Source organism: Bactrocera dorsalis, chromosome 2 (genome assembly GCF_023373825.1).
Source record: "Bactrocera dorsalis isolate Fly_Bdor chromosome 2, ASM2337382v1, whole genome shotgun sequence".
Taxonomy (NCBI): domain Eukaryota; kingdom Metazoa; phylum Arthropoda; class Insecta; order Diptera; family Tephritidae; genus Bactrocera; species Bactrocera dorsalis.
Genome location: NC_064304.1, coordinates 73,134,961 through 73,378,753, shown reverse-complemented (window position 1 = coordinate 73,378,753; position 243,793 = coordinate 73,134,961). Strand labels below are relative to the sequence as shown.

General features: G+C 37.2%; 5 protein-coding genes and 1 long non-coding RNA gene across 10 annotated transcripts in view; 3 read left to right on the top strand and 3 right to left on the bottom strand.

Annotated features, from left to right (window-relative positions):
- The first annotated feature begins 3,385 nt into the window (after window positions 1-3,385).
- On the top strand, window positions 3,386-153,856 carry LOC115065857 (uncharacterized). Of its 2 annotated transcripts, XM_049450168.1 has the most exons (9): window positions 3,386-3,526; window positions 3,580-3,768; window positions 3,825-3,945; window positions 4,008-4,083; window positions 40,358-40,551; window positions 40,615-40,737; window positions 73,577-73,728; window positions 130,357-130,463; window positions 153,697-153,856. In XM_049450168.1, the coding sequence occupies exons 1-9, from the start codon at window positions 3,453-3,455 to the stop codon at window positions 153,750-153,752; spliced, it is 1,092 nt and encodes a 363-aa protein (XP_049306125.1). In that variant the 5' UTR covers window positions 3,386-3,452; the 3' UTR covers window positions 153,753-153,856. The 2 variants fall into 2 exon arrangements, with proteins under 2 accessions (XP_049306125.1, XP_049306126.1); XM_049450169.1 differs by lacking the exons at window positions 4,008-4,083; window positions 40,358-40,551.
- On the bottom strand, window positions 25,552-29,722 carry LOC125776814 (uncharacterized). Its single transcript, XR_007421989.1, has 3 exons — window positions 29,570-29,722; window positions 29,397-29,518; window positions 25,552-25,738 (listed from the first exon to the last, which is right to left on the bottom strand). It is a non-coding gene; the product is annotated as an uncharacterized LOC125776814 (long non-coding RNA).
- On the bottom strand, window positions 108,521-110,633 carry LOC125776743 (uncharacterized). The gene is made up of 3 exons (XM_049450298.1): window positions 110,440-110,633; window positions 110,200-110,382; window positions 108,521-110,130 (listed from the first exon to the last, which is right to left on the bottom strand). The coding sequence occupies exons 1-3, from the start codon at window positions 110,518-110,520 to the stop codon at window positions 109,852-109,854; spliced, it is 543 nt and encodes a 180-aa protein (XP_049306255.1). The 5' UTR covers window positions 110,521-110,633; the 3' UTR covers window positions 108,521-109,851.
- Window positions 153,857-172,556: 18,700 nt separating the features above from the next.
- Window positions 172,557-174,749, top strand: LOC125776711 (uncharacterized). Its single transcript, XM_049450251.1, has 2 exons — window positions 172,557-172,692; window positions 173,945-174,749. Exon 2 carries the CDS (start codon window positions 173,948-173,950, stop codon window positions 174,692-174,694), a length of 747 nt encoding a protein of 248 aa, XP_049306208.1. The 5' UTR covers window positions 172,557-172,692; window positions 173,945-173,947; the 3' UTR covers window positions 174,695-174,749.
- An 11,660-nt stretch (window positions 174,750-186,409) lies between these two features.
- LOC115066129 (synaptosomal-associated protein 25) overlaps window positions 186,410-243,793 on the bottom strand; it is a 176,712-nt gene continuing 119,328 nt past the window's right edge. For all 3 annotated transcript variants that reach the window (XM_049450267.1, XM_049450268.1, XM_049450269.1), the window contains 2 exons: window positions 208,273-208,417; window positions 186,410-186,786 (listed from right to left, as the gene is read on the bottom strand). In XM_049450267.1, coding sequence (XP_049306224.1) covers window positions 186,724-186,786; window positions 208,273-208,417 — 208 coding nt within the window. In that variant the 3' untranslated portion in view covers window positions 186,410-186,723. The remainder of the gene's footprint in view (window positions 186,787-208,272; window positions 208,418-243,793) is intronic.
- Window positions 215,949-243,793, top strand: part of LOC125776690 (uncharacterized) — a 436,599-nt gene continuing 408,754 nt past the window's right edge. The window contains exon 1 of one of the 2 annotated variants that reach the window (XM_049450219.1): window positions 215,949-217,730. The gene's annotated coding sequence lies outside the window, so the exon portion shown is untranslated. Of the gene's footprint in view, window positions 217,948-243,793 lie in introns of both variants that reach the window. The other variant, XM_049450220.1, reaches the window with a different exon arrangement.

Here is a 243,793-nt window from a genome sequence, read left to right as displayed (position 1 = left end):
ATTTTATACTAGATTTAATAATTATAGCTGACCCTGCGTGAGCTTTTTCGTCTGGATGATTGGCACAAATAATGTCATAACCTTTTAATTTACAGAATGATTTGGACGTTAAGTGAGTTTCTGAGACCAGTGCAATATCAATACATGAGTTTTTGAGAAATTGTTCTAATTCTAATAAGTGATTGGAAATACCATTGGCATTCCAGGCAACAATTCTAGTACCTATTTGCATAATTTGTTAATTAACATTGACATCATATTCATTAAAGTGTTTGTAAGTTCAACCTGTTTATTCATAAGAACTTCTAACTTTTTGAAAACATCTTGAGATTGATGATCTGAATTTTCTCTTACTGCTTGTGCATAAGACATGTTTCCATTAGTTGTGTTTGGGTTGTAACTATTGGGAAAAGGGTTATTTTCTGATATACATTGGCTATTATTTCTTTTTCTTTGCATGATATTATTATTTTTTTTATTAACTAGTTCTTTATAAATCTGGCAGCCCTTATAATTCGCGGTGTGATTTTGTAGGCAGTGGATACACCGAGGCGGCATTTCTAATGTTTTTTTACAGTCTTTGCTTGAATGATCCATGCCGCATTTAACACATCGGAATCCTTTTTTGCAATAGTTTTGGGTATGCCCATATTGTTGACAGCGGTGACATTGCACTATATCATTAAATTTTCTGGGTGGCTCGATATTAATCACAGCATTGTTGAGGTATTTCATATCATAAATGGATTTATTATTTTGGTCAGGCTCTAAATCCACAAAAAATATCGGCAATTGCTCCTTTGTTATTCTACTTCTCACGTTTATAATATTTCGAACTTTGTGTCCATGTTGAGTTAGTTCACTTTCAATGTCACTAGTTGGCGTAGATTGATGCAAATTTTTAATTACCACCCTGTAGGCTCTTTGTTGTTTTATCTGATATGAGTGATACATTGTGTTGGTTTTATTCAAAAACTCAATTATTTTTCTATATGATTCTATTGTAGTTGTAATCACTTTAATTTGTCCATCTCTAAGAGATTTATAAGTAAATTCAGATACTGCAATGAGTTCTTTGAAACATTCAATCATTTTGGTTATATTTGTAACGTTAGGGATAAAAATTGGTGGTGGTTTAGGAGTTTTATCTTTTTTAGGGGTTTCAGGATTTTTATCATCTTCCACAGATTCATCCTGTAGTATATCAAATTGATTTTCGCTTGTAGTTTCATTTGAAAGCCGTGCGGTTTTTGGGTTATCACCATTAGGTGAGAACATTCGTTTTCTCTTGGCTGAGGTTGTGCCGACAACCTGCCAGCTGACAGTACTCATAATTAGTTCACCAATATACACTTGTTTTTGTAATTAACACTCGCAGTAAGTTAATATTTAGTAAGTAAGTAAGTTTAATATTTACTAAGTTCTTAGCTATTAAAAATAGCAAGACTTTACGACCGCAGGTAGTCAGACCTGTCTTGTTCAATAATATGTGTATTTTAATTGCACAAATTGTTGTTGCCGATAACGGCGACCTTTTTTTGCTTTCGCTTTGCTTTCGTTTTTGACTGTCTACCGCGCCAACAACCGAGCACATCAACGTTTCGTAGTGAACTATGAAAATTAAATTGTCGTGTTTAATATTTTCTTCAAAATTTTTGTATATTATCTCGCCACCTTCCAGGACTTCAACGAATATTTTAAGACTCAAATTTGTTGAATCGGTGTAGCCGTTTTCGAGTTGTAGCGAGACACCAAATTATTTATATAATACTTATATACATATGTGCAGATATACTATGTAGACAAGTATTAATGAGGGGGAACCTTTCCTAATGATATAAGTAGCCTTGCAATTTCCAATTTCTCAAAACAAACAGCACTTATTTAATCGAAATTCTCTCGATAATAAATACAGAGAGTCATATGTCATCAACGATTTGGATAATACTATGTTCGGACCGACATTGAAAACATTTTTTAAACACATTTGTATGTTGTGGAATGTAAGTCGTTCGGACCGACAATGTGTGTTTTCGATGAGTTTTCACTGACAACTATCAATACGGGGATTCTCTTGTTGTTGAAAGATGACACAAAATGCAAAAATCCTTTACCGAAATATGCAAGGATAAGAGAGCACCCATTGCAGAAGTGATATATGACGGCACGAAAATAAACATGAGTTTTGGTCTGACATATTTTACAGCCATTGCATATAAATTTTTGCGTGTGTTTGTTGTGCCGTTGCACCAAGAAGAAAATTCTGCAATTATTGCACCGTGCAAGGGTTTTGCAGGAACAAGAGAATCCCCTTAACAGTGGGCAACTGTATTTGTATATGGAATGTAAACAAATATGAAGTGACAATTCAGGGCCTGCAAAATATGTCTTCCAAAAAAATCGATTAAACTAGAGCAGGCACCGATTATAATGAGTGGAATGTAAGTTTTCAAGTAGTTTTCAGCGAAAACTGTGTTTTCATTTGACAGATTTTACGTGGACGAAAACACAAGTTTTCGTGCGAAAACCAATTTTTCCCACGAAAACATGTTTTCAATGTCGGTCCGAACATAGTATAAAATCAATATATTAGGTTGTCAAAAAAGTCTTGCGGTATTTTTATTTATTTTAACGAAAACGTTGAAACCATCGTTGTGCGGTGGAAATGGAAACTGTATCGGGTCCATAAACTGCACAAATTTTATTGGCGGCTTGAGATGCATTTTTGCCTTTATCGTAGTAGTACCTACTGTAAAATATGCCGTATTTTCTCTTTATTTTGCTCCATGTTTGCGACGCTATAACTCACCAACGACTTAAAAGAAACGACAATCAATCAAACACGTGTTAGCGCGTGAAATGAGCTTTCCAAAAAGGTATAGCATGACCCGATGCGAGGAATAAAACTAGAACTACGCGCTTTCAGCACCAACTAGCGAAAATACCGCAAGACTTTTTTGACAACCTAATATGTAAAATACAATAATTTCTTGAAGCTTTGAAGAATATGCTACATATTTCAAGTTAATCGCTTAAATGTAATACATACATACATATGTATTGTTCTAATAGCAGCAAAAACAATAATTTTTGCCGGCAATAGTATAATACTAACGTACAAATAACTTTCACATGAAATTAGCTCGTGTTTTCTGATGCGAGTAACAAGTTTAACAGACCGTGATATAAATTCAAGTAACTTATTACTTCTTTGATAAATGGTAAATTTAAGCAGTAATCATTTCGTTTTTGAATACTTTGAACATAGAACTTTTCACTTGCTCAGAAAAATGGGTTTTTTATTGTTAAGTTATTTTTTAATACATGGATTTTGTAGTATTAACATATCTGGTAACTGCTACATAGTAAAAAATTTATTAAATTAAGTAACTTTTTAAATATTTTCAGAAGGAAGTTGTTTTCTACTGCATAAAGAAAAATGTTCCAGGACAATGCAAGCCAGAAACGCTGGGGAAATAATTCCGAGCACATATTCACAAGCAACCGCATTAATGGATTTTCACAGGTTAAATTCATCAAATTATTTTTTTATTTATTTAACTGAAATATTTTATTTAGGCGAATGCATCACAATTTTATGGTACTGAATTATCTTGCCAAAAATATGATTTATTTTTACAAAGAAACAATTTCTAATGAAGTCAACCGAGACAACTTGTGGCGTGATGGATATGATGGAATGAAAAATCCGGTTGAAGTCACTTTAAATAATGTAGCTATGTTAAAATATAAATTATGGCTATTAAGGTATGTTGATCAGCATAAGCAATCATCTTAATTAAGACAAATTCCTTTTTATAAAGCGATTATAATAACCGCACTGGAAGATTTCCGCGATTTTCTAATGGTTTTCATAAGAGGCATCAGGAATTAGATATAATCAACATTACAGGCTACGCTTTATATCAACACCCACACAAATTTGTAAGTTATCTACTAATAAATGTGATTTATTTTTTGATTTTTTCTTTATAAATGCATATCAGAACAGGAGTGTATATTTAGTTCCAACGCATACAGCGAGACATATTTTCTTAGATCCTGACGCAAAAACAAGAACCAGTAAGTTTTCTTTTTAGATATTAATTATGAACTACTAAAAAATTAAGAAATATTCAACACATACATACAAGTACGTATGTATCAAATTCTATTAGAGGAATATTTATACCTGAGCGCAACATGTTACACAAGATAGTTTTTATTGTTTTCAACAACATAAATAATAGAGAGAAATATATTAAGAACATTTTAAGTAAGGAAATACTCAAAGCGGATGTCTGAAAAACTTTATTCGTTATTGAACAAAATAACCCATATTATTGTCCAATCGCCGCAGCCCATTGTCCTCCAGGTATACGAATGTTTCACACGTATTTGAAATTGTTATCTTTCAAACACCTTTCCTAAGTTGTACTGACTGAGATCGATGTTTTTTGAGCAGTTTAAATCAAAAACAGGCGCGATGAAATTCAGGAGATTTTTTTTTTCTAATTTGTCATGAATAACTTTTAGAAGACTTCCTGTTATTGAAGCCTTAAATTTTTTAAAAATCTGTTTCCAAAAATAAATTATTGCAAACACAATTTCTTCTCTGGTTTAAGACAATATTATTCGCAAAAATATTATTGTGCGTTTAAATCTTCACGTTGAACGATAACTTGAGTAAAAATTGAAAAACTTTGGCGAAACATGATACACATATTCCTTGGCACCTACCGCTGCTATTACAGATGGGTGGAATTGGATCATTTCCATGCAAACGAAACGCCATTACATGAAAACAAACATAGTGCCTTAACTAAGCGACATGGTGAGAAACGAGGGAGTTAGTTAGTTCAGCGAATTGAATTAGAGCGCGATATCTGTGGTTGATCTATAGATCGAACTTCGTATCTTTTGTTATCCATAGACTCTTAAAAGTGGATCGAGAGTTCCTCACAAATCGGCAGTCTTTTGAGCTAACCACAAATTTACTAAGGATGTTAAGCTCAATCTTAGTCATTTCGCTATCTTCGACAAAAGCGTGTCTATCGAGATATTTTAATCTCGCTCTGTCAATAGCTGAAAGAGATGAGGTGATTCCACTTCGCATCTCTCCATACAGCTTTGTCAAAAAGCCTCCAATAGAATATTTAGAAGCACCGCGTGTAAACCTATTGTATATTGTTCAGACAGAACACCAACAAATGCGGAGAAATTGGCTTTGCTAAAAGCCAATAGTTCGGCCAATGCGTTTTGAACTGACTGGAGGTTAAAAGGTTCTGTGTCAGAACGCAATATGAAAACCAACTCGCTTCCAATGAGATGAAATCAGGGAAAGTGTGCCCTTCCTAGCAAGCTCATCGGTTTTACAGGCTCCGGCGACTCCACTTTGACCGGACCCCCACACAAGTAAAATATGAAAGAAGGTTGATACAATTTTTAGTGAGATCATGCACAATATAACTAATTTTGAGCGCATAGTGAAAAAGCTTACTGCATTACTTCTTCAGCGACTACACCCCGTCTAAAACTCCCTCGCCAGGTTCTGCGATGAAGTGACCTAGATTGTTGGGAATACAATAGAAGTATTGAGGGACTTCAGCGTGTACCAGTACGGGGAACTCCATGTCCTTAACGTCCCTAAATCGAAAAGAAGTCTTTACCGCCATGGACGACCTCTTCTTTTTCTTAACAGGCATAGACACCGATTACGAGGTTATAGCCGAGTTAACAAAAGCGTCAGTCGATTCTCCATCTTGGTTTTCCTACGGAGTGGACGCCTTCCTCTTCCTCTGCTTCCCTCGGTGGGTACTGCGTCTAATACTTTCTGAGCGTTTTCGTCCAATCGGATGACATTACCTACTTTCCGTCGTCTTTTAATTTGCATAACTATTGAATGGCCGTCGCATATCTCATTTTAATTTGCATAACTATGACATGGTCGTCGCATATCTCATCGAATGCGACATTCGCCGTGGCCAATCCGCACAGGTCCATAAATCTTCAACCAAACCTTTCTCTCCAAAGTAGCACCTGCTGGCAAGAATTATTCTGCGTTGGATTTCGAGGCTGGCATTGTTGTTGCTATTAACGCTGGTTCCCAGATAGACGAAATTATCTACGACTTCGAAATAATGACTCTGAATGCCAGCATCTGTAAACTGTTATAGAATATTGTATTTTCCCTATTTAGCTTCGCAGCTTCCCTTCATATAATTTGGTATCGAAAAGTTTGTAAAGGTTCTTCCCGATCCTGATGGAGCTTTTAGTATTGCTCAGTCAGTATTAGTTCTGCGGGGATACCAAATTCAGGCATCACGATATAAAAAGCTTTCCTTTTCGTGCTGTCAAAAGCAGCTTTAAAATCGGCGAAGAGGTCGTGTATGTCGATTCTCTTTCACGAATGAATATCTGGTCAGTTGTTGATTTTCCAGGTCTAAAGCCGCACTGATAAGGTCAGCACACTTAAATTCTAATCGTCGCGCATGCTTTCGTCCGACCATATTCTACAAAGAATCTTGCTATTTATCAGTTCTACGCTGTCGTTTTTGATTTGCGCGGCCGACACTCCATCGGCACACGCCACTTTTTTGTTCTTCAGACGGGTAATTGCTGTTCGATCTTCATCGATTGGGGAATCGGGTTTGACATCTTCTGGTGTTATGCTTTCATTTCCATTGGCTGGAGAAGTGTTCCCTTCATAATATTAGTATGCTCTGGTCATCAGTTACTAGATCACCTCTGGGGGTTCTACAAGAGTATGTTCCGGTCTTGAGACCTTTAGTCACATCTCACATGTGGTGTGGTCGATCGTAATATTGCGAGGTAGACAGTATGTTTTGTCTCCGCTGCGACAAGGCACTCCTCACCGTACCAGCTGTTGTTTTGCGTTTTCTGAAAACCAATGGTTCCAGTGGCAGCTGTGCGCAAGGAGCATGAAATGCCCTCAGAGATCAGGAGTGCAAGTCGAGTTGAAAATCGTTCGGCTGTCTGTTGTCGTTGCAGCTTCTTGTTGTCGAACCTTCCTTATGTTTGTTGACGTGCGTTTTTTGCTGCACAGAGGCGGGTGCTAGTCTTGGATGCTACAAGATAGTGGTCTGATTCGATTTTAGGACCTCGAAGCCTACGCACGTCTAAAACACTGCAGACGTGTCGTTGGCGGCTTTTCGATCCGTGGAGAGCCAGGTAGCTTGGTAAACTTTCCTATGATGAAATCTTGTACCACAAATAGCCATATTTCGATCATCCTTAACCCATTTCAATGTTTCTCCGAGTAGGCTGAATTTACCGACTGTTGTGCCGAAGACACCTTCTTTGTCGCCAAGCACGAGTTTTACATCGTGGCGGGGCAGCTCTCATAAGTGCGCTCCAAGCGTTCATATAAAGCATGGGCGCAAATCAGTGATATGTTGAAGAACTCGCTTTGATGCGGATTGCAGCTAGACGGTCATCTATCGGGGTGAATGTCAAGATTCGCCGACGGAGCCTTTCTCCCACACTGAATTTGCGCTCCTCTATATGGCCACTGTAGCAAATGTCACAAGGACAAACTCGTCTCAGTCCTTATCCTGTCCTTGGCATTTCTTAGACGGTGATGATGTCAGCCTTTATTTTCACGAGGACATCAACCAGCTGGGCAGCGGCACCTTCCCAATTAAGATACTGAACATTGCAGGTGCATGCGCTTGCGTTTGCAATGGTCATCATCAAAAGTGGGGTTTCTCTTCCAAGGCTGATGTTTTCATTTCATGGCGGGCGTATTTTACTTGGCGGATCCCGAACCCAGCGCGCAACCATGCGGAGGGATGGTTCGCCTTTTCATCTTAGCTCGCCTAAAAACGGATGTTCTTTGGCTACCCAGAAGATACTTGGTCTAAGATCGAAAGTCGTGAGTTGCTTAAGCTATATGTAAAATAATCTTTTCTGGCCACTCCCAAGTAAATGACAATCAGATAAATTTCTTCGTTTGAGTGAACTTCTACATATGACTCCATCCTCCAAGGACGACCTACCAGCTGTAAGTAGAAGTGCAACGTGTATAAGGGCACTGAGAGGCATTGTTGGGTAGTCCCTAGTGCGTCTCATTTGTAGATGAAGATCGCTGTTTGAACATGCTCCAGCTGTGAATCTTTTGTCGGTTTTCAACCACCCTCCACAATGATGCCATAAAACATTTTTGTCTTACAACGGTCTCAGAGTCAGTATACCACTTTTATTGAGAGGCCCTATCTTTTCCCAATAGTTCCTAAGAATACTAAGGCCTTCCTCACTTTGTCCACGATGTTAAGCTTCCATGAGCTCTTTCTGTTAAAAATAAGCGCGAAGTACTTCGAGTTGTCCACAGGTTGAAAAAAGAGTCTTTGCAATGGAGATGCGGAGCACTTAATAGCTAGTTCAGTGGAATTCGACTTTTGGGTTCATGAGTCTCTCTAATCTAAATTCCTAAGTAAAGCAGTGACATAAGGGCTTTTACCAGCTTTGGAACGAATACCAAATTTAAATTTTTTTATACTTTTTTAACTATGAAGTTTTGCTTCTGAAGCCTTGAAATTTCCTAAATATTTGAGTATTATATATGTATTTCTGAGTCAAGAAACATTCAAGATTAAAGCAAGTGAGTATATTGAAATTATCTGTTTGGGTACATTCAAAGGTCTTTAAAGATTGCTTAGGTAGTTTCGAACTACAAAGATATATCAATTATTATTGGAAGGAAAAGAAATAATTGATTCAAGCGAAATTTCTAAGCTTTATAGTCATATATTTGAACATCTTTCACAAATTTTTTGAATACGAAATCTTTGATATTCTGCCTTTAGGAAGCAATTACCCGATGCATTTCGCATATGCATTTATCAGGAACAAAAAATTCAAAGAGATTAATGTTTTTTAATAACTTATCTTCTAGTTAAACTAAGAACTTTCCAAAAAACTTTATTTTGTTTAAAAATATGTTCAAACTTGACTTTTCTTAGTTTTTTTTAGTTTAAATAGAAGGTAATTTTATGCCAAAGATAATAAACTTTGCCCCAATTCCAACTTTGCCCGCCAATTAAGAATAATCGTAAAAATAAAAAACCAAGAAATCGCGCTTTTCGCTTTTTGCCCAAGCGCTCACATACTTGTATGTATCTGTCTGACGCTTGGACACTATTTCCCTTCTAGCTTCGACAATATTTCGAGTTTCAATCTACAACTTTGTTTGTTGTTAGATAATTTTTAAAGAGATTTAAGCGATTGTTTGAAGCTTCTAAAGCAGGCTCCCCCCCTTAATAAAGATTCCGTATCTGAATTTTTTGATCTTATAAAAAATTAATTGGCAATTTGGCAAACGAAAAGTGATAAATATAAAAATAAAATTGAGAAAAATAAAAGTTGGAATAACTTATTAACGAAATACAAAGAAATAGATAAAAGTGCTACACCTACATATATAAATAAAAATGAATCGCCAAAATGTATGAACGCTCATTACTTTCATACGACTGAACCAAATTTGATAATTCTTTTTTTAAATGTTCGTTCAGGTTCAGGGATGGTTTCCGCGGAGAAAAAAATTCGAATAATTGCCGGAAAACCCCGAAAAACAGCCCGTTTCTTTTTCCCATACAAACGAATGAATGTTTGTTTATTAGTAACGCTAAGAGAACGGCTTAACCAATATTGACGAAATTTTTAGAGGTTGTTCGTTGTGGATCAAGGAAGGTTTAGAAATAAAAAACCTGTATGCCTTTCGTGAGGAAAAGTCGGAAAATTGTACAATCCCAAAAAACTAATTTTTTCCATACAAATTTTTGTATTCAATTTTTTTGTTTTGTTTTTCAGTTATGTATTTGAATCGTTCAAATTTGTCGTTTGCTTCACAAATTTTTGCAAATTATTCAGTGAAAATGTTGTGTGTGTTGCACACAAAGTGATCAATTACAGATTGAAATTTGTTACGATACCACGAAGAGGTCGCGCTAATATCGGTCGGAGTTCTCTTTGGCATCAACATACATTAGCAGCCCAAGGCACATGAACGAGTACTCCCAGGATACGATGTCATATGTACGTGTGGAATTATGGATCGCGGTCAATCAGCAAGCGATCGTCACGATGTCACATCAAGACATTTCAAGCAACAGCTTCGATGGACTTTATCTAGAATAAACGTATATATGGTGCTATTAGATGCTAGATGTACTCTGTTGAGTGGCAAAAGAGAGGTTTGCCCCACGCACACATTCCTTTTTGGATGGTGGTTACACCAGATCGAATTGATGAAATCATTTCTGCTGAAATTCCTGATGCAGAGAAAGATTCAATATTATACGAAGTGATGAAAACCATTATGGTACATGGGCCTTGCGGATACTACAATCCCACTTCGGTTTGTATGTCTGACAATAAATGCACCAAACACTATCCACGTGCTTTTCTTTCGGAATTACAAACTAGAAATGATGGATATCCACTTTATCTGCGTTGCTCACCAGACGACAATGGCAGAACATTCAGCTTTCAATTTAGAAGAGTGAATATCGAAGTTGACAACACATGGATCGTACTATATTCACCATTACTTATTGTCTAATTCATATTCAAAGCACATATCAATGCTGAGTATTGCAGTTTGATGTAATCAATAAAATACGTTTGTAAGTACGTCACCAAAGGAAGCAACATGGCTGTTATTGGTCTTGAACGATACGGTTGATACGTGAACGCAGTTAATTTGGAGAATGGCCAAAGAGTATATTTAAACCCGGGGAATAAAGTACAGCCAATGGAAACACCGCCGGCAACAAAATTAACATTTACGAGTTTTTGCTCAACCTTGCTCAGTGATCCGTTTGCGAGGAGATTCGGAAATACCTTGATATTATATATCGTCGCATTAAGCAGAAAGCAAGGAAAACTAGTAGATGGACATCCAGATGTGTTATCAACTAATATATTAGGAGGAATTGAGTCAATCCACCTGAAAAGCGACGATTGTTTCTACCTTCGGTTGCTATTGATAATTGTACGCGGTTCAACTTCATTTGTGCCATTGCGTACTGTGAATTATACGGTGTGTGCAACTCTTTCAGAAGCAAGCCAGTAATTACAATTGCTGGAAAATGATAATCATTGGAATGCAAATTAAGTTCACACACTTTTCGTAATAATCATTTCGACATGTCAGCCTTCAAATACGCGTCTATTATGAGATACGAACAAATATGACATTGTCGAAGACATTTTACATCGTCTTCGCTAAAAATTGGAAATGGATCAATTCCGGTTGATACTTCCGGTGGTTTGATATCAATTCTATCTGCCGTTTATCGATTCATGAAAGATAAACTCATCAAGAATGTTTGTCCGAACATTGGCCAAATTATCTTAATTAGATATGATAGCTGCCCAAAATACCGATGTTAATGACTTAAACTGGAAGATTCAAAGTCAAATTCCGGGAGATTTGCGCTCATACAAATCGATCGATCGTCTTGACAATGAAGACGACGCCGTGAATTATCCAGTGGAGTTTCTAAATTCTTTGGAGAGGTTTGGTATACCACCGCATCATTTGCGTCTCAAAGTTGGATCTGTCGTTATTTTGTTTCGCATTCTACAAGCGCTGAAACTGTGTAATGGAACCCGACTGATTCTGACGCAGCTATCGAATACAAGGGGGCAGAATGCTTGATTCTACGTATTTATTTGAGTTCTCATGATTTGCCATTTCAGTTTAAACGGATTCCGTTTCCAGTATAAATTGCATTTGAGATGACAATCATCAGGACACAAGGATAGTCGCTAGAAGTGTATGGCATAAATTTTGAGCTGCTATGTTTTTTACACGGCCAAAAATACGTGGCGTGCTCATGAGTTGGAAAACTATCTTCTCTGTACATTTACGCACCGGAACAGAAACCAAAAAATGTTTTTTATCAAGCTGTGTTACATAAATTTAACTTTCTTTTCATTTCAAAACACATATGTAATTTCACGCAGGAAAACGGCTACGGGGCCAGCTAGTTAGAAATAAATTCGAAGAAATGTTCCGCTTGCCTGTCGCACATGTTAACTGTGTGAAGAACGAACGCAAAATGGATTTGTGTGTCGTGTATGGCCTATATTAATGTACAGCGTAGAAAAATGTAGTACTCACTCACGAAGAGTACAACCATATACTGTTCTCACTCTAAGTGAGAACAATATAAATACTGTGCTACCTACTTCTGCACTAATAGTATACTGTACAGCAAACAATGAGTGCAGTATTTTTAAGAACACTAAACTACTGGACAGGTCTGTTAAGCTAGATATGGGTACATTCATGCAGAAGTCTAGTTGAAACCGTCGTTGTGCGGTGGAAATGGAAACTGTATCGGGTCCATAAACTGCACACATTTTATTGGCGGCTTGAGATGCATTTTTGCCTTTATCGTAGTAGTACTGTAAAATATGCCGTATTTTCTCTTTAGTTTGGTCCATGTTTGCGACGCTATAACTCACGAAACGACAATCAATCAAACACATGTTAGCGCGTGAAATGAGCTTTCCAAAAAGGTATAGCATGACTTGATGCGACGAATAAAACTAGAACTACGCTCTTTCAGCGCCAACTAGCGAAAATACCGCAAGACTTTTTTGACAACCTAATATATACATATAAGCATATATAAGTGTAACTATTATTTAATCTTAATGCCATTTATTTCTTCAGTTTTTTATAAAGTAAATAAAATGCAAATAAAATGCGTTTTGTTCCACCTAAATATTGTCATTCATTTTAAATAATGGTGCTGCACGTACTGAAATAATTCTTCTTTCCTATTAGGTCTTTTGTAGGTCTTGTCGAGTAGAACGAGAGCCCTATTTTAGTATTTTCTAAAAACCCCCTAAATAATGATTTCTTTGTGACAGTTTGAGAAAACAAATAAAAGAGAATTCGTTTGTTCAAAATTTTAAATAATTTGAAATTAAACAGTTTTTATTAAAAAAACAGTAGTTTTTATCGCCGCATATGTGTTGATCAAACGTGAACGATATTATCAAAGTTGGATTGAAAGACGGCATTTGAGATACCTTTCTAATCCCATATCTGCCCCGGATTCCACGCGAGTTTTTCTAAAACATTTCTACTAGTAGAATTGCGAGGGCTAAGCATGCATTTTTAGAAAATTTCGAAATTAGAACTTTATTTAGAGAAATGTCCATACCTATTTAATAAAATTGGCCGGAAGCCTTAGGTTTTTGGCTGAAGGTTCATATCGACGTTCAGTTACAGATGTCGCTCTCGGTAGAAGCGCAGTATCAAAAATTTTGTCCGAAATTATAATTTTTTTAGAAAATATTTTGTGTCCGAAGTGGACTAAGCTTCAAATTTCTGAGGTGGGTTCCAAAAAAGCAAAACTTCATTTTGTGTAAAAATTATAACTGCAACTAACCTAGTTAGTATAGGCCGTCCACTAGCCACCAGCTGTGACCCCGGAGGTAGCCTGGGTGCCGCCTTACCTATTTGTCGCAGAAATTTTTAAAGTGTGAATAGTGAACTTTCTGAATGTGTTATGGTTATTTATTGAGAAACGAAAATTAGTTGGTGAAATTTTAGTTTGAATTAAAAAACGAAAATTCTTATGTTAAATGTATGCGAAAAAATAGCGACCCCATGGAGTTAAGCTACAGCGCCTGGCTTGAGGGAGGATTTTTTGTTTGTCAATAACTAACATTTGCTTACCGCCTCAAAATTCAAAAATTTTTTTGAAGCACCCTATTATATATCGTATACATATGTAGATATAAAATTTTTAGATCCGATCCTCTAGTTTTTTTTAAATCGATAGGTATTTCCCTAGCTTTGATTTCTGGAAAATGCAAGGATATTAAATTTTCGGTTTCACCCGAACTTAGCCTTTTGTTTTACTTATTTTTAGAGAGAAGAAGTTTTACACGATCCATCAATAAAAAGTCATTTATGTGAATTATAGTTATGATTTGTTGCCGAAAATAATTTGGGTACAGTCTTCGACAGGTGCTCGCTCTGAGAAGTCGTGTTTCGCTCTTTACGTATTGTTGACATTCTGCACATCGTGCACTTTCGGATACGTACACGTGTTTACATTTTCAATCTTCGTGAATTCTTTCAATCCATAAGTGTATCGCAGATAAGTGCATTAAGTGTGAAGATTTGTTTAATATTGCCCTCGGGCCGCCCAACCTTGGGGACAACAGGTTTGTATTGCTTGCCCCTGGATCCCAGCCAAAAAGAAAGAAACCCACCTACTCCCCCCTCAACTTTCCTGACCTGTCGCAGGCCAAGAAAGAAAACCCGAAATATATCCTCATTAGTGCAAATGACCCAAACAAGCCAATTTCGAAGTATTCTTGCTTCGCTGTCCACAAAGCCTTAGAAGCTATTAGCAAAGAAATCATCTCAATTTCTGAGTTGCGTGCTGGTAATCTTCTGCTGCTCATAAAAAATAACCAAATTGCCCAAAAGTTCATTTCAACCAAAAAACTTCCTGGTGTGTGTGAAATTGAAGCAAAATACCATGACAACCTCAATAGCGTGAAAGGTACAATCTTTGCTCCCTGTCTAAACAATGTCAGCGAGAAAGAGATAATAGAAAACAGGAGAAGACAAGGTGTAGTCGATGTTTACAAATTTACTACGCGGACGGAGGGAGTACCACTACCCCAACCCACGGGAGTAGTTTTACTTACCTTTGATCTTTTTGAGTTACCTGAAAAGGTAGAAGTATCTTGGAGAAGTGCAAAAATAAAACCCTGTTACCCCAACCCATTGCGATTCAAATCTTGCCAACTGCTTGGGCATACCGCGAAACGATGCAATAATCCTCCCATGTGTGCTTCTTGCAGTCTTCCTATTCATTCTTCACCATGCACACGCACACTATGCGCAAACTGCTCAGGAGATCACCCATCCTCTGCCAACACTTGCCCAAAATATGTGCAAATGAAGGAGATACTAAAAATAAAATGTCAAAACAAATGCTCCATGAGAGAAGCAATTAAACTTTACAAAGCACAATCACCATCAATATTGAACACTTCTTTCGCCGTAGTGCCAGAGAAGCACAGCTGTCAAATAGCAACGTTATGACAACCTCCAATTCTTTTGATATACCTACACACTCTTTAGTCAACAAATCACCCATTACGACTTCACACGATCTTTCTTCCAACAACTCACCACCGGAAAACTCACCTCAAAACATCAGCAATCAACAAGTCAGCAATAGCTCAGCCTCCTTTCTCACTCCTGCTTCACAGTCTTTCACACACACACAACTAAACCTCGAATCAACTCTCGCCAACGCCTTCACCTGCATTCTCAACAGAGACAACTGATACCTCCGTTATCAATCTCTGTCTCACGCAAATCAATTTAGATAACAAAGCCAACAACGATGTTCTGATCATGTCAGTAGACGACGATCACTAGTATCCACCACTCTCAACATAGCATATAAACACCTCCTTAGCAACCTTTTCTAGCAACAATGTTTAATATCTTACAGTGGAATATGCACGGATACTACAACAACTTTCACGAATTGGATATACTAATTAAAGAATACGCTCCAAGTTTTATTTCCCTTTAGGAAGCTAGCCTTGCTGCGGGCAAGTCTGCGGCGGCGCCTAATCAATACCAAAGTTACTTTTACAACTTGCCTCAAAATCTATCTAGCAAGCAAGGCATCGCCATTTTAATTAAGAAGTCCATACCACACAAGCAAATCCCTGTATCTTCAAATATAGCCACAATAGCAATAGAAATCTCATTATCTTTCCAATTTTCAATTATTTCACTTTATATACCACCTTCACAAAATTTTTCTTTTCTAATAAATATTTTTCGGACGATATCCACCCCATTTATAATCGTAGGCGATTTCAATGCGTGGAGTCCTCTTTGGGGCTCTGCCACCACAAATATCCGGGGTTCTATTATTGAATACTTAGTCTTCTCTGAAAACCTTATTATACTGAATGATAACAAACCAACACACTTTTCCACACACAAAACATTCACCACTGTAGACCTTACAATCTGTTCCTCTAACATTGCACCTAAACTAACGACAAACACCCTTTCCCATCTGCATGGCAGTGATCATTACCCTTTCCTTACATCCCTTTCCACTCCTTTCACTTCTAAAAGCCCACACAAGCCAAGGTATTATAGAAAAAGCTAACCGGGACATGTTTGGAACGACGACTTCCAGACTTTGCGCGGACCGTCCTTGCACTCCCAATATCAACAGGGAAGTTGCCACAATTACAAAAATCATTCGCATATCAGCCCATCTGTCTATTCCACAAACCAATCCCAAAGTTCATAAAAAGATCGCGCCCCACTGAACTATCCCAATTACGAAACGAAAAAAGATTTCTTTGGACGGAATATAAGCGAACAAGGTCAAATTCAAATTTAATGCTATACAAAAAGGCAAATGCGATCTTTAAGAAAAAACTCAAACAATCTAAAAGAGAGTGCTTAAACAATTTCTCCGAGTCCATTAACCATCAAACAAATCCAAAAAGAGCATGGTCCGATATCAAACGACTTTCTGGCACTAATCCTCAATCGCATATTACTTCAATTAATAGCGCTCATGGCCCTTTCGTTGACCACAAGCAAATAGCAAATCACTTCGCAAAGTACTGGTCCAATTATTCACATGATTCAAATTTCCATCCTACTTTCCTTTCAGAGAAGAACCAATACCTCAACAGTAGTTTCAAGAGTCCCCCTGCTACTTCTAGCATCACCGGCTGCAAGATCAATTGAACATTGAATTCGAATTAACTCTATCTTCTTTAAGTGGGAGAACCCCCGGGGCGGACAGAATATCATATCCTATGTTGCAACATTTACCCCCATGTATGAAGACAAGGTTGTTAATGCTATATAACGACACCTTAAGCCAAGTTACGTTTCCTCAGGATTGGAAGCACGCAGTCGTTGTCCCCATTCCGAAATCTGGCAACCCCACTACAGAAACTTCAGGCTTTAGGCCTATTTCTTTACTGAATTGCCTGGGAAAACTACTCGAAAAAATTATAGCCAGACGTATTTTGTGGCATGCCTTAACCAAAAATTCAATGAGCCCTCAGCAAATGGCTTACAGGGACGGGCAAAGCACCATTGATGCTTTGCTGCTCTTTGAAAATCATGCATCTTCAGCCTTAGCAAACAGGAACCACCTCTCTGCACTTAGCATTGACTTCGAAAAGGCCTTCGATCGGGTTGGAGTCCACGTTATACCACGGCAACTCGAAAAATGGGGCATTGGGTGCCATATTCTAAGACTCATTCAGTCATTCCTCACAAACCGAAGATTCGTCTGTAAAGTCAACAACACATTGTCAGACCCGTTTACTCTCCACAACGGAATACCGCAGGGGTCTCCCCTCTGTGTATCCTTTTTTATCGCTGTTTTTAATGAAGTGAGCCATATAATTAATAAATATATAAATATTGATCATATTTGCTATGCTGATAATGTGTTGTTTTCAGTAAACTGAATGATTTAAATGTTGTTAGACGAGACTTCACAAATATTCTTAGGGATCTAAATATATGGTCCGAATCTTCGGGCGCCAATGTGGCTGTAAATAAATGCAAAAATTTCCACATTTGTCGCAAGCACAAATGTGATTACTTTTCAATTATTTACAATAACAGCCCTATCTCAAACACTAATAGTCTTAAGTTCTTAGGTGTAATTTTTGATAAGAAACTTACCTTTAAGGAACATTGTTTGTACTTAAGAAAGCAACTGGCTGCCCGACTGAATATTATCTAATATCTTTCATCTAAACATTGTTTAATCAACTCTGCAACATGACAGTAAGCAGAAGCATTCGCGCGTTTCCAAAATCGCCCACCAAATTCGTCCTATTGGAAGCCAGCTTACCCATAATCGAAGAGAGATTCGAACTGAACCTAATGAAACTTATACCTAAGCGTTTTACATGTTACAACAGTACTCTTTACGAAACAGTAAGATCGGACCTCCAAAGGGAAATTAAGCCTGGACGCAAATCGACAATTTCACTGTGTATAGAACTCGCCAGAAAGCTTGGAATCACCGTGCCATTGCTGCGGCAGGGAGAAGTATTTCCCGCCTGGCAGTTAAAACATACATCGTTCATTTTAAGCTTGTGGAAATTCAACAAAAGTCACACCAACCCCGCCATTTATCAACAACTCTTTGCAGAGTCTACAACTTCTCTTCTCCCTGAATGGACTCTAATCTTCACGGACGGATCCAAATCCGAGACAAGTACATCATTCGCAGTCGTCGATGACAAAGGAGCAACAATGAAAGTTGGAATCCCGCCAAGCTACGCCTCCGTTTACACAGCAGAAGCCGCAGCGATCCTCAACGCTATCATTTTCGCTTCAAATTCCAAATTGAAAGCAATTATTTGCACAGATAGCAAATCAACTATATCAGCGGCCTTAAATGTTATGAATAAATCTAACATCATTTCTTGCATCCGGAGCAAATTAACTGAAAATAGCCCCAATATAAAACTAATGTGGATTCCAGGCCATGCCGGCATACGCGGGAATGAACTGGCGGATAAACGCGCTAAACTAGCGGCTAGTGAACCGCTCGTTACGTTTGACTTTCTTGAGAATAAAGACATATATAAGATGGCACACCAACAACAAGTCGCTAATCGAGAGTTGGAGACACATCCAGCACCAATACACTGTAAATAACCCAGATAGGAGCAAACCAACCTATCCACCAAACTGTCGATGTAACGATGTTAAATCATTTGTCCGCCTACGTTTAGGGCACACAATAGCCACACATTCGTACTTCGGTCCAGTCCGCCTTACTGCCAACATTGCCCGTGGGCTTCACTAACAGTCCACCACCTGCTCGACGAATGCCACCATTTCACAGTAATCAGGAGGACTATCTTCGATAACCAAACACCTACAACACTTTTGAAAACTACGTCTCTCGAGAACATTACAAAAATATCAAAATATCTGGATAAATGCGGTCTAAAACATTTCATATGACATCCTACCTAGCTTAGATAAGAACTTTGTTTTTGTTTTACTTAAGCATGTATATAGATATTATGAAAATTTTAAATATATAAAGCGTGGACAATAGAACTTAATTTTAGTCATCTAGCCTTAGATCCACCAGCGAGCCGAAGGTCCTGACAGCCAGTGCTCCTTTTTTCGTGTAAAATAATAACTGTATTATTTTTTTCACATTTATAAATAAATAAAATAAATAATTTGGGTACAGTTGGGATCATGTGTCATTGCCATATGTTTTAAATATTTCTCATGATTGTTGTTGTTGTTGTTTTAACTGTTATCTAATCCCCATTAGAATGGTGAGGATTATCTAAGTTGTCGTGGACGTTATCTAAAGGGAGGCTTAAGAAACGTGCTGTTTCGACGGGGTCGGACCAATTGAAAAGGGTGTCAGATGAGTGGGGTCGGAGAAATCAAAATTTAAAATCAAGTGCCTTTCCGTTGATTTTGATTTAAAGGGACGGAATTCTTTCTCTATTAATTATGTCTCACTAGCATCAGTGGAGTCACTTTTTGTAGGCACTTCGGCATTTAAGTATTTTGGTTTTGTAACCGTAACAAACATTCGAATACTTTGAATTTTTTCGCGATTTAAAATTTGGACCTGAAACGTTAGTAATCATCTTATTAAAAGTTAAAAGCTTACTAAGTTATTTCTGGTACTAGTCCGCATTTATTTTAAAATAATACTGCACAACATTAAAAAATTGAAAGTTTAACAATCAATTACCTCGTGATTCGATTTTTCGAAAGAAACATTCGTTAATCTCGGTATTAAACGTATTCTTTGTATTATATTAGAACTTAGAACTTTTAAAGTTTTCTTACAGAATAGTAAATTTTAAGTTTGTTGTGCGATATCAAATAAATCTCCTAATTGGTTGATAATTAGCTGAGATATGCGATAAAAGTGCGCAAAAGCACGAAAAATCGGTTTTATAATATTAAGTCGAGATTTGGTCAATAAACCAAAAGCGTTTTTTACAACTATTCGAGATGACGAATGCAACTTGTTAAAATTTCGTTGCGATGCGGTTAAGTAATCATAATATTTAAAAGGTGGCACTGACCAATTTGTGACAGGGTAAGCTGAATCACCCAAAATAAAAGCTTCATTCGTAAATAAACTTTCCGAATATGTGATCCTTTTATCCGCATTTACTATTGCTTGAAGCACAAGGCTATAGGCTTGTTTTCTATCGAAAAAATTGTCATTATTTTTCTTAGAACCTTTATGCAGATGTCAATGCTGCTGTTTTCTTTTTTTTTGCAACTTCAGCACCTTGTGGGCATTTGATAGACTCAAGACCAATAGTTATATATAAGCCAAATTGCACCATCGATATTGTCCAAGAAGTTGAAAAAGAAACGCCAAACAAATTAGAAAGTTGCCCGAAACGTGACGGAGCTACTAATGTACCACATGTATATAAATATTTATAGAATTTTGTTCTTGATGGTACAATTTCTCTTCCAGCAGAACTTGTTTTGTGCACAACGCTAATTGTATATTTCTCTGAAAGCAATGTATGAAAATAACAACAAAGTCAACAAATTTGAAATATGTATGAATATACAAGGTCTGTCGCAAAGAAACAGGACTGTTAAAAAAAACAACAAAATAATAATATTTTTCAAAAGTTGTATTTTTTTATTCAAAGTAGTTTCCTTGTGCTTCGATACAGCGTTTAGCCCGGTCAATTAGCATTTCAAATGAGTGTTTAAGGTCAAATTTCGGAATGCTCTTGAGAATATCGGTCGTCGCCTTTGGAAAGCTGAAATGTCCTGAAACCAGTGTCCTTTCATGAGCAAATGAAGTTTTCCAATTAGTTAAAAATCACAGGGTGCCAGGTGAGTAGGGTGAGTGATTAATGGTTAATATGGAGTTTTTTTGTCAAAAAATCAGTGACCAAAAATCAGTGCCTCACGGTATTGTGGTCGAGCACGACGAATGCGTGACAAAAGACGCTTCATAACACCAAGGTAAAACACAGCATTATTCGTTTGGCCATGTGGGATGAACTCTCGGTGTACAATACCCTCGGAATCGTAGAAACAAATCAGCATTGTCTTTATTTTTGACTTCTGAAAATGAATTTTTTTCGGTGATGGCTATCGTCCTCACGACCTTCCTGGAATTGCTTAATTCACTCATGCACATTACTACGAGATAGGCACTGATCACCATAAACTTTTTTTTATCATTTGAAATGTTTCAGTAAACGTTTTCCCAAGTTTAAAACAAAATTTAATATTAGCTCTTTGTTCAAAATGCATTTTACGACCGATGACCAAAAGCTTCTTCTTCTTTACTGGGGTAGACGCCGCTTACGCGATTATAGCCGAGTTAACAACAGCAAGGCTGTCGTTTAGTTTTCATTGGTCTGTTTATATGTGGTGGGTCCCAAACCCAGCGCACAACCCTGCGGAGGGAAGGTCTCGTCTTCTTACTTTTGCTCGCATTCAAACGGATGTTCTTAGGCTACCCAGAGGATACTTGGTCAAAGATCGGAAGTCGTGAGCTGCTTGAGTCATATGTAAAAGAATCGTTTCTGGCCTCACTTGCGTGAACTTCTACACATGGCTCCATCGTCCAAAAGCTGCTGTCACTTTTTGATCGATAACATCGATTGTAGTTATCTAATTGTCTTAAAAGTTTTAGGAAATGTCAACAAGAGATCAAACTTTTTATTTCATATACCCACTAACAGGTGGCACCACCAGAAACAGTTATATTTAAAAAGTTTTGTTTCTTTTGCGACAGACCTTGTATGTCCATTTTCCATTCAACCGTTAATTTAAGTTCGCTTTAGTTATAACACTTACTCACTTCGGAAAGGCTGTATTTGCTCCTTTCTTTTCGCTTTAATTCTTTCCAACTTGATGATGATTCCGAGCTGGAGCCCCTCCTGAGCACTTCCGCATTTTGAAAATATTGATAAATCTCTATAGAAATGTTTTTTTTTTTATTCCGAATTGTCAAACATCTCGGTGCGTCCAAACATATTGTATATGTACATACTTATCTTTTCCAGAGCTGTCAGTTTGTTTGAGCAGTTGGTATAAAGTGTTCGATTGGCTACTTCACATCGATTGGCGAATCGAAGACAGCAATATTATTCTTTTAAGAAATATAATCAGGCATAGGAACGACCACAAACTACTCTCATAAAATAAAATAGGGTATTCAGACCGAACCTGTTAATTTGGTAATTCGTTAGTTGATACTTCGTTAAAAGCCTTAACTGTGAACATACTTTTTTCTCTAACTCTGTAGTATTGTAAATTTTATTCCGAAACAGCTGATTCAATTTTATTAAAGAGTAAAAATGCCTCAACAAAGTGCAAAATCAAAAATTGTCAGTCATTTAATTGAAAATTATGTGCAGCAGATCAAATTTATTACTGGTAAGTATTTAAAATTGATGTACAGAGGAGCATGGAACTAACTTTCAAATTATTTCAAATCATATTCAGTGAAGATGAAGACACCATTGACGAGGTGTATGATGATTTGCTCATTACACTAAACTGTCGCAGAGTTGTAGAAAATATTGTTTCAAAGTCAGTTAAGTGGTGCGATGATATTTTAACTACAATGGATGAGAATCGGTTCCGTCAAATGCTGCATGTAGACCGAACTCAATTTGCTCACTTATTGACCCTCATATCAGTGACGAAGTTTTTAAAAAATGTAGTGGAAAGCAATTCCCGATTCTGCAGAAAGAGCATCGATACGAAAAATTGCGTCAACTTTTGGGATTGGTGACGGAGGAGCGTTAACAAATATTACTTGCAGACTATTCAAGGCATTTTTAAAACAACTCCATTTATATATATATTGGCCAGATAATACTTAGCGCTCTTTCATAGTACGAGAAACGTTCAACGAACTACCATTTTGTGTAGGTTACGTGGATGAAATAAAATTCGCCGAATCCCCAATAAAAAATTTTTAAGCGTTATTTTCCAGAAATCATATATATGCAATTAAAGCTGAAATGGTTTGTGACTACAAGCTCAAAATTCACGATGTTGTTGATGGCTACAATGGCTCTACTCACGATGCAAAAATATTTAAAAAATGTTCACTAAACAAATATCTGCCAAGACTATTTTCAGGACAGGAGTGGGTTGCTGGAGACTCTGCTTACCCCCTCAGTGACATTATTATAACGCCTTACAGAAGCAACTCTCAACAATTTGAAAAGAAAAAAGTGAACAAACAGCATAACAAATACCGTGTAAGAATTGAACACTGTTTCGCCCTATTAAAAGAGCAATTTTGCAGTCTAAAAGAGCTCAGGATTCGAATTCGAAATAAAAGTAGTAAAAAATACTGTAACGAATGGATACTAGTATGTTGTTTTTTCACAATATAAATTGGTCTGGTGGAATCATGAACACATTTTACTTCGAAAATGAAGAAGGAACCGCCGTAACCATCAATGGTGGGCGATATAGCGCAATGTTAACCGAATTTTTCTTCAAGCAAATTGAAGAGGAAGACTTGGACGGCGCTACGTGCCATACAGCAAACACTACACTCAATTTTTTACGCCCTATCTTTAAATTAAAATTTTATATGGCCCACCCTATATATACTATTTGATAACAGTGAAAATAAGAATTTCAACGAGAGTACACATAAAGACATTTATGAAGAAGAAATGGAAGAAACGACCTTTGAATTAAAAAGACAATCGTTATATCATCTTATGTTTCCAAATACTGTTTAATTAAACTAAAAATTATAATTAAATCAAAAATTAATTTTTCATTTTTACATACATACAAAAAGTATGTATCACTTCAAGATATCACATTTAAATACATTTGTACATTCTTAAAAATTATTATACATAACAATAGCATATAAAACTGTTATATAATATATTATATTTGTACTATAGTTCAATCATTGCCAGTCTTTCCTTTTGCTCTAACTTCATTTATTTATTTCAAACTCTTTATTTAACTTTTCTCTGTCCAATTCTAGTTTTAACTTTTCCAAATTTATCTTTTCATTTTGAATTTCTATTCGTTGCTCAAAAAACTGTTCTCTTTTCTTCTGCAAATCTTTAAGTTCACTAAGAATATTCTTTGGAGCACGTTTTTTCACTTTTTCGAAGAACGACGGAGGGGTAGGAGGAACTGTTGCTACCTCTGCTCCTACTGTTGTCTGTTCTGCTTTGTCGTTAAGTGAACCCGATGGTTCCGCAGATGATTGTGATGATTCGGCTGCAATTTCCACTACCTCTACAAGGTCTACAAAATCGCTGCAGTATTGTGACACTTCAGGGTTGTACGTCTCTACAACACAATTGGCTTCGGATTTACTCCTAAATAGAACCGAAAACCGTTCATAATTCGATCACATTTGTGAAAATTTTGCTGAAAGAACGGAGAATTCTTAAAAAACCAAACAAGTTTCACTTAATATTAAAGCCGCATTTACCTTTTATTGAGGAAACATCATCGCCAACGTCTATTCCAGCACCTGACGATTTGCGCCACTTCTCAGTTGTATTATTCATCTGCTTCCAGTACCGGACCTTGCAGCGCAACATGTCCGTAGTCGCGTCGATATTTTTTGTTTCAATTAATTTTTGGTAGTACATCTGGGCGTTTGGTTTCTATAAAAAGTCATATTAAAGTGTTTAGTTAAAGCTAATTGTATAAAGAACTACCTCAATTTCCACATTTTCTAGCAAATATTCTAGAGGCAAATGGGTTTCCTCCTCACTCCATTTTTTTTAAGTCTTTGCTCTCCTGCGCATTTTCTTTTGAGGTTTCACTGATAATAAGTATTTAATGAAATAAAAAGCAACTATTTGTTGAAAACGATGGAGTCATGTGTAGTTCACGCAAGTGAGGAAAGTTCCCTGATCGCCATTCACTTAGGAGTGGCCAGAAACGATTATTTTACATATTGCTGAAGCAGCTCACGACTTCCGGTCTTGGACCAAGTATCCTCTGGGTAGCCTAAGAACATTCGTTTGAAGGCGAAACATACAAAACAATATCGCTCGCCCTCACAAGAAGACATAACAATAATAATTGTAAAGAAAACAGAACGCTTAAAGATTTGATTTGTATCTGGCAATCCATTAGAACTACACGTGCTCTCATTTCATCCGCGCATTTTTTTTTTAAATTCCCTCGTCGCGGGAATTTATTGGCGCCCAACGTGGAGCACGAAGTAAAAAGTGCCTACTACAGTGAAGAATAAAGTAATAATAAAAAAAAATATTTTATAAAAAAATAGTTTAATAAAAAGTACCTGTGCCTACTAAAGTGAAAAATAATTAAAAAAGTCTTCTATAAAAAAATAGTTTAATAAAAAGAAGCAGTATATACTAAAGTGAAAAAAAGGTAATTGCAAAGAAATAGTGTAGTAAAAACTATTAGTGATTACTAAAGTGAAAAATAAAAAAACATAATTACACAAATTTTAAAGGGGTAAGATAGATAGATGGAAATCAAATTTTGGGCAGTTTTTTGAATATAATTAATTTTTTTTATTGATATCTTAAGAATACAGAAAAAAAATGTTCAAAAAAGTATTAAAAATTAAAATAATTAGAGGGGGGAGAGACGTGTGTAAAAACAGTGGTGCATCCTGGTGACATTGATCCTGACTCTCCTGATGTTCTGAAAAAAAAAAATCTTAATCAGTAAGATGTTCTGAAAAAAAAAAAATCTTAATCAGTAAGGATGCTGTTATAGTCCCTACCTCAGGGAACACGAAAAAAAAAATTTTGAAAAATGGCGGCTGCCTGAAAATAAAAATCATTTTTTACGCTTTTTTTTTGAAATTCCGGAATTTTTTTAAAATATTAAAAACAAATATTTTGACACGATGCTGGTAGGAACGATAAAGGATTATATAAAGAAGGTTCACACAAAATTTCAAGTAAATCGGTTGTATAGAACTTGAGATAATGCCGGTGGAAAAAAGTAGTTTCGAGAAAAACGCGTTTAAAAAAGTGAGTCTACCTACCTACCAGGCTAGGTACTGCGTCACTAAAGTAACTGTAGCTCTTAAAATAATTTTGATTTTTAAAAATCCTTTGGAGGATATGTTCTTAAGAGTCTAAACTTTAAATATATGAAAAAAAAAATCGAATCTTTCAAAATTGTAGAGTAGAATACCCCCTTAAAAAGAAATAGCCAAGGAAAACTATTTGTGCCTACCAAAGATTTAGAAGGAAAGTAACTGTCTAAAAAAATTATAAGTAAAAAACCTTTTTTTTAACTGGTTTAAAGAAAAGTAGCAGTGACTAAAAAAGTGTAAGGAAAACTTTCACTAAAAATATAACAAAAAAAACTACAAGTGTGTTGATAATCAAACAAAAACTGAAATAAAGTGAGTGAGAACAAGGAACGAAGTGACAATCGCAGGATAATAAAAACAAGAAATTTAAATTTTTTTAAATAATCGATTAAAAATTAATAATTAAATAAAACATAATTAATCAACAAATTACAAAGTTATGGAAAGAGAAAGAGTGACTTAAATCACAAATATACAAATATTTTATAAAATAATATCAACTGCGGTAACAAAAGCAGCTGCGGCAATTATAAAGAACAACAACATCAAAAGAGAAAGCAACAGAATATATTTAAATAGTCATATTGCGACTAGGTGGCAACAGCGGCAGCGGCAATTATAAAGAACAACATCATCAACAGAGACAACAACAGAATATATTTGTAAGTTGAATTTAAAATTAATTATTATTATACTAAAAATGGGAAATAGCCGAACTATTAAATACTTGTATAAGAAATTGTCACATTGCGACTTCTGTAAGGGCGCTCATGATACAAGGAAATTTCCCAAAATTAAAAAACAAAAAACTAAAGAATATAACTAATGGTTTGTACAACCAATAAATTACATACTCAAAAGCTGCGATTCACCACCCTCGGGGGGACCCTCCAGAGAATCATAAAAAATTAAGACCTATCCGGCCAATTCAAATCAATAAATAAATAATTAAAGGCTCAATCAGCCATATAACAAAAAAAAATCCTCCGGTTTATAATTAAAGCTTAATTCTGCGATTATGAACTCCGGAATAGGAAAGCCTCCTTTCTTAAGAAAGGGATCACAAAAAAACTAATAAATACAAAAAATTATATCAAATTGTTACGTTGTTATAATAGGACTAAATACCCCACTAAGGGACATAATATAAGGAACAACCCTTCAAATAACAATACACATTATAATTTTCTCTAATCGACTCCTATGGATATAGATCCATCTGTGTCCAGACTTTAAATAGAGATTTTAATGTGAGGGAAAAACAAGGCAATAGAAATTTTAATCAAAATATGTATACAAACAATACAAATGAATTAGGCTGTTCACGGTAAGGTGGTTATCGGATTATGTGATTAATGGATTAAAAATAACCTCTATGCTCCGTGAGCACCCTATGTTGTATGGTTATTTGCTTATTTTTACACAAACAGCTGTTCATTGTTTACAATTTTAGTTCAACGAAATTCCAACTTATAAAATGCCTAAACAAAGTTTAAAAAGCAAAATAATCGAATTTAAAATAAGTTCTGCTATTCAGGAAATGGACTTTATTGAAGGAATGTGCTTATTAAATAATCCGAATTTTAAGGGTTCAAAATATGCTTTGTATAAAATTTGCAGACATCTTGCATAATTGATTGTAAACAAAAAACAGCTGTTAATAGCAGATTTTCCAATAAGAAAATCTAAATGGAAATGTGTAACTAATATCAGGATTTTCTTACATCCGGCTGACTTTACTCTTTATGACTGGTTTTATACTCTAAAGCAGTGGTCGGCATGAGAGGATCTGTCACTGTGTTGGTGAACACGAAAAAATAGTAGCCCAGTGAGAAATTGGAATTAAAATTAAGCAATTTTTATTATTAATTAATAGTATAATGAAAATTAACAAATTGTCTTTTGAGGATATATTCCCTATTATCTTTAAAAGACTTGGAACATAAAAGGCATTGCATGGCATCAAAGGCATTTAGAATCATAAAATATTTTTCGCAGGGCATATTTGGTTTTGCGCTATAGTCTTGCGTGATGTTAATTCGTTGACGGCTCGGCAATGACTGAACGATAGAGCGTAAGCGTACGTGTGAAGTTAGTTTGCAAAATTTTGCTATGAAATGCCGACCACTGCTCTAAAGTATGGTATTATTAAGGCTAGACAAAGGTGTTTGCCGATTTCATTCTGAAATAAGCTTAACTACACAGTTCTAAAGACTATAATATTGTACCTATGTCACACATATGGAAAGATATATGGCAATAATAATATCAGGAAAAGATACTCAATTAAGAGGGGGATACCTTTAGTATAGTCAAAAAAGGTATTTTTTCCAATTTTATTACTGAACGATCGCGTTGATTGACATTTTTTGTTTGCGGCCGTCAACTTTCTGACTAGGCTTCTTATCTGAATCGAAAAAAGTATTTTTTTTTTTAAATAATTTGCTCGCAGTGATGAAAAAAGTTAGTTTCGATGAAACGAGCTTCAAAGTTCTCCGGTTGTATAGACCGAAGCATGAAGTGCAATGGTTCTTGGGCCATTTTCTTCAAAAATATTTGGAGTAAACCTATGAAACTCCAAGACTATATTTATGAATAGTTTTAAAATTGATTAGAGCGAAAAAAGAAATTTTAATTTTTTGAAAATTCTAAAGATATCTCCCCCTTAATTACATTATAAAAAGATACATTAAAGAGTAACTGATCTATCTGTGGTTTACTGGCACGTATAACTACTTCACATATGTATAATATTTGACCTATTCTGAGGGATTGTATAGTGTAATAACATTGTATATTTCATGACTAATGACATTGTATGTATGAGCGGGATATGAAATCATTTTCGTTAGTAGCAATAAAATATTTTCGAATATCGACATTTTATGGGCGTGGTAATTATTTCATTTTGCCCAGCTGCATACCATCACCCACAGTCATGTCTCAATTTTTTCTTAAGGGAAACTAATTAACACATTTGATTAAAATGAAATGCACAGCACTATATCGGTATATGTAATTCTTTCACTTTACAGTATATACTATATTATATAAATTGAGAGACAGTCACGTTGTCGAAATAAAACTGTAAATTAAAAGTGTATTTAAGCTGTTCTATTTTACATCTGAAAATAGTCGAAATCGAATTGATTCTTCACAGGTGTATTTCTTTTAGTAACTATGTGTTCAGTTTGTATGTAAGCTAATGCTATAGTAACCCGATTTGAACAATTTTTTCGGAGATTATGTTATTACCTTAAGCAGTAATCCATGTCAAATTTCATGAAGATACCATGTCAAATGCGAAAGTTTTCCATACAACCCCTTGATTCCGATCGTTCGGTTTGTATGGCAGCTATATGCTATTGTGAGCCGATCTGAAGAATTTCTTTCGATATTACATTATTTATATAAACAATAACTCATACCAAATTTCGTGAAGACATATCGTTAAATGAGGAAGTTTCCATGCAAGTATTTGATTCCAATTATTCAGTTTGCATTACAGCTATATCCTATAGTCAACCGATCTAAAAAATTCGGAATCGGAGATTACATTATTTCTATTAGCAATAACTCATACCAAAATTTCGTGAAGATATATGAAGATAGCTGCCAGTAGGGATGGTAAACTCGATTCCGATTCTACTCGAAAATCGAGTTTTCTCGTAAAATAATCGATTTTTCGGAATCGATCTCCAGTAGTGGAAGTCGATTAAGAATCGGTTCTTGACATTCGAAAAATCGATTATTTTACGAGAAAACTCGATTCTCGAGTAGAATCGGGATCGAGTTTACCATCCCTACTGGCAGCCATCGGGGCACATGTAAAACCTCCGCACAATAACCACCACAAAAAAAAATATTTTTTTTCTATGTAATTTATATGGAAAACAGAAAATTTGAAATAGGCACGTCTTAATACTAATATTAAGAGCTCATCTTTTGAGTGACTTTTTTTACACATTTTCGAAAGTTTTGAGCCTGTTTTTCAGTTGAAAAAAAGGTTGCCTCAGAATGGCACACCCTAATGTACATATAGTACATATCTCCGAAATCATTAAATCTTTAGCAACCAAACTCGCTCAGAGCAAATCACATGGCAACCCCTACCAACGGTCAAAAAATTGGTTAAATCGGATTATAATTATCTCGGTTTAGTGGGACTGCCAACATGTAGTTAAAAATGCATATCTCGGGACCTACTCTGTCGGTTGCATCCATATTAAGAACGTAATGTTATTCTGACATTCTTACATTATGGCGTGAAAATGAGCAAAATCAGACAATACCACGCCTACTTCCCATATAACAAAGTTTTAAATTCCACAGGATCCTTACACTTTCCAGCACACAACTCAAGCCCCAAATCAAGGGGGGTATTCTACTCTATAATTTTGAAAAATTAGATTTTTTTCATATATTTAAAGCTTAGACCCTTGTAAACATATCCTCCAAAGAATTTTTAAAAATTAAAATTATTTTAAGCGCTACAGTTTCTTTAGTGACGCAGTACCTAGCCCGGTAGGTAGGTAGATTCACTTTTTTAAACGCGTTTTTCTCGAAACTACTACTACTTGAAATTTTGTGTGAACCTTCTTTATGTAATTCTTTATCCTTTATCTTTATATAATCCTTAATCCTTTGTTTTTATTATTAAAAAAAAAAATTCTGGAATTTCAAAAAAAGCGTAAAAAATAATTTTTATTTTTAGGCAGTCGCCATTTTTCAAAAAAAAAATGTTTCGTGTTCCCTGAGGGGACTATAACACCATCCTTACTGATTAAGAATTTCTTTTGAATTTTTTTTTCAGACCACCAGGAGGGTCAGGATCAATGTCACCAGGATGCGCCATTCTTTTTTACACCTGTCTCTCCCCCCACCTCTAATTATTTTAATTTTTAATATTTTGAAGTAAAACTTCTTTAGGCGCGCTTGGCTTGAGTAGTAAGCTGACGAACGCGTAACGAAAAGTGTGATCAGGCGAACGTGTAACGAAAAGTGTGATCAGGCGAGGCGAACGCAGAGAACGTATAATATAGAGAAGGCTCACCGCGTTGCCAAATTTACGACATTTCATTTAACATATGTACATATTAAAAGACCAAGCGGTCGCGCATATTCACGTATTTGCAAGAACCAGAGAACTTAAAAGTATAGACAGAGAACATAAAATTTGTTAACATTGTATGTAAGGTCGGAATTCGCCTCGCAATTTTAACATTGTTTACATTTCTCTCACATATTCTAACCGAGAATATGAAGAGACAGAAATATATGTATTTACGGCATATGATGACAAGGCATCGAAGAAGAGAATATGAAGAGACTCCCAACGAAGAATTTCGTTTTGCTTGTTTATATTTTGTTTCATTTTGACACCGAAAATGTGTACAAAATACATTATGTTCTCTGTCTCACATACGCAAGAATATGAAGAGACATAAATACATGTATGTATGCACGTTGGAAGGCGAAGCTGTTACAGCGGCAAGGGAAGCGGTAACAATCGGCGATCGTTTGTTAGTTTCTTTCGCGTCTCGTCGCGTCAATGCTTCGACAGATTGATGTGCTGAAATCATAGAACGCGACAGACTTCAAGCGCCATCTGAATCTGATATTGAAATACACACATTCTTAAGGACACAGTTATTTAGCCAGCTGCACAACTACATAACTGTGTCCATAAGAACGTGTGTATTTTAATATTTGACAGATGTCGCTTGCAGCCTGCCCCGCTCTATGTGTTCCGGGCGTGACTCTTTGAGTTTCGGCCATTGATTGTCCGTGACAACGGAGATGCGAAAGATGCGTGCGACACTTGTTATTATGAATGTATGTACATATGTACATATGTATGTGGCTCGCATTTGTTTTCGTAACATACAGACAAATGTGCGAAAGAAATAACATACATATGTATGTATGTATATGCCATAGAAATTCTATTGGTACAAATATGGAAATGATAACGAAATAATGCGAATATGCACATTTCATGAAGGTCATCAATTTTCTTTGAAGAAATGAAGTTCATTTTGCACATCTTCACTTTGTAATAGTGGAAATAAATATAATTTATTTGAAATATTACTTTATTTAAATAAAAATAAAGAGAAATAAAATTAAAATAATTTTTCCTAATTTTTCCCGTGTTTGGACGATCATAATGGTAGTTGTTTACATGTCGCCCAATAACACAGTTAATAATATCATAAAGTTTATATACAGAAGATTTATGATTTATGGTCGAGTAGGTTCTGAAGAACTAGGAGAAAACTATCATACGTTGCCACTAATCTTGGCAAGAGATTTCAGTATTAATTTCGCATCCGAAGATGGACAACTCTTGAGAAACTTTCTACGAGATAAATTAGAATCACAAATGAATAATGACCGTAATGAGCCAACTACAAGACATGGAACAACAATCGATGCAGTTTTTTCTAGATTTCTGTCTAATTTTAATTCTAAAATATATGTATCGTATTTCTCGTATCATAAGCCTATTGTCTCAGTTTTACAATCAACCACAGTAATTACTGATGTACCCAATAATGAAAATAACGAATAAAACAATGCAAAAAAATAAAAGATCTATGCAAAAATATTAATTTACTAATGAAAACATAAAATAAATTTAAATATTTGTAGGAAATAAATATATGTATATGTGCATTCATGTATATATTGCACACACACATTCATATATATACATATAGACAGAGAGAAAGAAGTTTTACTTCAGTCGTGCGGTCATAAGCACACTCTCTTATTTTTTGTAAATTTTTTTTCTGTATTCTTCAGATATCATAAAAACACCATAAGAAAATGTATACTAAAAATATTTTTTTTTTAAATAAAATTCAAAAAACTGCCCAAAATTTGATTTCCAGAGTAGAATACCCCCTCAAGCAAATATATATTTGAAAAAAACGTTGAACAAATAATCCATTTGAGGTATGCTATCTTGGTAATTTAGTACAAACTAGAATAGATCAAATCGGGTGAAAACTTGCTTTAGCCCCGTACAACTAACATACACGATTTGGAATCGTGCGGATGAGTTTGCGGCCTATATATAGTATATATATTAGGGTGTTTTTTTTTATTGAACTATTCATTTTTTCAGTCCCCTCACGAAATTTCCTTGAAAATATCCTAAACAAAATTCCTTGAAAATTTTAGCTCTTAATATTAACATTAGGAACTGGACCAAGACCTATACAACTTTTCCATAGAAAATACACTACAATCGTGAGTTTTTATCTTTAAATTCCTTCAGATAGGCGGTATTTTATGGCATCGCTTTGACTTTAGACGCATATGCATCAGAATTGTTCACTCTACAAAAGAGGCCAGTGCAACAAAGTCATAACTCACACGATTTTTCCAAGAATTTCGTATTTTTTTGTATATGTCACATAAATGAAAAGAGGTATAGAAAAAATGTCCAGGATAAATTTTATTTGCTTTAAAAAAGGTTCGAGGTCAAAATAGCTATTATTTATACTTCTCGAGATATTCGGGTTTTTAAGTAAGGCTTAATAGAATTTTTATAGATGGTATGTATTAAAAGATCTATGAAAATTGCATACAGTCTTACTTAAAAAGCTGAATAATTCGAGAAGTATTAATGATAGCGACATTGAGTTTGGATCTTTTTTATAGCAAATAAAATTTCCTACAAATTTGTCATAAAATTTTTTTCTATAGCTCCTGTCATTTACGAGATATATACAAAAAAAATGTGAAATTCTTGGAAAAAATCGGGTTTAGAGCCCCGTACTACCTCGCCGGTGTGAGTTACGACTTTGTTGCACTGGGCACTTTTGTAGAGTGAACAACTATGAGAAATATGCGTCTAAAGTCAAAGCGATGCCATAAAATACATCTGATCTGTAGGAATTTAAAGATAAAAACTCACCATTGTAGTGTATTTTCTATGGAAAATTTTTACAAGCCTTGGTCCAATTCTTAATGTTAATATTAAGAGCTAAAACTTTAAGAGAAATTTTTTTAGACTAAGGGAATTTCGTGACGGGACTGAAAAAAATGAATAGTTAAATAAAAAACACCCTAATATATAGGTTTAATAAATGTTGGAAAAAAGTTCTCAAGTTTACCTGAACAATACAAAAAATTTATTCAAACAGCCCTTCCAATTCTATACCTCCAATTATTTCAGTCTAATTCTTGCTGATGGGAAGTAAAATACAGTCATAAAATTCAGAGAGTGTATGAATTTCAAAATAAGTTAATATGCAACCAAAATGTTTGATAAGCCATTGACCATTTCTTCGAATAATGACGGTAAACCTTTTCGCTACATTTTTTTTAAATTTTCAAAATATAGAGGTATTTAACCGGCTTTGATCCTGCAAGATGCAAGAGTATCAAATTTTCGGCAATACCCGTCTTTCCGTACTTGTTACAAATGCGGTCCAACTATTCATAAGTAGTAGTAACTATAGATCTAAATTATTCGAATAATATCCTATTATTTACCGTGCCTAAACATATGGTATCCTTTGGGTAGCAAAAAAACATACGTTGGAAAGAGGTCTAAAATGAGAAGGCAAAACTTCCCTCCCAAGGGCTGTGTGCTTGGTTTGGGTCCTGCCACGTAAAAACCCTATGTGAAAGCAGCATCGAATGAGTGACCCCCTTTTTGATGATGAACACTGCAAACGCATTAAGGATTACGATTTAAGGACATGCACCTGGAATATCCGGTCCTTAATAGGGAAAATGCCGCTGCCTAGCTGGTTGATGTGCTCGCTAGAGTAAAAGCTGATACCACCGCAATCCAAGAAATGCGATGGGTGGCACAAGGACTGAGGTCGGAATTTGTGGTGGGGGAAAAACTCCGTCGCTGAGTATTGGAATTTACCCCGGTGGCTGAACCTTTAGCCATCATCCGCATCAACGCGAAGTTCTTCAACATATTGCTGATTTGCGACCACGCTCTTACGAAAGAGAAAGGCGATGTGACTAAAAATGTCTTCTATAAGCGCTTGGAGCGATAATGAAACATCCCCAAATGGTACATATCTGTAGTACTAGATTCTAGCAAAAAAAAATTTTGATCATACTGTGATAAACGGAAGACAGTTTCTAGTGTTTTAAACGGGTTGCCGCGGAGAGAAAACAGACTCGGAAAGTTACAATCGACAAAAAGAGTTTCGGAATGGGATATATACCAAGAGAGAAGAAGAGAGAAGCGAGACGCATTTGCAGACAATGAAATGGGTGAGTACGAAGATTTGACCAGCTGGCCGACAGGGGCATTGATCGAAAATTCGACCAAAAGGTATGGCGACTAACAGAAAGTTTCAAGACCGTAGCGTACTTATATGGACCGTCCAATGGGTATTTAGTGACTGATGCCCAGATCATACTAAAGTTGGGGAAGGCACACTTCCCCTACCTGCCGAATGGCAGTGACAGCATACCACCAGGAGATGGTTAACAAGATTCCCCCATCGATGAGTACGGAGCGACCATGAAGAAGTTCGTAGCAATTACCCGTCTAAAGAACAAAAAAGCAGTGGGCCGATGGATTGTCTGCCGAGCTATTCAAATACATAACTTATAAGGAGCATGCATCAGCTTCTTTGTAGAATATGGTTGGAGGAAAGCATGCCAGCTACCGTGAGGTAAGCCTCTTCAATATCACATAAAAGATTATATCAAGCGTATTAAGGCTCACTGTAAAAAACAGATCGAACGTTATCAGTGTGCCTTTAGGCCTGGAAAATCAATAACTGATTAGCTACTCACCATGTGCCAAGTCTTGAAAAAGACCCGTGAAAAGAGACACTCCACCTATTTGTCGATTTTAAAGCATCTCTTAACAGCACACAAAAGAACCGCCATTATGCCGCTATGCCTAAATTTAGTAAAAATAAAATCAATACGGCACTACGGTCGAAAAATCCATCCTCCACGAGGAAACATCCCCATATGGGTTGAGGCTGATCGACTTCGCCGGGGCCCGAAATATAGTTATCTGTAGCACTAGATTCCAGCACAAGAAAATACATAAGCTACCTAGGTGTCTCCGGATCGAAAAGCCACCAATCAGATCGATCATGTTGTGATAGACAAAAGACACGTATCCGAGGTCCTAATATCGGCTCGGACAAATATCTTGTTGCAGCCAAGATTTGCACCCGCCTCTGTGAAGCAAAAAACGCACGTCAACAAACACAAGGAAGGTTCGACGTCGAGAAGCTGCAATCATAACATATTGCCGAACGATTTTCTATTAGACTTGCACACCTGCGTTCTGAGAGCACTCGTCAACAACTCGGTATAAGGGAACTGTGGGACGGTATTTCAAACTCTTTACGCACACCTGCAATCGAAACCATTGGTTTTCAGAAAATGCAAAAAACAGCTGAGAAAACATACTCCCTACCTCGCAACGTTACGATCGACCACAACACGTGCGGGATGGGATAGATACCGAGAGTAGAAGAAGGAAGCGAGACGCATTTGCAGACAGAAAAAGAAATAGGCCGAAATGCGTGAGTACGAAGAGCTTGATAAGCTGGCCAATAGGGGTAATGCTCGAAAATTCTACGAAAAGATGCGGCGGCTTACAGAAGGTTTTAAGACCGGAGCATAAAATAAATTGTGGAGGGAACACTTCTCCAGCCTGATCAATGGCAGTGAACGCACAACGCCAGGAGAAGTCGAACCCGATTCCCCAAACCATGACGATGGAGCAGACGTTCCATTATCCGACCATAAAGAAGTTCGAATAACAATTACCCGTCTCAAGAACAACAAAACGGCGGTTGCCGATAGATTGCCGGCCGAGCTATTCAAACATTGCGACGAAGAACTGATAAGGAGCTTGCATCAGTTTCTTTGCAAAGTATGGTCGGATGAAAGCATGCCCAATGATTGGAATTTAAGTGTGCTATGCCCAATCCGTAAAAAAGGAGACCCCACAATCTGCGCCAACTACCGTGGGATAAGCCTCCTCAACATCGCGTACAAGGTTCTATCGAGCGTATTGTGTGAAAGATTAAAGCCTACCGTCAACAAACTTATTAGACCTTATCAGTGTGGCTTGAGAACTGGCAAATCAACAACCGACCAGATATTCACTATGCGCCAAATCTTGGAAAAGACCCGTGATAGGAGAATCGACACATACCACCTCTTCGTCGATTTCAAAACTGCTTTCGCCAACACGAAAAGGAACTGCATTTATGCCGCGATGTCTGAGTTTGCTATCCCCGCAAAACTAAAACGGTTGTGTAAACTGACGCTGACCAACACGAAAAGCTCCGTCAGGATCGGGAAGGACCTCTCCGAGCCGTTCGATACCAAACGAGGTTTCAGACAAGGCGACTCCCTATCGTGCGACTTTTCCAATCTGCTGCGGGAGAAAATTATTAGAGCTGCAGAACTGAATCGGGCAGGTACAATCTTTCATAAGAGTGTACAGCTGCTGGCGTATGCCAATGATATTGATATCATCGGTCTCAACACGCGTGCCGTTAGTTCTGCTTTCTCCAGACTGGACAAGGAAGCAAAACAAATGGGTCTGACAGTGAACGAGGGCAAGATGAAATATCTCCTGTCATCAAGCAAACAGTCGTCGCATTCTCGACTTGGCTCTCACATCACTATTGACAGTCATAACTTTGAAGTTGTAGATAATTTCGTCTATCTTGGAACCAGCGTAAACACCACCAGCAACGTCAGCCTGGAAATTCAACGCAAGATAACTCTCACCAACAGGTGCTACTTCGGACTGAGTAGGCAATTGAGAAGTAAAGTCCTCTCTCGACGAACAAAAACTAAATTTTAAAAGTCACTCATAATTTCCGTCCTGCTATATGGTGCAGAGGCTTGGACGATGACAACAACTGATGAGTCGACGTTGCGAGTTTTCGAGAGAAAAGTTCTGCGAAAGATGTATGGTCCTTTGCGCGTTGACCACGGCGAATATCGCATTCGATGGAATGATGAGCTGTATGAGATATACTCGTATGATGACGTTGACATAATTCAGCGAATTAAAAGAACAGTTTTAACATCAACCATAATATCAGCCGTGGAATCCAACGCAAAATTCCTATTGCCAACAACTCTGGATTCTTGCTATACAATACCTCTTTCTATACGTTGCGGAGACATCAACGATGATGAGTCGGAGTTTTGTAAAGAAAGGTTGTGCGGAAGATTACTTATGTTTGCGGCAAATGTCGCAGCCGACGAAACGACGAGCTGTACGAGATATACAGCGACATTGCTGTAGTTCAGTAAATCAAGATAAGATTCAGTGCCAACCCGTTGAAGCAGAGTAAGAGGAAGGCCTCCAATCCTTTGGACCTGGTAAACTGCGTCTCTTAACTCGTCTATAGCGTAGGCGGTGTTTATGACAGTAAAGAGTAAGAAAATATACTTACATACATACATATCGTCACCTGAAATGCAAAATAACATAACAACATTTTCAGAAATTTAAAGTGGCATGAATGAAACACGCAATAAAACAGAATAGGAGTGAAAACAAAATTTAATATTGGTTAAAATTTGAGTGCAGAACCTGAAAATGTTGAACATATGTAATATTATCTTTTTAATTTGAAGTGGTGAAGCGTAATCAATAAGACACTCAATTTCGAATTTTTTGATGATACGTTATTTCAGTTGACGATATGTAAATCTATGTAGATGATATGACGTGGCTAAATGGAAAAGAGGAGGGTTTTAATTTTTATATATATTTTTTGGAAGCTTATAGTCGTTTACAATTTGTTTACGAATTAATAGATTATATATATAATAGTAATAACGGGTGATTTTTTTGAGGTTAGGATTTTCATGCATTAGTATTTGACAGATCACGTGGGATTTCAGACATGGTGTCAAAGAGAAAGATGCTCAGTATGCTTTGACATTTCATCATGAATAGACTTACTAACGAGCAACGCTTGCAAATCATTGAATTTTATTACCAAAATCAGTGTTCGGTTCGAAAATTTTTTATCGACAAATTTTGTTCAGCGATGAGGCTCATTTCTGGTTGAATGGCTACGTAAATAAGCAAAATTGCCGCATTTGGGGTGAAGAGCAACCAGAAGCCGTTCAAGAACTGCCCATGCATCCCGAAAAATGCACTGTTTGGTGTGGTTTGTACGCTGGTGGAATCATTGGACCGTATTTTTTCAAAGATGCTGTTGGACGCAACGTTACGGTGAATGGCGATCGCTATCGTTCGATGCTAACAAACTTTTTGTTGCCAAAAATGGAAGAACTGAACTTGGTTGACATGTGGTTTCAACAAGATGGCGCTACATGCCACACAGCTCGCGATTCTATGGCCATTTTGAGGGAAAACTTCGGACAACAATTCATCTCAAGAAATGGACCCGTAAGTTGGCCACCAAGATCATGCGATTTAACGCCTTTAGACTATTTTTTGTGGGGCTACGTCAAGTCTAAAGTCTACAGAAATAAGCCAGCAACTATTCCAGCTTTGGAAGACAACATTTCCGAAGAAATTCGGGCTATTCCGGCCGAAATGCTCGAAAAAGTTGCCCAAAATTGGACTTTCCGAATGGACCACCTAAGACGCAGCCGCGGTCAACATTTAAATGAAATTATCTTCAAAAAGTAAATGTCATGAACCAATCTAACGTTTCAAATAAAGAACCGATGAGATTTTGCAAATTTTATGCGTTTTTTTTTTTAAAAAAAGTTATCAAGCTCTTAAAAAATCACCCTTTATATTCACTAAAATGAGGTAGGGTGGGAGGAGTGTTGCTGTTTTAGTACGGCTTTCTTCTTTAAAATCTGAGAACCAGTTAATTCTCAATATATTAAAGAAAACATTTGGATTGGCATTATGTGCTTCCCGGTTTTCAAATATATTTTTTCTTTGTTTTCTCAACTTTGATTCTATCAAACTCCTTAGTATAGACTGTTCGATTCTCTTACGTATTTATATACTTATACGGCAAAAGAATTTGCGAAGACTTGAAGATATTTCCACACTTTTGATTCTAGCAAATTGCGCGATTATAAAACATTAAGCGGTTCGTGAATATTACAAAGTCTAGTACTCGTATCAGAAAAATTTTAGAGAAACACAATAGTAAAACACTTCGTAACATGTTGTAAGGGTGTTAAACCATTAAACTTATACCGTCTGTATTTGTGCATACTGATTACAAAATTTGTTCTTGCAGATTATGAAGAGCAATATAAAAAAGAATGGTTGGTTTCACAAGCATCAGACATGAAACTTAAGCCGATCCAATTTTCACATGAGGTTTCGAGTAAAGATATTGGTATCAAAGACATCACAGATATTGCTTTAACAACATTATCATTTCTATCGTTTGGAATGTTTGTTCTACAAATTTTAACGTGCTTAACTGCTGTAAAAACAATTTATTTGAGACCTGAAATTTCGAAATATTTAAAAATATAATTATAATTTTAGGAAAAACTTGATGCCAACAGTATTATTTTAATGCAATCAGCTTCCACAAACGCAGTAATGGACGAAGAGCGCATTGAAGAAATAAGAAGAAGGAAGAGATCACCTATAAACGTACTACTAAAGGTAAAAAGCCAAGTAAGGAAAACAAAAAACAAAGTCGTATATTTTAAGTAGAAGTGATTGCTTTTATGTACACTGTCATAATTCTACGCCCTCCTGCAAATTAAATGTTTACTTTTTAAATCATAAGAACTATTATTAAATAACTAAAATTTTTTATATATGCTGCTATCCTCAATAAGATAAGATGTTAACGGTACTAATCTTGCCACACAGACAGGCGATGTGCCAAAAGTGTACGGTCATCTCGTTTCAGTTCTAGTAATTGTAGCGTATACCCCTTGTTTTCATCCTTAACCGAAGACTTATAACTCTTTCTTACATCTATATATATAAAATTAAGTGGCAAAACTTCCTGTTCGCATACTCCTCCTAGACCGCTTGCCCGATTTCAATGAAATTTTCAGGGGTGATTGGGGTCTGTTTGGAGGGTGCACATAAGAAATTTAATGTGTGTATCATTGCACGTTTTGCAAAAAAAAAAAAAAAATGATACATCCCGCCTATACAAATTCTCATGAAATAATGTTTTGCCGCAAGATTGACAGTCCTGTCAAATGCCTTTTACTAATAAAAAGGAACAACTGGCGGATGTTTACAATTAATAAAAAAAAAAACATTGACATCGTATGTTGATCGTTTTTGCCTGTCATTCGTTCTTTCTATGGATGACTGTCAAGCTAACAAGACATACAGAACGTAAGTGTTCCGAATGCACTGAGTGTATAAAAAAAATGTTTCAACATTATGTGTATTTTTCTCAGATTTCAACGTGATTAACATTCTGCGTACAACACAAAGCAAGTGAGTATTGTTATTGTTTCGTAAGTGTTTCCATGCGGTTTGCAAATACACTGTTTGTGGGTCTTATTGCATATGCGTGTGTGGGTAAAATACATAGTTTAAGATGTAGTTTTAGGTTAATTTTTCCATTTTTATTTATGTACTTCAAATATGCATACTCTAGAAAATGCCTCGACTACGCCAACGTAATACGGTTGGCAGGAATACGAGTGATTCACGTCGAATGTCAATATCAAGAAGACATCAAAGCGAAGAGCGACGCGCTCAAATGAATGCCTGAGGTAGAGCGGTGTACAGAGAGCGGCGCGCACAGATTAGAGCTGAATTCGCCGACAATCAACGGCCAAGTTACCGTCAAGGCCGAAAATGGTCAACGCGTTTATTTCACTGCAGACAATGTACCACAGAGCGCAGCATGACCACCGGGGACAACACTAACTACCTTTTTCGAGTTGTGTTCCGAAATACCACAATATTTCAGTTGGAATCCATCATCGAAAACATTTCAACGACGAAAGCAAGGGGAGCGTGTTGACGGTTATCCAAATGTCCGTAAAACCGATAGGACGAATTTACACCATCCATCCGAACAACACCGAATGTTTCTATTTACGTCTGCTATTAGTCAACGTGTGCGGACCAAGATCATTTGATGATTGGAAAACTGTTGACGGTCAGTTGTGTGCGAGGTATCGTAAAGCATGTCAGCGATTGCATTTGTTAGAAGATGATATGCATTGGGACACTGCACTTCATGACGCATCACTCACATCTCATCCAAAACAAATACGCGTACTATTCGCCATAATAATATCTACATGCCTTCCGTCAAATCTGCAAGAACTGTGGAATAAGTACAAAGACTGCGTGACCGAAGACTTATTAATTTTGGCGCGTAGTCGAGCATCGGACGCAGATTTGCTATATACATTACAAATGTGTAATGATGCTTTGATATTGGTTGAAGATCTGTGCCTTACAATTGCGAATAAAGCATTAACGCAACTTGGCATAGCTGCGCCCAATCGTTCAGCGATTGATATGCTTGACCATGAGCTTCAACGTGAACAACAATACGATTGCAATGAATTGCGTGCTTTCTTACAAGCTAACATTACCAAATTGAATATTCAGCAGAAAAATGCTTATGATAAGATTATACGAGCGGTTGACAATAACGCCGGTGGATTCTACTTTCTGGATGTGCCCGGTGGTACAGGGAAAACGTTTCTGACCTCTTTAATTCTTGCTACTATGCGGTCACAGTAGAAATTGCGCTGGCAATTGCTTCGTCAGGCATCGCTGCTACTCTACTTGATGGCGGCCGAACAGCACATTCTGCGTTGAAATTACTGTTGAACATCTAAGTCGTTGAAACACCAACGTGCAACATATCAAGGAATTTAGCAATGGCAAAAGGTTTGCGAGGAGCTGGAATAGTTCTATGGGATGAGTGCCCAATGGCTAACAAAAAGTAATTACAAGCAACAGAACAATGCAAGATTTACGCCAAAAGCAACAACTTTTATCCGGCGATTTTCGGAAAACTTTGCAAGTCATTCAACTCCTGCCGACGAAATAAACGCATGTTTAAAATCGTCAGTTTTGTGGAGACATGTTCAAAGGCTGACTCTTACCATCAACATGCGAGTCCAATTGCAAAATGATCGATCCGCAGCGGCGTTTTCGAAGCAGTTGTTGGACATTGGCGAAGGCAAAATACCAATCGATGATACCGGTTTGATCACATTGCCGAACAACTTTTGTAGACTTTTACAATCGAAAGAAGTATTGATTGAAAGTGTATTTCCGAATATTGTTCAACACTATCAACGCAACGATTATTTAAGTGAACGCGCAAATATTGGCACCGAAAAATGTACACGTCAACGAAATCAATTTTGCCATTCAAGAAAAACTGCCGGGAGAAGCTACAACATATACATCGATTGATAGCGTTTTGGATCAAGATGAAGTAGTCAATTATCCAACTGAATTCTTGAATTCTTTGGATCCCCCCGGTCTGCTACCGCATTGTTTGGTCCTGAAAGTCGGTTCACCCATTATACTTCTACAAAATCTGAAGCCACCGACTTTGTGTAATGGCACAAGACTTTCAGTCAAAAAATTGTGGCCAAATTTGATTGAAGCAACAATACTAAATGGCAAGGCAGCAGGTGAAATTGTACTCTTACCACGCATTTCCATAATTCCAACGGACATGCCGTTTGAATTTAAGCGCTTGCAGTTCCCAGTACGTCTTTCCTTTGCGATGACCATCAACAAATCGCAAGGGCAAACGTTTCAAGTGTGCGGCGTCACCGTGCCGTGCCGTGCTTCTCCCACGGCCAATTGTTCGTCGCATGCTCGAGAGTAACAGTTTTACAACAAGAAATAAAACACTAAGTAAAACCCCTCAAGAGTTTTAATCGATTTAGGTGTAGCGAAGCGCAAAGGGTAACAGCTAGTTTTGTATATATGACTCTACCACATTTGAGTTTATGCTCTGATATACATATGTATATACATAGATAAGTGAGTAAGTAAGTGGATATGAAATAATTGAGTAAACTTAAGTGACCCAACAACCCAGCCCCGTTCAAGCACGTTCAAGCAGTCACAACTGCAATTTTTGGATTCCATTCGCACATCAACCACTCTCACTCGTACATCCTTTCCTGGGACAGCACCTTTAATACGACTAATTAGCCATCGTTGTGAAGTTCTTTTATGTGGTCGTGTAACCAACGCTTCCAATTATTTCTTAGCGATCATTTGATTCCATTTGATTGACGTTATTCCACTGGCTCCGGAAGAGCCTTTAACACTACCAGCTAAGAAGAGACCAGGAGTCAAAACTTCGTGGCAGCTGTGGTAAGAACAAATTAATACGAGAATTTAGAACTGCTTGTACAGATTTCTGCCAAGGATGTAGTGAGTTCTACATACGTTAGTTAATTTGGTTTTCATGTCCCTTGGCATATTTAACTGCAGGCTTTCAAATGTCATCAAAATGAGGTGAGAGATAAAATGAAAAGTAATAATAACTTTGTTATTCCTCTTGAAAAGAATGGATTTAAATTTAGTAAGTTTTCTGCAAAATACTCGTAAATTGCGTTATTCCGGAAGATATGTAATGGAAGGGGTTCCCTTCTTCCAATTATTCGTTTGAGTGATGTCAAAAATGCATCGCCCTTCGATGTGGTCAGCCTTTGCCGCGAAACTCACAAATATGAAAATATACTGTTTATAGGGTACCTTGCTTGAAACAAAAATAAACGTTGACAGGCCCACAGAAATCGACGCTACAACGAGAGAATGGGCGTGTTGGTGTCAAGCGCTGAATAGGAAGATTACCCATTATATGTTGAAGAAATTGCGATTTGTAACGAAAGCAATTAATACATGACCGGACGATAAATCTACGGAGGTTACTGGCATCGACGATTCAAAAAATTAATGTCATTTAGCGACATCCGCGTAGAAGTGCATTCGGTTTCAACATCCTGTGATGAGTGATACACAAGGTTCCTCGAATTTTGGGGTGGACAGTACTTGAATATGCCTTAACTCTCTCATATTCATTTGTGAAGGTTCATCGCTGTTTCCTAAGCATAGGTAAATTTTAAATTGTCGCTAAGCTGTATGATATGATTCATCCAATCAGGAAGAATCATTCTTGAATGGGATGTACATCGAAATACGGTGTCATTACTTATCATATCCATTCAAATAGCATTTTTTAAATCATTAAATTTTCACCAAGTTTACTTTGCGCTACAAAAAGTAAACTAAAGAAGCTCTCCGTTCATAAAAGAAAGAAAATTTTCTTTGGTTTATTGAATTGATCATCAGGGAATTCAGTGGAACGTGAGTACATAAAATATAATTTTGGGATTTCACCGAAATAGTTCATACTGCGACGTTGGATATTATTTAATAACCGAAGAAATATGCGGTTGTTTTGGAGGCTTGGAACGCAATACCACCAGATTTTTTATTTTGTCAAAAACTTGTCGCCTCTATAACAAGGCGACTCTAAGCAGTTTTATCTGCAAAAGGATATGCTACAAAATATAAGTAATCATTAGCTTTTTAAAAAATCCGGTTAGTTTTGTGGAACGAATTTTGTATGTTGCGAGCTATTTCTCTAAATTTTACGCAGTGAATAAATTTATTACTATTTTTAAGTTTCCAAAATGAAATAGAAGATTTTTTCTTTAATTTAATGTATCATATGTATTATTTTTAAGATGTTCGCTATATGATTGGAGGGTGCCATCATTGGCAATGCACGCGTTCGGTTAGACGTGTGAGTCACTGTATGTGAAATCATAATGATACCTAAGTCGAGTAAACCAGTACACGATGTTACATCATATAGACCAATATCGCTGCTACAAGCTTTATCTAAAATATTTGAGAATGTACTTATAAACAGGCTCAAATCCATAATCGGTCATAGACACCTTATACCTACACATTTATTTGGCTTCTGTGACCACCATTCAACAATTGACCAGGTACACCGAATTGAAAACTTAGTTGAAAATACAATTGATAAAAAGAACATTTGTACGGCGACCTTCTTGGATGTGTCTCAAGCTTTTGACAAAGTTTGGCATTCGGGTCTGCTGCTCAAATTGAAATACATGCTATCCCATACCACATTGCGAAATAATTGCTTCCTACTTAAAAGATAGATACTTGCGCATCAAGCAAGAGCATACATACTCAAACTTGCAACCGATATTTTATTTTTACCAGTGACCTCCCATCTGACTCAAGTTATATGACTGCGACATTGACAGCAGTCAATGCAATTACTAAGTGGGCTTTAAGTGGCGCATCAAATTAAATGAAACCAAATCAATTCACGTCGACTTGACATTAAAAAAGGTCTGATCGTCCAATTTATATAAATAACATTCCTATACCACATCATAACAGTGCTAAGTACCTAAGTATCACCTTAGATGCTAAGCTACGCTGGAAAGAGCATGTCAACAAAAAGAGGGGAGCTTGATATGAAATTTGCTAAACTTTACCACCTAGTTGGCAGGAATTCCACTCTATAAATTCAAAACAAACTGTTAGTATACAAACAAGTCCTAAAGCCAGTTTGAGCCTACGGAGCCCGACTATAAGATTGCTCAAGGCAAAGCTTTTTTGTCAGCATTCAGCGCTTTAAAAGTAAAATAATAAGGACTTTAGTTATTGCTCCTTGCTACGTTGGATTTGTTGACCTGTACCGTGACCTGTCGTGAATTCAGTGGTAAATGAAATCTCTAAAATTGCAAAGTCTCACGAACTGAGGCTTAGACAGCACTTTAATGAGGAACCCTCCAGACCCATCGAAAGTGCTGGGCGAGAAATCCGATTGAAATGCAAGAAGCCTTCTGACAACAGTAACAGCAAATACATTTCTTAATATTTAACTTTTAAGTATTTCTTCAAATTAATTAGAATAGAATTGTTTGTTAGTATTTTATTTTTATATACTTGGTACAATTGTAAAATAATAAAAACAAGTAAGGAAGGGCTATGTTCGGGTGAAACCGAACATTTTGTACTCTTGGAATTTGCCAGAATTAAAGCCACGGGAATATTATAAGATGGAAAAAGTCAAACAGAGGATCGGAATCTAAGAAACTTTATATATACATATAAATATGTACTCTGGTGCAAATGGTCTTGCATATTTGCAATTGCAAATGAGCGAGCATATTTTTGCTTTTACACTAACAAAATGTACAGCAATGCACCTGCTACACCCTTGCAAAGAAGCAACACTAAAACGCCATTGTATTATTTGCAACACTGGTTTGCAAATTATCAGCTGTTGTCAAAAATAAAAGCAAACAAAGAAAAGATTGCTCCATCTCTTTTAACAAAACAAACAAAAAAAGAATTATAGAGAGTATACTGGATTTCTTGCAGGAAGCTCCAGAAGTAGAGGTAAGTGACTTAAGTGATTAATTTCAAGAATTTATGTAACAATAATTTTAATTTTAATAGGCACCAACAGCTCAAATTTTTTATAAAAGCTCATTAAGAGCACAAAAATAGACGCAACGTGGGATTTAATACGGTGGAAAGTGCGGCACCTGAAGGCTTCATACAAAAAAGCAAGCGATTGGCGAATGTCAACAGGAGCAGGCCTTCTTGAGTCTTATGCCGGGACGTCGAGTGTTGAAAGTAAGCGTAATAAATGCGACAAAATTTTGTCTAATGTTTATATTTCAGGCAAAGTGTTGCAGATGTGCCCACACTTTAATCAGCTTAAAAATATTTTTGGGAAAAAAGCCACAAGTGAATTACCATTTAAAGTGGTTGATAGTGGCAGTACGTCCATAATGAATGAAAACGCGGCCAGCCAAATACTGGAAATTTTCTGATGTCGGCAAAGAAATTGCGTCTCCAATTGACATTGCCAATATTGAAAATCTTCCACCAGGCAATGTAAGTGAAGTGATTGTTCCTGAAAAAGCAAAAGATTTCGCGGAAAAAATTAAAAATCATGTCCCAAAATCATCTGCTGCAAATCTTGTTGCTTTTCAAGTCGAGCGTAGGCAAATGTTTAAAATGAAAATGGAATGGGAAAAAGAGAAACATGAAAAATATCACTCTTTGAATGAAAGAAGATTGCAAGCAGGAAGAACCGTGAATTGGACTTAAAAATCTTAGAATTGGGAAAGGATGAACGATTGAAAAAACTTCAAATTGAAAAGGAGGAACGCTTGCAAAGGTTTGAAATTGAAATGAAATATAAGTATTCCCCTCACTAGTAATTTCTCTGTACTTTATTTATCTCTATTTATTTATCTTAATTTATTTATCTCTGTACTTTATTTATCATTGTATTTTAAAATATGTAGTTCCAATTACTGTTGAGATGAATACTTAAATTAAAACAACCATTTATTGGAACGAAGTTCCTTACGGCAGTTCGAAACTGTGATCGCAGTTCGAACCAGTGAATTGTGATCGCAGTTCGAAACTTTGATCGCAGTTCGAACCTGTGAATTACGATCACAATAGCAAATAGTAACAACTTTCTTCAGGGTATTGTATATATCGTATATGCTATTTTTCGTCATAGCGGTTTGAAGTTTTGAGTGTAACGTTCTTATATAAAGCATTTTGTGATGAAAACAAGAATTGTAACTAATTAATTTCAGAAAAAATGATGGAATAAAAAAATTACGGGTTTTTAATATTTTCCCAAAGATTAGGAAACTCGCGTTAATTATTTGGTCTTGAAAATATTAAAAGCGGGTATTCTAAAAAAACAAATTATCAACCACACTAATGGTAATTCCTTCTAAGAAATGTGTGAAACCATCATACCAACATACAAATGAACTATGCAATACGCTGTAAGTGTCAGGTAGCCGAACCGCTCCATTATTTGCGAAAATGTAGTGAAAAGAAAGGCGGAAAACCTACGTAAGTGGTAAGTGGAACAGACCCGGACTTTTATTCGGCCAAACAGTGTCAAATTGGCAGAATCTGCCGCTACAACAACAACAACGACGTTTGAACGTCGACTTAGGTGCGATCGCAATAGCAATATAAAATCACAGTGATTTAAAAATAGCAATCACTGAAATCACAGTGATTTAAAAATCGCAACATCGCTCATCTCTAGTATATGCTCATCAGGCTCAATAGAATCTTCGGTAGTAGTTGATGGATCTGAACCATCGTCGAACGAAGTGGAACCATTATTAATTAAAATGTTGTGGAGAATACAGCAGACAAAAAACCAATCGCAGCATAATTTATGGTTTTTTTTTGTTAATCTTTCTTTTAAAAGGCCAAAACAATGCCCTACTCTAACCCGGTATTTACTGTGCCGTAAATTAAATGCAATTCGGACATTTCTTCCAACTATCTTGCGTTGCTTCTGTAAGGGGTTATTAACGTTGCAGATAAAGGGTATGCCGAGTCCCCAGCAATCCATTGCTGTGAAGAAAAATACTGATTATATGGGGGAAAAAATTATGCTTTTGGTTTTTGGAAACCATTTGATTTTATTTAATTTAAAACAATAACTTTACATTTACAAATAAAAATGTAAAATGAATCAAAAATGTAAATCGTACGATTAGCCGACGAAACAGTACTCGGTGAGATCATTTGATCGTATGTATTTTGTTGAACGTAGCCCGTAGGATTGATGTCGCACCAAGTAAATAAAACGAAACATGGTGTCGACGCGGCGCAGTATAGCATGGAATCTCTTGTAGACGAATGTTGAAGATGTAGATCAGTGTCGACCAGCTCCTACTATTTTTAGTCTTCGTTTTTTCACACCTACAGTTGAGCGATCGTTTTTTCACACCAACATGCCCGAAGCTTCGCAGCAAATTAGACACTCGCTACGGCAAAATTTGTTCTTGCACTGAGCAAAAAAATGGATCAATTTTTTATGTATGAAAATGAAAATAATCTTGCGCAATGCATGTTGTGCAAGAGTACTTTAAGAGTAAGCGTCTTTTCAATTTAGAAAAGCATTTTTTAAATTATCATAAAGATATTTCTAATCTTGAAATTTCCGAAAGAGAAAACAAAATAGCGAATTTAAAAAAAATGAACATTTACAAAGCAGTTGATACTGAAGAAAAGGGTAAACAAAAGAAAAAGGCGTCGTTTATAGTTGCTCTTTATTTTCGGTGTAGCTGCTTTGTTTACTTTTTGTTTCGCTGCTTGCTTCGCTTCTTGTTCTTCTTAACTAACATTTGTATAATTTTGTTCGTCGAAATACGGATGTTGATGCGCGTAGTGTGTCGAACGAAATTAATCAGCTTCCCCGTCCATTGCTTTTGTTGGTTGGGTTGGTGCGAGTGTGGTGTATTATATTGTAGTGGCATCCGGTGATGAATTGCGCTGTTTCATTAGGATAGACCAGTTTTACCGGGTAGAAGGGGTGGATGCTTAACTCATTTAAACAAATGCTGATCATTTTTTTGAAAGAGTGAGCTATTTCGATATATACGGGCATCATGCCAGCTCCCAGGGTGACCAACCACAACATGTCGAATTACTTGTTTATAGTCACAAACTATTTGTGTTTTTATTGAATATATGTGATTTCTGGAGAAGTATGATGTATGGTTTTCAATTGGCGATTCTGCTAATTTAATCTCGGTTCCATCAATATATCCAATACAAAACGGTAACTCATCAAAGGTATCCGATACTATTTTCGATCGTTCAACCTCATCGGGCCAATATATATACTTAGATTGCTGACGCAAGAACACTCTAAAGATTATTTTTGTTATTATCGATATAGTTTCGCCATCTCCCACTCCAAAAATTGTCGCTATTTTTCTATATGCTGCGCTTTCTCCTGACGAACCCAATCGAAACAGTGTGATTGCTAATTGCAATTCGACAGAAAATTGCTTACATGAGTGCGCTTTGTTGAATTCCTCATCGTTTTTTATTAAATCAACCAGCATATTATATTGGTCTCTATCTACTCTTAACATTTGGCGGAATCGGTCTTCGTCCAGTGTTGTCAAAATATTATTGCGCCAAATGTCTGACTTAGGTATTGTGCTATAAACTTCTCGCCGACATTCCATAATAACAGATATATTGTCAGCCAATTCATCTAACACTGCATCCACTGCGTCATCATCACTTTCGATTTCTAGAAGAAGATTGTTATTAACTGAAATTCTGCATAAAAATATTTCTCACCTTCAATGTCCATAATTTCTTCAGCAGCTTCATCAATTAAAGCGTCAGCTAATTTTTCTTTAAAACTTTTTTTCGGCATAATTTCCAATTTGTGCGACAATTTTGTTTACAAACAATATTTTTCTTCACCGATCAGCTGTGAATTAATGGCATTTGCAAGGGTTGCACAGAAATCACAAAAAGACGTTCACTGTTGATGGTAAATATATGCAATTGCATAATTTTGCAAACTCAGATGCACCAGATTCTGAATTGCCCTTATATAACTCATATACTGACGAAAAATTCGGCATAAGATTTGTTAGAAAAACGAAAGTACCTCATTTGCAATCACCAATCATATGGAGCAAATCAGCCGGAGGTCCGAAAATTCTGGTAATGATTATAAGGGTGCTGGGTTAAGTTTTCGCTCAAATCTATTCATTCAAGGCACAAACACGCTCCCCCAATTTTATTAAGATAACTCAAATTTTGTCTGATATATCCAGCATAAAGTCAACTGGAAATTCGAAAATTTTATATTAGGCATATGGGGGCTCAGAGAAGTATTAGCCCGATTAGACCAATTTTTGACGTACAGACATACCATTTTCAGAATTTCTACTATAGATACTGGGTCCACATATTAGGTATCTTGGGTCTTGAACAGGTTTGGTTTTTTGGACAATTTTTGGTCAAAAATTGCCCTACATTAAGGGAATTATTACTCAGGCTTTTCACCGTAAGGTGGTTATTAAATTAAAAATAACCTATATGCACCGTGAACACCCTCTGTATTGGTTATTTGCGTATATTTACACAAACAGCTGTTCAATGTTTACGATTTAAATTCAATGAAATTCATTTTTATAAGATCTCTAAACAGAGTTTAAAAAGCAAAATAATCGAATTTAAAAAAATAAAATTATGCTATTTTATAAATGGACTTTATTGAAGGTATGTGCTTATTGGTTAGTAGAGACGGGGAGATGAACTACATGTTCCGAAATCTCTTCATTGTCGAGAAAATGTTCTGTGTTGTTTTGACGATGGAAGATTTTGCAAATGCTGCATGTCAGCAAATGCCAATTCGCTCATCTTCAAGAAATATTTTCTAATGATATTAACTTTAATAATTCATGTTTACAAATACCTGTAGATTTGAAACTCGCAATCGTATTGCTCCGATTAGGTTCATCGGGTGAAAGTGCTCCTGTACGTAAAATCGCTACTGCTTTTGACGTGGGAGATGGAGATATATTAACCAATATCACCAAAAGATTTTTTTGGCAATTTTGAATAAACTAACCCAATTCATTTATTGGCTTGGAGTAGCAGAGGGACGGGAACTTGTTTTCCAAACATTCTGCGAATTACCATATTGCATTGGTTACATTGACGGTAGTAAGATAAAACTGGCCGAAAAGCCGAATAAAAATCATGAAGTGTATTTTTCTCGAAAACTAATATACTCTATCAAATTTGGAAGTAGTATGTGACCACAAGTTACGGATATTACATGCAGAAGTGAGAAATTCCAGAAGCTACCACGATTCTAAAGTGTTAAGAAATCTCATATTGGAAGAAACACAACAGGCTTATTTAGTGCAGAAGAGTGGATTGAAGGTTTCTCTGCGTATAAGTTGACAAAACATTTGATAACACTTTCGGTATGGCAATTCTTCTTTAGCACACTCTTAAAGACAAGCTGAATTCAACAAAGTACATAGAGAGTATCGTGTTAGAGCCGAAAATTGCTTCGGGATCCTTAATGAAATGAAAATGAAACAAATCCGGGAAAAATAAAAGAAAGGGAGTCTAACGTTTTTTAATAAATAGGTAGTTGTCTTCTGTGTGCTACACAACATACTCTTGAAAGGGCGATGTTAGAAAAGTGCACTCATCTTTTATATAATTTTTTCCCACTTTACCAAATACTAAAAACGCACTCAATATCGCAAAAACGGTTGGTCTCGCTTTATTCACACAAGGCTTTATGGCCTTATATAAGCACTGTACATTAAAAAGAAAAACGCGTTCTTGATTATAATTAACTATATAATAACGCGGTTGATTTCGCAAAAGGAATGGCGGCGGATAGAGGTGACCGATCGCTGCTAATGTCGTAGAACGAACTGATCGTAATCTGGTAATCGGTCCTTCTTTATCCCCGTTGGTGCTGAATAGGATGATGCCTCGGTGTGTGTCGTTCTCGTGTAGAATAGGGTGGGTCGATTCCGGAATTTTTTCGATTCGGTATTTCTAATAGTGCGGAAAAGTTGCCTTAGTACTTCCTGATTCCAATGCAACTTTTTGTTTTGAGATCGGATTGCATCTTCAACCCGAACCTCGGCCTTGAAATTTCGGAAATTCGCCTAAAATCGTGAAATTGTCTACCTAGCACTTGAAATACGCATCTCATGGCAAAATGTATAAAACAAAAGTTATTTGTCACGTCATTTGCTACCGAAATGGTATATGTGATCATGGCCGTAGAACGAACCGTTCCCGAGATACGAGCGAAAAGGCGGCGCGCCACAGCGCAAGGTGAAAATCGGCTTGCGGCCACACTTCTTGACGTTGATTTCGCCGAGTGCTTTCACTCACATTCATTCACCTACGCCAAAGGACACGTTCGGATAGGTCTCCACACAAATATTTTTTCATCGAGTTCCTTCACTCTTGTCGGTGATTTCGCCGAGTTCTATCACTTACATTCATTTCCCTGCGCCATACGACACGTTCGGACTGGTCTCCATATAAATATTTTTTCATCGAGTTCCTTCACTCTTGTCGTTGATTTCGCCAGGTGCTATCACTTATATTCTCTCAACAAAACACAGAACTCAAAATGTCTGTATCTAAATTTAAATTTAGACAGAAATGTCCTGTGTTTGGCATATATCCGTACAATCTCTCTGAGTCCCAGTTACCTACTTACCAGAAAGTTCTTTTGTGTTATCGGTTTGAAAGATTTGGTATAGGGCGACTCCGAGGCGACAACTATGAACCTAGGAGTAAAGAGGTTACAGAAATAGTTGCAAAAAAGGTTGAAAATACTTTCAAAAAGTCATCTATTCCGATAGTTTCACACACCAGAGTTGTACAAATGCTCACCACAACCATAAGAAATTTCTGACTCTTAAAAAATGTTTTTAAGGAACCCAATAGGTTTGAGCTCTAAAAGAGACGACTTTGTCTCTTCTGCCGGAAAATTATTTGACATCGCTGCTTGTAAATGCATTTATTTTTCTTCTTGCACTTGTCCAAAGGAAAGGAAAGTTCCTATCAATGAACAACCATTTCTCTTGGACCAGAGAACCACAAGAATTGGTCGCATTGGAAGTGTTGATCTACCTGAAACAAAAAAGATTACAAAGAAAAATGTACGTAAAGAAAAGCTTTCAAAACGTCATTCAACATCAACACTTACCAGAAAAGTATCAGCTAGAACACGTGACCATTCAGATCAGCCAGACTCTCATACAGACGACAACAATGTAGGCGCGTCGCACATTGATTCTTCGAAAAACGATGGTGAATTTTCTCTTCCATCCTCTAAAACCAAACAAAACACACTAGTATTACAACACACTGCTTTAGCTGCCCAAAGATTTGGAGTAAGTGATAGAGCAGCGGCCTTGATTGTTTCATCGGCTTTTCTGGATGCCAAAAATGCAGGTTTGATAACAGAGGATCAGGCTAGCTTTGTCACTGACAAATGCAAGATTAGTCGGGCAAAAAAAAGTGTTGGTGTTAAGCTCCAGAACACCGAAAGTATTGACTCCGTATATGGGCTGTATTTTGACGGCCGCAAAGACAATACACTTACACAAGTCAGCGAAGGTGAAAAGTACTACCGCGACACTGTCAAAGAGGAACATATTTCTCTTATAGCGGAATCTGGTTGTCATTACTTTGGCCACGTCACTTCTCCTTCCGGGTCAGCTGAGGATGAGACGCAAGCTATATGGCAACATTTACAAGACAATTCAGTTGATGTGGAACATCTTGAAGTTGTCGGTGCTGATGGCACCAACACGAACACAGGTTGGAAAGGTGGAATCATTCGGAAACTAGAAGAAAGAATAGGTAGGCCATTACAGTGGGTTGTTTGTCTTCTACATTTCAACGAACTTCCATTCCGTGCTCTTTTCGAACACATAGATGGTGTTTGGTTTACCACCAAAATACATAACAATAACAATTTACAGAAGACAAGTACTTGATGCTTGCAAATTTTTTGGCGATACGACTTGAGCTATAATGCAACAAGCCGGATCGCTTATAACATTCAAGCAAAGGTAGGTAAATAAAAAATAAAGAAATAATGAACAAACAAACAAAAAAAAAGAGAGTGTGCTTATTACCGCACGACTGAAGTAAAACTTCTTTCTCTCTATCTACATATATGTATATATATGAATGTGTGTGTGCAATATATACATGTATGCACATATACATATATTTATTTCCTACAAATATTTAAATTTATTTTATGTTTTCATTAGTAAATTAATATTTTTGCATAGATCTTTTATTTTTTTGCATTGTTTTATTCGTTATTTTCATTATTGGGTACATCAGTAATTACTGTGGTTGATTGTAAAACTGAGACAATAGGCTTATGATACGAGAAATACGATACATATATTTTAGAATTAAAATTAGACAGAAATCTAGAAAAAACTGCATCGATTGTTGTTCCATGTCTTGTAGTTGGCTCATTACGGTCATTATCCATTTGTAATTCTAATTTATCTCGTAGAAAGTTTCTCAAGAGTTGTCCATCTTCGGATGCGAAATTAATACTGAAATCTCTTGCTAAGATTAGTGGCAACGTATGATAGTTTTCTTCCGGTTCTTCACAACCTACTCGACCATAAATCATAAATCTTCTGTATATAAACTTTATGATATTATTAACTGTGTTATTGGGCGACATGTAAACAACTACCATTATGATGTTTGTTCCATCGTCCAAAACACGGGAAAAATTAGGAAAAATTATTTTAATTTTATTTCTCTTTATTTTTATTTAAATAAAGTAATATTTCAAATAAATTATATTTATTTCCACTATTACAAAGTGAAGATGTGTAAAATGAACTTCATTTCTTCAAAGAAAATTGATGACCTTCATGAAATGTGCATATTCGCATTATTTCGTTATCATTTCCATATTTGTACCAATAGAATTTCTATGGCATATACGTACATACATATGTATATTATTTCTTTCGCACATTTGTCTGTATGTTACGAAAACAAATGCGAGCCACATACATATGTACATATGTACATACATTCATAATAACAAGTGTCGCACGCATCTTTCGCATCTCCGTTGTCACGGACAATCAATGGCCGAAACTCAAAGAGTCACGCCCGGAACACATAGAGCGGGGCAGGCTGCAAGCGACATCTGTCAAATATTAAAATACACACGTTCTTATGGACACAGTTATGTAGTTGTGCAGCTGGCTAAATAACTGTGTCCTTAAGAATGTGTGTATTTCAATATCAGATTCAGATGGCGCTTGCAGTCTGTCGCGTTCTATGATTTCAGCACATCAATCTGTCGAAGCATTGACGCGACGAGACGCGAAAGAAACTAACAAACGATCGCCGATTGTTACCGCTTCCCTTGCCGCTGTAACAGCTTCGCCTTCCAACGTGCGTAAATATGTATGCATATGTATGAACTTGCATAAGGAGCATGCATGCATGTGTTTATGTCTTCATATTCATATTCATGCATACATATATTTATGTCTCTTCATATTCTTGCGTATGTGAGACAGAGAACATAATGTATTTTGTACACATTTTCGGTGTCAAAATGAAACAAAATATAAACAAGCAAAACGAAATTCTTCGTTGGGAGTCTCTTCATATTCTCTTCTTCGATGCCTTGTCATCATATGCCGTAAATACATATATTTCTGTCTCTTCATATTCTCGGTTAGAATATGTGAGAGAATTGTAAACAATGTTAAAATTGCGAAGCGAATTCCGACCTTACATACAATGTTAACAAATTTTATGTTCTCTGTTTATACTTTTAAGTTCTCTGGTTCTTGCAAATTTGTTTACATGCACACATAATTACATATGTATGTACGTGAATATGCGCGACCGCTTGATCTTTTAATATGTACATATGTTAAATGAAATGTCGTAAATTTGGCAACGCGGTGAGCCTTCTCTATATTATACGTTCTCTGCGTTCGCCTCGCCTGATCACACTTTTCGTTACGCGTTCGTCAGCTTACTCCCCAAGCCAAGCGTGCCTAAAGAAGTTTTACTTCAAAAATACTTACTTTTATGTATATACCAATGTGCCGGTAAACATAGGCATATCGCGCGACATACTACTGTGTCCAAAAAATAAGGTGATATTTGAATTTAAACAGCGCGCGTCGAAGGATTTGGAGAATTATTATTTTTTAGGTTGGTAGTACTGTCAGTCACATTTATGTCAAATTTCATGTCAAAATATTCATTAGTGTTTGAGATACGTGTCGTTTTGTGAGCTGCTAAAAGTGAGTTTTTCGTTTTTTGCGATGCCGAAATTTGTTGAGCAAAGAATTCGCATTAAATTTTGTTTACGGGTTTATCAATTTTCTGCTACGGATACGTTGAGGATGGTGCAGAAAGCCTTTGGTGATGAGGCTATGTCTAAAAAAAAATATTTACAAGTGGTATAGTGAGTTCCAAGCCGGCCGTGAACGTGTCGAAGACGAAAAGTGTCCAGGGCGACCATCAACCTCAACCGACGAAGCTCACGTTCAACAAATCAAAGATTTGGTGCTGAAGAACGATTAACAATTAGAGACCTTGCTGATGAAGTTGGCATATCGAAAGGCTCAGCTAATACCATTTTGAAGGATGTTTTTGGCCTCAAGCGCGTCAAATCTAGACGTGTACCGGAAACATTGAATTTTTTGGAAAAAATTCGTGATCATTTCGCCAAAAACTCACCCCGTATCGTTCCACAACTACTGTATCACCTGATCTGGCGCCGTGCCAACTTTTTTTGGGCAGCGTAGTACATACATATATACTTTTTTTGTTAATTTCATTTTCCCTTATTCTGTCCTCACAATTGCAATAATTTTTATATTACATACAGTTTTATATACATAATTTAACGCATATACATACTTACATAAATAAATATACATACATATATATTATTTATTACCATTTTTCCGCGCTTCCATACATTTCTGTGCTATTAGAAAAACGTTAATTAATCGTCGTCGACAAAGATACATAAATGACCCTGCAAACCATCAGCGGGTAAAAAACCAGATAATCAGTGGGTAACATGGTGGTAAACGTGGGGATAAACATATAGAGCGTGTCTAAGGCCGAGCGAATATTTAACCCTCTCACGTACGTAAACATGTGATCATACAACAAAAAATAACCCGAAAATGTGCGTTGGTGTTAGTGCATAGAGAAAAAATGTGTAGTTGTATTGAAATATTTGTCACAAGCGGGTAGCCGTGGTTGGGTGGGGAAGCATAGACATATGGAAACATGTATGAATGTACGTATATATAGTAAATTTTAGCTTATTACGATTTTCTTTCGCGTTCTTAAATCTGGTTCAGAGATCCAAAAGAGATGCGGTGAAGAAACGATCGCAAATTTTAAAAAAATTTAGTTAAGTAAAAAATATACGCATACCAAATTTGTGATCTGAAAATAATACATTTTCTCATCTAAATTTCTGACAACAACAATTAATTATTTTTCTAAACAAACAAACAAACAAAATTTGTATATTATACCATTTCATACGAAAGCCAGAAATTTCAGAAATTATACTCGACAGTGATTAATTATTTTTCAGTGTTAGAAACACAAAAAGATTTCCACAGAATCGTGGAACCCGATCCTAGTAAATATGTAAAGCAACTCTGCCTGATGCTGCTTTGCTACGATGGGAGCAAAGTGGCAAAAAAATCGCCGAAATGGTATTAGATGAAAGAATTTATAATTACATAGTATGAAACAGCTGAACGAGTAGACAAAAAAAACTATTAAGCCAAAAAGTAATCTAAATGACTCGAGTAAAAACTTGTTTAAATGTCAAGCCAGTAATAACATGCAATACAATAGACTCGTTAATAAAAGTCAAACATTCGTGTGTAATCAAACTAATAAATGGCAAACATTATGTCAAATTTTGTTTTCATAAAATAAGATCTTGCGAGAGAACGAAAAAATTATCTGTTTCTGGCAGGAACAATCTTGTCAGACAACATAAACTTTGCATAAACTGTCTGTCGAATGCTCATACGACAACAGACTGTGAAAGCAAGTTCAATTGTGTATATTGTCAACGAAGACATCACTCATTGCTTAATATTACCAATTTTCAAAATATGAAGCAAAGTCAATTTCAAATACACGGGGTTCGTCGCTACAACCATGTTGCTCTAAAGCAGCAAAAATTTAAGTGCTTCATTCAGAAAATGAAAGCAAAATTCTTTTACCCACTGCGGTCATCACCATTGAACATAAGGGTGATTTATTCAAACTAAGAGCACTAATAGATCAAGGCTCTCAAATATCCTTTATATCATCAAAAGGCTCAAATTTCCAATAAACCATTCAAATTTCCAAATTTCTGGAATGGGCGGAAGAATTATCCAAAACTCAAACAAATTATGCCTAGTCACCATCCAAATGCGGATATTAGAATAGATGCAGAAGCCATCGTTCTACCGCAACTTACAAAATTTGCATCCAAGCTATAAAGTAAATAAAATAGTCAGACCTCAAATTAGCAAATCCCAATTGTCATACCCCATCATAAATCGACACAATACCTTGAGTATAGAGAAAATACATTATTGGTTGGATTTTAAGTGGCCAAGTCACTGATAAAATAAATTCTTTCATTACACAAGTTGAAAATATCTCAAACGAGTTTTAAACAATCAACTTAAAAAATTCTCGTAAATAGAATAGTTACCACAAATCACCCAATCTTCAGAAGACAAGGCGTGCGAAGCCTACTACAAGTCCGCAACAACAAGAAACAAAGACCATCGTTATGTTGTGCGGCTTCAGCACTCCAGCAATTTCTAAGCTTGGAAAAAAACTGATAAAGCAAAGTGAGCTCAGATGAGCATATGATAAAGTGACGGATGAATATCTTGACCTCAATCATATGGAAGAAGCTGTACCATATAAAAAAGTATCTAAAGGTAGACATCATGGACCAATGCGACCTCACAAAATTACAACAAAAGTACGAGTGGTTTTCAATGCCACAAGGAGTACAAGCTCAGTCAAATCACTATACTATACACAGGGCCATCATTACAACCTGTTAAGTTGCTAATTCTAAATTGGCGCATGTTAAATTCGTTTTCAATCGGGATGTAGAAAAGATAGTTAGGCAAATTCTAGTACATGAAGATGACCAAGATATCCAACGCATAGTCTTCCGGAAATCAAACACTAGTCCAATTAGCATTACAAACTTAAAACAGTAACCTTTGGCATCAATTGCGCACCCTATTTGGCTGTATTACATGAAGTGGCAAAAACAAATAATTCAAATTCAGTAGTTCAAACTCATCTCAAATTAACTGATCATAAAATGTATCTTTGATCAGACTTATGGTTCGAAAAACCACTTTATACCTGGAAGACTTATGTATCCAATCGAATATCTGAAATCTATGACTTAGTTGGCTCAGCAAAATGGCAACATGTTGCAAGTTCAGATAACCCAGCGAATCTTGGAGTCACTACACTCTGATGGAACGGTCCCACATGGCTAACAGAATCACAAAAATTCTGGCCAAAGTCTCCCGCTTGGAATATAATACTGACGGAAAGTCGGAAAATTGAAAATTTTAATATCACTTCAGAAGAGGATGATATTCTCCACTGATTTTCACCATTTCCTAGAGCACTAAGAGTAGTAGCTTGCATTTCTGCATTCACCTAAAGACTTAAACGAAAAATTAAAGGAATACCAAGTGATCTTTGCGTACAACTAACGCATTCCGACTTGCAACATGCCAAAGTTAGTCTCATCGCATACAACCGGACTCACTATTTCAGTCAAGAGAAAACAAAGTTGCTCGAAAGACAACCACTCGAAAAGGGAAGCTCTCTTCTTCATGGATACTAAGGGATTAATAAGGGCAAATGGAAGATTAGCGAACTCCAGCCTTAGTTATAATGAATGACATCCCATCATTATTCCAGAGAAATCCCGCTTTTCTATTTCTAATATATCTCCACCAGCTTACACTGCGTGGTGTGCATTGCTTAGTGCAACAAATGGTCCGTCAAGAATTTTATATACCGCGACTAAAGCCATAAATCAAAAGGACGATTTTCATATGTAAACCATGTACCATGTGTAAATACAAAATGCGTACGCAAATCATGGAAGCTTTACCACCTAAACGCTGCAATTATGTTCTCCCTTTACCATCACTGGGGTTGATTTTGCTGCACCTTTCCAGATAAAGGCCTCGATGTTAAGATCTTCTTCATTTAGAAAAGGGTATGTGGCTGTCTTTGTATGTTGTGCGAGAAAGGCACTACACCTCGAGCCTTGTTCAGATCTGACTATTGCGGCTTTTCTTGCAGCATTTGCACGCTTTGTTAGACGACGCGGATTTTCTTTAAAAATTATGAGCGACAATGGGGAAAAACTTTGTTCGACCTCAAAGGGCAACAGAGAAGGAGTTTATAAACTTTATGAAAGAAGTCTCCCCTGGAATTGTTAATAAATATGCACACCAAGGGATCGATTGACGGTTTATAGCTCAATGTTCTCCAAACATGGGTGGACTCTGGGAATCTTTAAGTCCCATTTAAAGAAAATGGTAGGAGTCATAAACTCAATTATCAGGAATTTACGACCCCTCTCGCAAGACCTCTCTGATTTCACAGCCCTCACACCAGGCCATTTCTACAGAAGAGCTTCTCTTTTCGCCATACCTGATACAGAAGAAGACGCACTCACTTTAATCAATGGATGGGAAAGAATCAAGATTCTCCATAACGAATTCAGCCACAGATAGAAGGAAGACTATCTCAAAGATCTCGATAAGAGATATCGAGGAAAAATGACCTAAAAGGAAGCCAATGCAGGAGAATGCGCCATCATACAGGAGGTATGCCTGCTTCCAACGCAATGGCGACTAGGCCGCACTGAAAAGGTTTATCGAGGATCAGATTTCATATAAGAGTAGTCGATGTACGAACACAAACCGGCATATTAACTCGACCAGTCATAAAACTGTTGTGTTTTCTTTCAAACAACTAAGAAAAACTTCAACAAAATCAGCAAAATTAATCAAAAAATTAATAATCAATACCACGAATTCGTAAAATTCGAAATAAAATCGTTATAATTTAAGACACAAAACAAACAAAAAAAGCACGAAAAAAATAAAATTATCAATTAAAAGCTATTGGAGCCACAGGGGCTTCTATGTTGCAGCCTGTGCCATTACCCACTCGCGCTGAAACGATGCACCATATTCCAGATTATGAAGCCCGCTCAAAGAAATCAGGTTGCAAGAGCCTACGGGCATTGCATGACCTGCCTGGCAGATGACTACGCCACCATAAAGTGCTGTGCCGACGGTGCATGTCAATACTGCCAAAGGCCACATCACACTCTATTTCACCGATTTCCCAGCCGATCCAATCTAACACACACCAACACCCATAAGAGACCACGCTGCGATCCAGCCCAGCGACGATGACGCACCAAGCCAACCACAGCACGTTCACGGCCATCTTCGCTACTCCACGCTCATCGCCAGCAACAACGACGCTCAATAGGGTTGAGCGCAATACCGTGCAACAGCTGCAGAGTCTTCTAGCCGAACCGTATCTTCCTCATTCTATTGAATCCGTGAACCAATACGTTCGAGCGCAAATTTTCATCTTTTCACCGCAACATCCGCACTTTCTTTTTTGTTAAACCGCCAAGTGACGGAGTAACGAAAATCCCCGATTTCGCCAGCAGTGTCGCGCAGTGTGTTTCGCGGAAAACCAAATAAAAATAACTAACTTTAATAATAATAAAAAATTGTATACAGAGAGTGTGAGTTATAATTAAGATCAGTGCCTTTTCATTTCGCATAAATATACCGTAAGTATACCAGTGCCACACGTGAACAATCGGAATCGTAACATTTTTATATACACATATACTCTATATAACATATACACTGACTGACAAATTCGGCATAAGATAAGAAAAAAAGAAAATTATTATACTCGTACGTAGTGCAATCGTCAATCATATGGAAGAAAGTCAGTCGGATGTTCGAAAAGCCTGGTAATATGGAGGGTAGGTCATGTTTTCGCCCAATTGTATCTATTTTAGGTACAAACTGTACTGTTATGAGTAAAACATATTCGGCAATTGTCATTGAGATAACTCAAATATTGGCCGATATATCCAGAATAAAGTTCCATGAAAGTTCGAAAATCCTTATAGAGTATTAGATATATGGAGTTCAGAGAAGTGTTGAATCGATTCAACTCTTTTTGACACACAGAAATAATATTGTCTGAATTTCAATTCTATATCCTACACATTGACCGATATGGTCAAATGTCCACTATAGATATTCTGGTTCACATATGTGGTACCTTGGGGAGTGAACAGTTTTGTTAAGATTTGGCCTTGACAATGTTCGCTGTAGAACCTCGGTAAATGGTGGCTTTAACAGTTGTAGTCCGATTTTGGCAACGTTAGGACACAAAGTGGTATACCGTAAAGGCACTATTCGTGCAAAGTTTTATCCCAATGAATTTATTTTTGATTTATTTGTATACATGAAAATTAAATGACCATATAGAATTTAAAATTGTGTTATATGAGGAGTATGTGTGCTTTTAGTCCGATTTCGTAGGAATGAAAAGTTAATATTACGTAGTAATCAATATCGGACTTAAGAAATGGTGTTTCTCTTAAATCTAGGGATAAAATTTAGTGGTGCATTCATTTTCTGATTTATCGCCCTTTTAGCAGGTAGGTAGGAGTGCTGCCACTTTGGGCTCAATTAGTGGCGGGTATGCCATTTTGATGCACTTTCAGCGGACTTTTACAAACATGCCATCTCGTTTCACCTTCATGTTCAAACCACTTTGTGCTTTCGATGAACTTATACTTATATACATACTAGCTGACCCGGCGAACTTCGCCCCGCCCTATTTTTTTTTTTTTTGGAAGTCATAGACTCGTATAACTTTACCACAAATAATATAAACTTCAAACAACGCATTTTCATTTAATGTTTTTAATGTTTGTAGCGCCATCTACTGTAACATAGCGCACTCAATACCGCTGTTAGCGCCACCAACTGGTGGATAGCTCTTTGCTAATAATAAACAAATAATTTGCAATAAATAAATAATGCGACTATAAGGAGAATTATAAACTATCCTATCTTTCAAGTTGGACCAAACTGCACACAGTGTTAAAAATTTCATTAAAATCGGTTCAGTAGTTTAGGAGTCCATCGCAAACAAACAATGTGACACGTGATTTTTATATATTAAGATGTATATGTTCAAATATCATTGAACATGCAAAATCCGAAATACAATTAAAAATAAATATCTTTTTTGAAACATACATACATACATACGTATGTACATAAACAACCACATGCATTTAAATCAGCGTTGTCCACGGCCTATGCGCACAATAGCGCACGGACAGTGCCAGACACCTCACACCAACATGTCGCGACAAGTGTCTGTGAAAGCACGATTGTGCTACTGTATTCAACTTCGTAGGCAAGCAAAGAAGAATTTTGCGATCAGTTGACGCTAGAATAACCAACACAAGCATAACGTGCACACAGTCACGTTGGACAACACTGATTTAAATGCAATGTGCATCTAAATAATAATAAAAATATATGGGCCACAAGTCATAAATTTACAGAAGAGATAACATTAAACACACACACACACATGTATTGTATTGTACAGTTGAAAACAAACACATGTGGTGTGCCGTAAATATACATACATATGTTTAATTAGAACTAAGAACTTAAAAATAGTATATAAGGTTTACATTTTAGAAATAAAATTAGAATGAATAAATTCTCACTCGATGAAGGTCTTTTCATTTCCCCCCACTAGGGTTGCCAGGTGGTCTGGATTCGTCTGGATTGTCCAGATATTTGTGTTGCTGTCCAGAGTCCAGACAAAGAAGTCTTTGTCCAGATTTATTTGTTTCTTTTTTTCTCTTTTTTCATTATTTTTATATTGACTTGTTTTTTGAAGTTATTTTTTAGTTATTTCCATTATCATGTGTCTCAACGTGTTGTAAAAGGTATATTTGGAGTTAGAATATCGATAATTATCGAACGCAGTGAGAATACATAATGCATTGAACACTTAGACAACAGCGAGCGACAAGCAGCATCTCTCAAACTGGAAATACACACGTTCTTACGGGGCATCTCGACACGATAGAATTTATAGAATACTAGCTGACAAACGAATTGCTATTGCCATTGCCAAATCTGTACGTGGGCATCATTTGCGCAAAGGCGTAGGATAGGTAGGTTCGAGCTGATGTAGCGCATGCCTTGAGCTCCTACCAGCAATAGATAGATTACTGCTGGATTGGCCTGCTATCAAAAGATATTTTATTTTAAACAAAAAAAAGAAAACTGTCGCAGGGAGCTATGGGATTTTGTTACCAGAGGGGTTTCGAATATTGATGTAATGAATGAAAACGAAGAATGCTTTGAAGAAGGTATTACGGAAGCATATTTATATTTTGCGCAAAATGTTTTGCACGATTTTCATGTGGCAATCAAAGTATTGGAATCTGATTCATGCACAATTGTTGAAGTCGACTGTAATGGAAAAATTAAGAATAGGCCTCAAAAATAGACTGAATGATACTTTTTTTGGGAATAAGGCAAATACATTGATGCGCAAAATGAACCCAGATGACAAAGATGAATTTAAACAACAAGCGGAAATATTCCTAACAAAAACATTAAACTACTTAGAAGCTAAGTACGATTACGGCGAGAATTCAATTATGAAACAGTTATCTTTGTTTTGTATCAAAACAAAATTATGCACATGGACTGAATTAAATGATGTGATATCAAACTTAAATATATGTAACGATATTAATTGTGATGAGTTATATACTGAATATTGCTCCTTACGTAATATTTACGACAATTTGCCAAAAGACATTCCAAATGATAAAATATGGTCTAATTTTTTTTTCAAAATACAATGAAAATGAAATGAAAAATATGAAAAAAATTATTTCATTCATATTTTCCATACAAATTAGCAACGCTTTTTGTGAAAAAATATTTAGTTTATTTAATAATTTATTTTCGAAAGAAAGGAACAAAATGCTTATAGATCTAATAAAATAAGAGCTTTTAATAGGACAAAATTTATCTGAAAATTGTAATGAATTTATAAAATTTTTGAATACAGAAAAAGGCATAAAATTGGCTAAGGCGTTAAAAAGTAATAACAAATATACATTTTGAAATATGTATTATACCTATACGTACTTATTAATATGAATTTATATATGTTTTTTTTTAATATAATAAATTTTGTTTTTTTAAATAATTGACTTATTTAATTTGTTCGCGGTGTCCAGACAAGTCCATTTTTTTTTTTAATTCTGTCCAGTTAATAACGATTTTCTATCTGGCAACCCTACCCCCCACCAGAGGTAAGGAATGTTAAATCTTTGTTGAGTTATACACATTTTTGGTCCTTCGAGCCGGATTTAGTTGTCGGCCAAAATTGTACTTACAAAACAGGCAAAATACAAAAAAGCCCTGTTCAAAATACAGGCAAATTAAAACAAAAATAATTGTAAGACGGGAGTATATTCTCTCATATTAACATCATGACAAATAAATTCAAATCAGATATATTTGATTTGGATCTTGGAATCTTCATATTCAAGAGGAAAATTCAACTCCTCAGAAAAGTAATGAATGATCTATACAAAGTCACTGCAATAAAAAGTGATAATATTAAACATTTGGAAATTGTGTTTCTTCAAATGCGCAATTTTCACACAATGTACTTTTCAAACATTTTTCTTGAAATAGAAAACTTGTCTTTTGAAATAACGGCGGAGTATTTCCAAAATCTCAAACTTTGTAAATCGAGATTAAAAGAAGGAGAGCCCGAAATTACGTACAGTTCTCTTCAGCGTGATGTGCTGTTGGAAGATTATACGATAGAAGAAGAACCAGAAATTTTGTACCGTTTTGACTCGGATTTAAAATGTACAAATGTTGCAATTTTTTATCTACCTTGTATATATCCATCTTCTGCTGAGGAAGAAACAGCAGAAGTAATAGAGGAAGACAAAAAACAAAAAAATGAAGTTGAAGAAGAAGAAGAACCACTTGAAGAACTTCATAAACAATCAAAAACTGAAAAAAAACAAACTGAGTTGGTGTCTCTTGCGGCAGACTCACATTTTTAGGAAATGTGGGAAAGTGCAGTCCAGGATAAATTGATTGAAGATAAGGACGAAGCTAAAGAAACTGATCACATTGATGATGCTAAAGCGCATGAGAAGGAAGAGGAAATTAAAGTTCTACACAAACCAACACAATTGCCGAAAAAACGCAAAGGTGTTTTAGAAGAGCCAGATGAAGACGTTTTTTTTTTTTTTTATAGTAGGAGGAAGCATCGAAAGCCAGAGTGCGGGACTTTAATCCGCTAAACCTAACCTACTCCCACCTTATGTCTCTCCCACGGGACCACTGGACAAAGTATTACTTCATGGGAGAGAAGAAGACGTTTAAGTCTCCTCTATTGCACGGACTGACTGACGCCTAATCTGTTCTAATTGTCTCAATTTTGTCATAATTTGATATGCCGCTTCACTGACTGCTTTCCACTTTACAGAGGACTCGCACATAAGTGCTGTCAAATTTTCCACCGTGATACTACCTCCAAGGGTGGTTTTCAGCTTTTCCCTTATGCTTGAAAACCGAGGGCAATAAAAGAACACGTGTTCAGAGTCTTCTCTACACTCTGAACACGTCGGACAGTATGGACTAAAGTCATGACTATATTTGAAAAGGTAGCTTCTGAAGCAACCATGCCCACTGAGTATTTGGGTAAGATGGAAATCCAGATCCCCATGTTGTCTACCTATCCACGAGTGTATGTCCGATATCAGTCGATAGGTCCACCGTCCTTTGCATGAAGTTTGCCACCGCTGCTGCCACATTGCAATGCTTTTATTTCTCTCTTCTCTTTTTGCTATGGTAGACGTCTCTGATAAATTATATATTCGCGCGAATTCGTCTCCCTGGATGTCAATCGGTGCCATACTGGCTAATACCTCGGAGGCGTCATTTGAAATAGTTCGGAAAGCACTTATGACTCGTATTGCTAAAAGCCTATGCACTGTGTTAATTGGTCTACTATATGATTTTGTTTCTAGCGCCTGTATCCATATTGGAGCCGCATACAGGATCACTGAACTTATTGCCTTAGCTATTAAACATCGTCGGCTGGAACGAACACAGCCTTTATTAGCCATCATTCTAGATAACGCATTATATATTTTATTCGCTTTACGTGTCGCATTCTCCAAGTGTTCTTTGAACTTGAGCCTTGAGTCCACTATTACCCCAAGATACTTCAGCTGCGGCTGTGAAGTAATCTCACATTCTCCTATGGTTAACGATATGTTCTCTTCAATTTTCCTAGAGCTTATGAGCAATACTTCTGTTTTCTGCTCAGCCAGCTCTAGACTCATGGTAGTAAACCATCGGCGCAAGCCATTTATGCTATCATTGCATTTAACCCGGAGGTCATCCAGATGTTTGGCTACAGCTACCACTATGAGGTCATCCGCATATGCGATTGTTTTCACATTTTTTGGTTGCGGTATTCTTAACACCCCGTCGTACATCAGGTTCCATAGCAGCGGGCCTAAAACCGAGCCTTGCGGTACTCCACTGGAGATAGTGTAGCTCTGAGTGCCCTCGTCCGTCTCGAATAGCAATCTCCTATTTTGAAAGTAACTCATTATAATATTTATCAGATAAGGAGGAGCTTGTATATCGTGCAGAGCTGTTATTATATTTGCCCATTTTGCGGAGTTGAACGCATTCTTCACATCCAGGGTTATTAGCGCGCAGTATTTTTTTGTGCCACCTTTCCATCTTTTTCCACTTATTGCACATTTCGCAGTATCAACTACTTCTCTTAGTGCGTCAATAGTGGACCTCTTTTTAATAAAGCCGTATTGTCTCTCTGATAATCCGCCGGTTTTTGGGTTTGCTAACTCCAAGCGGTTTCTTACAATGCTTTCGTACACTTTTCCAATTGTGTCGAGCATGCAAAGAGGTCGATAAGATGACGGTTCTTCTGGTGGCTTTTTTGGCTTTGGCAGTAGAACCAGACGCTGTATCTTCCACGGATCGGGGAATACCTCTTCTAATATACACGCATTGTACATGTTAACAAATAAACTGGGCCTTAGGGTTATGGCTTCTTTAAGGGCTCTATTTGGTATACCATCTATTCCTGGCGCTTTGGAGTTTTTGATCTTTTTCGCAATAGCCAATAGTTCGTCTTTTGTGACTAGTAGGGGTGGCTCCGTAGCTTCGTTTCGTCTAATATAAGAAATGGGGGGCATGTGTCGGGAATAACGCTTCGACAACGTTTTTCATAAATAATGCATTCTTGGGTTGCTTCGACTTATTTTTGAACTTTGACATACAAATTTTGTATGCCGTTCCCCAGGGGTCTATGTTGGCTTCTTCGCAGAGCTTTTCGAAACAGGATCTCTTACTACGGATAATAGCTGACTTCAGGAGCTTTTTTTGGCATTTAAATGCTTCTCTAAGGCTGAATTCGTTATCACTTCCCAGATTACGCTGTAGGCGGCGTCTAGCTGAGTGACAGAGCTTCCTCAGCTTGGCAATTTCGTCGTTCCACCAGTATACCGGCTTTCGATTGTTATAGTATCTCGTCCTGCGCATAGTTGCATCGCAAGCTGCAACTAGTTCTTTCCGCACAGCGGATACTAAGTGGGCTGCGTTTTCGCCTGATGCATTTGCCGTACTCCAGACGCTCTGGAAAACGTCGGTTTCAAATTCCTTTTGACGCCAACTTCGTTTTCGAGAGGTATTTCTCGGACAGCGTTCCGTTTCCTGGGAGAACGAAACTTCGGCAATTATCGCCATATGGTCGCTATTTGTATACATGTTTGACACCTTCCACTTAGTATGCCTGCTAAGCGCGTCGTTAGCAAACATTAGGTCTATTATTGATCCTTTATTTCCCTTTTGAAAGGTATTTTGTGTGCCACTGTTTAAAATCATAAGGTTTGTTTGGCTCAGAAATTCTAGAATGAGACGACCACGATGGTTTGTAATTCTGCTACCCCAAGCAGTAGACCATGCGTTAAAATCTCCCGCTATTATTATTGGCGATTTGCTTCTGATTTCTAGAGACAACTCCAGGAGGAAATCTTCAAATTCGCTAATTGTTGCACTAGGACGAGCATAGCAGCTTACAAAAAATATTCCTTGTATTTTCGCCCATGTAAAGCCATTATGGGTTTCTTTGGAGCGAGATGCTGCTTTGCCACTTATATCTTTACACCAAGTGCTTTCCGAACGTTGAGAATATTGTTCGCTTAATATGGCGACATCTATGTTTTCTTCTAGCACCGTCTGTTTAAGAAGGTCTTGTGCTGCAGCGCAATGATTGAGATTTAGTTGCAATATCTTCATTTTTTCGTTGACTTCAACATATCTGCGTATTTAGGACAGGCCGTACTTAGGACAGAGTGTTCCCCTTTGCAGAGCATACAACTCGGGGAATTCGTGCATGTCTTTGCCATGTGACCTGGGGTTCCGCAACGAGTACAAAGGGATGATCTATCAATGGGGCTGCTACATTTGTGTGCTATATGCCCTAGTTGGAAGCACCTAAAACAGCGTGTAATAGGTGTAAATTCCCGGAGACGACAGATAGACCACCCGATCTTTACTTTACCGCACTTAAGTAACGTTTTAGCATCCTCAGCTCGTAGGAAAATATGAGCTATTTGAGTGCCACTTCGAGTTTTCCGCAAATTTTTTATATTTTGCTTCCCCAGGTTTTGGATCCCACACTCCTTTTGTAATGCCTCGCAGATTTCTTCAGGTGTGGTTATCTCATCCAGGTCTTTGCACGTAATAGTAACATTATGCGTTTTTGGCTGTATTACGGCCATCTCACCAATAACTCCTTCTAGGGCGCTTTCGAACGTGTCGGCTCTCTTTTCTGCTTGATTTTTCAGTTCAATTAGCAGGTCTCCTTTGAGGGTTTTTCTAATGTACCTCACGTTTGAACCCAATTCTTCGAGGCCTCTGTCGCATTTTATTTCTTCAGGATATCCGCATACGACGCTCCCTCCTTTTTTGTTAATATTATAGCGTCTGGTTTCGATCTGATTCTCTTCTCGATCGGTTTCTTCTTTCTAACGACGTCTACCCATTTCTCGCCTGCGGGCTTATCTCCCAAACTGTCTTTCTGCATGCATTCAGTGACCTCACTATATGTTGCTTGCATTTTATAACTCATGTTTTTCGGCTTCTTGGTTGGTGGCAAATATCCCAATATCTCGCGAGGTCTCTTTGGGGCATTTTTATCACTTTGGACAGGGGATACCTGCGACGCCTTTCCTACCATAACTCTTTTCGACGGATTCTTAAAGACGTGGATATTAAAGCCGCTGACGATGTAGGCATGACAGCAGAAGAAACAGAACCGAACCCAAAAGCCAAGACGAAAAAAAAGGATGGGATGTTTGCCGACAAAACAAGTGCAATAATCACCGAAAGACGGAATCAGTGGAGCAGAGTACACAAAGATGCAAAATGAGAAAGGTAAAATCAAAGATACACAGTCGTCGGATGTAAAAGAAGAAAAGCCGACAGGACACGAATTTGAAAAAATAGTTACGAACAAGCTATCGCTGATACAACATTGGAAGGCTCATAGTCATCGTGAACGTTACTTAGTTTACGACCAAGACAGGATCGCAAGCTGTTGTCACCTTTCTAGCAGTCACATTTGGCGTCCGGCAAAATTGAACATGTTCGTTTTCTTAAATAAGATAAGTTAAACAATTTATAATACTTAAGATCATGAAAGCATATACAGTCCACTAATTTTAGATAATCATTTCTTTCCCTCAGCAATATGTTCAAATATCATTGAACATGCATACTTATCAGCAAAGCCGAAATACAATTAAAAATAAATATCTATTTTCATACATGCATTTAAATGCAATGTGCATCTAAATAATAATTAAAATATTTAGGACACAAGTCATAAATTTACAGAAGAGATAACATTAAACACACCTACACACATGTGTTGTATTGTACAGTTGAAAACAACCCCATGTGGTGTGCCGTAAATATACATATGTTTAATTAGATAACTAAGAACTTAAAAAAAGTATATAAGGTTTACATTTTAGAAATAAAATTAGAATGAATATATTCTCCCTCAATGTAAGACGTTTCATTTCCCCCCACCAGTGATAAGGAATGACAAGTTCTTTTTTGAGGTCAATGTTTGATAATACACACAAATCAAACAATATACATACATATATACTTATATCCGCCATGCTTTTTGTGGACAGCAATTCAAGGTTTAGTGCCTGATGTGTTAAAAATATTCTATGTCTGGTTAATACTAGAGCTGGTCATTCACAGAGAAAGTAGAAAAAAAAACTATTCCTGGAGCTATGTATTAAATCCTTAGTATCATATTTTTGCGTATTTACTTCGTTATCTCTCAGCTGTGAGTTCATAGTGAGTATTAGGGTAATTCAAAAAAAAATTTGATTTTTTTTTTCAACTCAAAATTCTCCCTCTAACCAGGCGCTGTAGCTTAACTCTAAGAGGTCGTTTTTTTTTTTTTTAGATTCCCATTCATTTAACATAGGAATTTTCGTTTTTTCATTCAAACTAAAATTTCAGCAATTAATTATCGTTTCTCAAAAATAACCATCACATATTCAGAAAGTTGACTTTTCAAACTTTAAAAATTTCTGCGGCAAAGTTTGATTATCTCAATTATATGATTAAACGTAGTAATTTGAAATTTGGAATTTTTTCAATAAAAATAATAAAAGTTTCTGAGAATAATAATTTTATCGCCGAAATTTTTAAAGTTTGAAAAGCCACTTTTTTTGTGAGCTTAAAAATATTCATATACATATGTACGAGTATATTGTGGTTATAATAAGTAAATAATGTATTGTTCATCTTTTTAATTACAGCTAGATATTATTGCACAAAAATCCTTGCGATTACTCAAACTATTTTCCAGTACATATGATAATTATTCTTGCTACTACTACCTCATCTGCGAAAACAGTGATACTGTTAGAAATCAACTAACGGACCACGCATTTTGGATTCCCATTTGGAGGTGAGTGGCAAATTGTAAATCACGATATACTGAAGTTTAAACAGAATTCTAAACATTCACTAGGAGTAACAGTTTTCCAATAGGGATGAAATGAGTGTCGTTTCGGCCTTTTTTAATACGCTACTATCTGTATTTTTTACGAGTACTCTTGCAACTAGTTGCTACAGAGTTTTGTAGTTTTGTTCACTTAACGGTTGTACCGGAGATGGGCGTAATCGGACCATTGCCACGCCCACAAATCGCCATTGACCCAAAACCTATAAAGTGCCATAACTAAAAAACAATTAAAAAGTGGGTGTGACCCCGCCCTCTAATAAGTTTAATATGCATATCTCCTAAAAAGCTTAAGCTACAACGAACAAATTTTTAAGGTATAAATCTTATAAAAATTTCTACCGACAGTTTAAAAACAGTTGAAATCGGATGACAACCCCGCTCACTCCCCATTTAACGGTTCTGTTAAAAACTACTAATAGCGCGATAAATCAATTAGGCAATTCACAAGCTTTGTTGTATGTCTTATGTCATATTTTTAAAAATATTCTTAAAAAATACGACACTAACCATTAGAAAAAAATCTTAACAAAATTTGTATTTTTTAAAAAAGCTACACAACTATGTTTGTGTGCTGTTTTATTTTTTTTTGTATCTTATAAACGTTATCAATAAGTTTCATAAATTTGTACACAATATTTAAATTAAATTTAACAAGACCCATCAACTTTTAAATCCGCACATATCTTCCATTGTTATGTTAGTTCGCTCAGAACGTTGTCTTTGCTTAAGTTTCTTACTATTACAAGATGTCACTTAATGTATAAGTATCAAAGGGTAAATTAAAATATTGACGAAACGTGAGGGAAAAAACATTAAAAAAAAATGGATTAAATTTCAGTTTTTTCTACATATTGGCTATAAGGACACAAAAAACATTAATTTTGGGGTTTACAGTCATCTAAGAACTTAAAGACGGACTTATTCTGAGAAGCTTTGCCAAAGAAAGTTTACCAAAAAAGTCAACATTAAAAAAGATAGAGACCGAAGAAAATGTGCCTTTCTCTTACAATGGGCCACTTTGATGAAAAACTTCAACAAAAATTTTTGTATGAAACCATGATTGTAACTCAAAAAAGTAATGATGCAGTTCGATTCGTAAGACCCGAAATAGGGGGAAACCGTCGAATTTGGTCTTGTCTTTTTTTTTGACTATCACAGTGAAATTATTTGACTTTGTTTTGTTTTTTTTTAATTTTTAAATAAAATCATTTGTAACCACATAAACTTCAAAATATTTTCATATTTCACTTACATATATTCAACTTAATTTACCTGAATATCGTGGTTTCCTTCCATATTAATAACGAAATTTATTAAATTTATTAATTTCAAACACTTAAACGCCAATAATAAGAAAGTAAACAAATACAGCTGATAGTATAGCGAAACGTATAACGTAAAAATTTTGAAAGTTGCACCCGAACTTAACCCTTCCTTACTTGTTTAAGTTAGCTGTTTTTTTTATAATGCAACTTTTTTTAGTGTCCCTACACTCTTAGGTGTTAGGTACTCAAATGTATGTATCGCAGCTTGAAAACTGTTATACTAAAGTGCACAACCCCATTTTCAAACATGTTTATTCAATTATGGCATATATGGTACATGTACATATATAATTTAAACACAGATATTTATATTCTTATTATATTACAACTTTTTGTTAAATTTATAAAGATTCAAAATTTTCTAAAAACAACTTTTTTATTATAAACTATCAGCCTGCTTCATAAGTTAAAACAGTCGTTTTCTAATAATTTGCTTTCTCTGCTCCTGACTTATTGAGTCAGTAAAAAATATTTGATACTTATCCTTTTGACCAGCTGCTCTGCCGGTGATAATTGTTGCTGAAAGTAAATTGTCCTTCAATACCTTAATAGGCAGACTTATACCATTACAATGCTTCAAAAGCATAATTTGAATTGTAATTTTTAAAGTTACTTCATGTGGTGGCAGTCCAGAAGCGTTTAATGAATTTAAAAACTCCTGGGGATAATGGACTGCAAATTGAATATTGGTTACAGGCACCGTAATCAATTCATCAATTTGTATTTTTTTATTTGTCTGGTACTTGTTGAATAATTAGTTTGTTTATTTTATTGACACTATGATTCATTCCTGAATGACACTATTGTTCTAGAACACAACTAATTATCATTTTCGTGCGAATTCTCGATGTCAGGGTATAATGCAACTACTAAAATTTCTGATCTAAGGACTGTTTGACCTAGAGGCTTATCCAGAAGAATGTTACAATTATTGCTTAAAGTTTGAATGGGGAAAATTTCTTCTCCAAGTTCAAACAGTTGCTGTGGAAAATTGCTATCGGTGATTCCATGAAGACGAGATCTCATATTCGTCAGTAATTTTATACTTTCAATCGAAGCCCATATGGGCGGCGATTTTAAGCATCCTTTAATGATATCAGCTCGCAGTTTTAAGACATTTAAAGTACTGACCACGGCCTCTATATGTGCTATATGGCGCATGATGGATTCATCCCCATCCCATCAATGAGGCGTTTACAAAGAGATAAATTCTTGCGGATACTCGTAGAATATATTGTTTATTGCTTCAGATTTACGGATAGCGCAAGTTTAAAAGTCGATTTTTTTTTTTTATTGAAACGTAACAAGGATGTGGTTTTACATTTCATTCAAATTGCAACTAGTGACTAACTTAAACTAACAAGCAATATTTTTCATAATTTATAAGGTACAACATAAAAGCTCTATTAAAAACTTTATTCAAAAACTAAACTTTGTGTTAAAAACTAAATATTATAATGTCTGTTATTTGTTACTTGCTTAAAAGGTCACGAAACGTTGTCCTTTTCAGTCTGCGATTGCTATTTCGAGTTTCTCCCAGTTGTCGGGCTTCAGCGTTTATGTGATTTTGTAACCTTGTAGCATGTTTCGATGCCGTTTCGTGAATGACTTCCCGAACCATTTTTATGCGGAGATCTCGATGTAGATCTGAATTGCGTATGTACCACGGGGCATTTACAATTTTTCGCAGGACTTTGTTTTGGAATCTTTGCACCGCTTCAATGTATAACGGTGCAGCGCATCCCCATAGTTGGATACCGTATGTCCAAATGGGCTTTAACGTTTGGTTGTAGACTAGAATTTTATTTGAGGTAGTTAAGGGTGATTTCCTGCCGATTAACCAGTTTATTTTGTTATATTTTAGTTTAAGTTCTGCAACTTTCCTTTGTATATGCTCCTTCCACTTTATTTTTGCATCCAACGTCAAGCCAAGATATTTCGCTGAGGTGGAGTACGGTATTATCTCATTACCAATATGTAGGGGGATATATGTAGCACTTTTGTTAGTGAAGTTTATATGTACAGACTTCAACTCGTTTAGAGTAATGTTCCATTTCTGTGTCCATTCTACAATCTCGTTGATTGAAGACTGCATTCTGTTCGACGACTCGGATTGATTTTTGCCGGTAGTAATTAAGCAGGTATCGTCTGCAAATGTGGCGATTGTGCAGTTTGGCGGCGTAGGCATATCGCTGGTAAATAGAATGTATAGAAGGGGTCCCAAGACACTTCCTTGGGGTACACCCGTTTTTATTGGCTGTAACGTAGTATACGATTGTCCCTGTTTGATTCGGAAGTAGCGGTTGCTCAGGTAGGAGGCAAGTAGCTCAGTTAGTTGCTGTGGAAAAAGGCGTCTTAATTTATAAAGTAAGCCCTGATGCCATACTCTATCGAACGCCTGCGATACATCAAGAAAAACAGCTGTGCAATTTTCTTTTTTTTCCATCGCATTTTCTATTACATCTGTTATTCGATGAACTTGATCGATTGTGGAATGTTGCGATCTAAATCCAAATTGATGAGTTGGTATGAGGCCATTCTCTTCACTTATGTTCTGAAGTCTTCCTACAATTACGGCTTCAAGTATTTTGGACAAAATAGGCAACAGTGAGATTGGACGATATGACGAGGCCTCTTGGGCGCTTTTTCCGGGTTTTTGTACCATAATGATTTCAGATACCTTCCATGACAATGGGACGTATCTCAGATCTAAGCAAGCGTTTATTATCGATGTAAGTTTTTCTAATGCTTTTCGCGTTAGATTTTTTATTACATCAGCAGTCAACAAGTCGAAGCCGGGAGCTTTTTTTGGCTTACATCTAGTTTTAATGATATTTTCCACTTCTGTAATTGATGCTCGTTGGATTTCTCCTACGTATTGTGATCGTACCAGCTGCGGTAAAGTTCCATGGGTCACAGAGGGACTAAAAGTTTTCATTAGTTTCTCTGAAAAAACTTCCGCTTTTTCTTCGTCAGTTTTGGCCCAGGATCCGTTTGGCTTTCGGAGGGGTGTATTAGACAATATTGGTTTTCTTGCATTTTTTACTGCTTTCCAAAGGGAATAATCGGAACTTTTATTTGGCGTTAATTTCTCAATATAATTAGAAATATTTTGATTCGCGAATATCTTTATTTTGGTACTGAGAACCTTGGTTAAATTGTTCAATTCTGTTTTGTATTGAGGAAAACGCGTTATTTGCCATTTTTTACGTAATTTTCTCTTTTTCTTTATGAGATCTAAAATGTCTGATGGATATTTAGTATAAACACTTTTTTGTTTCGGAACAGGAGTACTTTTCCATGCTGATTCTTGAATCGTTTTCGTAAATATCTCAACTTCATCTTCTAAAATATCTTGAGTTGTTATGTTTACTTTAACATCAATATTTTTGTCGAGCATTACTTTGAAATACTCCCAATCCGTAAGTCTATTAGAGAGATAAGGCGGTATGTCGATTTCTTTTAGATGGCCATTTAGGGTTAGATATACTGGCGAGTGGTCCGAGTTTAAGTCAAATCCATTTTCCATGGTAATGCAAGTCTTGGATATTTGTCGAGTGATGAAAAAGTCGATCAAGTCAGGTAATTTTCTTGTGTCGGAAGGCCAGTAAGTCGGCTTGCCAGTAGACATGAAGTCGCATCCAGTGGACATAGCAGCTTTAAATAGCTCTCTCCCCTTCGGTGTCGTAACTCTTGAACCCCATTGGGAGTGTTTTGCGTTAAAATCACCTCCCATGATGAACTTCCCATGGTGTTTTCGTATAAGTTCTGTGTACATATCCATTTTAATATTGTGTCTAGGTGGGCTATATATTGCGGTAATACTTATTTTTCCGAAAGTGGTTTCAACCGAAATGGTCGTGGTTTGAAATTCTGGTATACTTATATTAATTTCTTCGTTGTGGGGAATATTATCTCTGATAATTATGGCACTCCCCCCTCTCGCATTGTTATTTGGGTGGTTCGAGCAATACGTTTTGTAGTTTTTGAATTTGACGAAAATCTCATTTGTAAAATGCGTTTCTGATATAAGACAAATATCAATTTTTTCTACATGGAGTAATGTCTCTAGTTCTTTGCTACGTTTGAGTAAGCCATTTGCATTCCATGTCATAATTTTTAACGGTTTCATTTTTGCATATTTCTTTCTTTTTGCTGTCGCTCTAATAGAGTAAGTCGTTCATGGGTAAGTTTATTTTGCTCTTCTAGCTTATTAAGCTTGTTGAGAATTATCGATAGATTATTGGTAATATCACTAATAGCATTAGAATTGGTTTGGTTTGCAGACATATGTTGTTGTACGTGATTACTACCTTTAGTTATGCTGGCAAATGAGGGTTTTCCAGCTTGCGGACTTACATTAGTAGCTTCCTTCTGAGGAGCAGTAGAAGCTGTTGTACTTAGGCGTTTTGATTGTTGGTTATGCTCTTTATTTTTTTCGGTCGCGTTTCTAATTTTTTGAAGTTGTTTTGCCACTTCACATCCCCTATAGTTTGCAGGGTGACTTTGATTGCAGTTACAGCATTTTGGCGGTAGATCAGCAGGTTTTGTGCAATTTAGAGTAGAATGATTTCCGGCGCACTTCACACACCTTGGTGGTTTACAACAATAATTTCTAGTGTGACCGAACGCCTGACAGGACTTACATTGCGGCACTAGATTCGATGGCTTGATGGGCTCGAGTTTGACGACAGAATTTAAAATATGCTTAATTTCGTAAATTTTTTGGATGTTCTCTGTTTTTTCGAAGCATACAATAAACATATTTAACGGATTTTTTGTTTTATATTGTAGTTTGTTTATGACCTTCGTAACTTTAAAACCCTGCTTCTGAAGATCTATGACAATGCTTTCAGGCTCACATGAGTGATGTAGGTCTTTTATCATTACGCGTATATCACGCGATTGCTTGTCCTCGTACGAGTACCAAGAAATTTGCGATTCATTTAATTTCTTTGTGAGTATTCTGTAATCTGAACTATCTGTAAGGTTTATTTTGCATGAACTTGGGCCAGTGAGCTTAAGTGTATAAGTATTTTTAACTTCCGCGTTTATCAAGGAACGCATCAAAGGTTGATTAAAATTCTCTGATATAATAATTGGCGGAGGGCGACGACTTATTTTTATAGCTTTTTTACCTTCTGCTGTGTTTTCCGGACTCGGAGAGTTCAGCGTTACATCCGGTGATGAATCTGCTTTACGTTTTTTACTTTCCCTCTTTTTTTTCTTCTTTAATAACCAATTTGTCTCGTTTTCCAACTCATCTTCGTCTGTTTCTGCGACAAAGGTCGATTTTGATGGAGAAGAAGACGTTTCGTTGGTATATTTGTTTAACGATTTCCTCAAGTTTTCATTTTGGAGTTTAAGTTTTGCATTTTCATTTTTTAATTCATTGTTTAATGTCTCTATTTTCGTAATGCGTTCGAGCAGCACAGCTATTGGTTCACATTGTGTTCCCCCACCAGGAGGCGGGGTTTGTATGTCCATAGCGATCTTGTTAAATTGTGGTTACGTTACGTACAAAAAACTGCCTTACCAACTGCTTTACCGACTGTGCGTGCAGATAATGTAGGGTCCCTGGCCACCTACAACTCTGCGTAGACAGCTGGTTTGCCGTGCGACAGAAACAGCTGATAACCACTTTAATTGTGCGGAGGAGAACTTTTTTTGCGCGAAAATTAATGAGTGTTTTTTTAATTTGGTACTTTTTTTGTTATTGTTTTAATATTTAAACGATAAATTAATTATGGTTTTTATATACTTATTTAAACAATTTCAATCGAATTGATGTGCCACGGGTTGTCAGCGATGTAAGGACCTCCGGTGAATCTGCCAGCAAATTTCCACAGCCTGGATTGCAGGTAAATTAAAATAATTGAGGAACAAACTTAGCTGCGACCTTTCACTTTGACACAACTTTTCAACACAAAAGTCGAATGAAATTTGCAAGAAACGTCTTGCCAGCGTTATCTGGGCACCTTTCAAAAGTATATCTTTGAACTCGGACTAACTTTAGCAGATTTTCCTTTGACGCCTATCTTACAAGTAAGTTTAATATTATTAAAATTGGTTGATTAATCTATGTTGTTCTATGAATAAGTAAATTTAATTAATATTTTTTAAGTTAATGTGATGTAAACAATCTGTAGGATTGATTTGGTTGAAGTAAATACTTAGCTCTGATTCTCGCGAAGTTTAGGATAAGATATGTTCGGTTAGAGTATTGTCGCATTCGCATCTTTGCAGTGTTTTGTTGGTGATCAAATGTTCGTGTGTCCAATTCCGAGGCGTATATAAATTGACCTTTTGGTTTTGACGTGTTTGATGGGTAAATGGCGCCTAGGCCATTTACATTGAATTTGGTATATCGGTGATGAAAATTTTTTCAATTAGCTGCCTTTTTTTGTTGTATATATTGGGATATATAGTTTTGGAGGATCTTTTCGGACGATGATGTTAAATAAATGGAAGGAGACTGGGCTAATCTTAAACAATAGTGGACAATAAAGATCAATCCATCTATTATCAGCATTGGATCTACTCCCTCTAATATCTAGTGAAACGATCTGCCCTCCTTTTTCTGCGTCACGACGACGATAACCGGATATCCGTCCTCTACGGTTTGGGTATCGTTGACAAATCGTAGAGGACTTTTCTGTACAAATACTGTTTTTCATACTTGATGTTGTCTCCGCACGGTGCGCGCACCATATTTTTAGTTACACTATTAAACAAGATCTGATCGTTTTGTTGGTTAACTATGACACTATCAATTTCGTGTGGCTGGATTTTTCTTTCTATCCAAAACAGCAAACGACAGTGTGATAAACCTCGTTTCTGCTACTCCACACTTGCTGTATATTTATGAGCTTATTTATCATTAAATGAAAACCTCTTGAAATTATGTCATGACGATTGAAAGACCACTGACAAGATAACAGTTCCATTTACACGTAAAAGTGGCAAATAAGCCGGTCTCCAATAATTTCGTACATAAGTTATTTAATCTTGGCATTTTTATGAAGATAACGTGGGGAACCCGTGAAAGAAAATGGTAAGATTAAGTGTTTTTTCAATATTTTTTTTTTTATATTGATTCTGATTTTTGTTTTAAAAGCCTAGCAACAAGTTATAAAGTCTTAAAAATATTTAAATAAAAACTGGACAAGCTCAAGCAAGTGAGCTTCTTTTAAGGCGTGTTTGATTGCAGGAATGTACTAAAGCATTAGCCAAAAGGTTTGGGTGATCTCGGAGTATATATTTAATTCTGTATGTACTTGATAATTGATTCTCGCGCAAGTTAAAACTTTAACATTTAACTACGCCTTTGCTCAACTCAGCATAGCAACAGCTAACCACAAGTATAGCTTGACATCACCACAACATGTGCCGGATGCATGATAAAATGCCTAAACAATGAAATCATCAAAACAATGCATTAATAGAATTATGATAACAGCCTTGAGTAGCGACAAGCATATCCTATATAAACCACTGTAACAATGGCTTCTAGGTCACTTTATCACTATCGAAAAGTATTAGTAGAATTTTGATAATAGCCTTGAGCAGCGATAAGCATAGCCTATATAAACCACTGGAACAATAGCCTCTAGGTCACTTTATCATTATCGACTGCCGAGTAACAAGTTCTGGTAATTTTCACACTGTCCTTTCGTGACCCACTTAATAATATTAAACTCAAGACGGTTACATGAGATTAAATAATACACGTTTAATAATAGTAAGAGAAATGTTATATTAATATTAAATTATAATATATTGGTACCTTTGGTACTCACTTTTTAGTGCGAAGTATGTAGCTGTTGCGTATTTTTAATTATAGCTTTCAAGTTTTCTGAAATCGCTGAAAGTTTTATTCTGAAATCGGGTTCCACTTCCAGCTTGTTTCGATATTTATTTTTAAGGTAAACTAGTGTTGAAAACCCAGCTTTACATTTGTAAGTGGTTACAAAAGGCATTAAAAAAATGTTTGCTTGATGAGCTGGTATTGTGTATTCTTGACGACAAGATAACCAAAAATCAATCAATGGGCTTGTGTTAAATGTATCCTTGAGTGCTATATCAGTTGACAGTTCAATCAACGAATCGACATCTGAATCTGGAAAATTTGTTACGGAATCTAACTTGAATCTAAATGGGTTTCTTATCCAAGCTTTGTTACCATCGATTGGAGGAAATATTCTTGAAGATTCCTCTCCAGCTCTAATAAATGTTCTTTAAATTGAGTTAAGATGTTTTGTGGCAATGCAGTAATGTTGTACTCTTTTTGTTCCCTGTCTCCTCGCGTTGTAACATCACTAGAAGCTTTTTTCTTGCAGCTTCCACTTTGTCTTGCACTTTAAATATTGTTACATTGATACCTTGCAATGCCATGTTTAGATTATTTAAAAATTCAAAAATATCAAATATGTAAGCCACGTTTACCAACCAGTTAACATAATGAATTCAAATTTTACATCTCTAGCTATTGGGCGATGTTGAGCCAAAAAAACTTTTACTTCTTCTTTTAATTCAATAAGCCTTTTTAAGACATTACCTCTTGACAGCCATCGCACCTCACAGTGTAAAAAAAATATTCGTGTTCACTTCCCATTTCGTTGCACAAAACAGAGAGCAATCTTGAGTTAAGTGGACGAGATTTTATTTTTGACGGCTAATGTTTCCCTATGGCTTTTATCCTTGGATAAAGTCCAGTACGAATGCCTGACATTGCTCGTGCGCCCTCACTACTTAATTCCACTTCTTCCATTCCATGTTATTTTTGTTGATATAATCATTAATCAAGTTAAATATTTGTTCGGAGGTCGTTCGTGTTGGCAAAGATTTACAAAACAAAAACTCTTCATAAATAGTATTATCATAATCATATCGTACAAAACATATCAGATTGGCATTATCGGAAATGTCTGTACTTTCATCGACTTGTAAGGAGAAATAATGACATAATTTCAGATGGCTTACGACTGTATTTTGGATGTCATCTGCTATATCCAAAATCCTACGCTTTACCGTGTTATTTGATAACGCTAACTGACTTAATTGGCTCTGCTGTTTTTTTTTTTTGAACAATCGAGATGTTACAACTTTTAGCGACGGAAGTTCTCACCAACAACATGTGGATAGCCGGACTTTGCAATTAATTGTGAAATTTCATAAGAAGCCAGGACAAGATTATGAGTTTGAGTTCCTTGTGAAAGAGTAGACTCCATATTTTTTTTCCTATTGTTTAACTCTCTCTTCCTATTTACGAAGAACTCTTTTGGCTTTTTTTTGTATTCAGGATGTTTCAGTTCCAAATGTCGCTGCAACTTTGAAGGTTTCATTGATTCGTTCGATAGTAATGACATATAGTGGCTTGTGATCTGTACCCTCCATAAAGCCGAATTTAATGTAATCTTCAAGATATTATCGGGTCCATGGCCCCTTTTTCTTACTTGAAGATTCATTTATTTCATTATCGTGGACTTGTTGTGGGATTCAATATCAGAACTTGTACTTGGCCGTACTAACTCACTATCACTCAAATTTTTACTTGTGCTGCTCCCGGCACTGGTACTTTGTTTATTATCCATTGTTATTGTTGTTAATAAGCGTTTTGATATGTAAAATACGTAGGTAATTCAACACTGCACAAACCTGTTTATACTGCCCGAGCGGAATATCAGTGATTGGCGGAGTTGGGCGGTGCGAGGTGAGGGAGGAAAGGGGAGGAAGCGCTGAGCCAGAGAAAAGATATAGAGAAGGTACAGGTTCGATGTCGAAAATTTTATAGAATTGTAGTACGAAATTCACCTCACAACTACAGAATTCACTATGTGAAACGTTAACATTTTTAACAGTTCTCACACATACTCAAACAGAGAATATGAGAGAAAAAATATATATAAGTTATATATAAGTTTTTTGATATTCCACTTTTAACAGCGAAAGATGTGTACAAAATATACCTCTCACACAGAGAATATAAAGACATTTTTTTTATGTTCTCTGTCTCACATACCCTAGAATATGAAGAGACATAAGTATATGTATGCATGCCCATGATGATACTCCCAAACAGAGAATATTGAAGAAAAATAACGTGTTTGAATCTCGACAGAATTTATTTTTAATTTTTGCCTTTTATTCTTCCATGAGAATAAATTGTAAAATAATTTTACAAGAATTTTTCAATCTTTTGTCATTTTTGTTGAGCTGCCGGCACTGTTGCAACATTTCTTCTAAGCAGTTTTGCCATCGTGACGAGAAATAGTTTATGGGCAGCGACGCTTGTGCGAGAAGATGTGTGATGCGTATGTATGTTTTTGCTGTTTTTTCTTCATACATATTTTAAAACTTTTTCTAGCCACATACACATACACGTGTTTCTTTGTTTGTCGGAAGTCATATTTATGTTGGTAAGGTTGTGATAGACAAGGGATTCCCTGGTGCTCATATGTGTATACATGTTTTTTTTTGTTTCCGAAGAGGGAATCTTCCAAAGATACTACCAGGGTGGGACTGGTAGCATGCACGATTCATATTGTCCGCTAGGGTGCACCTCTTTCAGGATCACGCCCAGACAGTAATAAATAACTATGCTGGACTTGCGAAACAGTATGCTTACGCACTGAACCCTTAACTCCGGCTGCTGTAGCTTGCATTCAGACCTGCGGGACCGCCGTTAAGCACTACTTCGCAGGACCAAGCTGGGCGATAACTGCCTCTTCACGACCTACCGCTCGGGTTATTCATGTAGTCTTATGCTTCTTCGCTTCCTTTCTTTTGTTCTGAGTTCTTGGAGCGCTATTGCGGCCCACTTTTTCATTTTAGCCTACACCAGCTGTGATCGCAGCATGTGACTCACCATGTTATAGGGCGTTATGCTTTCATTTGTTAGCTTTTCTATGGTCTCTCTCTCTACTACATACTCCGAGCAGGTTAAAAAGACGTGCTTTGCGTTTTCTGCGGCATCTCCGCAGAAGAACATTGTGTATTTAGTTTGTGTAGGTATTCCCTGAAACAGCCATGGCCCGTTAAGAACTGCGTTAAGTAGAAATCTGTCTCCCCGTGTTTTCTGTCATTCCAGGCTGATACCTTCTTAATTAATCTATGGGTCCATCTTCCTTTATCTGCCACATCCCATTGCTTTTGCCACTCATCGAGACTTGTCTTCCTCTCCTTCTGGCGCTCGTCGACAGTTAGGCGCCTATTCATTGCTTTTGTTTTACGGTAGACTCTACTTAACACAGCCTCGTGCGACACCGTTCTAAACGCACAGGCAACTCTCAGGGCACAAAACCTAGACACAGCCTTTGCCCTATTTACACAAGTTTTTTGACGCAGGGCTGTCCTACATATGGGAGCAACGTACATAACCACTGACTGGCTAACTTTGGCCAACAGAGTTCTCCTACTTTGACTTGGGCCACCAATGTTTGCCATGATCCTCGACAGGGCCGCAGTCACTTTAGCCGTCTTACCACAGGCCTTTTCAATGTGCGCCTTGAAATTGAGCCTCGTATCGATCATTACGCCAGAGACCTCAAAAAATTTTTGCGTTTCAACGTTATATCCATCAGTGTTCAAGGTGACCGTTTCTAGAGTTCTGCTCGTGATGAGCAGTGCCTCTGTTTTTTCACCTGCAAGCTGCAGCTTGTTACTCGTAAGCCAGTTTTTAATTTTTGACACGGTCTCATTGCAAATGTTCTGTATCTGCAAGAGTTCTTTAGCTATGATAGTTACGGCAATATCGTCCTCATAGCCAATTATCTGTGCTTCTTTTTGCAGCGGTAATCGTAACACCCCGTCGTACAGCACATTCCAAAGCAGTCGACCTAGTACGGAGCCTTGTGGTACTCCACCTGTCACCGTGTAGGTTTTTGGACCTGCATAGGTATCGTACAACAGTAGTTTGTTAGACAAATAGCTGTTAGTTGTACTCAGAGGATACCCCGGGGTGTTTTCTGTCTCTAATGCTCTCAGTATATGTGGCCAGTAAGCCGAGTTAAAAGCGTTTTCACGTCCAGCGTAACAACTGCGCAGTATTTTTTTATCACCAAACATCCATCTGGTGCCCTCTATTGCTTTGGCCGCAATGTCCGTTACTTTTCCAATTGCGTCTAGAGTGGACCGATGCCTTCTGAATCCAAATTGGTTTTCAGATAACTCAGGGGACTCTTCTTCTAGGTGGCGTTCTAGACGTGTGCAAATCAATCTTTCCAATATTTTGGCCATCGTGTCGATCATGTAGAGTGGGCGATACGCACTCGGCTCTCCAGCCGGTTTGTTTGGCTTTTGAAGAAGAACAAGCCGCTGTTTCTTCCATGCTTTCGGAAAAACTTCTTCAGACATCGTGTGTAGAGTTCAGCGAATGCCCTTTTGTTATGGCTGATGGCAATTTTCAGTGCCTTGTTCGGGATGCCATCAAGTCCTGGAGCTTTTGCGTTGCCAAATCTCTCAGCCACTTCCATTACCTCCATCTCGCCTACAATTGCAGATTCTATTACGGTTGGTATCGTTTTACTCGATTGTGGTTCTTGCGTTCGGAAAAGCGTTTTCACCACCTTTTCACATACTTAGCTCTTTAAAACTAAAAGACTTACTTCTTTTGATAGCCTTCGTGAGTTCTTTACGTTTTCTTTTGAAACTTTCTCGCAATCTTTTATGGTGTGGCGTACCTTGGCTCCTTTGGCAGAGGCGTCTCGCTTTATGGCATTCGCTTCTCAATGTGCTGATCTCCTCGTTCCACCAGTATGCGGGCCTTTGGTTTATGTTGTGCCTTTTCCTACACATAGCAGCATCACAAGCATTGCTTATGTGCTTCACCAGTTTTGCAGCCTGTCGGTCAACGTTGATCACACCATTAAGTCCCCCTCCAACATAAGTTTGAAAGTTTCTTCATCGAACGTTTCCACCTTCCATCCTTTATTCGGCTTTTTTTACGCTGGATCGAGTTTGTGTTTGTTTTCGGATTTCCAACAAGATGGCCAGGTGATCGCTATGTGTGTAAAAGTCGCACACCTTCCAATTTGTAGATCGAACCAGAGTGCTGCTGGCGAATGTGATGTCTATTATCGATCCCCGTCCATTCTTTTCGAAAGTATTTTTACTGTCGGTATTGAGCAGCACGGCGTCTAAGACAGAAAACGCTTTGAGTAGAGCATTACCCCGTCTGTTTGTGTAGCTACTACCCCATTCAATTGCCCATGCGTTGAAATCGCCTGCTATCACGTTTGGCGTGGTAGTGAAGGCGTCTCGTACTAGCTCATCGAGAATTATTTTATAGTCTCCTTGCAACACACTCGGGAGGATATAACAGCTGTAGAAATAAAAGCCACCTATTTTCGTTCGTGTATAGTAAGATCCTCCCAGAAGCTGTTTATCTTGGAAGGCGTTGCCCTCAAAGGCCCATATGGCAACTTTCTTTTCCTTGTCGGAGATCCACGTGCCAGCGTTTATGTTTTTGTATTGCTCACACACTATCGCCACATCGATCTTTTCTTCGAATATTGTTTGTTTCAGCAGCTCTTGAGCCGCTTCACAGTGGTTTAGATTGATTTGGACAACTCCCATTTTGTCTTTTTACACGCCGGTTAATATAGAGGATACTTCTAGCTTCCGATCCGGTGCCCGGTCTCCTTTTTCCCGCTGCTTTTGCATGCTGCACACGATGGGCTTTTGTCACATTCCTTTGCGAAATGTCTCTTTTCACCACATATAGCACAACATATGCTTCGATCTTCCTCACTGCTACATGCCCTCGCCAGATGGCCATATTCCAGGCACCTGAAACACTTTCTGAGGATCGGCTTTTCCCTTATTCTGCAGACCACCCATCCAATCTGGAGAGCGTCAAGCAGCCGTCCGCTGAGTCCGCTGTGGGAAGGCTGATGACTGCTGTCTGCGTGCCTGCGAACGCCTGTCTGATGGTTTTGGTGGCCACCGCTATGTCCTCTTTGGTGGTGATTTCGTCCAAGTCTCTGATCTCCATTGATACCTCGTGGGTTAGAGCTCTTATTTTCGCCTGGTCGCCTAGAACTTTGCATATCTCCCTTTCATAGGCTCCTGTGTTTTTCATCTGAGCCTTCTTCATTTCAAGCAATATTTCGCCTTTTACCGTTTTCCGAATCCGCGAAACGTTCTCGCCAAGTTCTTTCAGAGCATCTTCCTTTTTGACGGCTCTAAGCATATCGCTGTACGACTTGCTTTCAGTGCGCGCAATGATAATTGCATCGGGCCTCGCACGTGGAGCAAAAACAACCTTTTTAATCGGGTTTTGTGTTTTTCAATTCATCTGTTTCCATTTATCTGCCTTTTCCTCTTCCTTCCGTTCTTTTGTAGGAATGTTTCTTTTATTCCTCTTGCACGTAGTGCTCCTCTTTTGGACTTCCTCTTGGCTGAATTTTTTTTTAAGCGGGGTCTTTCGCGTCAGCTCCTCATCCTCGCGGGATGTTTTCGGCGTTGAGTTTGTTCCTGTGAGCCTAAGGAGGGCATTTCGTCTGCTCTCCTTGACTCTGTTGTACTCGCTTTGGATGCGTGCGTGGCGTCTTGTGACGGAAATAAGTAAGTCACGGATCTGATTATTAATCTAAAAACATGCTTTGAGTGCCATTGCTCATCATGCAGTCAGGTACACTGTCGCTATTGGTTTTGGTGTATTTTCTCTAATTATTCTCCATTTGTTTTTTTTTTTTACAGCGCATCGTGTGTAGAAGGCGGGCCGATGTAGACAGGAACGGGTGTACCCTCGGAGACTATGCTCCTACCCCAGTTCTTTGAGGCCTGTCCTTCGCTTTACCAGTCCCGGAAAATACGGACCGACCGGCGCATTTACCCTCAAAAACCGAACAAATTTGAAAATGACAAACTTCAGCGATGGTACTCAAAATTGATTTTTTTTTTTTTTTGATACCTAACCGATACCGATACCGTTCTACATTGAACCGATTAAATGAATGACCTTCAGGCCGCTATATTGCCACTCAAGTAGTCGGAACCTAGACTTTGTTCAGAACGCACGTGCTTATTCGCGAAACTCTCCATTGTTCTCGAAATTGCAAGTGGTTTTTTTTATTGCGTGAACGGAATTCCTGAAAATATTTTTTTACGGATTCAGGACAACGTGGTATGTATTTAATATTAACGATATAAAAATTAATTTAGTTAATGTATTATTATGTTTTTTTTTTCGGAAAAACAATGAATCATTAAAAAAACTAAATTATTTTTTTTAATTTTATAGAAATTAGTGTTTTGTTATAGTGTCAGGCAAAGTCGAGCTATGAATTATTTTTCCTAGAAAGCTCCCTGTAGCCCTGTTTCTACTTAACATATTAGCTTAAACATTTTCTACGTCTTTCCCCCCCGCCCCTTTAAAAAAACGCGTTGAAAATAGTTGGTCAGTTAAACAAAATGAGTACTGCTTTATTTATTTTTTTTAATTAAATACTGAAATCCTGCTTAATTATTCTATACGGGTTTTATATAGATGGTATAAGGGGGCTCTATCGGAGCCGGTGTGAAAATTTTAAAATGGGCGTGGCACCGCCCACTTTCTGGTGAAATCCCATATTTCGGAACCCGACTGATCGATTTCGATAAAATTTTGAACGTAACATTATTTTAATTTTTCTGTGTCACTTTGTAAAAATGAGTGAAATCAGACTACAACCACGCCTATTTTCTATAACACAATTTAAAACTCCATTTCATTCTTTCACTTTCCAGTACACAAATAAAGAATTAATTTATATAACGGAATAAAATTTTGCGGTTATAATTCCCTTAAAGAAAGCCACCTTTTGACCAATAATTGTCTAAATCCAAACAAAACTGTTCAAGCCCCTGGGTACTGAATATGTGAACCCGATACCAATAGTTGATTTTTGACCGAAAATATCGGTTAATGTGTGAGACATGAAATTTAAATTCACACAGAATCCTTTTCTGACAATAGTATTTCATTGTGTCAAAAATGGGTTGAATCGGGTCAATACTTAGAGCTCAGCGACGGTGACTATTCTCACTGGAAATTTAAAGTCCCACCGGATTTTGTATGTACATGTGTACATATACATTTGCGCTTAGATCTAATTTTTTCACAGGCGTATGAATATTTGTAAGTATCTGCTTATGTATTGTGCTTCTATAGCTTGCGTGCGTATGCCATATAATTGGTACGAACGTATGTACATTCTCTGTGTGACTTTGTATATCTTTCTTCAAAGCATTTCTTTTTATTCATTCTCGCATGAATTCGGTCGTTTTACATATATTTCTGCCTTTGAACGTGCTCATTTCTGCTAAATAGCAGCGAGAATGGTGAATTCCGTACTACAATTCTATAAGCTCTGGTAGCCATCATACAGAATTCAATTTGCACCTCCTCTATATCTTTAAGTTCTCTGGCTGAGCTTTCGCCTCGCTCTTTTGTTTCAACTTCAGGTTTTTTTTTTTTTATTTTTTTTTTATAGTGGGGGGAAGCATCGAAAGCCGGAGTGCGGAACTTTAATCCGCTAAACCTAACCTACTCTCAACTCAATACTCTCCCACGGGACCACCGATTAAGTATTACTTCGTGGGAGGGACAGGACATTTAAGTCTCCTCTATCGTGCGGACTGACGGACGCCTAATTTGTTCAAAAAGTCTCAGTTTTGTCATTATGGATGCTGACGCTTCGCTGACAGCTTTCCATTTATCAGTCGACTGACACATGAGTGTCGTTAAATTATCGACTGTAAGACTACCACCTAGTGTGATTTTTAGGCTTTGAAAGTCTAGGGCAATAAAACAATACATGTTCAGAGTCTTCTATCTGCTCTGTACACGTCGGACAGTTCGGACTAATGTCATTGTGGAATCTGAAGAGGTAGCTTCTAAAGCACCCATGTCCACTAAGTATTTGGGTCAGATTAAAGTCTAGGTCGCCATGTCGTCTGTCTATCCACGAGTGGATGTTCCGTATAAGTCGGTGGGTCCAACGCCCTTTGGATGAGGAATTCCACCGCTCCTGCCACATTTTAACGCTCTTGTTCTTCTCCTCGGTCTTTGCCGATACTGTTTTCGGCGCCGATAGATGATATAAACGCTCGAGTTCATCACCCTGGATGTCAATGGGCGACATGCTGGCTAATACTTCAGCAGCGTCGGTTGATGTAGTCCGGAAAGCACTTATTACTCGAATTGCAGAAAGCCTATGCACTGCAATTATTTGTTTAGCATACGCTTTTATATCCATTGCCTGTATCTATACTGGTGCTGCGTACAGTATTGCGGAACTCATTGCTTTCGCTATTAAGAATCGCCGGCTGGAACGCACACAGCCTGTGTTGATCATCATTTTCGATAGTGCGTTGTAAATTTTGTTTGCTTTACTGGAGGAATACTCCAGGTGTTCTTTGAATTTTAATTTAGAATTAAATATTACCCCCAGATACTTCAGCTGCGGCTGCGAAGTAATCTTGCACTCCCCTATGGTGAGCTCTATTTGTTCTTCTACCTTCCTGGTGCTTATAAGTAAAACTTCAGTTTTTTGCTCTGCCAGCTCCAGACTCATAGAAGAGAACCAGTGCCGTAGATCATTTACGCACTCATTGCATTTGCTTCTTAGGTCGACTAATTGTTTTGCCACTGCTACCACCATGAGATCGTTTGCATATGCTATTAGTTGCACACCTTTTGGTTGCTGCCTTCTTAGCACCCCGTCATACATTAGGTTCCATAACAGCGGGCCTAACACTGACCCTTGGGGTACTCCACTCGAGATAGAGTAGCTCTTGGCTCCTTCGTTCGTATCATAAATCAACCTTCTGTTTCTAAAATAGCTCGTTATAATATTTATGAGGTATTCTGGAGTGCGAATTTTTTTTCAACATCAGCGGTGAGTGGCATGTGCGGGCGCGCGAATTAATAACACTTGGGTTATTTTAGTCAAGAAAAATATTTTAGTTCTGCATTGACAGCAGAACGTTCTTTATTAGTAATATTCAAAATACAAAAGACGAAGCGTGTATGGTTATGCTTCTATTTATACTAATGGGTAATCTGCAATACATATAATTTGTCGTTCTTGATAATGGTGTAGTTTAGTGTTATCACGTACTTTGGATATTGGCCCTTTGGGTGTGGTCGTGATAGTGATGTGTTGTAAGTTACATGTGCCTTAACTCTCCCCTCCTTTTAAAAAGAGTAAAGGCTCCTGCCTTTTTATACGGTTGTAGTGGTGTTCTTTTTGATTAGGTATTCCATTCCTTGTTTTCCTAGTACTTCCTAGTAACGTTTTTGTGTCATTCGTTGTGTTCTCAATATTTTATATGTAAGTACTGCATAATATAACTTAAATGATAAATATGTTAAAATTATTAAAATAGCGATTATACTTATTGTTATAAGAGTTGTTTTAATAGGGTGTTCCTCAAAAGGGATTATGAATGTGTAAGCGATGGCAACTCTGTTGCCCATCAAGTGTCAAATAAAATAAAGCAAGTGGCAGCAACCAAAGACACAGTCAACGAGCAACCGTCAGCGAGTGAGCAACATAAACGAAATATTTGAGAACATCCGGTAAAGTTGAATAAGTGTAACATTTTTCTTATATTCACAATAAAGTTTTGTATTTATTATTATATATACATAAGTGTTTGACTGTGCACACGAGTACGGTGTTTCTCTACAGTTCAGAAGTGGGATGATAAACCCATACACGTCTACAAACATAGTAAGTATATGTATGTGCGTTGGTGAAGGGCTATAGGCACCGGCAGATATATATACACGATACGTAAAAACGATACGATGGTGAAGATCAGTGATCTGAAGGTGGAACAACTGAAGAGGTTGCTACGGGAAAGGCAATTAGCGACGACTGGCACGCGAGACCAGTTGTTGCAACGTCTTAGCGCATATGAGGAGTCCGACGAGGTGGACATCCAAGAGATCAACGTTACGGAGGAGTCATCCGAGATGTCAACGGTGGCACAACTGCAGCAGGAGATGAAGCAGTTACGCGAGATGATGGCGCAGCTGCTACAAGCGCAAAACAACGGGACTGGTACAGTTAGCATGAAAGAGGTACAAACGGTACAAAACGCAAATAGCAACGATAGCGCAGTCGCAGTCAACGGCGGCGCAGGCGTTCAGAGTCACGCCACTGACGCTATTTCAACGAACGACGATAGCACGGTGGCAACTAACAACAACGTTACAACACGCATTCAAAGCAACGGTGATATTTCTGCGAACGGGAATATTTCAACGAACGGGAATATGCGACACGCGTCAGTTAAAGAAATTGCAAATACCCTGCCGGAATTTGATCCAACGAATAACGCAAGCATTACGGTAGAGCAATTTATTGATAGAGTCGATCGAGTAGTGGAAGCATATAGATGGGACGAGAAATTTTTATTGTTAGCTATTTACACACGTTTAAAAGGAGTTGCACGTATGTGGTTGGATGCATCACCCACATTACACACAACTTGGGAAAATTTTGCTGATGCGTTACGACACGAATTTGGTTCAGATCGAGACGAGGCAGAAATTCATTTCGTGATGGCCAATGCAACGAGGAAGCCAAAAGAAATCGTAAAAGAATATTGTTTTCGAGTGGCGGCACTAGGTATACGTTACAAACTGAGTGAGGCAGCCATTATACGTTATGCAAGAGCTGGGTTAAAACATAGAGAACTCCAACAAAGCATTGCAGCAATGAAGTTTACAACAATGAAGCAGATGAGAGACGCCATCGAGGACTATTTCATTAATCGCGGAGGGCTAAGTGAGCCACAAGTACATCAACCAAGTAAGCGAGACAACAATAACGAAAAATATGCTGAGTCAACGAAACAAAATGGTGAATTTAAAGCACAATTGAAATGCTACAATTGCAACATACCTGGACATTTCGCCAACAAATGTCCATTGCCGCAGAAGCGACATCGCTGTACAACGTGTAACAAAGTTCATCCAAACGGAGGAAATTGTGAGAAGACGACAGTAACGTTACGACGACTTGGTGCAATCAACCTTGACGAATGTTTCAAGAAGTTAGTTTACATAAAAGCGCAACCGTATATCGCATTCATCGACACGGGCAGCCAATGCAGCATCATTCGTAGGTCAGTAGCCAAGCGCATCGACGATAAAGCCGTAAAATGCTGCTTACAAGTAAAAGGCATTTGCGGAGGGGTGCGTACGTTCACGGAGGCTATTACCATAGACATCACCATCGATGGAATCAACATCGAGACGCAAGCTTACATCGCTGATGACGAGTTACTAGAACAAGACGTTTTAATAGGTCAAGATGTTATCATCAATGCAAACACTACGCTGAAAATTGAAAATGGTCGCACAATATTCGGAAGCAGACGAGCAGTACAGACAACGGTACTAACTGAGAGCAATTTTTCCAAATTAATGTCCAATTTCAGCAATGAAGCAGAACGAAATAAGATACAAAGTCTTCTGGCAAGCTATGCCGATGTTCTCTCCAGTGGGCTGAAAGATATTAGCAAAACTGACGTAGTTCAAGCTAGCATCGAACTTGAGAGCAATCGCACCATATTTCAAGCGCCTTATCGTATCCCAGAACCGAAGCGTGATATTGTCAACAGGATGGTTGAGGAGTTGCTTGAGCGTGATATTATCACGAAATCGACATCCGAATACGCAAGTCCCGTGGTCTTAGTCAAAAAGCAGAATGGAAGTGATCGGTTATGTATCGATTATCGACGAATTAATAAGGTAAAAAAGAAAGAGAATTTTCCAGTCCCGAATATTGAAGAACGGCTACACGAAGCGAAACGTTTCCGATACTTTTCGTCACTCGATTTGAATAGTGGGTACTATCAGATCAAAATGGCACCCGATAGTAGGAAATACACCGCTTTTATCACGACGGACGGTCTATATGAGTTCAAACGCATGCCGTTTGGTTTAAAGAATGCACCAGCTGTGTTTAATAGACTCATGGCAGAAATCCAAAGACGGGTGGAGACGGGCGACTTCTTCTTAGGTCTCAGTGGCTACTTCCGAAAATTCGTCGCTGGTTATTCCATTATTTCTGAACCATTACGCAAATTGCTACGCAACAACACCGCATTCGCATGGGGACTACAGCAAGAGTCAGCATTCAACAAACTCAAAACCGCATTATCATCGAAACCAACCATGGTCAACTACCGCATCGAAGCCGAACACGAACTACATACAGACGCAAGCTCTATCGGCCTTGCAAGCGTTTTGTTGCAAGTCGAGAATGGACAACTGCACCCGATCTCATATTTTAGTCGCTCTACTACAGACAACGAAAAACGTTTCCATAGCTATGAACTCGAAGCATTAGCGATTGTGGAATCATTGGAAAGATTCAAATACTACGTATACGGAAAGAAGATCAAAGTTATTACCGATTGCAACGCTTTACGAACAACGATGGAGAAGCGAGAGCTTATACCACGCATTGCCCGATGGTGGTTGAGAATCCAAGGATTCGACATTGAAATTCAACATCGACCAGGAGCTCGTATGGCCCATGTCGATGCGTTGAGCCGTGCACCTTATGAAAATGCACACGAAATAGATGCCGCTGATCTCAAAATTTCCAAGATGATTACCGACCAGGCAGATTGGTTGTTTAGTGTTCAGCTACAAGACGAGAAAATAAGAAACATCGTTAACGAAATACAGACTGAGGTGAAGCCAGAATATCCCGACAATGAAAAATTCTCAATCTCTTCTGGTTTCCTCGAATGCGCAATTACGTAAAGAGCTACATCAACTCATGTGTGGGTTGTGCTTTAAATAAAACCCCTGGCGGACGACGTGAGGGTCGATATCACTACGACAACGTTAAGCCAATACCGTTCACGACAATACACATTGATCATTTGGGTCCGTTCCCAAAAAGTTCAAAACGCAACGAGCATGTGTTGGTAATTGTAGATTCATTTACCAAATTCACAATCCTACGAGCAGTCAAGAGTACCGCAACAAGCCATGTAATTCCGGTATTGCTTGAGATCACGAGCTATCTAGGAATGCCTGAACGTATCATATCCGACCGAGGAACGGCCTTCACTTCAAAAGCGTTCCAAAAGTTTTGCGATGAAAACAACGTCAAACATATTCTCAACGCAGTGCGGACGCCACGCGCTAACGGACACGCTGAACGAGCAAACCGCGTCATCCTATCCATGCTACTACCTTCTACTGATGACGAAAGACGATGGGACAACAAATTACGTCAAATACAATGGAGCATTAATACCATCCCGAATAAAACCACAGGTTGTACACCATTCCGACTACTTTATGGGTACGTGCCTCGAGACATCCTGCAGAATCAACTTATCCAGGCACTTCAAGACGATGATGTTGACCTGATAAACGACACCGACCTACAGCAACTACGAGTCGACACAGCTCAACGAATAAACGACGTAAGAGCACAAGCCAAGAAGCTATATGACGCAAAGCATAATCAACCGAAGACGTACAACGAAGGTGATCTCGTATTGACTACAAATGAACCAATAAGCTCCGGTACATCACGTAAACTAGAACCACGATTCAGAGGACCATTCATCATCACCAAAGTCCTGCCAAATGATCGTTATGTAATTGAAGACTTACCTCATGCCGAGCGAACGCAACGTCATTACAAAGCCGTATTTGCATCAGATCAACTTAAAACTTGGTGCATGTTACCACCAGATGATCCAGACGACATAGACGCGTAGACAACGAAGATGAGAGCACCATGGGCGAGGGCGCCCCATTGGGTCAGGAAAGCCGACTGTAAGCGATGGCAACTCTGTTGCCCATCAAGTGTCAAATAAAATAAAGCAAGTGGCAGCAACCAAAGACACAGTCAACGAGCAACCGTCAGCGAGTGAGCAACATAAACGAAATATTTGAGAACATCCAGTAAAGTTGAATAATTATATATAAGTGTTTGACTGTGCACACGAGTACGGTGTTTCTCTACAAATGTATGTAATTTTTGGATGTTGCTAAATTTATAGTTAGATTCTCCATTCAAGATTTCTAATAGTTTAATTTTATCATTAGAGTGTGTTTTTATATATTCGTTAATTTCTTCTTTTTGATTATGATATTCTTTACCATCAATTTTTATGGTATCAATAAATTGTATTAAATTAGTTCCATTAATTGTTTTATTATTAATTTTGTGTTCCCCTTCGAGGAGGATGTTTCCTCGGTTTATCTGTAATAGGGGGACATTATTTTCTTCTATTGTATTACCAGAGAACGTATATTTACAGAGAAGGTCCAACAACGGACAAGCGTGTGAACTGTCAAAAGCTAACAAAATGCGATGAGCGTGTTTCACCACAGCTAGCTCAGAAGGAGAAATGTTAACAGTGGCACGTGAACAGAGCTGAGCATTTAATGAAAATTATGCTCAGAAATATACATTCTTATTACAGACGTATGTTAGTCTTTTGGATATAATTATGTATATATGTACGTTTACATGCAATCATATTAATTGATATGATTATCATTTTGCATATTTTTCTGAATACATGCAAAACTGATAACATTCTAATAAAATTATGCTATTTTCAAAACTTCAAAACTATATTTGTAGTTAATGTGCGAATAGGAGTTATTTATTAAATATTTATAATGTTTGATAATATTATATAATTTCATATAAATATGTATGAATATGGTTGTATATACATATGTACATATGTATATGAGATACCCTAAAACACTTAATATTATACATATATTACAACAATATTATATGTAAATCACATTTCATCATTTAAATTTTCATATGCATCTAGATATTAGCACATAGTTAGATACATACTTATGTAGGTAGAATTCAAATTCAAGTCGTAATATTATCATTTATCAGTAAAAAGTGTGCGCGCACTGCTCTATATGTACATACATATGCATATGTGTACGACATTGCCGAACAAATAATGTATATACACACCAACATACAAATATGCGTACACATGTAAATATGTCACCCACAAAAACTACAAACATTGCTTTACAAAAACAAGAATTGTTTCAAATAGCATCATACATACTTATATGCGTACACATGTAAATATGTGCGTATGGCATTCCCTCACGAATAATGCATACACAACATACATACTTATATGCGTTCACATGTAGATATGTCACCCGCAAAAAGTACAAATATTGTTCTACAAAAACAACAATCGTCTAATATAGCATCAGCAACGTCACAAGTCAATATCACAGCCGAATTGGCGAAGCCCAAATGTAGTAAATTTTACAACAAAAACGATTTCATTCATAAACGCAGGGGCATATGCCACAAGCGACCTCGCTTTATTCATAAAAGTAGACACCATTACATCTCCTCGAGCAGGCCTTTGCCAACAAGCGTCTTTTCGCGACGATGGCAAAAGCTAAAAATCATAAATTGAACATCTTTCTGATGCTTCTTCACAGAAAGAAGTGACAAAAGTGGCAACATAGGAGTTGTCGATTTATAATGTGTGTCTAAAATATTTTTCCGTGACTCGCAAAAATCTGCGTCGATATGTATGCAAGCTCATACATATGCATACATATTTACGCACGTTGGATGGCAAAGCTGTTACAGCGGCAAGGGAAGCGGTAACAATCGGCGATCGTTTGTTAGTTTCTTTCGCGTCTCGTCGCGTCAGTGCTTCGACAGATTGATGTGCTGAACACATAGAACGCGACAGACTGTAAGCGCCATCTGAATCTGATATTGAAATACACACATTCTTAAGGACACAGTTATTTAGACAGCTGCACAACTACATAACTGTGTCCATATGAACGTGTATATTTTAATATTTGACAGATGTCGCTTGCAGTCTGCCCCGCTCAATGTGTTCCGGGCGTGACTCTTTGAGTTTCGACACATTGACTCTTTGAAAAAACTTAAGCTTCAGCCATTGGTTGCCCGTGAAACGAAGATTTCGCATGAAGCAATAATTGTACACATTTAAATACAAAGTTGTGGGTAGACAAATTTACAAACATTATGCGTATGTTTCTTTTTGTTTACATACACACATAATTACATATGTACGTGAATATGTGCGACCGCTTGGTCTTTTAACATGTCATCAAAACTTTTAAAGACCTGACCTGTAAATAAATATGTATGTACATACATATATATCTTATCAAGTCTATGTACATTAATTAAAGATTTACATACATACATAAGTAGGTAATAATGCATGTATGACTTTATTATATATTTCCAAAGATTTTAAGGAATTCATCATGAAATAGTTCAATTTGTATGTACGTATAAACACGCTTGTGTGCTTTGATATAAAATATATGTATAGAAAATATACATACATACATATGTATGTACATATATAAATTATATGCAGCATCGTTTGCGCATAGTAAGAAGCTAGCCAGTCAAAAACGCTACTCCCTTCCTTCCTTTTCCTTCCTTATCGGCAAAATGTGTGCACAGTCAAAAACGTGGTAAAAACGCAGAAATCAGCCATCTTTGCTTTGTTTTCATTTGAACAATGTTGCCATTGCCCAATACGCATATATAGTTTTGAGCACATCTTTGTTTTCAATTACAATTTTTTACAATATAAAATATCAAAACTAAAAGCAAACTATTAAAAATAGTTTATATATTTATAAATAATAGCATTCGACTCTGATTTTGAGTTATTTTAAGAAAATTTCAAACATATTGAACAGATTGAATTATAAATTGATAATTACTGCAGTATATCGATATTGGCAACCTTGCGTTGTGAGAGAGCAATCAGCTGAGACGTTTGCGACTGCAAAAATCCAAATGTCGCAGATTCTCACGTCAGCGTCACGTCAGAGAGAAGGGAGTAGCGTTTTTCACTGTTCAGTTACATTGCGCGCCCATAAGATAGATCGTCCCAGTTGACACGACCCACGATTCTGCGTTGTTCACTAACCAGCCTATAAAAAAGGGAATCTGTAAGCGTACATTCCTTAACATTAGAATTATCATTATTGTTCTCATTTAACACTGAAAATGCTCAATTCTGCTATTTTCATGCCCCTGATGTTAAGTGGTGAAACACGCTAATAATTTTCTGTGGTGAAACACGCTCATCCAAAACAGTAAATCTCCCAAAATTGAAATATCCCTAAATTTGGCAACGCGGTGGACCTTCTCTGTAAATATACGTTCTCTGGTATTACAAAAGGCTTCTTGTTATTCTAATATTGGTACAGTACAATTGTCTTGTTTGTTTTGCTTACAAATATATTTACTCATATTATTATTATTACATTTAGTGATTCTTATGAGTTTATTATTACGTTGTGCTATCAATGGGTCTAATATAAGTTTCCCATGATGATATTTTAGAGCAGTTATGTCGTAGGTATTACATTGCTTCGATATGATTGGGTATTTATATAGTATAGTAATGAAGGCGTTGTCTACCCTGACTATATGTATTTCTGCGTATTATAATATATCTATAGCTGGAAGGCTTATTTTTTCTGTATTCGGGATAAGAAGATTAATTGCACCTGAATAAAAATTTTTATTTTTTGCAAAATTTATTGTTAGTGTTAAGTCTAACAATTCCTGTGTATTTCCAGCAATACCATTCTTTGTTTAATGGGTTTAAGGTTAATCGTTTTTAATAGTTTTTCGAAGTGTGAGTTTATTATTTGTTGTTTATTATTATTTTTTATGATATTATTTATTTTTTCTTTTATTTCTATGACATCGTCGTGGTCTGGAATTCCAGTTATGAAGCTGAATATACTGCCAAGGAAATTTAATGCTCGTTGATCCTTTAGTGCTTCTATCCTTTGTATGAGCATCGTATCTGCTATTTGCTCATTGTTGTGGTGTCCGTTTATGGATGTTGTTATGGTTTCATAATAGTCTAAGATTGTTGTTAAATTCACTATGTGGAATAAATAATCTTCTTCGTTGGATATGTAAGATGGGTCAGTTTGTGTTAGAATATATTTTTTGTCTTCGACGTTTGTTATTTCGTATGTTTGTAGTTCCTTATGTAGTAGTAGTATTGTTATCAGCAATATCCATATTTGTTGTGTTGACATTGCATATGTTATCCTTGTGTATGATCCTCCCCTTGGTTGTTAAGACTGTGTCTCACGGTTTTTTTTTCAACATATAGTTGTATAACGATGACTGGATTTATCTCTTCTGTCTGTTTTTTCGTAGATTATTTGTCCTTCTTGGAATTCTTTGTGTTTTCTTTTCTTGTTGTGGTATTCAAGCATGTAATTTTGTTTCTTTTTTATTTTTTCTGCTATGTCAGGATGTTGGTTCCTATTAAAGAATACATCTACTGGTCTTGCTTCGGTTACTGAATGTAGTGTCCTGTTGTATTCTTTTACTGCCTGAAATATTTCTTCATCTGCTGTACTTTCCTTGTCTGCTGCTAATGTCCTAGCTATTTCTAGTACCGTCGAATGTAACCGCTCGACTTGTGCGTTCGATGTTGAGTGATGCACTGCTGTGAGTGTATGTTCGGTACAGTTGGGGAATATTTGCGTGATGACTTCTTCTATTATTTCGTGGAATTGTCGCTTCGTGTCGAGTTTACGTAAGTATGTGTATTTAGAGTAGCGACAAATGATAGATAAGTATCTCGTGCCACGTATTTGGAATATGTCCATTTGTATAGATGTGCCAGCTAAATTGGGTGTTGGCGTTGCTCCGATTACGTGTTTAATTGGTTTTCTTTCATATTTGTTCATTGTACAGTTTGTACAGTGTCTGACTATTTTTTCTGTGTCTTTTCGTAGTGTTGGCCAATAACAAGTTTCTGTTACTTCTTGATAATATTTTTAGCGTTTCTGTGCGCTCTGATATGTGTGTATTGTAATATATTTCCTCTATCTGTTGGGTCTGTTATGTCTTTTATGCCGGTATTCTGCGAGCAGTCTCATGTCTCTAATAGAGACGATTCTGTGGTGAAATCTATTTAGTGACTGTTTGGTATTCTGGCGAGTTTGTCTCATCTCTAATTGAGCAATATCAGTCTCTAATTTGTTATCTGCTTTGCAACAAGTCATAGAAAAACAAGAGCAAAGCAATGACTGATGAAGTTGGACTATTTTACCTTATGATGAAAAAACGAGAGAAGGAAGAGAGGTAATGTATTAATATTTATAATTTTGCAATAATGGATAATAAGGTGCATATCTTCTAGCTACATTCGCAGGCGCAATCTGACTGTTTTGCGAAACAAAAAAGATCCCTTTTTATACGAAGAGAACACATTCGGGAAGTTCTTTCGATTTCCCAAATCTTTGTGCTGGGATCTCATTAATCAACTCAAGCCGTATGACCAACAGCAAACATCGATTCCATTTGAACTTCGGGTGAGTTACATTTTAACCTTAAAGAAACATAATGTTTTCATGCAATCAAATATCTCTAGTTTATTTCAGTTTTATATTTTTTATGCAATGGCTCATATCAGTGTTGCGTGGGAAATGCATATTTCGCAGTGATGAGCCAACCAACCATTTCTCGATGTATCGAATATATTTGTAAATTGGTGGTGGAGCGTAAACACGGCGAAGTGCGTTTTCCTCATTCTGTTGAAGAATACAATAGAATTAAGACTGGGTAAGTTGTATTCCAATTTAAAAGAAAATAAATCGCTATACAACAATTTTATTCCAGATTTTATTCGAAATTTGGAATAAAAGGTGTAATTGGAGCAGCAATTGATTGCACTCATGTTGGCATAATTGCACCTGCCTTGTCAAACACAGTTGTACCGCATGATTATATGAACAGAAAAGGTTATTATAGCGGAAAGTATTACATTTAATAACTAATAAATAACTCATTAATAACTAATTTTCCCAATAGGTTTGTGACGATGAACTAATTTTCCGGCACGTGAATGCGAAATTTCCCTTCTCATGTCATGACTCCGGTATATGGACTACTTCGCCAGCAAGGATAAAGCTAATAAGAGAACACTCTGATGGAGCTTTTAAATGGCTTTTGGATGATTCGGGATATCCATCCGGAGTATTACACTCGAGGCAGAGCAGCACGTCAAAGGTGCATTAACACATTAGATAATTAACATTCTACCAATATATAATTCAATTCAAACTTCATTTGTTTCATTTTTAAATTAAATAAACATAACAATAAAAAATATATATATAAAAAGGAACATACACATATATATAAAAAGGAACATACATATTAAAGGGTTGCAAGAATTAATTCACGCTATGAATGCAACAGAGAATTTATGAATTCATCTCATAACTCGAGTTAAGCGCCGACGCTGAGTTGGAATTATGTGAATGCAGATACAGAGAAGACATTGTGAGTTGTTGTTTATCGCTAGCAGGTAGACTCAGCTCATTCATCTCATAAAAAAAACCCAACTCACACTCATATCATCAACCAGCAGTGAATGCAAAGAAAAAAAGAGTTTTTTTTCAATTGTTCGCAAGGACAGGTTTTAGTTCTAAAATATTTTTATTTTTCATAAATTCATGAAAAATTGCAATACAATTTAATATTGGACACATTTTTTTATTCACATTCGTATGTAATTATATATGCGTATTTACATATAGTAGAACTCCAATTATCCGAATTAATGGGGACCGGGACCCATTCGGATAATCAAATATTCGGATAATCGGATTTTTTTTTTTTTAAATTGCCATTGGAGAGAATAAAAGCTACGTTTTGATATTGCACTATTTTTTTATTGAATTAAATGAAAGAAACATGAAAATTTCACATGTTTTAAATATAAATAAAATGTACTTATGTACAAGTTTAGAAATAAAAATCATTGTTTGTTAAACATCTCACATGGTCACACTCGGGCTGACGCTCCATCCACTTCAAAGCAGTCTCGAGGCCGGCAAATGCTTCACTAGCTGATGGTCCAGCGTCTACTTCAACATCAGCAGAAAGTTCTTCTTCCACTTCCACTTCAACATCTTCTCTCACACTTACAACAATTTCATCGTCATTGAGAATTTGAAAACCAGGGTCAGACGTGTCACAAGCCATCCACTCTCCTACATCTTCAGCACTTACTTCTGTAAAACCAGGAATTTTTATAGGGTGATTTTTTAAGAGGATGGAGTCATGTGTAGAAGTTCACGCAAGTGAGGAAAGTTCTCTGATCGCCATTCACTTGGGAGTGGCCAGAAACGATTCTTTTGCACATGACTCAAGCAGCTCACGACTTCCGGTCTTTGACCAAGTATCCTCTGGGTAGCCTAAGAACATCCGTTTGAAGGCGAGCTAACGTGAGAAGGCGAAACATCCCCTGCATAGGGTTGTGCGCTGGGTTTGGGACCCGCCACGTAAAAAAAACGCCCCCAATGAAAAGGAACAACAAGCCTCGGATGAGTGACCCCCCTTTTGATGACGACCATGGCAAACGAAATAAGGATTACGAATTGAGGGCATGCACCTGGAATGTCCGGTCCCTTAATTGGGAAGGTGCCGCTGCCCAGCTGGTTGATGTCCTCGTGAAAATAAAGGCTGACATCACCGCCGTCCAAGAAATGCGATGGACGGGACAAGGACAGAGACAAGTAGGTCCTTGTGACATTTACTACAGTGGCCATATAAAGGAGCGCAAGTTTGGTGTTGGATTCGTGGTGGGAGAGAGACTCCGTCGCCGAGTACTATCATTCACTGCGGTGAATGAACGTCTAGCCACAATCCGCATCAAAGCGAGGTTCTTCAACATATCGCTGATTTGCGCCCACGCCCCGACGGAAGAGAAGGACGATGTGACCAAAGATGCCTTTTATGAGTGCTTGGAGCGCACTTATGAGAGATGCCCCCGCCACGATGTCAAAATCGTGCTTGGCGACTTTAACGCCAGGGTGGGCAAAGAAGGTATCTTTGGCACTACGGTCGGTAAATTCAGCCTCCACGACGAAACATCCCCAAATGGGTTGAGGCTGATCGACTTCGCCGGGGCCCGAAATATGGTTATCTGTAGTACTAGATTCCAGCATAAGAAGATACATCAAGCTACCTGGCTGTCTCCGGATCGAAAAACCACCAACCAGATCGATCATGTTGTGATAGACGGAAGACACGTCTCCAGTGTTTTAGATGTGCGTGCGCTCCGAGGTCCTAACATAGACTCGGACCACTATATTGTTGCAGCCAAAATTCGCACCCGCCTCTGTGCAGCAAAAAACGCACGCCAACAAACACAAGGAAGGTTCGACGTCGAGAAGCTGCAATCACAACAGACAGCCGAACGTTTTTCTACTCGGCTTGCACTCCTGCTCTCTGAGAGCACTCATCAACAATTCGGTATAAGGGAACTGTGGGACGGCATTTCAAACTCCTTACGTTCAGCTGCAACGGAAACCATTGGTTTTCGGAAAGTGCAAAAGAACAGCTGGTACGACGAGGAGTGCCGTGTCGCAGCGGAGAGAAAACAGGCTGCCTACCTCGCAACGTTACGATCGACCACAACACGTGCGGGATGGGATAGATACCGAGAGTTGAAGAGGGAAGCGAGACGCATTTGCAGACAGAAGAAGAAAGAGGCCGAAATGCGTGAGTACGAACAGCTTGATAAGCTGGCCGACAGGGGTAATGCTCAAAAATTCTATGAAAAGATGCGGCGGCTAACAGAAGGTTTCAAGACCGGAGCATACTCTTGTAGAACCCCCAAAGGTGATCTAGTTACCGATGCCCAGAGCATACTTAAATTATGGAGGGAACACTTCTCTAGCCTGCTGAATGGCAGTGAAAGCACAACACCGCGAGAAGGCGAACCCGATTCCCCAATCGATGACGATGGAGCAGACGTTCCATTACCCGACCATGAAGAAGTTCGAATAGCAATCACCCGCCTGAAGAACAACAAAGCGGCAGGGGCCGATGGATTGCCGGCCGAGCTATTCAAATACGGCGGCGAAGAGCTGATAAGGAGCATGCATCAGCTTCTTTGTAAAATATGGTCGGACGAAAGCATGCCCAACGACTGGAATTTAAGTGTGCTATGCCCAATCCATAAAAAAGGAGACCCCACAATCTGCGCCAACTACCGTGGGATTAGCCTCCTCAACATCGCATATAAGGTTCTATCGAGCGTATTGTGTGAAAGATTAAAGCTCACCGTCAACGAACTGATTGGACCTTATCAGTGTGGCTTTAGGCCTGGCAAATCAACAACCGACCAGATATTCACCATGCGCCAAATCTTGGAAAAGACCCGTGAAAGGAGAATCGACACACACCACCTCTTCGTCGATTTCAAAGCTGCTTTCGACAGCACGAAAAGGAGCTGCCTTTATGCCGCGATGTCTGAATTTGGTATCCCCGCAAAGCTAATACGGCTGTGTAAACTGACGTTGAGCGGAACCAAAAGCTCCGTTAGGATCGGGAAGAACCTCTCCGAGCCGTTCGATACCAAACGAGGTTTCAGACAAGGCGACTCCCTATCGTGCGACTTTTTCAATCTGCTGCTGGAGAAAATAGTTCGAGCTGCAGAACTTAATCGAGCAGGTACAATCTTCTATAAGAGTGTACAGCTGCTGGCGTATGCCGATGATATTGATATCATCGGCCTCAACACCCGCGCCGTTAGTTCTGCTTTCTCCAGGCTGGACAAGGAAGCAAAACGAATGGGTCTGGCAGTGAACGAGGGCAAGACGAAATATCTCCTGTCATCAAACAAACAGTCGTCGCACTCGCGACTTGGCACTCACGTCACTGTTGACAGTCATAACTTTGAAGTTGTAGATAATTTCGTCTATCTTGGAACCAGCGTTAACACCACCAACAATGTCAGCCTAGAAATCCAACGCAGGATAACTCTTGCCAACAGGTGCTACTTCGGACTGAGTAGGCAATTGAGAAGCAAAGTCCTCTCTCGACAGACAAAAACCAAACTCTATAAGTCTCTCATAATTCCCGTCCTGCTATATGGTGCAGAGGCTTGGACGATGTCAACAGTGGATGAGTCGACGTTGCGAGTTTTCGAGAGAAAAATTCTGCGAAAGATTTATGGTCCTTTGCGCGTTGGCCACGGCGAATATCGCATTCGATGGAACGATGAGCTGTACGAGATATACGACGACATTGACATAGTTCAGCGAATTAAAAGACAGCGGCTACGCTGGCTAGGTCATGTTGTCCGGATGGATGAAAACACTCCAGCTCTGAAAGTATTCGACGCAGTACCCGCCGGGGGAAGCAGAGGAAGAGGAAGACCTCCACTCCGTTGGAAGGACCAAGTGGAGAAGGACCTGGCTTCGCTTGGAATATCCAATTGGCGCCACGTAGCGAAAAAAAGAAACGACTGGCGCGCGGTTGTTAACTCGGCTATAATCGCGTAAGCGGTGTCTACGCCAATTAAGAAGAAGAAGAAGATTTTTTAAGAGCTTGATAACTTTTTTTTAAAAAAAAACGCATAAAATTTGCAAAATCTCATCGGTTCTTTATTTGAAACGTTAGATTGGTTCATGACATTTACTTTTTGAAGATAATTTCATTTAAATGTTGACCGCGGCTGCGTCTTAGGTGGTCCATTCGGAAAGTCCAATTTTGGGCAACTTTTTCGAGCATTTCGGCCGGAATAGCCCGAATTTCTTCGGAAATGTTGTCTTCCAAAGCTGGAATAGTTGCTGGCTTATTTCTGTAGACTTTAGACTTGACGTAGCCCCACAAAAAATAGTCTAAAGGCGTTAAATCGCATGATCTTGGTGGCCAACTTACGGGTCCATTTCTTGAGATGAATTGTTGTCCGAAGTTTTCCCTCAAAATGGCCATAGAATCGCGAGCTGTGTGGCATGTAGCGCCATCTTGTTGAAACCACATGTCAACCAAGTTCAGTTCTTCCATTTTTGGCAACAAAAAGTTTGTTAGCATCGAACGATAGCGATCGCCATTCACCGTAACGTTGCGTCCAACAGCATCTTTGAAAAAATACGGTCCAATGATTCCACCAGCGTACAAACCACACCAAACAGTGCATTTTTCGGGATGCATGGGCAGTTCTTGAACGGCTTCTGGTTGCTCTTCACCCCAAATGCGGCAATTTTGCTTATTTACGTAGCCATTCAACCAGAAATGAGCCTCATCGCTGAACAAAATTTGTCGATAAAAAAGCGGAAAACACATTTCGAACCGAACACTGATTTTGGTAATAAAATTCAATGATTTGCAAGCGTTGCTCGTTAGTAAGTCTATTCATGATGAAATGTCAAAGCATACTGAGCATCTTTCTCTTTGACACCATGTCTGAAATCCCACGTGATCTGTCAAATACTAATGCATGAAAATCCTAACCTCAAAAAAATCACCCGTTACAATCATTTTTCTTATTTCCTCTAGTGACAACATCATCATCATCCTCTACATATTCTTGTTTCTTACTGGCTTCGCGGGGGAAAAATAATAGCGCACTTAGACTTTTTTGGACAATTTTTTGTGATTCGGATAATCGGCGATTCGGATAGTCGGAGTTCGGATAATTGGAGTTCTACTGTACTTCTTTCTAGTCGTGCAACTACAATAACTCGAGTTAACAGTTGTTAATTCACACGAACATCATTCACTCACCCTTCTTGCACAGAATTAATTCACACCAACAGAATGAAATGTTTTGGTAGACCAATTCTACAGAGTTTTTTACGAGAGTTTTTTACTTTTTGTACAAAAAACACAGCAATAAATAATTCAATTAATGTACACATTTTTCACTTTTTCTCTTCTGTTTTTTTCACAATAGTTTGAGCAAGCGACACCATCACTGCCGCTAAATTATTGATAGACTCCGTGTATTTAATAATTGAATCTAACGTTTTAATACGGAAATCTCTTTCCTCCTCGGCTTTCCCTTTCATACGATCCATATAATTGCGGAACATTTCGTCCGTCGTCATTTTTTTTCTGCGAGACGATGACGGAGTGTCGTAATTGGACGCATCCGAAGTCGTATTCAGGGGCGATGGTGCAGCTGTGAATACTACTTCTTCCTAAATTAGAAAAAGAAAAAACAATTATATATTCTGCACACTCGTATTGGTCTTTCTTGTTATTCTTACCTCTGTGCCAATGGCTGGTACATCAGTCAACCCATCAACAGCGACTGACCCCAACGTATCCAACGCTCTCTGCTCCATTTCAGAGAGCTCAATTGTTGAGCTGGGACCGCCACCTGTCACCAGATTGTGCGCCTTGGCTTTCCTTGCGTGTGACCTTACTTGGTTTTTCCAATGGGTCAGATTCTGTAAAACAAAGGACATAAATACATGCATATGCCAATATATATGGTTAAAAATTACCTCTCTCCATTTGATGGGGTTCCGGGTGGGCCCTTTTAGGGCATTTAATTGTGCGGAGAGTTCCGCCCAAAGCTCCTCCATTCTTTTCGGCCGCGAAGGATCGTTTTTGTGCAACTTTATTTCCGGGTGAACCCGCACAAAGTTAAGGTAGCACTCTATTTGCTCCTTTGAGGTGCGCGACACTTTATTATGATCTGTAAAAAAGATATATTATACATATATTATAATAATCATAAAATAATGAAATTTATATTGTTTACAATTACTTACCTTCCTTTTCCATTATTATCAAATATAAGGATGAACACATGTGTTAATCGATAACTGCGTTGTTAAATTTTTTCATATTTACTTAACAATTGATTCAGATAAAATGCATATGTTAAGCATTTATTATAAACTATTTCAGTATTAGTTTTCAATAACTGTACTGTGCAATTATTAAGAAGAAGTTTTACTGCTAAAATCTTATGAAAAAAAAACTAATTGCATGCAATCGTTTCATACATTACGATTGTGCACTTGCACTCATCTCTAATCAGCTAAACTAAACAGCTGATTGCTGCCCTTCTTTTCACCATACTATTTGGTGAATATTTTTGAGACTGTATCTGCCAGAATACCAAAATGAGACATCCTGACTAACAGAGTCACTAAATTACGATTGTCTCAATTAGAGACATGAGACAACTGTGACAAGCAGAATACCGGCATTAGTTTGTATTGAGTAAACACTTTTGCGTATGTATCGAATGTGAGCTTTATGTCTTTCCTCATGTCGTACCTTGTTTTTAGGTCAGCGTGGAAAGCTGTGGTTCGTTTAGGTTTCATTAATTTTTTTAATGTTTCATTAAGAATTGTTGTGTTTGAAATTTAATCGTAAACCGTTCGTATTCGGGAAATGGCGTGTTCGCTTCTAAATTATTTTCTTTATCGTGAATTATTTCAATTTGTGTTTTAAAGGACTTAAATGGTGTTTTCACGTGTGTTATGTGTCTTAATTCAGACGATTCTGCGGAGTGCATAGACGTATCTGATGTGGTATTAATTTGACGCGATAGTGCATCGGCTACGACATTTTCTTGTCCCGGTTTATATTTTAATTTCACACCATATTCTTCTATTAGATTTTTCCATCTTTTTAATATGGTGTTTGGGCTTTTTTCCGATATTGAAAAAATTAATGATTGATGGTCAGTGTAAATCGGTAAATCTGCTATACCGTACAAGTAGTTTCTTAGTTTCTGTAATGTGGAGTAACTTTGTTCTGTTTTTGTAAGAGTTCGTGATATGAATGCTACCGGGTTTTTTCCTTGGCTTAAAACTGCTCCTATAACGTAATTGCTAGCGTCTGTGGTTAGGTCGAATCCTTTTTTGAAGTCTGGTTGGTATAATTCGATTTTTTCTTTTAATAGTTTCTTTATTGTATTTATAGCATCTAGTGCATTTTTATCTAGTTTTATTTTTACATTGGAACTTTTATTCTTTGAAATGTTGCCGTTTTCTCCTCTCAAATATATTGTCAGTGGTTTGCATATGTGTGCGAAGTTTTGCATGAATTTCCTATAATTGGAAGCTAGGCCTAAGAATGAGCGTAGGTCCTTTAAGCTTTCAGGGGTTTTATACCTATCTATTACCTCTATTTTTTCAGGATCTACTGTTATTCTACCATTTTTTATTACGTGTCCTAAGAGTTCGATTTGTGTTTGGAAAAACTTTGACTTTTCTTCAGAGATTTTCATATCAGCGTTAAGACATCATCGATGTATACGTAGGCGCATTGGCCAATGTATGGTCTGAGAATGTCACCCACGCATCTTTGAAATGTAGATGGTGCATTTTTTAAGCCGAATGAGAGTCGTAAAGATTCATATTTAGCTCCGTTGATGGAAAAGGCTGTTTTTTCCCTATCCTCTTCCTTAATTAGAATTTGGTGGAACCCTGATTCTAAGTCTAACGTCGTGAAGTATCGTGCTTCTCCTAAGTTTTGTAGAGTCATATTGATATCTGGTATCGGGTACCTATCTACAACAGTAATTTTGTTTAACGTTTGGAAATCTATAACCATTCTCTTTTTTGGTTTTCCTTCCTCATCTAATCCTTTTTTAGAGACTGTCCATATCGGGGCATTGTATGGGCTTTTGCCCTCTTTTATTATACCGTTGCTAATAATTTATTTATTTCCTTTTTTACGAAATCTTGATCCGCGTATGGATATGGATATTGCCTAACCCATACAGGATCATTAGTTTCTGTTCTAATTTCAGCTTTTATTGTAGTTGTATACGGTAAGTTTTCATTTCTATAATTATTTTTCATTAAACCTTTTATGCAATTTTCGAACTGTTTCTCGCCTACTGTATAGTTTACCTTTGCACTTTTTGAGTGATTTGACACTTTATTAAACGTTATTGAATACTTGAAAAGATCTATCTTTTCCTTCATTTCCTTTAATGAATCTTCTCCTAACAGGATATCAAAGTCTTTTAATTCATTTATTTCTAGAAATTCTAAGTTGAATCCTACTAGATTAATTTTTTTTTATGTGTTATTTTTGAACTACCAAGAAGTGTAGTTGTATTTATTATTTTTTCTAATGGTATACTTTTTGCATATTTATAATTTTTGCTTACGTAACTACTGGTTTTCCCTACATAGGGTTGTGCGCTGGGTTTGGGACCCGCCACGTAAAAAAAACAACCCCAGCGAATAGTAACAACCAGCCTCGGATGAGAGACCCCCCTTTTGATGACGACCATGGAAAACGAAATAAGGACTACGAATTGAGGGCATGCACCTGGAATGTCCGGTCCCTTAATTGGGAAGGTGCCGCTGCCCAGCTGGTTGATGTCCTCGTGAAAATAAAGGCTGACATCACCGCCGTCCAAGAAATGCGATGGACGGGACAAGGACAAAGACGAGTAGGTCCTTGTGGCATTTACTACAGTGGCCATATAAAGGAGCGCAAGTTTGGTGTGGGATTCATAGTGGGACTCCGGTGAATGAACGTCTAGCCACAATCCGCATCAAAACGAGGTTCTTCAACATATCGCTGATTTGCGCCCACGCCCCGACGGAAGAGAAGGACGATGTGACCAAAGATGACTTTTATGAGCGCTTGGAGCTCGCTTATGAGAGCTGCCCCCGCCACGATGTCAAAATCGTGCTTGGCGACTTCAACGCCAGGGTGGGCAAAGAAGGTTTCTTTGGCACTACGGTCGGTAAATTCAGCCTCCACGAGGAAACATCCCCGAATGGGTTGAGGCTGATCGACTTCGCCGGGGCCCGAAATATGGTTATCTGTAGTACTAGATTCCAGTATAAGAAGATTCATCAAGCTACCTCGCTGTCTCCGGATCGAAAAACCACCAACCAGATCGATCATGTTGTGATAGACCGGAGACACGTCTCCAGTGTTTTAGATGTGCGTGCGCTCCGAGGTCCTAACATCGACTCGGACCACTATCTTGTTGCAGCTAAGATTCGCACCCGCCTCTGTGCAGCAAAAAACGCACGCCAACAAACACAAGGAAGGTTCGACGTCGAGAAGCTGCAATCGCAATAGACAGCCGAACGATTTTCTACTCGGCTTGCACTCCTGCTCTCTGAGAGCACTCGTCAACAACTTGGTATAAGGGAACTGTGGGACGGCATTTCAAACTCCTTACGTACAGCTGCAACCGAAACCACTGGTTTTCGGAAAGTGCAAAAGAACAGCTGGTACGACGAGGAGTGCCGTGTCGCAGCGGAGAGAAAACAGGCTGCCTACCTCGCAACGTTACGATCGACCACAACACGTGCGGAATGGGATAGATACCGAGAGTTGAAGAGGGAAGCGAACGCATTTGTAGACAGAAAAAGAAAGAGGCCGAAATGCGTGAGTACGAAGAGCTTGATAAGCTGGCCGACAGGGGTAATGCTCGAAAATTCTACGAAAAGATGCGGCGACTTACAGAAGGTTTCAAGACCGGAGCATACTCTTGTAGAACACCCCAAAGTGATCTAGTCACCGATGCCCAGAGCATACTTAAATTATGGAGGGAACACTTCTCCAGCCTGCTGAATGGCAGTGAACACACAACACCAGGAGAAGACGAACCCGATTCCCCAATCGATGACGATGGAGAAGACGTTCTATTGCCTGACCAAGAAGAAGTTCGAATAGCAATTAACCGCCTAAAGAACAACAAAGCGGTGGGGGCGGATGGATTACCGGCCGAGCTATTCAAACACAGCGGCGAAGAACTGATAAAGAGCATGCATCATGTTATTTGTTAAATATGGTCGGGCGAAAGCATGCCCAACGAATTTAAGTGTGCTCTGCCCAATCCTCAAAAAAGGAGACCTCACAATCTATGCTAACTACCGTGGTATAAGCCTCCTCAACATCGCGTATAAGGTTCTATCGAGCATATTGTGTGAAAGATTAAAACCCACCGTCAACAAACTGATTGGACCTTATCAGTGTGGCTTTAGACCTGGCAAATCAACAACCGACCAGATATTCACCATGCGCCAAATCTTGGCCGTGACCCGTGAAAGGAGAATCGACACACACCACCTCTTCGTCGATTTCAAAACAGCGCGAAAAGGAGCTGCCTTTATGCCGCGATGTCTGAATTTAGTATCCCTGCAAAACTAATACGGTTGTGTAAACTGCCGTTGAGCAACACCAAAAGCTCCGTCAGGATCCGTGGGGAAGTCTTGGACAGTAAACTGTTGTGGAAGCACAACGCGAGATAAAGGGCGAGGAAAGCCAGCAATGCTTTATATCAGTGTATTCAGTTGCTCGGCACAACCCTTTCGCATGCACTGGGGCGACACAGCTAATGTTACACCAATTCTGCTCTACGGTGCAGTAGTATAGTGGACAGGCGTACGAAAATCCACCTACCAGAACTTAGTGGATAGGGTTCAGAGGCTAGCTGCGCTGTGTATAACGGGGCTTTAAGAGCAAGTCCACCAGTGGCTCTTGACTGAAAACACAGCAAAATTGCGGGGACGACTACTGACTGCAGAAGAATTTACACATAGAACTTTCGGGCATAGCTCAGTGAGTAATGGTGGTTGGGCAAACACCGACTACATGACCCCATTTTTCAACTGGGAAAGAAAGTTAAAAGTATACATAAAAAATTATGACTAGCTAAGGTATGTTAGCTACTCGCAACACTGGAAACATTTATACCGATAACTCAAAAATGGATGATGGAGTTGGTGCGGAAATAAACGATCCAGGGTTAGGCATGAGGCAAGCTTCTAAGTTGCCGGGTTACTGCAGTATATTTCAGGCTGAGGTCTTTGCTATTGCGAAAGCTGTGGAACTGGCCTCTCGTATTGCATATCGGCCAGAAGTATCTTGGAAAACAGAGTAGCAGTGAAAAGTGTTGCCAGAAGTAATAAACTTAACTTCTCCTGGGTACTAGGCCACAAAGCATGGTGAAGAAAATCAAAACCCGATGGAACGAGCCACCAGCGAGAAAAACTGCAAAAGTCATGTACAAACCGGTAGATCGAAAATACACAACATTCCTATTGACAATCGATACAAGAAACTGTTAGAGCATGATGGAAATATTAACTGATCACTGTCTGATAGCGGTGCATCCGGGCAAGATGGGCTGACAGATAAAGAAGACTTTATGAAATGCCTAGAGCAGGACACCAGGGAAACATTGGAGCGCTTGATCCGCATTTGCAAGATTACGGCTCCCCGAATAGTCTGTTATTTTTGAAAGTTGCTGTTGTTGATGGTCGGTGATAGATGTTCTGTACTACTAAAGAAGGAGTTTATTGTTATCACTCTCGTTCTCGTAAAAATGGGCAGATCATTCATGGTTTTTAGTACGCCATGTCTGCTGCCATTAATATAAAGATATTGGATATTGAAATCAGACTGATTTTAAACTTTATTCATTATTTTAACTCAAGTTAACAATACAGTAGTGACTATGCCTACATACATTACCGTCTTCACCATAAAGGCCGTGCCCAGGGTATCCATTCTCAGGGGGCCCCGAAGGACCGACAATTTCTCTGACACATTTTTGTCGGACATATTACACTGTTTTCACAAATCAGTAATCTTATCAGAGGGTATATTTCCGAACGCATCCTAACTAATTTACTAAGTGCACCATCTAGTGATCACCCATGCAATCACTCCGATTCTAAAGTCAAGCTACACCGTGTAAAAAAGGCTTAACATAAATGTCGACATTGTCTATAGTTGGGGGAATGATGTATTATCATTCGGGGATCCCCCAACTTTCAGTCTGATAGGAGTGACTGAGTGGCGTTATTTTGTTTCCTTTGATACTGAGATCAATAAACACTGGATTATTTATCTAAGGTTTGATATTTAAAATTGAGTAAAATATACAGAAGTTTTGATTTGTTCGTTTAAACATTATTTCATTATGTCGAAAAGAACATATTTAAGTGGTTCACAAAACAGAAAAAAAGTTACAGCTCAAAAAGAAAAAACGGAAAAACTCCCAAAGCTCACTTCGTTTTTTACGGTTGAAGAAACAAACAAGGCGAGGGATTATTCATTCTCATCACCTCAAGACAAAAGTACCTAAATGTCACCAGGAAAAAGAGGTTTTTGGCTTCAAAAGGTCTTGCTTTTCTTGGCGATAATAAGACATTAGGATCGCAAAATAATGGGAATTATTTGGGATGCTTAGAACTGATTAGTGAATTTGATCCTTTTCTTGCTGATCACATACAAAACTGCGGACATCGTGGAAAAGGAAGAACATCATATTTATCGGCAAATACTTGTAATGAATTTATTAATTTAATGGGACAGCAAGTTTTGAAAACCATTGTCAAAGAACTTAAATCAGCAAAGTATTATTCTATTAGCGTAGATTCTATGCCAGATCTGTCCCACGTTGACCAACTAACTTTCATAGTTAGATACGTAAAAGACGGATAGCCTATTGAGAGATTTTTTGCCTATAGATAAACATAATGCGCAATATATAGCAGATACCATTTTGAACTTTTTTGAAAGCCTTGATATTCCTATAAAAGATTGTCGCGGGCAGAGCTATGACAATGCATCAGACTGCTCTTCTAATGGAAATATGAAATGATCTTTTGGAAGTATGAATAAAACAAGTCTAATAGCGGGATTCTGTAACCAGTCTCTATTTGAGACATTTATAGGTAAAATCTCAATTTGAGACTAGTTACTATTCACTAAACAGTCTCTAGCATTAGTCTCAAAATATTGAGACCTGGTAGATAGTAGGTCACAAAACTAAAAAGAATTCTTGTCTGCCATTTTGAATATACTGAATAGAGATCATCATAGATATTAAACGATTGTCGTTTTTTTTATATTTTGTAAGCAACTCAAAAACAAAAAGGTTAAAAATAAATCAATTTTACATAAATTTCGTAAATATTATGAAAAAAAAGTCAACATATGTTTTTATTTTTATTGATAATTATGTTTTTTGACTATGTTATAGGAAATTTAATATTTGTTATCGACATATTTATTTTCATTCAAGTATAAAACCATCTCGGAATAATGAAATATAATAGATTTTGTGACTGTCACTTACAGAATAGCAATATCGCCTCAAGTCTCAAAAATTGTCTCTAACTTAAAATCTCAAATTTAGAGACTTGAGACTGACAGAACAAAATTACTCCACATTACAGAAACTAAGAAACTACTTGTACGGTATAGCAGATTTAACGATTTACACTGACCATCAATCATTATTTTTTTCAATATCGGAAAAAAACCCAAACACCAAATTGAAAAGATGGAAAAATCTAATAGAAGAATATGGTGCGAAATTAAAATATAAACCGGGAAAGAGAAAATGTCGTAGCCGATGCACTATCGCGTCAAATTAATACCACATCAGATACGTCTATGCACTCCGCAGAATCGTCTGAATTAAGACACATAACACACGTGAAAACACCATTTAATTCCTTTAAAACACAAATTGAAATAATTCACGATAAAGAAAATAACTTAGAAGCGAACACGCCATTTCCCGAATACGAACGGTTTACGATTAAATTTCAAACACAACAATTCTTAATGAAACATTAAAAAAATTAATGAAACCTAAACGAACCACAGCTTTCCACGCTGACCTAAAAACATGGTACGACGTGAGGAAAGACATAAAGCTCACATTCGATACATACGCAAAAGTGTTTACTCAACACAAACTAAAAGACATAACAGACCCAACAGATAGAGAAAATATATTACAATACACACATATCAGAGCGCACAGAAACGCTAAAAATATTATCAAGAAGTAACAGAAACTTGTTATTGGCCAACACTACGAAAAGACACAGAAAAAATAGTCAGACACTGTACAAACTGTACAATGAACAAATATGAAAGAAAACCAATTAAACACGTAATCGGAGCAACGCCAACACCCAATTTAGCTGGCACATCTATACAAATGGACATATTCCAAATACGTGGCACGAGATACTTATCTATCATTTGTCGCTACTCTAAATACACATACTTACGTAAACTCGACACGAAGCGACAATTCCACGAAATAATAGAAGAAGTCATCACGCAAATATACCCCAACTGTACCGAACATACACTCACAGCAGTGCATCACTCAACATCGAACGCACAAGTCGAGCGGTTACATTCGACGATACTAGAAATAGCTAGGACATTAGCAGCAGACAAGGAAAGTACAGCAGATGAAGAAATATTTCAGGCAGTAAAAGAATACAACAGGACACTACATTCAGTAACCGAAGCAAGACCAGTAGATGTATTCTTTAATAGGAACCAACATCCTGACATAGCAGAAAAAATAAAAAAAAGAAACAAAATTACATGCTTGAATACCACAACAAGAAAAGAAAACACAGAGAATTCCAAGAAGGACAAATAATCTACGAAAAAACAGACAGAAGAGATAAATCCAGTCATCGTTATACAACTATATGTTGAAAAAAACCGTGAGGACACAGTCTTAACAACCAAGGGGAGGATCATACACAAGGATAACATACGCAATGTCAACACAACAAATATGGATATTGCTGATAACAATACTACTACTACATAAGGAACTACAAACATACGAAATAACAAACGTCGAAGACAAAAAATATATTCTAACACAAACAGACCCATCTTACATATCCAACGAAGAAGATTATTTATTCCACATAGTGAATTTAACAACAATCTTAGACTATTATGAAACCATAACAACATCCATAAACGGACACCACAACAATGAGCAAATAGCAGATACGATGCTCATACAAAGGATAGAAGCACTAAAGGATCAACGAGCATTAAATTTCCTTGGCAGTATATCCAGCTTCATAACTGGAGTTCCAGACCACGGCGATGTCATAGAAATAAAAGAAAAAAAGAAAGAAAGAATAAAAGACCCATTGATAGCACAATGTAATAATAAACTCATAAGAATCACTAAATGTAAAAATAATATGAGTAAATATATTTGTAAGCAAAACAAACAAGACAATTGTACTATACCAATATTAGAATACCAAGAAGCCTTTTGTAATACAATAGAAGAAAATAATATCCCCCTATTACAGATATACCGAGGAAACATCCTCCTCGAAGGGGAACACAAAATTAATAATGAAACAATTAATGGAACTAATTTAATACAATTTATTGATACCATAAAAATTGATGGTAAAGAATATCATAATCAAAAAGTAGAAATTAACGAATATATAAAAACACACTCTAATGATAAAATTAAACTATTAAAAATCTTGAATGGAGAATCTAACTATAAATTTAGCAACATCCAAAAATTACATACATTCATAATCCCTTTTGAGGAACACCCTATTAAAACAACTCTTATAACAATAAGTATAATCGCTATTTTAATAATTTTAACATATTTATCATTTAAGTTATATTATGCAGTACTTAGATATAAAATATTGAGAACACAACGAATGACACAAAAACGTTACGAGGAAGTACTACGATAACAAGGAATGGAATACCTAATCAAGAAGAACACCACTGCAACCGTATAAAAAGGCAGGAGCCTTTACTCTTTTTAAAAGGAGGGGAGAGTTAAGGCACATGTAACTTACAACACATCACTATCACATGGCAACATCGGACCACACCCAAAGGGTCAATGCCCAAAATACGTGATAACACTAAACTACACCATTATCAAGAACGACAAATTATATGTATTGTAGATTACCCATTAGTATAAATAGAAGCATAACCATACACGCTTCGTCTTTTGTATTTTGAATATTACTAATAAAGAACGTTCTGCTGTCAATGCAGAACTAAAATATTTTTCTTGACTAAAATAACCCAAGTGTTATTAATTCGCGCGCCCGCACATGCCACTCACCGCTGATGACTGACCTGAAGTTCAAACAAAAGAGCGAGGCGAAAGCTCAGCCAGAGAACTTAAAGATATGGAGAAGGTGCAAATTGAATTCTGTATGATAGCTACCAGAGCTTATTGATTGTAGTACGGAATTCACCATTCTCGCTGCTATTTAGCAGAAATGAGCACGTTCAAAGGCAGAAATATATGTAAAACGACTGAAATTATGCGAGAATGAATAAAAAGAAATGCTTTGAAGAAAGATATACAAAGTCACACAGAGAATGTACATACGTTCGTACCAATTATATGGCATACGCACGCAAGCTATAGAAGCACAATACATATGCAGATACTTACAAATATTCATACGCCTGTGAAAAAATTAGATCTAAGCGCAAATGTATATGTACACATGTACATACAAAATCCGGTGGGACTTTAAATTTCCCGTGGGAATAGTCACCGTCGCTGAGCTCTAAGCGACCGGGAGGGTCGGCAGGTCGGGGATAGCCGGACGGCCTGTAGTAGCAGGTTAATTGCGAAATAATTTTAAACGAATAAGCAATCCCCGACGAGAAGCGGCGGGAGTGGAAGTTGCGGTATAAAAAGCCAGCAAGACCGTTGAAACTCCTGCGACAGTGGGCGAATCGACACCGCCCCTTTGGAGTATGTGTCCCCCGCAACATCCAAGGACATGTTGTGTAATAAAAAAAAACAGGCGCGACGGCTTCCTGGTCAGCGTCTGTTCACCATGCTAGGTGCGACTGATATTACAACGTGACCGGTACACAGCGCGGCGCCTTGGGAGTCCCTGGATATCTTAACAGCGATGTCTCCGCTGTTAGGATGTTATATCTATTTTAGGCGCAAAGATACACTGTTATGAATAAATAATGTTCTGCAATTTTCATTGTAACTTGACTTAAATATTGGCGGATATATCCAACATAAAGTGACTCAGAAGTTCTAAAATCTTTTTATTAGGTTTGTGGGGGCTCAGAAAAGTATTGCCCCGATTCAACCCATTTTTGACACAATGAAATACTATTGTCAGAAAAGGATTCTGTGTGAATTTAAATTTCATGTCTCACACATTAACGCTATTTTCGGTCAAAAATCAACTATTGGTATCGGGTTCACATATTCAGTACCTAGGGGCTTGAACAGTTTTGTTTGGATTTAGACAATTATTGGTCAAAAGGTGGCTTACTTTAAGGGAACTATTACCGCAAAATTTTATTTCGTTATATAAATTAATTCTTTATTTGCGTACTGGAAAGTGAAAGAATCAAATGGAATTTTAAATTGTGTTATATAGAAAATAGGCGTGGTTGTAGTCTGATTTCGCTCATTTTTACAAAGTGACACAGGAAAATGAAAATAATGCTACGTTCAAAATTTTATCGAAATCGGTCAGTCGGGTTCCGAGATATGGGATTTCACCAGAAAGTGGGCGGTGCCACGCCCATTTTAAAATTTTCACACCGGCTCCGATAGAGCCCCCTTATACCATCTATATAAAACCCGTATAGAATAATTAAGCAGGATTTCAGTATTTAATTAAAAAAAATAAATAAAGCAGTACTCATTTTGTGCAACTGACCAACTATTTTCAACGCGCTTTTTTTAAAAGGGGGGAAAGACGTGGAAAATGTTTAAGCTAATATGTTAAGTAGAAACAGGGCTACAGGGAGCTTTCTAGGAAAAATAATTCATAGCTCGGCCTTGCCTTACACTATAACAAAAACACTAATTTCTATAAAATTAAAAAAATAATTTAGTTTTTTTAATGATTCATTGTTTTTCCGTAAAAAAAAACATAATAATACATTAACTAAATTAATTTTTATATCGTTAATATTAACTACATACCACGTTGTCCTGAATCCGTAAAAAAATATTTTCAGGAATTCCGTTCACGCAATAAAAAAAACCACTTGCAATTTCGAGAACAATGGAGAGTTTCGCGAATAAGCACGTGCGTTCTGAACAAAGTCTACGTTCCGACTACTTGTGTGGCAATATAGCGGCCTGAAGGTCATTCATTTAATCAGTTCATTGTAGAACGGTATCGGTATCGGTTAGGTATCAAAAAAATAATCAATTTTGAGTACCATCACTGAAGTTTGTCATTTTCAAATTTGTCCGGTTTTTGAGGGTAAATGCTCCTATGTGCGCCGGTCGGTCCGTATTTAGCGGAACTGGTAAAGCGAAGGACAGGCCTCAAGGAACTGGGTCATAGTCTCCGAGGGTACACCCGTTCCTGTCTACCGCCTCCTACACACGATGCGCTGTAAAAAAAAAAAAACAAACAAATGGAGAATAATTAGAGAAAATACACCAAAACCAATAGCAACAGTGTACCTGACTGCATGATGAGCAATGGCACTCAAAGCCCTGGCAGCATGTTTTAAGTAACGGTTTTATCCAGGGAAACGCCCACCATTATTAGGGGATCTAGCGAAGCGGACCCATTCAAACGTGTACCAAGACTGATGTGTTCACCAAAACAAGCGCTAGTTGTTGAAAAACCTGTAAGAGCGAAGTTGCCACCACCTGCGCTGCAAGACAGCATGCCTCAATCGGAACCAACACAACCGAAGGGTGACATTATGTCGGAACTAGGGGAAATGATCAAGAGGCTAAGAGTACTTACCTACTTCCGTCACAAGACGCCACGCACGCACCCAAAGCGAGTACAAAAGAGTCAAGGAGAGCAGACGAAATGCCCTCCTAAGGCTTACAGGAACAGACTCAACGCCGAAAACATCCCGCGAGAATGAGGAGCTGACGCGAAAGACCCCGCCTAAAAAAAAATCTAGCCAAGAGGAAGTCCAAAAGAGGAGCACTACGTGCAAGAGGAATAAAAGAAACATTCCTACAAAAGAACGGAAGGAAGAGGAAAAGGCAGATAAATGGAAACAGGTGAATTGAAAAACACAAAACCCGATTAAAAAGGCTGTTTTTGCTCCACGTGCGAGGCCCGATGCAATTATCATAGCGCGCACTGAAAGCAAGTCGTACAGCGATATGCTTAGAGCCGTCAAAAAGGAAGATGCTCTGAAAGAACTTGGCGAGAACGTTTCGCGGATTCGGAAAACGGTAAAAGGCGAAATATTGCTTGAAATGGAGAAGGCTCAGATGAAAAACACAGGAGCCTATGAAAGGGAGATATGCAAAGTTCTAGGCGACCAGGCGAAAATAAGAGCCCTAACCCACGAGGTATCAATGAAGATCAGAGACTTGGACGAAATCACCACCAAAGAGAACATAGCGGTGGCCACCAAAACCATCAGACAGGCGTTCGCAGGCACGCAGACAGCAGTCATCAGCCTTCCCACAGCGGACTCAGCGGACGGCTGCTTGACGCTCTCCAGATTGGATGGGTGGTCTGCAGAATAATGGAAAAGCCGATCCTCAGAAAGTGTTTCAGGTGCCTGGAATATGGCCATCTGGTGAGGGCATGTAGCAGTGAGGAAGATCGAAGCATATGTTGTGCTATATGTGGTGAAGAGAGACATTTCGCAAAGGACTGTGACAAAAGCCCATCGTGTGCAGCATGCAAAAGCAGCGGGAAAAAGGAGACCGGGCACCGGATCGGAAGCTAGAAGTATCCTCTATATTAAGCGGCATGTAAAAAGACAAAATGGGAGTTGTCCAAATCAATCTAAACCACTGTGAAGCGGCTCAAGAGCTGCTGAAACAAACAATATTCGAAGAAAAGATCGATGTGTCGATAGTGTGTGAGCAATACAAAAACATAAACGCTGGCACGTGGATCTCCGACAAGGAAAAGAAAGTTGCCATATGGGCCTTTGGGGCAACGCCTTCCAAGATAAACAGCTTCTGGGAGGATCTTACTATACACGAACGAAAATAGGTGGCATTTATTTCTACAGCTGTTATATCCTCCCGAGTGTGTTGCAAGGAGACTATAAAATAATTCTCGATGAGCTAGTACGAGACGCCTTCACTACCACGCCAAACGTGATAGCAGGCGATTTCAACGCATGGGCAATTGAATGGGGTAGTAGCTACACAAACAGACGGGGTAATGCTCTACTCAAAGCGTTTTCTGTCTTAGACGCCGTGCTGCTCAATACCGACAGTAAAATACTAGACATCACATTCGCCAGCAGCACTCTGGTTCGATCTACAAATTGGAAGGTGTGCGACTTTTACACACATAGCGATCACCTGGCCATCTTGTTGGAAATCCGAAAACAAACACAAACTCGATCCAGCGTCAAAAAAGCCGAATAAAGGATGGAAGGTGGAAACGTTCGATGAAGAAACTTTCAAACTTATGTTGGAGGGGGACTTAATGGTGTGATCAACGTTGACCGACAGGCTGCAAAACTGGTGAAGCACATAAGCAATGCCTGTGATGCTGCTATAAGTATGTAGGAAAAGGCACAACATAAACCAAAGGGCCGCATACTGGTGGGGGTTTTGCCCTTCGAATCGTTGTCCTTCATTCGTTCGCCAAGGTCGTCATCAAACGGGGGGTTTCCCTTCCGAAGCTTTCATTGGGGTCGCGTTTTACGTGGTGGTTCAGAAAACCCGCGCACAGCGCTGCGGAAGGGTTGTTTCGCTTTCTTACTTTAGTTCGTCTTCAATCGGATGGTCTTTGGCTACCCAGAGAATATATAGAATGGCTGTGTTTGGCCACTCCCAAGTGAATGGCAATCAGAGAACAGTCCTCACTTGCTTGAACTCCTACACATGGCTCCATCCTCCTTGTGTCTCTTATGACCAAAACTAGTTTAAATCCAATAGAAACTGTTTGAGCAAATAGGTACCGAATATTTGGACCCCTCTACCTATAGTTGATTTTGATCGAAAATTTCGGTTAATGTGTGATATATATAACTGGAAATAAAGGATAATTCTTCTCTTATAATGTCAGGAATGAATGTCACAAATGGGTTTAATCGGACCAATACTTCTTTTAGCCTTCGTATCCTTAATATAAACACTTTCGAGCTTCCGGGTGATTTCATACCGCATATATCGGCCAATATGTCCCAATGAAAATGAGAGAGTGTGTTTTATTCATAACTGTGTATCTTTGTTCCTAAAACATACATATGTATACATTTTAGCCATAATCTAGCCCCTATATAACTAATATCAGGATCTTCGAACGGCTGACTTTACTCCATATGATTAGTTTTACACCTAAAAATATTTCCCTGGCGTTGATTCTTGCAAGTGGCAAGGAGTAAATTTTTGGTTCCACTCTAACTTAGCCTTTCTTACTTGTTTTTTTTTTTGTTTACTTTTATGATTAACCTAAAGGTAAAGAAGGTAATCACATGTGATGGACACAAAACTTCTTACTTTAGTTGTCCTTCTTTGGCTACCCAGAGAATACTTGGTCTGGGACCGGAAGTCGTGAGCTGCTTAAGCTATATGTCAGAGAATCGCTGTGACCAATCCCAAGTGAATAGAAATCAGAGAACTTTCCTGACTTGAGTGAATTTCTACACATTACTCTATCCTCCAGTGTTATGCACTGTAGTTTTTGTGCTTTCATATTTTGTGACCAAAGTCTCACATTACAACTCTATTTCTATCATTGCGTTTGTTACAGGAGGAGATCTAGAAATATTTTTTTGGGGTGAAATAAATATTTACTTGAAACATGAAGATTATTTTATTAAATATGGTAGGTCTTATACAGTTTAATATCATGGTAGAAACATTGTAATTAAAATTGAAAGAACACATTATAAATCTTGGACATGCGGGTGACATTCTTTATTGGAATACATAATGCTATAGTCAGTTCGTTTGAATAGAAAAATTTCACAAAGCAAAACGATGTGAGAATCTTTCGATAACTTCTTCTACAGTGATTTCAATATCAGAATGCTTGTGCAGCAACGCCAAACCGATCAATCTATCTTGAAGCATGTGCATCCTCAACCACGTTTTTATGTTGCGAAGTGTTGAAAAAGAGCGGTCAGAGCTCGTATTCGCCACAGATAGTATACAGAATAAGCGAAGGAATCTACGAGTCATGGCGTATTATTCAACATCGCAGTTCTTCAACGTTTCCAATGTAGTAATCTGTTATCTTTTGACTTTCTGCCCCTCAAGGCACTTTCAGTGATCAAGGCCTTTGAATCTATTATATCTATAAGCAGTCAATTAGATTTTCCATTTCCTTGGTTTTCAAAGCACATACTTTTTCTGGAAGAAACAAAATCAGTTAAAATACTCTCTGGAAAAGCGCGTCTTCACATCTTTGCCGATTGTATCCAACAGAGGAATGTACACTGAGACCCTGTAGTATTCTTCGCAAGTTCTTACGCAAAGATTTTCGCATTTTGTTTGTCGGCCGTAGATTCTTGAGTTTTCTTCGTAAACTTTCAGTTCTGCCGCCATTTTTATCGTGTTTTAATAAATTAATCGAAAATGTTCCTAGCGTTTTATCTTCGATTTAGGAATGTTACAAGCAGTGTTTCTGTCATAAATATTTGATCGATCGACTCTTTCTGAAAAATCCCGCTGAGTGAATGAGTTAGAGATAGAATATAACATGGACAAAAATTACTAGTTATACATAAATTGAAATTTGAACACGGCTGCGATGAGTATCGTTGCTTTTCCCGCTGTTTCCTTATAGCATTGCATACCATTTCGATTAATCGTATCTTAACAGATTTGGAAATACTGCTGTTCTGTTGCTTCTTTTCTTATTTCGTTGACTGATCTGATATCTGACAGCATAACAGCACACGCATCTGTTTCGGTAGTAAGATTCATTTTTTCATTTCTACAAGAACGATTCGTCTCAGGTGAACTGCTTTGAGAGATAACTCTTTGTCAGTTTGTGTGTATTCGCTAACAGTCATAGGAGACAAAGTTTCATCTTCTACTTCGGAGTCATCGGACTGTCTTCTACAGCATGATTTTTCGACAGCTCAACAAATGCATCCAAAAACGTCATAAAATCTTCCCTACGCAAGTTTAGCAGAAGTGAAATTGGCAAAAAGGAGTATGAGGTTAACCTGAAACAATCAAACATTTAAAACCCCCCATTTTCCTCTTCTGAATCTGCCACTATGTAAAGGCGGGGAAATATTTTCAGGTGTTGGAAAGTTTTACATCGATATTTCTAACCAATTAAAAAGTCGTTATTCAACTCAAAGAATAAGTGTATTAAAATTGTAGTTCATTTCTTATTACTTTATACTATAAGTCATTGACTCTCTTAGTTTCAAACCTAAAATCCAACTATTACAAATCTTTATATTCATTACTAGCTGACCCCGCAGCCGTTGTCCTGCGTGAAATTATATAGTTTGAAATGAAAAGAAAGTTAAATTTATCATTTCATTTTTTTTTTAATGTAACGCAGCTTTATAAACAACATTTTTTGGTTTCTGTTCCGGTGTACAGAAAAGATGGTTTTCCGACTCGTGAGTACGCTACAGCCGTGTGAAAAACATAGCATTTCCAAATTTATACCTCAACAACATCGGTATTTTTGGCAGCTAACATTGTGCGTGCACTTAAGGAATCGTAGTTATGATAATTTGGTCAATGTCCGAACATTTGTGATGAGTTCATCCTTCGTGAATTGATAAAGGGAAGATGGAATTGATATCGAACCACCGGAAGTATCAACCGAAATTGTACCATTTCCAATTTTTAGCGAAGACGATGTAAAATGTCTTTGACAATGTCGATGTTTATATCGAAAAGTATGCGAACTTCATTTTCATCCCAGTGATTAACGTGTTCCAGCATTTGTAATTGCTGGCTTACTTCTCCACAACTTGCACACATCGAACCATTCACAGTAAGCAATGACTCAAATAAAGTTGAACCGCGTGTATTAATCAATAGCAGCCGAAGGTAAAAACAATCGTTGTTTTTCGGGTGGATTGTGTAAATTCGTCCTAATGCATTAGATGATAAGACACCTGAATGTCAATCTACTGGTTGGCCTTGCTTTCTTTTCGAATTGAGCAATGTTCTCACAAACGCATCACTGACGAATGTTGAGAAAAAACTCGTCAATGTTAATTTTGTTGCTGGCGATGTTTCCACTGGCTATACTGTATTCTCTGGGTTGAAATACACTCTTTGGCCATTCTCCAAACTAACTACGAGACGCACAACAGTCGGAAAACGTTCATGAATTGCAAAAGTAAATATCCTACAAGACCAATAAATAATAATAAACTACTTATATGGTGTCCCAAAATGAACACAGGACTTAAATTTGTCGCAATTTCAAAGTTGACGAGATAAACACACTATTCCAATCATATTTTTTATGAAATTTTCAAACTACGGGCGTCAATATTATTTAAATATTACTACATAAATGGCGAAAATTTTAAATCTTGAGTTATTTATAATATATGAAGATGTTCACCTAATTTCTTTAAAGTGTCACACATATCGAGTAACCACAGTTTATATTAAGTTAGCTGGAAAGAGAACATTATTTGGCATATTCGGGCTAAGTAAAAGTCTGAAATGGTTGCATTAATAAAGTATGTACAGTAAATTCAGCTATCCTCATGTCAGTTATCTGGAGGCAAGGAATGGGAAGTCCGCTTTCGACCATTTACAGAGACGAGATTTTAACATAAAATTGGGAAAATAATATTATATACCAAACACGGATGAAATTGGTTGAAATGTTTCTGTAATTTTTCTTTAACAAGTTAAAATGTTTTTAGTAATTTTCAATATAGTTTCCCGCCTAACAACATTATGTTAAATCAAGATAGATCTTGTTTTTATTCAAGTTATCGCTTGCAAAATCAAACGTCTTTTAGAATTCAAAAGCTTAGGTAGATCTTAAGGGAACAATTTTTAGATGTTACCACTAGATTACAAAATACTCGTAAGCCCAAATCTGTGGTGAGTTGTTCAAAATAGTCTTTTATAAATGAAAATCGGTTAGAAAATCTTTATACTGCCATTTAAGGACGTATAATAAGTAACCCTGAAGTGGAACTAAAATTTATACCAGTATGTTTAGGAAAAATATATGGTTTAAGGAATATATTACATGGATGATGTTCAGAAAATGATCTCCTAGGTGACAAATCCCATAGCAAATTCAGTTGGAGCCCTGTCTAATATGTGGGAATATTTCAAATAAATGTTTTTAATTTTGATAGATCTATACTTTAGGCACTATAGTGCAGTCATTTAAGCTTAAATTAGGTAAGAATCTCGGAATTCGATATACCCATTTCTATGTATGTAAATAGTAATCTTGAAACTTTTATGCGACATACAACTAAACTAAATTATAACCAATAGGTTTCGTTAATAATAAGATGTAAGCTTGAAAAGGCCGATCATTTAATTTAATATGATATTACATTTTCATTAAAAATAGATTTATAATATAAGATTTTGCTAAGATCGCTTTTCACAAAATATTTCATAATGTGTTAATTACGTAAATTTATTAGAACAGCTGTTGATGCCATTATTTATTTGGATATATAAGGATGCATTATTTAGATTTTTTCATTAATAACAAATTTATATTTTACAGTGCAGGCATTACTTGGATATCAAACTACAAGCAAATAGTGCCTTCAAAACTTAAATATTCCAGACAACACTTGGACAATTTAAGAGCGGTTATTATTGGAGTATTAGGTAATTTAAAGTTGAATAAAATAATTTTAAACTTTAATTACAGATCAAAATTAAAAATCGGAGGAATCGGTATTTTAAAAATATTTTGCTGAATTTAAGAAGTCATAATCAGATTTTGCTAATTATGAATTTCTATTATCCTTTACTTGCTGCAGAAATATCAAATTTAGACGACTGTTCAAATCCAGTTGTTTTTAGTATTTTCGAGTGTCGGAGTTTTAATTGAATGAATATATTTGACGAATATGTGTACTAAATTTTATTAATATATACGAGGTTTGACAATTAAGTAATGAGACTGCTTGTGGCAAGCCTGTGACCTTGAAATTCCCTTTCTCTTTTTCCGGCATCCCTCCCCTCTCTATTGATATAAGTTAACACAACATAAATTCGCTGACAACAATGTCTGCATAATTTGGAGTCAACTTACATTTGAGACTCCTATTGCACTTTTAGCTTAATGGAATGCGCTACACGCGCATCCGCTCTCCCAATTTTGATGACTAGGCACTTATAGGCTTAGCTTCATAACAACCGACAATAGAATTAAGTTTTCAGTTTTGTAATAAAGCTCAACATAAGCACATAGTGCTGCCAAGTAAAAACTCATTGTTTTATTTTATGTGGCGCCCGAGCAGTGACCGCGAAAGTTAGTTTAAAATCGCGAATGTAAACCAGTGAACAATTTTGAATTAACGAATAAATTCGCGTTTCCAATTAAAAACTTCTGGTAGTTGGCCCCTTAGTAATAACATAATCCTTGTTTACGAAAAGGACGGTCCGTACGGACTTTAAAAGTTTAAAGTGGAAAATAACAAGAATTAAAAAAAAATTAAAATTCTACATCAAAATCGTGTGAAATTTTTTTTTTAAATAAATAAGCAACAAATAAAATACAATGAAATTAGATCATAAAATAAAAATAAAAGAATAATAAAATATTTCTAAGACTGCAAATGTCGGACTATCAATTTAAATAGATTACCAAACCATGCTAAAGAAATCGACAAATAAGTGCCAAAAGCAAATAAGGCTAAAAAAAAAATCAAAATATAAAACTAAAGAATAACGAATAAACAACAACATCATCAAACCATTTACTACTATCAGCCCCAGCAGTGTTGTTAACCACCAATCAACATTCATCGATCCAGTGTTGACAACAAATTTACTACTTATCAGCCTCAACAGCATTGTTAGCCAGAAATCAACCTCAGCAATTTAAGGACATAATGCAGCGGCTAGGATTAATGTAAGCTATTGATCAATAAAATGATTTTTTACTAAATAGATAAAATAAGAAAAAATTATTAGAAATATAATATTTTTATATCCGTAAACAAGCGATAAACTTTAGAAGAAATAATATTAATAAATTGTTAAGAAAAGGTTCATATTTTTCATCCTTCAAACGTAAAAAAAGATAGTGAATTAAAAATGAGTCAGGCAGAACAAATAGCATCGAAATTTCGAGATTAAATCTGCACTCATTCAGCACTAACGTTTCCCCTCCTAACATCCCTTCCATATCGGAAGCAGTTTCGGCCATACTACACCCACAAACCGAAGAAGAAGTTGAACATCCTGTAGATTTTAGCGTTAACGTGGACGCATCCGAAAGAGTTCCGGATGTGGTAAAATATTTAAGAGAATTTTCGGGTAAAAACGGAGAATTCAGTTCATGGCGGAAATCGGTAGATAGAATATTATTAATGTACGGACAGAATAAGAACACCGCAAAATATTTTGCTATCCTGCATACAATAAGACCCAAGATAGTTGGCGAAGCTGACACAGCCCTTGAGTCTTACCGCACCCTATTAAATTGGGGTAAGATAAAGAAATGTCTGATGCTACATTACTCAGACAAGCGACACGTTAGCACGTTGGAATATCAAATGACAACACTTGCTCAACGGGGTAGCACTGTTGAAGAATTTTACCAACAATTATTGGCTTGAGTTAGGTGAATAAGCTTTATATGCCATGACAACAACATATAGAGAAAAGGCACTTGACACGTTTATAAGAGGTCTGAATGGTGCCTTACCCAGTCTGTTAAGTGTAAAGGAACCAACCAGTTTACCACAGGCTCTCCACATGTGTCTCAAATTAGGCAACATGAATTACAGGACGAACCATGCAAATAGTATCAGTCGCTTGCCGACCAATACCAAACCTATTAACCACAATCAACCAATGTCATACTCATTCAAACCCCAAGTTAGACCCTTTTACCCAGAACTTACAAATGTTCACAACCAATCCCCTAGACAAAGTTCGTATCATCAGTATGGACAAAACCGACACTACGTCACAGTGCAACCAAACTTTAGACCACCTCTTCCTCCAAAACCTCCTACACCAATGAAAGTTGATCTCTCTCTTCAAACGAAGCAAATAAATTATCAGAATAGGCCTCAGTATCAACAAAAACAAACATTTAATAATAAGCAGCAAACATTCAGTAACACACCACAGCCATTTAGTAATGAACTAGCGCAGGCTAGTAATAATCAAGCTAGCAAGAGACCACCATCACAGATAATACAGACTCCTAATAAAATGCAACGAATCTACAATACAGAAGTTACAGAAACTGACGCAATAGAATACGACCACGAAATATTAGAATATCCTGAAGGAGTCCTCGCATGACTACAAACCCGAATACAACGAAGAACAAGAAGTGATCGAAGCAAACCTTAGTGACAATATCAATTTTTTAGACTAAGCTCCTCATTGCCATACTAACGTTTCAAAATGAAAAATGGCAATGAACTAAAATTTTTATTAGATACCGGATCGAACAAAAATTATATTAGTCCAACTTATATTAGGAACTCCATTCCGAATAAACACTTCATTGCAAATTCTGTTGGGGGACCCGCCAAAATTACTCATCACGCTAATATCAGTGTTTTCGGATGATGAAATAGGTAAATTAAAATTTCACATTTTGCCCAAGTTAAGAACCTTTGATGCCATAGTAGGTAACGATACAATGAAAAGTTTAAACGCAGTAATTTTTTTACTAAGGACAACTATTTTACATTACTCAATAAATACGAACACTCTATCCACCAGTTAGCAATTAATTCTATTGCGCACACTACATTAAGGCTAAATCATTTGATTCCCGAAGATAACGAAAAATTAAAACAACTCTTTAACTCTTGCCCAAAACTATTTGCTGAACTAGATAAAAAATTAACATATGTCACGAACGTTAGAGCCGAAATTAGGACTAAAAGCGATAGGCTAATATATTCCAAAACTTACCCGTATCCAATGTCTTTAAAAAAAGAAATAGACAAACAAATTGAGGAATTACTTAAAGATGGCATTATTCGACCATCGAAATCTCCGTACAATTCTCCGGTATGGGTCGTATCGAAGAAAGAAGACGCCTCAGGATTGAAAAAATTCCGTATAGTAATCGACTATCGTAAATTGAACGAGGATACCATCGCAGATAAATATCCCATTCCAGATATTACCACTATTCTAACTAATCTAGGATCAAATAAATATTTTTCTACAATTGACTTTAAGAGTGGATTCCATCAGATTGCTCACAGCAGATATTGAGAAGACCGCTTTCTCCATTGCCAATGGGAAATTCGAATTTACTCGACTTCCATTTGGCTTAAGAAATGCGCCAGCCATTTTCCAACGCACTTTGGATGATGTGCTACGAAAACACATCGGCGTTCGGTGCTACGTTTATGTCGACGACATAATTATCTTTAGCAAAAGTAAAGAAGATCATTTTAGAAGTCTTAAAATTATATTTGACACTCTCGAAAAAGCGCATTTAAAGGTACAGTTCGATAAATGTGAATTTATCAAAAAGGAAATCGAATTCCTCGGTATAATAGTTGGCCAACATGGAATTCGTACTACACAAAAAAAGATAGAAGCTATAATAAGTTTTCCACGTCCCAAAACTGTCCATGACTTGCGTATGCACAAATTGCAAAACCCCTGACTGAAATACTGAGAGGAGAGCTGGAAAGAGTTTCCAAAAATCAGTCAAAGAAGACACTTTTAAATTTAACAGCAAAACAAGTAGAAGCTTTCAAAGACCTGAAAAATTGCTTGACATCACAAGATGTTATACTTCACTATCCAGATTTCGAAAAAGCTTTTGAGCTTACCACGGATGCTTCAAATTATGCTTTAGGAGCCGTATCCTAGGAGCAATATCCTTTCTGTCAAGAACTCTAAGCAGAGCAGATGAAACTTTTGCCTCCAATGAAAAGAAATGTTGGCAATAATTTGGGCCCTACAGTCCCTGAAATACTTCCTGTACGGATCAAAAAAGGTTAAGATTTACACTGATCACCAACCATTGACCTTTGCTCTCAGCAACAAAAATACAAATGCAAAAATGAAAAGATGGAAGGCACAATTGCAAGAATATAATATAATCATTTAAAAACCAGGCAGCGCAAACATCGTCGCAGACCTACTCTCACGACCACCAATCGCTAATTTAAATTCAATGACTGTCCACAGTAGTGACAGCTCTTCCGAAATTTAATTTTTTCAGTAGAAATACCCATTAACGTCTTCAAAAACCAAATTTTCATATCAGAAGATTCCAAACATTCATACAAATTCGAAATAGTTTTCCCTACGTACCATAGGCACCTAATAACCGAAACCACCTACAATGAAGAATCGCTAAAATCGCTTTTAAGTAAATATCTTAATCCATCTGTAATCAATGGTATAAAAACAACAGAACCCATTATGCTAAAAATCAATCTACCCTCTACATTTTGCAAATTGCAAAATTCGTTTCACACAAATAGTAGTCGAAGATATTACTAATACCGAGGCCCAAGATAAAATAGTAATCGAGGAACATAATCGTGCTCACCGAAATTAAAAAGAAAATAAGAAAATATTTTGGAAAAATATTATTTCCCCGCTATGTCGAGAAAAAAAATCACAAAATGATGCAAGGTTTGTAGAAAATAAATATGATCTTCACCCAAACAATGCAAAATTGGGAGCTACACCCTTACCAGAATATCCAGGCCATACTATTCATATAGATTTTTTCTCAACTGACAAACATAAAGTACTGACTTCTATTGACAAGTTTTCCAAATTAGCCATTATAAAGAAAATAGACGGGAAAAGCATAGACAGTATAAAAAACCCTTAAGAGAAATAATATTTTACTTTGGAGTTCCGAAGGCTATAGTTTTCGATAACGAAAAGACATTTAATTCTCAATCAATAACATTCATGTTGGAAAATGAATTCAATATGAAAATATTCACTGCACCACTCTATAAAACGTAGTTTCAATCAAAGTCACTCCGTAAATAAAGTAGGTAAGTACGTGCGGTAATGCGTATGGGCCAGTTTCGTGGTTTCTTTTAAATTCACTCGGGTGCGTGCAATTTTTTGTTTCACTCCGAGTTTGTTCGGCTCGTGTTCAATATAATGATTTCGGACGCTTGCTAATACGGTTCAACAATCATTGTTTTGAACAAGAACAACACTAAACTCGCAAAAATCAACTCGTATGATTTTGCTCATGCTCGCAGCAAATGGCACTTTTTCTGCACAGATGAAATGTGAGAAGAACGACAACAAAAACAAGCTACAACAACAAGCTGCAGTTCGTGGAACGCATGGGGTTGAAATTTTGAACCAAAGACTCAAGATGCTCGGAATGATATGTACGGCAAAATGAGTTGATATTTACTTATCAGTGTTTTTTCAGTGAGTTGAGTTGAATGAAAAAGTTCGCGTATGAGTAAATCAACATAATAGTAATTTTTGCAGTTCTCTGGTATGGGCGCTATCATTTGCAATGCAAAGACAACTCACACACTCGGTCTCGCGGCGGCGCGACGCGACGTGCGGCCGGGGCGTGCAGGGGTCAGGGTCCTGCGGGGGTGTATGAAGGGTCACTCCCGGACTGCTCGCGCCTTGTGATTTCGGACATATTTATTGTGGATGAACCTCGATAAAATGTAGGTATAAAATGAAATGCCAGCAGAGGACGGAGGCCCCTGGAGAACAGAGGCCCCAAGCACGTGCTTGTAGTGCTTATACGTTAATCCGCCACTGGACGGAAGACACGTCTCCAGTATATTCGATGTGCGTGAGTTAATTTTTACATTGAGTAAAGATGAGTCAAAAGAATATATTTTGAGCTGCTCCGAAATGTGTTCTCTTTATTTATACTCTTAAGACTAACTTATTACATGATTCTTACTTCTATTTATACTAACTAGTATATTTACTTATTACTAGTTGTTAGTTTGTTTAGATACATATTATATTATTTGTTTAGGTTTGTTTACATATATATTGTTTGCTTAGATACATTTGTTTTTTTTTTAAGATAAGGTTTTTGTGGTATTCAAACTCAATGTTGTTTTGATACTTTTTTGTTTAGGATTGTGTGTTGTAGAGATAGTGCATTTCAATTGTTCCAACTCAACGTTGTTTTAATGCATTCTATTTACTGAAACAAAAGATTGTTTTGTTGTTTGTTACTATTATAAGAAATACGTCCCTTAACTCGTGCGCTCCAAGGCCCTAACATCGACTCGGACCACTATCTTGTTACAGCCATGATTCGCACCCGCCTCTACGCAGCGCACGTCAGCAAACACAAGGAAGGTTCCATGTCGAGAAGCTGCAATCACAACAGACAGCCGAACGGTTTTCTACTCGGCTTACACTCCTGCTCTCTGAGAGCTCTTGTCAACAACTTGGTGTAAGGGAACTGCGGGATGGCATTGCAAGCTCCTTACACACAACTGCTACCGAAACCATTGGTTTTCGGAAAATGCAAAAGAACAGCTGGTACGACGAAGAGTGCCGTATCGCAGCGGAAAAAAAACAGGCGGTTTACCTCGCAACGTTACGATTGACCACAACACGTGCGGGATGGGATAGATACCGAGAGTTGAAGAGGGAAGCGAGACACATTTGCAGACAGAAAAAGAAAGAGACCGAAATGCATGACTACGAAGAGCTTGATAAGGAGAAGGCGACCACATTTACCCAATCGATGACGATGGAGCAGACGTTCCATTGCCCAACCATGAAGAAGTTCGATTAGCAAATAACCGTCCGAAGAACAACAAAGCTGCGAGGGCCGATGGATTGCCGGCCGAGCTATTCAAACACGCGGCGAAGAACGGACAAGGAGCATGCATCAGCTTCTTTGTAAAACATGGTCGGACGAAAGCATGCCTAACGATTGGAAATTGAATGTGCTCTGCCCAATCCACAAAATGGGGGACCCCACAATTTACTCCAACTACCGTGGGATAAGTCTCCTAAACATCGCATATAAGGTTCAATCGAACGTATTGTGTGAAAGATTAAAGACCGATTGGACCTTATCAGTTTGGCTTTACACCTGGCAAATCAACAACTGACCAGATATTTACCATGCGCCAAATACTGGAAAATACCCGTGAAAAGAGAATCGGCAATCACCAACTCTTCCTCAAATTCAAAGCTGCTTTCGACAGCACGAAAATGACTTGCCTCTATGCCGCGATGTCAGAATTTGGTATCCCCGCAAAACTAATACAGCCATGTAAATTAACGTTGAGCAACACTAAAAGCTCCATCAGGATCGGCAAGGACCTCTCCGATCCGTTCGATACCAAACGAGGTTTCAGACAAAGCCTCAACACCCGTGCAGTTAGTTCTGCTTTCTCCAGACTGAACAAGGAAGCAAATCAGATGGGTCTGGCAGTGAACGACAGCAAGACGAAATGTCTTCTGTCATCAAACAAACAGTCGTCGCACTCGCGACTTAGCACTCACGTCACTGTTGACAGTCATGCCTTTGAAGGTGTAGATAGTTTCGTATATTTGGGAACCAGTGTAAACGCCACCAACAATGTCAGCCTGGAAATCCAACGCAGGATAACTCTTGCCAACAGGTGCTACTTCGGACTGAGTAGGCAATTGAGAAGCGAGGTCCTCTCGTGACGAACAAAAACAAAACTCTATATGACTCTATAAGTCGCTCATAATTCCCGTCCTGGTATATGGTGCAGAGGGTTGAACGATGTCAACAACGGATGAGGCGACGTTGCGAGTTTTCGAGACCAAAGTTCTGCGAAAGATTTATGGTCCTTTGCTCGTTGGCCACGGCGAATATCGCATTCGATGGAACGATGAGCTGTACGAAATCTACGACGACATTGACATAGTGCACCGAATTAAAAGACAGCGGCTACGCTGGCTAGGTCATGTTGTCCGGATGGACGATGATACTCCAGCTCTGAAAGTATTCGACGCACTACCCGCCGAAGGAAGCAAAGGAAGAGGAAGACCTCCACTCCGCTGGAAGTACTAAGTGGAGAAGGACCTGGCTTCGCTTGGAATATCCAATTGGCGCCATGTAGCGAAAAGAAGGAACGACTGGCGCGCTGTTGTTAACTCGGCTATAATCGCGTAAGCGGTTTCTACGCCAATTAAGAAGAAGAAGAAGATTCTTCTATGTTGGAAAACTTGGAGGATAAACTGCGGAAAATGTATCAATCAAACATATTATAGATGATGCTGAATACAGCATCTTTTTCAAGTTCTCTATCCACCCGCGTCGCTTCAAATTTAGCACTTTTAGTTATGGATGTGATTGAATTTTTTAACAATTTAATATTTAGTACATACGGTGATGTAGTTTGTAACTTCAGGGGCATAATTTATTATATTCGAAAATGGGAATAGTCTTTAATTTTGTTTCTGAATTGAAATGGCAAATTTCGAGATTATATTTCTGTTACTTTTATATTTTTAGCCTTTCTGGCGGAATTTTTCCCCATTTCCCCCATCTAAATACGCCATTGCCATTGATGCAAAGGTACTTAAGCTAAAAAATTTCATAACAGTCTGCAGAACAAAAGCAAACCTCTAGCAGTCTTATAATTTTGAAACGCGTACTTTATGCATTTTCTTTCCTAATTTTTAAAGGTGTATGTTTTTGATATTCAAATATTTTCTAAGATTACACTTGTCAGTACAAAAGTTTCATGGCAAAAACTTTCTTCAAAATACTTACCTGTTATACTTAATTTGATCGGTATTATAATTTTGTAACAGAGTATATATAATTTTGTCTTTTGGTAACAAAATTTTTTATATTCATGCTTCTATACACATTTGGTTGTAATTGCTTAAAGGTAGTCCCTGAGGTACAGTGTTTTATCTAAAAGACGACGGTGCGACGCCTCCTTTCTTGGATATTAAATTTAATGTTTTGGCGCATTTATTTAGTGAGTTATCGCACTTTTGGTTGCTTTTAACAAAACCATTGCATTGGTTTTGAAGAAACGTCAAAGGGGCGTATAAGTATAAATAAAACTAAGTACGAGTATAAATAAAACTGATTAGATTCCGATCCTCTGGTTGACTTTTTACATCTAAAGGCATTTCTCTGGCGTTGATTCTTGCAATTGGCAAGAATAATAAAGGTTAAGAGGGTAATTCCATTTGATGGACTCAAAGATCGATTCTCTTTTTTTCATAAACTGAATTTTTAACATGTCTACAATACGGTAGAAACATGTTTTTTTCTTTAATTCTACGTCGCTTTAAATATATAGCAGTTTGAAGATAGAACTGAGTGGAGCGCTGAGTGGCGGCTTTGAAACCTTAAACGTTTTTATTTTTCAAATCTGTGTTTTCAAACTTTCCTCCATCGTATCTTAAAAACCTTGAAATTTTAAAAGGACACTCAGCACATATAAACGCATGGAATAAAGTAACATAAGTCAAAAATTCCCAAAATTCAAATTTTCAATTTTTTATAGGAAAAAACAAAAAACAGGATAATTAAAAACTTTTTTTAAATGTCTACCTAAAGTCCAACTTATGGTATATTCATTTGTTATTGGTCATTTCGGGCAGTTAGCTTACAGAATAAAACGCCGCAAATTCTTTTTATTTCAAATACGTAAATCAGCCGGAAGAGTTTAGGAAGTGTGAACCAATTTTTTCGAGGCGAGGCGCCCAAAGTACTGTTACTTATGTTATTCAGAATATCTTTAGCTGAAAATTCATATCTATACTGCCGAAATATATGTACTTTAAATAATAATATACATGTTAATGAAGTTGAAGCTCTATATATTTATTGTTCGTAGGAAAAAAATCTTAGAAATTTCTAAAAATAGGTCATCACATGAGATGGCCTCCTTAACTTAATTTGTTTGGAAAAAACGTGATAAAAAATAACTTTATGTAATTTTTTTAAGAAAAATCAATTTTAACAATTGTGGATATAAATATGTATTGTATTAATTTGTGGTGCGTACTTTTGCATTGACATATCCACTGAATTTTTTGTCTATGATACGTTAATATATAATATTTAATATTATTTTTAAACGTATAGTTATTCTTTATGAACGTTTGTACAGTACATACCTACATACATATCTAGTCTTCAGAAGAACAAACTATGAGTACATACAGGTATATCATGTGACGGTAATAGTTGAATTTGGATACAGTGTGGGAATTGGCGAAATCTCTATTTCGATTTGAAGAACACATTAGAAATTCTCGACAAAATAGGTTCAGGCGGGAAAATCACTAGGTATGTCTTTTGAAGAACATTTTAATAACGAATAACATTGAGCAAGACGTTTATGTACCCATGTTCTCTCTGAAGACATATAAGTAATATTCGAGGATAAAGATCTCGGCGTGGAAATATCGAGGTTCCATCCGCTGAGCAACTTATAAATACGTTCAACGTAGAACAAGGCGTTAAATTCGCTCTAAAAGACAAATTAGAAATGTACAAAGGCATATGTAGATCTCGGCTCGAAAATACCGATGTTCTATCTGTTGTAAATACTGTTCAATGTAAAGCAAGAAACCCAGATTCGCTGTAAAGAGCAAAGTAGAAAAAACGAGGTCATAGGTATCGTTGCAAAAAGGGCTAAGGTACGTTCTGTTGAACAAGTTGTACATATTTTTGGAAATAGAACAAGGCGGCAAGATCCCCAAATTCGATCTACGAAGTAAAATAGAAATACTAGAGGACATAGAACTCGGTGCGGGAATATCAAGGTACGGTCTGTTGAACAGAGTCAAAAGTCTATTCTACAAATAACTGGTTGACAATATCTTCAAATTCGTTCTGTAGAGAAAAGTATGAACACAAGGGAAAATATAGAACTTCACGCAAGAAATCATAGGTATACAAAATTAGAGCCCATGGGTTATCAATTACAAAGAGAACATGCAAGAACAAATTCTAAAATACTGAGGGAGCAACATTATAGAAAAACAAAATGTTGACAGCTTTGTAGGACGGGTGAAAGGGAAGAAATCTTTAATCAAAGACGTCTTTGACAAAGTCAAGTTCGACTTCGTTTAAATAATTCGTAAATTAAGTAAATTGAAAACAGTCCCAACGAATTATATTAAGGAGAGAAACTAATGCTATATTTTGTTGAAAACATTTATTAATGAGAACTGGATTTCAGAATATAATAACCAAGAAGAAGTTCCTTTTGCTGCATTTGCTGAAGATAACAGATTCGTACAACCACTTCATTCTGAACAGACTTCCGGCAGTAACCCTTCAGATAATCGTATGCCTATAACACATTTATGTCATGAGTTAAATCCAGACGGTCAAGAGACGCTTTTAGAAAGAATTCCTCTATAAAACATGTACTATAACCGTTTAGTTACAACGCCATGTGAAGGGCAAAAACCAATTGATATAATTAAAGATAATAATTCCGAATTAGAACAATGTACGTTGGATATAAGCTTACATGGTCTGTAACAAAAAGTAAGATAGTACGTTCTGAAATTCGCCGTTTTCATAAGAAAACGTGTTCGTTTTCAAGGTTGTTTTGCAATTATAAAAATTTAGAATTGCTCCAAACTAGGAATAATACTTCTACTTACCTTCGAAAGTTTTCAGATCGCAACCAAATTACGACCCAAAATCTGTTCAACGAAAACTTTGTCCAAAACTTAATTCAACACTATGATTACAAAGTTTTGAAGGGTGTTAAATCCTCCCAAGTGCATTGTGAAGCTGAGAAAAAGAAATTGCTATGATTCGCCTATTTGGACTTCAAAACTTTTTCATTACTTTATCGGCTGCTGAATCCCAGTATGTAATTCGCTCCAAAACGTTGATTCTAAAGATATTTCGGAGAAAGAAGCCAACAGTTTAACAACCCAAGATAGGTATCGTCTAAGTCAAGTGCAGCTACTTCTGCAAGATATTTTGATTACCGCCTTGTTAAAATATTTGTTTTTGCTTCTACAGATGGTTCGGTCAGCGACTTAGAAAACTATTCGGTATATAAAAGCATAGCCGGAGTCGGTGTTGTACTAGGAAAATAAGAGGGCTACAGTTTTGTCGTATATATCATATATAGTACACCAATGCCTTCAACGCAAATGCTATTTCTATTACCTCTAACAGAAACAATTCAAAATTTATAAAGGCATAAGGAAATCTTTTCAAAATTAAAAACGTTTTACTATAGTTATAAGTTATTTCAGAAATAAGTAAAAACTGAAACATATGTGTAGGACACAAATTTATATCAGCACAAGAAGCGATATATTGCTGCACTGACATCTCTCGTAAGTAAGTAATGCAGAAATATTTAAAAATACATCCGACCTAAGGGAGGGTTTCGAGTGGTAAAACTGTAACTTTAAAACCTTCCTTCAGGTCCGACTGAATTATTTGTGGCCGGTATTTAAGGGGGTAGTAAGGTATGTTTTTTTTTGCATTTGTTTTTTTATTTTATATTAATGTACAATATCTAATGATTATTCTGAAAATTTACGGAGATGTACAATCTCCGCCCTCCGATTTGATTGTGAGCGGCTGTGAAACTTTAAACGTGTTTTTCTCACACTTCACTTTATCGAAGCTGGTGAACTCTTTAGCTCAAAATATACTGAACCGATCCTTTTGAAATTTTGCACAATCTTTCCTTAGATAAATTGTGAGGTAACGCTGTCGAATTTTTTTGTTTAATTTTGACTTATTTTTACACTACAAAATTTCTAATTTTTTTGATGAAAAATCGATATTTTGAGTTCCGAGCGTTGTAAAAAATTGAAAAATCATTAAAAAAAAACTCGACAGCGTACCTGAGGAAACTTATCAAGTAGTCAAATCAATTTGGTTTTTTTATTTCAGATGATCCAGTCATGAGTTATGCGGTTCACCGCGAATCAATTTTTTTTTGGAACGTCTGCGAAGATTCTCTGTCACCGGCTCATTTTTTTAAATTTTTCAATGAAACTTTCACAGAATATTCTTTAAATATCATATAATTATGCCATAATTAAACAATCAGTTAGAAACTTTTTACTTAGCTGATTTTACATTTACTGGTAGAGTAAGAGAAGGTAGCTGATAATTTACCAGAAAGTGGGGTTGGCATGCATGTTGGTTTGTTAAAAAACGTATCAAATCATATCTAATTCGATATTCGATTTAGCCGAGATGTGACCAGAGTAAAGTATTTCTGCGAAATGGTAATGCTTTACTTCATATGGCGGAATGAACAGCAAGATTCCTTTAAAAGCAGACCTTGAAACTTAGCCACTTGCCTCTATCCTTTGCGAGCCCATGCCAAGAGCTTTGCGCTGGAGCATCATCTTTCATGCGAACAATATGTCTACCCAGCAGATGGGTTGAATTTTTATATGCTTGATTGTACTACATATTCGATACATTCGACTTATTAAATTACCTTCTTTAATTCCAGTTGAAAAATTAATTTCTTAGTTCAAAGTCTCGATATTGAGCAAAAAATCTGCACGACACATTTTATTAGTTCATTGACGGCGGTGCGGGTGTAGGAAAGAGTCGTTTTACATCTGCAAAATATGAAGCCCTTAGCCATCGTTCAACAAGTCGTTTGATATCTGCAATATATTATATCAAGCCCTTAACCATCGTTACAATTGTACACTTGGGCACAATCCAATTTCCTTTTAAGTTCTTCTTTGTTTAAGCGGCAAATACACGACACGAACATTTGCGCGAACATTCCCGTTATGTCATGTTTCTGCGAACTTTTCTGTCGTGTATAGTGGTGTTTGCCAGTTCGCGCGAATGTTCGCCAAAAATCAAAACATTTTAATTTTTGGCGAACATTTGCGCGAACTGTTCGTGCGTGTATGGCGAAATAGCTCATAATCGTAGTAATTTCTGAACGGAACAGACGTGCGCGGAAAAGTAAAATGGATAATAAAAAATTTCTAAGTGAATTTATTGAAATTTATAAATCTTTGCCATCATTGTGGCAAGTAAAAAACAAAGATTATTGTAACAGAATTACAAAAAAATAATGATTATGCGACTTTAATCGAAAAACTAAAAGAAGTAGATCCTGATGCCACAAAGGATACAGTCATAAAAAAAAATAATTAATAATAATAATTAATAAATAAATAATTTCTACGCTTAATTGCCACATCGAGCAATATTGCTGCAGCACAATTGTTGTCCGTATTCATCGCTGTCTGAAAGAGAACTAATGTTCGGCCAAAAGTTCGTATGGTGTATGGCCAAAGCTGCGAACAAGATTGCGGAATGTTCGCGCAAATGTTCGTGTCGTGTATTTGGCGCTTTCTTCTTCTTAATTGGCGTAGGCACCGCTTACGCGATTATAGCCGAGTTAACAACCGCGCGCCAGTCGTTTCTTCTTTTCGCTACGTGGCGCCAATTGGATATTCCAAGCGAAGCCAGGTCCTTCTCCTCTTAGTCCTTCCAACGGAGTGGAGGTCTTCCTCTTCCTCTGCTTCCCCCGGCGGGTACTGCGTCGAATACTCTCAGAGCTGGAGTATTTTCATCCATCCGGACAACATGACCTAGCCAGCGTAGCCGCTGTCTTTTAATTCGCTGAACTATGTCAATGTCGCCGTATATCTCGTACAGCTCATCGTTCCATCGAATGCGATATTCGCCGTGGCCAACGCGCAAAGGACCATACATCTTTCGCAGAATTTTTCTCTCGAAAACTCGCAATGTCGACTCATCGGTTGTTGTCATCGTCCAAGCCTCTGCACCATATAGCAGGACGGGAATTATGAGCGTCTTATAGAGTTTGGTTTTTGTTCGTCGAGAGAGGACTTTACTTTTCAATTGCCTACTCGGTCCGAAGTAGCACCTGTTGGCAAGAGTAATCCTGCGTTGGATTTCTAGGCTGACATTGTTGGTGGTGTTAATGCTGGTTCCTAAGTAGACGAAATTATCTACAACTTCAAAGTTATGACTGTCAACAGTGACGTGAGTGCCAAGTCGCGAGTGCGACGACTGTTTGTTTGATGACAGGAGATATTTCGTCTTGCCCTCGTTCACTGCCAGACCCATTTGCGTTGCTTCCTTGTTCAGTCTGGAGAAAGCAGAACTAACGGCGCGGGTGTTGAGACCGATGATATCAATATCATCGGCATACGCCAGCAGCTGTACACTCTTATAGAAGATTGTACCTGCTCGATTAAGTTCTGCAGCTCGAACTATTTTCTCCAGCAGCAGATTGAAAAAGTCGCACGATAGGGAGTCGCCTTGTCTGAAACCTCGTTGGGTATCGAACGGCTCGGAGAGGTTCTTCCCAATCCTGACGGAGCTTTTGGTGCCGCTCACCGTCAGTTTACACAGCCGTATCAGTTTTGCGGGGATACCAAATTCAGACATCGCGGCATAAAGGCAGCTCCTTTTCGTGCTGTCGAAAGCAGCTTTGAAATCGACGAAGAGGTGGTGTGTGTCGATTCTCCTTTCACGGGTTTTTTCCAAGATTTGGCGCATGGTGAATATCTGGTCGGTTGTAGATTTACCAGGTCTGAAGCCACACTGATAAGGTCCAATCAGCTTGTTGACGGTGGGCTTTAATCTTTCACACAATACGCTCGATAGAACCTTATATGCGATGTTGAGGAGGCTAATCCCACGGTAGTTGGCGCAGATTATGGGGTCTCCTTTTTTATGGATTGGGCATAGCACACTTAAATTCCAGTCGTTGGGCATGCTTTCGTCCGACCATATTTTACAAAGAAGCTGATGCATGCTCCTTATCAGTTCTTCGCCGCCGTGTTTGAATAGCTCGGCCGGCAATCCATCGGCCCCTGCCGCTTTGTTGTTCTTCAGTCGGGTGATTGCTATTCGAACTTCTTCATGGTCGGGTAATGGAACGTCTGCTCCATCGTCATCGATTGGGGAATCGGGTTCGCCTTCTCCTGGTGTTGTGCTTTCACTGCCATTCAGCAGGCTGGAGAAGTGTTCCCTCCATAATTTAAGTATGCTCTGGGCATCAGTAACTAGATCACCTTTGGGGGTTCTACAAGAGTATGCTCCGGTCTTGAAACCTTCTGTAAGCCGCCGCATCTTTTCGTAGAATTTTCGAGCATTACCCCTGTCGGCCAGCTTATCGAGCTGTTCGTACTCACGCATTTCGGCCTCTTTCTTCTTCTGTCTGCAAATGCGTCTCGCTTCCCTCTTCAACTCTCGGTATCTATCCCATCCCGCACGTGTTGTGGTCGATCGTAACGTTGCGAGGTAGGCAGCCTGTTTTCTCTCCGCTGCGACACGGCACTCCTCGTCATACCAGCTGTTCTTTTGCGCTTTCCGAAAACCAATGGTTTCGGTTGCAGCTGTACGTAAGGAGTTTGAAATGCCGTCCCACAGTTCCCTTATACCGAATTGTTGATGAGTGCTCTCAGAGAGCAGGAGTGCAAGCCGAGTAGAAAAACGTTCGGCTGTCTGTTGTGATTGCAGCTTCTCAACGTCGAACCTTCCTTGTGTTTGTTGGCGTGCGTTTTTTGCTGCACAGAGGCGGGTGCGGATTTTGGCTGCAATAATATAGTGGTCCGAGTCGATGTTAGGACCTCGGAGCGCACGCACATCTAAAACACTGGAGACGTGTCTTCCGTCTATCACAACATGATCGATCTGGTTGGTGGTTTTTCGATCCGGAGACAGCCAGGTAGCTTGATGTATCTTCTTATGCTGGAATCTAGTACTACAGATAGCCATATTTCGGGCCCCGGCGAAGTCGATCAGCCTCAACCCATTTGGGGATGTTTCGTCGTGGAGGCTGAATTTACCGACCGTAGTGCCAAAGATTCCTTCTTTGCCCACCCTGGCGTTAAAGTCGCCAAGCACGATTTTGACATCGTGGCGGGGGCATCTCTCATAAGTGCGCTCCAAGCACTCATAAAAGGCATCTTTGGTCACATCGTCCTTCTCTTCCGTCGGGGCGTGGGCGCAAATCAGCGATATGTTGAAGAACCTCGCTTTGATGCGGATTGTGGCTAGACGTTCATTCACCGCAGTGAATGATAGTACTCGGCGACGGAGTCTCTCTCCCACCACGAATCCAACACCAAACTTGCGCTCCTTTATATGGCCACTGTAGTAAATGTCACAAGGACCTACTTGTCTCTGTCCTTGTCCCGTCCATCGCATTTCTTGGACGGCGGTGATGTCAGCCTTTATTTTCACGAGGACATCAACCAGCTGGGCAGCGGCACCTTCCCAATTAAGGGACCGGACATTCCAGGTGCATGCCCTCAATTCGTAGTCCTTATTTCGTTTGCCATGGTCGTCATCAAAAGGGGGGTCACTCATCCGAGGCTTGTTGTTCCTTTTCATTGGGGGTGTTTTTTTTTACGTGGCGGGTCCCAAACCCAGCGCACAACCCTATGCAGGGGATGTTTCGCCTTCTCACGTTAGCTCGCCTACAAACGGATGTTTTTAGGCTACCCAGAGGATACTTGGTCAAAGACCGGAAGTCGTGAGCTGCTTGAGTCATATGCAAAAGAATCGTTTCTGGCCACTCCCAAGTGAATGGCGATCAGAGAACTTTCCTCACTTGCGTGAACTTCTACACATGACTCCATCCTTTGGCGCTTTACCTGCAGGTAAAGCAGCATTCGGGTTAGGTTCTGACACTTTACTCAATATTCTCTTTATCTGTTAAATAGTTGAATATAGAGTTGAAGCCACTTAGCAATGACATAGTTAATTTATTGTACGCCAGAGTTCTATATTTAACCTTTAACTTAAGAGGCCAAATTTCGAAACGTAGATTTAGAGGTAGTAGTAAATTTTACACCATTTTGATTGTTAAAATTTATTAGAGATTTTTTTATTATAATACTTACAAATTTCATCAAACTGATTTAAATTAATTCTAATTACTTTATTTGGAAAGAAAATTTTAAACTCTTTGTATTCTTTTGAAAAATTTGTTTATTTTAGAACCCTTTTTTTAGGATTATGAGAAAATCAAAACACAAGGTGTAAAATTTACTACCACGTCATTAGTTAAAGGTTAAAAGTAATTGATGAAATGTCGAAGGCGGCCGCCGTATGTTTACCTCTGTTGATGCGAGATGAAAACAAAATTTCAAAACAGATACGTTCTTCGGTGATATAAAGATCATACAGTTTGGTAGTTTGAAGCAACTCTCTTTCTCTCACCTGTTGGAGATAGGTGGATTTTATTTTTTAATCTCAATGATGCGCACAACTCCTTCGTTGGTTCTCTTTTTGTGGGGTTACTCAAATATTTAAATAAAATAATGAGGCAAAATTAGGATGAGGTTTTTGCTATTGTATCAAACCATATGGAATGTGATTAATAATAATAGAGGTTAATTCCGAGGAAGTTCCCAATGATGCCATAAATTTATTTTGATCTAATGGAGAGACAAATAATTTCATTGCCATTCATGGAATGTTAAACTTTTCAATACTTCTGAAACGCAGAGCCTGCTCTAGGAATTGACACTGAATTCCACCTCCAAATTACAGTAATTACGGTAAATACAATAACGTGTGAGGGCTTGGTTAATGGGGTGACTGCACAAGTTATGTAAATTGATTTCCGTTGATCTTTTAAACCAACTCTGTAGATTAAATTCTAAGAACCTTCTGTCGGCTTGATAGCATGATCAAAAAAGCCTCTTCCTCTAGAAAGTTCCTAGACACCAACTGAAAAAGTTCTCAAATCTTTTCAATATTCATATGAAAGATATGAACAAATTTCAATTCAAAATTTACTTTTCCAATTGAAAAATGTCTCAAATCCTTGCAATATACATACATATGAAAGATATGAACAAATTTCAATTGAAGAGTCAATTTTCAGTTGTTTTGGCTGAGGGAATAGCTTTTCAGTCATAGTGCCATATGTGTATAATAAAGTCGTTGTTCACACTTGATCAAGAATGTATAGATCCTCGCCACATGTTGCCTGCAGTTAATCCAATACCGTAGAAGGTCTTTTCATTGTAGGACATTTTTTTCTACAACGAATTTTTCAAGCTGTTAATATTTATAATTCTTATGGTAAACATGTAAAATAATATTGACGTAATAAATAAAATTTCTTATTCATTGCCAAAAAAATGATTTCTTTTCAAACTCCTGAACAAAGTTGTAATGCATTTTATATAAAATTTATTATATTTTTAATAAATTTTGTTTACAAACATCTTCAATTACTTTCACTGTGAATGTACATTACTGAGACAACACTTCCGACTTTTAATGCCGGCCGAGCTATTCAAACAATGCGGCGAACAACTATTAAGGAGCATTCATCAGCTTCTTTGAAAAATATGGTCGGACGAAAGCATACCCAACGATTGGAATTTAAGTGTGCTCTGCCCAATCCACAAAATGGGGGACCCCACAATTTACTCCAACTACCGTGGGATAAGTCTCCTAAACATCGCATATAAGGTTCTACCTAGCGTATTGCGTGAAAGTTTCAAGCCCACCGTCAACAAACTGATTGAACCTTATCAGTGTGACTTTAGACCTAGTAAATCGACAACCAACAAGATATTCACCATGCGCCAAATCTTGGAAAAGACCCGTGAAAGAAGAATCGACACACACCACCTCTTCGTCGATTTCAAAGCTGCTTTCGACAGCATGAAAAGATCGATGTCGGAATTTGATATCCCCGCAAAACTAAAACGACTGTGTAAAATGACGTTGAGCAACATCAAAAGCTCTGTCAGTATCGGTAAGGACCTCTGCTGGCATATGCCAATGATATTGATATCAGAGAAATAGGAAATCCTCCACTCCGTTGAAAGGACCAGGTGGAGAAGGACCTGGCTTCACTTGAAATATTCAATTGGGGCCACGTAGCGAAAAGAAGAAACGACTGGCGCGCTGTTGTTAACTCGGCTATAATCCCGTAAGCGGTGTCTACCCCAATAAAGAAAGAAGAAGAAATACGCCTTAGACACTACATTTTACCACCCAGATGGTATGAGAGAGCTTTATGGGAGCGGGCTTAAAAATTGGACGATAGGCCTGGCACCGCCCCTTCTTGGTAAAATCCCATATCTGAGGACCCGACTAACCAATTTCAGCAAAACTTAGTGCGTGGCATTCTACTTACATTCTTAAGTCACATTGTGAAAATGAACGCAATCGGACTACAACCATGCTTACTTCTCATATACTAATGTTTTAAATTCCACTTAATTCGTTCAGATTCCAGCACATAAATTAAAAAGCAATTAATGTTACGGGAAAAAACTTTGCAGGACTAATGTCTTTAGTATGTGCCCCCTTATGATCAAAACTTGGTCATCACAGATTTTGACCAATTTTAACGGTTTGTAGTCTGTCGAAATTTCGAAATTTTCGGCTTATTGTTTAACGTTTGACATTGATCAGATATAAAGGGGTTTTCATAAGAGCGCTACAAACGTTTTTTTTAAATAAGACAAAAACGGTTTCGGATATTATTGAAATGAAGGCAAAACTTCTCCATCCTATTGAATGGCAGTGAAAGCAAATCGCCAGCAGAAGGTAAATACGATTCTCCAATTGATGGCGAAGGAGCAGACGTTCCATTGCCCAACCATGGAGAAGTTTGAATAGCATTTACCTGTCTGAAGAACAATAAATCGCCGGGGGCCGATGGATTGCCGGCCGAGCTATTAAAATCTTGAGACCACCTAGGCACGACTAAGAGCACTATCACCATACACTCTTACAATTTTAGCGTACGTTCCCGAAGCTGTTTCGCCCCCTCTGGCGCAAAATTTTATCGCGACGCGTTGCTCTTGATTTCGTTTTTCCATTTTCGTGACGAGCACTACATACACTACTCAGCAGGCGAACTAAACGAGCTAGAGCGATGGTACATATAGCAACGGAGAGAGGAAGATGCCGAAAAAAGAGAAAGGGAAAGGTCAGAGGTTTACCACAAGCGCGGCAATAAAATCAGTCTCATTACTTTATTGTCAAACCTCGTATTCGTGAATTGAGCTGAGCAACAACATGAAAATGATCAGGATTTTCATTGAAAAATCATTTTCAGCGATGAGTCTCATTTCTGGCTGAATGACTTTGTCAGTAAACAAAAAATGTGTTATTGGTCAGGCAGCAATCCACGCGTATTACATGAGTTACCATTGCATCCCGAAAAAATTACAGTTTGGTGTGGTCATTGGGCTGTACTTCTTCCGTGATTATCAAGACCGGCACGAACTTTTTGGTATGGACTTGGATAATATGTGGTTCCAATAGCACGGCGCCACAAGCCGCAGAGCGAATGTCACAATCGATTTATTGAAAACCAAATTTGGCTTAGTCAATTGGCCGACTCGGTTGTGCGATTTGACGCCGTTATACGTATCTCATGTCTTTGTTAATGCTATTCGTTGTTGTTTAAATGAGTTAACCATCCACCCACTTTACCCGGAAAAACTTGCGCACCCTAATAAGACAGCTTAATTCACCACAGCTGATGATACTATATCACACCACAATTGAGAACATCACCCAGCAAGCGGTCACCACACTAATACAATACCACTCAACACAACTCACCAAACTACCACATCAATCAACCCACTCAACAAAAAGGATGGGCAAAAAGGAAAGCGGACTATTCGATCTTTACAAGCCGCACATCAACATTCGCGCATTAAAATTCGCTGACACACTGCGCCTCGTCGTCATCACCCGGTCCACTTTACTACCGCAACTATACTTAAATTGGATCGCAGTCTAATCGCCGTTGATTTTGTCATCGATTGCATATACATATGAATATACAGACGAGTGGATTTATATTTACTTTTTACATATTCCTTGTGAAACACAAATAATTTCGATTGAAAATTAAATTTATCTTAAACTTGATTCTCATGTGCATTTTTTGTTAATCAAAGGTACTTAGTGCGACAGTGGGTAAATTATTAAAACAAATGAAACATAACTATACATTTAATCAGTTGTACTAATTTACTGTGGAGGCTTGGTTAAAATAATTTATAAGTTTTGAATTAATGACGATTTGTGGTTCGAGTATGTCCAAACGATACCGACCTTCTTATAGTTGCATACTAAATTACTTGTATTTTGCTGTTGTATGTATACAATCCTCCTGATATGTATTTCATTGTTGTTTTTTGCATTGGAACGTGACAGCAAAGAATTATGTATATTGTGATATATATAGTTATTTAATATCATAATACTCCGAGTATTATGAATCATGGAATCACCAAAATTAAATCAATTTTCGCTACCTATTAGTATTTCCACAAGTATTGGCTTTTCAAATCAGTTTTTATAGGAAATCCTTTACAAGTCGTAATGAAGAAAAGAGGGGATTAGAGAGCCCTGTAGAAATTATAAAAAATTCAAAAATCAAATGAAGGCAGAATTCTATACTGAGTACTAAATGTTCTTTAAAGTTGACCTGCGCGTATTCCTTCAAATCTCGATAGCGTTCGAGCTCTGCAACGTAGTAAAGTATTCAAACAATGACATCTTTGTTGACTTTTGTTATGAGGAAAGACATGAACACCATAGAATGTGTGTGACTTTTCTAGCAACTCAGTCAATTGCTTATGCAGCAACGATGCAATAAAAGCAGAAGCACGAACTTATTAACACAAGATTTTGCGAATTTTCTATGCGATGTTTTTTGTTGGAATTTGGGTTACAATGGATAACAGAATAAACTGATATTAAATACTTTCCACTCAAATGTTCTCAAATACTTAATAAATGTTAGTGATTACTTATAAAATCCTTCTTTAAAATGTCTGCCATCTAATAAAATAGAGTATAATAAATTTTATTTTAATTTGGTTTTACACCGTTTTTTTTACTTATACTATTATTACTTTAATTAAGCAATACAAATTATAATTCAATTTATCTTATTTTATCTTTGGTTATTTACAGGAAAAGAATCGTGTGAAAGCAACTTTAAAGATGCGTGCTCAAAAGCCACCACTTAAAATGTGATGAATTTTGCCAGTCATAGTTCTAGATTTAAAGCTTAATTAAAATACGTTGTACGAAAGTAAAAAGATATATTTCTAATTAAAAATACAGGTATATATTTGATCATACATTAGACATAAGACTGTTTTTTTTTTACGATATAAGCCAAATGCTCCGAATGCAAATTGAATTCGAACAACAATGTCATTCAGGACAGCATAAAGAGATGATGCTCATGCGAGAGAACTAACGGTGATGTATCAAAGAAGCTTTCGTCCATCAATGAGCCAATATGCATAGCTTGCATTTCTCTCGTGTATTCTGTTGTTTTAAACAATTGATTAATGACGATTTCGCCCCATCTCATATTAAAATTTGGAACAGTTCAAGCGAGTTATCAATTCGATATTCCTGATCCAGAGGTCAATTCCCAATTTAATAAAGAAGTTCTTAAACATTAATTCGTTCATGAACAAATATAATATATGTGACCGTGATCGAAGTAGGGGTACTGTTTTTAATAGCCTTTTTTGACAGATCACGCGTGAGTTGTGTCAAGCTGTAATGTTATTTTGGTTCAGTATTATTTATTATTTCATTACGGAGAGACTTTTGCGTTAACTTGGTTTCAAAATTGTTCAACTTTATTACGAAAACTCGCGTTCTGTAAATAATGTGAACAGAATATGTATAGCAGCCGCAACAAAGAGTATAACACGAAGACTGTTTAGAGTCGATTCGGCCCGTTCATAGCAACTTGGACTGACATATCGAACGACTTGGTTTCGCTCTATGGGCTCTTGAAAAGTTCCAAGAAGATCCGACGTTGTTGTGCCAAATTTTGTTCAGCCCTATTTCTGGGTGTGTAATTCCTCAATTTATTAGGATATTAAAAACTCATTCCTCTGCTATTAAGAATGAAAATGATAAAGCGCGGGTAACTTCGTGCACAATTTACTTTAATATTTTGTAATTTTAAAATTCAATACAATTTTAAATATATCCAAATAGATTATAAACTGTGTTGAGTTCAATATGACGTAGTGAATATCCAATCGAATTGTTTATTAACTCGGTGTATAACTGACTGACTGATTTTGAAATGAAATTGAATCTTTTACAACTGTTTCTAATAAGCCACCTAGGAGAGGAGCGATAAATGTGGTGAAGAATGGAGTCATGTGTAGAAGTTCACGCAAGTGAGGAAAGTTCTCTGATTGCCATTCACTTGGGAGTGACCAGAAACGATTATTTACACATATTGCTCAAACACCTCACGACTTCCGTTTTAAGGCTACCTAATTAGAGAAGGCGGAACATTCCTCCCGAAGGTTATGCGCTGGGGTTGGGTCCCGCCACCTAAAAAACGGCCTCAATGAAAAATGAAACAACAGCCTCAGAAGAAACCAATCTTTTAATGACGGTCGTGGCAAAAGCACCAAAGATTGCGAATTAAGAACTTGCACCTGGAATGTGTTGTCCTTTAATTCGGAGGGAGCCGCTGTCCAGCTGCCAGTTTAAAAGTGCGATGGACTAGACAAGGACTGAGTCTTGGAATTCACCACGATGGGTGAACGTCTGGCCATCTGGCCAGCGAAGTTCTTCAACATATCGCTGATTTGCACTTACGCCTCGATGGAGGAGAAGGACGATGTGACCAAAGACGTCTTCAAAATCATGCTTGGTAACTTTAACCTCAGGGTAGTTAAAAAATCTTTGGAACAACTGTCGGTAAATTGAGCCTTCATCATGAAACATCCCTAAATGGTTTCAGGCTGATCGACTTCGAAGGAGCCCGAATTGTGGTTATACGTAGTAGCTGAAAGCGGAAAGCTGCAATCACAACAGACAGTCGAACGATTTTCTACTCGACTTGCACGACTGCTCTTTGAGAGCACTCGTCAACAACTCGGTATAAGGGTATTGCGGGACGGCATTTCAAGCTCCTAAGTACAGCTGCAATCGAAATCATTGGTTTTCGGAAAATGCAAAAGAACAGCTGGTACGATGAGGAGCGCCGTGTCGTAGTGGAGAGAAAGCCGACTGACTCGTGAGAGATTGGATAGATACCGAGAGTTGAAGTGAGTACGAAAAGTTTTGGCCGACAGGGATGATGCTCGAAAGTTCTACGAAAAGAAGTAGTGACTAACAAAACGTTTGAAGACCTGAGTATACTCTTGTAGAACCCTCAGAGGTGATCTAGTGACTGATGCCCAGAGCATAAAAAAATCATGGAGGAAACACTTCTCCAGCTTTCTGAGGAGCAATGAAAGCAAAGCACCAGGACAAGGTGAATCCGATCCCCTAATCGATAAAGAAGCAGCAGACGTTCCATTGCCCATGCATGCGGCAAAGAGCTGATATGGAGCAACTGTGTGCTCCGTCCAATCCAAAAAAAAGGGAAACACCACAAACAGCGCCAACTACTGTCTATCGTGGGACTAGCCTTCGCAACATCGCATATTAGGGTATATCGAGCATACGTATTATGTGAAAGATTAAAGCCCATTGTCAACAACTGACCAGTTATTCACCATGCGCCAAGTCTTGGAAAAATCTCGTGAAAAGGGAAGGAACTCTTCGAAGGGTCCGACAGTGAACGAGCGCACCTACGAAATTTCTCCTGTCATCAAACAAACAATGGTCGCACACGCGACAGTTATAACTGCGAAGTCCTAGATAATTTCGTTTGTCTTGCAGCCAGTTTAACAGCAACAATAACGCCAGTCTCGGATAATAATACTCGAAGAATAATACTTGCCAACAGTTGCTACTTCGGACTGAGTAGGCAATTCGGAAGTAGAGTCCTCTCTTGAAAGTTACATATATTTGCGTTTTTAATTTTTACGTTATCGGGGCGCGGGGAATTCCAATTTTATTTTTGCTGCCAATTGTTGAAGTGTTAAAAATATTTGCCTTTGATGATAGTCTTTCGACAAACCGATCATTATTTGACTGAGTTTTTGTGGCTTTAAGGAAGTCTGTACAATACTGATCTTCTATGGGTTGAATGGATATGGTGGTAGTTTCCTTAACTTCCGTAATTTTCAGAATTGTGAATATGGGTCTTCGGTGAAGATTTCCTCAACTTGAGTTGACATAGTGGTAACTGGATCTCTAACTAGTCCTTATACCGAGTTGTTGACGAGTGCTCTCAGAGAGCAGGAGTGCAAGCCGAGTAGAAAATCGTTCGGTTGTCTGTTTTAATTGCAGCTTCTCGACGTCGAACCTTCCTTGTGTTTGTTGGCGAGCGTTTTTTGCAATACAGAGGCGGGTTCGAATCTTGGCTGCAACAAGGTAGTGGTCCGAGTCGATGTTAGGACCTCGGAGCACACGCACATCTAAAACACTGGAGACGTGTCTTCCGTCTGTCACAACATGATCGATCTGGTTGGTGGTGTTTCGATCCGGAGACAGCCAGCTTGATGAATCATCTTTTGCTGGAATCTAGTACTACAGATAACCATATTTTGAAGTTGAAGAACCTCGCTTTAATGCGGATTGTGGCCAGACGTTCGTTCACCGGAGTGAATGATAGTACTCGGTGATGGAGTTTCTCTCCCACCACAAATGCCACACCGAACTTGGCCACCTCCTTTATATGGCCACTGTAGTAAATGCCACAAGGACCTACTCGTCTCTGTCCTTGTCCCGTCCATCGCATTTCTTGGACGGCGGGGATGTCAGCCTTTATTTTCGCGAGGACATCAATCAGCTGGGCAGCGGCACCTTCCCAATTAAGGGACCGGACATTCCATGTACATCCCCTAAATTCGTAGTACTTATTTCGTTTTCCATGGTCGTCATCAAAAGGGGATTTCTCTCATCCGAGGCTGGTTGTTACTATTCGCTGGGGGTGTTTTTTTTTACGTGGCGGGTTCCAAACCCAGCGCACAACCCTATGTAGGGGATATTTCGCCTTCTCACTTTAGCTCGCCTTGAAACGGATGTTCTTAGGCTACCCAGAGGATACTTGGTCTAAGACCGGAAGTCGTGAGCTGCTTGAGTCATATGTAAAAGAATCGTTTCTGGCCACTCCCAAATGAATGGCGATCAGAGAACTTTCCTCACTTGTGTGAACTTCTACACATGACTCCATCCCCCAGTGAATGGCGATCAGAGAACTTTCCTCACATAAGGTCGCTGCCTAGTATAATATCTATTTGAGATGGGGTGTTGCAGTTGGGATCTGTTAGATTTTGGTGGGAAACCTGTTTACTTATTATTTGATAGATTGGAAGTATATTTGTGAGTTGTGGTAAGACTATAGCTTCAGCATGAATGCGTTTATACACTAGGGGGAGATAAAGGTAAGGGGGCAGGGGAGACGAATGCTGTGGGTGGTAACACTCCACTTTGAATTTCACTACGTAGCGTTTGCGTTTTTAATGCCTTTGAGATACGCCACTTGATTAAAAATTCTAATTGCTTGGGTTTAAAACAAATTTGGAAAATGCCCATTAAAACAGAACATGCGTTCGCGATTATGAATTTTAAACCATAGAATTCTTTATTACATTAATATCATGATTTAGCCTAAACCTTAACCTAAAGGCTTAAACTAGTGATAAATATATATATACTTGTAAAAAAGTTGCAGGTTTCAACCTCGTAAATTTACTGTAATAGAGTATTGTAATACATTTATAATAGATAATGTTAGTAATAAAACGATGGTAAGTATTTTACATATAATAAAACATTTATAATTTATTCGAATATTAAAATTTGTGAGGTTCGTTCGGAGGTTTATTTTGTGAGGTTAATCTTGCTCAAACCTGGTCTAGATAATTCGCCGAAATACATCACATAGTCCAGAACTCCGCCGAAAATTCGTATATATTTACCCGCGATTTAACAAACGGGCTTAGTTTTGCTCCGACTTTCGTACTTGAATTTCCAATTCCTATAATAATTAAAGTTCTGTTTTGACGTCGAATTCACAGTTTTTCGGCCAAACTGAGTCCAGCAAGGATCTTGCGCGCAGGTATTCTCCACACTGCTGTTGCTAACATTACCCGATCAGGCATACTACAAATGTTTGCTTGTGCTTGTGCTTGTGTCCCTTACGCAAACAATTTATTCATAAGGGCACCAAGATAGGCTGTTAAGTAGTCCTTTGATTTACACTGCTGGCACGTCGGTTGCTTTGTATTTGCAGCAACTAAAACGGACTGACTTCCATTCATGTAATACTTCAGATAGACAATTAACCAAATGTTGAAATCATTGTGAATCAAACTCCCAAAGATTGATTTTTCGGCAATAAACGTTTTGTTTTTTGCTACTAATTGTTTTAATTATTTAATTTGTTTCAACAATTATGTCTTCCGACTCTCCTCCGGCTATGCCGTCTTCATCACTCTTAGATTGGCAATTCATTAATTTTTCACTATGTGAGTTTAATATGTCGAGACGACATTCCTATTCGATTGGATCTAAAGACACAGTCTTTTGACGATTTTATGATTAAGTCCTTAAATCAGTGTCGACCAAACTACCACACGCACAAAATTATACAAATGTTAGTTAAGAAGAACAAGAAGCGAAGCAAGCAGCGAAACAAAAAGTAAACAAAGCAGCTACACCGAAAATAAAGAGCAACTATAAACGACGCCTTTTTCTTTTGTTTACCCTTTTCTTCAGTATCAACTGCTTTGTAAATGTTCATTTTTTTTAAATTCGCTATTTTGTTTTCTCTTTCGGAAATTTCAAGATTAGAAATATCTTTATGATAATTTAAAAAATGCTTTTCTAAATTGAAAAGACGCTTACTCTTAAAGTACTCTTGCACAACATGCATTGCGCAAGATTATTTTCATTTTCATACATAAAAAATTGATCCATTTTTTTGCTCAGTGCAAGAACAAATTTTGCCGTAGCGAGTGTCTAATTTGCTGCGAAGCTTCGGGCATGTTGGTGTGAAAAAACGATCGCTCAACTGTAGGTGTGAAAAAACGAAGACTAAAAATAGTAGGAGCTGGTCGACACTGCCTTAAATCCTTACATGGAGAGAGGTTGGCAATAGTTGGCTTTGGCTTGCCAATATTTGAATTCGAATTCCAGAACAAACAATAACGGTTGGCAACTGAAATAAACCTGGAACATTGGGAATCGGTTGACGAGAACAAAAGAAATGTCGGTTCCTTGTACATATATTATTTAACGAGAAAATTTGCCAAGGAACTGACCGAATTGTAAAATTTTATGGATTTTGGATTTTTGGTCTGCAATATACCTTAATCTTTATTCACTTTGATATGCGTATGTTTGAAATTATAAGCAAACTGTTTGATTTGTAAGATCAAACTTTTTAAACTCAACAAAGAATCTTAAAATTCTTTCCGCTGGTGGGGGAAAAATAAAGACCTTAGTCGAGCTGAGAATATTTCATTCTAGTTATACTCTCGCAACAAAGTTGCTAAAGAGAGTATTATAGTTTTGTTCACATAACGGTTGTTTGTAAGTCCTAAAACTAAAAGAGTCAGATATAGGGTTATATATACCAAAGTGATCAGGGTGACGAGTAGAGTTGAAATCCGGATGTCTGTCTGTCCGTCCGTCCGTCTGTGCAAGCTGTAACTTGAGTAAAAATTGAGATATCATGATGAAACTTGGTACACGTATTTCTTGGCTCCATAAGAAGGTCAAGTTCGAAGATGGGCAAAACCGGTCCACTGCCACGCCCACAAAATGGTGGAAACCGAAAACCTATAAAGTGTCATAACTAAGCCATAAATGAAGATATTAAAGCGAAATTTGGCACAAAGGATCGCATTAGGGAGGAGCATATTTTGAAGAAATTTTTTTGGAAAAGTGGGCGTGGCCCCGCCCCCTACTAAGTTTTTTGTACATATCTCGGAAACTACTATAACTTTGTCAACCAAACTCTATACAGTCGTTTCCTTCAGGTATTTCCATATACAGTTCAGAAATGGAAGAAATCGGATAATAACCACGCCCACCTCCCATGCAAAGGTTATGTTGAAAATCACTAAAAGTGCGTTAACCGACTAACAAAAAACGTCAGAAACACAAAATTTTACGGAAAAAATGACAGAAGGAAGCTGCACCCAGGCTTTTTTTTTAAATTAAAAATGGGCGTGGCGTCGCCCACTTATGGAGCAAAAACCATAACTCAGGAACTACTCGACCGATTTCAATGAAATTCGGTATATAATATCTTTTTAACACCCTGATGGCATATATTAAATATGGGCGAAATCGGTTCTCAACCACGCCTTCTTCCAATATAACGCTATTTTGGATTTCATCTGATGCCTTCTCTGTATAATATATACATTAGAAACCAATGATCATAGCGGAATAAAATTTTACTCAAATACGGTATGTGAGCTGAGGTATCCCTTGTGGAAAAATTGTTGTGATCGGACTATAACTTTTCAAGGTCCCTGATATCGAACACGAAGAACTCAGTGCCCAACCTAACCTAACCTAATTTTTCACCGAAAATATCGGTAAATCTCTCAGAATTTAATTCTAATTAATTTTACAGCAAAATAAAAAAATATGTAAATGACGGACAATGAAATCTCGATTATCACTTTATCGTGCGAGAGTATAAAATGTTCGGTGACACCCGAACTTAGCCCTTCCTTACTTGTTTTTTATATATTGAATAGTTTCTTAACTTAATGTTTTGAATTTCAAGGCAGGAAGCGTATGCTTCGGGTAGGTTGCTGGGGCGTTGAATGACTAGCATTCTAGACAATTCGCCGTTTAGGCCTCTGATAAATATATCAAGGGCTCGATTCCTATAGGTTTCCAGTAGAACATTATTTGTTTCTCTTGAATAATCATGACTCTTTATTTTGTTTATTATCAGGGATAGTTGGTGATTGACTCTTGCGTAGAATTGCTCTACGCTGAAGTGTTTTGGGGATAAGGTTCCTAGTTCGTGTTCTAGAGTCCTAAGGTCGCGTTTTGCTGCATAGTATAGTGACAAACAATTTTTGATTGTTCCCCAATCATCATTGAATATGTTGTAAGGGATTAAGGCCGTATCTGCAGGGCCTTTAATTTTCTGCCTAATATGTCGTAGGATGGCTCTATACAGTGGCTTTGTTCTGACTACTTCGTAGTCCTGCAAAACAGATTCAAAGTTGTGGATCCAGGATATGAATTGGATCGGATCTCCTTCGAATGTTGGGAGGTTCTTCACGCAGTCAGGTAATCTGCTAATTTCTATTAAGTCTGACTCAGTTAAGTGAATATGGTTATTTGAAATAGAACTTTCGTTATGGGGACTAATTCTGCTTTCTAACTGATTTATCCTACTGCTCAATATTTTTGATTGTTCTATTTGTGCATTAACAGCACCTGTTAGGTGTGTAATAGCTTCCTGAATTTGCTCCATTACTGTGATTTACAATTTCGACTAATTATTGCTTTAACAATATGATACTTTATACATTTGCTATTAACAATTTTTTTAGATTTTTTATATATCGGGTATAAATTTTATTTGCTTATTAAGATTTTTTATATTTTTTATATATCGGGTACTTATTGTAATACTTAAAATTTATTTGCCCGATATTTATTGCTATGCAATATTTTTAATATATCGGGTAATTATAATTTTTATGTAAGCTTAAAGCTCAGCATCAACTTTGTCATCTTTGGACGGTCCACTTGGTTCTGTTTGAAGCGTTAGTCCTCTACTGGGGGGTGGATGACGTCACTCCAGGCGTTGATTTGGCGGCTTCTTGTTTCGGTTGCCCAATTTAAAAGTATTTTTAATTTGATTTGTCAAACACTTAGCTTTATTGTTTAACAAATCTTAAGATATGTCATGACACTTGACGCGCTTTTTGTTTTTGCGGCGTTTTTTGCGTACACTTGTAATTCAAATTTCCGAACAAGGTTTTAAATACTGTTTTTAATGACTTATGTCAAACTCGACTGCACTTTCTATAAAAATTAAATTCCGTCGTTTATCCTTCTGAATAATGATATTTGTGCGTACGGATTCACTTTAATACTTTTGGTGTAGGCAACTTCAAGTTTTTAAAGTTCTCGGGCGCCAGTTAATGGTTGCCACCAGATGATTAACAACACGCTGGTTTGAATGGTGAAGTTGAACTCAAATTTCTTTATTAAACACATTTCTTTTATACAAAATTTGCTTGTTTACTATAAACTTACATATGTACGAATTCTTACTTACTAGTACTTATTTCTATATACTCTATAATGATAAGTAAGCAATAATTATAGCGAAACAGCAAACCTCAGTTTGGTCAAGAAACGGCTTACATTACGGCGGCACGACTTCCGCTCTGGTTTAGTGCCGACGAAATGTGCTGTTGTTGTAATTTTTGGAAATTAACTTTATTGAGCAATGATATTGTATATTAACAGAATATTGCTGAATTGAGTAATATCAGTATATTTTGCTGGCTACGACAACTTTGTTGTTGTACATTTTGTTAGCTGTGCTAGCTGTGATAACTTTAATGCATACGTGCCTCATATGTATATGTTTGTATGCTGCATATCAATGCATATATTTTTATGTGTTTATTTACGTATGTTCAATATATTTGAACATAGATATCTATTAGTAGTGGACTGTATAATATTACAATTGCTAGAATATTTCTTATCTTATTAAAAGAATATAAAAATGTCTAAATATGAGTATATTAATATATACCGCCTTTTTGGAGGAATGAACAAGTTCAATTTTGAACATTCTCCCGGGCGACAAAAGTAACTACAGTTTGTAATCGTGTCATGTTCGCCAATTAAGTGACGTTCACGATGACTACGCGTCTTTCTATGGTGAATTAGTTTGCTCATCACTATTTCTGCAAGTTCGTTACAACGGTATCCTGCTGACTTTTCTTCTTTCACATCGGACGACGGTGTACCTTTGATGTGACACTTCTTTTTTTGTAATCTAGTATTATCCACTTTACTGCCTTCGTCTTTTGGTGAATGTTGTTTGTGTATGATTGGTAGACATCCCATCTGATCCTTCTTCTTGGCTTTTGGATTCAGGTCTGCATCTTCCACTGTCATAACTCCAACATCAGCGACTTTAATTGCCATGTCTGCATTTTGCTTTTCTTCAGGGGGGTCAAGTACCAATGTTGTATCTGTTTCTATATTGATTTTATTTTCGTTCATTGAGGAGGTGCTTCCTTTAACCTCCTCTTTAGTTTTCTTCGTTTCTGCCAGGATCCATGGTTTTTGATTAGTTGTCGACTTGTTGTTAGCTACCATTAAGTCGTGCTCTTCTGTTGTCTCTTCAACTTCAACATCTCTTTCTGCAAGATATTTCATCTCATCTTTTGCGTTCTCCTCAATTTTAAAAGGAGACATTTTATTCTTCACATCATTAAATGTGCGTTGCTCGTCAAAAGTAATTTCCTCTACGCGCAGTTTGTCTTCTTTTGATATATTATCTACGTGCAGCTTCTCAAATGTAATTTCTTCACGCAGCTTGCGAATGTCATCAACGCATTGCGTATATGTATCTTCCGATATGTCATCAAGGAAATGAGTTTGAAAACGTATATCTTCTACGCGTAGCTCATATTTACTATTTTCTAAATTATCTTTTTGTTTCTTTAATATTTTCAAAATGTAAGTGACACAAAAAGAAAGATCTTCTATTTCAACATTACGATAAGAGTTGTTGTAATAGAGTTGCAAGTCGTAGAAATTTCTTTCCATGGTGCTCCATAAATATTTGAGACGTTTTTCGAAATTTTCGATGTCAGTTACGTCTCTAGTATTTATATTTAGCTTTACCTCTGCAATTGTAGATCGAATTTTTTCCGATCTTCTTTCAATTGCCTGCTCTATAAAGCCTATCATTGTATTGCTCTATTATAATCTAGATTTATTTTCTCAAATCTAATGTCTTCGACGCGCAGTTTCTTCTGAAATGTTATATCTTCTACGCGTAGATCGCCTTTCCTTTGTACCATGTCCGCAGTGTTCGACATTTCAACTATTTTTTTAATGAACTGTTTTTATTCTTTAAAAAAATCGTTGGAGGTAATTGTTTTGGTCGCCTGGTTGACCTTGCTGTGCCTCGATTCACAGCCGCTGAATATTTTTTTAAATAACAGTATTTACACAGCGTTTAGTTTCATACTACAACGGCTTATGTGATCAAATAAATATGCGGGAATATGGACCCGTCTTACAATTTCTTATTCATTTGCCTATATACATTCATATATAATAGGACTTTTACATACATAAATATATTGCCTGTATTTTCTTTCATACAGGTCTTACTTGCCTGTATTTTCCTTATACAGGTCTTTTCTTTGGCTGAGCCAACAATCCGGCTCGACGGACCAAATGTTTGAAATTATAAGCAAACTGTTTGATTTGTAAGATCAAACTTTTTAAACTCAACAAAGAATCTTTAAATTCTTACCGCTGGTGGGGGGAAAATAAAGACCTTAGTCGAGCTGAGAATATTTCATTCTAGTTTTATTTTTAAATTTGTAAACCTTATATACTAATTTAGAAGTCTAACTTATCTAATTAAATATATATACTTATATTTACAGCACACCACATGGGGTTGTTTTCAACTATACAATAATACATGTGCGTGTGTGTGTGTGTGCTGTCATACAAGTATAATTGATATTGCTTGGTTTGGGTTGTTTCAAGTGCACATGTGCATTTGTAATCAATTGCCCAAACCTAAGTAAATATGTTTAGTATGTATTTCTTGAGTGCATGCGTATCACTTATTAATGCATACGTGCCTCATATGTATATGTTTGTATGCTGCATATCAATGCATATATTTTTATGTGTTTATTTACGTATGTTCAATATATTTGAACATAGATATCTATTAGTAGTGGACTGTATAATATTACAATTGCTAGAATAGACTTACTAACGAAAAATCGAATCATTGGACAGCGTATGTAGTTACAAAATGAGCTCTTTTTCACTCTACTTACCAGTGAATATAGGCGAAAAAACGGAATATGGCGAGAAGGCGAATGATTGCAAAAAGACCGGGGCCTATTCTGTATATCGATTCGAAAATGAATTTTCAAGAATTCGAATTTTTTGTATTCGGTAACACTATTTTCGCATTTCCAATCCTAATTTCGAATAGTGAATCCGTCTTACGAATATTTGCAACTATGTAATTCGAGTTTAATTGTCAAATTTATTAGAGTTTCGCATAAAATATTCGTTAGCGTATCAGTTGCAGAGTAAAAACGTTTTGAAAAATGTAAGTATTTTAATAAGTTTAATTATGTACATATTATACTATAAATAGAGGCAATATTATTTTTAATAGGAACTCAGCTAGCAAAAGTCAGCACAAAAAACAAAGCCAATTTGACTAATGCTGTAATTTATAGGATCACTTCTAAACTTAGCCAACGGCTATGTAAAATGTGCAGACGTTAAGTAAAATTTTAAACATTTATGGGGTCGGTTGACTGAAAAATTAAATGAAGGTGGACCTCCAATACGCGACATACCTTCATGGTAAAAGGTAAATTTCTGTGTGAATATAATTATTTTGCTATTATACGTTGCCTATGCTTTGATTTCTATTCATTTTTTTTGCATTTAAGGTTTCGGTAGATTACAAAACCCACATTAAGGCTACAGCTCTCAAAAATAAGCTGCATATGTCAGGGACAGGTGGTAAGCCTTCAAAAGTTCATTCCTTCCATTCAGTCGAATAAGAGCATTTGACTTATTGAAGATAAATTAAGAGGTAGAGGGGATAGTAGGTGCTCAAAAGTTCGGTGCGGGAACAAGTGAAATCACACAAAGCTACGAATGTGAAACCACGGATCCCAGCACTCAGAACGACATAAGTGATTTCCAGAATTTTGAAGAACTACCACTTTCAGCATCACCTTCACGCCTATGTAACACTGTGCGGTCACGTACCGGAAACAAAACAATCTCCTGAAAATGCAAGTAGATGGGCAAACCAAGTTTCACAATGATTGTACTAAGATTTTAAAAGACATGAATTACAATTTAAACCCGTTAGTTAAGTCTAATAAGAAACTTGTTGAACAAATGGAAGAAAAAATAGAACTAGATAGATAAAACCTAAAGTTTGCAAAGTTAAAGCTTGAGTACAAAACCAAAAGTGGGAGGGAGAGGAACAATATAAGAATTGCAAAACTTAAAACCAAGGAACAAATGTTAAATGTTAATACCCGTTAATTTTACTTATTGAAATAATTGAAAGAAATAAAATAATCTCTTGTTAAATTTTTGTATTAACAAGGATTGCTTTTTAGTTACATGATTTAAATTACGAACACAAGCTTATTTTAATTCGGTCTCGTATTGTTTGCGCAATTCGTGAAAACCCGTTTTGATCTACGTTGGTTCAAGCCAAATTAGATGGTTCTTCATTAATTTCAATTACTGTTGGTGCTTCAACGTTGTATATGGGGCAAATGTTATGCAGGGCACAACAAACGTTAAAAATTTTATCAACTTTTTTTTGTGCATAATGAAGCTCTCTTCCAGGAATCGAAAACGCCTTTTTAAAATTCCAAATACACGCTCGATTATTGATCTTGCCTTTGTAAATGTTTCATAGTACAAACTTTCCAGTGCATTTTCTTTTCATTGTGGTATGGCGTAAATGGCTCCTTACGTGGGTATCATGCGCTGCTCCACCATCAACTCTATTTACAGCTCTTATATACATGTTATGGTCACAAATCTAATTATAAAGTATAATAAATAATCTGAATAAAACGTTGTATTATAAACTTACCACCATAGCATTGACGCTATGCTTTAACTTTCGATTAAAAAAGAGATATTCTAACCATTTGGATGTGAGTTCCATCAACAGCACCTATAATCCAAATTTTGAATAAAAATAATTCTTAGCTTCACACTTTTCTTGTGAGTTCATTTCAAATTTTATGTTTTTCGGACACATTTTTTTTTTCAATAGCATTCAAAACTTCTGCAATAAATTTAGATGTAGTGGAAATTTAGTGCTAACCCTGCAAACTGGTCTTGTTTCCTTTGACCAAGGAATTTTAAAGTAGCAGCAAGTTTTATACCTGGATTTCCTGCCGTGGATCTTAAATGTACCATTAGTACCTCAGTTATGCCTTTTAAGGCATAATAAAAGGCTTTCTTAGAAAGTCTAAGTTTTGTATAAAGCTATAATCCCAAATACAAAAACAGTTTATAACCGAACATAATACATATGTATGTACATAACAAATGCGATAATTTCATCATATAACATTAAATTCATTTCTTAAATATCTTCTCGTAATCCTTTCCTGAATAATTTCCTCTCCCTCCATCCACAATGTAACGGAATCCATATTTTTCAAATAAATTTAAACTTATTTCATTTTATTTTGACATTTAGCATTAGAAAATTCTTGCACAGGGTGGTACAACTTTCGTATATTTATAAGTTTAATTCGATTTTTTTACAGAAAACTAAAACACATTCGAGTCGAATATTAAATTCGAATAGAATTAACTTTCGATTGGAGATACATAAGAGAGCCCCTGGAGGCGTCCATATGCGAAGTCGTATCGAAATCAGAAGGAACTTGTGGTCCGTCAGTCGGTGCCTTTTGCTACATAGTTTGATATGGTGTCGTCACTGCTGTATACTGTGTGTATTATATCAAGCTGTTCTAAATAAAAATATTTACAGCATCTTATCTTAATATATAAAAATCACGTGTCACGTTGTTTGTTTGCGATAGACTCCTAAACTACTGAACCGATTTTAATGAAATTTTTAACACTGTGTGCAGTTTGGTCCAACTTGAAAGATAGGATAGTTTATAACTCTCCTTATAGTCGCATTATTTATTTATTGCAAATTATTTGTTTATTATTAGCAAATAGCTATCCACCAGTTGGTGGCGCTAACAGCGGTATTGAGTAAGTGCGGTATGTTACAGTAGATGGCGCTACAAACATTAAAAACATTAAATGAAAATGCGTTATTTGAAGTTTATATTATTTGTGGTAAAGTTATACGAGTCTATGACTTCCAAAAAAAAATAAAAATTGGGCGGGGCGAAGTTCGCCGGGTCAGCTAGTATATATATATATATGTATGTATGTTTATATATTAAATACAAGGCAATACAATAAAATCAATGTAACATATGTAAAGTGAAAAGGGAGAGCCAAAAACTGAAAGTGTGCACTTGTTTTGTTGCAGTTTGCCCCTTTTTTTTTGCACTGCTTTCAGTAAATCGCACTCGTTACCTGGTGCGTCGGCCGTTTGCCGGCGCTTACGTCCCTTTGGCACAGGATGCAGCGGCAGCTCATTCCCACGACGGCAGCGGATTAATGGCAGCGGCGGTTTGATGGCAGCAGCGACGTGATGGCAGCAGCGAGTGATGGCAGCAGCGATTGATGGTAGCAGCGAATGATGGCAGCAGCAAGTGATGGTAGCAGCGACTGATGGCAGCAGTGAATAATGGCAGCGATGTGATGGACTTGACGTAGCAAAATTGGACACTTGGCGGCACTATATATTTACGGGATTTGGTAGCGGCACTGGAAGCGGTAAGTATTCAATAGTGGTACTTCACTCTTACGGCTCACAAAGCGGTATTTTGTTGCGGTAGTTTTTAACGGCACTTCACGGTCATACGGCACTTTTACACAATGTATATAATTAATTTTAATAATTTTTTTTTTACTTTTAGCCGAGACTATTTCGAACCACTTGGTGTTATTAACGTGAAACACACTGTACCGCACCTTCTCCACGTCACGTATACGCGTATATATGTATGTATGTAGGTATATGTCCCTTCCTATGTTCCTTTTTTAAAGATTTGCCGCTGTACATGTCACTTCACTCCACTTTAACGTTGTATATATGTAAGAATATAAGTACCACTATTTTATGCATTTCTCTATATAAAGGGTGATTTTTTAAGAGCTTGATAACTTTTTTTAAAAAAAAACGCATAAAATTTGCAAAATCTCATCGGTTCTTTATTTGAAACGTTAGATTGGTTCATGACATTTACTTTTTGAAGATAATTTCATTTAAATGTTGACCGCGGCTGCGTCTTAGGTGGTCCATTCGGAAAGTCCAATTTTGGGCAACTTTTTCGAGCATTTCGGCCGGAATAGCCCGAATTTCTTCGGAAATGTTGTCTTCCAAAGCTGGAATAGTTGCTGGCTTATTTCTGTAGACTTTAGACTTGACGTAGCCCCACAAAAAATAGTCTAAAGGCGTTAAATCGCATGATCTTGGTGGCCAACTTACGGGTCCATTTCTTGAGATGAATTGTTGTCCGAAGTTTTCCCTCAAAATGGCCATAGAATCGCGAGCTGTGTGGCATGTAGCGCCATCTTGTTGAAACCACATGTCAACCAAGTTCAGTTCTTCCATTTTTGGCAACAAAAAGTTTGTTAGCATCGAACGATAGCGATCGCCATTCACCGTAACGTTGCGTCCAACAGCATCTTTGAAAAAATACGGTCCAATGATTCCACCAGCGTACAAACCACACCAAACAGTGCATTTTTCGGGATGCATGGGCAGTTCTTGAACGGCTTCTGGTTGCTCTTCACCCCAAATGCGGCAATTTTGCTTATTTACGTAGCCATTCAACCAGAAATGAGCCTCATCGCTGAACAAAATTTGTCGATAAAAAAGCGGATTTTCACATTTCGAACCGAACACTGATTTTGGTAATAAAATTCAATGATTTGCAAGCGTTGCTCGTTAGTAAGTCTATTCATGATGAAATGTCAAAGCATACTGAGCATCTTTCTCTTTGACACCATGTCTGAAATCCCACGTGATCTGTCAAATACTAATGCATGAAAATCCTAACCTCAAAAAAATCACCCGTTATATATGTGTTTGAATTATTATTTTTCCCTTTTTTTCGTATATGTACATATGTGTATTTGGCCACTGTGTTTAACACTTTTCACATCACTTCTTCTCTTTAATCACTTTAGTTTTGTGTTTTATGTTTTATAATTATTTTTCCTATTTTGTGTTTCAAGCTGTAAACACAAAACGACGACAGGTCGACAAACGACATCTGTCAAATATTACACACGTTCTTATGGACACTTATTTTGACAACGACACGAAAACACGACTGTAGGCCGACAGTTGTCATTCTCGCTAATTCCTATTTGCCAACGACAGTAGAATGAAGAAGAGAGATGAGGAGGAGGGTGATGCCACTAATATGTAAAATATAAAATTATTCAAAACTCTAACAAACCTGACGTTATTTTACATATAAAAGCATAAAATAGCTCTGTTATATCATTTGTAATAACAATTGATAGTTTAAAATAAAAATATTTTCCTATTTACATATTTTTTGTATAAAGAATTCAACTTTGAACAAAATGCTAAAATTTCATTGAAGTGAAAGGTATTAGTATGGCAACAACGAAATTGTGTACATACAAAACAGACAGCTGTGTTGTTTTGTTTTCATTTCACTTTCGTACTCTCGTTTGTCGTTTGTCGACTGTCGTCGTTTTGTGTTCTGTGGGTCAGGTATCACTGCACTTGACCACTTTTAGTATATGTACCAATTCTATGTATGCATGTGTATTTTTCTTTTGGTATCTTTTTTATTTCTTTATATGATAATTGTGTATTTGTTTTAGGTGTTGTTTTTTTTATGTTTAATTTATTTCCACTTCACTTTCACGAAGGGCCGAGAACGAACGAATTGACAGGCAATTAGCACGAAATTAGTTGAATAAACGAAAACGAAAGTAATGAAATACATATATACTAAGCTCACGCACTTAGTCCCTGCTCGGGCGCCATGAAAATTTTCAAGCGTTTTTGAGAAGCGAAAATGCGCGAATAAAATAAAGCCTAATTGCCTGTCACGAAAATTGCGATAAAAAATTAAGACGCGTCCGGTCGTTTTCAAGCTCTTTAATACAATGCTTCAATTTTTCCGTTCTTGGAATTGCTTAGCCTAAATCTTAAAACTAACGGCTTAAGCTAGTGGTAATGTAAATACAAGGGGTAAATAATTATCTTTCGTTAAATATTGTAAAAGAATTAAGGTAAGTAATAAATGAAGGTAATATATGTAAATGTATTATTAAGGTAAGTATGCTATTTTGTACAATTCAATATTTATAAATTTAATTTCATAAGTTCTTATGATAATTTTATATTTCATTTTCTTTTTAAACTTAAATTCAGATTTACAAAAGATGTCGCTTGGCGCAACAGCAACGTTATAAAAACGTAAATTGCAATTTATGAAAATACAATTTTTGGGACGAAAAAATCAGTGATAAAAAGAAATTTAATTTGGCCAGGGGTGGATTCCTGGTGATGGATCACTCATGGTATGGACAGCATTGTCATCAAAAGGCAAGTCCAAAATATGCTTTGAAGACCGGCAAAATGAATGCAGAAATCTTGACTGATTTGTTGGAAAACGAACTCCATTATTTTGTGGTAATTTGCATGAGGAGGAATAAATTTTCTAAAGCTGAAATCACACGATTGGTCAAATGTACCAATTTTTTGTCATTTATATGTACAGATCGTGTGACAGCCAGAAAATATTTGGCATAAGGCAAATTAACAAAATTTTTGTGCAGATAGACCGATAAAATACGGCTCTGTTGTACTAATCATGTGAACTGTTGTACAAATCAAGTAAATACAAAAAATGGACAAATGTACCGATAATTTTATCTGCCCCTGCAGGACCAATCAATTCAAATAAAGCCAAAATTATGTTTTTTTTATTTTTATTATCCTAGGAATACTTTACACCTGGCTGGAATTTCATTATTTACTGTTTGGAAACTCTATGATTATTAAACTAATAATAATAAATAATTATTAAACTTGGCAGCACTGATATCTGCAAAAACAATTGATGCATCACTGCTCTTTATTCCATTTTTCCGTTATTAAACAAGTCACTACATCTATTGGTGAGTATAAATACTTATGATATGTTTATATAAGTTAGTGGATCGACCCTCATCTCAACTCCCCTAAAGGCATCATTGAATCCGCTCGTGTCTTTTTCTTCATTATTACCATTCATAATCTAATCACGCTTAGCTGTGGTAATTCTAAAAGAAAATCATATATGTAAATGACACCCTACAACCAGAGTTCGTAAAACCATCAAAATACGCTCTTGCTCTGATGAGTAATATTCCGCAAGAGGACATCATTTCAAATACTCAGGAGTGCAAGCTTAACTAACATTCTCATCACAAAAAAACTCCTCACGTATTTGACTCACTCATATATTAGCATGAGCGAGCATTTTTAAAAGATAACTATTTGCCTAACGCATCATCTTTATTTTTATCGCTCTGAGTGTTCAAGTGATGCGAAAAATAAAACTCATCTTTTAAATTATTTACATACACACAATACAACTTAAATTAACGGTTAATCATGCATGTACCCGAAACTGTTAATATTTACACCAACAACAATTAAACTTTAACATAAATTTATAAATATACATACTCTCTAAGAGAATAAGAAATTGCTCAAGAGCACTCTCTGCTGCATCACTGAGTTTATCAGCGATACAAAATACTGAGTGCTGAAACCTGAGATGAGAAAAAGAAACTTAGCGCTCTTGTGAGGAGTATTATTTTGAGGAGCACGTAGGTTTGCGGTAAATATTAGAGCTAAAAGATAAGATAAGTATTAAAGAGAAATATTCTAGAAGAGAACTCTTTCCTTTGAACTCACAATTGAGGAAATCAAAATTTATTGCTCCTCAATTGTGTTGTACTGAGGAGGAAGATAGAAATTTTACTTCTCAGTGATGAGTATTTGCGAACTCTGCCTACAACAACAATTAGCAATTGATACTGCCCGAACATTTATTGGGATGACCTTCATTGAAAAGGTATGATAATGGCATGCTGCGTTTGAAAGTTTGCACACGGCACGCTAAGCGACATCAACTTGCGGTAACTAAATCTATGGAAAGCGTCCGCTGAGCGCATACCTGACACCATCAACAACAACCTGTTTTTTCCACTTGATATTTGCGTAGGCTTGGTAGGCTGAGTTTTTTAAGTGAAAGAAATTGTATCGAATCAGAGAAAAAATCAGAATAAATGTGATTGCCGAAGTGTGCAAATGTCTGGTCTTTTTATTTATATATTTATTTATTTACATTTAATATATTAATATTGTTCATTTATTTTTCAGAATATGGATACAGATAAAGATGAAATCTTTGATAATTTGACTACCGCAATATGCGAAAATATATCCAATATGTCTGCAGAACCAACACCAACGCCAGATAAAAAGAGAAAGCGTTTTAAAGTTACAATGGCATGGTCCTCGGAAGATGTGTTTAATTTAATAGAAATAATGGAAAAACATCCTTGTCTGTGGGAATATTCTTCATCAGACTATAAAAACCGACAGAAGAGAGAGAACGCATGGAGAGAAGTTGCAGCGAACTGTCATGGCCGTAGCGTTGATGAGTGCAAAGCCAAGTGGGCGAATGTGAAAACAGCGTACAATAATACAAAAAACAAATTACAGGCAAAGTCTGGTCAGAGTGCGTCAAGTTCACAACCTCATTGGCAATTTTGGACTGCAATGCAGTTTTATCATAACCACGACAAAGAAAAAACGACTTCATCTGTTTCAAATATAAGCCCTGATAGTGAAAGTTTACCAAACACGCATTTTCAACCCATCAACATGCAATCCAACGCATCAACATCATCGCCAGCTGATGCAGCAACCAATTCGCCAGAAGATATTTTAAAACGCGCAACAGATTTGTTGTATGCAGAAAAAGAGGACAAGTGGTATTCCTTCGGCATGTACATAGCGTCGCAAATGCGTGAAATGAATGCAAAAAATGAGAAAGCAGCAAAAAAACTTGAAATTAATATTATGAAGTGCACTATAGATGCGCTTTCAGAATTAAATGATGATTGATATTTCATTGAATTGCTTTTTCTTCTATATTAATAAAGTTACAGACATATTTAAATCATTAACTTTACTTAACATCTGCAGAGTACCTTTATAATTATAAAACGTACTTCCAGACCGCGGCGGAGCCTTCATCACAATGTGTTTCCCGTCAACTGCGCCTATACAATGGGGAAAATTCCATTTATCACTAAATTTTTGGGCAATGTCAATCCACATCTGTTCGTTGTTTGGAACCTTGCAAATGTGTAATGTGATATCAATTTATATTTTTGATGTGATTATGTATAGCTACCTCTAAATATTCATTTTTCAAAGCTTTGTAAATTGCATTGCAAACCTCCGGCACAAATATGGTATTCGGCGCAATGCGAAAGTCACAGATAAACTTTTGAAGCTGTCTCCAGAGGCAAGGAAGCGAAGTGTAACCGCCAAACGTTCATTGGCTGCTTTATTTAGGATGACAAGCCCAACCATGTGACAGGGTTGCACAAATATCTGTCATATTATTGAAGTGCACAAATCAGTACAGAAAAATGCTGGTTCAAGTACGCCAATCGTGTGAACACTGAAAATTGTATCGGTACACAAAATTTATTTTGTACATATTTGTACAGAAAAATTTTGTCAAAAATCGGTACATTTGACCAATCGTGTGATCTCAGCATTAAAGAACTGAAACAATCAAGTTTTGCCGAATGGGACAAAATTTATATGTGCGTACAGAAAAGACTGATGAAAATGCCTCTTCATATGTACTCATATTGAAATATTTTTTTTTCACACATAAATATTTTAATTGTGAATATATACCTATTTAAACAAATACAAAGTATATTGAACCACTAATAAGAACTGATAAATACTAAATGTTTATTACCACAATATTTCTTGACATACATATTCAAATAAAAATACTATTTTTATTAAACGAATCCTGAAAATCATATCTTTTAACATATTTTATTAGATGAGGAACTTGCCAAAAACAAACAAAAAATACGAGTATAAAGAATATTCCTATATGTTTTAAAGTCGATAAATAGAACACACAATATTAGAAATCGCTTCCTTTCATGACAGACGACTAAAAGAGCGCAGGTTTATAATGAAATCTAAACACGTCATTTTAATTAAATTTTAATGGAAAAATTATTAAAAAATATACTTTGTAAAATGTAGCTTATTTTTTGGTACAGGGGGTCTAACTCCATACCAAATTTTATTAAAATCGGTCGCTCTTGCTCGTGAAGAAGTAGCAAACATACATACTTACAAACTGTCGCCTTTGTAATACTACATAGTATGATTCTAACGTCCTTATGACGTGGTATGTTGGTGCACCCTAATGCATGGACTTGTATGTATGTAAAAGTATTTGTCAATCCGATTATTACATAAGTATGCATACTTTTTTTCGTTTTCCCGGAGTAGTAGGTTGTATTTGTTCAATAGCCAGAAGGCACACAGAGCTAAATCAGGCGAATACCGTGATTGCGGCACAATACTGGTTGAAAATTTGGCGAAAAACTCATAAAGCAAAAATGCAGTATGCGACGGTGCATTATCACGGGGTAAAGACCAAGAGTTGTGAATCGCCAAAATGTATGTACGCTCATAACTTTCATACGACTGAACCAAATTTGATAACTCTTTTTTTAAAATGTTCGTTGAGGTTCAGGGATGGTTTCTGCGGAGAAAAAAATTTGAATGATTGCCGGAAAACCCCTAAAAACCGCCCTTTTCTTTTTTCTCATACAAACGAATGAATGTTTGTTCGTTAGTAACGCTACGGTTGAACCGATATTGATGAAATTTTAAGAGGTTGTTTGTTGTGGATCGGGAAAGGTTTAGGAATAAAAAAAACCTGTATGTCTTTCATGAGGAAAAGTCGGAAAATTGAACAATTCCAAAAAGTTAATTTTTTCCATACAAATTTTTTTATTCAATTTTTTTGTTTTGTTTTTCAATTATTTAAACTCTTCAAGTTTGGCGTTTGCTTCAAAAATTTTTTAAAATAATTCAGTGAAAATGTTGTGTTTTTTACACAAAGTGATCAATTACAGATTGAAATTTGTCACGATGCCATGAAGAGGTCGCTCTAATATCGGTCGGCGTTCCTTTTGGCATCAACATACATTAGCAGCCCAAGGCACATGAAGGAGTACTCCCAGGATGCGATGACATACGTGCGGTATTATGGGTCGCGATCAATCAGAAAGCGATCATCATGATGTCACAGCAAGACTTTTCAAGCAACAGCTTCGATGGACATTTTTCTTGAAGCAACGCATATATGGTGCTGTTAGGTGCTAGATGTACTCTGTTGAGTGGCAAAAGAGAGGTTTGCCGCACGCACACATTCTTCTTCGGATGGTGGAAGGTGGTTTCATCAGATCAAATTGATGAAATCATTCAATAATGCGGCAATTCCACTTCGGTTTGTATGTCTGTCAATAAATGCACGAAACAGTATTCACGTACTTTTCTTTCGAAAACATAAACTAGAAATGATGGATATCCACTTTATCGGCGTCGCTCACCAGACGACAACGGCAGAACATTTAGCAATCAATTTAGAGGCGTTAGTATCGAAGTTGACAACACATGGATCGTACCATATTCGCCACTGTTGTCCAATTCACATTCAAAAGTCATGTCAATGTTGAGTATTGCAGTTTGGTGTAATCGATAAAATACGTTTGTAAGTACGTCGCCAAATGAAGCAGCTTGGCGATTATTGGTCTTGAACGATACGGTCGATACGTGAACTGCAATAAAGCGCTTTGTAGGATATTTACTTTTGCAATTCATGAACGTTTTCCGACTGTTGTGCGTCTCGCAGTTAGTTTGAAGAATGGCCAAAGAGTGTATTTCAACCTAGAGAATACAGTATAGCCAGTGGAAACATCGCCAGCAACAAAATTAACATTGACGAGTTTTTTTTCAACTTTCGTCAGTGATGCATTTGTGAGAACATTGCTCAATTCGAAAAGAAAGCAAGGCCAACCAGTAGATTGACATTCAGGTGTCTTATCAACTAATGCATTAGGACGAATTTACACAATCCACCCGAAAAACAAAGATTGTTTTTACCTTCGGCTGCTATTGATTAATATACGCAGTTCAACTTTATTTGAGTCATTGCTTACTGTGAATGGTTCGATGTGTGCAAGTTGTGGAGAAGTAAGCCAGCAATTACAAATGCGGGAACACATTAATCACTGGAATGAAAATGAAGTTCGCATACTTTTCGATATATACATCGACATTGTCAAAGACATTTTACATCGTCTTCGTTAAAAATTGGAAATGGTACAATTTCGGTTGATACTTCCGGTGGTTCGATATCAATTCCATCTTCCCTTTATCAATTCACGAAGGATGAACTCATCACAAATGTTCGGACATTGACCAAATTATCATAACTACGATTCCTTAAGTGCACGCACAATGTTAGCTGCCAAAAATACCGATGTTGTTGACTTCAACTGGTAGATTCAAAGTCAAATTCCGGGAGACTTGCGCTCATACAAATCGATCAATCGTCTTGACTATGAAGACGACGCCGTGAATTATCCAGTGGTATTCCTAATTCTTTGGATAGGCTTGGTATGCCACCGCATCATTTGCGTCTCAAAGTAGGATCCGTCGTTATTATGTTTCCCAATCTTCAAGGGCCGAAATTGTGTAATAGAACCCGACTGATTGTGACGCACCTATTGAATACAAGAATACAGAATGCTTGATCCAACGAATTCCTTTGAGTTTTAACGATATGCCATTTCAGTTCAAACGTATTCCGTTTCCAGTGAAAATTGAATTTGAGGTGACAGTCAACAGGACCTAAAGATAGTCGCACAGTGTGAGATATAAATTTGGAAATGCTATGTTTTTCACACGGCCGTAGCGTACTCGCGAGTCGGAAAACCATCTTTTCTGTACACCGGAACAGAAACCAAAAAATGTTGTTTATAAAGCTGCGTTACATTGAAAAAAAATGAAATGATAAATTTAACTTTCTTTTCATTTCAAACTATATAATTTCACGCAGGACAACGGCTGCGGGGTCAGCTAGTTTAACATAAAACAACAAACTTATTGAAGAAAAACTCATAAACTGCGTTGACAAAATTCTACATGCAGAACGATACTCATACTTTGTACATTGTTATGATAACGGTAAAGTGCAGTTAGCCTTTTTCTTTCATTTCATTATGTTTACTGTTTAGTATTTATTGAATTTGATTTGAACACTTGAATAGCTATAATGGCTTCGCGAAAAGAAATATCAATTGACGTAAGAAATTTGGTGATAAAACAAAGAAAATAAAAAAAATCGTATGGTGAAATTTCTAAAATTTTAAACTTGAGTCGAGCAACAGTACAAACAATCGTAAAAAACTTCGAAAATAGTGGTTCCACCGAAAATAAACCGCGCAGTGGCCGCCCAAGAATCGCCCTGATCCTCAAAGAAGTAGACAAAAATGCCAAAATAAATGCTCCAAACTTAGCGAACACATAGCAAATACGTCCCAAAAGAGTATCCATCCAAGAACAACACAAAGAACTCTAAACGAAAATGGGTTCCACAGTAGTACACTACGGAAGAAACCACTTATTTCTGAAAAAAAAAACCGGAAACCGGAAAAAGGGGATGGATTTTTGGTAGCGATGGAAGAGTTAGAGTTTGGAGGAAAACTAACACCTCGCTAGAACCGAAAAAGTTAGTGTAAACTTTGAAGCACGGTGGCGGCAGCGTAATGGTTTGGGGAGCTGTTGCGGCCTCTGGAATTGGAAAGTTAGCCTTTATTGAAGGTAAAATGAATCGTCTTAAGCCTAAGTATCTGTTAAAACATAATTTGAAACCTTTGGTGGATAATTTGTGGCTTAGTTCCGGTTGGATCTTTCAACAAGATAACGATCCGAAGCATACCCCGCAAATTGTTAAGGACTGGTTGCTTTATTACGCTCCAAGGCAATTAACACTCCACCTCAAAGTCCAGATTTGAATATTATTGAACATGTCTGGGAAATTTTGGAGCGTAAAATTAGAAAGCACCAGATTTCTAGCTCTGCTCTACTCAAAGAGCGCATATAAAAAGCTTGGAACAGCATAACGTCTGCAGAGTTGGCAAATTTAGCAGAATCAATGCCACGTCGTCTTTAAGCAGTTGTAGATGCCAATGGGTACCCAACTAAATACTAAACTGTCTTAATAACTACCATTTTGTAAAGTTTTTGCACTGAACTAAGATAATTTTTTACTGTATGTAGACTTTTGTCAACATAATTTTTGAGTTTTTCCTCCGTAAATATGTTGTTTTATATTAAGTAATGTATTTTTTAAGTTTATTGTTATTAGAAAATAGATAAGAATAAAACTGTATCAACACATTTTGCTAAAAAGATTTTGTACTCTCATATGCAATAAAACAGGGGATGTATGTAGACTTTTGTTTGCCACTGTACAATAAATTCGGTTTTTGCTTCTGAACTACTTATATCGTGCAGACCATAATTCAACGGAAGTTGCAACGACAGTGATCACTCGCTTAGCTGTGGCTGCAGAGAATTCCATTCTGCAGTTATTCGCAGAAACTTTGTCGCTGTCACTAGCTAAGCTTAGGGCTAGAACTACAGGTATCCCTCGAATAGCACGGTACTTGAGTTGCACGAAATCTCGAATAGCACGGTTAAAAATTGCGACAACCCTCGAATAACACGGGGTTCGAATTACACGAAGCCGCGAAAATTCCTTTTAAAAATTGAAATTTAAGGATCCTCTACCTCTTCAAGGGAAAACAAATCAATCTTTGAAGAGTGACAGTGGTTGAACATATGTAATTTAAAAATTATTGCGTTTATAAAGTTTTACCTTTTAAATTTCAAATAACACGATTTCGAATAACACGGAACCAATTAACCGTGTTATTCGAGGGATACCTGTATATATCTCATCTTATTGATTTTCGGCAGTGCAAAAACCAACGACGTGCATTTCTAAATACGAGATAACGCATTATAACATACCGATTTTATGTAGTATACGTAATCACTCGTTGATTATGCAAATAGTTATTCTTATCATATTCGTCATAAAAACGTAAATCTCATTTTACGAAAAAATAAATTTTTGGGCGAAGAATTTCAGTGATGAAAACACATACAATGTAGACGGACCAGATAAGCTTCATAAATATTGAAGGGATTTGAGACGCCCACTGGAGGCATGCCATAAGCGCGTTTTTGATGATGGATCACTCATGATGTGGACAGCGTTGTCTTTTAGAAAATCTACTCTCTGATTTCGTCGGTAATTTGCTTGGTGATGAATGAATGCATCGATCCGTGTAGCAAAAAATTATATTACTGGAGGAACCTGCTTTAAGTCCACATTTGAATTCGATCGAGGATCTGTGGAAAATATCTCCAGGTGAAATGTATGAATGTCTAAAACGACTAAAACATAATTTTGGCCTAATGGGACAAAATGCCACAAATGCGCATTGTTGTTGTTAATACTTGTTCAAGTTTGACCAAAGTATTTACAACTTCAAAGTTACTTATGCCTGTCAACAGTGACATGACAGCCTAGTCGCGAGTGCGACGTCTGTTTGTTTGTTGACAGAGGATATTTTGTCTTGCCCTCGTTCACTACCAGACCCATTTACGTCAATTCCTTACCAATTCCGGAGAAAACTGAACCAACTACGCGGCTGTTGATGCTAATGATATAAATATCATTGGCGTACTCCACCATTCAGCTCTGCAACTCGATTTATTTTGTTCAGGCGTCGCCTTATCTGAAACCTCGTTTAGTACAAACGGCTTTGAATGATACTTACCAATCCAGGCGTAGTTTTTGGTATTGCTCAACATCAGTTTACAAAGCCGTATAAGTTTTGCTAGGATACCATATTCAGACATAACGGCATAAACGCAGCTCGTTGTCGTGCTGTCAAAAACAGCTTTGAAATCGGCGAAGAAGTGGGTCGATTATCTTTTCACGGGTCCTTTCTAAGATTTGGCGTATGGTAAAAATCTGGTAATTGTTTATTTACCAGGCCTAAAGCCACATCGATAAAGTCCAATCACGTTGTTGACAGTGAGCTTTAATCTTTCACACAAAATGCTCGATAGAACATTGTATGCGATGTATGCGGCCAATAGACTGGACAATTTTTTGACATAACACATTTGATAAACTTGGTTTTCAATTTATAGATTATAACATTCACTGTGTGGCTTGTGGCGTCATACTGTTGGAACAATATATTATCCAAGTTAACATCATCCAATTTGGGCCAAAAATATTCGATTACCATAAAGCAGTAGCGATTCCCAATTACAATTACAAGGCTGATCTTGATCATCGCGGAACAAATACGGTCCAGTGACGTCTCCGACCCATAAGTCGTACCAAATCGTACTTTTTTCGGGTTGCAAGAGTGGCTCATGGATTATGTGGGGGTTGCTGTCTGAGCAATCACACATATTTTGCTAGTTGACAAAGCCATTCAGCCAGAAATCAGCCTCATCGCTGAAAATGATCGATGCTCATCATTTAAGCGGCTTCAGTTCTTGCGTAAATTTTATCTTGTAAGGATGTGGGCCAAGATTTTTTCGGAAAATTCGCACAACGAAGTTACGGAGAATCTCAACGCTTGCAAACGACGTGCGAGAGACTGATTTGGGTTTCTCCTCAATTGACACGCTAGCGACAGCCATATTTTCGACCTACGGGCACTTCTTTGTCTCACTGGCACGGAAACATTTTGTATTGTGCCTTCGGCTCAATTGTTGATCTGACAGAACGATTATGGCGACTTTAAATTCTAATTCTTAAACTACTCACTCGGAATTTCATTAGTAAATTTTAATAATTTCGACTCGTTGTTGGATCGTAAAAGGCAAACCTTACTGGGAAGAAATGTCAAAAGAGCGGGTAAAAATGTGTTGTCGTTTGCTCTCACTACCGGTCTACTTTTGTAGCGTTCCTATTGAAAAACCCGTTACTAAAAAAATATTCGCAGAGATTTATTAAGGTACCTCACATACAATCACCAATCACATGGAGCAAAGACAACCGGATACTGATAATGTTTATCGTGGAGCTAGATCAAGATTTTCTTAAATGTATTTGTTGACCAGAAAGATATACTGTTATGAGTAAAACATGTTCGGTAAATGCGATAGACGGGACAAGGACTGAGGCGAGTAGGTCCTTGTGACATTTACTAAAGTGGCTATATAAAGGAGCGCAAATTTGCTGTGGGATTCATGGTGGGAGAGAGACTTCGTCGCCGAGTACTGTCATTCACCTCGGTGGATAAACGTCTAGCCACAATCTGCATCAAACCAAAGTTCTTCAACATATCGCTGATTTGCGCCCACGCCCCGACTTGCTTGGTGACTTTAACGCCAGGGTGGGCAAAGAAGGTATCTTTACCACTACGGTTAGTAAACTCAGCCTCCACGACGAAACATTCTCAAATGGATCGAGGCTGATCGTCTTCGCCGGTTCCAAAATATGTATCTGTAGTACTATATTTCATCAAAACAAAATTCAAGCCTGCCTGCCTGTCTCCGGATCGAAAAATCACCAAGCATATCGATCATGCTGTGATAGACGGAAAACACGTCTCCAGTGTTTTAGATGTGCGTGCGCTCCGAGGTCCTAACATCGACTCCGACCACTACCTTGTTGTAGCCAAGATTCGCACCCGCCTCTGTGCAGCAAAAAACGCACGTCATCAAACGCATGGATGGTTCGACGTCGAGCAGCTGCAATCACAACAGATAGAAGAACGATTTTCTGGCATAAAGGCAGATCCTTTTCGTGGTGTCGAAAGCAGCTTTGAAATTTACGAAGAGGTGGTGTGTGTCGATTATCCTATCACGGGTCTTTTCTCAGATTTGGCGCATGGTGAAGATCTGGTCGATTGTTGTTTCGCCAGGTCTAAAGGCCGTCCTGCTATATGGTGCAGAGACTTGCACGATGGGAACAACTGATGAGTCGATGTAGCGAGTTTTCGAGAGAAAAGTTCTGCGAAAGATTTAGGGTCCTTTGCGCGTTGGCCACGGCGAATATCGCATTCGATGGAACGATGAGCTGTACGAGATATACGACGACATTGACATAGTTCAGCGAATTAAAAGATAGCGACTACGCTGGCTAGCTCATGTTGTCCGGATGGACGATAACACTCCAGCTGTGCAAGTATTCGAGGCCGTACCCGCCGGTGAAGCAGAGGAAGAGAAAGACCTCGACTCCGTTGGAAGGACCATGTGGAGAAGAACGTAGCTTCGCTTGGAATATCCAATTGGCGCCACGTAGCGAAAAGGTAAGACAACTGGGGCGCTGTTGTTAACTCGGCTATTATCGCGAAAGCGGTGTCTACAGAAGTAGTAGTAGTAGAAAGAGCTTGAACCGTTTTGGTTGGATTCGGAAAATTTTTAGTCATAACGTGGCATATTTCAAAAGTATTATTAGTGCAAAATTTCATGGTTTTTTGCACAGGCGTGGGTTTAATCAGATTTCGCCCATTTTTGCACTGTCACACAGGAACATGAGAGGAATGCTAATGCTAAGTTTAGCCTAAATTGGTGGATTGAGTTTTGAGATATGTGATTTTTCTAAAAAGTGGGGGGTGCCACGCTTTAAGTCCAATTTTCATACCTGCTCCCATAAAGGCTGCACACACCTTCTGGGAGGTAAAATTTAACGTCTCTTGAGTAACTAGTTATTGTTTTATTGGGCTGTTAGTAGCTTTGAATAGTACCGTTGTATAAGGGGTGAGCGGGATTATCTTCCGATCTAATCCATTTTCATACTGTCGGTAGAAATGTTGACATTTGACAGAAAATATCAGTCAATGTGTGAGATATTTAATGAAATTTGTAGACCATTCTTTTCTGATAAGGGTAGGACTATAAGTTAGAAATGGGTTGAATCGGGTCAATACTTTTTTTAGTCCCAATATAACTAATATAAAGATTTTCGTACTTCCGGGTAACATTATACTATGTACATACTTAAGTATATCAGCCATAATATGTGGTATCGTAATAAAATCAGGAGAGCGTATTGTGCTGATAACAATGTCGAGTATCTTTGTGACTAAAATGAAAACAAATCGGTGAAAACTTGACCTAGCTCACAGATAATTAATATCAATATTTGCGAGCATCCCTCTGACTTTTCCCTATATGATTGGTGATTGTATGTGAGAAACTTTGATGAAACTCTGGGAACCTTTTCTTAGTCTATAATATTGGTTAAAATAAATGAAATGGAGTTAATATTACCCCCAACTCCCTTATATGTACTTCTGATAATAACTTTCGTTATTGTAACAAGTTTTGTGCCAAATATATTGGTCAATGAGTATTATTTTTTATATACAAAATTGCTTCGAAATATGTTCTCAATTATACCTCAGCAATATCGAAGTTAATGCAGTCAGCCCGTCCCTTTCTCTGCCCCCAGTATGCACCATAAAACGATTTCCATGTTTCCACCTTTATTTAAACGGTTTAGATTATGTAGTCAATGAGTGATATTTTAATGAAACTAAATGGTAAAGTTTTCTTAAAAATTAGGAATCACCTAAAACTAAGCGAGATAGATATAGGGTTATATATATATAAATGATCAGGATGACATGAAAAGTTTAATTGCAAGAGTATAAAATGTTCGATTAGCCCTTCCTAACTTTATCATACCAGTTTTTTATCAAAAATAAGGAGGCTTCGTAGTGCAAAAAACAGAAAGAAATGTCAAAAACATACGTTACATTTCAATAAAAGCCTTTTATTAGGTTTTCTTGTATAATTTTCCAATCGAAAACAAGTTAAGAAACTAAGCAGTAATCTGCCATCATGTGACAATCTCATTAACATTGATACTTTTCTTCCATCACTTTAAGATTCTAGTTGAACCGCTCTCCCTCCCTACAATTTTCAAATTATTAAAGAAATTTTGCAAGAGATAGTCAGGCTTGATAATCAAAATTGCTCCTAGTTTATTAGCATATTTTGCGCAATTTCTTGATAATATGGCTCTAAGTGGTTGCTTATCAACACAAACCTTTTGATGCAATCTGCATCATTCATTCATTGGTATATTTGAGGACCAGCACCTTTAATGTTTGCCATACTAAGTATGTAAATGAATTTTAAGCAAATTTTACTGTAACAGTATCCTTCTACGGGCAACGCTTCTAATTTTTCGCAAATTTTCGGTAAGGAACCTGAGAGTGCGGATCACATGACGCTTGCATACACGAAGAAAGTTGTGCAATACCTAATCATGTTCCAGTCATAATAAAATAAAAAAATTTTTATTACTAACAAGCCTTTATTTATCAAAATATTTGAAATGCAATTATCTCAAGAAACAGGAACAAATATTTTCATTAAATAGGGGATAGTATACGCATTTTAAAGTTTCGAAGCTGTGAAATCGTCGATGATATTCGTCAACAAAATGTTTTTATATTAGGCTGTGTCAACAACTGAAAATATGACCTAATACGTTGATCTTTGTGAGCGTATAAATCGTTTGCTTACACGCAAATTTAGCGCTTCATTACTTAAAGATAATGGCGAATCCGTATTTTAATATGTCGAGATTTTCTCTTCCAATACTTTCAGGTTAGATAGCTCCTCCACGCCATATTTATCGGCGTTCTTTGATTATAATACAGCAAAATGTTAATTTTCAAACGTCGAATAAAAACTTTTACAGTTATATTTATTTAATAATTATTAGCGTAAACATCACACGATAAACTTATTATAATATTTGTATATTTAACATCCTGATGCGCAAAATTTTATATATATATATATTAGAGTAGCTCATATAGTAACTTATGTCTAGAGACAAAAAACTTAATTTGTGAGAGGATGGATAAACTTTAATTTCTTGCTTATTATTTTCTCGCTAAGCATCCACACATATATACACATAACAAGTACAAACTTATTACATGTCAAAGTATTTAAAAATAATTGAGCGAAACTATTTATTTTAGTAATTGATGAGCTCGCTGATTTGCCACTGCTATTCGCGCTTCGTTCGACTCCCCCTGAAATTAAATGAAAAATGGAGAAATTGTTAATTAAAATCGATTAAAAGTCACATATTTTATAATACATACAATATAGCATACAAATACATTTACCGATGTCTGTCTGTACGTGCAACGTTTGAGTTCAAAGTCGGGGGCATATATTAGGTGTTGGAAAAGCCTTCTGATAAAAGAGTAAGAAGCGCTAAGTTCGGGTGAAATTGAACACTTTACACTCTTGCAAATTCCGAAATTGCCGTTGGCAAAATCATATATTATATTAAAAGAGTAGGAAAGAACTAAGTTCGGTTGCGAAAAAGTTCTACATTCTTTATTATTGCAATCAAATTTGGTATTTTATTAAGTTATTTCATATGCCATAAAGTCACTTAGTTGTATTGTTATTTTTCTAAGTCAGCTAAAATATATTGAAACCATTTCGAAATTAGAAATGAGTGATATACCTCAACCGAAGAGGCTAAATACAACATATTATATTAAGTTTGTGTAGAAAACGTTAATCAATGTAATCATGGATATGAAGATTGGACCACCGCCATCGTTATAATTTTACAATACTTAGAAAACTTTGTCCACTAAATTTCACTAAAATATTACATATGAACGAAAAAACCGAATGTTCGAAAATATTTGTATTACGCATATGGTGGAGCTAAGTGAAGTATTGACCCGATTCAATCCACTTTAAAGTGATGGGTACGCTAGTAGCAGGAATGGATTCTCCGTGAATTTCAATAATATGTCTTAGACTTAATCCGATATTGTCGGTTAAACGTTAGTAACAGGCACGAGGTCTACGTATTCGGTATCTGGCGGCTTGGGCAGTTTCGGTCCGATTTCGACAATTTTTATAATCTCACAACCTGGTGCTACAGATTATAATAGTTTTGTTCAACTAAGGGTTGTATGTATCAGATACAACTAATCGTGATAGATATACATAGAGTTACAAATGTATACATATAGTATAAATGCAAGCTCTAATTTCAGAAAAAAGTGAGATATTTTGATGAAACTTGGTATGCGGGTTCCTTAGTACAATAATGTTACGAGTTCGTAGATGGGCGTATTCAGACCGAAACTTATAAAATACCATAACTAAGCACTAAATTAAGATATAAAACTGTAATTTGGCACAGGAGATCGCGGGCTAAAAATTTTGAAAACTTGGGCGTGGCCCTGCCCTCTGACAAGTTTAATGGTCATATCTCCTCAACCGTTTAAGCTACAACAATAATTTGAGCACAAATCTCATAAGAACTTCTCCCGACAGTGTGAAAATGGATAAAATGGATTGATAACCCGCTCATTACCCATATATTGGTACTGTTTAAAACTACTAAAACTACTAAAAGCGCAATCAGTGAATAAGTATTTAAATTTACATTTAATTTTACCCCCGAAAATTTAATGAGAAATCTCTATGATAGTAGATTCGGTTTTGAATAATCTCATACTCACATTACTCTTGACAATATATGTTTGTGCATATGTCCATTACCAGGATTTTCGAAGATCCGGCTGACATTGCTCCATATGATTGGTGATTGTATGTGAGGTACCGTAATTAAACCCAGGGAACATTTTTTTAGTATGTGACATGATAATAGTTAATAGATAAAATCGGGTTGATACTACCCCAACACCCATATACTACATAATATGATTTTCCCATTTTCCCCACTGTTACATAGGAACGTCATAATACCTAATGTTTCGTACTGAATTTGGTTGAAATTGGTGTATTAGGTTCGAAGATATCTGATTTCACCTAAATGTGGGCGGGACCACGCCATTCTTCGAATTTCGATATCGACTATATGGATACTATATGGATGGAAAATTAACGTCCATAAGTGGATTGGTGTTCAATACTTAAGAAAAATGAGGTTTAGATGAAAAAGAGTATGGACTGATTGTAATCACTTTTGAAATTATTCAAGTATACACAAGAACATATTTTGAAACAATTTTATAAATTGGATTCTGCATAAGGTGTGTTAGGATTCAGAATATCATTACATGTAGTATTTATATTGGGTAGTCGAAACATTATTTTCATATTTTATCAATAGATGTCGTATATCTCCAGTGCTACCAATCACATTGTGTCATACCATACAGTGTTGGAAAGGTGAGATTTTAAGCTTCATTTAACTCAAAAAAATTAAATTCGGGGAAGTTGAAAAAAATTTACAGTGTGAAAATAATGAAGAAATTCGCTGTATTTTGATATTTTTGTATAAAAAAGGGCAGAATGCCACTCAAACCACCAATGAAATTTGTGAACTTTAAGGAAATGATGCTGTATTAGTTTGCGTAGTACAACCATTGTAAGATCAGTACTATCCCTAAATTTCTATTATGAATCTCAGGCATTGAACGATATTTTCGAACAAAAATCGAATATAGGTACGGGGGTCCAAGTATTTAGTACCTAGAAAGTAAAAGTCTTTTCGTATTTCTGATCAAATTTCAACTTATTTTTTATAGATTTATACTAATAAATAAATAAAGAAATATGCACCGTCGACCACTTTTTTCCATTTTTCTGCTAGAGATATTATTTTATCAGTGTAAATCGAAATTTCGACATTTCTACATAGAACGTAAGCGACCGAGCCATTGTAGTGCTACACGATTTGATACAGCATCGTCTCCGTAAACTTCACACATTTCATTGGTGGCTTGCATTATGTTCTTCCCTTTTTCATACAGAAATTTCGAAATATAGCGAATTTCTTCATTATTTTCACTCATTTTTAAATAGCTGTAACATTTTTTCCACTTCACAGAAATCAATTTTTTTGGTTAAATCAAGCTTAAAATTTCACCTTTCCAGTACTATATGGTATGACACAATGTGATTGGTAGCCCTAGATGTATACGACTGCAACGACGTCTATTGACAGAATACAAAAATACTTTTACATTTACCGAATATATAGTATTTTGTTTTTTTTTTATGGTAGGGGAAATCATCGAAAGCCGGAGTGCGGAACTTTAATCCGCTAAACCTAACTTACTCACAATTTAAGATTCTCCCTCGGAACCACCAACTAAGAATTACTTCGTGGGAGGTACAATACATTAAAGTATCCTCTATTGCGCAGACTGACGGACGCCTAATCTGTTGAAAAAGTCTTAGTTTTGTGGAATCTGAAAAAGTAGCTTCTAAAGCATGCATGTCCACTAAGTATTTGCGTCAGGTGGGAATCTTGGTCTCCATGTCGTCTGTCTATCCACGAGTGGATGTCTGATATAAGTCGATGGGTGCAGCAGCCTTTGGATGAGGAATTCTACCGCTTCTGCTACTTATTACATGAATCGCAGAAAGCCTATGCATTGCAATTATTTCATTAGCACACTCTTTTATATTCATTGCCTGCATCCATACTGGAGCCGCATACACTATTACGGAACTCATTGCTTTCGCTATTAAGAATCGAAATGAAATGACGTGACGTGAGAGCCAAGTCGCGAGTGCGACGAGTATTTGTTTGATGGCAGCACATATTTCGTCTTGCCACAGAGGCGGGTGCAATTCTTGGCTGCAACAAGATAGTGGTCCGAGTCGATGTTGGGCCTCGGAGCGTACGCACATCTAAAACACTAGAGACGTGTCTTCCATCTATCACAACATGATCGATCTGGTTGGTGGCTTTGTGATCCGGAGACAACCTGATAGCTTAATGTATTTTCTTATGACGGAATATAGTACTACAGATATCCATATATCAGGCCCCGGCGAAGTCGATCAGGCTCAAGCCCATTTGGAGATGTTTTCTCGTGAAGGCTAAATTTACCGAGTGTTGTGCCAAAGATACCATCCTTGCCCGCTTTGTCGTTAAAGTCACCAAGCACGATTCTACCGGAGTGAATGACAGTACTCGGCGATGGAGTTTCTCTCCCACCACGGATCCCACACCATTTGCATTCCTTTAAAAGGCCACTGTATTAAATGTCACAAAGACCTACTAGTATCTGTCCTTGTCCCGTCCATCGCATTTCTGGAACGGCGGTGATGTAGTCTTCACTCTAGCGAGGACATAAGCCAACTTTCATACGTAAAAGAATCGTTTTTGGCCACTTCCAAGTGAATGACAATCAGAGAACTTTCCTTACTTGCGTTAACTTCTACACATGACTCCCTCCTTCACTTATAATATATAGTATATGTATATTTAAAATTACTTGGATTTCGATCCTTAGCTTAACGTTTTACACCTTAAGGTATTTCCCTTCCTTACTTGTTGATTATAATAATATAGGTGAGCGAAAATGGATTACTCCACGTCCACTATGTGCCATTAAGAGAAAACATTAAATGTCTTAATTAAGTACTTAAGTTACTTACTTACTTGGATTCATGACATAATCCTGACATTCTTATGTTACATTGTGAAAATAGACGAATTCGGACTACAACCACAGCTTCTTCCTAAATAACACACCTTAAGAAAATTTTGAAAATAGAATCAGAACTACACTTTTCTAACACCGGATACCGAAGGACCTAAGTGCTTATACCCGCCTTAACCGAAAATATTACTTAATTTGTGAGATATATTAGTATATTAGTGAAGTTCAGAGAGCCTCTCTTCCTGACCAAAATGTGTCTTTGTGCAAAAAATAGGTAGCAATGCGAGAGTATACAATTTTTAATTACTCAGAAATCACAGTGTTATATCTTAATTTAGTGCTTAGTTATGGCACTTTATTGGTTTTCGACTAATGGCGTTTTGTCGCCGTGGCAGTGTACTTTATTTACGACTCGTAATTTTTGCTGTACTAAGGAACCAGCATGCCAAGATCATCAAGATATCTCAATTTTTATTCAACTGGATATTATTTTTTATTTTAACATCATCACTGTTGTTTGATGTTTAGAAGAACAAACTACTCGAGTTCAAAATAATATAAAATGGTGGTTTTATACCCCATTTCAGGCTGCAACAAAATGATTTTTGTTAAGTAATAAATTAGGTTGAAGACAAATAATTGCTGAAATGTGAAATTTAAAGTCAAAGCGATTGTCAAATTTCTTAACTAACACATATGTACATGCGTATGTATGAATGTTTTAATCGGTTTCACGGTGACTGATTCGAGGTAGCTTATTTGAAACTCTCGAGATGTTGGTCATTCCTTTTCTGCCGGCTGACATTGGCTTAACAGTTGAATCATAGTTTTGAATCGAAGTTTTGATTGTCCTTCTGAGAAGAATAACTTTTATACTCGTGCCGCATGTTGTATAATAGAGTATAATAGTTTTGTTCCCTTGTTATTTGTATCACCTAAAGCTAATCCAAATATGGAGTTTTATATTTATAACTACATATATAAATGATTACGAGACGCGTTGTCTGCCTGTCTGTGCAAGCGACAATTTGGATAAAAATTGAGATATCTTGATGAAGCACATGTTCCTTGGCACCCATGGTAAATGTTGGACAATATCTTTGGCACAAAACCAACCAAAAGTTTGCAAATTTTATATAAGTATGACTTTATATTAATAACAGAAAATATGTTATCTGAGTTTTATTATGGTTTCTCACATACCCTCACCAATATATACGGTATAAAGTCAAGCGAATGTTTTAAAGTTCTGATATTAATTATATGATAGCTAGTGCGATTTTTCCCTGATTTTATCAATTTGCGCAAAGATACAGTGTTATTAAAAAAAATTAGCTCTTAGAATTTCATTAGGTCATATTAACTGATATTCACGAGATAAAGTTAGCCTGAAGTCTGAAACTTTTTTTAATTCTATAGTCTTCATTTGTCTGCCTGAGAGATTTATTGATTAGATTCATTTTTGGCACACAAGCAAATTATTATGAGAAAATAATTATCTCTGAGTTTCTGCAATATACCTCAAATATTATCTCTGAAAAGTTCACAATATGTACCTGGAAGCTTCAACAGTTTTGGTCCGAATTGGTTTTTGGTCATAGTCTGGAACACTTTAAAGGCAGTATTTGTACAATGTTTTATCCCAATATATTCATTGGGCTTAATTTATATAATGAAAAGTAAAAGAAAAAGTAGAATTTTTGTGAGTCCGATTCACAAAATTGTTGTCTAAATATCTATATATCACCTAAATGTGGGCGGTGCCATGCCCATCGTCAAGTTTTGATAGCAGTTCCTACATATATAAAGCCCTCTCCTACGATCACGGATGCTAATCATGCACTATCGGTGTGAATGCTTAATGGATTTTTTCCGATTGAAATTGGTTTAAGTGATACGTACATTAAACTTTTTAGAGGACAGGGCCACGTTCATTTTTTTTTTTAATTTTCAGGCCGTAGGTGTCTCTTGCTAATGTTACCTCCTGTGCCAAATTACTGTTTTATACCCTAATTTAGTACTTGATTTTCGTTTAATATCGGTTTGTCGACTTGGCAATGATTCAATTCGCCCATTCGCAAATTCGTCCTCACTTTGTGTCCCAAGTTTAATTAGTATATCGCAATTTTTACTCAAGTCACAGCTGACACAGACTGACGGACCGGCGGCCGACGGACAGTCAGAAATTCGGGTTTCAACTCATCTCTTCATCCTGATCATTTATATTTATAACTTTACACGATTATTTTTAGGTGATACGAACAACCTATATTTGAAAAAAATGATTTGATTGTAAGTATTCTTTATATAATAAATATTTAAATTTTAAAACCTGCTACCTCGGAATAAAACTCTGTACAAATAGCGGATATAAAGCGTTGATACATAAGATATCAGTATTTTTTAGATATATTGTAGAAATATTAAATACGTTGTTACAGTTTTCGTTATCCTAATTGATTTTTCCCTATTAAAATTGGATGAAACAGATGGGTCAAAAAATTCGTACATTAATATAGCATTTTTTTAGATTCCAATTGGTCTCTATTTAATATAGAGAAATATTTACTCTCATAACATTCCATGACCTTTTAAAGTATTCCGAATCTGTCCGCTGTTTTGTCTTTAAAGATTACAGTTTAACTAAAGGTTAATTAGATTGGAGAATGATCTGAGTTAAGGTTATAACCTTGCTTGATCGATAAGTAGTTCCGGAATACATTGCCGAAAAAATCTATCAGGTCTGGATTATTTTGTATTCCAATGGGAAGCTCGTCGAGAGTGCATAATTTGCGGTTACTGCAGTGTCTTATATAGTTCTCTTCTTTTTGTAATCGTAAGCCTTGAACCACAGTGCGTGTTCTTTACGTTGAAACCTCCACCCATTATGAATCTTACCTGTGTCTTTTTATTATGTTTTGGTACTCTCAAATTGGGTTTGATGCCTTGGAGGACTATACACATTCGTAAGTTATTTCATTTCGTAAATAGTCACTGTTGTAGCTTGAAACTTATCAGTTGCAAGTTTTTCTTCCTCAAAATGTTTAATCGTACTTTTAATTTATATTGCACTTCCGCCACTGGCGCAAATGCTTGGATAAATTGTATGGCCAGTTTCATAGTTTTTAATTTCAAAATGAGTTTGTGACGTAAAAAGTGTCTCCGGCATCATACATTTTCCGAGTTCAATACATTTTCGATTCCACTCTTATATTTTGTGCCGCAAAAGAAATCTCCAAATATCTGATGGTTTACTCCTCTGTGTTCAACTAAAGGTAATATCGGAGAAATAACACACCTTCTAATCTGAATAAGTCAGTGGTTGTAAGTCGCTACCAGAGAGATAGAGATGTCCCACTCATCTCTCATTGGAAGAGAAAGAGCAATTGGTAAAGGTAAAACCTTCTGAACTTTGTCAACTGTCAAAGTCGTTTCTTCTCTTCGCTATGTGGCGCCAATTGGATATTCCAAGCGAAGCCAGGTCCTCCTCTTCCTCTGCTTCCCGCGGTGGGTACTGGGATTGAAATAGTTTTCCATATTTTAAATGACTACTTTATTAATTTTTAACAGTAAGAAATGTTGGGTGTTTTGATTTTAATGCCCAAAAATTATTATTATGTCCTTTCTGACTATAATGGAACAAGTTATAAAAAATGCTAATTTTGATACGCTCTCAAATTTTTTTTTTTAATTTGTAATTTTGAAAAGAGTGTGATCAGTCGACACTGTGACGTATTTTTTCTGCTCCGCGTTCTATTATTTTATCTTTATTAATGCCGTGTGTATGCGGGCATAGATTTGACCGTGTTCAGCCCAAGATCAGTTGCCATAAATGAAATCAGTTCTTTCACTTGTCGTGTGTGAATTTATCACAGGCTGATGTGAAGTTTTTGCTGAAATCTAAAAATGATTTTTATTGTAAAGTGTGCGCGGTAGTTCGGAGAAATTCTACTCGTTCGCCGCCTGCGTCGCCATCAGTGCGCAATGCTCAGTGCACTCATATTTTAAGTTCACAACAACAAAATGCTGAACAATCGAACAACGAATTTACTGAACCTTTGTTGGAGCATAACAATCCTAATAAAGTAAATGTAGTGCTTAATTCTCTGGTATTGGAAGTAAGATCACTGAGAAGTGAACGAGCGAAGGCGCTCGCGTTAATACAACAATTGTGTGATGATCGTAATTCGTTAATCGCTAAGTTAAATGAACTTAAATCAGTGGTCGGCATGAGAGGATCTGTCACTGTGTTGGTGAGCACGAAAAAAAAGTAGCCCAGTGAGAAATTGGAATTAAAATTAAGCAATTTTAATTATTAATTAATAGTATAATGAAAATTAACAAATTGTCTTTTGAGGATATATTCCCTATTATCTTTAAAAGACTTGGAACATAAAAGGCATTGCATGGCATCAAAGGCATTTAGAGCCATTAAATATTTCTCGCAGGGCATATTTCGTTTTGCGCTATGGTCTTGCGTGATGTTAATTCGTTGATGGCTCGACAACGACTGAACGATAGAGCGTAAGCGTACGTGTGAAGTTAGTTTGCACAATTTTGCTATGAAATGCCGACCACTGACTTAAATCAGAGATCTGCATTGTGCATAAGAAATTGTCCGATAATGGCAAGATCTCTGCACCAGCTTCGAACGTTATCTCTGCTGCCAACCCCTCTCTCACTGTTGCGACTACTGTTGGTACAAGTGACTCTACAATCGCTGCTCCGTCTAACGCTGCTGTCTTTGCTGATAATGTGTGTGGGAATTATCTCGCTCCCGCTACACCGACGGCACTCTCTGGAGCTTCAACTACTGCTAACTCTATCCTCACTTCTACGACTATTGTGGGTACAAAGGCTCCGTCACCTAACATTGTTGTTTCGGCTCCCACTGATAGTGTGAGTATGGATTATCTCGCTCCCGCTACTTCGAAAGCAATCTCTCCCGCTCCGTCTGCTGCTTGCTCCACTCTCTCTATTGCTGCTGATAATAAAAATTCCAATACATATGCTGACGCTGTTGCTAGGAATATCAACACTCACTTGAAAGCCAATAACAATCCAACAGTTGCTGCTAAACCGGCGAGCTGGCCCCCGTCGCTGTTAATGCTGCTCAATCTGTCGCCGTTGATGATTCTGTTAACCTGAAGTCTTCTACTTCAATTGCTGCAAATAGTAATTTGAAGTTAAAAGTGAGTACTAGGAACAAAAAATCCCCAACCACTTCAACTGTTGTTGGTGTTAATGCCAGTTGTGATCTTAATGTCGTCATACCCAAGAAATGGATTCACTTATCTGCCTTTAAGAACTCAGTCACTGAGGAAGATATTGAATCTTTTGTTGTTACACATGCTAATATTGATAGAGAGCATCTTCTATAGCAGTGTTTCCCAAAGTGGGCGATAACGTCCCCTTGTGGGAGCTGCAGGTGTCAAGGGGGGCGATAAGAGACCCAGGAAGAAAATGGGGGCGTTGTGTAGAGGCCTGCGGGGTTATTTGTAATTTTATTTAGCTAGGAGGCCTTTTAGACCACGACTACATGAGCTCTCGACTCTCAACAACAACTTGTGAACATCAACTAATATGAATTAGAAGACTGCTAAAACTCGGTTCTATATTTCTCTCCGCGTAGTTCATATATTTGTCCTATTTTATTGAATATAGAAAAAATGAAAATCATGTCAATCGGTCGCTCCGTTTCATAACGGGGCATCTTGACAGGATAGAATTTATAGAATACTAACTGTCAAACGTATTGCTATTGCCATTGCCAAATCTGTATGTGGGCAGTTTCTATCATAATATAATCATTTGCGCAAAGGTGTAGGGTAGGTATGTTCGAGCTGATGTAGCGCATGCTTTGAGCTCTTGAAAAATTTATTTTATCACTTGCGAAACGACGTCGGGTAGGTAGCTGATGCAGCGCACGTTTTGAGCTTTTGAACTCCTTAAATCTTTTATGTGGAAACTTACGCCTCCTTTACACTACTCGCGAAGTTAAACGTATTTCTCAAAGCAAAACAATGTCGGAAGTAAAAAAGAAGAGACGGCAATACTGTGCGGAATACATTAAATTCGGATTCATTGAAAATCCCACAAACCCATCCTCGCCTTTGTGTCTTCTATGTCTAAAAACATTTTCGAATGAAGCAAGATCATTTGAATAAAATGCATCCAGATAAGAGAGATAAGAATGTAGCATATTTTCAAGACCTAGAGAAGAAGCATAATACTCAGCCAAGTGTAGCAAAACTATTTTCGGCGGCTGCTAAGCAAGATGACGACGGACTTCGAGCTTCGTACAATATCTCTTTGTTAATTGCTCAAAAAGGCAAACCACATAACATCGGAGAAGAGTTAATATTGCCAGCAATAAATGAAGTAATAACTACTGTGCTTCATAAACCGGCCGCAAATATTATCCGAAAAATTCCTTTGAGTAATAATTCTGTGCAAAAGTGGCTGAAAACATTGAAGACTCATTGTGCGATCACCTGAGGACAAGCCAATTCTCAATTCAGCTCGATGAGTCCACTTTACCAACTAATGAAGCATTGTTTATTAAAGATAAAAAAATATGTGAAGAACTATTACTCGTATTTGCTAGAAATTTAGAGACCGATACAAAAGGCGAAACTATATTCAATATATTGGGAAAGTTTTGCGATGAGAAAGAGATTTCTTTGAAAAATATTATTTCAATTGCTAAACTAAACTTAAGTGAAAAACTATTTCAATCACTGCAATATGTCATCAAAGCAGTCAATAAAATCCGCAACAGCTCTTTGAATGATAGATTATTTCATTAGCTTTGTGTTACTAATGACGAGGATTTCAATCGTTTGTTGTTTCATACTGAAGTTCGTTGGTTATCAACAGGCAATTGTCTGACTCGATTCTACAACCTGTTTGACTCTGTTATAGAGTTCTTGAAAACTAAAGATACAGAATTTCAAGAAAAGCTCATAACATCAAAGAATGATATAGCTTACATGACAGACCTGTATAAATTGTTCAACGACATGAATCTCCAACTGCAAGGCTAAATTTAATTAAAACAAAAAACCTCATTGCTGCTTTCGCAGCCAAACTGCTTCTACACAAAAAGAATCTGGGCAGGCGTCAGTTTCACAATTTTCCGAATTTATCAGTATCATGCAGTAACGACGAATTGTTTGCCTACTGCCAACATTTGGAAAACCTCCACATTGACTTCACCGAACGATACCAGGACATTTTGAACTTGGAAATACCAGACTGGGTGTTGGATCCATTTTCAAATGTCAACACAGCAATGTAACCTCAGCTGGAAGAAGAACAACAAACGAGGAAATAAAAATCAAGTTCAAAAATGGTTACCAAGAATTTATACTACAAAAACCGATCTCGCAATTGTGTGAACGTGAATTTAGTGCTGTGACAACACTGCTTACTAAAAATAGAAATCGTTTGCTTGTTACCGAACGTGGCGACTTGCGAACCTGATATTAACAAACTTATTAAACAGCATCAGGTTCATCCTTCACATTAGTTTTTATATATGGATCGATTCTTTTAGTTTTATTTTTAATAAAAGATTCTCTGTTTTAATACTATAAAGTTGTGTTTCAATAATCATTCTTATTGGCAGGTGGAGCCCGTAAGAGTTAATTTGAGACCTAAGCGCCGTTGTATGTTACCTACTGCGCTCAGGTTTCAAGTTGCTGGTTATAGTAAAAGTTTCGTTTAGAATTCTCCGTTAATATACATAAATAGGTCACAATAATTAATTTGAAGTTATAGTGGTTTTTAAATAGGTGAAAAAAGGGGGGCGATAAAAAAATATTTATTCTCAAAGTGAGCGGTAGACAAAATAAGTTTGGGAACCACTGTTCTATAGTATGTTATAAATTAATTAAGAAAGATACCGATATTAATAATCATAAGAAGATAAACTTTAAGTTAGGCATGTCCCCATCTTTTTTAATGGCGTTTTCTCCTCTTCAGTGTGGCCTTCTGGCATTAAGTTGCGTCCCTTTAAGTTTTTTCCTGTTATTCATGATTCTATTCATGCGTTTTCTGCACCTTTCTCAACTGGCTCTTGTCTTAAGGTGTACTACCAAAATTTATAGGGTATTAGGTGTAAATCAAATATTATTCGCAATTTTTTTCACATTTGAATTTCGATATTATCGTTATTGTTGAGACTTGGCTGAATTCTAGTTATTTTGATAGCGAATATTTTGACTCAAATCTCTATTATGTCTTCCGCAAGGACAGAGATCACGAAAAAACTGGCTGTCTAAGAGGGGGTAGAGTTCTCTTAGCAGTTCATCGCAAATATCGTCCTCGCTTAATTATGCTTGATAATGAAGATTCTATTCTGGACCAACTATGTATCTGTATCAATGATGCCCTGTTCATTGCAGTCTCATACATCCCTCCTAATAGTCCTCTAGAGTTGTATAAGTTGCACGCAAATAATATTTCCTCGCTGGTATTAGATAAGGTGAAAGAGAATAATATTTGTGTTCTGGGTGACATTAATTTAAGCAATATCGTATGGTCTGGTTGTTCCTATAGTCTTGCTCTTATTCCTTAAAATTTTACGTCTACTTAGGAGTTATTTCTCATTGATAGCTTGCTTAGTCTCAATCTGATTCAAATCAACTCATATTCAAATAGTCTCGATCGATTTCTTGACTTAGTCTTCCTCAGTGATAATTATAAATTTAGGTTTCTTGATGGATTCTCTTCAATTACTCCAGCCACCAATCATCATTCTCCGCTAGCGTTTGAGGTGGATACTTATCTTTTCGCTCCTGTTAAACCTATTGATGGGCTTAGTTTTAATTTTGCATTTTGTGACTTTGAACGACTCAACAATCGGCTCTTTGAAATTAAAAGGGATGATTTACTTTCGGGACTAGATACAGCTAATAGGTTCTCCATTTTTAAGAAATCAATTCAGGAATTCTGTCATTATAATATCACGCTCAAACACATACAACCATATAAGTTGTGTTGGCACACTAAGGACCTTAAACGTCTAAAAAATCTCAGAAATAAATACTTTAGAAAATTCTCTTCAACTAAATCTCATGTTTCCTCTGTTCAATATCAGCACTACACAAAACTGTTTAATGAATTGGATAAGTCTCTCTATAAAAGGTTTATTAATAATACGGAGTCTACAATCAAGTCGAACCCTAAGTTCTTTTGGAATTTTGTAAAATCTAGAAGAGCGTGTTCGGCCATTCCCTCTGCTTTACGCTGGGGTGATAAGTCGGCATGCACTCCGGTCGAAATCTCCAACTTGTTCGCTGATTTTTTTAAATCGAACTATGCTCAAGATGATCCTGGTACTAGTTCCACTTTTTCAACTAATGACTTCCCATCCATAAATTTTGGCTCACTGTGTCTTTCACAGAACGACATTGCCAAGGTTATTTGTGATATTAAGTCTTCTTCCAAATTGGATTTGGATGGGCTTCCGCCCATACTTATAAAAAATTGTACTGCCTTAGTATATCCTCTCATGCCAATCTTCAATAAGTCTCTCTCCACCGGGAATTTTATTTCTGACAAGAAATTGATATGCATTACCCCTATTCTTAAAGGTGGTAGAAAGGATGTTGTCTCCAATTACAGGCCTATTTCTAAACTGTCTACTATTTCGAAAATTTTTGGGTGTTCTGTTAAAAATAAATTATTTTTTGTAGTAAAATTAATAATTAATGTCAATCAGCATGGGTTTGTCTCTGGGCGCTCCACTGTGTCAAACTTAGCAGTTTTTAGCGATTATTGTATGTCTGCATTCTCCGCCAGATTTCTCTAAAGCCTTTGATAAAGTATCACACAATATTCTAATTAAAAAATTATCATCTCAAGGGTTTCACTCGGTCTTCTTGCAGTGGATTAAATCATATCTGCAAAACAGACGATGCGTTGTCAGTGTCGATGGAGTGTTATCTGATTCATTCATTGCGTCTTCGGGAGTCCCACAAGGAAGCGTCTTGGGTCCACTTTTCCTTGTGCTGTTTATCAATGACATTTCCTGTTGCTTCTCTTTCGCTAACTTTCTGTTATATGCAGATGACTTAAATATGTTTGCAATAATCAAAAACACACAAGATGTACTCAAACTTCAATATGATATTGATACTTTTCATATATACGAGTAATTGGTGCTTGAAATCGAAGCTTTTTCTGAACCCAGATAAATGCTCACATATCTCTTATGGTAGGGGACGCAACATCCTATCTTCCAGCTACAATATTTCTAATTGCGTCCTAAAATGCGTTACTAAAATCAAAGATCTTGGGGTAATCTTTGGCAACAGATTTTCTTTCAGTAATCACATCAACTATATCACTTCAAAATCATTTTCTGTACTCGGCTTTGTCCGTCGAAATTCTACAAATCTTTCCGACCCCTACACGTTAAAATTATTGTACACATGTTTTGTTCGGTCCATTTTGGAGTATTCAGTGTTTATTCGGAGACCATATTGCATATCGTCAATTAACAGGATCGAGCGTGTTCAAAAGATCTTTCTTAAATATGCTCTCCGCTCCTTAAAATTTGTTGACCCAATACCATCGTATACATCGCGTTTATTGCTTTTACATCTTAAATTACTGGAAAATCGAAGGTAAATAAATAAATAAATTTTTGTAATTTTTGAACAAAATTATTTAATTTTTATAGCACTCAAAATTGTTCACTCTTTTAACAAGCAGAGTTGCTACAGCAAAAATTTGAAGTCAATTTCAATTCACCGGAAAATAGAATTCATATTGGGAATATGAGAAATAACCGAACAAATAGATCGCTTCTTTAATTTTTTGAACTACTTGAATACCATGTGGCTAAATGAGCCTTAGTCGCCTGCCCCACACCACACCTACACCCATCACTAACACGCACACTCACCACACTCACCTCGACATCACCACACTCCACATCAACACCACCCACACGCGCGAGCGCAGGATCCACACACTTAAACACACACCACACCACTCCACTGAAAAAAGGGTCCGCTTACACAAGTTCAGTTCAGACTCGTCCGTCGTTGAAAAGACATCGTTCTCTCGCCACGCACCGCTAGTGATCTTCAGTTTTACATCCAGTTCCAAACCTAGCTCTATAGTGTAAACTAAAATAGCAGTGTGAAGCTGAATATAAAACGCTAAAGATTTTCAGTTTTACATCTATGTACATCCAGTTCCAAACCTAGCTCTATAGTGTAAACTAAAATAACAGTGTGAAGCTGAACAGAGTCTATTGTAAAGAAATTGTCGAAGTTGAAACCGGAGGTTTTATTTTAAGATACCCACCATTTGGCAGAAGTGGTAAGTCGAGTGGGCAGTGATTAAACACCCTGATTTTAAGGCCTATTGTCACTTATGGAGTGAGCTTTCAAGACAACGCAGTCTTCGGTAGGCCTTATGATATGGAAGCTTCAAAGGCTCGCCTGTGTATGGCCTTCAGGGGCAATACATATTTGATATAAAGTCAACTAAAGGGTGGGAAATCATTATATTAAGGATGGATATATAAGCACATTTGTATATGTGTTGGGCAATAAACTAAAGAATGGTCGATAAAAGTTTTTTCACCCGCTTGATTTTATTATGTTATCTGACAAATTTGTTGAGGTTCCCGTATTTTTCTGGATTAATCAAAACTATAATGTAGGGCTAAAACGTTTTCAAAATATTTTCATGACAGACACTTTATTTGACCGCTGTACCAAGGTTTTGTAGTATGATTTTTCACTTTGTTACACCACTTATATAATTTTTCATTCAACGTCATTTTGTGCATAAATAGGTGGATTTCTATACTATACCAACCCTGTCAGAAAACAAGCAGCAAATTACAAGTTCGGTCATGACAGATAAAAACATTCACTTCGTCATCCTGGTAATTTTTATAAGCATAATTCTATGTCCATGGCGATCAATTAAAAATGTTGCAAATAACTTAAGAAAAGGTTTTTTCCATATAAAAAGCTGGAATAAAGTTTTTCGATTAGATCGGCTGTTCCGTAAAATTTTTCGAAAATTCGATTTTGACCTCGAAACTTTTTTATAGCAAATAAAATTTCCTACAAATTTGTCATGCACACCTACACGTATTTTCTATAACTCCTGTCATTTACGAGATATATACAAAAAAATGCGAAATTCTTGGAAAAATCGGGCTTAGAGCCCCGTACTACCTCGCTGGTGTGAGTTACGGCTTTGTTGCACTAGGCACTTTTGTACAGTGAAGAATTCTGAGAAATATGCATCTAAAGTCAAAGTGATGCCATAAAATACCTCTGAAAAATATAAAAACCCACGATTGTAGTGTATTTTTATGGCAATTTTTTACAGGCCTTGATCCAGTTCTTAATGTCAATGTTAAGGGCTAAAATTATCACGGAATTTTTTTTTAGGGTATTTGCAAGGAAATTTTTTGACGGGACTGAAAAAAGTTAATTGTTCAAAAAAAAACACCCTAATGTATAAACATTTTTATATACACCAGGTGTGCCGGCATGAAATGACCTTTTTTCTGGGAAAATTAAATACTAATTTTCAATGCGAAAATAAACATTTTTTTCAAAGTAATGATCATTGCTTCTTACACTTTGACCTACTTTCTGGTAGTTTATGAATACCATGCCAATAGAAATGTTCGTCTTTTGAAGCAAATCAATAAAATACCCAATTTTCGACTTCTGCGTAGGAATGGAAGTGCTGCTCAGCCAATGCGTATCCCATCGATGAAAACAAGTGCACTTTCATTATATTTGCTTTGTGTGTAGGTGCATTATCAAAATTACTTTGGTTTTTCTTCTGGCTCATACTGGCCATTTTTTGATCAATGTATGGTTTTAGAAGTTCTATCCTTCAGAGTCATTTGTAGAAGTTCACGCAAGTGAGGAAAATTGTCTGACTGCCATTCACTTGGGAGTGGAATCGACTCTTTTACCCATGGCTCACGCAGTGAACAACTTGCTGTGTTTGACCAAGTATCCTCTGCGTCGCTAAAGAACATCCGTTTGAAGGCTGACCATCCCTCCCAAGGTTGTGCGCTGGGTTTGGGATCTGCCATATAAAAAATGCTCCAATGAAAAATTATCAACATCCTAGGAAAATAGTGTGGGATTCGCGGTGGGAGGGAGCCTCCGTCGCCGAGTACTGTCATTCACCCCGATGGATGAACGTCTAGCTACAATCCGCATAGCAGTGAAATTCTTCAACATATCGCTGATTTGCGCCCACCCCCGACGGAAGAGAAAGACGAAGTGACGACAAAAGCGTTTGGAGCACACCTATGAGAGCTGCCCGCCACGATCTTAAAATCGTGCTTGGCGACTTCAGCGTCAGCGTAGCCAAAGCAAGTACCCTTGGCACAACAGTCGGTAAATTCAGCCTCCACGAAGAAGGATCGACTTCGCCAGGGCCGGAAATATATTTATATGTAGTCTCGAAGCCAGCATAGAAAACAACCTACCTGGTTGTTTCCAGATCGAAAAGCCAACAACTAAATCGACGATATTGCAATAGATGGTCAACATCTGTAGTATAGATGCAGCTGGTACGATGAGGAATGCCTTGTCGCACCGGAAAGAAAACAGACTGACTACCTTGCAACGTTATAATCGACCACAACGTGTGTGCAATGGGATAGATACTAAGAGTTCAAGAGGGAAGCGAAACGCATTTGCAGACAAAAGAAGAGAGAAGCCGAAATGTGTCAGTACGAAGAGTTTTTCAAGCTGGCCGACATAGATAATGCTCGAAACAGAATTTTTTAAGACCGGAGCATAGTCTTGTTGAACCCGCAAAGGTGATCTAGTGACTGATACCCAGAGAATAATAAAACTATGAAGGGAACACTTCTCCAGCCTGCTGAACAGCAGTGAAAGTATAACGGCAACATAAGGCAAACCCGATTCCCCAATCGATGACGATGGAGCAGACGTTCCATTGCCCGACCATGAAGAAGTTCGAATAGCAATTGCCCGCCTGAAGAACAAAAAAGCAGCGATAGATTGACGGCCGATCTGTACAAACACTGCGGCGAAGAACTGATAAGGAGCATGCATCCGCTTCTTTGCAAAATATGGTCGGAAAGAAGCTGCCTTTATACGGCGATGTCTGAATTTGGTATCCCTGCAAAAGTAATGCGTCCGTTTGTTATTGTGCAATACGAAAAGCTCCGTCAGGATCGGGAAGAACCTGTTCGAGCCATGTGATACCAAACGAGGTTTCAGACAAGGCGTCTCCTTATTGTGCAATTTCTTCAATCTGCTCCTGGAGAAAATAATTAGAGCTGCAGAACTAAATAGAGAAGGTACAATATTTTATAAAAGTGTACAGCTGCTGGCATATGCCGATGACATTGGTATCATCGATCTCAGCACCTGCGCTGATAGTTCTAGGACAAAGGGCTCCTTCGGACTGAGTAGGCAATTGAGAAGGAAAGTTCTCTCTTGACGAACAAATGCAGAGGCATCGACGATTACAACAACTGATGAGTCGACGTTGCGAGTTTTCGAGAGAAAGATTCTGCGAAAGATTTATGGTCCTTTGCGCGCTTTACACGGCGAATATCGCATTCGATAGAACAATGAGCTGTATGAGATATACGACGACAATGACATGTAGGTCAGCGAATTAATAAGACTACAGCTACGTTGGCCAGGTTATGTCGTCCGAATGTACGTAAATGCTCCAGCTCTTAAAGTTTTTGACGCAGTACCTGCCGATGGAGACAGAGGAAGAGGAAGTTCTACAGTCTGACGAAAAGACCAGGTGGAAAGCGAGCTTCGTTTTAAATCTCCAATTGGCGTTAGTCGAAAGCAGCTTCCAAATGGACGAATAGGTGGTGCGTGCCGATTCTCCTCTCATGGGTCTTTTCCAAAATTTGGCGGATGGTGAATATGTGGTCGGTTGTTGCTTTTCCAGGTCTAAAGCCACACTGATAAGGTCCAATCAGTTTGTTAACGGTGGGCTTTAATCTTTCACACAATACGCTCGATAGAACCTTGTACGCGATGTTGAGGAGGCTTATCCCACGGTAGTTGGCGCAGATTGTGGGGTCTCGTTTTTTACAGATTGGGCATATCACAGTTAAATCCCATATCTTACAAAGAAGCTGATGCATGCTCCTTATCAGTTCTTCGCCGTCGTGTTTGAATCTTATCCATACCTTTAAAACGCTCTCAAATTAATGGCTTTGCAATATTTAACAGACTGACATTTGCTTTTGACTCAATGTATCGTCTTCATCCAATATTGCGCGCAGCTTGACGTCTTCGAACATTTTTGGTGGTCTGCCACGTCACATCAAAATCATTACCAATGGCCCGCTGAAATCATCATTGCTTCTGGTAGGGCATGAATCAGTTCGTGTGACACCCATACATCGAGCTTCTTAGTGACTCCAAGCTTCTTGAAATTATTTATAACGGTTTGATGACTACTATGCCGGTCTCTTTCGACCAATTCAGCGATTTTATCGCAATTTTCGATGACAGGCCTTCCGGAGCGTGGCGCATTTTCGACCACCTCTGCACCAGAACGAAAACGTTGAAACCATCGTTGTGCGGTGGAAATGGAATCTGTATCGGGTCCATAAACTGCACAAATTTTATTGGCGGCTTGAGATGCATTTTTGCCTTTATCGTAGTAGTACTGTAAAATATGCCGTATTTTCTTTTTATTTTGCTCCATGTTTGCGACGCTATAACTCACGAACGACTTAAAAGAAACGACAATCAATCAAACACGTGTTAGCGCGTAAAATGATCTTTCCAAAAAGGTATAGAATGCGATGCGACGAATAAAACTAGAACTACGCGCTTTCAGCGCCAACTAGCGAAAATACCGCAAGACTTTTTTGACAACCAATATGTAGCTTTGAAGATATATGAGATCCAAATCTCACTAAATTAAAGTCTGCAAGGTTTTCATTTGTAATGAAAATTATTTATATTATTAGTTTTTCTAATATTAAAAGGTGCGCAAATAACTTTAATATCGGTATTCTGCGTGAGACGATTGTCTCATGTCTCTAATTGTCACAATAGTTATTTAGTGATTCTGTTAGTCAGGAGTCTCATTTTGGTATTCTGGCAGATACAGAAGAGTAGTTTACTACATATATAGTAGTATACTGTATCTGCCAGAATATCAAAATAAGACTCCTGACTAACAGAGTCACTATATGAAGATTGTGACAATTAGAGACATGAGACAATCGTCTCAAGCAGAATACCGATATAAATGATGTTCGAAGTTTTTATTAAATTTCTTGTATTTACACAATAACAAATGGGTCGCGTGCAAGAGGAAGATTATGTCGCAAATACAGAACCATACCGTTTAAAAGGTTATGTAAAAGGTAAAAAATTACTATCTTTGTGAATTCATTTATCAAATATGGATTAAGTAATTTTATTCGAACCTTTTGTACTTTATTACGCACACTTTTGGCAATAGAGGGTATCTTTTTCATTCAGAAATATTGAAGCATAAGCCGGTAACAGAGCTTCACCCAGAACGTCTTGAGAAAAAAACTCTTTGCGGTGTTCACCATAACCCGGATGGAAATTATACGAAAATAAAAAATTAGAAAAATTAGTCAAGTTATAAATTTTAAATCTGTCCCCCATCGTGCTCTGATAATTTTATTTTCCATTTAAAATTTTTTGAGCACATTTAAAGTGAAAACTGTTCTTTCCATTAAAAAATGCCGTCATTTTTTTGGAAAACACCCTTATTCTAAAAAATAAAAATTACTAAACTATGGGGGAGGTATTTTATATGTCAAAAATGTCTACAAAGTTTGAAATGAATCGTTCAAGTAGTTTTGAAATGACAATGGACACAGACTTTGAAAAAGTAGTTTTGAGAAAAACGCGTCTAAAGTTTATAAACCAAAAAAGTGACGAAAAAACTACCCTATATTGTGAAATATGTGCTCAATAATGTATAAAAGGTCCGAATAAAATTACTCTATTCATATTTAAAAAATAAATTGGCAAATAAAAGTTATTTTTTATTTTCCCAACTAGTTAATTAAGATATCTGTAATAAAAGTTAAATTAATATTATGAAGCATTAGAGTTTAAATACCTTCCGATTTATTCGATCGATTTGTCTATTTTGGTTTTCCAGCTCGGAACCCATATCTAATGCCATATTCCGCAGATTTCCGATCATGGTGTTCACTTGACCTACATTTTCTTCCATCTCATCTTCGCGAGCGTCATTTGTTATTCTTAAAAAATATAAAGAAAACATATTTGATATTTTTTACACAAATAACGTAATATGCAAACAATTGTGCAGTAATAAAAATCTAGAATAAGCTTAAAGCTTTATAAAACCTTCCTAACATTTGCCAAACGATAGAAAATCTATGAAAACACTATAATTTTTGTTCCTTCTATAGGTTAAAATTTCGAAATATTAATTAAGTGATGCAACTCACTCAATAATTAAGCAACACAATTGCTGCATCAAGCGACTTTTCAAAACTACAATAAAATATATTTTAAAAATATATAAGGAAAATTAATTTAATAATATTGAAATAATCTGAAAACTATACTATACACTATGTATAATACTTACTCTTGTTATAATGCAAAACATTGTATCTGTTACAATGTAATACCATAATTACAATGAATTAACGAGATTGCTGAAATATGTACTTACCACTGGTTTTAGCAGATAGAATAAGGTTTAGCTAAGTAAAATCAAAAATTCAATTTTACTAAAACCGTAATCGTGAAGGTAGGTTTATTTTTTAATCGGATATTTTTAAATAGTTTTTTTTTTTAAATTAAATAAGTCACAGATCCAATTATTCTCCCACATCTCAAAAAAGCTGAGAACTTTTCATAGTGCCCGAGTAGAGACTTAGTGCGTGGCTTTAAATTTAAAAAGTGTACCTCAACTGTCGTAAAATTAATAGTGGGTCAAACGACGTCAAGTGGTCCATGAAAATTTCGAAAAATCTCCGATTTTGAAAATTAGCAGTCCATTAGGAAGGGGACCAGACGCATACCCCGTGATATAAATATTTCGTCAAAATTATTTTTTTTTTGTTAAAGATATTGAATGTTGAAATTTAGAGCATAATAAAATTATAAAATTATTTCTCATAAACTACGATAAATCGATAAAATTTTGTTAAATCAAAGAAACTTATTCGTGCTATATTATAAATATTTTTTCATTGTCTTTTGTTTAAATAATAAAATTTGACATAAAAAAACTGAAAAGTATGCGACAGAACGTGGAAAATATTTACCTTCCATTTTGTTCATTCATACGATTCCAAAGATATTGAATTTTTTGTCCCCCTACCTCTCTTAAAATGTGGCGCAACCATCGTTGCGCAGTTCTCTCCGGCCATCTCTGTCGCAAGAAAAGCAAACAGTCCAACAATAAGTTTTATATCGGTATTCTGCGTGAGACGATTGTCTCATGTCTCTAATAGTGACTATAGTAATTTAGTGATTCTGTTAGTCAGGAGTCTCATTTTGGTATTCTGGCAAATAGAGTATACTACTTTACAGTATACTACTATACTGTAACTGCCAGAATACCAAAATGAGACTCCTGACTAACAGAATCACTAAATTACTATAGTCACTATTAGAGACATGAGACAATCGTCTCAAGCAGAATACCGACATTAGAATCTTTAATAACTAATTAATAGAAATTTAGTCCATTAATAGCAATATACGATAGATGAAACGTTGCTCATCAATATACTGGCAGATCCTTCCTGTGACGTTTTAGATGATTTTATAGTATGTTTGTGGTTTTCACTGGGTATTTGCTTCGTCATAAAATGGGGGAATCGTCAGCGAATGTTGAGGTTAGTACTTTTGCACTGATTGGAATATCTGCCGGAAATAAGACATATGGTATTGGTATAGATGAAAGTTTTTTGGCAAAGTCATTTTAATTTTATGCATGAGTGAATCATGCTATACAGCAGTACTCTTTCAACTCTAATGCCCTCCAAATGCAATTGGTGATGCGATGCGATATGTACAATAACCGAATTGATGATTTGCAATAGATTCGTGCTCGTGGAGTAAAAGAGATATTATGGATAATAATACTTTTCCAAAAACCTTATAGGGAAGGACAACAGGCTAATTGGTCGATATGATGACGGCAGGCTTGCGTCATTTCCCGATTTGTCTATCAATATAATTTGCGAATTTTTCCATGTTTTCGGAAAATATCCAAACTTTAAGATGACATTGACAAGTTGAGACAACAAATTAAAAGTAATATTTGGTAGCTCTATTATCAGGTGATATACCTATTTAAGTGTGCTTCTTCTTCTCCTTTTAAAGCTTTCCGTAATATTTTTACAACTTTTAATTTCAATTTACATCACTATGTCATTCTCGGCGCAGGCTTCATTTTTCAGCTACTATACAAGGCGTTCATTTAGGCTGTAAGTGTTTCGTGTTATTATTCGGAGACTATCTTTTGCTTTTTATGTTGAATAAGTTAATATTACCCTCTATATCCATTTCATACATAAGTTCAATTTCCTCTTGCATAAGGTTGCTAAGATATTTGCTGTACTTAAGCCAATCTGTTCTGGACGTTGTTAGCTGAAATGGTTGCTCAAAAATGTTTGGTTGTGCGAATAATTTGATCACGATTGGCAAATGATCGGAGGACAAGTTGGAGACGGCGACTGCTTTTATTAGCTTTATAATATTGTTTATCATTGGTGATTGCAAAATTAATTAGATTAGATATTTTATTTAATCAGTTTTCCAGTATGTAGCTTGTCTCGGAGAAGCAAAATCAAGATTATTTTGTCTAGATGTCTATGTTATATAAATGAAATTGTGTTATATAACTGCCGACTTTTTGAGTTGATAATGCGAGAGCTCCAGTAAACATGCTTAGCGTTGTAATACATTCCTGCAATAAATCTTTCACCTGAATCATTAATTTGATAACTGCAGCATACTCTTGTAGAAGCCCGAGGTAATCTAGTGACTTATGGAGTGAACGCTCCAGCCTGCTCAATAGCAGTGAAAGCTTAACATCATTAGATGACGAACCCGATTCCCCAATCGATGACGATAGAACGTTCCATTGCCCGACCATGAAGAAGTTCGAACAGATATTACCCGTCTGAAAAACAACAAAGCGGCGGGGGTCGGTAGACTTGCCCTCCACTTCACTACTGACGGTCATGACTTGGATGTCGTAAATACTTTCGTCTAGCTTGGAACCAGTACATATTAACACCAAAAACAATGTCAGTTTCGAAAGTCAACGCGGAATATCTCTTACCAACAGGTGCTACTTCAGACTGAGTAGGCAATTGAGAAGTGAAGTACTTTCTCGACGAACAAAGACAAAACTATATAAGTCATTATTCCCGTCCTGCTATATGGTGCAGACACACGGACGATAGCACCATCTGGTGCGTCAACGTTACGAGTTACGGAAAGGAAGAATGTTGGGCGCTGTGTGAAAAACTCGGATATAACGGCGTAGGCATGCTTGCATATAAAGTCTTTTATAAGATTCTAGAAAATGATGTTTCAGTCTATTGCAAATGAGAATATCTGTACCACTATGCGCCTTACTATACGGATGGTTTGTGCTGTAGAACTCGTATCCAGCAAATAAATGTTATTCTTGTTCGTTAAATGCGTTTCAACTAGTGGCATAATATCAACTTATTGTTCTTACAGAAACTTGCTAAGTTCCGATATGTGTTGGTTGACACCGTTTTCGTTCCATATATGTACATATCTTCCGTTTACTAATTTTTATTGAAGAAAACAACATGAGATTATGAACTTAGGTTAAGTCCTGAAACATATATTGTTTGGTGGACATAAATTGTGTCTTGCACTGCTTTAGATTAAGTATCATAGATGCCTTCACCACCCATATTCGCGCTAGTTAATTCATATACTTATGAATGGTTAAAGAAATATGTATTTACTTTTTGCAGTATAAGATCTTTATTCTAGAAATTGACATACTTAAATGAATATGCTTTCGTATTATCCTATGGGTTATACATATATTATTCGTTAAGTTGATAACATATTCATGTTTTGTGGCTTAGGTCTAATATCTAATTGTATTATTTGTTGTAAACAAGTGCTTATCGTGCTGCCTATGCATGTGTATGCATGTCTTGCATTCGGGTATGGTGTGGTATGAGTTCAAAGTCTTGTGTTTGATACTCTTGTTTATTTGATAAGGACAGATCTGGCTTTATCAGCGGTTCTTATATACTTGTGTATAAGTGTCGTTGATACTGGTATTAACTCTTCTCTCTCTTATAAAAAAAATAAAATGCTATAATTTTTATAATGTAAAGGCGGCTGTGAGTTGTTGAAGTTCGTGTAGTTTCTTTCTTTCTTGAGTAACTTGTCGTAGTTTGATTAATTTGAGTAGTGTCCAAATTATCAGAATTATAATTCCAAAGGTTGTGATTGTGTAGCATAAAGTTTGGATCGGGTGATCTTCAATTGGAATGAGTAGTTTATGTATCTTCCGAATATTCGTAAACTTAGTTTCTTCATTGGAGTTGATTACTTCATCAATTGTTATGGTGCCTTTATGTTGGATTATCTGCTTTATTGTATCCTATATGTTTGTGTACTTTCGTCCATTTATTTTAATGGTGTCATTAAACTGGATCAAGTTTACTCCTGATACTCCTGAGATAGTTTCGTTATTAATTTCATATTTTCCATCTAATATTATATTACCATAATCTAATATTGTGATATTTGCATTTGTTTCTTCAATAGTTTTACAATTTGCTTTTTCTTTTAGCACTAATTTCGAAATACATTCATTATCTTTGTTGGTTTTACATATAAAACTATTTAGTGATTGTTTACATTCTTTTACTCTTGAGTAATTATTTATATTACATTGAGCTATATATTTGACTAATATATATTTGCCATGTAGATAGCTTAACGATGTTATTTTAAATAATTTACATTTTTACGTTATTAAAGGATATTTATAAATGATTACATATGTATCCTTAACTCTAATTACATTTATTGTGGAGTATTCCATTATATTTAAAACTGAAATATCTAATTTTTCGTTTTTTATTATTTGTTTTATATCATTTAAATTTAAAGATTTAGACAAGTAATTTCCTGTCTTTACAGAATTTATAGTTTCAAATAGGGTTTCTAATTCCTTTAAAGTTTCTGATATGACCAGGCTTGTTGAGATTGATTGAGGATCAAACTTTGAGACTAATTGTTCAAAGTGTGAGTTAATGACTCTTTGTTGATTATTATTTTCTATTATTTCATTTAAATGTGTTTTTATTTCAATAAGATCGTCATGATCTGGAGTTCCAGTTATAAATTTTATTATAGTCTCTAAAATGTTTATTGATCTTTTTTGTACTGAGTGTGAAATAGTTTGTTCAATTAAATTTGAGATTCTATTCTCGTTTATGATATTCTGTTGTGTCCTGCCAAATGATCTATATTCTATCTGTTTATATTTTTTAAATATTCGGTATCTTCATATACATAGGTATGTGTCGTCAGTTTCGGTTCACTGTGTATGCTTTTATGTTTATTATTAAATTCAGTAGAAGTGTTACGAATGTTATCTTTATGTAAGACATGTTGTCTTCCTCCTCTCTCTACTAAAACTGTGTCCTCACGGTTTTCTATAATTATGTATTTTAAATATTTTTGTTCCGTTTTTGTACGTCGTTTTAACAGTGCGTAAATTATTTGTTTTGGTTCATAAACTTTTTGTGTTCTTTTTTTATTATGATATTCTAAAACTTTGTCTTTGTTTTTTTTCAATTAATTGTTTTATTTCCGGATAATTCTTCCTATTGAAAAATACTTCCACTGGTTTTTGTTTTGTCACCGAGTGTATTGTCCTATTATACTCGTATGCTGCGTTAAATATTTCCGTAACTGGATCGGTGTTATTTTGTTTAGCTAATGTTCCTGCGATTTCTATCAGTGTGTTATGTAAGCGTTCAACTGAACCGTTTGATGTCGAATGAGCTGTTGGCGTATGATTATGTGTTATATGTAGTCGTCGGTATAGTGACATACAAGTTATCGATGTGAATATACTCTCATTGTCGGTTTGTAGGTTTCTACAATATGGGTATGTAAGTGTGAGTGTGTGTAGAATTTCTTCTAGTTTGTCTACGGTGTTGACTTTATCTGCTATTTCTCTCATTAATAAATATTTTGAGTACCTACACATACTAGTTATATACATATGTTCTATTCCCTATGTGGAATATATCCGTACTTATAGATTCTCCTAGTAGATTTGTTGCTGGTGTTCTCCCTATCAGTTGTTTTGTTGGTCTACGTTCGTATTTTTGTTCATAACAATTTGAACAGCTTCGTGCAAAGTTTTTGATTTGTTTCGCCATATCATGCCAAAAATATTGTTGTTTAATTTCCATCGCGTTATTTTTCTCATTTCTATGCGGTCGATTATGTGTATTTGTTATAATTTCCAATTGCTTGTTTTTGTCTGTTATGTCTTCGACTAGATTTTGTGCTATAAAGAGCTTGTAGTTTAGAAAATGTTTACTTAGTAGTGATTTTATTGTGAATAGTTCTTGTTTATCATGTTTAATCGCGTTATTGAAATTAGGTGTAAAAATTTCTTTTAAGGTTTTTGTGATACTTTGGAATAGTCGTTTGTGTTTCTTTTTTATTTCGTTTAGTTTTCTTGAATATGATTTGATTCTTAAATGAATTTATCGTTCGTTTTGCGTATGTATAGTTTTCGTTTGGTGAACTACGTCGAGTGCATCGATTCTATTGTTGAAGTGTTAATTTTTTGTCTTGATAATGCATCTGCTACTACGTTTTAATTTCCTGGTTTGTATACTATTTTTGCTCCAGATTCTTGTATAAAATTTTTCCATCTTTTTAGTTTTATATTTGAATTTTTGTCCGAAATAGAAAATATTAATGCCTGGTGATCAGTGTGTATAGTTAAATCTGGGGGCCTATTCTGTAACTCGATTCGAAAAAAAATTTACTCGAATTCGGATTTTGTATATTCTGTAACTCGATTTTCGAATTTTCAAGCCAATTTTCGGATAAAATATTCGATAGCTTTTGAGTTGTAGAAAGCAAAAACGAAAATTGTACGTATTTATTCTGGCACAGGGTGGTACAACTTTCGCATAATTATAAACTAGATCCGAATTTCGAATATAATATATTTTCGAATCGAGTTACAGAATAGGGCCCCTGCTATACCGTAAATATAATTCCTACGTTTTCCTATAGCCTATACTATTGCTAATAATTCTTCTTTTTCCGTTGTACAATAATTTTCTTCTGTTTTTGTCAAAGTTCTTGATATAAAACATATAGGTTTCTTTTCTTGTGATAAAACTCCTCCTATGGCGAAATTACTCGCATCTGTAGTTATGTCAAAAGGATTTGAGAAATCTGATTGAAATAGTTCAACTTGCTCTTTTAATTTTGTTTTAATTATTTGTATACCTTTATAGCTTCTTTATCTAATTTAATTTCTTTCTTAGCTGACATTTTTTTACTTGTTATACCATTTTCTCCTTGTAGATGTATTGTTAATGGTTTTGTTATTTTGCTATATCCTTGCATAAAAATGACCTTAATTCTTTCAGGGTTTGAGGTATCGGATACTTGTCTAATGTTTCTACTTTCTTTGGATCTACTGTTATCCTATTATGTGTTATTATATGTCCTAAATATTTGACTTGTTTTTTAAAGATGTGTGATTTTTCATCAGAGATTTTCATATTAGCTTTATGTAATGCGCTTACTATTATTTGGATGTGTTTAATATGTTCTTCAGTTGTATATATATATTAACACATCGTCGATATATATGTACAAACGCAAATTTATGTATATATTCTCGTAAAATATCATCAACACATCTTTGAAATATTGAGGGTGCATTTCTTAATACGAAGGGCATTCTATGAATTCATATTTTGCTCCATTTATAAAAAAAATGCTGTTTTTTCCCTATCTTCTTTTTTTATCATAAGTTGGTGAAATCCTACTTCTAGATCTATCGTGGAAAAATATTTAGCTTTACCTAACGCTTGTATTGTCATGTTTATATCCGGAATAGGATATCTATCTGTTATAGTTTTTGAATTTAATTTTTGAAAATCTATCACTAATCTTTTCTTGGGTTTTCCATTTTCATCTATACCCTTTTTTGGTACTGTCCAAACTGGTAGGTTATAAGAACTTCTACTAGGTTGTATTATATTATTCTTTAATAATTTTTTTATTTCTGAATTAACGAAATCGTTATCTGCACACGGATATTGGTATTGTTTCGTCCAAACAGGTTCATTACTTTCTGTCCTAATGGTTGCTTCTATCGTTGTGGTAAATGGTAACTTTTCTGTTTTATTATTTCTCTTAATTATTTCATAATCATAATCTTTATTATCGTTTGTGTAATTTATTTTTTGATTTTTGTTTCTATTTGTATATTTTAATTGTAGTGACGTGAAATCTATTTCTGCATTTATTTTTTTCAATCCACAAAATTCTATTATCATATCAAAATCTTGAATACCTTTTGTTCAAAAAATGGTAAATCATGGTTTAACAGATGTATCATTGTTTACCAGTCATGATGGAATATCCCTGCATTGATTTTGTCCATACAGGATCTATTGATATACTTTTACCTATTCTGCATTTTTTTGATATGTAGTTGTTTGTAGCGCCTGAGTCGATCATGATATTCACTTCTGTTGTGTCGGACCGTCCTTGGCACGGTAGTCCATCCTTTAGCCTAAAAAAGTACTCGATGTATCGTCAGCTTCTTCCATGTGTCTGAAGGTTTGTTCTGGCTGAGGTTCAAGTTGTTGGTGTGTTGATCCTTTGTATCTTTTGCGGAATGATGTTTCTGTTAGAGTGATTTCGTTTATACCCACTGTTTCTTTAAGGTTCGTCAACATCCATGCGTTCTTGTGGAGATTGGTATGTATTAAATACTCTTTGAGGTTGTGCATAACTGTAACTGTGCCTCGTTTGTTGCCTTGGTTGGAATTGATTTTTCCTAAAGTTGTTATTGTGATGATTAGGTTGATTATATTGGCTTTTTGGTTTAAATTATAATTGTGGTGGATTAAAATTAAAATGGTTTGTCTTTCGTAGTATTATTCTATGTTGATTAGTTGGTCTTTGCCAAAAGTTATTTAAATTTTGTTTTTGGATTTCGATAGGTCGTCTTAGGTTTTTATTTTCACTAGTTTGTTGTAATCGTATTTCGATATGTTTAGCACTTGTACGAGAGCTGCTATATATATTTCTGGCCTAATAATGAAAATAGGCATATTTATCAACGAAAATGGGCTCATACGCATAGATCCATGATTCGTCACCTGTGACGATCTTATAAACGTCTTTTGAAAACCCGCGATCGTATTTTTTCAGCATTTCTTTACACCAATCCACACGAGCCTTTTTTTGAGCGATTGTCAAATTGTGCGGGATCCAACGAGAACAAACCTTTTTTACGGCCAGGTGTTCATGCAATATCGAATGTATGCTGGTGGGAGAAATGCATAGGCATGCTTCTATCTGAAGGTATGTTACATGACGGTCTTGCATTATCAGTTCACGTACGGCATCGATGTTTTCTGGCACAACGGCTGTTTTTGGACGACCTTCACGGAATTCGTCTTTGAGCGAGCGTCGGCCACGATTGAATTCGTTGTACCAGTTTTTCACAGTGCTATAGGTTTTAATTCATCGATGCACACTTGTCGTGATAATCCACGTCGAAAGTTGTGAAAAATGATCGCACGAAAATGTTCACGAGTTAATTCCATTTCTTGGCCGAGATGAATTTTTTAATTCCCTGTAAATATAAAAATTTACGATTAAATGACAAAACGTTCTGAGTGATGTTATGCTAAAAAATCCAATGGAAATGTTAGATTGCACCTGGCAACACTTAAATAGTGTTGCCTACGTCAGAGATATATATAGCAGCCTATGTATATGTTTGCGTTAAGCTTTGATATTGATTAGATGCTAAGGCTGTTGCCAAATTTTTATTTTTTAATCCTTTAATAAATTGTGTTATAGATTCGTGTTCAATATATTTGTTATTTATTTCTGTTTTTTGAAGGTCCACTGTATTTTTAATCAGTTTCCTGTGCAGTGTCAATGTGTATTGGAAATAAGTGTCCAAGTCTTCTGTTGGTTGTTGTGCCAGGTTCTTCATGTGTTTTTGTATTTCATACAGTGCGTTTGGGTCGTGATATACTGCGTCCAAAGCTTCCATGATAATGTAGAAGTTGAGAGGTGTGTTGTTGCATTCAAGTAACATATCTGCATGCCCCGTGATTCTTCTTCTGAAGGTTGTAATGATATTGTAGAATTGAGGTGTGCTCTGGAATACTTGGAGTGGTCCCATGACTTTCATTTCTTGTGACTTCCATATCGTATATTCTTCTTTGTTTCCTTGGAAAATAGGTAATTCTTTTATTACTTCGATTTGAACATCTGTTACATTCTGGTATTGCATCGTGGCTTCTTGGTATATTGTTGGAGTAGAAGTTTCGCTAGTATTAGGATTTGTAGTTTGGAACATCCGTAATATTAACTCCTTGTCCTTTCGAGAACTGATTCTGAATGTAGGACATTATGTAGTTTTCAGAAGTGGTATGGACTGTAGCTGAAGGAAGCTGTTCTCGTTTGGCATTGTCCGTTTTGCTCCTTGACTCATTTTGTGAGGGTCTGTCTTCGTTAAGGAAGATTTAAAGATTTTGGCTTTCTTTACTAAAGATTTCAGCTTAAGGAATTAGATGTCTTTCTTTATGCGCTTCGAAGATTCTTAAGGATGCCGAAGTCCTGTTGTGCGCTCTCCTCCTTCCCAGCAAAGAGCAGTTAAGCCCCCAGTTAATTCATATACTTATGAATGGTTAAAAAAATATGTATGTATTTACTTTTGCAGAATAAGATCTTTATTATAGAAATTCACATACTTAAATGAACATGTTTTCGTATTATCCTATGGGTTATATATTATTCGTTAAGTTGATAACATATTCATGTTTTGTGGCTTAGGTCTAAAGTCTAATTGTATTATTTGTTGTAAACAAGCGCTTATCGTGCGGCCTATGCATGTGTATGCATGTCTTGCTTGCTTTTTTAAATGAGTTAAGCCTCCCCCCACTCTACCCGGGAGAAACTGGCGCACCCTAAGGACGAACTCACATACACCACATCCGATGGCACCATACACTCACATCACCACACAACACCAACACAACTCACCACACATGTACCCACTAATCAAAAAGGATGAACAACAAGATAGAAGCTCAATTCGTCCAAAACAATTCGTTTACACACTGCGTCGCGTCGACACCTTTCGCCAGCACCTACAATCAACAGCATTTAACCGTCAACAATTCGATCTACATAATTCGCACGTTAAGATAGACACTGCGCCGCGTCGACACCTACGTTAGTCAACTTCTCTCGACACCGATCCTGTGCACTTCGGAAATCCAATTAAATTCTCAGCGGTCCTGTGTGATATGGACAACCATTTCTTGTGCAACCATTTCTTTTAATTTCATTAAAATTTAATAAAGTTAACCCTTAAAGTGTTCACTATTTAATCACCAAATAATGTGTTTTCTTTGCATTATTAATAGAAGCTAAACATTAAGTGCTGGATGTTTCCCACAAAAGTGGGCACTCTTTTAAATAGGTATGGTGTGGTATGAGTTCAAAGTCTTGTGTTTGATACTCTTGTTTATTTGATTAGGACAGATCTGGCTTTATCAGCGTTTCTCATAATTGTGTATAAGTGTCGTTGATACTGGTATTATCTCGCTTGAGGACATTTTCTCGGGCTTTGTTTTAGTACAGTTTATTCCTCTATTCCCCAAGAAAGGTGGAATGTTTAAAGAAGAAAAAGCTTTTGCTGAAGTTGTGTACTTGTGTTAAGAAGTTATTAAACTCGTGTTGAAAGAGGATGTTCATGAATCAAAAGATGCAAATCAGCGGGCTACGTTTCTAGGTCAACATATCTGCAGAGCCTATGTCGTCGCCAAGATTCGATTAAAACAGCACCCCTCAGTCAGCATACTGATATAATAATGAGATTCGACAATTGCGAAAAATGTGTAATAAAGCAATGCGCCAGTGGACATGTAGAAAGAAGATCGGTTTTCCCCGAAGAATGAGAGCCTATAGCTGTGCTGATAGTTATCGGCATGGATGTTATAAATGCTGATACATTCTTAGGAAATGCTAAACTATCGGGGCTTGATGCATCCTAAATCGTGCGCTCAAGATTGCGCTAAAGCAGAACCAAAATGGCTTTACAAAATTATATACAAAGTGCGCAACCAAAAATATTGAAACGCCATCGTTTAATCTTCTTACAGAAGCCAGAGAAGACAAGTGGGACCCCAGTGCGTATCGACACCATTGTGCTTGTCAAACACAATTGGAAAAATTCTGCAACGACTGACTAGTGACAGTCTTTAAGCTAAAAGAAATTGAAGATAGATTATCTAAAGACTAATATGATTTCCGCGGAAATGCTGAAAGCAATAACAGATAAGGCTTTTGAATTTTCAATTATCACAAATGCATTCAACTCATCGCACTGACTCCACATAATACGAGCCTTACAGAATCTCAAAACTCGGCATATTTATTACAGACTATAAATATCGATTTGTCCGACAGACCGTGTACCGATACTGTGACTAGTGGGGTGCCACAAGTGTCCCCTTGGGGCCCAATGTTATGGAGTACATTGCACGACGGAACATTCTGCTGCTCTGCCGAAAAAGGCTAAATCATTCGCTTAAATTGTTGTGATAATAATACCCAAGTAGTTGCATCAGATTAGAAGATCAGTTATATTGTATGCGTCACAAATAAAATATATGCCGAAATGTTCTTTTCTCTGTTCAGAATAAGCGCAATCAGAGTAGCCTGCTGTTAGCATTATGGCAGGTATAATCCCACCAGATATAATGACTATTGAGATATAATGACTATGATATCGACAGGCCGTTAATTACAGAAAAATTAAAAGAAGAATGATAAAAGAGCCTAAACGAGTGGCAAATCCGGTCGTTAAGACACAACAACCAAGGGGATGAACGCACCGGCTTATTAAAAATGTAAAGAGCTGTTGGATCGAAATCATGGGTTTTCTGATTTTTATATGACGCAATTTCTAACCGGTCTTGCGTACTTATACAAGTATTACCATTATAATGGAGTGACGTGTTCTTTTTGTGGAAATAGTAATGAAAGTTCTCTGCATATTTTCTTCTATTATCCGAAATTTAATGTGGAAGGAACTCTACCAGAACAGCAGAGCGCGTATCACCAGATAATATATTCCCGATGTAAGCAGTTATAGCTCACGGCAAAAGATCTAACCGCGAAGGTTATAATTAAAATGAGAATACCAGAACGGTAGCGAAAGAGCGAAACGAGATGCAAGAGCCAATAGGCGAAGAAATAATTAACGGTAGTCCCGCAAGGTAGATACGATGCTTACGGAGTTTAAGACTTTAGTTCGACTTATTAAGAAATATGAATCGAGCGTTGTCCCGAAAGAGGTGCACTCAGCGTATGATATGAATCGTGTATGATGACACAAGCTGTGTTATCTTCTAGAAGATTGCAAATACAAAAAAAAAACATAGTAAGATTTTGTGTGGTTGAATTCTTGGCAATTCATTCATTGCACTGCCCCATTTCTTTTATGTGACTCTTCACCAGAAATTTTACGGTGTAGCAGATATTTCAATTTATAAATGGGATATACCTCATTTTTCTTCAGTTGAAGGGAGTTTGGTACAAGTTCTACTTTGTACATTGGTTTTTATACTCTTGCAACCAGTTGCTACAGAGTATTATAGTTTTGTTCATCTAATGGTTGTACGTATCACTTGAAACTAATCGAGATAGATATAGGGTTATTTATACACATATGTATAAAAGAGCAGGATGACAAGAAGAATTGAAATCCGGTTGACTGTCTGTCTGTCTGTCCGTTCGTCCGTGGAAGCTGTAACTTGTGTAAAATTGAGACATCTCGATAAAACTTGGTACTTGAGTTCCTTAGTACAAAAAAAAAAAATCGAGTTCGTAGATGGGTTTAATCGAACCACTGTCACGTCCACAAATCGCCATTAACCGAAAACACATAAAGTACAATAACTAAACAATAAATAAGTATATAAAACTCATATTTGGCACAGGGGATCTCAGTAGCCAGGGCATCTGAGGGAAAAATTTTTTGAGAAAGTGGGCATGGCCCCGCCTCTTAATACTCCGGGTTAAAAATTGGACGATGGGCGTGGCACCGCCAAATTTTTCGTGAAATCCCATATCTCGAGACCCGACTAACCGATTTTGACAAAATTTGGTGTGTGGTATTCTTTTCATAGTTCTATGTCACATTATTAAAATGAATCGTACAACAACCACGCCTACTTCCCAAGTAGCACAATATTAAATTCCACTTGATACTCTTACTTTCCAGTACACAAACCAAGAAGCAATTAATATAACGGGATTAAACTTTGCAAGAATAATGCCTTTAGTGTTTGCCGCTTTATGATCAAAGATTGTTCAAATCCAATAAAAACTGTCCAAGCCCCTTGGTACCGTATATTTGAATAACAGTACCCATAGTTGCCTTTTGATCGAAAATATCGATCAATGTGCGAGATATATATGTGAAATTCAGGGATAGTACTTCTATGGCAATGGTATGTCTGTATGTTAAAAATGTCTTGAATCAAGTCAATATCCTTCCCTGAGCCCTCATATACCTAATATAAAAATGTATAGATATATCGAGCAATATTTGAATTATCTCACTAAAAATTACAGAGTGGGTTTTGCTCATTGCAAAATCGTCTCAAGTCAGGAAAAAAGTCACGGTATCACATCCCATCGAACATCGATGTTGCATAAGAAGAATCATAAATAAGTGAAATACGGTAGTTAGTACGCCTTTAGTTGATACCTTTTTTAGTTGCCTGTTAAAACTTTTCTCAATAAATAAAGGATATAAATAGATTTTGAACAAACGACAAATTATTTATTTAAAACAGAATTTAAGAAGAAAGCAACCGAACATTTTATACTCTTGCAAACTTGCAAGAATCAAAACCAGGGAAATATTTTAAGGTGTAAAAGCAATCATATAGCGTAAAGTCAGCGGGATGTTCGAAAATATTGATATTAGTTATATAGAGGCTAGGCCACGTTTTAAGTTAAATTTATATATTTGAGGCGCAAAGACACACTATTCATTTCATTTGGATAACTCACATATTGAGTGATATATGCAGTACAAAGTCACCCGGAAGTTCGAAATTCTTTATATAAGGTATATAGGGGCTAAGGTCCGATTCAACCCATTTGGGCCATACAGACACATCATTATAAGAAAAGGATTACCAATTTATTTCAATTATACTGCTGGTCTTAGGTTAGACGCACCAACGTTTTTTTTTAATAAATTGTTATATTTATAATCATGCTTGTTCTAATTGTCCAAAATTATTTTCTTATCAAAGTTCGAATCTTGTCCGAAAAACATTTGCTCATAGTTGGTTGATTTGCGAAAAAATAACTATACATTCGAAGATTCCAGAAATGTCTATGGCAAACGCGTACGCTTCCGGTTGGTCATTGAAATACACGCACTTTACATTTCTTTGTCTTGCGTAAACAAGTGCATGTTTTTTTATTAAGAAAGTACTTAAAACAAACAAATAAATTGTTTTCGAGCTACACTTAAAGTAATAATGGGAAAAGCTACTATTCTGAGCTTATTGGAATGTGAAAAAGTTGATTTTTTCCACTCCCAAGGACTATACAATCGAAACATCGCTAAACAGATAAAACGCAGCTCCAGAACCGTTGATAGATATTTAAAGGATCTAGAGGAATATGAAGGATGGAGTCATGTTTGGAAGTTCAAGCATGTGAGGAAAGTTCTCTGATCGCCATTCACTTGGGAGTGGTCAGAAACGATTCTTTTACATATGACTCAAGCAGCTCACAACTTCCGGTCTTTGACCAAGTATCCTCTGGGTAGCCTAAGAACATCCGTTTGAGGGCGAGCTAAAGTGAGAAGGCGAAATATCCCCTGCATAGGGTTGTGCGCTGAGTTTCGGACCCGCCACATAAAAAACACACCCAATGAAAAACCACCAACAACCTCGGATGGGAAAGCCCCCTTTTGATGACGACCATGGCAAACGAATTAAGGATTATGATTTGAGGGCATGCAACTGGAATGTCCAGTCCTTAATTGGGAAGGTGCCGCTGCCAACTGGTTGATGTCCTCGTAAAAATAAAGGCTGACATCACCGCCGTCCAAGAAATACGATGGACGGGACAAGGACAAAGACGAGTAGGTCCTTGTGACATTTACTATAGTGGCCATATAAAGGAGCGCAAGTTTAGTGTTGGATTCGTGGTGGGAGAGAGACTCCGTCGCCGAGTACTATCATTCACTCCGGAGAATGAACGTCTAGCCACAATCCGCATCAAAGCGAGGTTCTTCAACACATCGCTGATTTGCTCCCACGCCCGGCGGAAGAGAAGGACGATGTGACCAAAGATGCCTTTTATGAGTGCTTGGAGCGCACTTATGAGAGATGCCCCCGCCATGATGTCAAAATCGTGTTTGGCGACTTTAACGCTCGACCACAACACGTGCGGGAGGGATAGATAGCGAGAGTTGAAGAGGGAAGCGACAGAAAAAGAAGGAGGCCGAAATGCGTGAGTACGAAGAGCTTGATAAGCTGGCCGACAAGGGTAATGCTCGAAAATTCTACGAAAAGATGCGGCGACTTACAGAAATTTTCAAGACCGGAGCATACTCTCGTAGAACCCCCATGCATACTAAAGTTATGGAGGGAACACTTCTACACCCTGCTGAATGGCAGTGATAGTACAACATCAGGAGAAGGCGAACCCGATTCCACAATTGATGACGATGGAGCAGACGTTTCATTGCCCGACAATGAAGAAGTTTGAATAGCAATTAACCGCCTGAAGAACAACAAAGCGGCGGGGGCCGATGGATTGCCGGCTGAGCTATTCAAACACGGCAGCGAAGAACTGATAAGGAGCATGCATCAGCTTCTTTGCACAATATGGTCGGACGAAAGTATGCCAAATGATTGGAATTTAAGTGTGCTGTGCCTAATCTGCGCCAACTACCGTGGGATAAGCCTCCTCAATATCGCGTACAAGGTTCTATCGAGCGTATTGTGTGAAAGATTAAAGCACACCGTCAACAAACTGATTGGACCTTATCAGTGTGGCTTTAGACCTGGCAAATCAACAACCGACCAGATATTCACCATGCGCCACATCTTGGAAAAGACCCGTGAAAGGAGAATCAACACACACCACCTCCTCGTAGATTTCAAAGCTGCTTTCGGCAGCAGGAAAGGGAACTGCCTTTATGTCGCGATGTCTGATTTTGGTATCCCCGCAAAACTACTACGGGTATGTAAACTGACGTTGAGCAGCTCCAAAAGCCCCGTCAGGATCGGGAAGAACCTCTCCGAGCCGTTCGATACCAAACGAGGTTTCAGACAAGGAGATTCCCTATCGGGCGACTTCTTCAATCTGCTGCTGGAGAAAATAGTTCAAATTAATCGAGCAGATACAATCTTTTATAAGAGTACACAGCTGATGGCGTATGCCGATGATATTGAAACCATCGGCCTCAATACCCGCGCCGTTAGTTCTGCTTTCTCCAGACTGGACAAGGAAGCAAAACAAATGGGTCTGGCAGTGAACGAGGGCAAAACGAAATATCTCCCGTCATCAGAAAAACAGTCGTCGCACTCGCGACCTGGCTCTCACTTCACCGTTAATATTCATAACTTTGAACTCGTAAATAATTTCGTCTATCTTGGAACCAGCGTTAACACCACCAACAATGTCAGCCTGGAAATTCAACGCAGGATAACTCTTGCCAACAGGTGCTACTTCGGACTGAATAGGCAATTGAGAAGCAAAGTCCTCTCTCGACGAACAAAAACCAAACTCTATAAGTCACTCATTATTCCCGTCCTGCTATATGGTGCAGAGGCAAGATGACAACAACTGATGAGTTGACGTTGCGAGTTTTCGAGAGAAAGGTTCTGCGAAAGATTTATGGTCCCTTGCACGTTGGCCACGGCGAATTTCGCATTCAATGGAACGACGACATTGATACGAGTATAGTTCAGCGAATTAAAAGACAGCGAATACGCTGGCTAAGTCGTGTTGTCCGAATTAACGAAAACACTCCAGTATCCGCCGGGGGAAGTACCAAATGGAGAAGGACCTGGCTTCGCTTAGAATAGCCAATTGGCGCTTTGGTACTCTTTAGCAATTGGTTGCAAGAGTACATAACATATAAACATCGTCATCGTTTCTGCGAGAAGCCTGTAGTTTATATTGCCACTCCTGGTATGAGGTAGCAAAAATTATGAGGTAATTTATCTCTGATATAAAAGTCGCTTGCGTAAAATTGAATAACTTTTCCACATCTATTGACTTTTAGACCCACATATCTGTCTTTTGTAAACACGTTTTCTTATTGGTATCTGGTATTTAGTTGTTGTAATTTTTCTCGATGTCTTTAAACGAATCGTTTTAAGGTTTGCAAGAAATTTTCGAAAGCATATGCTGAGAGTGAATTCAGAAAACCTCACGATTTCACGAAATCCGCCAAATGCAGCTTGGAATGTGGTTTGTAACTCACTTTTTCTTCTCGATAGAAGGACAGGGAAAATGTGCATGAAGTAATTAAGCATTTGCTTTATTCCTTCTAAATTGTTTTCATAGCTTTTATGTGACGAAAGCAATGCATATTGTTTAATTTTGTAGCCAGTATGTCACAATTTCTGTTTCTATCAGATGGTTATCCCGCACAATCAAAATAAAAGTCTCCGTTTCGCTGAAGTTTATAATTTATGTATAAGTTTATTTAGCACGGAAGTATCTTACTTTGAACAAATATTGTTTACTTAGAATTAAGGGTTTTAATTATTTAAGTAATCGACTTAAACGGTAGCTTATGTAGATATCGCAGATCGTTGTTGCCGAATAGCTAACTATAGCGGGCGGGACGTGTTGTTGACAGAACCAATTGTGTTGAAAGATGTCGACGCGGCGCAGTGTAGAAGCGAAGACGAATTTTAATGCGCGAATGTTGATGTGCGGCTTGTGAAGATCGAATTGTAAATTGTAGCGCGAGATCGGTGACGAAAAGCGTATGTTGATGTGCGGCTTGTGAAGATCGAATTGTAAATTGTAGCGCGAGATCGGTGACGAAAAGCGTATGTTGATGTGTGATCTGTCTGTAACGAAGTGACCTGCTTTTTCCTTGTTTATCCTTTCTGCCGAGTGGGTTGGTTTACTGATGTGGTGAGTTATATTTTAGTGTCATCTGCTGTGGTGAACTGAGATGGTTTATTAAGGTGCGCCAGTTTTTCCGGGAAGAGTGGGCGGATGCTTAACTCATTTAAACACATATGTACAGTGCAACAAAGATATTCCAACTGTAAAGTACAAACTGTCGGAAATCTACTGCATCAAACAACATCACCTTCGTATATCTTTTTTGTTGCAATTTTGCCAGTATAGGCCACAAACTCACATTTAAGCTTTTGAACAAACGTCACTCAACGTTATCGCGATACTCCTTAGTTGCTTTTCTATGCCTATGTGCAAATAATTTCTTGGCGCAAGAGTTATCAATATGAAGGTCGCTTGTCGTAAAACCCCTTTCCAAGGTTTTGGTACAGAAATACTCTCCGACAACAATATTTTTAATAAACCATCGAAGCAGTTCCTTCTGACCTTATGACGCATAGCCCATATTTTAAATTTTTTTATTTAACTTATCATAATTCGTTATTTGTGAACTTTCTTGTTTTTCAATAAATTCCACTTCAGCAACAATATTCACTCTCAACATTTATGTTTTCTGCTATTCCGTAAAATTCACTTTCTTCATATTTTAATTCGTCTTCTCAGATGCCTTTTCGAGAACATTTTTTTATTTCTTTATTCAATGTTTTAACACAAAAATAAACGAAATTTTGAATTAAAATAGCAGCTCACCTAAACACAACCAATTTTCTGCAAATTTTCTTCAAATGATTTGTTGTTTTGCTTAGTCACATATAAAAGGTGAAAAAGTAATAAACAAATTTGACAAAATAATGCAAATATTTAGATATTAATTGTATTGCATCACCTTGTATTTGTTGTTTACATATTGTATTGTACCGTTTTTCATGCACTTACTTCATCGTAAATATTGGGTCTTCAAAGAAAAAGGTAAGCGGTGAACCATTATCCCGCTGGGAGTGTATCTTTGTGCTTAAAATAGAGAGAGAAACCTTGGCATAGCCCCTATATAACTAATATCAATATTTTCGAACATCCGGTTGGTTTTACACCTTAAAGTATTTCCCTGGGTTTGATTCTTGCAAATTGCAAGAGTATAAAATGTTTCGTTGCATCCGACCTAAGCTCTTCCTTACATGTTTTTCTCTCTCTCTTTGATAAATTTTTCACATAAATTATTAGATCCTAACATATCCCATACAATTTGATGAACACGAATGATAGGACAGAATAGAATCGAGAACAAATTGCCAGAATTATTAAAGCAAAAACGTCGATGTCGAAGAATATGTGTTTCAGTTAGAATTAGAGGAAGATACTACGAAGATTGCAAAAAGGAAGAAGGTCAAGGCTTCTCAAAAGTTATAAACGTGAACGTGATCGCTACAATATCGGTAAAAATGTCGGAAATTTCACAAAAAATATGGGCACAGCGGTCTAAAATATACTCGCAGCTAGACAAACGGTTGCCAACGAAATTGGAATAACAGTTCGCAGCGCAAGAAATACGTATGTCAGCAGCGTTCTCAGCTAATGGAGAGTGTTTTTCAGATTTTATTACACCTACTTCATATAAAGCAAACGGTTAAGTAGGATTTGTTTCTTGATGAGATCGTCACAGATCATTCCCTTGGCCTTTGTCGCTCCGTATGATTTTAGCAAGTAGTAGTTTTCCTGTCCCGGTTTCCTTTATAGTAGTACCCAACGATTACTATCCCCCTTCCCAACCGACGCACAGTGGTCGAATTGAAATATTTAGGCGGCCAAAACTATTTTTGGACGTTAATGGCTTCGAAAGACTGTATTTTAAAAAACCGTCTATTTATTATAAAAAATAAATAAGAAAAACATATATTTTATAATAAAAACACATTTTATTCTCATAAATTATAAATAAATAAAATTGCATTAAATTGTCTTATTAAAAGATGTTTCTATCTCGTCTTCTTCGTGCTCAATACTTGATTGTCTGTGGGGCTCGACAAGTTCCAATAGTTTTATAACTTCACTGGAAAAAATGTTGTGTGAAGTTTTCTTTAACGATCTTTCACTACTTACGAGTGGATCTAAGGTAAGAAGAAATCTTTGATAAATATCACGGTTGCATTCTTCCCTTGAAAATTTTCTTGAAAAATTCTGTCTGTATGACCGAAAATGTTTATTTCGCGCTTCTGCAGCCTCCTCCGACAATTGGCCGATTGGCAACAGTGCATTATCTATGATGGTCGCCCCATGTAATAGTAATTTATGCATTGTTGGAGTCATGGGGTGCCATCCGTATAATTCCAAATACATTTGCGCGGTGTTGAAGGCGTATTCTTCGAATTTTGTTGTATTTATTTTGTGTCCACTTGAAATCGCCTCTAATAAGATTTTAAATTTGTGTATTAATTCGTGGTTAATGCCTGTTATGTCCGCCGCTAATTCTGTGTTTTCAAAAAATTTCCTACTCGTATTGCCATCATTGGTATTACCAAAATTGGCTTTAGGCATGTCCACCAACAGCCCAGTTTCTAAGCGGAATCTTTCTTGGATTTCTTTTTTTCTTTCTTCTTCTAATGCTTTCTCTTCCTCAGTCCTTTTCTTTCCATATTTCTTCACGGGCAATTTATATGCCAAATGCAGAATGCTTTCAAAAATACGTATTTTTGCGTGCAATACCGAAATGCCAAACTCAAGAGCATCGGGACTTACCTTGTTCTTTTTGCTTAAATTATTGAAATCTTTGGAAGTGGGGCCACATGTATAGCATCGGCTAGTTGAGGTCGTGTTGGTTACAGCATTGCAAACTTTGCCATCAATCATGGTCATTTTTAAAATGTGATTATAAGAAAATTCTTTTCCATCAATATTTACTTTTGTAGGAGTGAGGTTCTTAATTTCATTTTGCACATAACTTATTTCCTCTTTTGTTACATCTGTAGTATTTTTCACATACCGAAATCTTATGGGGCGGCAAAATCGTGGTGATGATGGTGTTGGGTTTTGCCAAAACACTTTATTGTTTTCTTTACCACAAATAATTCGAAGTGGGACAAAAGAACTCAAAAATATACTAGCATCGGATTCGGCGTCTTCCAAGAATTTTTGTTTGTACCGTGCTTGTTGTGACCCGTCACACCCCCATTTATTTTCTTTCAATTTCGTTAAGGGTTGATAGCACTTCTTCTAGGTAGATTGATAATCATTGAATAGTATGATCCATTAGGCATTGTAAACTAATTTCTGCGCAGGTAGCCGTTACTCGCAATGCCGTCTTTGGTGGGTAGCATTCTTGTTTTGCTTTCAACAAAAGGTCGTAACAAGGGTAATGCTTTGGGTTAGTTGCCCTTATTATTTCATATTGTCGTCTTGTAGACTTCTACGAACATTTTGAGTGCTTGGAACGGGATCAAAGGAGCAGTTATTTCATTGGCCTTGGAATAGGCTTTTCTATATTTACCAGCTTTTGTTGGTGAATTTTGTATATCTTTGAGCACTTTTGAGGCATTTCTTTTTCCCTTCGTTTGCAATATGACTTGTGCGGCATGTATAACCATTTCATCATCAACATTTGATCGAATTCCCTCAGTTTTTCTTCTCTTGCTTCGTTCACTCGAATCCGAAAATGATTTGCTCGGACGATCTGGTTGATTAAGCGAATGCACTGGTATTTCAAAAGTGCCTTCCAGCCATAAAAACTTCTTCAACTTTATGAGCTTTTAGCCATCTCTGTTAAAGTTCGTGTTTGATGTAGGAAAATTTATGCTTAAGGCTCTTATTTCTTTCCACAGTGTCTCCGCAAGACAATAGCAAGCGGTTTTCTAAAAACTCCAATTTCTCATCCATACTTAGCAAATTTTGGAGTTGCATTTGCTCAAACATACATTTGCGGGTCACTATTTTCACCCCCGACGAACTAGGTATCTCCATAACTAAAAAAAAAACATAAAATTAAAAAAATGGGTTTTTAAATTTTTTTAACAAAATACTTTGAACTGCTGTCTTTAAGGATTCTGCGGGATTCTGCGGCTGTTGTTTTTTTTATAGAAAAGCTGAATGTGTAACGTATTCAATAAGCAAAAAAATATGATCCGGACGAACCCTGATCCATAACAAAATTGCTTTTGAAATTAAAAAAATTACATTTTTTTATGTGAAAAAGAGGGTATGTTCAACTACCGAAAAATATATCGAAAGTTAAAAATAAAAGTTAAAACTATTCTTTATTTAATAGAAACTTACCTTAGCTATGGGAATCACTTTCACTTCACTACACAACTGAAAATAAACATACATGCGTATTGCGAAATTTGATATAATTTGGGCACCCAAATATGTAGAACTACGTATCAACTCAACGATCAAATTGCGTATAACTGCACGGAAGCGGTGACGTATGGTTGTTGAAAAAAATGGTGGGGGGTAATTCGCGGAAGTGTTTACTATACGTAGACGTCAATATTTTGTGCCTCCTACGTAATTAAGATTTTGACTTTTGGCCGCCTAAATACTTCAAATCGATCACTGTGCGACGCGCGGGGCGCAATCCGCGAACGAGCGGAATTAGCCGAGTCATAAAAGGCAAGAGAGTTTTAAGCATTGCGATCGTAAGCTGCTCAGCTACAGAAACAAAAATTTCAACAGCCAAAATTAAGAATTAGATTAATGTTTATTATTTTTAAATGTTACTTGGTAAGAGTAGATAAAATAATTTTTTTAATGGTTAAGAGTGAGTCTGTTAGATCAAATGTGCTGGAATGGGATTTGAAATCATGACATATACGAAGGAATGGTTCGTTTAACTCAAAATTTGTTCTAGAAAAATTTAAAAGTAAGGGTCTAAACTGCCTGGTAGAGCGAGCGGGGACGTTAAAATTAATATCAGATAAGAGAGATGCGCTACAGACTGACCCATTCATGAGTTTTACAAGAAATATTATACCAAGCATCTCCCTACGATTAGCGAGTGTCGGGAGATTTATAAGTTTTAAACGGTTAGTGTAAGGGGGAAGATTTAAACTGGAATCCCAATGCAAATGATTTAAGGCAAAAAGTAAGAATTCTTTTTAAACGGACTCTAACTTATCCGATCCGATGGTAACTAGGGTTCCAAACCACAGAAGCATACTCTAATATAGGCCTCACCAGAGATGTAAAAAGAATTTTTGTGGTAAGCGGATCTCTAAATTCTTTAGACCAACGTTTAACAAAACTAAGAGCGCCTTTAGCTTTAAAAACCGTGGAAGATACGTGAAGATTAAAATTGAGCTTGGGGTCCCTATGGACCAAACTTGCTCCAACCTAAAGTTTTGAATTGCGTATGAAGTAGGGTCTACAGATCTACGTGAAAAGCACATTGTTTTACATTTTTTAAGGTTCAATGGCATGTCATTTCTATCACACCAAGAAACTAGGTTGTTTAAGTCTGTTTGCAACTGGCATCTTTCGTTGCTTGAAGTATACGTTTTAAAAAGTTTTATAACGTCAGCATATAATAAGACTTTTGAAAACGTAACAACAGATGATATGTCATTAATAAATAACAAGAACAGAATTGGACCAAGATGGCTACCTTGTGGAACGCCTGAAGGAACATTGATTATGTCAGAAAAAGTATCGTTAAATAAGACTTGTTGAATTCTATTGCTAAGATAAGAAGCAACCCATTTTAGAAATATTGGTTGAAAAACAAGAAGATCAAGTTTATTCAAAAGAATTGAATGGGATACTTTATCAAAAATACTAAAATCTGTGTATATAATATCAGTATTCTTATTCTCCCTAAAGCGCGTTGATACATGTGATACAAATTCAAGCAAATTAGTAGAATTCCCTTTACGAAAACCGTGCTGAGAACAAGAAATTAGTGGAGAGATCCGGAAGGTTATGTCGTCTGTTATAATGAGTATTTATTAATATGGTCTTTTGATAAAAATTTTACGGTTTTTGCTGTCCACTTAGTTTGTCTACTTGACCACGCCATAGATTGCGTCTTGCTATTCAGACTTTGCGTTTATATTCACGCAATGTAGTCGGATATGTAGTCTGATATGCATTCAAACATTCAACTCTATTGTTTTGCTTCTTCTTATTAAAGGCCTTGCAAGGGTCGTCGAAGATTCTCCATGGTTTGTTTGCGGCAAAACCCGGGCTTCTTAGCGGCATTCTGTTTCAAAAGCAACAATGATGTATTGTGTGACTTTTTCTAGTGTTAAATCTATATCTGACACGGAACTTATTGGGTAAGGTACTGAGATTGGCTATAGAGCGGCTCAGTTCGGGAATCAAATTGAAAGTTGAAATTTGTCCACTTCATCTCCTTCAAAGTAATCCCCTCCCGCTGCAATACACCATGCCAACGAATTTTCCAGTCATCATAACACTTGGAAAAATCCTCCGTCGTGATAGCCATCAGAGTCTTCTTCGATTCAGCTTTTATATCCTCAACTGAGTCAAAACGGTGTCCTCGAAGTGGTCATGTGAATTGACTGAATAGCCAGAGGTTACACGAAGGTAAGTCAGACGAATGCGGCGGTTGTAGCACGATGTTAGTTGAAAATTTGGCGAATTGATCACGAATAAACAAAGCATTATGAGATGGTGCATTAAATTAAATACCGATTCGAAAAACACGCGAAGTATAAATAAAAATTTACATTTCAGTTTGATCACACTATTATGTGTCCAAGTTTGTTTTTGACCTATTTCTACACATCGGCTCTAGGCCGCCGATATTACCTATGGTCGCAAAAGAAATATTCTAAAGAGATACTATAAACGTACTTCTTATGCATATAGTTTTGTCTATGACTTCCTTTCTACGCCTAATTATAAAGGTGGGTGGGTTTTCGGTGGATAAAGCTTAGTCCAGTAATCCAGCTTTCAAAAGTACTGGATTCCTAGATTAAGATAGTGCCAAAGTTTACTTTTTCTACTTTGTCGATCAGGTTTGCTGGCAGATTTTTGCCGCTGGAACTTTCAGGAAAAAATGAGTCAGTCCTGACTCAACTTCTATTTCGGTGAAGGTCTCAGTAACCTGACCGTATGTGCTTCTTGTTTGGAGGAAGACCACGTATTCGTACATAAACACACTAATCGACGGTGCTGTGTGTTCCTGCTTCCTCGCACTCGTCTTTCCTGAGTTGGCAACTTCAGGAGAACAATTCTCCGAACCGTGAACTGGGCAGTAGATAATAGCAGGTGGTCTCTTACACCTTTAAACTTGAAGAATGGGTAAGAGTCTTAATCTATACCAATAACTAAGGCATCATCGAAGCTAGTTAGCGAAGTCTTTTTGAGAGTTTGCTTCATAATGATTCCAATATCCCAGATATTTATTTAACTATTAACTGTCTGGAGAGGTTTTGGAAACAGTAAAAGCATTTCAAATGTCGGATGAAAATTATTGGAAGGCGTTGGCAAAGAAGTTTATGGTAATAAATGTTTGATATTTTTAATTCAATTTCGAAACTTTACTTTATCCAAAAATTATTTGCATCAATATTGCGCGCAATAATTATGAAATATTGGCTAAATATTTAAATGCAAGCAATAATTCACATGAAGTATATACATAGGTTATCTCCGACATCTGATCAAATAGGAAGAACAACGTCCAGTGTGTTTTACATACATAGGTACTTGCTGACGACAGCCTCCCCCACGGTGCTCAAAAGCACAGCGGAAAACTCAATGCTTTGATTAGCACCCTGAAAACCACTTGGCAGTGTGGAATAGACAAACTAACCACCTTGCTAGGTTTCGAGATCCATCTAAAACCTCTGTCGTACTTTGTGTCCACTACTCGGTTGCAATGTAATTCAACTGACAAAGTGTCAGTTTCACATCGGTTTTAACCACAACGATACTCCCCAAGGAACGATATCAGGTTGGGACAAACTTTTGGGACAAACTTCTAGGGCTCGTACCATATATAAGTTTCGGTCAGACCTTTATATCAAGACTACTAACAGTTGAGCTTTCATACTGCTTTGGACAGGTGATCAGGGTTTCAACCCCATTCGTATATTACACGTACACATATTCACACATGGATTCTCAGTTAGGCGCCTAAAGAATTCTTACGTTAACGACCCTAACTGTTTGGCATTCCGACTAGTGAAAATCATACCCAGCTAATCCCCATACCACCCAGATCCCCAATGTTCGAGTCATTTGTAATAACATGCATCTAATCCTCGACCTGCGCTTCAAACAAACAATCAGAACTATCAAATAAGTGCCTCTGATACAAAAATGCATTCAGAGGCATATGCCCCGCAAGCAGGAAACTTACACTCAGACAGAATCTGAAGTGTGGGTTATCCTCAACAAACCTAACGTCCCGGAAAGATATTTAGAAATATTGTCCGAACCCTTGTCTTGCCACCTTCACCTGACTATCATCTAAAATCCTCCTGATCCTTAGATATCTCTCCCTCTCCACATCATTATCGGAAATCTAGTCATTCCGCAGCAATGACGCCTTTTCTTAACCAGAATGAAACTGTTAGGTACTTTGTGTCCACCACTCGGTGTTAGGCGAAACTGCATAGCATCCATTGAGACGGTGCGACGTACAGACAAACAGGCAAGCATCATACAGCGCTGTATTAAGAGCAGTTTTTGGGACTCCAAGACTGTCGCGGCTACTTTCCACCATATAGCGGCTCTATAAGTGTCATAAGCTTCAAACAAGCCATGATATATGGTGCGAACAGCAAGACGTCCGAGACCCCAATCACTTCACAAAATGCGTGGTATTTTGCCTACGATTGCCTGCAGCCGCTTCTTCACATTCGCTAAGTGTGGAGTGAAACACATTATTTCACGCACTTTCACTTTGACTTGCGTCAAATACCTATTGACAATCGGCTGACAAACCGGCGACAATCTACCCTTAAACAGCAATAGTTTTTTCCATCGATATATCCACCCCACACCTAAACCACAAGTATTTGCAATTTCTAAAAATTGTCACAGCATTTACAGAGAGACTCGAGCCACCCGAGCTGAGAGTCCATCATGAGTTTCCAAATACGTTATCGGCAGATGGGTCGCTGCGAGCGGCCACTCCAATCTCCACATTCCCTTTTATGCCGACTAGAAAGGCTTTTCTATCTAAAAAATAGATCCGCAAAAGAGCAATTTCCGGACAGCCAAGCTTCACCAGTCGTTGCACCACTCGATCCCAGCTTAGGTAGACAAACGCCCCTTGAAGTCAACAAATATCCCAAGGACAATTTTTTGGCATCTCCATATCAACATTATGAACATAAAATCATGCATCTTCTATTCTGCGTCCCTTCCTGAGCCCATGCTGCCTATTCGACCACATACCCCGCGTTACCTCCTAAAGCCGTTCCCTTTTAACTCTTTTCAGAACTTTTCCAAGTACTGGAAGGAGACTGATAAGAACGGGGATTGCTCTTGATCTTATCAGTAGACTTCAGGAGGGGAGCAACTCCAGCACTTTTCCACTCGCGTAGAAAATAGCCGTCCCAGACGAGCTTATTATAAATAACCTCCAGCTATTCCATGGCCAAATGCATACTTCAACTCCCTATCATCTAATAGAGGGACAGGTACCCCTTGTGCTTGAGGTATCTGCGCCTGCGACCTACGAAAGAATGCACATAACAAAACCCCTGCACAGAATGTCACCGACGAGAAGAGAGGCGATATTTTCCCTCTTCCAACCCCGGCATATCCTATAGACCTGACACTAGGTGTCGTTCTTACTTTCCCTCGCAAAACTTCTGTCATCCTCTTCTTTAAATTTTACCAATGATGAAGGATGAATTTAACCTAAGCTCTGACAGCCTGTCAGAATTGGACCCTCAGGCACTGGCTAAGTGAGCCTCAGACCCCCCCTCACAATATTAGACTCCCACACCACACACATTACATACACCACATCACACGCACACAATACCACAACATTTCGAATTCAACACACATGAGGATTCCACGGCGCAATCATCATCCCCCCGTTTACTGGTGGAACGACTCAATTGCTAAACTGAAAAAAAAAATGCCAAAAAGTAAGACGCTTATAACAAAGGTCTCGTGGTACCTACGAATACAACTCCCTACAAGCAAGTTTCAAGGCCAAGAGAAAGCTCCTGAAACAGACTATCAAAAAAAGTAAACAGGAATGTTTTCTTAAGCTCTGTGACCATGCTGATAACAATGCCCGGGGCTCGCATACAAGACAGTAATAGGGAGACTACGCATTCGAGATCAAATGCCAACTTCCCCTACAACCCTTGACGGAATTGTCTCAGTCCTTTTCCCGACCCGTCCCCAACTACCTCGAGAGATCGCGATGTTGCAACAAAGAGAGTTGGTATCAGAAGTAACGAACGAAGAGGTTATAGAGGCACGCGACCGGCTCGACCCACGTAAAGCCTCAGGACCTGATGGTATCCCAAATATAGCGCTTAAAACAGCGATTATGAGGAACATAGACCCATTTAGAGCACTTTTCAATTTGTGCATGCAGGATGGTTGTTTCCCAACAATTTGGAAAAGGCAAAACCTAATATTGCTGCCAAAACCTAACAAACCGCTGACAGACCCGTCCCACTACCGACCACTCTGCATGTTGGACTCTGCGGGAAAAATTCTTGAGCGGATCATTTATCAACGCTTGACAACGCCGGCGGTTTATCCCCAAACCAATTTAGATTTAGGAAGGCAAGATCAACAATCGCAGCGGTGACCCTAGTGAAGACACTGGCGGAAAATGCCATTAGTGGGAAAAGATGGAAAGGTGGTACCATCAAATACTGCACCCCTCCACCCTCGATGTCAAAAATGCGTTCAATACGGCATCATGGCCAAGTATACTAAGTGCGTTAAAAAACTTCTCTGTACCGGCATATCTCTACGCTATAACACAAACCAGGGCTACAAAAAATACAAAATCTCTGGGGGAGTGCCACAGGGATCTGTACTCGGGCCCCTCCTCTGGAATATAATTTATGACGGAGTACTGCGACTCAAAGTACCGGAAAACGTTCATATCATTGGGTTTGCAGACGACATTGCCGTGGTGGTAATAGCTAAACATATAGAGGATATAGTTTCGATAACCAATCAAAAAAAGTAAACCCGGCTAATGCTCAATACCCGTGGACCAAAACAAAATAGGAGACGACTACTAGGCGGAGTATTAAAGTCAGTTGCTCTATATGGCGCCCAAATATGGGAGAAAGCTCTTGAAGTCAAATCATATCGTCGCGGCCTATTTTCCACATATACAACATGCGCATTAAGAGTATGCTCCGCGTTTCGTACGGTATCCGAAGACGCTGCTCTAGTGATTGCGGGCTTACACCCGCTAGACCTCTTAGCCGAAGAGCTCACATACCGTTCAAATGAGAGAGTAACGCGCAGAACCTAAAAAGAGAAAGCCAGAGCAGATACGGTGATACGCTGGCAAAAACAATGGGAAGACAGCCGAAATGGCCGCTGGACATTCCGCCTAATCCTTAAAATAGAACAATGGCTTAATAGATCGCACGGAGAAGTAGATTTATACCTCACACAAGTTCTCACTGGACACGGCTGTTTTAAATATATTTGAAGCGATTCAAACATGAGGACAACGATGTATGCGATTATTGCGGAGGCGAGATCATCGAGAATTTGGAGCACACAATGTTCCAATGTGCGAAATACGACGAAGAAAGGCAAGTTTTAAAAAACGCATTCGAGAAAGACCCAACCCCAGAAAATCTAGTGTCTCAAATGGTAGAATCACTAGATAAGTGGAAAGCCGTGTCCCAAGTGGCAGCAAAAATCATGAAACGCCAAAGAGCTGGAGAACAACAACGTAGAAGATTACTACAAATTCCAACGAACAGCTAAGACGCGACACACAAACCATGACTGGAGCACACAAGGAGGATTTTGTGACAATCACTGTACTAGGGGGGTATAAGACAAACCGAGGTGGGGCCAAGTAAATGCAGCTTGCTACTGAATGCATTAGGACCATCACGTACGTATGAGTAATACTCAACCTTCCTCCCGACGTAATACTTGACGGTGGTACCGGGGGGGTTCGGTACAAGACAGTAGCAGGTTTAGTTCGGATTAAAGTTCCACACTGACTTGGGTTCAGGCTTTCGATGCTTCCTTCTTCATTAAAAAAAAAAACACATGAGAACACAATACAAAAAAAAACAAAAGGAACCGACGGACAAGGCACCAGCCTCTTTTTGATTTCGACCACGAACTCGGACAATCATCGTACGAATAAAACTAAAAGTGAACACATTGAAATGAAAAAACAAAAATTATAATATAAATAAATAAATATATTATAAATATAAAATTAAACGTGGTGAAAAGAAAAAAAAAACCTAAAAGTTAAGTGACAAGAAAAAAATTAGAAGAAAAAATAAAATTGCACATATATTAATACAATACACAGAAGTGCACTTTACAAAAACAGTTAACAGTGAGACATCAGGTGACAAAACTGTGGACAATACCACCAAACATATATACATACAGTGGACAATACAGTAAACAACAACACAAAACAAAAAAGTATAAAGTGCTTTCTATTATAAAATATACATAGACATAGTGCAATAAGTGCAGTGCAGTGACCACAAAACCAAAAAAGAAAAAAAGGGGTGAGCTTAAAATGAACTAAAAAAGCAAAGAGTGGAGTTGTGGCACTGAAATATACATACATACATATACGTTCAGCAACCAGCAAACGGGCGCGATAAAAAAAATATTGAAGTATACATAACTAAAACGGTCGCGATAAACGGAAAACGGGCGCGAAATTCAACCAACAAAGTTAAACAACAAAAATATCAACACGCTTGGAGGGCTGGAACGCGATCACAACACCAACAATGGAGATGGCACAGAGGAACAGAGAAAGAAATGGAGGCCACTGACCGCAAAACACACATAAAGGAGACATACACCTACTTGTCCCCCCAAAATCGAAAACAAAAAGACCCTTGAAGCGAGTCAATGTAAGTGTATCGTTTTCATTTTTTACACCATATACATATGTTTGTTTGTACTGGTAAACCCCGTTTAAATAGTTTCAAAAAAAAACGGGAATCAGAACGTTAACAAAACGCAAAAATAAAAAAAAATAGCAGTATTCTCATTTCTCCTACATCTTAATGGAGGAAACGGAATAAGAAAAAAAATCGATATTCAAATCATATAACAATTCTATAATACTATTGCTGCCTTTTCTTGCGGGTTTTCATTTGTGTATACGAGTATATGCACACATACTACAAATACAATAAAAATTCAAGTAACTACTTGCACTATTTTCCGCAATACCCCTTCTGCTTCCTAAAGCAGTAAGCAGGATTGCTTAAACCCTAAGTTAAGGCAGATTTATAAAAAACAAAAAAAGGTACACCCTAAAGCGAAAAATAGAAAAAACAAGTAAGGAAGGGCTAAGTTCGGGTGTCACCGAACATTTTATACTCTCGCATGATAAAGTGATAATCGAGATTTCATTATCCGTCATTTACATATTTTTTTATTTTGTTGTAAAATTAATTAGAATTAAATTCTGAGAGATTTCCCGATATTTTCGGTGAAAAAATAGGTTAGGTTAGGTTAGGCACTGAGTTCTTCGTGTTCGATATAAGGGACCTTGAAAAGTTATAGTCCGATCACGACAATTTTTCCACAAGCGATACCTCAGCTCAAATACCGTATTTGTGTAAAGTTTTATTTCGCTATCATCATTGGTTCCTAATGTATATATTATACAGAGAAGGCATCAGATGGAATTCAAATAGTGTTATATTGGAAGAAGGCGTGGTTGTGAACCGATTTCGCCCATATTTCGTACATGTCATCAGAGTGTCAAGAAAATATTATATACTGAATTTCATTGAAATCGGTCGAGTAGTTCCTGAGATATGGGTTTTGGTCCATAAGTGGGCGACGCCACGCCCATTTTCAATTTTTAAAAAAAGTCTGGGTGCAGCTTCCTTCTGCCATTTCTTTCGGAAAATTTAGTGTTTCTGACGTTTTTTGTTAGTCGGTTAACGCACTTTTAGTGATTTTCAACATAACCTTTGCATGGGAGGTGGGCGTGGTTATTATCCGATTTCTTCCATTTCTGAACTGTATATGGAAATGCCTGAAGGACACGACTCTATAGAGTTTAGTTGACATAGCTATAGTAGTTTCCGAGATATGTACAAAAAGCTTAGTAGGGGGCGGGGCCACTCCCACTTTTCCAAAAAAATTACGTCCAAATATGCCCCTCCCTAATGCGATCCTTTGTGCCAAATTTCACTTTAATATCGTTATTTATGGCTTAGTTATGACACTTTATCGGTTTTCGGTTTCCACCATTTTGTGGGCGTGGCAGTGGGCCCATCTTCGAACTTAACCTTCTTATGGAGCCAAGAAATACGTGTACCAAGTTTCATAATGATATCTCAATTTTTACTCAAGTTACAGCTTGCACGGACGGACGGACAGACAGACATCCGGATTTCAACTCTACTCGTCACCCTGATCACTTTGGTATATATAACCCTATATCTGACTCTTTTAGTTTAAGGACTTACAAACAACGGTTATGTGAACAAAACTATAATACTCTCCTTAGCAACTTTGTCGCGAGAGTATAAAAATATAAGCAAATATTATACCCTAAATACAGGAAACATAATCGTTGATAAACAATAAAAAGTATATTAAAAATTTAAGCAGCCTGAAGGCCGCCAATGTAAAAATGAGTTCTACGGGAGAAAAAAAAATGTATACACCCGGTGTTGGACCGACCAGGGTTATTTTTTTTTTTGAAGCGCGGCCGAAAGCCGCCCACGCAAAAAGGAGTTCTACGCGAAAAAAATTTAGTACACCCTGGTGTTGGACCGACTAGGGTTATTTTTTTTTTGAAGCGCGGTCGAAGGCCGCCCACGCAGAAAGGAGTTCTACGCGAAGAAGTAGCAATGTCATAGAGGGTATGTTAGTTAGGTTAGGTTAGTATGGTAACACTGATTATTTGACAAATTTATTTTTACATATGATGTCGATAAGGTAATACTGATTGTTTGACAATTTGTATTTTATTTGTTATTCTAAAATAATAATAATTCAACAATAATTGAAATGCATATTAAAACCAATTTTTGCACTATAGTCTATAAAATAAATGTGTGCAAATGAATAAGTGATGTGTTAGTGTATATAAAATTGAAAAATACAAGTGCAAAATTAATTTTATATTTCGAAAATATGTAAATAAAATATTGCAAATTTTAAACTTTAAAAGCGAATAACTCGGAAACTATAAGCTTCCTGCGGCTATAACCATATATATCCTTGATCAGTATAATCTCCTCTATCCGACCATATCCTTTTTATCCTTGATATCCTGGGACGGTATACTAAATTCTCTCCCTAAAAAATCACTACTAGAAAAAGTTTTCGGTATAAACGTAACCAAAAACACAGAGCGAACAATAAAAGGAGGAAAAATAACAAAGAAAAACTAATCCAGTGAGGAAGAATTAAATGCTTTAAAATATCAATTATTCCATTAGATCATTGTATTATAATCAAATTTGGTATCTTTTTGACTTATATTGAAGGCCATAAACTAATATTATTTAAGAAACATGTTGAAATGAGTGGGATGTAATACATATAAGATATTAACTGGCACAAATTAATCCATTTTCGGCAGAAAGATACACTACGAGGGCTGTCCGATAAATAACCGACCTCAACGTGAAGCTAGCGGCACATCTGAAAAAAAGTTTCTACTTCAAATTGTGCATATTATAATAGCTACTCGCCAAATTTCAGAAATTTATCTTGCGAAATTATCTGTTGACAGTCGTTTTTGTGAGTCTATTTCGGTGATTTCCCCAAAATGGAAAAAATTGAATATCGAGCTGTAATTAAATTTTTATTTTTGAAAGGCAATACGCCTTCACAAATAAAAGATGAGTTGAACTCTGTGTATGGTGACTCTGCACCATCGTTTACCATCGTAAAATTTTGGGCAGCTGAATTTACACGTGGTCGCAGGAGCTTGGAAGATGATGAACGTCCTGGGCGTCCAAAAACTGTAACCACTAACGATAACATCGCTAAAGTTCATCAATTGGTACTAGACGACCGCCGGATTAAAGTTAGGGAAATAGCTG

Bases quoted from the DNA above. Each gene is read 5' to 3' on its own strand.
- LOC115065857 (XM_049450168.1), top strand. From the start codon at position 3,453: ATGCAAGCCAGAAACGCTGGGGAAATAATTCCGAGCACATATTCACAA. The intron at 3,769-3,824 runs GTATGTTGATCA...CTTTTTATAAAG, and splicing joins TATAAATTATGGCTATTAAG to CGATTATAATAACCGCACTG. The intron at 130,464-153,696 runs GTAATTTAAAGT...GGTTATTTACAG, and splicing joins GGTTATTATTGGAGTATTAG to GAAAAGAATCGTGTGAAAGC.
- LOC125776743 (XM_049450298.1), bottom strand. From the start codon at position 110,520: ATGGAGGAGCTTTGGGCGGAACTCTCCGCACAATTAAATGCCCTAAAA. The intron at 110,383-110,439 runs GTAATTTTTAAC...TTTGTTTTACAG, and splicing joins ACCCCATCAAATGGAGAGAG to AATCTGACCCATTGGAAAAA. The intron at 110,131-110,199 runs GTAAGAATAACA...TTTCTAATTTAG, and splicing joins TACCAGCCATTGGCACAGAG to GAAGAAGTAGTATTCACAGC.
- LOC125776711 (XM_049450251.1), top strand. From the start codon at position 173,948: ATGGATACAGATAAAGATGAAATCTTTGATAATTTGACTACCGCAATA.